The sequence below is a fragment of the Hyaena hyaena genome, unplaced genomic scaffold (assembly GCF_003009895.1).
Source record: "Hyaena hyaena isolate Hyena2069 unplaced genomic scaffold, ASM300989v1 scaffold_47, whole genome shotgun sequence".
NCBI lineage: Eukaryota > Metazoa > Chordata > Mammalia > Carnivora > Hyaenidae > Hyaena > Hyaena hyaena.
Genome location: NW_024080679.1, coordinates 787,798 through 1,076,155, shown reverse-complemented (window position 1 = coordinate 1,076,155; position 288,358 = coordinate 787,798). Strand labels below are relative to the sequence as shown.

At 41.1% G+C, this 288,358-nt stretch overlaps 1 protein-coding gene across 1 annotated transcript; it reads left to right on the top strand.

Annotated features, from left to right (window-relative positions):
- The first annotated feature begins 55,824 nt into the window (after positions 1–55,824).
- CDH20 (cadherin 20) lies at positions 55,825–260,699 on the top strand. Its single transcript, XM_039230486.1, has 12 exons — positions 55,825–55,892; positions 209,327–209,725; positions 217,739–218,033; positions 218,563–218,682; positions 221,311–221,478; positions 225,914–226,101; positions 235,217–235,470; positions 242,225–242,361; positions 244,997–245,118; positions 249,404–249,521; positions 254,391–254,642; positions 259,096–260,699. The coding sequence occupies exons 2-12, from the start codon at positions 209,480–209,482 to the stop codon at positions 259,599–259,601; spliced, it is 2,406 nt and encodes an 801-aa protein (XP_039086417.1). The 5' UTR covers positions 55,825–55,892; positions 209,327–209,479; the 3' UTR covers positions 259,602–260,699.
- Positions 260,700–288,358: the final 27,659 nt, after the last annotated feature.

Sequence of the window (288,358 nt, the reverse complement as noted above, 5' to 3'; positions counted from 1 at the left end):
GAACATTGGGGTACATGTACCCCTATGCATCAGCACTCCTATATCCCTCGGGTAAATTCCTAGCAGTGCTATTGCTGGGTCATAGGGGAGTTCTATTATTAATTTTTTGAAGAACCTCCATACTGTTTTCCAGAGGCACTGCACCAGTTTACATTACCACCAACAGTGTAGGAGGGTGCCCATTTCTCCACATCCTCGCCAGCACCTAGAGTCCTCTGATTTGTTCATTTTAGCCACTGTGGCTGGTGTGACGTGGTATCTCAGTGTGGTTTTGATTTGTATTTCCCTGATGAGGAGGGATGCTGAGCATCGTTTCATGTGTCTGTTGGCCATCTGGATGTCCTCTTTGGAGAAGTGACAGCTCAGATTCTGTCTCTTCCTCTCTCTCTAACCCTCCCCCACTTGTGCTTGCTCATATGTGCACTCTCTCTCAAAAATAAAAATCTTAAATGAATGAATGATGAATGAATGAATTTTAAAAAAAGCACCCCAATCTCTGTAGGAGAGGAGAAAGCTAACAAGAGACAATTTGCTAATATGAATGGACCAACTGCATTAAACAACGCCCCCCACTAACACCATCCAGAACTTTCCATCTGCTCAGGACAGAACTTGCAAACCATCCCACCTTTTGTTTCCTCCCACTTCAATCCCTTTCCTTTATCGCAACATTCTTGAAACAAGTCTTCCTTTTCCTGTTTAACTCTGTCCAGTGGAAATTGTCTCTGACAGCATAAAGGATTTCTAATGAATCACTTTGAGGTATGTTGCCCTGCTCAAAGATCCCATAATTGAGTCCAAAAAAAAAAATTTGAAATATATATGCATAATACATTTCATGCCATGATTTTAACAGACAAAAATGATTACTTCTATATATTGAGAAAACTTGCAAGCAAAGTATAAGAGATGGTCAGTTATCTATCAAAGAGCAGAGAAGTGTCCTGTCTGGAAAGCCAATAGGATAAAGACATTTGAGAAAGATGGAGTGGTCTACAGGATCCTACATACAAAACCGTCCCATAAGATATGGCAGAAAATGACTGTGAGTGTAACCTTTGCAAAAGCAATTCCAGTTAAATGGTGCCATTGACTGTAAGACAGAAGAGAAGAGAAAGGAAAAAAGGAATAAGCCAAATGCCCATAGGAACTGCTGAATTAATGACGAATCTAGTGTTTTTGTCCAGGGTCTATAGTGTCTGAAAGTGCCCAGAACATGAGCCTCACATGGGTAAGCATAGTATATATTTCCAAATGTAGGAACTAGAAATCCAAATGTGATACTTTGTTTTCCAAGCCAACGTGCAGACCACAGAGGCAGTAAAACAACTGGCAAAATAGTTGAGTGGGAGGGAGCTGGACACGCCCAGAAAGGAACAGCAGCTTGAGCTGATAGTGAAATTTTAACAATAACAGAGGGAAAAAGAAACCGCTCATCTTCAGAGTGGTACGTACACCACACAAACACTGGGAAAGACAGAAATGAAACTCATTTCGGTGAAGAGATTCTTGGAGAACAGCTGACAGTTCTAATTCTTCTCCCCATGGAGCATTCCAGCAGGGGCCTGGTGACTTGATTACAGTGAGTGCAAACAAACATTCTTGAAAAGTCACAAAAGGGAGAAGCTGTAGAGAACACAAAGGTAATTCTAATTTCAAAAATGACCAAAACTCAAAATATTAGTCTACAGAGTAGTTTTTAAGTACAAATGAGAAAAGATACCTTCACAGTGGAGAAACCAGGTGGAAACAACCTTACCAAGATTTAAAATTAAAGTCAATGACAACTAGATAAGCAAACATGCCTGTCCAGCCATGTGAGGACACATCACCAATGCAGCATTTTTGCCAAAACCTAATCATGAGGAAACAATCAGACCGATACAAATTGAGGAACATTTTGAAAAACAATGGGGTTGATCTCTTCATAAGTCTTCAGTGTCATAAAAGATATAAAAGTCAGGGAAACATCTAGATTAAGGGAGATCAAAGAGGTATGTCAAGTAAATGTAACACACTAGCCCTACTTGGATCCTACTCCAAAGAATATCATTGTGGTGATGGGTGAAATTTGAATATGAAACATATATTAGATAACAGAGAAATGATAAACTTCTTGAGAGTAATAAACATAGTTATATATAAAAATGTTCTTCTTTGTGACTGTCTTCCTCATTCTCAACAGCTCTGCAAAAATATTATATAGATGTATTGTTAGAAAAAAGAAGGAACAGGCCCCAAAAGGAGTCACTTGTGGTAAGCCCCATGGACTTGCTAGACGGGATGCTGCCCAAGTCATGAATTATGGAATAAAGCCAATTAGAACTTCAAATTTACTCAGTTGAATTTTGTTTTTTAACAGGATATTATGTATTATAATCTTAAGCAAGATTCTATTTTAAAGCTAGTTAGCAAGAACCGAGAAGAAGAAACCCTGTTTACTAGAAGCCAGCTGTATTTTTACTAAATTAAGTTAGACTAATTTTTGAAAGCTTTAGAAGACAAGATATTTTAGGGAAATGGAATAGAATTTAGTGGGTTTTTTCAAAAGTCAAACAAAAATGGCAATTAATGTCTATCTTGATATCATGTGGACAAACTAAAGAAATATGAGTTGAATGGTCATATGACAAAATAAATTCAATCTTATCTGAAAAGACATAATTCAAAGGATTGACATGAGCCTGGAGGGAGTTCTGAGTATTAAGATATAGGATTCCAGCCATCAAGTGGACAAGGACATGACTGGCATGGTAATAAAAACTGTCAGTGACAATGGGAAATATTCTCAGTGACGCAGTTATGAATCCCAGAGATCTTGATGGACTAAATGGGTCAAAACAACAACATGATATTTGAAGTCCCATTACTATCAATTAGTCAACACATGCATTTGGAACACGTGCCAGGAACTGGAAATAAAAAGGTAAACAGAAAGGTCATGTAATTGTCATCTTGCATGAAAATTATTCATTTAAAACAGTTACAAGTGAGATAAATTCATGAAAGTAAAAGCACAGAGGGGGGAAGTGTGTATTAGAGAGACTTAACAGAAACAGAAAATCAGGAAGGGCTACCCCTGGGAGGCAATGCATCATGGAAAACTTTAGGGTGCTGTAAGAATAACCAGTCAAACGGGAAGGCATCACAACAGAGGAGTAAGGGAATTTGAACTAGAAAATGAAGAATACACCAGCCTGTCAGCGGGAGTACATGTTTATGAGGTCGTAACAGCAGACATGGCCATGGCAGAGTAACCACGTGAGAGAAGTCCAGTATACTTAGAGCAGAGAGACCAAGAGACAGCCCCAAAGAAACAGAGGATATAAGAGATACTCCTAACACCTGCATAAGTCGGAAAAGGGTTTAATTGACTCTACTTTTAATATGATTACATAATGCTATATGGTTCTTCAAAGGATACAATATCCAGGACAAGGATGGTGTGGTTCTGTCCTGCTGCCTGCTAATCACACCCAACTTCAAATGTGTTCTTAGTTCAAGTAATTCAGAGAAATCTGTATGTTGAAGCCAACTAAAACACTGACAAAGTGTTGAGGAAATTGGAAGGAGGTGACCTAAAGAAGAGGGAAGATTCCAGGAGGCATGATAACTATCTTCAAATATCTCAAGGGTCATCCTGTGAAACAGAAGTAACAGCAGGTATGTATTTACCAAGAGTTAATGAATAGGGGTCCTAACAATGCACAGTTAGTTGAATCTTAGGAAGTCTCTCCTAATAGATCCTAGCTGAAGATGGAATGGCTGTCTGAGGAAATGCTGAATCTCCCAGGCTCACTGATAAACAGACAAGGAATTTATAGAGAGAATTCAAGTCCTTGAACTAGATAATTAATAGGCCTTCTTCCAACCCTGATAATCCATAATTCTACGACAGTGCCATTTCCATTACACTGGCAACATACTAAAGAGCTATTCAGAATATTCTAGTAGGAAGAATTTGAACAGGGCCAAACTGATAAATCTATAAAAATAACATCCGTGCCACAAAGTTAAGACTGAATCTTAAAAGTAACTTCAAAAAAATAAAACCTCAAAATGTAAAACAAAGGCATTTTTGAGATGAAGGCAGCCTAGCCGTTAAGAACGTGGACTTTGGAGCAGATCTGCATGGTCCTGGACACATTTGCCAGCCTTTCTGTGTCTTGGTTCCTGATCTATGTAATAAAGATCATATTTCAAAGTACCTGGCTCACAGGATTATTATGAGAATTAGTGTGTTAACAAATAGAAAGTGCTCAGAACGGTGCCTAGCACACAATAAACACCACAGAAGTGTTTGATATCTGTGATCAATCACAGTTAGTTAGATGAGAAATTCTCAAGTCAGACAAACTTGGAGTAAATCCAAGTTCCATTGCTAACCAGTTAGATGACCTCTCCTTCAAAGAATCTACCAGTCAAGGCTCACTTTTAAATATCTGAAACCATCCTGGCCAGCATAATCGGATGCAGGCTTAGTGCAGGGAATTAGGAATTTACAAAAGTTTGTGAGGGACGGCTGGAGGGGCAGGACTGAGCTTTCGAGATCACACAAGACAACTAACTGGCCCTTCACTGGAGTCGCGTTGTCCCTTCACCGGAGCTGCTGTCTGGCACAGTCTGGGATCAAGAGAATCAGGAACCCACTGACCCTCCTGCTAAATCTGCACCCCTTCTGCTAGGATCTGGAAATCCAAAGCTGCTACCACAGCCGCAGCCTTCCAGAACATACCAGCAGAGAATGGAGGCTGACATGCTCCCTCTCTACAACCACCGTGTTGTTACTGTTACAAGACAACAAATGTCTCCACCACACAAATTGTGGAGGCAACAGAGTGGAGACTTCACCTCATGTCTGGATCCCAAACAGCATGGGAGAGCATCGGTTCACACACAAACCTGAGTTGGAAGAAAGGCTGAAAAATGCAGACTAACTTTTCAGTTACTGCAGCAACCTAACATTCTAAAAGGGAGATGGGGTGGAGCTACTAAAAGAGCTAATTTGCAGTATCTATCATCCTATCTCTTATCACTAGGGTAACAGATAGGATATAATGCACGAATAGCATTTAGGCCTCTGTCTGACAGACAGTAATCATTCAATAAATTACTAATTGACTTCCAGTATAAACATGGCTGAGTAAGAATTCCCTTTCCATTTCTTACCCAAAAGGCAAGGGGAAAAAATGAACACAACCACTTAAACCACCATTTTCAGTAAAACGAAGAGAAATATACAACCCACTGCCTCATAAACACACACAGGGCCTTCCAAAGTCAGCAGAAATAAAACAAGAGCCACACAGGAAGTCAGGCAGACAGGAAACTGTGGAGTGCTGAAGGGCCAGGTGACCCCGATCATATAAAGTGCTAGGAAAAACAACCTTCCTGAAACTGAAGCCCCACACCTAAGTGGGAAAGCTGTATACCTGGTTTGTGAAAATGGGTGCAGACATGGAAGTGAGAAAGCTCACAAAATGAACTCTCCTGGATGACTTTCATTTTATTTTGAGAAACAGCGAGACAGGCACCCCCATGATTCACTCTCAGGAGCTCCCAGTTGTGGAAAGCAGCCCCTCACGGTGGCAGCAGGGCAGGAGAGAGCTTTTGGGTTGAGAAGCCTGGAAGCCTGCCATGGATACCACACACACACACACACACACACAGAAGCCCTATACAGAGAGACAATTCAGGAAAATTCAAATTTTCAGGGAGTAAAATGAAAAGAAAATCCCCACAGGATCATGAAAATACTATATACTATATCCAATATGACTGGTGGCCTTCTAAGAAGAGGACATAAGGACACAGACATGCACCAAGGAATAAGCGCGTGAAGACACAGGAGGAAGATGGCCATCTGTAAGCCAAGCAGAGAAGCCTCAGAAGAAATCAACCCTACCAACACCCTGATGTTGGACTTCTAGCCTCCAGAGCTGTGAGAAAGTGATCTATTGTTTAAGCCACTCAGTCTGTGACACTTGGTTATGGAAGCCCTAGCAAACTAACACTTCACCTCTACGAAGAAGTATCACAAAGGGGACATGCAGAACTCGGGTAAAAGATAGTGAGACAACAAAAGAAACTGAAATGTGAGCCGACAGAACTCAGGAAATAAGTACAAGGGAGGGATACAGGCAACAGAGGAATAGCCCAAAAACAAGGAACAAACAGACCCTATGGAAAACACTGTCAGGGACATTTTGGACAGAAATAATAAAATGAACACAATTCAGAGGAAGTAAGGAAAAGGTTTTAAAGGGTTCGAGGGAAGATGATTCTGGAAAGCAATCAAAGCAAACCTAAACTGTGCATAATGGGAGATGCCAAAGAACACCAAGTAAATTCAACAGAATAAATTCTGAAGCACACAATTCAAGACAGGTTTCCTGACTCTCCACACCAAAGGGCTCACCATGTGCCTGTCAAGATGGTTAACAGGATATATCCTAGGAGAGTTATTGGAGTAGAAAGATAAAGACTGATGCTTTGGGAAGTCAGGCGAAGAGATGAAGCTGTTCACAAAGGGAAAAGTTGCAAAGTAGCTTCAAATTTCTCTACAGTTAACATACGATACCAGAAGTAGAACAACACTAATATACAGTCAAGAAAAAGAGTGCAAATCCAGGATTCCGTGTACATCTTCTCATGGAAGCTTCAGGTGCAAAGCTGTAGACGAACAACTGAACATGCAAGTCTTCAAGAAGTATGACACCCACAGGTTCTTCCTGGGCACCTGACCAGAAAAACAATCTTAGTCAACCAAGAAATACCTAGGAAAGAAAAAGGTAACAGAGCTGGCAATGAAGACTGAATATACTTGACCATAAAATTAAGACTAAAGCAAATGTGAAGATTAAGGTGATAAAAGAAAGTGGAAATGTTACATCTCCCTACAATGCAGCAATCATACAACTATTTGGAGAAGAGGTTAAAAGGTAGGATGTGGGGGAAGTTCATGGTTTCACCTGTGTAGTTAACAGTCAAAGGAATTCATTCAATAATACCATTAAAATGATAAAATATAAGTATGGTTAACAATACAATGAAAACAGTAAGAAAATAATAATAATTAAAACTGAGTTATAAAAAAAGAAAGAACATGGACAAGGAAACATGGCTGTTCATTGAAGAAATCAATAAATATTGACTCAAGAAACAAGACAAAGACTCTTATATAAAGATTTAGATATAAAGATAACCACTAGAACAAAAATACAAACCTCTCTAAATGCAAAAAAAAAAAAAAAACACCATGCACACACACACACCAGCTAATGGGCCAACAGGGAACATAGTTAAGACTTTAAAAAACGTTAAAAAAAAAAAAAAAGGAGCCCCTGAGTGGCTTGTTGGTTAAGCATCTGACTTCAGCTCAGGTCATGATCTCAAGGTGCTTGGGTTCAAGCCCTGCATCAGGCTCTGTGCTGATAGCTCAGAGCCTGGAGCCTGCTTTGGATTCTGTGTCTCCATCTCTCTCTCTTTGCCCCTCCCCTGCTTGTGCTCTGTTTCTCTCTCAAAAATAAATAAACATTTAAAAAACTTTTTAAACATTACAAAATAAAAAATATTATGTAAAGTAACATGACAAAACTAAGATCAAATACAACTTCTGTGTCAAATCAGTAAATGTAAACAAGTTTAATTCATGTACTAAAATGGAAAAAAAAAACCTTTAACATTAGATCACAAAGGAAAACTCAACTCCCAAGTTTTACAAAAGATAAAGTGAGACAGAAAGATTAAAAACAAAACAATGGGCAGAAGTATACTGGGAGATGAATGTGCAGCTGTGGCAAGGTGAAGAAGTCAGCAAATCATCACCCCCCCAAAACAAATTAAAAACTGGTTGGGATTGTCAAAAATAACTATTCCAGGGCTCTGGAAAGCAGATTAACACATTGGAAAGCACCTGCTCTTGAAGAGCTACTTTAGCTTCAGGCAAGAAGAGTCTCTGGCCTTGTTGACTGGGATGGGCTGCATACCCAACCCCAACTCAACAGATAAGATTGGTTGTCTTACCAGCATTGATATTGCTGGAAAACCAACCTCTCTTTATTTGAGTCAGGGGCAAAGAGGTGACGGTAGGGAACTCATGGCTTTCTCCCTCTAAGTGATGGCTTCAGTAGGAGGTAATTATGAAAAAACTACCTCTTTTCTAGCTTGTGGTTGTGATCACGGAGTAAATGCTGGAAGTGAGAGAGCCACAAAAGGGCTCCATAAGCTCTCCGCATATCCTTGGACTGCAAGACACACGGATGTGGAGAAACCCAAGAGAGCCCAATGGGAAAGAAAAACCAGAAGAGATTTAAAAATGGCTGAACTTTACACTTCTAACCTCAGCAGAGGGTTGAAGTCTTATTGGCTCAGTGTTTGAGTACAGCCTCTGTCCAAGTCATTGGCTGATCAATACTATGAAAACACAGGAGCCATCCCTCTGAAGCCTGGCTTAAAAGTGAAAAAGAGAATAAATAAACTGACCCAGAGACATAAGTGCCTGCACTCAATGGGGGAAATAAGATTCCACAGATTAAGTTCAAGTAATTTACCAAAAAAAGAAAACAAGAAAACAAAATAAATAAATCAGAATCCCAAGTTACTACAGAATGTTAATTAAAATATCCAGGGTTCATTCAACCAAAGATTATAAATATGTAAAGAAACAAGAAAATGTGACCCATACTCAGGGGGAAAAATCACTTAATAAAAACTCCAAGTAGACAGAGATGCTGGATTTATTAGACAATAAATTTCAATGCATTTATTATAAATACTTTGAAGAATTTTAAAAACATGATAATGGTAATTCAATAAATAGTGAATGTCAATAGAGAACTACAACACATATATATATTTTTAATGTTTATTCACTGTTGAGAGAGATTGCATCAGCAGGGGAGGGGCAGAGAGAGAGAGAATCCCAAGCAGGCTCCGTGCTGCCAGCAAAGAGCTGGACACGGAGCATGAATTCATGAACTGTGAGATCATGACCTAAGCTGAAACTGTACAATTAACTGCCTGAGCCACCCAGGCACCCCCAACACATACTTTAAAAATGGAAACTCCAGAGTTAAAAAGCAGAATATCCAAAATGAAAAATTCACTATATGATAGGATCAAGAGCAGAGTGGAGATGAGAGAATGCAGTATGAGTGAACAATAGAACAATAAAAATTACCCAATCCAAAGAATAGAAAAGAAAACATTAAATAAAAATGGATGGAACCTCAGAGACCTGAGGGTAAAGATAAAGCATCACAACATATATATAATGGGTATCCCAGAAAAAGAGATAAAAGGAGAGAAAAGCTATCTGAAGAGACAATGGTTTTAAACCTCAAATTTGATAGAAAACATTAATCTACATATCTAAGAAGCTCAACAAAATCCAGATAAACACAAAGATAATCCACACCTAGACCCAACATAACTAAACCAGTGAAAATCAAAGGAAGGAAGGGAGGAAGGAAGAAGAAGGAAGGAAGGAAGGAAGGAAGGAAGGAAGGAAGGAAGGAAGGAAGGAAGGAAGGGAGTGAAAAGAAGAAAGAAAAAGAGGAATCTTAAAAGTAGGAAGAGAAAACAACTTCTCATTTAAAAGGAATACAATATGAATAATGGCTGACTTCCCATCAGAAAGTATGGGCCAAGTAGTCAAAGGAATCACATAAAGTACTAAAGAAGAAAAACTGTCAACTAAGAATCCTATCTCCAGCAAAACCAGCCTTCAAAAATGAATCTGAAATAGTGACACTCCCAGTATAAAATAAAAATAATGAGATCTATTGTGGGCAGATCTGCCATATAAGATATACTAAAATCCCTCGGGCTAAAAGGAAATAATCCCAGATGGGAACTCACATCCACAAGAATAAGTGAAGAGCACTGGAAATGGCAGATATGTGAGTAAATAAAAAAGAACCACCAGCCGGGAGAAACCTTAGCACCTGCATACTGACTACACTGGACTTGAATGAGCTTCTCCAAAAGCTACCTAAAGGGGCTTGTAATTCAACCCAGAACCGTGAGGGACTTAATGTCCCCAAAAGCACACCCAACCAATGGAAAATGGGACAGGAGGAAGCAGGAAGCTAGACTGTCACCTGTCTATCTCCCAGCCACCCTCCCCTCACAGAGGACGGTTCTGAGTGTAGAGTTGTAAATGCCATCTGTTTCCATCCCTGAAGAACCAGGTGTGTTCTTGTGAGGCTGTGGCTTCCTTAGTAGCACACTCTTGTATTTCTTCTTTCTTCCTCTCTTCACTTCCTCTTATCCTTTACTTTTGCTTCTCTAGGATGACACCTCCCCACCAACTTCCAGTAAGGTCTCTTTTTCAGGGAACAAAGCTAAGAGAGCTGCTACCAGGAGTGTCCCTAGAGTCCAACACTCAAAGAAACAGGATTTGGGAGTTGGATTAGCAACCTGTCCAGAAATAACAGGAAGCCCATCTCCAGTGTGGTAGTAATAATGATAATTATTATTTGTTATTATTCTGCACCACAATCTTCCATTTAAGAGTGTATTTTCCATATCTTCAATATCAATGTAGAGTGAACCTTCTCATTCTAGTTCTTGTTTCATTGTATTAACAAGAGTTAATTTCAAAGTAATCAGAATATTTTTATTCACCATCCAAAAAAGCTTTTTTTAATTTTTTAATGTTTATTTATTTTTGAGAGAGTGCATGTGAGTGGAGGAGGGGCAGAGAGAGGGAGACAGGGAGAGAGAGATTCTCAACCAGGCTCTGCGCTGACAGCAGGAGCCCCATACAGGGCTTGAACTCACAAAGCATTAAATTATGGCCTGAGCCAGGACCAAGAGTCAAACGTTTAACCAACTGAGCCACCCGGGTGCCCCTAATAAAACCCTATTGATTCTCCCACTGTGTGCCAGAATCTATCATTGGAACTACCCAAATGGGAAAAATAAAAAGTCCTTATCCTCAAGGAGTCAATGGGATGCTGAAAGCCAAGGTAATGATTCCCGGCATGCAACATGTCCACAATGTCTCCAACCCTCACCTGAAGTTACCTGGGATGAGGTGCAGGTAGAAGGTGTGGCAAGGAGCTCTTTGTAAGGGGCTGCTGCATGTACTAGGTCTGGGGCCAGCTTGATGACAAGTATTATGAAGACAGCTGTCTGCTCAAAGAATTGAAACCCTTGTTGGGGCACCTGGGTGGCTCAGTCGGTTAAGCGTCCGACTTCAGCTCAGGTCATGATCTCACGGTTCATGGGTTCGAGCCCAACATCGGGCTCTGTGCTGACAGCTCAGAGGCTGGAGCCTGCTTCAGATTCTGTGTCTCCCTCTCTCTGACCTTCCCCTGCTCACGCTGCCTCTCTCTCAGAAATAAATAAAACATTAAAAAATTAAAAAAAAAAAAAGAATTGAAACCCTTGCAAAAAAAGAAACGAATGGTCAGCAGTGCAAATAGCACAGACAATAAAAATATAAAATAATATAACGAAATCAGAAATAAAAGACCTCTTCCATGGGGTGCCTGGGTGGCTCTGTCGGTTAAGTGTCTGACTCTTGATTTCGTCTCAGGTCATGATCTCATGGTTCCTGAGTTCAAGTCCCACATCAGGCTCTGCAACTGACAGTTCAGAGCCTCCTTGAGATTCTCTCTCTCCATCTCTCTCTGCCTCTCCACTGATCATGACCTCTCTCTCTCTCAAAATAAATAAATAACTTAAAAAAGAAATAAGAAATAAAAGAGCCCTTCCAACACACACACACACACACACACACACACACACACACGCTCCACATGCACACAACAGGGGTTCCTGACTCTAACAAACAGGCAGTGCCTTAGTCCACGGACAGAGTAAGACTCAAATAGATGACACCTTCCACCTCAGATTCCCATAACCTGCCACAAAGATCAGAAAGAGTATCTAAAGTGTTCAGTGCGAGTCCAGGCTGCTCTGGCACCAGGACCTGTTCCAGAACCACACAGAACAGATGAGGTATTAACTATGGGTGGAAGTCTGGGCCTACACACGCCCCCACCCCCCTACACAAAAACACATGTAAACACTCTAAGTTCACTTGGGATTTTACAAGGGTGGTGGTGAATATATGACGATTTGTCCTACAGCAGATGGAGCAGTCAAGACTCTCACCAGCAATAAACAACTAGAAAAGCTGAACCGGTGCTTAGCAGAGGAAAATGAACATCACTGCTAAAGTATCTCCTGCCTCAGGTAAACTTCTGAAAATCTCACAGGTTCCCCAGTGGTCAAACCTAGAGAAACTGCCCAGTCAGAAGGAATGGGCTGAGAGTAGGGAAAGGGGGAGGGGCAGGGCCACAAGGGAAGAAAGGGAAGCCCAAGCCCCACCCCCGCCAAGAAGCCACCCACTTCCTACCCGTTGCTCACACTCAGCAGACTGCAGCCTTCTGTACCTTGCGGAGCCCTGGGGCCTCCACTCGCCAGGCTGCTCCTGTTTCCTCCGTGAGCCCCACACCTCCGGGGGGCCCTGCCCCTTCCCTAAGCGTGCTCCTCTTCTCCTTCAGCTCCATCACCATCCGTCTGCAAGTGGTGGCTTCAGCTCTCACTGCACTTGGCTTCCCTCATTCCTCTTCATTTCAAAGCACCCGCAGTCCCGGATAAACAGGATTGCCTTCAGAAAGTTCCCTATCCAGCCTGTCCCGGACTTGAGGATGGAATCCAGACATAAATATGCCAATTGAATTATGGGCAAAGAAGTAAAGGACAAAATGGCTTTGGCCTAGAGTAGCAGAAAACAGATCCAGGAATTTTGCAAGGATGGTTTTTGTACAGATTTAAGGGCTAGATTTATATGAACCCAAAAGTTATTTCCTAAATAGTTCTACAGATCATAACAACCTCTCTAAAAAATGAAGTAGCTGCTTTTTTCATAGCAAAGCTATAACTTCCCAATATGCCCTGGCTTCAGTTATTTATGTCTTTAACCAGGGCGCTCAGTAAATATTTGCCAAATGGTGAATAACTGGGTGAACGCTTGTGTTGCTGATTAGATAGATGATGGCCATTGGTCCTTTCATGGCAGCTGAAAGAGATAACAGTGTTGTTTTGAATTATTTTAAAACTACATCTCTGGAATTATGGATAGGAGAGGCCTCAAATCTGATGTGCTGTAAGATTCCCTGAAGAACTGGATCCAGTGGTGCTAGTTACATCGCTGAGGACCTCCACACCAACACGTCCGCCCCTGGCTGTGACTGAAGCTGACAAAACCAGAAAGGCAGAGATGTAGGTGGTTTCTGACCCTTCTTTAGCCTCGCACTACAATTCACAGCTATACCTCCTTCCCGGCTCCCCGCACAGGCTGTCTTATTCTCCACCCTATTGGCTTTGTCATTTTCCTCTTTTTTTCCCACTTTTCCTCCTCTAATCTCTACTCATTTCAGTGTGAATGTCTGAATCTTCTCCACCTTTTATCTCCTTAAGAGCTTCACTCTGCTCTCGGTTAGCCAGTCATCTGTCCATCCTAATGGGGTGTTCTTTTCATGAGACATTTTTAAATAATTTTTTAATGTTTACTTAGAGAGAGAGAGTGCACAGGAGCAGGGGAGGGGCAGAGAGAGAGGAGGACAGAGGATCCAAAGCCGGTTCTGCACTGACAGCAGCAAGCCTGACGTGGGGCTCAATCTCGCAAACTGTGAGATCATGACCTGAGCTGAAGTCGGGCGCTCAACTGACTAGAGCCACCCAGGCTCTACCTTTCCATGAGGCATGAACTGCATTCCGGGCCCAGAGCTATGGGTTTTTGCTTGGGCTCCTGGCAGCTAGTACTTCCCGAGTAAGCCCTGGTGTGATTCCATGCTGAACACGACTACGGGCAAGCCAGACACCCCTCTAACCCCATGAAAGGGCAGTAACTGTAGGGTACATAAAACCAAATGTTACACCATTCTACATGAGATAATTCTGAGAAAAACATATATATAACACCAGTAAATAAGAATGGATTATAAAGCCTCATGCTGACAGTATAAAGCTTTACTTGATAGAAAACTATCTGTTGATAAAACATCTGTTGACAAGAGACCTGCCTTGGAAGACTTTAGTCTGTCAAAAATCTACCAAAGATCATCTCCATCTTTATTTTTCTAGTTAACATCCATCATCATACATAGTTACCAAGAAAATTTTCTTCTTGTGATGTGAAGTTTGTAGAACTACTCTCTTAGCAACTTTCAAATATGCAATACATTCTTATTAGCTCCAGTCACCACAACGCACATTATATTCCCATGACTTGTTTATTTTATAACTGGAAGCTTGTACCTTTTGACTCCTTTCATCGTAGGACACCAGGAAGATATATCTATATAGCTCTCCAACATCCCTCTGATAGCCTCTACTTGGGAAGAGTTTGTGTCACAACTGAATGTCCAAGCCCTACACCCAGAGCCTAGGTTATAGTTTCAACTCCATTGCTTACTTGGTGAAGCTACTTAATGCTCTTTGCCTCAGTTTCCCCAGCCATAAAATGGAGATAACAGTAGCACCTACTTTAAAGTGTCTTTGTGACATGTAAACAAGTTAATATATATAGAGCATCCAAAACAGAGCTTAGCACTTGGTAATAAATACGGGGATCTGATTCCATTCAGCAAATATTTCTTAAGTATGTACTACAAAATGGCACTGTGTGTTAAGGAGTGGAAATATATGAACAAGATACAATGTCTCTTCTCCAAAAGCCTGTGGTCTAACAGCTATGTAGGAAATTATTTTTATTTTCTTATATTAAAATATCTAAGCACCTGGCAAACTGTCACAAACACTGTAACTATTTCTAGGACGCTCTGACCATGAAAAAGATAAGCTATTTTTCCTAAGAAATCTTGAAAGCAAATGGGAAAATTGCAGTTATTATTTGTGCCCATCAATGAACTACATAATATTTCAGTTAGAACAAAATGCTTTTTACCTTCATTATTTAGAGAATTTTCTAATTCTCTACTTCCAGAGGCACGTATGAACCAAGTTCAGAGATTCAAATGTTAATTCTTTATACTGCTGCCAATTTCTCACTGCATCTAACCTCATAAAAAACAGAATGTGATTGATATGTCAACCCAAAATCTGTGCAGGTATTGAAAAAAAAAGAGATAAAATTTCACATAATCCAGCTTCAATGGGAGAAATCCCTAGGTTTTGACATAGATCTCTGATTAACATAGTTATAGAAAGAAAGTTGCTAAGTTAAATCAGGGAGGATGACATGACTGAAATCTCTGAATCCAGCCCTTCCCTCCCTGAAATTATAAACTGTAATTACAAAAAATGAAAATGACTAAAATCCACTTATCTTCAGGGATTGGTTTACAGATTATTCCATAAGAGGCATACCAAATAATTGCAGCCACAGAAGCTGCGACAAGGTAATATTAAATAGGCCTCCCACCTGAAATCTCCAAAGATGTAAGAAATCATTTCTTTCAAATATAATAATGTCCAAATTTGCTACATTGTTATGCATGTGAGTGTCTGAGGACCAGGTTAAAGGGAACACAAAATGTTGTTTCTCGGCAACCCTTCCCTGCCTGCAGGATAAGCAAATGTGATATAAGAGACGTTATAATGCCTCTTTCATGGGATCTGTCCTGTAAAAGCACGATCCTCTTATAGGACCAAGTGCTGGGATGTTGTAATTGTGATGCTGCACTGGCATCCAGTCTGCTTAATTAAGATTCCCTGTGTAATTTAATCGGTATAGAAAGAGCGAGTCTGTAGTCTAAAGGGAGAGTCTGGTGGCCTCGGGAGTAGAAAGGATGGTGCACCTAACCCTCCAAGACAAAGGGCTGGGGATCAAAAGAGACACCCAAGAAGACTGGGTATGAAAGAGGGAAGCTGGCCTGTCACTCCCAAACTGAGCACCTGCACATGTGCAGAAGGCCTCCCAGCTCTGTCATCAGAGCAGAATGCAGCAACGGGGTTCTTAAGCAAGCAACACATGGACACTGGAGTTTGGGCATATGAGAGCACAGAGACACATGGGCCCCCTTGTCTGAAGAATTCTGAAGGGAGGCAACAACCCAGAACAATGAAACAGAGACAGAGGCCAGCAGTGAGTCAGTCTGAACTCCCACTTCGGAGGACAGCAAGGATGGTCTTGTTTCCCTTAGGTCAAGTCAGTAGTTGGAGAGGAGCAGGACTGGGCCCCCATTGCAGATACCTCACCCATGAGGGTGAGGATGAGAGGACCTCACCCTCCTCTACAAGGTTACAGAACATATTGCAAGGGGCATAAAGCAAGAGTGTTTGCAGATTAGTCAACCAGAAAGTGCGAAGCCAGGATGCTTGGAAGGGTGCGATGTGGTGGTCTTTCCGAAGACTACCTTCCAAGGGCCTCAAAATTACCCAACAAATTACCCTGCCCGTGGCAAGGAAGCCTACCACATGAAGCATCCACCACCAGAGCAGAAGAGCAGCACTGATGTAATGTTTCATTCCCTTGTTCCTCTAAGTGCCTGCCCCCCCAGAAGTCAGAAAGGCAAGACGAACACGGAGGAGGAATGAAATATGACAGAGTGTATTTCTTCCCAATGCAAATGAAGAGATACTGTCAATTGCATGTGATAAATAATTTTATTTAGACTGGATTTTTTTAATGTTTGAAAAAGCCACCATTACAGAAAAGAGACCAGAACGTTATACAATCTTGATCAACAAGATGTGATGGAGAGGTGAAGAACATCTTAGATGGGTTGAAAAAATAATAAAGCCATTTTCTAATACTGGTCTAAGACTCTCCCATAATCAATCAATCAATCAGAAAGATTTTACTAAGCACAAACTATGTGAGTGACGGCATGCTCCCACACAAATAACTTATACTGCCTTTATACCATTTTCCAAGATTGGGGTACACGGTGAATAGAGCTAAACTTCCTAGTGGTAGAGATACCCCACCCTATCCTTTATAAATGGGAATCAACTAAGGGGTAGGCATTTGCTAGACTGGTGTTCCTGAGGGCTGTCTGCACCAATAACAGTGACTGAAATTAATATGCCTTCCAAAGATGGGAAAATTTAGGTTACCATCTATGACAAATGCAGACAAGAAAAAAATAGTAGCTGAGGGTAAAGGAATGAATAAGCGGATATGGAACAGGGAGATCCAGTATCAAATTAGTGCCCTGATAGAGATTCAGAGCAAGAGAATGATATTGTCTCCTAGCACAATGATGCCAGATGCCCAAAATGATACAGCCATACGTTTGCCAAGGCCACCACTGTTTTCAGAATCTGACAAGGTCTAATGGCAGCCTGCGAACCTGAATGGTATCACTCTGGGAAACATTCTGGTCATATCACGTGATGATGAACTAGACAAATTGTTGATGAGGCCAGAATTCCAGTAATGTGCCAATATCTTTTGACACTCATTTTTCAGGTGACATATACTATAAATTGTATCATTTGGAAAGAAATTTCTAACTACGTAGTATACAGCTCCTGACAGACTGATCACTGTGGAACTATAAACCTTCATATAAAGCAAATGCTAAGAAAGGTCCCTGGTCATAATGAGAAAATAGAGCCGCTTCATGCCTGACATGCCACCGTGTACTATGTACAAGTACATATTGCTCTCATTTTTGTGGCTGAAAAGCTATTAATCAGAATAGAAGAACCAATGGGTTTCTGAGGAGAATTAAGCAGTAGGCTTTAATATACTGGGTCCAAATTCCCCTGGGGAGCAGCCCAACCCTGAGATGAGGAAAACTATAGGAAGCATTACAGCATATTCAGACTACATCACATCTAGGCATTGACTACCACTCATTTAACCCAACATTTGAGACACTCAAATTTTGGGGTACAACACATGTACCCTAATAGCATTCAGGCCATTAGTACACAATGGCAACAACATGCATGGTGGGTTAAACAACACTGGTCCAAAGTCAGAAGTGTTTTAGAAGAGATGGGTGCCAGTCTAGACCTCATGGGACAAGCTGAATTCACTTTCAGTGAGGAACAATATTCAAAGGAAAAGGATATATTACCTAGAATAAGCAGATTAGAGGGAATTCTCTTTCAGGAGGAAGATTAAGGGCTGGGAGTCAGCCTGAAAAGATGACAAGGATTTAGTGAAGTGGGTGAAGGGAACTCAACAAATAATGCTAGATAAAGCTGGGACCCAGCACTGAGAAAGGAGTTGTATCCCGCCTACCAGTGTCTCTTGCCTGTTTTAATACAGAATAAGACTAAAGTAGCCATTGGGGCAATGGCTTTCTATCCAGCTACTGACGTTTAGGAAGTGCAGTTAGGGGATGTTATGGATCTCCAACCATAGGAAATTCCTCTGGGGCAACTGTAATTTACATGGATGCACAATGACTGCTTTTACTGCAAGAATGAATCAGAATAAAATCTAACCTGTGATACAGATAGCAGGGATAAGGACTATCCTGAGTACATTTGTGTCCTCTCCATAGAAGGAAGTGGATTTAGCTACAAAAGAACATACAATGGAAACCTATCTCAATACAAAAGTTTAAATTAAGGCTTTCTCCCTGACTTAGAACCCAGAAATAATCAAACCATAGACAATTTTCATGATTCGTGTCCATAATATCTAGTATATGGACATGCGTCGATTCTGTTGGGTAGACATAGCAAATACCAATATAATTCTTACTGATTTGTTTTGTAATAAAACTGAATTACATCATGACTCTATTGCAATACAGTGTAATAGTGGTATTATTGGTAAGATTCAACTGCCTTATATAAATAGCTTATATAATAATACTCATATTAATGATCAAATGTCTCAGAAGTTGGAGTTAAAGTCTCTTCGGGATTGAATGCTGATGGAAAATGATGGTCCTGAGAAGAACTGGATTTAGCTAAACATCAGTTAGTTACTACACTAAACAGTTCACACATTTATCACAAGGTCCAAATAACAATAGATCAAGGGGGACAGCAAGTAATCAAATTTGCACAAATATATAACAATGTATATAATGCTTTCACAGAATGGATTAGTTGTTCCTTTAAGTTCATTCCTCCCCCTACCCTACACTGGATCCTTGAAATGTTAGGTAAACATTCATGCTGATACTATTGTTGTATATGTTGTATAAATGCTACACCAAATGTAGATGCTCATAAAAATATGATCATTTTTGGAAGAGAGCCTAGCCTAAGGACCAGGAGTATGTGCTTTATGGGAAAGAGGTAACTCAGCAGGCGTGGGTTATTCAAACCTTGCACATATCCAAAGTACACGTGTACACTGCCTATTCCAGGGCTGGTCTTTGGCTGGCTCCTAGAAGACAAGCTCTGAGTCCCTGGAATATTCTGCCTGATAAGAATGCTTTTACATGCCTAGGGGCGCCTTGGTGGCTTAGTCGGTTAAGCGTCCGACTTTCGCTTAGGTCATGATCTCGCGGTTCGTGGGTTCGAGCCCCGCGTCGGGCTCTGTGCTGACTGCCAGCTCAGAGCCTGGAGCTTGTTTCAGTCTGTGACTCCCTCTCTCTCTGACCCTCCCCTGCTCACGCTGTCTCTCTCTCCTAGAAATAAATAAAAACATTTAAAAAAAAAAAAAAAAAAGAATGCTTTTACATGCCTGAAGCCTTGGGCTTCACCCAGTACCAGTTCATTTAGCTCAATACTGCCAGTATCAGTTCAATCAGATAGTTTATGCTAATAATGTGACTTAGGGTGATGCTTATTTTTGATCTCAGATGCCAGAGCCTGAGTAGTTGAGGTCGGCTGTCCCTGTGACTAAACCCCAATAGAAACTGAACACCAAGGCTCAGTCCTTCCCCTGCTGGCTATATTTCATGTGTCATCACACATCATTGCTGGGAGAACTAAGCACATCCATGTGATTCCCCTGGGAGACGACACCGTGAAACTCGTATATGGTTTCTTCTGAACCTTGCCACACCTGCCTTTTCCCTTTGCTTACTTTAATCTGCCTCCTTTCACCATAGGAAACTGTAACCCTGAGTAGAAATGCTATTTCTGTTCCTCATGAGTCCCTAATCTAGTAAAGCATGAAGCTTGAGAGTGGTCTTGGGGTTCCCCAACCTATGGAGCAATCAGGGTACACAGAGGAGGTCAAATGTGAGCTGAGACCTGAAGGGCGGGTAGATATCCTAAGGAAAGATAGGTCATTCAAGGCAAAAAGGAGGCTGGACAGTAGAAGAAAGTTACCTTCTAAATTAAGAATCTTGAAAGGGAATAAAGAAGCCTTTAGACTGCCTTATAGCTTCCTGGAAATCAGTTTATGACTGCTTTCTAATGCTGGAAGAAAAATAATATAAAAATGCATTTTTTTTTAAATTTCTAAATTATGTTCCAGAAGTTTAGAAGCTCATCATGAACAATTCTCCAGTTCATTCATCCTCCCTAAAACAGCACTGAAACTTTTTTTCTATTTTGAATGCTGATAAGTTGTGAATTTCATTTTTCATGGAACCTAGATCTTTTATTTTTACAGATAAAACCCACAAACACAGGCCTCCGTTGACTGTCACTTGTTTTGAGAAAATTCACAAACCGTGCCACATGATAGAACATGTACTATAAAAAGTTATTCCACGTCAGCTGTCACCAAAAGCATCTGAATTCTTTTTGTCTGACCAAGGCTCTTTGCCAAGCGGCTAAAAATGTTCTACCGTGGACACTTGATTTCCTAATAAAGCTTCTAGTTCATATCTATGAAAAAGCTCTGTAAATTATTTGTATGATCTGGTCCAAATTTGCCTGATGTTCATGCAAAGGTCTATACCACAAGAAGTCTTCCTCTGGATATTTCTTATCACTGCTGCTAGAGGTCTTCTCTCTGACTCCTAGTTTGAGGAAATCTTTTCTTAGTTCTCTAGCTCCCACAACCAGTACTCTGAGCTGTCAAAATGAAGACCTTCCACAAATACGTCAGAAGTTTTTTTTTTTCTCTGAAATATCATGAAAATTCTGGTGAACTTCCCACAGAAGCTTTTCTCAGCATTATGTACAGAAAATATAAAATAGGACTGAAGAGGGAAAGTAACTTTATAGCACAAGTCAATTTCAGAGTATTTCTCTTGAAAGAACACTGAGATCAACTAATTCCTCTGATTTGCTTCCTATTTAAGATGTACCTATCAAGGACCTAACAGTTCTCTTGAGTTCATATAAATAACAAGACTTGCGGGGGTGGGGGTGAGGGGGGGATAGGCCAGCTGGCTAAACAACATATTGTAAACGCCAGGGTTATTAGTTCTCATTCTTGTATTAAAATATTATAATTTGGTTCAAGTCCAATGACCTCTTTCTGCTTTTGTATACTCAGGTGTGAGACAGTGCCAGGACTCCTAACTTATCTCACTGGATTTCTTCAAAGATTATTAATGAGGGAAATTTCAAAGAGATCTCCCAGCACCATACCAATGCTAAGTAAAAATATATGAATGATTTTAAAATATCATGGTGAAAAGTATGCTGTAGTAGAGATTAAAACAGCCTCCCACATTTTGTATTTACACTGGCAAGAATAATAATGTTGGCATATAATCTTTGTGAAAGTAACAACAGCCAGCTAAGGGCTTGCCTTCAACCTTGAAGCAAAGCAGAATGTCTTAGGTACTTCTGAAGTTGGCACTCTTGACCACAATCCATCCCTAAGCCCAGCAGACACATTTAACATGTATGAATTGGTTGAAATGGAGTGAATTTTACCTGAGACTTTGCCTGGGTGATTTGTTCTGTTCCTTACGCACCTGGCACCTGCCAGATTCTAACTTCAATATCTTAAAATCATTAGTAAGATTGCACTAAGCTTTAATTTCAAATGCCTTTAATCACTTGGTATAATCTGTCTCAACAAAAATTTTCTATTTTTAATACCTTTTGACTGTAAGGAATGAGAGAGAAGTAGCTTCTCTGTCCAACATTTATCCAGAGCTTTTTTTCTCATGAAAAAGATAAGAACCCTGAAATTAAGCAAGCATAAACAACAACAAAAAACAATAAATCTGCATATAAACAACCCTATTGAAAATCTAGGATTAGAAAATCTCTTTACAAGTCAAATAAATTGTCCTCTAAAGCCTCCTTTGTTGTTTCCCAAACTTACAAGTGCAGAAAGCATTTGATTCTGAGCTCTACCTATACAGAACATACTGAGAATGATGCTCTTTTCAATCATACGAGTGTTTGTACAATGAGTCCATTACACTCACTGCCCAATTTCCAAACTGCATCACTGAGGAGTTCACCCTTAGTAGAGAAGACTTAGTAGATTTATATGCCAATAATGTAAATGTACAAAAAGCGACAAAGGGTATCGGCATTCCCACACCTCTCTCTGCAGCCCCTGCTCCTCAAACATGGGAGATGTTTTGCTCAGCCACCATTTACAACTTGCTGCCATGGTTCTGCAGAGTCAATACATACTCCTAGCCCAAAGGGAAAGAAAAGGAAATCAAATTCTCTGTAGTCTGTACACACATATACATAGTACAAACAGATTTGCTTCAGCATGAATGTATATAAGCAGAAATCCAAATTTAGTAAGAGAAGCGAATCTGAGCCAAAAGTTTAATTAGATTAACTATTACATTTCTGCTGAGGTTGGGAGAAGGACCCTACGGGGAAGAGAAGGATGGCATGAAGTAAAAGGGAAGCAATTAGTGAGTGGTCTGTGAGTTGCTCATCCTGGGTGCAGCACACCTGCCCAGAAAAGTTTGATTTTACCTAACAGCACAACTTAGCACTGTATTGAAGACTTTGGCTCCATTTTTTACATTTGGGTGCTGACAGCTTTCAAGCTCCACCCTCCCTCTTCCTCTTCTGCTCTACATCTAAGCAAGCTGCTAAGAAAGGCTGGGTGCACCCTCCTTTAGTGCCAGCAAGAAGTTCAAGTGTGTAAGCCCCAGCCCACATGATCAAACCTTCACCGCAGTCCTACCTCCCCGCAAGCACAATAAAATCCAAGCCAATCTCCTGTCCCAGCTCTCTCACCCCATTTTCAGACCTGCCTGGAAGCCCGCTCTTCTCTCCTGAAGGCCTCAGTGTGTAAGTAATAAACCTTTTCACAACCTCTTGGTGCATGTGTGCCATCAGTCAGTTTCAACATGAGAACCAAATTTTGAGTGAGTGGAAGCTAGTACATCCTGTGTTTGTGCAGCAGACCAGAACAAGCACCATCTAAGTTAAACATGGTCATGGTCGTCATGGTCAGCGTCGTCATCATCATCATCATCATGAGAGAGAGAAAGAGAGTGGGGGAGAGGGGCAGAGGGAGAGGGAGAGAGGGATGAGAGGAGAGAGAGAGAGAATGTGTGTGTCTTAGCCAGGCTCCATGCTCAGCACAGAGCCTGACATGGGGCTTGATCCCACAACCCTGGAATCATGACCTGAGCTGAAATCAGGAGTTGACACTCAACCAAATGAGCCACCTAGATGCCTGGAGCATGGTCATTATTAATTGGATGAACTATTAACAGGTTGAACTAGGATTCAAGTAATTTCTACTCCCACTATTCAGTCTAGCAGAAAAACTGGTATCAGGTATTTTATAGCATTATCCATGTCAAACTGGTTGTAACCTCTATAAGAAGCGACTAAGGGAAATAAGTGCTCTAATTTGTCTATGGGTGTGTCACAAATCCCCCAGTTGAAGCCTCTGTCCAGATATCTAGAGAAACTTTATTGGGCTGCCCAGCATTTTGGCACCTACACTGTGAATACACAAAGAATAATGCATAAGATGGAAGCTTTTAATGAAATAAAACCTAAAACTAGTAAGTATTGGTCGTATCACCTCATATCACAACCTATCATATAATATTTTCTATACCAATTATTAAATTACTTCCATAGAATAGATGAGCCTTGGTAAATATAGAGATTATTTACGCTCTTGACAATCAAAGGAATTTGCCTTTTATGAGACCTCAGTCTGCTCCTGCCTTTTTTTTAATTTTTTTAATGTTTTTTATTTATTTCTGAGAGAAAGAGCATGAGCTGGGGAGGGTCAAAGAGAGAGGGGGACACAGAATCTGAAGCAGGCTCTAGGATCTGAGCTAGCTGTCAGCACAGAGCCCAACGCAGGGCTCGAACCCACGATCCAGGAGATCATGACCTGAGCCGAAGTCGGACGCTTAGCCAACTGAGCCACCCAGGCTCCCCTGCTCCTGTCTTAATAAAGGCAGAAAAAAATTGAAAAAGACTCAACAGGAGATACTTAAGGACACACCACAACATCTCTTGTCCCTTGGGCTAAGTGTTTACAAAGAAGGGAGAATAAAAAGGCTGAGAGAAATTTGAAAAGCTGACTCTAGTACTGTACTTGTGTAGGACTGCAGAGGGTACCTCCCTTGATTAAAAACCTTAGGCCACAGTGGTATGGGGTACACAAATCACAACAATGACAAGTAGCTTGTAGAGTATGTGCATCACACAACTTTAAGTTGTGTGTACTTTAAGTTCTCAAAGAGCCTCTTAAAGCTGAGCACTGCTTAATTCAAAGTTAGTTGTGACTGTGTCCATCTTTCCTCCATCCTACTCAGATCTCTCAAGAAGTCATGGTAATGCAAGTCATAAAGGAAGTTTGGCTTGGGAGAACTTTTTTTATTACCCTTTCATTTGTCTTCTTGAATACCTTTACACGTTTGTAACAAGCAGATGTTGCATATTTGTTAAACAGAACTAAAAGCAATAAATATAAGTTTAAAGGGGTCTATTTTGTCAAGCTAGGAGAAAAGGATTTTGTAATTAGAGCTGCTCTACAAAGAAATGGGCTTTCTCAACAAAGGATGGAGCTTCTGAATCCTGGAAATGCTCAAGTAGAAGCCATCTGTCATGGGGTTGTAAACAGCATTTCTGCATTGGGAGAAAGACTGGAATGCATGATTTGTAGGTTCCCTTCCACTCCCAAAATGTGATGGGAAAAATGTGCTGTGAATCTGAGAATTATTTGGTCCTCTCAAGAAAATGTTTTAATCTTTTGTTCAAAATGGTGTTTTCTAAGGAGTGTGACATTGATGGTCCCCTAGAGGAGAGTAAAGACAACTACCTAACCCTGATTTCTTTTCTCTAAAATATAATTTCTGAATTAGACCAGGGACCAGATCCAACCTGCATGCTTCATGGTCAACACACAGTTTTAAAAATTTTTAATTTAGACAATTAGGCAGGACATGCACCTCTCCATTCACCATGCCACCATCCTCATATTCAGCCCAGTTCACATTTTTACATCTAACACTTGAGCCTTACAGGCAGTGGTATTTTTGAGGTCCTAATCTAAATATAAGAGATTAATAGCAACAATAGCATAAAATGGCATATAATTACTTTTGCATAAATGTCACAAATAAGAAATGTTAAAGGGGTTTTGAGGAGGGAAAGATCGGTGCAGGCGGAGTCTTCTTCAAGACTTCATGGAGAACGGAAAATTTATGTAATCCCTACACCCAATGTGGGGCTTGAACTCACAATCCCGAGATCAAGAGTTACACACTCTAACGACTGAGCCAGACAGGCAACCCCTAGAAGGGAAAGTGTAATCTGACTTTTATTTACTTATTTTTAATGTTTACTTATTTTTTTTGAGAGAGAGAAAGAAACAGAGTGTGAGCAGGGGAGGGGCAGAGAAAGAGAGGTAGACAGAATCTGAAGCAGCCTCCAGGCTCTGGGCTGTCAGCATAGAGCCCAATGCGGGGTTCAAACCCACAAACTGCGAGATCATGACCTGAGCCAAAGTCAGATACTTAACAGACTAAACCACCCAGGTGCCCCGTAATCTGACTTTTAAAAAGCCAAAAGGACTTAAGCAGAAAGAAGAGGAAATGCCATCCCAGACAGGGTAATGACAGGAATCAAAGTCAAGGGTGGGAAGTGGGGGGAGGTGCTGAGAACAGTGGAGAGCCTAAGAAAGAAGTGGAGGTGGGAAGTAAGATTCGATCACAGTTGTAGAAGGTTTGAAAGCCAAGTTATAGTCATCAGAAATCCTGACAGAAAATGACAGAAACCCAAACCAAAATATTCTAATCAAAAAATAGGAATTTCTTGGCTACTGCAACTGATAAATAAATTCAGACACAGCTGGGTCCAAGCACTCAAATGATATTATCAGCATTTTCCCTCTTCTCACTCTTGCAATTACTTCTAATTTCTTCCATGTGTTGGGTATTTTTTCTGCCTTATTGCAGATGGGCTACCACCATGAGATCCAGGATCCTGGCCTCCAGGAGACTCAACTTCTCCAGCTTCATAACCCAGCAGAAGAAAGTCCCTTTCTCTCTGAATATTCGTTTATCGGCTGAGGAGAATTCTGAGTCCAGGGAATGGGGTTCTGATATGCTAACCATTGTAATCAGAGGAAAGTGGGCCTGTTAACAATGATGTACACGCACTGGGCAGTCACAACAAAGGAAGATATTGGAAGATACCAGGTGCCTTCAGGCTATGGAAATCCACTGAAGGTCTGAAAACCTGAAAATCACATGACCAAACACTCTGTTAAGAAATTTATGTGATGAAGGACTCCTGGGTGGCTCAGTCCGTTAAGCCTCTGACTCTGGATTTCAGCTCAGGTCATGATCTCACAGTTGTTGAGATCAAGCCCCACACTGGGCTCTGTGCTGACAGCCTGCTTGGGATTCTCTCTCCCACTCTCTCTGCCTCCCCCCCACTTGCACTCTCTCTCTCTCAAAATAAATAAACTTTTTTTTTAAAAAAAGAAATTTATTTGATGAATTGAAGGGAGATGCAAAGGAATATGGGAGGCCAGTTAGGAGGCTCATCCAGCAGCCTAGGACTAAAGACTTAAAGTTCAGACTAAAATGGAAAAAGATAATGAAAAATGGATAGCTGTAAGAAATATTTAGGAAAAAAAAAACAATAAAATACGGAAATTGACTGCATACAGGAGAGGAAGGTTTCAACGATGCTTCATTCAGGAAGCATTCATTCAGTTTCAGCTACTGTTCCAGGTACAAGTGACTATGGTAGACAAGATGTCTATATCAGAGTTCATGCTCCTCCGGGGAATATGGAAGAGGGATACAAAGACTCAAGGTTAAGTAACATAATTTCAGTTCCTAATAAATGCTCTGAAGGAAAAAATATATATATGTCCATGGCATAGAGTGGTGAATGGCCGGTGTTAGTTAGATAAGGAGGTGACACTTGAGCTGAGAGGTAGATGGTGAGAAGGAAGTAGCCACGTAAAGATCTGGGAGGGAAGCCGGTCAGGGAACTGGACAAGCAAGTGAGGACTATTAGCCAGAACAGTCTTGGAAGAAAAGAGAGACAGAAGATCATCTGGCTGGAGAAAAGTGGACCAGGGGAGAGGAGAAGAGATTGTGCTGGACAAGAGCCAGATCCAGTGGGACTGCCAAAGGCATGGAAAGGACATAGGATTTTATTCTCATTGTCATGGAAATTCAGTAAAGAATTGTAGAGCAAGGAAGAGATATGATCTCATATGGGCTCTCCCCAGACCACCCACGCTTCAGTGTAGAGAACAGACAACAAGAATGAAGCAAGAACCATTGTCAGGTTTCTATGGTGGTCCAGACAAGAGAATATGGCAGCAGTGGAAATGGTGTTAGATGGTCAGAGAAATTCAAGGTTTCGTGCCCAAGTAAAATATGGTTATTACCAGGAAGGGAAAAACAGAAGTGGTTAAAGATTTCTCATACTTTAAATCTGAACACATCTAGCACTTGCGAGATGTCTAAACTGTTGAATGATACTCCTTGTCCAAGAGCAAAGGCCCACACGTACTTCTTTCCAACTATACAGAGAGCGGGAAACATGTGAACATGTGCTTAAGAATTGCTTCTGACTGAAAGTTTTACCAACAGTGGAAAACTGTTGACAATAACTATCTGTGATATGGGAAAAGCCTTAAAGGATGCCCCCAAAGAGACAGAAAAAATGAGAAAGGAATATAAAAAATATATCAAAATGAAATTTTTCTTTTTTCTTTTTTTTTTTAAATGTTTTATTTATTTCTAGGAGAGAGAGAGAGAGACAGCGTGAGCAGGGGAGGGTCAGAGAGAGAGGGAGTCACAGACTGAAACAGGCTCCAGGCTCCGAGCTAGCAGTCAGCACAGAGCCCGACGCGGGGCCCGAACCCACGAACCGCGAGATCATGAGCTGAGCGAAAGTCGGACGCTTAACCGACTAAGCCACCCAGGCGCCCCTCAAAATGAAATTTTTAAAAGAAAAATTCTTGGGGCGCCTGGGTGGCCCCTCAAAATGAAATTTTTAAAAGAAAAATTCTTGGGGCGCCTGGGTGGCCCCTCAAAATGAAATTTTTAAAAGAAAAATTCTTGGGGCGCCTGGGTGGCCCCTCAAAATGAAATTTTTAAAAGAAAAATTCTTGGGGCGCCTGGGTGGCCCCTCAAAATGAAATTTTTAAAAGAAAAATTCTTGGGGCGCCTGGGTGGCCCCTCAAAATGAAATTTTTAAAAGAAAAATTCTTGGGGCGCCTGGGTGGCCCCTCAAAATGAAATTTTTAAAAGAAAAATTCTTGGGGCGCCTGGGTGGCTTAGTCGGTTAAGCGTCCGACTTTCGCTCAGCTCATGATCTCGCGGTTCGTGGGTTCGGGCCCCGCGTCGGGCTCTGTGCTGACTGCCAGCTCAGAGCCTGAAGCCTGTTTCAGTCTGTGACTCCCTCTCTCTCTGACCCTCCCCTGCTCACACTGTCTCTCTCTCTCTCTCTCCTAGAAATAAATAAAACATTTAAAAAAAAAGAAAAATTCTTTCACAGAGGAATTCTTGAAAACCTCATAGAAAAAAAAAGTGAGCTCCTTCGGCCTCTGGCTTTCACGAATTTTGCACAACAAAAAAAAAAGGCATGACTCCCTCCCTCTTCTTCACTTTCTTCTTTCTATTTAATTTTTGGTGATTTTTTTAGAACGAAAAATATGACAGAAACCTTTCTGTACACTGCTGTTTAAAGAGTAAATGTCTACAGATTTTCTGAAGAGGGTTTGGGCAGAATGTATAAATGTAAAACATTTATATCCTTTATTCATTCTGCTAGTTACAAACATTTATCCTAAAGAAACCTAAATATGGAAAATATTAGAAATTTATTAATTACAGACTAGAGTCTATATACTATATAGAGAGACTATATACAAAATATACATAGTACATATATACTTATGTGATATATATCAGTTAAAACTGTGAAATAATCTAAATGAACAATAGGGCATTGACATGGACACACAGATAAGTTTTCTGTACCCTTTCGTGTTGGATTATAAACACACATGGGCAGAAGGGAAATCTGGAGAAATGCAAGAGAAAGGTCCTTCCAGAGTGTCACTGGGTAAGCAATACTCTTCACGTGTACCTGGCTCATGACCCTACGGTAGCAAGTTCTGGCTCTGCAAAAAGAAATCTCTGCATGAGTGTTATTTCAGATGTCAAATTCCAGTTTTGAAAGCAAAACAGCCAATAAAAAAGAAAAGGCCAGGGCACCTGGGAGGCTCAGTCAGTTAAGCATCCGACTTTGGCTCAGGTCACAATCTCACGGTTTATGGATTCGAGCCCCGCGTCGGGCTCTGTGCTGACAGCTCAGAGCCTGGAGCCTGCTTCGGATTCTGTGTCTCCCTCTCTCTCTCTCTGCGCCTCCCCGCACCTCCAAAAAACAAATTAAAAATAACCTGTGGAACTCTAGGTTCATCATTTGGGGACTGACGACAGCGGATTAGCACCTGGAGCTAAAGATGCAGCAGCTTGTGGCACTTTTATTCCAGAATCATCTGTGTTTTGCAACGTTGCTCTTCTCACGCCTTGTCTGGCCCTATCAGATAGCTACTACCATGTGTTCCTTGAAATGCCTAAAAATCTTAAGTCTCAGTCTCTATCTTGTTTAAAGAGGGGCCCAGGAAGCCAAAACAAAGAGGATATGAAGAACTTGTTGTCACTGCCTGCTTCAGTTTCACGTGGGGAAGGACAGAGAGGTAGAGAGACGAAGGGCAAAAAGGAACAAAACCATTCTGCGACTATGTCAACAGCTGTCTGTGACAACAGCACCCCATCTCCTTTGGACCACCTCTCAATTATTTTTCACAGTTAATGGAGAAATGAAGAAAGAAAGAAGAAAGAAGAAAAAGAAAGAAAGAAAGAAAGAAAGAAAGAAAGAAAGAAAGAAAGAAAGAAAGAAAGAAAGAAAGAAAGAAAGAAAGAAAGAGAAAGAAAAGAAGGAGGGAAGGAAGGGAAGGAAGGGAAGGAAGGGAAGGAAGGGAAGGAAGGGAAGGAAGGGAAGGAAGGGAAGGAAGGGAAGGAAGGGAAGAAAGAAATATTTAAATATTTAAATAAATAAATAATAAATGGCAGAAAATGTAACTGTGGGTGCTAACTGAACACCACACTTAGCCAGAGAAAATAAGGTGATGGCTTCACAGACTGAACCAAAAAGGAAAGAAAATACGGGTTTAAATTTCAATGTTTTCCTTTTTAATAAGTGACTTTAAAGATTTCTTTAAAAACCTAAGTCTGGCCCCTCAAATACCATATAATTTTAATTAGCTTCCAGATTTCTTCAATATTTTTAAAAGAATGGGTCAGGGCTTATTTTGTGCTTTGAGTGGCAAGAATCTACCACATATGCCAAAACCCACTCGAGCTTCTAAAAAATACGTGTTACAAAAGTAAGAGTTACATTTTGGTGACTCTGGCTTCAAATTTATTTAAAAGTTAACCATGTGACCTTGGTTATAGTGACATTTGTACCACAGTCATTTGGCAAAATTCTTTAGAGGGACCATTTATGTTTAACGAAACAACCTGGTACAATCAGAGCTGTATTTTAATGTCATTTGTGGTATTGTCTCCTAACATCGGCCTCTGCTTTGGATATTAAGGAAAAAGAAACAATGGAGATCCTTTTTTTTTTCTGTTTCCTCTGACATTTAGTAGTTTGCCATGACTGCAAAATATGACTTTTTGTTTCTATATACGTGATGAGATAGGGTCTTGCCTGGAGACTTTTTTCATCAGCCAGTTTCCTACTCTGGGAGGAGAGGATGTTAACACTGCCATGGGAGTGGTTTCTGGGTCCTTCCAAGTATTTGAAGGGACACTTCCATCTTAACGACAGAAATGCATCTAATTCTTACATTAAAAGGAAGCAGTCAAAGATAAACCAAGTGCAGCGAGAAATATAATCATTGTTTAAGCTGTGTGAACAATTCTCACCAATGTAATTGAGACACCAACAACTTCATTGGTTGACTAAGCAATTACCCAAAGGTCACGTTGCTCCCACAGGATCAAGATACCCAAAGGAATAAAAGCAACAGCCCTATACGATAACAGTTTGACATTAGTTGAAAAGTCTGAAACTTCCCTAGCATGGCTTGAGAATATTTATTTGGGGAAATACAGTGGTGACTGCGGCCGTTAGCTTTTTCCAGTTGTGATATTCCTTTTTTTTTTTTTTTACCTTTTGTGTGAGATTAATTTGTGACTGAGATTTATTAGCCTAAAGGAGGCTGAGGTTGATGAGATTTTGCTGATATACTGTGTAGAACACACATCAAGTCAAAGGGAAAAGATGAAAAATTGAAATGATAGAGTCACATTGTTAGCTTGTTGCTGAGGTAATTGAAGTGGCTTGTGGTGTGCTGTGCTGTGATGGGTAGAAATAAAACGTGTACAAATTTATCTAGATCATCCTTCTGAAGAAAAGCACTACAAAATATATTCCCTCTCTGCTTATGTATTGAAGAAATCTCCCAGTTCTTTTTTTGACAGTGATACTGAAGCAAAACAAAATGAAACCCATTCAGAATGAGCTCCAGAAGTAAAGCCAGCTTGAAGTTATCCATGGAAATAGGCATAAGGGTTAGCATAGATAATTGAAATATGAGCATAATGTAAAAACAGCATTTTGTCCATTAGGTGAAACCACAATTCCATATAATTTCTTTTTTAACATAACTGAAATTACAAAATGAATTCAATTTTTTTAACCTGCCCACATTTCCTCTGATGGAGATTCTAATTATCAGTGAAAGGCTGAAAAAATACACACTCCCCAGAATATTTATAAAGAAATTAAAAAAAAAAAAAAAAGGCAAGGGCCATGACATTCATAAAGCACTAGAATATTGGCTCCATGAGAACAGGGATCTTTAGCTCACTGATGTGCCCCACGTGTCTGGGACTGTGCTTGGCAAATGCAAGGGGCCCAGTGGGCATTTGTGCATTCACACAGGGCCCAAGCAATCCTTTACCACTGGGAACTGACTGGCTGGTGTGGGTAGATCACATAGATTTCTCCACTTTTGAGGACTGTTTGGCAGATAAATGCATCACCAGGAAATCTGGCGGTCCATGGTGGTTCGCCAGAACATGACCGTGGATAGTGGACTACAACCCACGTCTAGTGGGCATGCATTTTCCTTGAGGGCAGTCCGGAGAGGAGGCATTCCCTCTACATCTACCAGCACCACAGCTGCAGAGATTTCCAAGCTAGAAGACTGGCTCTCCTTCCCCCTGAAGCCCATGATGATATTCCAGGACTGTTCGTCACCACCTCGATTCTCAAGCTCTGTAATTCCCTCAAACACGTAACACTGACCACGTATCACGGGCCCTTCAGAGTTAGGCAAATGAGAGCCCAGACATCACTGTCTTGGGGCTCCTATTTCGAAGTGATCAAAATGTCCTAACACTGACAGTGGTGATGGTGGCACATATCTGCAAATATACTAAAAACCACTGAATTGTACACTTTCAGTGGATAAATTGTAAATATATGAATTATATCTCAATAAAGTCATCTTTAAAAAGATATTTAGCACAGTGCCTGTCACATAATTGAAATTTAAGAAATGTCGGTCATTATCATTTATTTATTCATTCAACAGGTATTTACGGAGTTCCCATTCTAAATCTGCCACTGGCACTATTTTTGTCCTCATTCTCATTATTATTTGTCTACCATTTTTACATTTTAAACTTTGCATATGTGTGAAATACGCAAAGGCTTTTTAAGAATGCAGGAAAACTCCATAATGTTATTAGGACTAAAATGTCTCTCCTAAAAAGATAAAATTAATTTAGGTGAAGAAAATGTTTTAGGATATAAAGTTTTTACCTGAGAAAAAGTCACTGAAACCCTGAAACCATATAGGCATCTTGAGAATACCAACAAAAAAAAGTCTTCATTTATTCAAAACTAGAGTTAATTTATTTATAGGCAACTTAGAAAGTTTTCCAAATGAGAAATAAATAATTTAGTGACAGCAGAGCAGAGAGCAGAGTTCCATGTTTTTGTGGAATTGAGCAGTTCATACTGAAGAAACCTAGAAATGAAATTCCACATTCAATGGTTTAAGCCAAATAACAAACCAAATCTAAAAGCCATATTTGAATTTCGGGCATTAGACAATTACTCTAAGTAGCTCTACAAATGCCATTATCCTGGGGCACCTGGGTGGCTCAGTCAGTAAAGCCTCCGACTTCGGCTCAAGTCATGATCTCACAGTTCATAGGTTCAAGCCCCGCGTCGGGCTCTGTGCTGATAGCTCAGAGCCTAGAGCTGTTCCAGATTCTGTCTCCCTCTCTCTCTGCCCCTCCCTTGTTCATGCTCACGCTCTGTCTCTCTCTCTCAAAAATAAACATTAAAACGCTTTTTAAAAATGCCAAAATGCCATCATCCCTACATTTCCCATGACTTTTGAAAAACAACCAAATTCTACTTCCTCTTGCCCTTCACTTTCCATCAGCCTCATTTCCATCTTCCACCCAAAATTCCAGGTAAAGGGAAAATAATAGACTTGTAATCAAAACATTATATAGAAAAGAGAAGAAAAAGCAGGACTCTAAAAATCTACCTCCACATGGGAAATTCTTTACAAAAAACGTTTGGATCTGCTTCAGCAAGTGCAGAGATTTAAACGGCGTCGGGTGGTGCCAGGCGGGCCTGCATGCCAGCTCAAAGCTGGTTGTTTCAACCGTAATTGGGACGGGACCCTGAGCACAAAAGAGAATAAAGAAACAAACTAAAAAACAAAGCAGCCAGCAGCCACTCACCCTGTGAAACTTGGGGTTTTTTTTGTTTTGTCTTTTTGTTTTTTTTGTTTTCATTTCAGATCAGATAGGCTGCTCACCAGATTGCTCCCTTGACTTTCTAGTAAATTCTCAGAAACCAGGGCTGAATAGAAAAGCATTGAAAGCACCTGTTAAACCCAATTTCTCTTAGAGATTCACTGGTATCTCAGCTGCCTGTGCTGGAAACCAGGTCAGAAAAGTAAGTCTGTGTTGGTGAAGTATTTTTATTTTAAAATAATGCTCTCCTGGTGTCCTCCCTTTCTCCATAAACACTCTGGGAGTTTGTTCATTTGCGCTGCTTTCTAAGCCACCAAAAACCATTGAAAAGGGGGGGAAATTGCCCTATAAGTATCATGGGAAGTATCTTTTTCCATATATCAGGATTCCTTACCAAGCAGAGTCTGAAGCAAACCAAAGGAAAGAAATTGGAAAAGACTGAAAGAGGAGGAATTTACTCAAGGTCTCTAGGCAAATCTCCACAAGTACCTCACTCATTTCTCCTTAAACACATGGCTAACTTACTTAGCCTGCTATATGAATCACCCAGTGAATTTAAATCACTAAAATTTTTAATTTATAGAAGAAAACTGTTGGTTTTATTTTTATAGAGCAACCCATCTATATAAAGCAAAGTAGTAATAATAATCACAAGGGAATTTTTTCCTTCTGTTAAGATGTAAATTTTTGATGGATTAAATTTCCTGTGTTACTGATATAACTATGTCCTTGCGAACAGAATTACATTTACCTGAACGCAGTTATTTGTCCAGAATTCGTGACAACTGCCTTTCTCTCATGGATTTAGTTTTATGATAACTTGCTAGCTCAACCCAAGGTTTCTTGAGAAAAGTGACTATTTCTCCTTATTTATTTATTTCTATCCCTCTTGCCTCACATAGTGTCTGGCACATAGTTTGGATTTAGAAATTATTTGTGAAATAAGTGAATTACCACCTGAGTTACTAACATATACTTGGCATCATTTCAGAGATCTGTAACCAGTTAAGGCAACTTATCTCATAAAGCATCAGCATAAACCATTACAATTTTTTTTCATTTTTATTTTTTAAGCTTATTTATTTGAGAGAGACAGAGACAGCACGAGAGGTAGAGGAGCTGAGAGAGAGAGGGAGAGAGAATCCCAAGCAGGCTTCGCATTGTCAGCACAGAGCCCGATGCAGGGCTGAAACCCACGAAGCAGTGACATCATGACCTGAGCATAAACCAAGAGTCAGAAGCCACCCAGGTGCCCCACGATCACAAATTTTTATGGAATGATGCCCAAATTATTGTTGCCAAGGGAACTTCACTATGCTTCCCCTTTCGGTAGGTTTTGATGTTGATGGCAAAGAGCAAAGCCATTCATGGGTCATTTTACTCCATTTCATCAAAATATTTCCTGTTACCTTGGGATTAAGATATGATGAGAATATCTTAGCTGATCTATTAACTCCCCCCCAAACTGCACCTGCCTGCTATTTCCCATTTGGCTCCCAGACCCAGAACCCCATCATCAATGGAGTCCAGATCAGAGTAGACAGATATGCGGACATATGCGCTTCCTCTTTGCTTACAATCAAAGCCCCTGGCAGTGAGCCTGGATGGATGGATGGAACGCACGCCCAGGGCGCCTGACAATGGCTGGCCCCGCACCTTGTCTTACTTTCTCTTTCATGTGCTTCATTCTTTGCTTTCTGTTAAGGATATGTATGGACTTTGTGGAACCACTGCAGCGAGCTGTAAATGATGCATTTAATGAAGAATCCTTGCCTCGCGCTCTGAGAGAGCACAAACAGTGTAGAGCGATCATGGCTGGGCAGTGACAAGCATCATAATATCACGTTCATCTGCTTCACCAGCAAGACAGACGTGTTATCGGCAGTATTTCAGGGTATGCATATAGTAAAATGTGATAACTAATATTTTAATGGTGTTCATTATTTGTTGTTTCTTCTGTCCCTCTCACAGCAATCCTTTATTCGTAAAGATTGGTGACTCTTGTCTAAACATCCCAAATCCTATATCACAAAAAGATATACAAAAGGATTCTGAATGATTACTTTTTTGGAGGAAGGATATTAAATTTTTATTTCTGCGGAGCTCTGTAGTTATTGCTACCATCCTTGTATTTCAATATGGAACTCCAGGTTATTGAAAAGACTATTTTTCTTCGGGTTTCTCTTGCTTTCTCTGTGTTTCTCTCTTAAAATAAATAAATAAACAAACAAATAAACAAACAGAGTTTGGCCTTTTCCCACAATGCCAGGAAGTACAATCCAAGTGACAAAGTCTAATCGAAATTGGCACCTACTGTAGCAGAGAATCGGCCCTGAAGAGCCTGGCGTGGAGGGGACTGGACACACCTCTCGGGGCCCCGAGTCTCCCGCCCCACAGTTCACACTAACGGTGAAGTAAGTGCTGTCACTGGACGGCATGCTCTCCAGGATGACCACACACGATGTCCCAGCATGCTGAGCGTGCGTTTCCCGCCATAGCCTGAGGCCCAGTCCGCCAGCGGTGTACTACACGGGGCCCCACATTGCTGACCAGCGTGGGGACCAGAGCGACCCAGCATGGCCAACAGCCGCCATGGGGCGGGCATCCCAGGACTCTTCCAGCCTGCTCTTCATCCCCACGTGCTGGCCTGGGGCTCTGCGGGCTCAGAGAGGAGAGCGGGCAGGGTGACAACAGCGGGCAGGTGCCTGGGCCTGCTCATCCTGATGAAGCAGGCTGTCTGCTTGTCCCCTGCGATTACCGGAAGTCACAAAGCTACCAGTCGACTTGTGTTCCTATTAGGCCCGACCTCCAGAGACAGGATCTTCCCTGCGACACTCCATTTTTCAACTACTTATTCCTCTAAGAGACAGTCTGTCCAGACGAAGGTCCAGTGCTTCTCCTTTACTACAATTAATATTCACTACATTAAAGAACAAACTTTCTAATGGGTTTCGGTGGGCGTTTGTTTTGCATAATGCCACTATGAGAGCACCTGCCCACGTAAAGACGAAAACCTTCTCTATATGATACCTAAAGAGTTGGTCAATTCTGATGGGGGGAAAAATTAGTCACCGATGGTCTGGATGTCGTATAAAGGAAATAACTGACAGGATTCTGTTGTTTCTTATTTTGGCTAGACACAGCTACAGTTTGAGTTATGGAAATGGGCACTCATTTTTTTCCATTTAGGTCCAACTTTGACAGGCTTCCTGGAGCCTTCAGAATGACTGGCTGCCTCCCCAGGTACCCCAGAACATACCTGAGTCTTCAGAGAAGCCTAATTACAACTGTGCTTAGAAAAATCTTACTATCAACATATCTAATCATAGAAATGTTGTCATTTGGAGACCATACAGGATGCCTGGGATCCTATTAATTCCAAATATTAAGGGTTCCTCATGCTTCTAAGTTTTTACTGAAATGACTCCCTTAATTTCCTACCGCTGAACACATTATCAAAATAATGTGTAATTTATAGATTTATATTTTCCCCGAAATGTATTTCTAGAAATAAGCCATATCAATTTCTCCCAAAATCAATCTGCTCATATTCCATTTAATTAAACCATCACTTGTTTTATCTTTATTCTGCTATTTTTTATGCATCTTACTAGGACTTCCGGAGTCTAATAAATCACTCATCATTTCCCCACATTTAAACTATACCAGGCTAAAGAGACATTATCAACCTCACATCTTGTTTCCATGGTCTTTCTCTTTCTCTTGAAAAAGAGCCTCCTTCCAGTCACTTCTATTTGGCTCTTCTTTCCCTGATAATCTTGCCTGCTTGAGTCCAAAAATATTTTGTTGCATGATATCTGAGGAGATGAGACATCTCATCAGGCTCCCCAACGCTGTTCCTGGATGAATGGGGTCGCCTCAGGAACAGTGCGCTGGCTTTGTGCACAAACCCGCTGTATAAAACATCACATGTGACATCCATAACTTTGCCCTACCTCTTCTATTTCCTGAAGCTGTTAGAGGATGATTTGAATGTTCTCACTATAAACCCTTCAATTTCTGTCTTATAAACACAAACCTTCTTTGACACTTCATCGTGACTCTTTGCTGTTCTCCCTATAAGAAATCCAACATTTATCTACCTGTTCCATCATCTCCCTCATCATATCCATCCTGCCTCTGTCTCTTCCTGCTTTCCAGCACTTGTGTTCTCCTGCAGACACTGCTTTCCACCAGGCAGGTAAGACAGTTCTCACATCCCACTCTCCTCACAGAGAATCATGCACAAGCCGGTAGCAACCAATCACTACTTACAGCCTGTAGCAAAATGTTTCATTAAATTTGCCCAGATTTCCCATAAGGCTCAACATAAAATTTTCAACAAACAAAATTAATTATTTGTTCTCTAATAATGGCTTGTGAATGTCCGATATTTACTTATTTCTACATCTTTATTTTCATTTCTATTTAATTTTGCCTCTTTTAATCATACTAAACCACACACCCAAACTCTTGGTGACTCGCCCTCACTGGATGTATATTCAACCCTTTCCATTTTCTTACATTTTCAGGATTTTTCCCTTTGTTTGGGGATCACACAGTCCATTTTCCTGCCATAATTCTTACACTTCAAATACTGACTCTTTTTTTTTTTTTGTCTTATTGCCAGTGGGATACTGTGTGCATATGTTAATATGGGATTAAGGCTACCCTACTATTTTCTAGTGTTATAACCCACCAGCCTTAAATAACTAGTTATTTCTCTGAAAAAAAAAAATCTAAAATCCACAACAGACAAGGGCTATGACAACCTTTTCTTCCTGCACGTTTTTTTCCCCTCCACCATTGAGACTAAAGATGGATGCCTTTCACTTTTGTATAGACTTTTCATATATTACAGTAACTTAGCTGGCACCCACACTTTGAATGATCTTAGAGAAAAACTATGTTTGCTGATCCAAAAGCTGTTCTCAGTCTAAACCTAATAAAATTCCTCCCTTTGGTACCTTCCCTCGTTTTCTCCCTAAGACCAACATCGGTCTTCCACCACATAAACTTCTGCAGAAGTGTTTAGAAACCTGTTTAACAGTCTGGCTTCGCCAAGCCTCCTGTAGGCAGAATTCTCCCATAAATTCTTTAATCAGCATTCAAAATATCAATGAAATTGGAGCACCTGGGGGAATCAGTCAGTTGACCGTCTGACTCTTGATTCCAGCTCAGGTCATGATCCCAGGGTTGTAGGGATAGAGCCCCACATCTGGCTCCACACTGAGGATGGAACCTGCTTGGGATTCTCTCTCTCTCTCTCTCTCTCTCTCCTTCTATCCATCTCCCTGCTTGGTCTCTATCTCTCTCAAATTAAAAAAAAAAAATCAATGAAATCATGCTGCAATACATGCCTTCTCCTCTTCTCTACCCGTCATCTCACTTGTCTCCCAGGGACCATGAAGAGCTGTGAATATTTGTCCATTCAAGCTTCAAAACTGCAGAGAGAAGCCATCAGGTTGGAACTGTTTGCTATCCCTAAGATTTTGATAACACTGCTAATTGTGAGCTGCGAGTAAATGAGATTTCAAATAATACTATCAATAACATTCTTTGTAGAACTGTTTCCATTTTTTTTAATGTTTATTTATTTTTAAGAGAGAGAAAAAGCAGGGGAGGGGCAGAGAGAGAAGGAGACACAGAATCTGAAACAGGCTCCAGGCTCTGGGCTGTTAGCACATAGCTTGTCACGGGACTCAAACCCATGAACCATAAGAACATGACCTGAGCTGAAGTCAGACACTTCACCAACTGAGCCCCCAGGTGCCCCTGTAGAACTGTTTCAGTGGCAGAAAACTCACTGGTTTCCTTTAAAACACACACACACACACACACACACACACCTACCTTTACACAATTAGACTCGCTTAAGTTCTCTCTTGCTGATAATGCCCATCTTCTAAGCCTGGAGTATCTGGGCTTGACTTTATGAAGGGCACTGGGCATGACCAATGAGAAGAGTGAGGTGACTAGGAGAATCTCAAGGAGCAGGTGCCTCACGAGGTGCCTGAGTCAGGACAAGGCCCAGCCAGCCCTCTTCCCATGGAGAATCTACTTTTTCCGATTCTCAATTCTCGGAGTTAGAGGGTTTCTTTGCCATTAACTTCTTTGCTTCTTTGGTCTTAATTCTATCATTGCTCCACATCCCCTAATCTCAGAACGTAGCTCTTCCTGCTCTGGAAGCAGTTTGTAAAAAGTACTTCATTATTCACACTATCTCTTTCAGCACCATTTAATCTACTTGTGCTCTACAGTCAAGCACCCATTTTTTTTCTTGCAAATTAGATGGATTGCCATTGCTTGACTTCTTTTCTATCAACTTCATCCTACACATAAGTTCTTCCTTTATTTGTTCTTTGATTCCTGTTATTCATGCTCTGATTTCTTCACTGTTTTCCTATACAAATAAGTGCCTTTCTGAATGCCTTTAGTTTCAGCTGTCTTGCAAGCACTCTCTCTCTTCCTTCATTACACGTTCTGCCCTTCCACAACCTTTGTAGATGGAGCTTTGGCTTGTATTTTTTGGTTTCAACATATTCTAAAATGCATTTGTTCCTCTACTATGGTAAAACTAGCTACATTTTCCTGATTCCAAAAATTAACTTGGCTAGTCCCTTAAGATTCTAAGGGCAAAGCAATATTCACTCAGATGTTAGGAAATGGTTTCCAAACAATATTTACTTACACTCTCTGTCTAGAAGATACTTGTGTTATGCTGGTCTCAGCCTATCAATTACCAGTGTTGTGGCTGGACCCGCCCTTGTGGTTTTTCTTATGACTGCCAGATACCCTTCGGCAAGATCCATGAAGAAACTTTGAAAAAATAAAGGTTTATTACTTACAGGACCTGGAAATCACACAGCACATCTGGGGCCACACAGCAAGGTCACAGGGAGAGAGACAGTGCACAGGCCTAGGGTTTTGCTTTTACTGGCATTGAGGGTAGGATCTAGGGTTTCTTGGGCTCACTCTTTATTGGTGAATTTAAAATTTGTTTTTTTGGATGTTTATTTCTGAGAGAGAGAGAGAGACAGTGTGAGCAGGGGAGGGTCAGAGAGAGGAGATACAGAATCTGAAACAGATTCTAGGCTCTGAGCTGGCAGTCAACACAGAGCCTGATGCGGGGCTCGAACCCACGAACCGCGAGATCATGGCCTGAGCCTAAGTCGGACACTTAACTGACTGAGCCACCCAGGCGCCCCTCTTTATTGGTGAATTTAAAAATGTAAGAGTGGAAGGGGCACCTGGGTGGCTCAGTTGGTTTGGATTCCGACTTCCACTCAGATCATGATCTCACGGTCCGTGAGTTCTAGGCCCCCATCTGCTTTGGATTCTGTGTCTCCATCTTTCTCTACCCCTTCCCTGCTCACACTCTGTCTCTCTCTCAAAAATAAATAAATGTTTAAAAACATTTTAATGTAAGAGTGCAAATTTAAAGCACCAAGAAAACAAAAACAAAAACAAAAAAAACACCACCACCACCACCAACAACAGAGACCCAATGGTCAGTTAATCAAAATCAACCAAGATCTCTAAAACAAAGCAGGGGGATGGGAATGCTGTTGGCCTGGTTTTTCATCTGCTCAGGTGGCTGACAATGTGTTTATTCAAGATGGCCCTCTTTGAAGTGGATGCCTTAGCAATCAATGCTTAGGCACTTGCATTACACAAAGAAAAGCCAATGCCAGAACTTACACTACAATTCTGAACTAGGCATCTGGGACTTACAGACACTACTTTCCACACTCACAGCTTCAACACTGGGGAGGTAGGTGTGCAAAGGAACAAATTCATCCAATGAAGCATGTATCACCATAAAGGTAGGTTCAAGAGGTCTCCATTGGTGGGAAGTGATCAAAAAGTCCCAACAGAAGAGAAAAGTCAAGTATTGAAGGGGGACCTCATCTGCCATTTCAATAAGTCACAGAGCAAGTGGTAAAGTGGAAGAGATCACTCCAAGCAGAAAGAAAAATTCATGTTCAAAATCAAAGAAGAGTAGAGAATAATGTATTTAGAGAACTACATGTGCAAATTATCTTAACATAGATAAAGCCAACTATGCAGCCAGACTATTAGCAACCATGACCCCCCGTTTGTGGAAAACCTAGCAGTTTATATATTCTCATTTTATCCTAACAACTCTGCAATGAAGGTATCCTAACAACTTTGCAACCCCGGCTTCAGGGGTCCCAAAAGACCAGGCTTAGTCACTCACCACGACAAAATCCAAAGGCAGAGAAACCAGGGGTGGTGAAACAAGAAAGGAATTTATTTCTGTGACATTAACACCAGAAAGAAAGTGGACAAGCATCTCAATGACTGTCTCCAAAATGCTGAAAATACTGTCAGGTTCATTAAGGAAAATGTGGGACAAAGGTTGGTGGGTACGTGCAGGTAAGCAGTGAAGATCAAGTCCAAGACTATGTTGGGGTCAGTCATGCAGGGTCTTGCAGGATTAGGGCAGACCTTATTGCTTGAGGGGCTACTTTCCATTCCCATCAAGGGATGCACTGCCCCCCCCCCCCGCAAGGGCCTTTTGCCTGTTAAGACGTAAGCTAGAAAGATGAAATTCATCTACTAGAAAGTACAGACTGAGGTTAAAATGGAGGTAGTTGATGTCCTCTTCCAAATCAGGTAGGGGCTCAAGACTGAGGTCAGAGATAGACATAAAAGGAACCCAGTATATGTTTGAAGCCATGGGCATGTAGAAAACTGACCAGGGAGCATACAAAGTTTAGGGGGGGAAAAGACACATAAGGACAGAGCAAAGGGGTGAGCAGAAAAAGAGAAGTTATTAAAGGAGCCTAAAGGCCACCATCAATGTAGGAAGAAAAAAAGAGGGGGGTGGACTAGGAGATACAGAAAGAGGAGGAAAGGGGTCTGATAATGATGGCAGCCATGATGTTCCCCAATGATCTCACCTCGTGATGATTAAGCCATGTGGAATTCTCTCACTTGAGTGCGGAGGCTCAGTGCAGCAGCTTGCTTCTAACTAAAAGAACAGAGCAAAAGTGAGGGAGGTGAGTTTATTAAAAGACTGCCACTTCCATCTGGGGCACTCGCTCTGGAGGAAGTCAGCCGCCACATCATGACAAAGTCTTAGAGAAAGAGAAGCGAGAAAGAGAAGCCGGTCGCCGCGTTAGGAAGCCTGTGGGGTGACCCATGTGGTGACGCAGCAAAGCCTGCCAGTAGCCGCAGGGAGTACGTTTACAAACAAATACCACCCCTGCAACCGCTGAGCCTTCAGGTGACTGCTGGCCCAGCCAAACAGCTTCTCGCCTCCGGACAGACTCTGAACCAGGACCACCAGCTCTGCTGTCTGTGGCTCTCTGATGCACCACAACAAAGCAAACAAACCAACCAAAAAAGCCTCCGAAATAATAAATATATGTTGTTTTAAGCCACTAAGTTTGAGATCATTTGCTGTGTAGCTATTGATTAACTAATACAATCACCTGTAAATACAGCCAAAAATAAGATGGGACCAAAAGGAGCCCTGCTCACTTTGCAGTCACAATTCATAGTTTTGTGACACACACATCTGCAATTTCAAGGGCCCATTCATCATTGCGGTCACGCATTCTGGCCTGTAATGAGTGCATAGGTACGCACTGAAGAGCAGTACATGATAGTGGTAAAGGTCATAGGCTCTGGAATCAGAACCCCGGCGTGCAAATTCCTGTTTACCTCTTATTCCCTGTGGAGCCCTGGGCTGTGACTTCACCTGTCTAGTTTTGGTGCCCTTGTATCATAACGGATCGGAATAGCTGCCCCGGTAGGTTTGCCAGGAGGAAGACACGAGCCGGTGCACGCGACGCTGTTAAACCAGTTCTCGAAACACTGCAGACACTCAGTCAACATTAACTATTATGACTGTGGCTGTGAGTGTGTGCAGGTGCAGAGAGAGAGAGCGCGAGAGAGATTTCAATCTATAGTCCCACACTGACTAAACTGTCACCTCCATTGGTCACTCTTTGTTTTCAATTCTATCATGTTTTTCCCCCTGACAAACAGTTCCTTATTCAATACATTTACAAACCTGACCTTTTTCTTCCTTGGTGGAGGTTCATTATCATGTGAACTCCACCCCAGATTTCACTTCATACAACTTTAGAACAATCATTGATTTAACCCTAACCCTGAACCTAACCAACCCATCCCTAACGCATAGACTTAATCCTATCGACAAGAGTTATAATAAAACCACACATCTAATTTCTTAATCCGCAGGAATGCCAGTATTGAACCCAATCCTTATTCCACACCTTTGCCTGGCGTCGCCCACCACCGCTGCCTCTGGGAGCCGGCTTCCATGGCTTCCTACGTTTCTGAGTTACGTGCTTCATACACATTGTATAAAGAAGGGCACGGGTGACTTTTCTTAGGTTCCCAAGGCTTCCTCCCTCTTCTATTTCCTCCGGGGCATCTCCTAGTTCTCTTCTCTCATAGTCTCACCTTGGGATTCGGGTCCCATGTTCTATAGATTGATCACTTTTACTGTCTTGGGTCTCTCCAGTTCATGCCTGCCAAAGGCCCCTCCTTTCCTTTCTTCCACCGCACACCAGTCCTTTCTGGGGCAATCAACTCTCGTCTCCTTTGCTGAGCAGGAGCTCTCTTCACCACACTGTTGTTGGCAGCTCATCAGCTTATATGTGTGTGGTACGCGCCTGCCTTTTACTGCCCTCTCATCCCTCAGGACATCAACCTTGCCGACCCCGCTATTTTCTGCGGCCCCTCATACTATCCCACCTTCCACCTCTAGGTGGCTCCCTTGCCTCAATAAGGGCAGATAGCACCAGCTCTGTCCTCACCGGACTCATTCAGAGCTGCCCTATCACACATGGTCTGCCCGGCTTCCTCGCAAAGATGCTGCACCGTCTGTATAGAGAGACCATTGCTGGGCCCTTGTTCTCCACACCTGAAACACTACCTCTAACAGCATATTTACTGGAGTGATTTCTTATACTGTGCCTGTCATCTGTTTGTCTTTGGGCTCTGGTAAAATCAGTTAACCTCTCAAAGCCTCACTATAGTCATCTGTGGGGATATTAACAGTAGCCACCTTCAACAGTGGCGATGCAGTTTCAATGACATAATAAATGCAAATGCTGGGGCGCCTGGGTGGCTCAGTCAGTTAAGCGTCCGACTTCAGCTCAGGTCACGATCTCGTGGTTCGTGGGTTCAGGCCCCACATTGGGCTCTGTGCTGACAGCTCAGAGCCTGGAGCCTGTTTCGGATTCTGTGTCTCCCTCTCTCTCTGACACTCCCCTGCTCACGCTGTCTTTCTCTCTTAAAAAAATGCAAATGCTGGCCCACAGTAAATGGGCCATAAATGCTGGATATTGGTGGTGGCGGCAGCAGCAGCCCTCCCATAAACAAACTATACCGTCCTTGTACTTTAGGCAAAAAAAAACAAACAAACAAAAAAACCCCCCCAATTCCTAAAATGTGGCTTAACTCCATCTTCCCCAGGGTATGGTTCCATATCCCCAGATATGTCTTTTTCTTTTCTAAAAACATCACCATCCCCAAAGAAGCCTTGATTGCTTCAATCCCACTGTTTTATTTCTGGAAAGAATGGTGAGCATCTTGAGTCCTCCACATGCTAAGTAAAACTACAACAAACTTCTTCGAAGAGTCCTGTCTCTTGTTCTCCGGTAAGATTTCCAAAATAAATCCATTTGCTCTACTGATCTGAAGCTTAGCATCAAGCTTTTTATGGGAAAGAAACTGGGTTACTGAAAACTATTTCCCTTGGGGAGACCCCAACTGAACTGGCAGTCTGGCTGTCCAGCCTCCTAAGAGACTCTTGTGTTCCTGGCTCCTGGAAAAACAATCCTCACAGTGAACACATTTTGGATGGCACCTTTATGGCGCTCCCGCCTTCTCTGAAAGAATTCCTAGACTTTCTTCACTTCTCTGTTTATCTCACTCCTAACTACATATGAACTGTGTGAAAGGCAAAACAGGCAACATTCGTTTCCTTTCCCCTCTTCGGTCTCTTGTTCCGGTACCTTCTTCACCCTCGCCCAGCTCTTCCACATATTGCTGTCTCTGCCCCTTTCTTTCCAAGTTCACACTGTGGTGGACTCTAATCAGGCTTAAAAGTCATATCCAAACTCCTCTGTCACTAAACAGGGTACTTGTGCTGATTACTGACCCCAATCGGCTGTAAGAATCTGACCCACCCCTCGTTCTGCCTTCATCTGCATCTTAGACCACGTTCATGACTGCAGTCAAATCTGCAAATTTTGGCTCCTGTATCTCACTGTGACTCTGTTTTGAGCTCCTGACCAGTCTGGGAGTTAGTTTGATCAGATGTCAGATGTATCAATGAGGAAATGCAAGCAAAAGAAATGGAGAACTTTCTGGGGCCCATTCAATTGTGTAGAAACACAGATGAATTCACTACCCCCACTTTCCCTGTAAGAAAAAAGGAGGCCATTTCCAAATATTCTCGGTGGGACGGTTCCATGCACATCACCCTTGTGTGAAAAACATTTCAATCTCCATGATTTTGTCCCTCCCCACTGTGTGCCCCAAACTAACAAAGTTTGCTCCCTCTGGCCTGACAGAGAATCAGACTAATTGGTTCTGTAAAGTAGATTTGTCTTATGAATCCACACAAAAAGGAGAAACACCCTATATGGACATGGAGAGAAAAAAAATGGTGTGACTTTGGACAAGTTCCTTTGACTCTCTTCACCTCAGCTTTTTCTTCTGACCCCCTCACCATCTACCCCTCCCTCATTTGCATGCCTAGGAGTTCTTTCTCAAAAATATATTTTTTAAAATGTTTTTCTTTTTTTAACATTTTTAAATGTTTAGTTTATTTTCAAGACAGAGAGAGAGAGAGAGAGACAGTGCAAGAAGGGGAGGAGCAAAGAGAGGGGGAGACACAGAATCTGAAGCAGCCTCCAGGCTCTCAGCACAGAGCCCGACGTGGGGCTCAAACCCATGAACTGTGAGATCATGACCTGAGCCGAAGTTGTATGCTTAACCAACTGAGCCACCCAGGCGCCCCTCCTAATGCTTTTTAATGAAAGAAAAATATGTAATTAGTGGCTATTAATTTTCCAGTGTAATACCGTACTAATCCTCTCATTTAAATCATCTACAACTTTGCCTCTACTAAGTTACCAATAAGCATATTTAGAGCTGTTTCTTGCAATTATTTGTCGCATAAGGATTTCAGAATAACGTCAAGAATAACAAATAATCTTTACTTACAAGGGAGTTGCAAATTGAGCTTGCTTCGTCTGTAAAACCTCTCCACATAAAATTAGTCATCCTATTTTATACTTTATTTTTAGGCTGCTTTATGTTCTCTTAACATTTGGTTAGTTAAATATCAAAATTCACAGCAATTTATCTGTATGTGACGACTTACTTACCAGAGGCTCAAAATTTAATTTATAGTCCATGATAATTTTAGGAATTAGTATATTTTTAAATAACATACACCTTGCCCAGCTTTAAAAGGATTTGTTACGAATAAGAAGTGATTATTATGCATATGTGTCATGCTCAGTGTACATGTGAATTTAACAGTAAATATACTTCAGGTATCCTTTCTCTTGCCATTTACTCTATTCTTTGATAAAGCGTCCAAACAAAAATAATAAGCCAAACACACACATTGCTAAAACACAGAAATCCCCATTCGGCTACTTACATTTGTATATGAAATACAACTTAATATTATATGACTTTCATGTTCTAATTATTAATCATGTCACATAACATCAGTAATACAAATAACAATAACAAGTGTAAGAAAATTTAAATGTGGGGCGCCCGGGTGGCGTAGTTGGTTAAGCGTCCGACTTTCGCTCGGGTCATGATCTCGCAGTTCATGGGTTCGAGCCCCGCGTCGGGCTCTGTGCTGACTGCCAGCTCGGAGCCTGGAGCCTGTTTCAGTCTGTGACTCCCCCTCTCTCTGACCCTCCCCTGCTCACGCTGTCTCTCTCTCTCTCTCCTAGAAATAAATAAAACATTTAAAAAAAAAAAAAAAGAAAAGAAAATTTAAATGTGTTCCTTCAAAAAGACATGCCATTTTAAAAACGAATTATAAAGATAAAAATTTAAACCCGATTGTCTTATTTCAGCAAAGCACAAACAAGGGGACTCCGACAAAGTTACAAACACGCATCGTGACTTCTGAGCATTCACACTGTGTTTCACAACTCCTGAGATGCTATGTCACATCTATGCATACTGTCTGAGGGACCGCATAGCAAGCTTAATTTAAAACCACCAGCCTCCTCGTTGCACACAGTATGACATAATCAAAGAACAAACACTCTAACTTCACACCACTAGCGCAGTCACATATATTCAGACCAAGATTTGGAATTTTAGAACAAAACACACTTCTATGGTTGAAGCTAAGACATCACACAAGACATAGCTCATGGATTCTGGGGCATCATGTACCCTAGAAATATGATAATAAATCCAAAAGTGTAAGCATGCTGGCTATCCTTCTGGATTAGTTTTCCACTGCTGTTACAACGAATAACTGCGTATTTACTGGCTTAAACCAGCACCAATTCATTATCTCACAGTTCTGCAGGGCAGGGGTCTGGCGTGTGTCCCACTGGGGTAAAATCAGGGTGTTAACAGAGCTGCGTTCCCCTCTGGAGGCTCCCAGGAAGAATGTCTCCTTCCCTTTTCCAGCTTCTAGGCGCTACTCTCATTCTTTGGCTTATGGCCCCTTCCATCATCTTCGAAGCCAGTCCTACTGTCAGTAAAGCCCTCGCATCATGTTTCTCTGCTTCTGCTGTTTTTGTCCACCTTTAAAATTTTTAAGGGCCCTTGTGATTACACCTAGCCCCTTGGATATTCTAAGATAAGCCCCCTCATAGAATGTCCATCAATAAGCACCCTGAGTTCCGCTTTGCCGTGTAACCTAACGTAGTTAAGGGTTCTGAGGATCAGAACAGGCACCCTTTAAGGGACCATGCCCAGCACACCATGTGTACAGTTAAAAGGAAACCTTGATAAAACGCCCTGAAGTTCACATGAGTTTTGCTCAGCCCTCAGAGAAGAGATGTGCTCTTGCCATGAGGTTTTCTAACTGTACCCGCCATCAGCTCAACCAGATTTTTTTCATCTTCTCAGACATTTCTATAACCAGAAGTCACCTTCAGGCCCAGACATGCTCTTTGTTCCAAAGCCAATTAATAAGGGACATAGGAGAACTTTCATAGTTTGCCCACAAACTCCAGCACAAGCCAGAAACAGTATTTTGCAATTCCTCATTTTCTCTGATGCCCACATCAATTGTTTTTATTCCATTCAGCAAACAATTATCTAGTGGTGACAAAATGCCTGGCCCTGTGTTAGGTACTGAGACACAAAGAGAAAAATGCAAACTACGCTTTCAAAGAGCTTCCTGCATGAGTGTCACATATGTACGTGCATGTGTGTGTATGTGTGTGCATGTATATGTGTGTGTGTGTATTTGTGTGTGTATGGAAATGCATATCTCCACATCTGTGTATGTATGGGCATGTGTGCACATGGAGTGTGCCTGTGTGTGTGTGTGTGTGTGTGTGTGTGTGTATGAGAGAAAGAGAGGGAGAGATGAAGGGAAGGTTGTTGAAATAAGAAACATCCAGAAAGAGCAGGGGTGCCCAGGTGGTTCAGTCGGTTAAGCATCCAAGTATTGATTTCAGCTCAGGTCATGATCTCACGGTTTGTGAGATTGAGCCCCCCATCAAGCTCTGCACTGACAGCACCAAGCCTGCTTGGGATTCTTTCTCTCCCTGTCTCTCTGCCCCTCCCCTACTCCTGCATACATTTGCACGCTTTCTCTCTCTCTCTCAAAATAAATAAACAAGCTTTAAAAAAAGAAAGAAAGCAAGAAAGAAACGTCTAGGACAGGCAGAAAAAAGACATCATTTCAATGTAATGTCGACGTGCCTGCCATGTTGCTTTTCTACCTCTCATCCCCTCTCAGGTCCTGCGGCCACATTCCCGGCTCAGGCCATTAGCACATCTTGCTTTGGCTGCTGCAAGTCTCCCAGCTGGTCCCCATCCTATCAGCCCCCCACCTCGGAACGCTCCACACTCGAATATAAACACAGCTGCAGTTATGTCACTCTCTGGCTCCAAAGCAACACCTTCCTCCTTGCCTCTGTTATAACATATGCATCTCTCCACACGGTGTCTGAGGCCTTCTGGGCTCCACCTACCTTTCTAGTTGCATCTCCTTTTAATATCATGTGTGCTTGGGCTGACTGCAGGCACGGCGGGCCCTCAGACTCACCCCTTGCTTTCTCCAGCCTCTCCTTCTGACACCGACAGCCCCCCGTCCCTCCCCGCATGGCCAAGTAATGTCCAGTCTTCAGAACCTCACCAGCCATCACTTCTTCCATTGAGCATTCTTCTGTCTCCACTGGAAAAAAAAAATCCCTAATTGGGCCTCCCGCAGCACTTCATTTTTTATCCTTTCATAGAGACTATCCATTTCTGCCTTAGATCCTTCACTTTTCTAAATATCAAGGCCCTTCTCCCAGATTATAAACTCCTTGAGAGCAGTCACTGGTTTGATTTTTCTTTGAAACACCTATAATAACTAGCGCAGCACCTTGCCCACAGCAAGGATACTGTATTCAGCTTTGTCAGATTCAGCTGAATGGATCAGCGTCAACTTCGAGGGTGTTGTCACAAGCACCGAATGTTTCTACAGCTTGTTCTCCTTGGAGGTGACGCTGGTGGGCTGTGTTTTCCGGCACCACAGTCACGAACACAATGAAACAGACAGGAACTGACAGACATCAACTGTGAAGGAACCAATTCCATTTAAGAATGACTGAGAGTCACTGATTAACCTATAAATTCAAAGGATAAAATACATGTATACGTTACATAGAAACAGAAGCACAGTAACACAGAATTGCACATGGCCTCAGTACAATCAGTATAGAAACATCATCGGACTCATACATCAACACTACAGAGAATGAAGAACCTGCAAGTTAACAAGACTTGTTCATTTTGTGAATGTTTTTAATACAACAACTGTTCTGGTATGAATACTTACAGTGAGACAGGCTATGAAGTCACGAAAGTGTTTTTAAATTTTTTTTAAAAATTTGTTTATTTATTTATTTTTGAGAGAGAGACAGAGAGAGTGAGTGGGGGAGGGGCATACAGAGAGGAAGTGAGAGAATCCCAAGCAGGCTCTGCACTGTCGGCATGTGGGGCTCAAACCCACAAACCTCAAGATTATGCCTGAGCTGAAACCAAGAGTCAGTCACTTAACCGAGTGAGCCACTCAGATGCCCCTCCACAAAAGTGTTTTTAATGTGTCACTGTCCTCAGTTCTAGTAATTATCATTACAAATCCAAAAAATATCTTGAATGGGTAAATCTGATAATCTAGATCATGGAATTGCATTGGAAGGGTATTAGCTGACTCAGGAGACTAATTATAACAAGGTATTGAGCTGCTTATCACTCATCTCAATTGTAAAACCATAAACCACGCCGGATGGGCAGTGCATGCCAAGCAGGGTCAGCGTGGGGTAGCAAAAATAACATTGAACAAGGGTCAAACATCCCAGCTCTCATCATTAGCTCTGTGACCTTGGGAGCCCTTCATAAAGAGTATCCATTAGGAAAAAAGCAGATCCCTTCCTTAGAGAAATATGCCTATACTAGCAGTTGAAGCTGCTCATTCACAGAAAACACCCTTAAACTGCAGAAAGATCACACACACACACACACACACACACACACACACACACTCACCTTTCCCAGACTAATACCTTCTTGCTTAATGGGCCAGTTTAATACTACTATTAACCAGATGATTATAATTTGAGCAAGTGTTATCCATCCATGTCCTAAATAACAGTAGCTGACATAAAAATGATCAAACTGCTTTCTCACCCATAGAATTTATCAGCCAGAGGTCAAGGCTAAAGTTACTATATTTATTTCTGAATCTACTTTTGAACAATAATAATAATATTATTACATGGTATTTTTAAATTTCCATAGCACCTGCCAACAATTCCATTTAATCTTAATAGCCCAGGAAAGTCAATGGGACACATTTTCTGAAGGGTGCAGAATTAGTGTTGGTGGGCTTTCTGAGTGCCTCCCACTAAGCTAAATTTGGTGATACAAAAGTGATTAAGACAAGGCTTCTGATTTCAGGTTGCTTTCGTTTAGTAGCAGAGACAACACATTGTGTTCTAATTATTTCTTTGTGCATCTTAGACGTCCTCGGGGAGCACATAGGAGAGGATTGTATTTCTACTGGAAAAAAAAGTGTGTGTGTGTGTGTGTGTGTGTGTGTGTGTGTGTGTGTATGGTGGGGGAGGGAGGCTGGACACAGGGAGATGTCAAAGATGGCTACACTGAGAAGGTGACTTTGTCACTGGATCAAAGTCCCCATTCTATCTGTTTCTAGGAGAGGCTCAGAGGGCTACTGAATCTCTGTAAGCTTGATATTTCTTGTCAATTAAATATGGGTAGCAATGCTGAATTCACAAGGCGGATGGAATTACTGGGATTATGGAATGAGACAGCACATGGGAGAGCACTTTTAAGTCACTGAGCACCCAATTAATACAGTACTATTATTTCCATTTTGCAGAGGTGCTAACTTGGTTAGCTCAAGAGGCGAATGGCTTGCCCAAGATTGTGCCACACTCCCAACCCAGAGTCCTTCCTCAGACTGGGGTGGTCCTCCCTCAACACTGTCCCCTGAAACCCTGGGGGACATATGGAAAGCACTCATCCTGATAACATTTTATGGGCCCTAAAATCATGTTAACATATTCATATAAATAAACATTCCAACATCTGAAGACTTTGCTGGGATATGTTGCTTCTAAATCCTAAAAGGATACTCTCCATGAAAGAAAGATCCAACAGACTATTGTAAGGGAAAAATCGTGACGGAGCCGATCTTAAATATTTAATACAGGGATAAAACAGTATATACTTTTTTTTACAAAGGATTTTAAACTGCCCAAAGTTTCAGAGCATAAAATATGGCAGACCCTCAACTGATTTAACTGTGAACTTCAATAGAAAATGTTTGAATAGAAATGTGCCTTGCATTTAATAGGTACTCAACAACTGCTGAATTCAGGATTTAGCTTGATTATTTTTACTCTTAATATTGTAATACTAAAATTTCTCCCCTCAAAAATCTATAAACTTTGCTTTAAGCCAACCTATTATGGTCCATTGTTGAATTCTTCAAAGACACTTTTATTTAAAATGTTTTATATAAACACAGAGATGTGTTTTATATAAAATATATAATGATATGCTTTATGTATATCATTGTTCCTCCCTCATTAATAACCATTCCAGAAAATCTTACGTAAAAAATGTGTATTTATTATATACTATGCTGTATGTGTTGGAAGATGGAAATATGCAGACATTTACAGGAAATTCACAAATAGTGGTATTTACTGAATGCATCCATCTGTATTAGTCAGGGTGCCCCAGAGAAACAGAACCAATAAATAAGAAATGGGATCATACAGTTACAGAGGCAAATCCAAAACCAGCAGAGCTGATGTCCCAGTTCCAAGGCTATCAGGCAGGAGGATTCTCTTATTCAAAAGAGGGTCAGCTTTTTTATTCTATTCAGGACTTCAACTGATTAGATAGGACCCACCCACACTGGAAAGAGAAATCTGTTTCATTTAGTCTACCGATTTAAATGTTAATCTTCTCCAAAACACCCTCAGAGAAATACCCAGAATAACACTGATCAAATATTCAGGCACCCTGTGGCCCAATCATGGTAACATACTAAACTAACTATATCATCCTTCTCCAGCCGCCCCCCCCCCCTTCAAAGAACTTGAGTTTGGTTTGGTTTGGTTTTTCTCTAAATGTTGGTAAGGAATTTATCACCAAGGAGAAATCACTTCAACAAAACACCAACATACCAGCCCTCTTCTTAGATAAGAAGGCAATATAGGCTACTGGAGACCTAAAGACTCTGGTCACTTTGAATCCAACTTCGTCTTCCCCACGAATAAGCTCAGTGACCTGGACACACTGCTTACCTTTCTGAATCACCTTCCTCATCTATTAAAATGGAAAAACAATAGTGTATGCTGAACAGAGTAGTTGGCTTGGAAAGATTAAATGAGATGACTCACACGATGCATGTCTGTCACATAACATGTTCTCAATAAACACTGACTGCTGTAACAATAATCACTGTTATAACTGAGTTCCAATTCTAGTCCTTGCTGAAACCTATTAAATTATGGCATAATTGCCTTAACCAGGATATTTACTTCTATCGGAGCACATCTGGGATTTTATCAGTTACTTATACACATACTTTTATCAGTTGTTTATACTCATGGATCATTTGGCCACAAGGACGAGTAAAACAGTTACTCACCAATCAACTCAATCCAAATAAGTTTCTGTACTTAGAAAATCAGTGATGGGGGAAGAAACCCTAAACACACTGCACTTGAAGAGTGTTAACGAGAAAGAGAGACATGGATGCAGATCTGGGCAGAGAGAGATTGCTCCCTCTACCCACTGGTTAAGTCTAACTTGCAGTCAGTAACTTGTGTAGAACTTGATATTCCAGGATTGGAGACAGGACGAGAGAGGTTGACTCTTCTGTCAACCTTGTCTATTTGACCCCAGAACCAAGACGCATGGACTTACAGTCAGAAGCTGCCTTCTGGAACGGCCTTGTCATAGTAACTGTGTGATTCAGAAGGCTCTCTTCACCTGAGGGTGGTCTCAGCTTCCTTCTTTGAACCTACTGACCTTTAATGGAACACTGTCCCGTGTCTACTTCACCCAAAGACTTAAAACTCTGTGGTTCTGCTATGAGGACAAAAGAAAATGAGAGCATTGGGAGAAATTCTTAAAAGTAAACGATACAGGTTTTCCTCTTCATCTGCCATGTCTCCTCACTCCTCTTCCTGAAAATTATGTCTGTTGCATCCTCAAGGTCAAGGTTAAACCTGGGTTGCTATTCATCCCTTTCTGATCCTGTTTGCCTATCTTCCTGTTCTCACTTCTAGAATCCATAGTCTAGGCCGAATAAGTCACTTCAACTTCAGGGGGAGTTTCGGGGTAGATACACGCTGCACCCCCCTCCCCCCACCACACACACACACAACAAGACTACCTACCTCCTTTCCTCTTGCTTCCTCTCAACATTGCCTTACTCTCAGCCAATAGAGGAGTTTAAACATTTAAATCTGGTATCTAAACTGCATTTAAAGAATTAACCCATTTTGCCCCTCACGGCTCTAAACCACAGGGTGCCAGCCGGACTCTAATTGCTTTCATCTGGTGGGGTTCCAGACAGCTCCTCAGAGGGAAGGAGCGCACATTCCTGGCACCAATTGGCTAATTCAATTTACTTCCACGGCATTAGCCTCTGTCAGAATATTCATGAGCAGGGGAATGAGGACCCGCGGCACAGGCAGGCGGCAGCCACTCGGGCTAGGGAAGGCGCGAGGGAGGGGAGGCGGACCGCGCGCCGCGCTCCGGGGACGGTGACCGCGACGAGGCGGCTCTTCTCCCGGGCCCGGCAGAGCGCAGGGGGACGCGGGAGGGCGGGGCAGGGCATCCGCGGGGTTGGTGCGCCTGGCATTGTCGCCCAACTCCTGGCGACCGCGCAGAGACTTTGCGAAAGATCTGAAGGCAGAAAAGCTGTGACACTTTTGATAGAGGGGGTAGGGGGGTGGGGGGCGGGGGCACGTCGCAAGCGGGGGCAAAGGGACCCAGCGGGACACCCGCCGCCCGGCGAGGCTGGCAGCGATGTGAGCTGGACGCCCGCCCCGAAGGAGTCTGGACCGAACGTCCCCGGAGAGTCGCCGGCCGTGCCAGGTAAAGCGGGGTGCTCGGGTGGGGACCCTCGCGTTGTCCCCAGGCTCCGGAAGCGGGTGGACGCAGTGCGCCCAGAGCGCGGGGGCCCCCCCCCCCCCCCCCGCCACCGGCGCTGCGCCCGGTCCCGCTCCGCGCCATGCTCCACCCGCGGGTACCAGCTGCCGCGGCAAGCCTGCGGGCCGGTCGGAGTTCGACTTCCTCGGACTTTGGGGGAAGGGGACGTGAAGAAGCTGCCCGGGATTGGGAAGCTGTTTTCTGGGAGCAGGGAGCGGAGGCGCAGCGGGGCAGACGGAAGAACACGGCGCGCTCGTGGCGGGGGCTGCGCGCGCTGGGGCACGGGGACCGGGGACCCAGGAGGGCGGCTCGCGGGGACGCTGCCCCGGCTTCGCCCTCGTTTGCCCCGAGGGCTGCGGCGCCGCCGTCTGGCTGCTGACGGGCGAGGAGGTCTGGCTGCGTCCCCAACTCGGGGATGCGCACCGGGAAGGGGGACTGGAAACCAAGGATTCGTGGAGGCTAGGGCGCTTGCGGGGCCGATCGCAGCCCGTGCCTCTCGCCGCGCCCCCGCCGGAGCTCAGCCGTGGGAGGAGAATGTGATGGTGACTCGGGTCCCCGCCACCTGCCGGACATCGCCAACTCCCCGGATTTCCTGTCTCCGGGCCCTGGCACTCCCAGGGAAAGCTCTGAATTACGCGCGCGGTGTTTGGGTTTTGCTCGTTGTCGTTGCCGTGGGGTGATAGCTGGGGTGAGGGGGGAGGCCAGGAGGTCGGATAGGGTGAAACTTGCAGATTTGTAAAAGAAATGCGACCGCGCAGTCCCAGCCCGCCCTTAGCAACAGGACAGACTGTGGGCTGGACTTAGGCTGAACTCGGCCTGGCTATCCACCGGGGGGGGGGGGGGGGGGGGGGGGGGGAGCTGGAATCTGGAGGGCAGCCGGGAGGCAGCGCCAGAGCCTTTTTTTCCCCCCGCGGAGACCTGGCAGACTGAGAAGGCTGGCAGTAGAACACCTGGGGTGGGGGGGGGGGTGGCGGGATTTGGTCACCTGGTGAATTCAGGGTTTACTGTGCCATTATTTTTGCCATTGTCATTACTGTTACTATTGCTGCTGTTATTGGCACAACCACCAGGAAGTATTTTGTCTTCTGATTGTAAGTCTCCTGGAAACTGGGTCGGCCCTCCCCTGATCCCTCTAGTCGCTGATGTCTTCCCACCGAAGGAAGTCACCCCTCAGAGCTGTGGTGGTGTCGGGGACACAGCCATTGGATCTACTTAAAAACAACAAAATCAACAAGAAGTCACAACTGTATGCTGTGATTGCACCGATGCTATAGGTGGACGTTGTACTTCTATCGGCTCACCTTCCTCAGCCTTATCTGGCTGTGGAGCCCTAGGGTCACTGTCAGTTGTGAACCCTATACCCGACCTAGCTTTCCCTTTTGATGTATTTATACAATCTGGAAATTCATTTCTATCTTAAGTGTGCCCCCCCTCAAAAGTCCCAATGGACGTGCTACCTGGCAGGGGCAGGCTTTGGTTCCCAACCCTGGAGGCAGCCACAAGGGCACCTGCACTTGGCTCCTCTTGGCTTGGCCCTGGTGAGAGCTGGCCAGCCGATGACGGAGAAAACAGGGCAAGAGTGTGGGAGAACAGCGTGTCAGAGTTGAGCCAAGTACAGGAGATGAGGTCAGGCCTCCTCACCGGCCACATCCCTTCCTGCCAGAGCAAAAGGAGAGATAAATGAAGAGCAAGTGAGAAGTAGTATAAATTGGAAAACCAAGCTCTCAGAGTCTACTAAGTGGCTGTCGCCACTGACTTTGGTGTGACCTTTCCTTTCCAGTGCTTCTGATTTTCCCTATTTGCCAATGCGGGAGTAGCCAGCTGTGCCTTTCCAATGGGGCAATTGTCGTGAGATGATCTGATTTTGTATCCAGAAAATGCTTGGGAGCATCCTGGGAAAGGACAGTCTATAAAATATGGGATTTTAACGTTTTGTGAAAAGTTTGCTATACTGCAGGTTACGGAGATATATTTTTAGCATGTGTGCCATGTGGCAGTGTAAAATTAAAATGGGAAAGGAAAGTACAAACATAAAAATGACTTAGCATTCTTGACATTCTTGTGCATACTTGTAGAAAAATTATCTTTCATTTGGGGAGAGTTGCCCGCGAATTTAATCAGTGTTTATACTACTGAAACGCCCCCTTCTACCTTTCTCCCCTGTAAAATTTTATGACCCAGTTCTCACAGGAAAGGCAGTGTGAATGTAGTAAGTGCTGGGGGCTGAGAGGCGAGATCCAAGGGTCCTTAGGGGACCCATCACATAGGGTTTGGAGCCTGGAATGGGGGAGGGGGGCGGGAGATGCTTATCATCCTTGCAGAGCAGGGAAATGTTCTGGGGAAAAAGGTTGAGCAGTGTAGGGCAGCGGACCCAGCCAGCACTGGTGGTCTTCTGCTCTCAGATTCTGGGAGGGGACTCCATCAGCTGGTCCAAAGAGGGCTAACCGAGGTGCTTTTTCCTTCTCTCTTTGGTAGAGGCATGGCCTTTCTCTTGCCTTTGGATCGGCCCTAACTTCTCCCTACCTGGCTCTACAGTGCAGTAGTTTTCTCTTGCCGTGTCAAGGAGATTCAGACATACTCTCTCAGCCCCTTAGATATTTGTAAATATTCCCCAAGTTCTGAAGCTTCTCAAAGACGTGCAGCTGTTGGCAAATTTAAGTAAATAGTTGGAAGTAATCAAGAGAGCCACTGAAAAGTGGATATGTTTTTCCCCTGGTGGAGAAGTTACTGAATGCCTTTTGAGCTAGAAAATTAGCAGTTGAGAAAAGCAGGAAGGATTTCCTTGACTTCCCTCTACCCATAAACCAGTAGTTGTATTTTTCCTTCCCTCATAGTAGTGAGCACTGTTTGGTTAAGCATTTTTTACAATTCTGGACTTAAAATGGGGTTTTGCCTGGTGGTGTTCTATGGAGAGAGGAAAAATGTAAAGAGATACGGAAGGAAGAGCTGCAGTGGCCAGAACATAAATCAGCCAGAATATATGGGGGGGTGATGAGAATAGGTCTTTTCACCCTAAAAAAAATGTCCACTTTGGAAGAAAAAGAAGTCTGATTATTGGCATCCGAGGCCGAAACCAAGGCAGCTGATGCCGAGAGAAGCCAAAGGGCAGTTCTTCTTAGTTTAGAAACAGCAAGACAGCCTCTGCCAAAGATCGCTGTAAACACGGAATAAAGATTTCATTGTGGGCTGGTGTGACCAGAATAATTAGACAGTTAATTGTTCATTCTGATCTGGTGGTGCTGGAATCACTAGTGCAGAGCAGCGAAAATAAGAGCAGGGCGAGAGAGAGAAGTAACACATCACTTCTGTCTTCTCCTATTTCACTGCGATGGTACTTTGGAAATCCTGCTTAGTTTTCAGGAAGGAAAAAAAAAAAAAAAAAGCAACATTCATATGCCCAGAACGCTGGGAACACAGGACCTACCATCCACTGCTGCCATGTCTTCCCCCTCCAGGTTGTACTCTGGTTATGGACAAAATGTGGCATCTTCTAAAAACAGCCTGAGGAACCACAGCAGCAATGAATACATTAGGTAATCCCGGTGCCCACTACTAGATCTTAGTTAGGTGCAAACCTTAGCAGCCGCTCAGTCGAAAGATATGCAAAGCAAACCGCATTTTGGTGCTTCTCCAACACTCTTTTCACAGACATTTAAAGTTTAAGAAGTAAATATTCCATTTTTGACATTTAATTATTTTCTATTGTGAAACAAATTGCCTAGTGATTAATCTTTCACATTTAACTGAAGAAATCGCCTCCTCAGTATTTTCATGCTACTTTAGAGACAAAAGAAAACATTTTAAGTGATAAAGGTGATTTTAAGCAGCCGAGCATCTATAGTTATTATAGGCAGGAGACTGTGACTTACTGTTATTTACTAAAAGACGGCACTGTCGTAAATTCCTTCTAAAATGACTTCTGCAGAAAAGAAATGAGTAAGGGACTGTAGAGAGCATGAAGTACTTGGTGTCGGGGGCAGGAAGGAAGAACCAAGTATTCATTAGGTTTAAACCCTCCCTCAATCCTCATACTGACATGGAAGATGGAGCAAAGTTCTCATTATTCATATTAAAAAAGAAACATCTCTAAGTGTCAATGTTAAGTATAATTGTTCTGCGAATAAAAGCACTGTTATAAAGTAAGCACACTAAATTACATGAGGCCATAAAGTCTCATAAAAAGAAATCCTTCATTTCTCCAAGATACTTATTTGGTCTCAATTTGTAAAGTACAAAACTATCTTTACCAACCTTTAGTTTCTTTTACTCAGCATGAATCAAAAGGGATTGCAAAGGCAGAATACTTACTGGGTGTTAAAGAGCGTAAGTGGTACAAAATTAAGAAACTCTCTAGCTTTCAGATGACAAAATCTACTTTATGAAATGCACTGTCTACAGCAATTAAAAATAGAAAATCATATTGCCACATTAAATTATGGCAACAACCCATTATAAAGAGAAATTTAGCCTTTTCTCATTTAATTGCTATTCATGGTTTGCTAAATAGTTTTTCAGAATAACCTGCCAATCTCCTGCTAACCAGGACTGTCTAGTTAAGAACGTTCCTAATTACATATGGATTAACTTAATTTTAGAACCCTAAAAATATTCAACTCAAAGCATTACTCAAGTGAAATGCAAACTAGAAATGGTCCAATTCCCCTCAAGGTATATGTAATTTTTTTTAAGTTTAAAGAATCATAAAAGAAAGAACATTTGGTATGAGAATACATCAGTTAATAACTACAATAAAAGAGTAAAGGAAACTATAAAATGGTAGATCTTTTTAAAGTATGCAAACTAAAGTTATAACAATACTGCTCATTTCTTCTTCCAAACCTAAGGGCCAATTACATAATAAAATACCATACAAAGTACAAATGTCAAATATATGCACAGCATATATGCACCTGAAATGGGGCTATTTTTACTGCTTAAAAGGATGTTTAGGGCCGCCTACGTGGCTCAGTCGGTTAAGCGTCGAACTTCAGCTCAGGTCATGACCTCAGAGTCTGTGGGTTCAAGCCCCGCATCGGGCTCTGTGCTGGCAGCTCAGAGGTTGGAGTCTGCTTCAGATTCTGTGTCTCCCTCTCTCTCTCAGACCCTCCCCTGCTCATGCTCTCTCTCTCAAAATAAAATAAAGATATAAAAAAATTAAAAAATAAAAAAGAATGTTTAGGGGTGCTTGGGTGGCTCAGTTGGTTAAGCATTTGACTGGCTCACGTCATGATCTCAAGGTTCTTGAGTTTGAGCCCCACATCAGACTCTATGCTGACAGCTCAGAGCCTGGAACCTGCTTAGGATTCTGTGTCTCCCTTGCTCTCTGCCCCTCCCCAGCTTCTGCTTGCGTGCCCACGCGTTCTCGCTTTCTCTCAAAAAATGAATAAACACTAAAAATAGTTAAGAATGTTTGACAATCTACTTAAAAGTTTGGAGTTTATTCCAACTAATGCCTTGACCATGTTGAGAACAAAGAGTTATCTTGCATGGAAGAAATATTTCTTTACTGTTCTGTAGCTTGTAGCTGGAATCTTACATTTGGTAGATTCTCAATAAATACATGTTGATTTCATTTTTATAAGGAAAATAAAATAGAATGGAATTTCCAAGTTAGATGAATTTATAAAATATGAAATTTTATATAAAATATGAAAATTATAAAAGATGAATTTATATTTGAAATACTGTATTTTAATACTTTGTTACTTTAAATTATTTCTCTAAACTGGCAAGACATGCCTGTGACCAATAGTAATAATTATTGGCAAGTTCATCCTGGTGTGGATATAAGGGAGTTAAGAAAAGAGGAAAAAGTTTAAAGGTTTTCCATTTGTGTTGGCATTCTGTTGAGTTTTACCCCATATTGTATGCATATCTATATAAGTTGTTTAAAATGCATGGTATGTCTTCATAATAAAGATGACCTGTCACCAAATGATTATTATTCCCAACAAGTAGTCACAGAAATTCCACCCCTGAAGTACTGAGTATTCATCAGACCAATTCTAAGTGGCTGCATGTTCCCTCCTGTATCAACTAATTAAAGGGTTATTTATAAAATAAAAATCCCACTGCCAGTGGCAATGGCTACTTCTGGTTGTCACTGAGATTCATCTGACATATGGCCACATGGTCAAACCCAACCATGCAACTGCAATGGTGTGTTCAACATCTGTCAGGAGGGCAGAAACTTCCACTGAAATTACTTGTGGCCAATACAATTACACTTACCTCCCCTTGCACCTAATTTATAACTAAAATAAGCTATGTTAACCAAATACCGAGTCAAAAACAGGTGCCCATAAGGAACTAAAATGTCTATTACAAGTTTATCAGCAGCCTGGTGGGTTTTTGTTTTTTTTTCCTTTTAGGTATGACCTAAGTAGAATAAACTGCGTGGTCTTAGTGTTTTCTTAGAGAACAGTACTTGGTGTAATATGTTGGCATAATTGGGAGCTAGTAGTCAAGAGAAAACCAGGATAGAATTAGCATGAAGATTCAATTACCCCTTGTTCCCAGCGAGAGTTGTTTACTAGGATTACAGTTAAGGTTGTGGTCAAAATAGCATGAAAAGATGCACAGTGTAGCTTTCTCCTTCTCTAGCTGATATCTTTGCATGGACCCAAACTTTGGTTTCTACTTTTCACCCCCCAATTATAATACAGTCTATTAAATGGTCATTGATATAAATTGTTGGAAAGACATTTTAAGTGTGCACCTGAGCATACACACATATTTTAGACGGATTTATAAAAATGTGTGGCTAACACCATTGTTTACATAATATTTTCCTGCAGGAAGAGTGTACATTTAATATCATATTCATATCCCTTTATTTTACTTTATAAAGTCATGTCTCTGAATCCCTTATCAAGTCCTAATATGTGGTTTAATTTGTATATATCATGAATGATCAATGAACTTACCATAATTCGTTTTTAAACCAATAGAAGTAATTTCATTTAGCAATTTAATTAAAAATTGGCTAAAGGAACTTCATTTAGAAGTAATTTCCAAAGGCAACCAAATCCATGTTTTTTAATTTGAAAGACTATTAGCACTCTGATATAAGTATCAGAACAAATGGAAGTAAACACTCAATCTCTTTATCTAAGATCTTTTTCCATGCAGATATTTTGAACAGACCTGTGGAGTGCAAAATCATCACCTATTTGCCACTTTTTAAGGTCAGGGAAAAACCAACTAAACATTACAGCCATCTCTGCCCACCCACACCCATGCCCATATGTTGCCTTCTCTTCATTTTCTAGTGCAACAAACAAGTTTCTGTCTCTCTCTTCTTCAAATCCCTTGATTCTCCACGTCCAAGGCCTCATCTAGAGTATGAATTTGCAAAGGCACCATCATCACATCACTGAAAGAAGAAACCATGCTTGAGAGCAAGGGTCTTATAAACTTTTTTTGGATATTAAATAAGTATCTAAATCAGTGCCCATAATCTATACAAATTGGCAAGCACTCCCAAGGATGTTCACCTTATAAATATTAAATACAACTTTGTGCTATCATTCATATCACTACAAACTGTATTTAAAACCGAAATATCTAGCAAAGCACATTTTCATTAATACTGTAGTTTTGAAGTTACAGTTTTATCTACCTTTACCCTTAGCCTATGCTATCATCTCTACAACACAAAGAACATTTATTTCAGTCTAAAAATGGGAGGCGTACTGGTATTTGGAAATAAAATCCTCAAGTAGTCATTAAAAAATTAATCCATTTGGCAGTTCAGCATCTCCCTGGAATACTTAAGGCAGCTAAGCACAGAGGCTATCATCCGATTCACGGGCTAGTGAACATTTGGAGATCACATTGCTGAGGGTTGTTTCTTTAAACACAGGAAAACAACAGATTTCTTCATGATATAGAAGTGCTATCCATTTCTTTGGGTACATCTATATATACAGTAGTTCGCTTGTGTCAATTAAAATGTGTAGTATTCAGAGAGAAAGCAAACAGGACAATAAAAATAACCACCATTTATTTAAGTCCTTGCCGCTGTGCCAGACACTATACAGAGTGTTTCGCATGCGTGACCTCATTAGTCCTCTTTGTGAAGATAGCATTGTTACCATCTTCATTTTGCAAATGGAAAACCAGAGGCACAAGGTTAAGCGGTCACTGGGGGCAGATTTCAAACCCCAGACTCTCCAGCTCCTGTTTCACAGCCTCCCCTCGAGCAAGATTTCTCAGCCTCCACACTACTGACATCTGGGGCCAGATAATTCTTCATTCTTTATTAGATGGATGAGAAAAGAGCTGACCTGTACACTGTAAGTAAGTTAGCAGCATCCCCACTCTCTAACCTTCAGATGCCAGTAGCTTCTTTCCTTCTGACTGTGAACATCAAAAATGTCTCCAGACATTGTCACATGTCTCCTGGTGAGCAAGATTACCCCTGGTAGAGAGCCACCACCCTGGGCAAAGTTCAACCTCCATGCACTGCTTACTGAAGCATACATTTTCAATTTAAGGGTAGGTCATCCATTTTCCGAATAATAATATGCATAATTCTCATGGTTATGTTGGCCACATTATATATGATTTCTAAAAATATACTAGACAAAACTTTGAGAGAAAAAATTATTAAGCAAACATGCCTTTATTAATATCTTTTCCTATTAAATGGTTTCCTTTGGGGCCCACCCTGGGTGATTAAGACCTTGCTGTAATTATTATCTTCGTACCAACAAAGTAGAAATGGTAGAAATGGTTGAAAAAATGTTAAACCACAGTACCCAAAATACCAATGAACACACTGTCCACTAGACTCCAGTTCCAGGAGGACAGGGATGGGAACTCTCTTGTTCATCTTTATATCCCTTGAATGCAACATCATGCTTATTAGCACATAGTTGTTTAATACTTCTTTAATAAATTAATGAAACTATGGTTAATCTAGTATAGGTTTTGAATGCTCTATTGTTGGCATGTGCTACAAGTTATTTTTTTAATGTATTACTTGTTTTCAGAGAGAAAGAGAGAGAGAGAGAGAGAGCAGGGAAGGGGCAGAGAGAGAGAGGGAGACACAGAATCCAAAGCAGGCTCCAGGCTCTGAGCTGTCAGCACAGAGCCCAACACGGAGCTCAAACTCATGAACCGTGAGATCATGACCTGAGCCAAAGTCAGACACTCCACTGACTGAGCCACCAGATGCCCCACATTACAAGTTATTTTAATTAGTGGCAGGTATGTGCAGATGACAGTATGCCGATCATATTTATAAATTTCATGAAGCCAGAAGGGAAAGGTGATACATTAAATGAAGAAATGGGATCAAAAAAGTTGATAGGATGGGCTAGAGCTAAGAAGTTGAAGTGTCACATGAACAAATGCCCAGGAGGAAGATAACCCATGTAAAGGGTGAATGGCACCCTGGCCCCTGAGTTGTCTCATTCGGTTCTACTCACCATGCTCTACTGGAGTCCTATCTGTAGAATTTAGCCACTGGCCTAGGAAGGGCTCAAAAATATGCCTTTGACATGAGAGAAATGGCTCAAGGTCTTCAAAATGGCAAACCCAACATAGAAAAGCCCTGATGTAGAAAAGACATAATAGTCATCTCCAAGTATCTAGAATATCTTCATGTAAAATAGAAATTAAATTTATTGTGAATCGCCATTGACCACTGAACCAGAACCCCTGAATAGAAACTACATAGAAGCAAATTTTATCCCAGTATAATGACAAGCTTCCTAATGATGAATTGTCCTATACTGGAACGGGCTCCCGTGGGAAGCAGTGAGCTCTCAGTCGTCAGAGGGAAACATGCAGATGACTGGTCTATGGGAGTTTGAGCCCAAACAGATGGGAGAATGTACCAGACATTCTCCAGGGTGCCTTCTGGCCCTCAGTGCATACGAGCTATTACTTGTAAACTTGTAAACTACTCAGTGTAATTCTGGTAAGAGGAACAAGATCTAAGTTTTCTCTAATCCACATATTTAGAGTTATAGGGGTAAATACAATACAATGAGCAGGAGAGGGAAGCTTACCATGTATCATCACAGAGAGTAAGAACCACTTCCTGTGTGCCAACTGAAGGCTTCTGTAAAGTGTATTCCCCATATTGTTCCATCAATTCCTGGAGTAAGGAATTGGTAATGAAGTAAGGACTGGTATCATCACCACTTCGCAACTGAAGAAATGGGAGTTGCAAAGAAGTAACTTATCCAAGATGACACAGCTACTGATTCCAGTCTTACTACTTGAAACTGAGTCAGTCCAAAGTAACAAAGTCTGTTTATAAATATACAGCAGAGCAATTCATCCGTTCAATGGGGATACACCATTTTGTTTGAAAGGCTGGCAATTTCTAGAGCTTGAGACATATGGCTATTTAAATGCAAATACCTAAAACATTTTCCAAAGACTCAAATACAACATTTAAAAAATTAGTTGCTGTTTTCTATTATCCATGATATCGCCCCCTTAGAATAGTGCAAATTGCTATGGGTTGACTTTAAGTAAATGAGCAAAAGAAGGTTTTTAGGGGTTGTTTTGTTTTGTTCTGTTTTAGCATCTACAGAAGAAAGAGTTGGTAATAGCATTTTAGATACCATTTTGTAAATTAGAGAATTAGAACCCAGGCCTCCAGGCTAAAAGTACTAGTATGAAAACAAGATTGATAACTTTGATATCCACAAATTCAGGAAATTCTCAGTCACGTTTTTTAGACAGTTAATAGCATTAGAGATTGTGTTCTCTTCTGATTCTAATTATCTTGTCTGATTGTCTGTTTTATGATTATCTTATTGGCTCTTTCATAAAACCAAACGGATTTTTAAAACTACTTTCAATGCCTTTATTATTTCACTGCCAAAAAAGATCCTGAGAAGCTCTAACCTCTTCTCCCCGAGAGCACTGGATCCAGCCTCTTTGTGACTTATTTCTTGAAGATAACTTCCACTTTGCAATTTCCATCTGGCAACTTCCTATTCTCAGGGAATGCTGCTTCCTGCCCACCATTCCAGACAATAATCAGCCAAAGACTTCAAACATAGTTCAGCACTCTCTTTCTAAATGTATTGCTGCCCTGGTGCTTATATGCACTTCACCGTGAACTGAAATCCATAATTGCAGGTTTATCATTTTCACAGAGCATAAAGGCAGTTGTAGGAAGGGGCCCAAGCACTTATCATAGAACTGAAGATGGCATCGAACATAGCTCTCTGCAGGTGGCTCTTTTGTCATAAAGCATACGGCTTCGCTAGGACCCGTGGCTCACAGAGTTCTTCCTCTGTCGATGACAGGGGTCATCTGCTGCTAATAAAACAGTCTTGTGCTGTATGTTCCCAGCCCACCCAGCACACAGCTAAAATGCCTGCCTTGTCGAGCCTTTGCTATAACATTTACTCATGAGGGTACCATTCTACCGTGCCAAACTGGCTTGAAGAATGTTTATATGACTTTGTGATGTAGAACAGAGATGAGCACACTAATGTTTTATTCACGGATTTCCTCCTAGGTTTTTATATTATTCCACAGGGGGGAAACCTTTATAAAAAGAGTGTTCTCAATGTACTTTGTGGTGGGAAATATTCTAAATCAAGAACGAAGATGTCTTCTAAGTGAATATGAGTCACAGGAAACATCTCTACAACTCAAAGCAGTGTGGAGCATAGAGCGTATGAATCTATGAGAACGCACCCCAGTCACACATGAGCTGATAGGCTATTCAGGGGTTTCAGACAGAATAAACCAGGAACTGACCTGAGAGAGAAATATCCTAAGAACACTGAGGAACATCCCAGGCAAGTGCTGCTACTGGTCCCTTGACCTTGGACTTCCCAGTTTCTTGAGTCAATGCTCGTCAAACATCATATGGCATCAATCTCTACCCTCATTCATAGTTCTAAGAAAGTTGCTGCCCGTAAGGTCATGTTCTTTAGAAGTCATGGCTAAGGGAGTCCTCAGGATAGGAGGACATGATGTAGAGAGGAGAAAAAGATCACTAAAGCACAGCCTTATTTATCACAAGGGTAAAGAGTGAGTGTGGCACTATTAGGAATTTGTTTCATTATGATATGCAGCTTTTAAGTTAAAGAGATCTGTTACCTTCACTTTACCATCTAACCCCACCATTATTAATGTTGTATGGAAGATACCAAAGAGAACTCTTGCATCTTTGAGATAAAAAGAAACGTTTCATACATTTGCTTCCGGGAAAAAGAAATATTTAAACCAAATTGAAGGCATCAAAAATAAGTAACTGCATTGAAAAGTCACAACCATATTGAACAATAAACAATTTATGGAAGGAGCCTGGAAAAAAATTGTTTTTTAAAAAATTGAAAAGTGTAGCTTCTGACAAGTATTCTTTATTTATGAGTGTAAGTAGAATTTTTCAAGGAACACAAAAATACTAAAATAAAATCCAGTTTGACACAGACATTTTTCTTTGAGGGTTGGCCAAAAAGGGGAATCTAGGTAGATACGAGGTTAATTGCATAGTTTAATTCAATGATCATTATCTACACTGATTGAGAGAACTGAAGAAGTCAGGATTACGTGAAATTGTAAATGATCCAAAATCATTCATGGTTGACTGGGGAAGTGTGTCTGGCCTTTGATTTGAATACAGGTATGCTCTGCTATCTAGCAATTAATTTTTTTTTTTTTTAGCAATTCAATTTTTAGAAAGACAAGTCTCATAAGTGAAGTCCAGACGCCCAGGCTTAAAAACATCTTGTCGTACCTCCTCTCTTAGCTCAGCAACTCCCAATTTGTCCTGGGGTGCTGGTGGGCCATCTCCCCAAACTAGTGCTGGGCTTACTTTCTGCGGGGTGTGCCAGATAACCCAATGGCCCATCAGTTATGTCTTGTTCTTGCTCTCTGTTCCCTCGAAGCTCCTAGGATTGTATGAATGTATGAGGAACATACATGTATAAAGGAATGGGAGGAGGAACTGAGAAGGTTAACCTAGAAGTTTCTGCCCTATAACTCCAGGCCCACATCCCAGACTGCTTACCGCTATCAGAAACACAAAAACAAAATACTACCTCTCTTCAACAACTCTCTGGTTTCAAGGCAAACTGAAATATGATTGTTTCAAAAGGATTCTATGCATGCAAAGCAGATAGCTGTCAACAAAGCTATAATTAAGGAGATGAGATGCTGTCAATAAACTTGAAATAATGATTTTCCTTGTAGCTGCCACATTATGTCTTATGTGTCCATAACCTCTCCTCAAATGGCCTCCCTCCAGGATAATCTAGAATTTTCTCAACATAATTTAGGAGGGGGAACTCCCTATGTAGCTCTTTGGAGACTGAGAAATTCATAGACAGCACTCTTCTTCCCTTTCAGATAGACATGTTGCTTTGTTTTCTGAAAATTCATGATGTATTTTTAACCAACTATTATCAACTGTCCTACCTCCAGTGTTCCATTCAGTTAAAGTATCCAATAGAGTTTCAACAGCTGATGACTCTAGCAATACAAATTACCTGCTGGGTGAATGAACAGAGCCTTGTCTTTGCAAATTAGTTTTGCATGTGCTATTTCATGTTTTCAGCACCATCTGCCAACCACCCTTCTCCTGGCTGCAACTGATTTCATACTATTTTGGTCTACTTGGGACATTTTAGATCTCAACAAATGGTTTTAAATGGAAGTATGGACTTTCCCTGCCAATTCAGTCCGTTTCCTCACTCTTCCACTCTTCGGGACTGTTTCTACCAGTCTTGCTCCTGTCTCTCCCACCTCTTGAGGAAACCACATTTCTTTGGAACTGTCTCTGATCCTTCTCCCCAAAATATGACTCAAAACATCTCTTCCTGGATGAGATCTCAATTAGCCATACATTTCTCTGACTATCCCCAAGCTTCCGTTGTTCTCCCTGTACTAACTGGCGTTCGTGCAAAATGTTTGATGGTGTTTCTACCAGTGATGGTGGGTGGCTCAGGTTGTGTATTCTCTCACTTGAGTAATAACTTCTTCAAAGCAGAGAGATGTGTTCTTTTTCCATGACACAGAGTTCCCCACTCTGAATGGTGGGGGCTCACTGAAACAAGTAGCCTGGTGCTTTACCCCCGAAACATTGCTCTGTGTCAGCTTCATGCTGGGAGCGTGCTGAGTCCCTCTGCTTATCAGGTGGTTGTTCTGTACTATCTTATCAAGCTGATTTCAGGAATGGGGGGACAGCAAAGGTACAAGGTGAGGGGGACAAGAGCACACCTAGAGCTAAGAAAGAGAGAAATAAGGGAAGTTAGGAAGGGTGTTGGGAGGGAGAGGTAAAGCATCATTGCATAGAAAAGGGGGGAAATTTTTCAGCTTTTAAAAAAATATGAATAGGGGCGCCTGGGTGGCTTAGTAGGTTAAGTGTCTGACTTTCGCTTAGGTCATGATCTCGTGGTTCGTGGGTTCGAGCCCCGCATCAGGCTCTGTGCTGACTGCCAGCTCAGAGCCTGGAGCCTATTTCAGAGTCTGTGTCTCCCTCTCTCTCTCACCCTCCCCTGTTCATGCTGTCTCTCTCTCTCTCCTAGAAATAATTTTTTTTAAAAATCTATCTAAAAAAATATATATGAATAATTTTGTTTGCTCCTTGGAATCTAGGTGTAGCTTTGTGATATGCCAGGGAAAGTACATTTATTTTTAAATGGCATGTGGGCTATGCTTTAAAGATTGAAGACTGCAGGAGTTGAAAGGTATACTCTTTAAGAGGGGCCTTGAGAAACCCAGCAATTACCAGAACAACTAACCATGTCTCCATCTCTGAATTCCAGGCACCACGTGGTATTTTGGGAAATCTGTTCTCTGTGCCCTACCTGCTAAAATATCTTCTGACTTTCACCGTCTGCCTCCTAGCAAATTCAGCCCAAATGTAAAATGAACAGGGGGAATTAGGTCCTAGATATGGGCACTTTCCTAGGGAAACCTACAGAAATTCATTAACTATTAGCAGTTTGAAATATTCATTTACAAGTTGAACCTAAAACACTGTCATTCTCGGAATCTGTCTTCCCACAGCATGAATATGAACTATCCAGGAAATAGGGTCATTTAGAAAGAATTTAAGTTCTTAATGAATGTTTCCTACAGATTCCATAATGATTCCATTCTGTTTTTTGCCATGTAAAGAAGTATGCCCTTTTCACTGCTGTTAGTATGCACTTTTTAGATATTCACTCCTATACGGTACAATGGCAATTATTTTTCCATGGATATCTACAGATTCAGCTCTAGAGGATCTGCACTGATGTTCAGAACATGCTCATTCAAACCATATCTCTCCAAACCAAGTCTAAAAACCAAATGCAGCAACATCCCAAATCAGGCCAAAGTACTATAGGACCTCCTAAATTGCCATATGCATGTGATAAAAGAAGAGAAGAGTAGGGGTGCCTGGGTGGCTCAGTTGGTTAAGCGTCCGACTTCAGCCTAGGTCATGATCTCATTGTTCCCAAGTTCGAGCCCTACATCGGGCTCTGTGCTGATAGCTCAGAGCCTGGAGCCTATTTCAGATTCTGTGTGTGTATGTCTCTCTCTGCCCCTCCCCTACTCATGTTCTGTCTCTCTCAAAAATAAATAAGACATTAAAAAAAATTTTAAAAGAAGAGAAGAGTAAACCATATTAAAATTCGATGTTTTGGTCAATCTCACATTGTAGCTTGCCACAATGTAATTTGGCACCTATCTCCATAAACTAACGTAAGCTGAAGATTTAAATGGATGACTGAAGAATCAGAGCCAAAGGCAGAGTATGAGTCTACAGGGGTTCCACAACAAAACAGCATAGACGGGGTGGCTCAAACAACAGAAATGTATCTTCTCATAGTTCTGGAAGCTGGAAGTACCAGATCAAGCTGCCAGCAGAGTTGGTGTTTAGGGAGAGCTGTTTCCTGGGATTAAGATGGCCACTAGCTCATTGTGTGCTCCTGTGATCTCTTCTTTGTGCACATGCAGTTGGGGAAGAGAGTTCTAGTGTCTCTTCTAAGAACATTAGTCCTATTGGATCAGGGCCTCACCCTATGATCTCATTTAACCTTAATTACTTCCTTATTCCAAATATAGACACATGGGGGAGGGGGGTGGTTAGGGCTTCCACATGTGAATTTGAGGAGGATATATACATTTGTGCCGTAACAGTGGCATTTTGACCAATACAACTTATTAATGTGTGTGTCACGTTTAGATTGACTCAAGCATTAAGGGCTCCCTGAATACTGTTTGAATCGACTGAGCACAAGTGACTCCCAGTGGCCATGCAGTAGTGGTGTAACCTAAAACTAGATTCTAGGGCCCCATACCACCGGTCCATGTCCCCCAGCAACCCCCAAAGTGCCTCTGTACTGATTAGATGACCACTGCATTTCATGGCATTTACTAATGTCTATTTCTAACTAGTCTTAAGAAATACCGAAAGAAATCTAGGTATCTCTCTCTATTCTACTGGATATATGTTCTATCCATTGTCATTTCTGTTTAAATTCCTAGCATGAAATTACTGCTTGTCTCCAGACCTTCAGTTTCTTCCAGCAGGACACTTAACTTTCTAAAAGGCTGAATTCCCTTCAATAATCCCCTTGGTTCTAGGACTAGACTCACAGAGTCTCCAGTTGAAATGCCAAGGTAGTAATGCAAATGGAGGGGGAGTTCAAGCAAGACTCTTTCCTCAATAAAAAGGAACCATAAGTGGATGACTGACCATGTTATGTGTTGGAAAGAGAAAGGGTGCACTATGAGGGCTCAATGCCATTATTGTCAACAGTACTTAGGGTACTACCTGCTAGCTGCTATAACAAAAACACCAAATGTCGGTGGTTTAACACAATGGTAGTCTGTTTCTTGCTCACATCACAGTTCAACTTCCTATCAGGTGGTCCTTCTGAGAGCTTTTCCTCCAAGAAATGACTCACAAATTTACAGACTACTTATATCTCCTGGTTCTACTTCACCAAGAGGCAGAAATCTTTGCGTGAAGTCAACAGAGGAGGGAAGATGGAAAGTGCGGAGGATCTTTCAGCGTGTTCTATAGTTAGTAATGAAAATGGTTTATGTCACTTTCAACTGCCTTTCACCAACTAGAACCCTACCATTTGACTCCAAGCTAACAGCAGGGAGACAGAAATTGTACTCTTTCTATGTGCCCAGGCAAAAGAAATGGGACTCTTCAGCATGTGAACACACTCCCAAATTTTTATTTACTACTGGGAAGCATCTTCGTGCTTAGATGAACTCACCTAGTTTAGTGGCACTGCAGATGGGGAATAAGGGGTAGGAGAACACCAAATAATTGTCAGGAATTCCACTTTATCTGTAACGTGAAACGCAAACTCCTTAACAAATCTCAGGAGACACAACATAGCAGTGCTGTATAACGGTCAAGTGCACTATCTCCAGAACCAGACAGCCTGAGTACGGCTGCTGCTGGTCCCAGGATCATATATAACCCACCCCACTTTCTGTGAATGTGGCTGTCACTCTCCCTAGCTGATGAGCTCCAGAAGCATCAGTTGGGGGTTTAACTAACAGACGGTGGAGGCTGGTTGGCTTTAGATCACTATTCCTGACTCTTTCTGAGCCAGTTATATTTACTTAAATTCCTGGACAAGTTAACTTCATCTCTCTGAGGAGGTTCACTCATCTGAAAAGTGGGAGTAATAATGCCAATCTCAAAGGAACTTAATCTTATTATCTATATAAAACACTGTGCACCTTCCCTAACACATAGGAAACACAAAATAAATGGTAACTGCAAATGCTCTCAGGAGAAGATAGGGACTACAGGCCTCTTAGTAAAGAGGCCAATAAAAATAGCTGCTTTAAAAACACACACATACGACAGTTTTTTCAGTGGTGTAAGATAGCTTAAAAAGCAGGAAGTTTGGCAGACACCTGGGTGGCTCAGTCAGTTAAGTGTCTGACTTCGGCTCAGGTCACAATCTCATGGTTCGTGGCTTCAAGCCCTGTGTAGGGTTCTATGTGGACAGCTCAGAGCCTGGAGCCTGCAGCATGCTTCAGATTCTGTGTCCCTCTCTCTCCGCCCCTCCCCTACTCACTCTCTCTCTCTCTCTCTCTCAAAAATAAACGTTAAAAAAAAATTTTTTTTTAAGCAGCAGGTTTGGAATTCTCAAATCTATATATATGCTATGTGACTTTGATCAAGTAACTTGACATCTTTCTTTAAAATATATCCCTACTACCCATGTCATGAGATTGACATCGTCACTATGTGTCACGGGAGAACACACAGAAGCATCTAGCATGTTCCTGTAACATTCAATACAAGTTGAGTACCAGTTACCAAGTTTCTCTCAAATGGCTCTCCACTGGAAAGTAACATCTCAAACTACAAGAGTGAGAAAATACCATCTTAGAAAGCCATGTTTGGAGAGAATAAGTGATTACAGTTTGGAGCAGATGCTTAGTATGATGATTTTTTGATCTTTGACTTTTATCAACCCTCACTCCCATTTGAGAACATCTCCTCAATGCCTCTATTCAAATGACAATCAGTGTGCAAAGACTCCATGTCTCTCCATTCAGGAGCTTACAGTACACATCTTAATAAACCATAATGAACTGCAGACTTGAAGAATAACTGGATAAACAGGCCTCTCTCTCCAGCTGTCATGTCTGTTTGTGACAGCAACTGGTATTTCATTGTAAAAGATGCTAATTTCAATCTGAGCTGTGGCAGTGTTGAGAGGAGCATAAAAGGAATTCTTGATTATCTATATCAGTAACTATGGCCCCTGGGGACATGCTCAGAAACTTCAGATCACATATGGCAAGAGTGCTGTGATAAAATATGCATCAATGAGGCTTCACGATTTATGATAATAAAGAAATGGAAAGTTTTGCCCTCTATGGTAACTATTTGTGGCTGGGAGTTCTCTCTTTTGTCTATTTCTGGAGGCTTTAAAAATGACATTTGTTATACTAATTATTATATCATTCTGTACCTGGACCACCATCTCATTTCTGGTAACTGTTCTGTCAAATTCCTGGGGCTTATCATAATACTGTTTCAACAAAGGTGATTTTCCCAACCTATATTTAAGAAATAAAAATTATGTTGGCTGCTGGACCCCATTAGCTGCCTATCAGACTTAAACAAACACTAATTGTTATTTCAACTTAAATATCATCGCTTACTAAGCACTGGCCAGGCTACAGGGAGGCCGAAGTTTTCAGAGATGCAAAGCACACATCACAGGGGAGATGAGCGAAAGAGCCAAACCAGGGTGGCCACTGTCTTTCCTTGGGAAGGTGCCATTCTTTATTTTTAAATTATCTTCTTCCTATTTAGGGAGCAGGGAGTGTTGTGATGAAATTTCTCATCTAAAATGGTGTGACTATAAGAAGATCATGTTTAGGGGGAGACTTAATACTCTCACTTGGCAAAATTAAAAGTTAGCAACTCCAACTCCTCTCTTGCTTTATTTTTACCAGTCCTTGAAATTTCAAAATCTGGAATCCAGTTGGACATGTCCCTCTAATCCCAGCACAAAATCTTTACATGGCTGCGGGCTTCCTGACCATTTTATGAGGTATCTGTTCCATTCACAGAAGCTCTTGTGGTAAGAAATTTACTCACTTGGGCACCAGGGTGTCACAGTCAGTTGAGCATCTGATTTCAGCTCAGGTCATAATCTCAAAGCTCACGAGCTCAAGCCCACAACTGGGCTCACTGCTGTCAGCCTGTCAGCACAGAGCCTCTGTTCCCCTCTCTTTGCCCCTCCCCCACGTGTGCTCTCTCAAAAATAAATAAATATTTAAAAAAAAAGAAATTTACTCAGTTGATTGATCTGCCTTCATATACTGCAACCTTCACTCCTCTAGTGTTTCATGGAATAATCCTCATCCCTTTTGTTAGAATGATGCTTCAAATGGATAAAGGACAATGTGGTCTCCCAGCCAGCTTCCAAACTAGTCACCCACATCTGCTATCATGTTTCTACTTCATGGTGACCCTGCTAAACAGCTGCCCCTCACTTCCAGTCACTACCACGGTCTGTGCCCCTACCAAAGAAAGGCTGGAAACATCCAATTCCCAACTTAGAAATATTCAGTTAATTGTCCAGAGAACAAAGCCCAAAGTTTTTAGAGTGCATTACCTTCTCCACCATTTGCTTCTACACAAGCTTTCCCTCCCACCATCTTCCACCTGGTGCAATACACACCGGTACACATCCTTCTCTCCGTTCTTACTCTTTCCTGACCCTGGGCCTTCTCTCATCTAAGTGCTAATCTGTATCTCTCCAGGCCTGACTTACTCTTCAAATCCCACCTCCTCCACAAAACCTTCTCAAATCCATAGGCCGGTATTAACATCTCCATCCCCTAGATTCCCATAAAAGGGACTTCATGTTGCAATACCAACACTAATGATTTATTTACTTGTGTTTCTGTTGGTTTCAATAAGACATTTTAAGATCTGTAATTGCACAGACAGCCCCACTTGCTTTTGAATGCCCTATAAGGTCTACCACAGTGCTCTGCACTCAGTTTAATGTTCATTAAAATTCTGTACTGTGTACTGAAACGGTCCCTCGCATGCACACAACCTATCAAATACCCTTCGACTGCCATTTCCCAGTTTGCCAACCCCACCCCCCACTGAGATCACTCTAGATCTCAACGTCTACTGTCCAGTACTGTAGCCACTAGCCACATGTGGCTCTTTAATTTTAAACTCACATTAATGAAAGTTAAACGCAATTAAACCTTCAGTTCCCCAGGCTCACTAGCTACATTTCCAGTGCTGTCTACAAGCACATGTGGCTAGTAACTACCACACTGGACAGCAGAGAAATGGAACATTTCCATCACCCCAGACAGTTCTAAAGGACAGTGTGGGTCCAGACACCATTCCAACAATAGAACCACTACCTTGCTTGCTGTGTGATTAGCCACATCACACTCTTGCCAAACAGCATGCAAGCCTCTGGCTAATTAAAATCCCCAGGTCTTTTTTGAATGAACGGCTTTTAAGCTCAACTCCCTTCACATTGTACTTAGACAATTACTTTTAGGGATCTAAAGGTAATTTCCTCCCCACCACACCCCATTAAATCCCAATACATTTTATCTCTTCTAGTTTATTTGTTCAGCTTATCAAGATCTTCAGTTTTTAATTCCGGCATGCTCAGGGTTATCCTAGCCTAGGTCTGAGTCACCTGAACATTAGTTGTTATGATAAAAATGCTGCATGTAAACAGGGTGAGTATATAACCTTTCATCCAAACCAGGATACTTTTCAGAGTGAAATGGAATGATGTAAAAAATTATGCTGAGACACAGGCATTCACTGGGGCTCTCCAAGCCTCACCAGGGTGAATGGAACTCTGTCCACGGAAGATCGCACCCACACTACCACTAGAGGATGTCCTCCAGATTAAGACTGAGCTAATATTTTACAATCTGTGAATATGTTAACCAAATTTTATCTAATTTCAGACCATATTCTCCATTTAATTCATGAAGCTATCATGAGAAATGAAATATCTTAAGTCCAAATCATCTTACTCTTTTCAGCATTCAATAAATGAACCAATGCAACATCTTTTCCAAAAAGAAAAGCAAACACAATATAAGTAGAGATAAAATGTATGTAATGTTAGATAAATATGAGCAGAATTAATTTATAAAATTTGCATATAGTATCTTCCTTATTGTTACATAAGGACTCCTTATTGTTATATAAGAAGTCCAGAAAAATCTGCCTTGTACATAATAGACTAACGGTGACTTGAAGCCAGATTTTAAGATTCAAATAAAAGGGAAGAATACAGGCAGCAATCTTATATTTTTTCTTATTAAAGTGTCAGTTTTAAGGAAGCCTATAGCTCACAGTGGTCACTAAAGTAGTACCTGCCATTCATTTATGGCAACTGGGCCAACAGAATCCTGGTAAAATCCTAATAGAACATGGTGCCCATATTTTGTAAAAAAAAAAAAAAAAGGGGGGGGGGCAGGGGAGTGTGGATGCTTAAAAAATGAAGATGATGTCACATTCCCAAGTCCACATAAAAGTAAGATACAATAAAGATTTATGTGGAAGTCTGTTTTAGTGGAATTTATGTACAGAAATATGAATACATTTGGGCCAAAAACTGGACAGAAATCCCATAAATTAATGTAGCTAAAAGTCAGATAAAGGTCACAGCATAAGACTGAAGGAAAGAGAGAAAAGAGTAATACAGTAAAACCTTGGTTTGCGAGCATAATTCATTCTGAAAACATGCTTGTAATCTCAAGTATTTGTATATCAAAGCAAATTTCCCCATAGGTACTAATGGAAATTCAGATGATTTGTTCCACAACCCAAGAATATTCATATAAAAATGATTACAACACTAATATAATAGAAAATAATAAATAAGATACAAAATATAAAGAAAAATAAATTAGCCTGCATTTACCTTTGGAAAACTTTGTGGCTGGTGTAAAGGAGACAAGAGAGAGGAAGGCTACTGGGTAGGACAACTTTCACTATCGCGAAAGGAATCACGGCTGTCTATCGGGTCTGTGGAATCTTTTTCTTTTCATGCAACTTTAACAAGGAACCTATCCAATGACACATTTTTGCCTCCTTTTGAGGATTTCACAGAAATGTGACATGTCATGTCATTGTTTTTTAACAGATTCGTCACTTGCACTGCTACAGCCTTATTCAGGTGGTGCTTTTCTACAACAGTTTGCACTGTTTCCCACATTTTACACATCTCTCAAATCTCATTTGAAATGAGGGACTCCTCTGCCTTTTTCTGCTCTTCCTCTGCAGATGAGATGCAGACACAGACTTCTCATAAAATCTTGCAATTTTTGGCCACTCACATACCTCATTTGTATTTCTCGATTTCCTTAATCTCCACCATAATCATCTCCTTCTTCTTACTGCCTTTCTTTTCAACCTTTTTCTGCATGGGGGCCACTGTATACACTCTTACGGATGCTGCCTACAGTACAGTATGAATAAACTCTTGTCATATGCTGTATTTAATGGAACTGGCAATAAAGCAGAAGAGGAAAAGGTCCAGGTCTACAGGCAGCCTGACCAAGAATGAAGGAAAGCATTCCCCAAGCCTACTCTTGTATGGAAGTACAAAGGACTGTCCATAGGTGCCTTGAAGTGACAAAAAATACATTCGGGCCAGTTGTGGGCAGTTCCCAATGTTCCAAAAATATCACTGATTTCTGCCAAAGGCCGTGGCCTGAGCATGGGAGATGATCACCCATAATCCCATGTGGAGGGAGGGAGGGAGAGAGAGAGAGAGAGAGAGAGAGAGAGAAAGGAACCATGGAGAGAGAGAAGAACCATGACTCAGTTGTGATCAAGTGACATTCGGCGTCACGTACTACTCGTACTGCAAGACATTGCTTGTTTATCAAGTTAAAATGTTTTAGAAATGTGTGCTTGTCTTGAGTTTAAGGTTTTACTGTACTAACCAAAAACAGAGAAGAGGGGTTGACTCCGGGCTCCCCTCTAACCAGCCTTGGCACCAGTGGCCCTTCATACCCTCCAAGAACAGTTCTTGGCACTGGGATGTGTCGGGAAGGGGGGAGGGGGGGGCGCAGGAGTGACCTCACCTCTCCAAGTCAACAGGGTCAGCCTTGAACTCAAGTTCTCCAGCTTTCAAATCCTGCAATGCTACAAAGAGTTTTCGAAGGAAACATGGCTTCTCAAATCCACCGAAAATACAGCTCTATTTATAATTAAAATGAATTCTTTTGGAGCTGTCACTTATTTCTTGGATCTCCATAATGTGTAGCAAGTGTCTACAATCCGTCTTTCCTCCTTCTAAGACATTTTTAGGGCACTACATAGTATTATTCCACCTATGTCTTTTACTTATTTTTTCAGTGTTTTTCTCATGTAGAGTACATTTCCTTAAACTTAAAATCAGATGCTTATAATTAGGTATTTATAAGTAAAATACTATTTCAACAAAATCTGACTTCTACCGACCTATAATAGAATACTAAAATGAAGATCGTGTTATCTCTTAGGAAAATACTTACTTTCCTCTGCAGCCGAGGTAGGGAAAACAGCTTCCTAATCAATAATCTGGGTCGAGTATATGTTACTCTTTTATTTCGGTCCTTATTTTAATTCCCAAGCTAACAGCAATTCACAGGCAGTTAAGAAACCCAATTTGATCAATTTTCTAAGTCCTGTGTTTTTCATTAGGATGATCCTTAAGGCCGGTGGCCTTCAATTAGTTTAGCGGACAGCTCTAGCTAATGTTTTAATGATCCCTAGCAAGGGAAACAAAAAAGAGAAACAAATAAGGTGGAGGGAGACTTAACTATGGTGAGGATAAGCTCGATCAGGCAGGGAGACAGAGTACATAACCACTAATTAACTCTCGTCTTCTCAACATCTGGAAGCTAAAAGGAGACACCCAAGTATCCATGTACTGCTGACGAGTCAGTCCTTGAAGTCTGCACTAGAAAGAGTAGCCCCTAATCCTATATTCCCAGGCACTAGGGCTTGTCAAACAGCCTGGCTTATAATACTATTACAACATCTAATCTTTGAAAGCATAACTATACCAAAATACTAGTAAAACAAACAGGAGGAACAACATCATCTCCTGCAACAGCCTTCTAACTGTTCCCTCTGCATCCATCTTGCCTCTCTGCTATGTAATTTACACACAACAGACAGAATATTCTCCAAGAACAAACTAGATGGTATCACTCTTTTGCTTAAAACCTGCTGAAGATTTTCTATTGCAATTAGGATAAAGTGCAAAAATCTTTACAGTGGCAATAAACCCTACATGACCTAGCCCCTGACCACTTACACTTTTAGCTGCATGACTTGGGAGCCCAGTTATAATGGCTTAAACGCTGTAACAGTTAAACAAGCAAGAGATGTAAGCACTTTGCCCTTACCCAAGAAAGAGGTTTATTTTTTCTTCATGTAACAAAAAGTCTAGAGATTGGCAGTGCGGGACTAGTATAGCTACTCAACAAAATCACTGAGGAACCCAATTCTCTCTGGCTTCCTGCTATGCCATCCTTAATATGTGGCTCTTGCATATAGTTGCAAAATGGCTGCTCTGTCTCCAGGCACTGCATCTATATTCCAGGCAGGCAGGAAGCGCAACAAGCAAAGGACAGAAATACTGCATACCGTGACTTGTAATCAGAAAAACAATCATTTTGCTAGGATCCACACCCAGTAGTCATCATCTCCTTGTTGAAGACAATATCACAATGCCACTGCAACACAATAAAATTAAGTGCTGTGATTTTTTACTCCACCTCCTAATCTTTTCACTCCATTCTCCACGTTCCACCCGGCCTACCCTCTCTGTCCCTTGAACACCTCTTCTTCCTTCCCGTCTCTTGATCTTCACACTTGTGGTTCCCTTTGCTGAACTTCTTTTCTCCAAATGGCTGCATGGGTCATGCCTTCACATCATTCAACCTTCTGAACAAATGCTTTATCTGACTCTCTTGAAAATACAATCCACCCTATTTCCAGTCCCTCCCCATCTTTTATTTTGTTTCATGTTTATTGTGGTGGTTTATTTTCTTCATAGCATGTCTTGATACTGGAAATATTTTATTGTTTTTGTTAATCTGCTTATTGTCTACCCCCATTAGAATATAACTACGTAATGATGAGGTTTATCCTTTCTTCTCCCTGCTACATTCAGTGCCTTGAATGGCACCCAGCACAGGGCACGTGCCTAGTTAAGAGTCTTCTTCTGCCTTAGTGAATGAATAGATCAGTGGATTTCCTGACCTATCCCAAATTTTCAACCCTTTTCTGCACTGCATTCTTACTCATCTTTGACTCTGAAATGAATAACAGCATAATGGTGCTTGATTCTACTTGAATTTTTTAATTACACTTCATGTTTTCTTAAATTTCCATATTGCTTAGTTGGCTTTTGTAAGCATGACTTTCTCAGTCATAAAATGTGTTTGTTCAAGGAAATGATTTCCAATTGTTTGGTACATGCACTGGACTTTTGGTTCCCCTATCATATAGAAGCCTCTGCTCTTAATTATTCTAAACATTTGGGGCATGAACAATATTTTCACATTTTCTGAGAGACTCTTTCTGTCTTCTAGGGACTATTCAAGACTGATCCTGCACCCTTTTCTTTCTTAAAGTCCAAGAGCATATTTTAAACAATTTGTCACAAGCATTTCTAGATGCTTTAAGAAGTAAACAATCAAGACATTCAATTTTCACACTCTACTATCAGACAAATCTCCAAATCTCTGAATTCAGGTATTTTTGACTGTCTGACTTTTGTTCCTGCTTGAAACCTCGGTAGATAAGTAAATGACTTTAACGTGACTTTCCTATTCCATCTCTTTCTGCATCCCCTAGAATACATTTTTGCAGAGGATTACAGAGGGACTCAATTTTCCTTATCCCAGAGATTTAACATTTATTATTCTCAAAGCTTTTAAAGATTTTTTTGGTGTAGAGTTTTCCTTTATATTCATTTGTCCTGCTGCAGGGACAAAAAGCTATGAGAGTAGAAAAAAAAGAAAGAAAAAGAAGGAAAAAAGAAAAAAAGTGCACCCAGCTTAGGAATCTTTTTCTCTTTCCCTCATGGGCATAAATGAGAACCTTAGAAGGCCAATCTTCTAAGAACTCATTTTTTTTTCCACTCTAGCTTCACTGAATAAGGGTGGGGAGCATGGATTATCTGGGTAAAGTAAAAGTAAAAATAATGCTGAAACTATATTCTTCTTGAGAAGGCTGAGGGATGGTACATTAAAAAAAGGAAATCACCAAATTGTCCCATCCTGGGGTTTTTCTTCGAAAGAGACAAGAACATTTGGATACACTGAGCAGAGTAGCTAAATGTGTGGGAACGAAGGCTGTTCCCCATAGATGACAGATCTTTCTGGAAGTGGGTTCTAGTCCCTGGTGATCACACCCCCTCTACCATTACAGCTACTCTACCGGCCACCTGACTCTGCAGTAAGGGCACGGCTGCCTGGCCGATGCCCCTGGTTTAGCATCAGGCCCAGGTCCATCCCTGTGTACAGAGTGACAACAGACAAGGCAGCCAACCCTTGAGCAAGATAAAGTCCTTCAGGAGATTACAGAATAATTGCTAGCAACCTCCCAGAGAAAGGGCGGCTGCCGAAATTTTAGAGGAGGTGCTGGAGTCACTGGAGAGCTTACTGAACATGCAATCATTTTTTCTTTTCACCTTACTTTCTGTGAATAAGGGTGGGAGCATGGAACCAACTGGAAGTAAGAGTAGTGCTGAACCAAGACTCCACATCCAACAGGGGGTGAGGGGAACTCGGGAACCTGCATTTAAAAAGCTCCCCACGTGACCTTGATGCAGATGACCTGTGGGCAACGCTTCCGGAAAAGATACCCCAAACCGTTTAATGGGCAAAAGGGAGGGATATGGCTCAGGCTTGACAATTAAGCCTGTTCCCCAAAAGTGATAAAAATAGATATTAGATTGCTGAACAGAAGGAAAAAGAAAACAACCCACCATATATATATGTATGTATGTATGTATGTACGAATGAATGAATGAATGAATGCCCTTATTCACTAACATTTATGGAGTTAATGTAAAATGAAAGAAATCTTCCCTGCCCTGGAGGTGCTCAGTCTCTTGAACACAACACAAGCAGCCACCCCCCAACCCCCAGTGGCAAGTATATAGTGGAGGCGTACTGTGCAGGGGGTGTGGAGAGCAGAGGGCTCAGATTTACTGAGCAGCTAGGCTGTCCCAAGCACTGTGGGGACAGCTACCCTACATGCTCTGCCTGGTGGCACTGAGTCTGGCCTCAGAAGGGGGATGACATCTGAAGAATTAATGAGAATCAGGGCACCTGGGTGGCTCAGTTGGTTAAGCCTTCGACTTCGGCTCAGGTCATGATCTCACAGTTCGTGGGTTCAAGCCCCGCATCGGGCTCTGTGCTGCCAGCTCAGAGCCTGGAGCCTGTTTCAGATTCTGTGTCTCCCTCTCTCTCTGACCCTTCCCTGCTCACAATGTCTCTCTCTCTCTCTCAGAAATAAATAAAACATTAAAAAAATTGAAGAATGAATGAGAATCTACCTGGTAACTGAGGGGGACGCAGTCCAGGGGGAAAGAGCAGAGTGCCAGAGCACAGCCAGGCAAAAGGCTCCCACACGTTTCCTTCCCTGCCTGCCCCAGGGCTGGGGACAGAGGGAGAAGTGGTGGAAGACCATTTCCTTAAGTTGCCACCAAAGCCACGAATGCCTTTCTACACTCAAAACTTTCTCTTGTGTGTCGGCTGCAATTTGTAGAAATCATATCGTACTTGCCACACTCGTGTTAGCAATGTCGCAGCTCCCGTAATTTATGCCTCAGAATTTTCCAGCAAGTGTGCATGATAAATCTCAGTCTATGTCCTTGGCACTGTATCAGTAAGGTGGACAATTAATGTATCATTCGGACAGACTCTTTCTTTCTCCGGATGTCTCTAACAAGCCCTGTGTGGTGACTAGAAGTATTTCAATTAGTTCGCAAAAGCAAGTTCCCTGCATTTGTTCCCACTGCTTCCTGGTTACCTTTCTCCTCAGCTGGAATATGCTGCGAGGCAGGAAGAGAAGCTTGGAGAAGGAGCTAAGAAGAAGGTAAATGCGTGCACTCCAGGGCATCTCCCACACCAGACTTGAATGAAATTTTAAAACAAAGGGGAAAATCGTCTTCCTAAAAGATTGTACAGTGCCTTTTTTTGTTTTTGTTTCTGATTCGAGCTGCACTTTTCTTTTTCATAGTTGAACTTATTTAAATTTGTTTATGAGTTTTATCATCTCTTTAGGTCAAATAACCTCTTGAGATAGACAGACACATAAAAGAAAACCTAACAACCTTTGAGCTAAGAACAGAAAATAATAATTTTCTTGAATACACCTCTCTGATCAGTCACTCACTGATTACAGGAGTCAAATGAGAGGATTCACGGGAGGCCGCCTGGGTGTCAGCTGGTGCTGTTGCGGGGCCAGCAAACTCCCAGAAACTTGCAGGAAGTGTCTGCAAACACTTGGAGCAATTTGACAGAGAAATATTGTGTCTATTAAACCTAAAAATAAATTTAAAATTTTAAATCTGGGCTTGCATTTCTTTAATTTCATTTTTCTATCAAGTCACTTTTATTGTGCTCTATAAAAAACTCGGGATATAGCAGATTAGAAAATAAAACCGGCCAGCCTATCAGCATAGACGGTTTGAGATGCCCCAGTCTAAGATTATCCTAGGACCTATAATAATAATTACAATATTAATTTACAATTGCACAGAGCTTTCTGTTTTTCAAACGTTCCCTTGGTACCAAACACTTGATAGCAACTTTGTTCATTGTTAAACTCCATTTTACAGAAGAAATTCATCTCCACAGAGGTTAAGTGAATAATCCAAAGGTCACACAGCAAGTCTGAGGTAGACCTAGGACCATGACCTATGGCCTCTGATTTTAAGAAAGACTTACTTTTCTCCTACCATAACTTAAAACTACCACTTAAAAAATAAAATTTTAGGGTCACCAGGACAGCTTACTTGGTTAAGCATCCAACTATAGCTCAATCACGATCTCGTGGTTTGTGACTTCAAGCCCTGCGTCAGGCTCTGTGCTGACAGCTCAGAGCCTGGAGCCTGCTGCAGATTCTGTGTCTCCCTCTCTCTCTCTGCCCCTCCCCTGCTCTGTCTCTCTCTCTCAAAAATAAATAAACATTAAAAAAAATGAAAAAAATGAAATTTTGGGGGCACCTGGGCAGCTCAGTCAGTTAAGCTACTGACTCTTGATTTTGGCTCAGGTGGTATTCTCACAGTTTATGAGATTGAGTCCCATATCAGGCTCTGCAGTAACACTGTGGAGCCTGCTTGGGATTCTCAATCCCTCTCTCTCTGCCTCTCCCCTGCTCACGCGTGCGCACACTCTCTCTCTCTCCAAATAAATACACAAACATTAAAAAAATAAAATTTTAGAAAATTTAAGAAAATCTACCAATATTAGGAAGAAATGTTTTAAAATCTTTCTAAGGCATATTTCAACATAATGTTTAAAAATGATTTTGTTTACGGATGATTTTCTTTTTTTTTTTTAATTTATATTTTATTTATTTCTGAGAGACAGAGAGAGAGAGCATGAGCAAGCAGAGGGTGGGTCAGAGAGAGAGGGAGACACAGAATCTGAAACAGGCTCCAGGCTCTGAGCTGGCTGTCAGCACAGAGGCCGACGCGGGGCTCGAACCCACAAACTGTGAGATCATGACCTGAGCCGAAGTCAGATGTGTATCTGACTGAGCCACCCAGGTCCCCCTGTTTATGGATGATTTTAATGACGGCAGAGACACTAAGGATCCATAACTTATATACCCTCCCTCATAATATATGAATGGGAAAAACAGACCTAAAAATATCACTGCTATTGGGGCATCTGGGTGGCTCAGTCAGTTAAGCCTCTGACTTCGGCTCAGGTCATGATGTCACAGTTCGTGAGTTCAAGCCCTGCATTGGCTCTGTGCTAACAGCTCAGAGCTTGGAGCCTGCTTTGGACTCTGTGTCTCTCTGTGCCCTTCTCCCATTCTCTCTCTCTCTCTCAAAATAAATAAATAAATACATACATTTTTTAAAAATTTAAAAATATGTATCAGTGCTATTTATCAACAGAGCCAGGCAAGATAGATGATACATCTCCTGGCCCAATGTCCTTTCCACTTGTGAGTACAGCCTCTTTCGTTGATTTATTCAACGCTTATTGAGCGCCTACTGTGCACCAAGGGCTCTCCCAGTGTGAAAAAATACAAACAGGCAAAAATCCCAGCCCTCATGAAGCTTACATTCTGGTGAAGACAGATGATAAATAATCAAAATAAAGAAATTAACATGTTGGCAATAAGCACTGTGCGGATGAGAAAAAAAAAAAAAAGAAAAGGAGAAAGGGCCCTGAGAGCAAGGGAAGCAAGAATTTTAAGTAATCGTGGTAACACAGAATAGTCTTTGCTCAAATATACATATTTATATTATATGTGCATATAATACATTTATTCAGTTTCTCAAAAAATGTCATTGCTTTTGGCGAATGACGGAAGTGCATTAGGGGCAAATTCATAGTTCACTAACCTTCACAGAAGGTAAAACCTTTGAAACAAGAGACTTTGAAGATTTGAATGCCCTGGAGAAGTTTTATGTCTTATTCTTGCCATCTCCATGATCCAAGGGACAGAAATGAAAGAGAGCAGGTGCACCTTTTATGATTAATTAACAAGTGTTTATCCTGCTACCCTAACATACTTGGATCTGTGCTTGAATTGTGGAGAAAACAAAAAGATGTTTGGTCCCGTCTTTGGGCAGTTTACAATCTTGCTTGGGTGAAAAACAAAAAGAACATACTGAAAACATCCCAAGAGACATTTGGGATGAAAGTAAGCAATAGTGGCTATAAGACGGAGCGAGGCTGCAGGACACATCGAGGAAGCTGTTTACAGAGCCCTGGATTGGAATCTCTTTACTGGGCATGATACTTTTAATGGGACCTGAAAATTCTCCTACAAAGAACTCTACCCATCCCTCAAATAATAATGTAACAAGCATGCTATAATATCATCTTTCCACTGTAGTGAATTCATGGGGAGACAGAAGTATTCCTCCAGGATAAGAACTAAGACCACGATAAGACAAATAAGGGACATCAGGAAAATAAAGCCATGGCATTCCTTCAATGCATTTAATGTTACTTTAATTGATAAATAAGAATCCATGCTTCAGTACATTTTAACTATTTTTGTTCTTCTGGCTGCAAGAGTATAAATCTTAGATATCCATGTGGTTTAATGTGATGCTTATTTTCTAGGCTTGTGCTACATGTCAGAGAGAGAATAATGACTTATTGTGGATTTAGGAAGGAGGTCTATAAAAGTTTATTTTATCTTACTTAAAACAAGAGTCAGGGAATTGATCCCACTGGATGGTAGTAACAGCTTTTTATTACATCAAAGCTGGTGGTAGCATAGAGAGGAAAAAATTGGCCTTCCCTGGTGTCTAACTTTCGTGACCCAAATGAAATGAGACAGACAGTCCTGTCTCCTGATTCTTTGTACTGTATGAAATATTAAAAAGTAGAGAGAGAGATGGAGGGAGGAAGGTAGAAGGAAGGAGGGAAGGAAGAAGGAAGAAGGAAGGAAAGGAGGAAGGGAGGGAGGGAAGGAAAGGGAGGAGGGAGAGGGAAAAGAAAGTACTAGAAGGAAAGCTCCTCTTCATACAGGGCAGTGCTGTTGAGAACACTCAGTGAGACACCAGAGTGAGATGATTCTAGGGATTACTTAGAACAAATGAATCTCTGGTACAACTCGCAATGGCCATCTCTATCACTAGTTTAATTAAAATTCCTTAAATTATATTTGTAACTTGTTCACTATTAGGCAAAAACAAAACAACAAAACAAAAAATGATCACGCTTTTGAGAATATCTGAGAAGTAAGTCACTCTAAACCATAAGCTAGAGTTGATGTTTTATATCTTCCATCTTTAAGCATCTAAACTAGTTTTATGACTTTAACCTGAATAGAAACCCCATATTCTTATCTAAGGAATACATGTACCTCCATCATATTTGCCTCCACTTTCACGGCATTTAATCCCCTATTTACAAATCACATCTTTTCACATCTGTCTGCCACCCCAATCGATCGACGGTACACTCTTTGGAATGGGATGGGTGTTTCATTCACCTTTGCTTTGCACAGACTAGACGATCACTAACCTTGATGGAATGAGTCAGCAGCGCCCTTGCCATGACCACTGCAGGGCTTTCGGAGTCTCTCAATGAAGACTCAGATGTCACCATGAATAACCATACTGAGCCGAACAGTAAGAGATTCCCTCAGGTCCTACTCAGCACTTCAGGACTGTTTGCCTCTGTATTAACTAACTGGTCCCAGACCCTGTGGATTCTTAAATTCCTATTCCGTGTCTTGGAGTTTTTGGCTACTTCCAACCTGCTGGGAAACCCGACCACCACACTGTTCTTCAGGTGCCCTGACATAGTAATGGATTTCGAGTGATGGCCCCAGGAGTAAAACGAGTCCAGTAAGTGAAAATAGGAGGTGTAGGAGGTGCAATGAAGAATTTTGTGACCCCTCTCCTGACAACTCAGACCTGCCCCCCCTCATTTTCAAACTGACTTTTTTTTTCTCAAATATGTATCAGGAAGATGAGGCTAGTGAGTACATAATTGAGATGTTATACTTTCCAAACCTAAAAATTCTTGTAATTATAATAGGTTTACAGATCCTGGAAGTTGAGTCTCTTCCCAGGTAAATGTTTCCTTGGAACTCATGGATTCTACAACCTTATAAGCTACTAAAATAGTAAAAGTCATATTTCAACATGACACAGTATTGGGCCACACACTAGACGTGACAAGTCTTCGGTCTTCTTACAAAACAGAATTGACTCAAGAAATTGTGTGTTTAATATTTATAAAGCATTTAAAACTCCTTAGGTATAATTGGGAGTTTTCTTGTTACATTTATAACTCTAAACACACACACACACACACACACACACACACTACTTGTAACAATACCCATTTTAAACCTCTTACGGATTTTACATACATACATAATTTGATCCTCATGCTGACCACTCATAAATATAGGTTAGTGTGAGATCTTTATCAGTAAACCTGTAATACTAAATTCTCAAATTTCATTTGGTTCTAAAACTGGCCTTCTGAATTCTCTTATCCTAGATATTATTCATTTCTTGTGTAAATGTCAGGGGCCAGAGAAAAACAAACTCACATTCTGCCATTTGGTATTAAGCAAGGAGTCTAAACCAACATAATTAGGGGAGTCAGCATTGGTGGTAAGCACTGCAAATACTGAAGATGTGTTTCCAAGTTAGAAGTAAAGGGCTTCTCCTCCCCTTGTGTCCTGCTTGCGACAATTTCACGTTACCTTAGACCTTATTAACATACATCACTTAGGTCGTTCAGAAAATTTAATGTTTGTAAAATGAATGTGGCCTATTGCTCTAAGATATACACTGAAGCACTGGGCATGTCCATAAATAAATAAGCTTTCATTAAAGGTATTTGATATTTTTTAAAGAATTGCAGCAGGTATAAGTTATAAAAATAATGAGATTTGTATTTCCTAATTTTTAATGGGAAAGTAGTCTATAGTGACTAACCAGCATCTCTGATTTAGAAATGCCTTAATTACAATTTTTAAAGCATTTGTTACACAGCTCATTCTAGACAAATTTGAGTGTTATTTGGAGACTTATAATGTTGCTACACATAGACACACAATTTTTCATAATTCCTTTTTCTAATTTCATTTCCAACAGTGAAACAAAGCAGAGAGTATTAAAAAAATCTCTTCTTGCATGGTTATAGTCTACCTCAAGATTTTCTATTAGCGGTTACTTTACATAATGCTAAATTACTGTGAAAAACTGTGGCATTACAGAGGAGGCTGGTGGGGATACAAAATGAATATATTAGGACCCAAACAGGTAAAATCAACTCCTAATTCTTAGTACACTAATGGCCATCTGTCGTGTGACTTAAGAGGTACATCCAGGATTATAAAGTAATTTCAGAGAAGAAGAGAAGCATTAAAAAAAAAATGGGTCTATTGTATGTCTTACTATAAAGGACTTCTCCAGCCTTTTTAGAAAAGGTACACGTTTTTCAAACATTTCCTGTTATGTAGAGCAAGGGAATATCCTAAAAGAGTTTGCAATTCTTAAGAAAGGGAGAAGAAAAGCATGACAAGTTCCTTTAAAAATGTTTTACATGTTCTCTAAAATAGCAGACAGGGAGAAATGAGCCCAAAAGCTTTGAACCCACTACAGCTAAAACCAGAACAAAAAGAACCCAAACAGAATCCTAAGGAAATCAGATTCCATACCTAAGAGAAATTAAACTCACAGTATTGGGTTTCTATAGCTGCTGTAACAAATTACTACAGCTGACCCTTCAACAACGTGGGAATTAGGGACACCAACCCCCCGCACAATAAAAAAAAAAATTAACAAATAACTTATGATCTCCCAAAAAACTTAATGAATAATTGCCTACTGTTGACCAGAAGCCTTACCCACTAACATAAGCAGTTCATGAACACATACTTTGTATGTTATACGTATTATATGCTATATTCTTATAATAAAGTAAGCAAGAGAAAGGGAAATGCTGTAAGAAAATCAAAGGCAGAGAAATACATTTACAGTACTGTACTGAATTTACCCCCAAAATCCACATATAAGTGGACCCATATAGCCGTACCCATGTTGTTTGAAGGTCAATTGTACTTAGTGGCTTAAAACTATGCACATTTATTATCTTATAGGTCTGGAGTTCGGAAGTCCAAAATGGGTCTCGTCAAGTCCCACGTTGGGTTAGAGCTTACTTAAAAAGAAAAAAAAAAAAAGAAAGAAAGAAAGAAAGAAAGACAGAAAATCATTGTTTGGGGTACCTGGCTGGCTGTCAGTGGAGCCTGTGACTCTTGATATCAGGGTTATAAGTTTGAGCCCCACATTAGGTACAGAGATTACTTAAAAATAAAATCTTTAAAAACCAAAAAAAACAAAACAAAACAAAACAAAAACCAAAAGGGCTCTTGCTGGGCCGAAGTCAAGGTAGAGCTGCATCCATTCCTTGCTGGGGGTTCTAAGGAAGAAACCGCTTCCCTGTCTTTCGCAGCGTCTGGGTGCTGCCTGCATTTGTGGACCATGGCCCTTCCATCTTCACTCACAATGGCAGCTTGTTCACCCTGAACCACCCTACGACTCCTCTGCCTCCCTTTTCCACATGTAGAAAGACCTGTTTTCATTTGCTGGGGCTACCACAACAAAGACCCACAGACTGGTGGCTTGGCCAACAGAAATGTACTGTCCCACAGTTCTGGAGGCCAGATGCCCAAGACAAAGGTGCTGGCAGAGTGTCTTCCTTCTGAGGGCTGAGAGGGAACGATCCACTCCAGGCCTCTCTCTCGGGCTGGTAGATGACACCTTCTCCCTGTGTCTTCACATGGTCTTCCCTCTCTACCTGCCTGTGTCCAAATTTCCTCCTCTTATAAGGACACAAACATATTGATTAGGCCCCACTTCAACAAACTTGTTTTAACTCGGTTACCTCTGCAAAGGTCCTATTTCCAAATAAGGTCACATTCTGAGGTAACAGGGGTTAGGACTTCAACATATGAATGGGCGGATGCCCAATTCAACCCAATCACCCTTGTGATTACACTGGGCCCACTTGGATAATCCAGGATAATCTCATTTTAAGGTCAGTTAATTATCAGTCTTATCTCCACCAGCTTAATTCCCCCTTTGTCATATAAAATAACATTTTCACAAGTTCTGGAGATAAGGACATGGACGTCTTTGGAAGGGGACATTATTCTACTGATCACACTCACTTCATCCTTTTTATTTAATGTGAAGCCTAGTATATTTGAAGGCACTCTTAAATACAGAAAACAAACTGAGGGTGGCTGGGGGGATTTGGGGTGGGAGGAGGGGCTAAATGGAAAAGACGCATTAAGGAGGAAACCTGTTAGGATAAGTAAGCACTGGGTGTTATATGGAAGTGATGAATCACTAAATTCTATTCTTGAAATCATTATTACACTATATGTAATAATGTAATCATTACAACTAACTTGGATGTAAATTAAATATAATAATTAAAAATTTAAAAAAATAATAAAAAATAAGTTACTGAGACATAAAAAAAAGAAATCTGGTATATTTGCTATATGTTGACACCAGAGATGTTTTAGAAGATTGATAAATGGTGACTATTAGAAAAAACTGCTATTTCATGGGCAGAAGACATGAACAGACACTTCTCCAAAGAGGACATCCAGATGGCCAACAGACACATGAAACGATGCTCAGCATCCCTCCTCATCAGGGAAATACAAATCAAAACCACACTGAGATACCACCTCACGCCAGTCAGAGTGGCTAAAATGAGCAACTCAGAGAACTCTAGATGCTGGCGAGGATGTGGAGAAACGGGCACCCTCCTGCACTGTTGGTGGGAATGTAAACTGGTACAGCCCCTCTGGAAAACAGTGTGGAGGTTCCTCAGGAAACTAACAATAGAACTCCCTTATGACCCAGCAATAGCACTGCTAGGAATTTACCCAAGGGATACAGAAATGCTGAGGCATAGGAGCACATGTACCCCAATGTTCATAGCAGCACTCTCCACAATAGCTAAAACATGGAAAGAGCCTAAGTGTCCATCAACAGACGAATGGATCAAGAAGATGTGGTTTATCTATACCATGGAATACTACATGGCAATGAGAAACAATGAAATCTGGCCATGTGTAGCAACATGGATGGACCTTGAGGGTGTTATGCTGAGCGAAATAAGTCAGGCAGAGAAGGACAAATACCATATGTTTGCACGTATAGGAGGATTAGGAGGAACTTGACGGAGGACCAAGGGGGAGAAGAAGGGCGGAAATGGTGGGGGAAAGGGAGAGAGGCAAACCATGAGAGACTCTTGAATGCTGACAAAAACCATGAGGAGGGGGGGGGGGGGGGGGGGGGGGGGGGGGGGCATGGAGGAGGGCACTTTGGGGATGAGCACTGAGTGTTATGTAGAAACTAATTTGACAATAAACAAAAAAAAAAAAAAAAAAAAAAAAAAAGAAAAAACTGCTATTTCAGTGAGAGGTGATGCAGCTGATAAGTGTATATAGAGCCAATACATATTTTAGGACTAAATAGATCATTCTAGAAATTATAAACATAGATGTAATACATATATTTTTTAAATAATTAAAAATTTAAAGGGGTGCCTGGGTGGCTCAGTCAGTTAAGCAACAGGTCATGATCTCACAGTTCATGAGTGCAAGCCCTGCGTCAAACTCTGTGCTGACAGCTCAGAGCCTGGAGCCTGCTTCGGATTCTCTGTCTCCCTCACTCTCTTCCCTCTCCCACTCCTTCTCTATCTCTCCAAAATAAATAAATGTTAAAAAAAATTTAAATATGTGTGGATGTTGCCAAAGTTCTAGAAGATGACTTTCCATTTTACGTTGATAGTATTATATCTAAAAACCAGATAGTATCTAAAAATTTTGATTATGTTAGCATTACATATGGTATCTCTTAAAAACAAATTAGTAACCAACTGCATTTAAAGTATAACCATACCATTTAATAAACGTTACTTCTAAAAACATTCTTGTGGGGAAGAAGACAAACATTTTTTTCAAAAGTCAAGAAGAAGTCAAAATTCATAACCAAGATGTGGAGTTCACATAAAGCCATCCTGGAAAAAATAAAGTAGAAACTAGTTCTTTTTCAGGGGCTCCTGGGTAGCTCAGTCAGTTGGACGGCCAGCTTCGGCTCAGGTCATGATCTCATAGTTCGTGGGTTTGAGCCCTGAGTCAGGCTCTGTGCTGACTGCCAGCTTACAGCCTGGATCCTGTTTCAGATTCTGTGTCTCCTTCTCTCTCTGACCCTCCCCTGCTCACAGTGTCTCTCTGTCTCAGAAATAAATTTTTTTTTTAATTTTAAAAATTAAAAAAAATAATAAACTAGTCCTTTTTCAGAAAAAAGTAAGTTCCAAATTAGCTTGGCATTCTATACATCACATTTACCCAATTTACAAGTCCTGTAGAAATGCTGAGTCTGACATTTCATAATGTAAAAGCCTAAATTCTAATAAATAATGATTTTACTGGAAATAAGTCATAAAACACAAACAGTTCCTAGGACCTGGCAGTGTTCTGTCAAAACTGTAACTTGGAGTCTGGATTCAAACAAAAGAACCAGAGGAAAAAATATCAGCACTACTTATTTTTGTAGGTTTGCTATGCATAAGAAGATACATATATTTCAAAGAACACTACAAGGTAGGTAGGTAGTATTTTCCAATGCAGAAACAGGTTCTGAGAAGTCATAGGATTTATCCAAGCTCAAATTACTTGTAAGGGCAGAACTGGAATATGAACTCAAGTTTGTCTGACTTGCAAAAGCTTATGTTCTACTCCACACTGCTTCCCTGAATAAGAGGGAAATATACTATATGGATTTCTAATCTCTTTGGTTATAGAATACTTTTTTTTTAAGTTTCTTTCTTTCTTTTGAAGAGAGACAGAGTGAGTGGCAGACGAGCAGAGAAAGAGCAGGGGAGAGAGAGAATCCCAAGCTGGCTTCATGCTGTCAGTGAGGAGCCTGACGCAGGGCTTGATCTCGTGAACTGCAAGATCATGACCTGAGCTGAAATCTAGAGTCAGATACCCAACCGAGCCACCAAAGCGTCCCTCTAGGGTATACTTTTAATAGGAGGATATAACTCTACACATAATATATATTCAAATTATGTATTCTCTTTTAAAAATATCCAGCTCTTGGGGCGCCTGGGTGGCTCAGTCGGTTGGGCGTCCGACTTTGGCTCAGGTCATTATCTCACAGCTCATGGGTTTGAGCCCCACATCAGGCTCTGTGCTGACAGCTATCAAAGAGCCTGGAGCCTGCTTAGGATTCTGTGTCTCCCTCTCTCTCTAACCCTTCACTGCTCATGCTGTCTCTCTCTGTCTCTCAGAAATAAATGAAACATTCAAACATTTTTTTAAAAAAATATCCAGCTCTGGGGCGCCTGGGTGGCTCAGTCAATTAAGCATCCAACTTCGGCTCAGGTCATGATCTCATGGTTCATGGGTTCAAACCCCACATCAGTCTCTGTGCTGACAGCTAGCTCAGAGCCTGAAGCCTGTCTTCAGATTCTGTGTCTCCCTCTCTCTCTCAAAAGTAAATAAAGCATGAAAAATTTTTTAAAATCCAGCTCCTATGTTAATGGTTATGTGCTAGACCCAGTTGTTCAAGGTAATATATTTTAAAAGGGATATACATCTTATGCTTAAATTTACATTTCCAAGAGTTGTCTCTTAATTGTGAATTTTTATACCTAAGGATTTCTGCCCTCATTAGAACAGTTAAAACTTTATGGGGTGCTGATTCTGTTGCTCTGTCCATTTGGTTTTCTGAGTAAGCCCGTATTGTTAAGGAAATAAAATGACACAAGGTCTCGTTTTCTGAGCATAGCATACTGTCCACAAGGGGGCTCTAAAGTTGATGGCATGCTTGCTGCCTGGCAAACTCTTTCCCAAAGGAGAGTTTGTGTCTTGTTGATTTAGTAATTCAAATCTTTTAAGAGTGGGGACGTCTATGCTTTGGGTCCAGGTAAGTCTAATACCTACCGAATGTAGGATGGTTTTCATAGCTGATGTTATATGATCACAATATTACTTTTCTAGTATTAGGTTTTACTTGGCAATACTGGCTGTTCCAATAGTGTATTATCATTGAAAAGTATCTACTTTGGGGTTTGGATTCAAACAAAAGAGGAATGACGGATCAATTTTTAACTGGAAAACCATAATCAGGACATTCTTTTAAAATAACACTGGGATTTTTCTCCAGCTAGAAAAAAATCAGATGAGGCAGGTAGTTTCAGCAATAATTATTGATGGTTAATAAAATCTACAGATTGACAAAAGTGTCCTTGTAATACAACTCTTTATTGATAGGGTCATGATCTCCAAAAAGATCTTCTGAATTAAGAATGAATTTTAAGAGCAAGAAAATTCATTAAAAAGAGAGATCATATTTGTTTCATGTTTCCTTAGTCTGAAAAAATATGGGAATTAGTAACCTGCAATTAACCTGCTGTATTTGTGCACCTCTCATTAATCAAAGTGCTTTCCATTGTAACCAATGAGATGGAGCAGTGGGGCAATATTTCTTCATTAGTGCTGGTTGGCTTGTTTTGGGGTTTTTGTTTCTTACTGAAAAAAAAAATTAACTGGTGATAATGAAATAGTGTCTGTCTTGTTATAGGTGTTGTATAGTGAATCACTACAACCTTCTTTGGGATTGCTATCCATATTATTGGAACATGATATTTACTAAATTGAGGCTAGACTCAGGGAAATGAGGTCGCACAGATTTTGTAATCCATTTATATGCATGGATATAAAATACACATTTCCTTGGATATAAGGAGGAAAAACTTCTTTTCACCAGAACTAAAGAGAAAAATGAGGTATTTTCTTTCCAAAAATACCCATGTCCTATGTGTCATTACACAATAATGATTGACAGCTGCCCAGAGGGCTTAGTCTCAGGAAAGGCTAATAAATGACCAAAAGAAAATAGCTCATTAGGAGCTAGAAAGCAATGACTTTTTATATCCTACAGCTAAATTTGTGACAAACATGATTATTGGCCTTACATTTTCCAAATGGTCTCCCTTCTTTCATTACAGTACAGAAATACACACTACTGCAAGTCAGCATGTCTTCTAGATGATTCCAGCAGAGGAATGCTACCTGTAAACAGCTTGGCTACTCAGAAATGTACTGATTTCAAGAACAATATTTCAATCCCAGTCATTCCCTCCTCATATTTGAAGGTCATGTTCTTAAAAATCCCTGTGGGAGTAAAATTGCAATATTAGAAACTATCACTATAGAAAAAATGAGGTTGGAAGTCACAGTCAGGAAAGAATCTAGAGAAGTCTTTATACTTTCAATCACTAGATATTTCTGTATATATGTGAACATGCGTGTATAAATAGTGCACACTAAATACAAGATGTTTCACTTGTTTTAAAATTTAAAATAATGGGTACTATACTATTAATTTTCATTGGTCTCTCCTAGCTCCCCAGAAATTTCTCAGGACTGCTTTTCCCCATAATTTCAATGTCCTAGATTTTGTTTTGTTTGTTGCACAGAATACTCATGCTAAAAGATTTTCTGCATCTGTTGATCCATTCACATGCTCAACTCATCTCCAATTTGATAATGCCTTGTTAGTAAAAGAAAAAATATTTCAAAATAAAAGAGCAGATATTTACATATGCAAATGCTCTAGAAAGACTTCAACAAGAAAACAAAACAAAAACTGCTTCCCAAAGTTTCCCAAATGTTCCCTAAGGGCCAATATCTGCCCCATCAAGCACTTCTAATTTGGACCAGAAGTTAGCAAACTATGGCCCACTGCTTATTTGTCTAAACTTATCTATATAATACTTTTTTTATTAAAATCAAAGTTCCAATCTAAGTCTTCTCATCTAAGGTTTGAAGATTAAGCACTTTGTCCATTAGCAATCTTAAATAAAATTACAGTAATTTTATGCTTATTTTATTATCTTTACATTTTTAATTCTGATATAATTAACATAGTGTTATGTTAGTTTCAGGTATACAATACAGTGATTCAGATTTCCAAACAACACTTGGTGCTCTTCGTAACAGGTGCAAGCCTTAATCCCAGCCACCAATTTTCCCCATCCCCCTACCCATCTTCCCTCTGGCAACCATGAGTTTCTTCCCTTCTCTTGTTTTGCCTCTCTCCCTTTTTTTCCCCTTTGCTCATTTGTTTTGTTTCTTAAATTCCACATATGAGTGAAATCATATGGTATTTGTCTTTCTCTGACTGACTTCCACTGCTTATTTCTTATACAGCCTGTAGCTTAAGAATTATTTTTACATTTTCACATGGCTGGGAAAAAATCAAAAGGATACTGTCTGTAACATTAAAAATTATGTGAAATTCAAACTTCAGTGTCCGTAAATAGAGCTTTATTGGCACACAGCTACACTCATTCATTTATGGCTCCTTTTGTGCCACAACCGCAGAGCTAAGCAGCTGTGGCACTGACTGGCCTGCAAAGCCTGAGGTCCCTAATATCTGACCTTTTACAGAAAGAGCTGGCCAATCTTTGATTCAGACTGCAACATCCTCCAATACATCACATCACACATTCTCAGCCTTGTCCCGGATGACCCCATGACCAAATCTACATCATCAACCCATCCCTCTTCATTGATACAATCTAATTCAAAGGCAGAATTTTACTTTGTCTTTTCTTCGTTTAGCCTGCCCCCAAGTCAGTCTTTCTAACTCTTCTGCTTTAGGGTTTTGCTATTTTTGTTTTGTTATTTTAATTCTCTCCAATATGAATGACTTTTATTGTACATAAAACCCATATATTCCTTACCCTAGCGATATTTATTTTATATCTAATTACTATTATATGAGAGTCCTTTACCTCACTGCCAGAAATGTGCCCCCATCAGAGTCTCCTACCATTTCTCAGGTCTTTAAGAGCTCCCTGGTAGATTCCATGGGGACTTCTGCCCCGGGACAAGGAGTGCCATTCTGTTGATCAGATGTCCCGGCCATGGCAACTGCTGCCACCATGGCTGAGCTGTTGACTGCTCTTCCCTTGGCTGCTCTTCCGAAAGCATGGGACAGACTCTGATTCCCTGCAGTACTTGTGAAACCAAGTCTAGGGAATGATGGAAGAAAATGGAACACAAAACATAACTGATAACTGTTACTAAAATGGCTCTTTGTAAAGCCTAGAGCCCCCAACCTGCTAGGACCAGAACCATCCATTTACAGGAAGTCACCACCCACCTCCTTGCCTTGGTACCCAGAACCAACAGAGCCCCCAACAGACATGGAGGAAGTTGCCCTTCCCACACCAAGGCCTACTTCGTGTCCTACTCCATGGCTGAGAACATTAATCTTTCTCCCAGGCAGCTATTCTTCTCAAGGGAAACCATGTCCTCAAAGACCAGGGAATGCTCTGGCACCATGGCCCAGACAATACAAGTCCATGTCTGGGAGTACACTTTTCCCCAACAATCGGAATGGACTGTCTTCCACTCTCTGCTACAATCTTTTCTCTAAGATGAAGTGACAAGAAAATCATATGTATCTTTCTCTCTGAGTCCTGTCTTACCTTGCAATCCTATCTAGATCAAATCGTAATTTTCAAGCACAGAGTATCTGTCTTTAAAGTGTATGTGTTGGGGGGGGGAGGTTCACCAACTTTATGCCATAAAAGCATAAATAGCACATCAAACATTATTTAACATTATTTAACACAACTCTTAACACTTCAGTGTAAAACATCGTTATTGAATTGCTTTACTGTCAACACATCCTGAGAGTAAAGGGTTCGTATTTGCTTTGTATCTGCATAACTAACAAAATCCACCAGAGTGGAATATTCCATAATTGTATATTTTATATTCCTCCAAGAATAAAAAGATGGTCTGTTCCAAATGCAGGAAAATTCCCATAACTCTTTTAAAGGTAACTTTTCAACCTAAAAGACAAAACCATAAAACTTTAGGCTTTAGTTTGAACAGAGACTGTAACCAAAAATATTACTAATTTCAAAAAGGTATATGGAAGCACACTTAGTGTATATCAGAATTTCAAAGAGTTGAACTCTTCGTTAGAGAGGTATATTTTTATATTCTGCTTGCATCTGTTTTTCAAAACACTAAGAGATCAATTAGCATTTTACACAAAATTCTCTACCCACTCCTTTTTAAACCCATGAAAATTTTTCTGTTTAAACCATTTCTAAATACTTTCAGAGTTTTTAGATTCTCCTGCACTTGAATATTCTGGCTTCTAGTTATCTATTCAAGGTTTAACTAGCCATCACAGCTTCAGATTTAGGTCAATAGATTTGTGTCTACACAAAGCAAATACAAGTGAAAAGACATGTGTCTTATGCATTTTCTAGAGGGTTCACTTTCATGGACTATCCACTCTGGTCTTATTGTTATTACTAATAATCCCTCCTATTTTATTATTTATCAGTTTTGTCCACTCAATTTAGGCGTTCTTAGCAATAATAAAGAAGCTATTTTAATGTAAGCCTTTATAAAGACAACAAAAACATTAGAGAATGACTGAACTGATAGTGTAGAATAAATATAGAATAAATATTGCATATTTCATTAGTAGAAATCTATAAATATATATAAATCAAGTAATAACATAAATTGGTCATAAACCAATAAATACTTTCTTGAACTCTATAACCTCTCTTTTTTCAACAGAGAAGTAGTCTGGCCTCAAATCAGATCTGGAGGAAGTAGGAAAGAGTTACCTATTGACCTAAGAAAAGTATCTGCAGAAAATATGATTCATTTGATCATAAAATGCACATAAACATATTTTTAACCTGATAACAAATATCTCCCTGTTGTCAGAATATGTTTTTTTAATATAATTAAGTTTTCAAGTACAGTTCTGGCTTGCAAATATTTTTAAAAAGAAGTTTCACAGCAGCACCTTGCTATGTGCGCTCCTGCCCTAAAACAGAGTACAGCCACCAAGATTCTCTGGTGGCCAATCGGAGGTGTGCAGTCAGCTCACCTCCAAGTCAATTCCCGCCGATCCTGTTCACAGGTCAAAGGAATGCCTAGATCTATTATACACAGCACAGTTGATTCCTTATTCTGACTTTCCTATCAAATGTATTAAGAGACAAAGACAGCAGTAGTCAACTGCTTTAAAGGCAGCATTTTTACAAAAACCAACCACTTTTCTAAAGAAAAAGAATCAAGGCTGTATAGCTATGCTGAATTTTTGCAAGTACACTTCTACAGGTTTGGGTTTACATTTGGCTATAAAATATCCTCAATCGTCTATTATTTTCCCATGAGAAAGTCACTTTCCCTCAAACTACCAGTAGTATTTTTGGCATTATCTAAGAGATGGATTTCTAGCATTAAATATGAAACACAAATGCGTAGCTTTTAGGTGTTGATTCTCTTGAAAACTAAGTTTTCCAATCTGATCTTTCCTTAAAAAAATAAAAAAGTGCCTTTTATTGAATTTGTGATTAACTAGGTTTTTAAATTTTTTTTCTAATGTTTATTTATTTTTGAGAGACAGAGAGACAGAGTGTGAGGGGGAGAGGGTCAGAGAGAGAGACACAGAATCTGAAGCAGGCTCCAGGCTCTGAGCTGTCAGCACAGAGTGACATGGGGTTTGAACCCAGGAACCGTGAGATCATGACCTGAGCTGAAGTTGGACGCTTAACCAACTGAGCCACCCAGGCGCCTCTGTGTTTAGCTATTCTAACTCATTATTATTAAAATACATACAGATTGAGTGTGTGTGTGTGTGTGTGTGTGTGTGTGTGTGTGTGTGTGTTTGTGAGTGACAGAGACAGACAGAAGGAGAATGAGAAAATAAATACGCTAAAAACCTTAAGCCTTCAACTTCATACTTTGCAGACAGTTTCTTTATGAGTAAAATAACTTTAGTATATGTTCACTATCAACTGTCTCTTTAGAAGGTAGCTTTAACTTACTCACAAGGTTTCCCGTATAACATATGAGTTATTTCAGGGTGTAACAGCCCCCAGGAGATCAGCAATCAGAGCAACAATGGTGAGGAATAGGTGTGTATGCAGGCATGAAGTTGGTTATTTATGGAGGAGAATTATCAGAGGAGACAACTGGGTAAACCTAGGGATTCTGCTAAGGTTTCATTAAGAAAAACTGGGGCACTTGGGTGGCTCAGTCAATTAAACATCTGACTCTTGATTTCCGCTCAGGTCATGATCTCACCCTTGGTGAGTTCGAGCCCTGCATCAGGCTCCACACTAATAGCACGGAGCCTGTTTGGGATTCTCTCTCTCCTCTCTCTCTCTCTCTGCCCCTCCCCTACACATGCAACACACGCACTCTCTCAAAATAAATACATACATAAACATTTTAAAAAGCCAGTAAGTTGTAGTAGCAAGACTGAATAAAGACTAAGCTGATAGCACAACAACAACAAAAATACAGAGTAGAAATGTATTTCTCTTTGATACAGAAAATGAGGCAGCACTACCCCATGAGGTCAGAGACATACATTCCTTCCAACTTGGAACCTACAGAATTTACACAAAATTGAGTTCACCCCCATATCCCGTTTTCAACCCATTATTCTCATGGGAAAAGTGGGAAAAGGGAAGTCTGAAAGAAGTAATTTCCTTCTAAACAATCACTTGTAAAGGATGCACTCGGTAACAGCTATTTACATTTCCCTGGAAAGAAGAGAGTCTCATAGCCACATCCACCTGCAAGGGAGTCTGAGAAGTACAGTCTCTAACAGGGCAATCATGAACCCAGAGAAACTCTATTACGATGGAGCAAGGGAAGAACACTGAGAGCCTCTGAGATAATCAGCAGGTACTTCTTTGAGCCCTTTACTATGGGTTCCCCAGTATTGCCATTTATCTGTTCTTAGACTATGGGTCCAAATTGGGGTGGGGGATGAAATTACATACCACATCTATGTTATTCTTTACTTCAGAAACCTGCACATAGTAGGTCATTTATCGTCTTTTGGATTAGATTAATCCAAGTCCCAACAAATAATAGATTATTTCATTTACATTTTTGAAATGTGAGGTGTTCCTTGAAGGAAAGGTCTGGCCAAGCAGGAGAAATCTGTACTTTCTGCCAAATTGAACATGTTTATGGGTGAATATAGGCACGTACTTTAATGTCGCTACCTTCCTTGCAGATTCCCAAGGGCCAACAGGGTTCTGTTACATCAGAAAAGGCTAAAATGCTATGATTGCTCACTATTGGTTCATTCTATCAAGATCAAATTAAATACTTCTCCGAGTATTAAAAATAAATCTTAACACAACAGGATTATGAAATAGCTTCAGTTTCAAAATTATGTTGATTTCGGTGAGCTGATGCAGTAGGCAGGGTTCGCCAGAGAAAATTAACCAATAGGGTAAATGTATATATTATAAGAAACTGGGTTATGTGATTATGGAGGCTGTATAAGGTCTACAGGCAAGGTCTACACTTAGCAAACTGGAGACCCAGGAAAACCAATGGGTTTCCTACTCCAAGCTCAAGCTCGTAAAGTCAGGAGAAGATCAACAGCCCCAGCTCAGAGATTACTCAGCCTTTTTGTTCTGCTCAGGCCCTCAGTGAACTGGATGCCAAACCACAATGGGAGGAGTAATTTGCTTTACTCAGTCTACTGATTCAAATGTTAGTCTCACCCAGAACCAACCTCAACAGACACGCTCAGAATGCTGTTTAACCAAATATCTGGACACTCGGTGGCCCAGTCAAGTTACACAGAAAGTTAACTCCCAAGGCTCATGACTGTCCTTATTCTCTTTGTAAAAGCTCCAACTTAGATCAAGTACGACAAAAATATAAGCAGGTAGATAACGAAGAAAACAGTTCTGTGTGGTTGTTGTTTTAATTTCTAAAGGCCTGGCATTTGGCACCTCAGCTTAGGTGTGACTTGGCATATATTTTAAGGAAACAACCACACTCCAAGCAGAATTAATAGGAGACACTCAGGGCTACTTACCAGGAATAGAATATATACTGCAAATAGTCTAAGAAAGAACACATAACAATTTAAGAAGGTCTTGTGATAAATTTGGATGGTGGCCTTTTTTTTCCCTCCCTCCCAGTAGTTTTCCCATAGTATTAAAGACTTTCTGAGATGCCTAGATAAATATGATATAAAATGAAAATTTAAGAATAACATCCACAATTAGGTTTTTTCCTTTGTAAAAAACCTAATTTGCAAGCTTTCAGGCTGTCTGTGTCTCTTGAAATGACGTATAAAAATGATAATGATTCACAGTGTAACACAGACAATCAGTTCAGATAATTACAGCACAAAAGTGGATTTCTTTTATTCCAATTGGCTATTTTAATTGATCAGATAAGCCTAATAATCAAGCAATTTCTACTTAATTTGTGCTAGGCACATACAATTTCAGCAGCTTTGAAGCATCACTATGCTCCCTCAAATTTTTTGTTAAGTAAGGCTCTTTGGAAAACTGTAATGTCAAATTTTAATGGCTTTAGAGAAGACACCAAACCTTAAAGCATGAATAGAAAAATCCTTTCATAGTACTGCATCGGTTTCCCTGGTTTTAAGATATAAAATACACAAACTTAGCAACTCTTCCCTTTGTATTCTTCAGGCTCACAGTATAAAGCCTAATAAGAGTGAGGAAAAACCTACAAAATATTCTTGAGGACCAAAGAGACAGAATGTCTATTATTAACTGATAGTTGTCAGCACTGTCAGATAGTGCCCAGTATGAATCCCAAAGATATCAAAGTTTTATAGCACTCTGAGTAGCAAAGAAAACATCAGAGGGGAGCCTAGACTGTAAAACCGTGGACCTGAAATTTACTTCTTCTCCCTCGTCTTGTGTCTTTGTCCATAAAATGGTTACTGCTGGGGTTGTTCTAACATGATTTGTTGACTGACTCCAAAGGTTTTTGCTTAAATGAGATAACTATTACCATCGAGAAGACTGCCAGGAGGGAGAAAGCAGGCTGGTGTCCTTAGATGATTTCATTTGGGTTGTAATGTTATGAGCCGTCAGCAGGCCTTCTGTCTGCCCTCCATCAGCTGCTGGACCACGGCAGTGAGCAGGGTGCTTCGACGGCCTATCGGCTCACGGCTGATACAGGCAAAGCATCCTTGTCAGGATTAGTAATGCAGGCACACAAGACAATGTTTATTTTAGATCATTCGTTCTGACAAGACTGTCGATTTGGAGTTGCTGCAACGATTTGGAGTTGCTGCAACCGTGAGTTAAAGGGAAGTACTGAGAGTGGCTGCAGGCAGAGAAAACCTCCAAAAGGGGGCATCTGGAGAGGAGCGTCGATACCCTGATGAAAAGTCTTCTTAAATTTATCCACAGTTAGCTCTGAGCTTGCAAAATCTAAAGTGAAATCAAAGTGTATTTCCAGGACTTGCCATAAAGAAGTCCCCATGGCAATTTCCAGCGCTGCGCGGGCACGGGGAAAAAGGCAGAGAGGGAGTGTGGTCTCACACTGAACGCATCCCATAAAGACCTCAGCAAAAGGACATGGCAAAAGCACGGTAAAGATGAAGTATGTGAAGAAGAGATGACGAGATGGTTGGGTTTTTTGGTTTGTCCAGTGGAAACTAAAGTTAATTCAGATTTTCCTCTCTGAATCTCTGCACTCTCTGTTGTAAGAATTAACCAGACTTAGGGGGGCAGGAAGAATCAGCACAGAGGTGCATCTTGGTCAGGTGGTGGCACGTACTGCTGGAGCAAGATAAATGGGCGCTGATTTTGAAAAGCAATTATTCTGCAGAAAGGATACAGCCGTCCCTCCACTTAGTGTTATGAACAATGTGTTTACTGTAAAATGCTAATTAGCCCTTAAAGTTATTAATGTAATTATTGTTCATCTAAGGACATAAATCTGACAGCCCCTGAGGACAGAGGCATTGCTCATTTTGAAGAAGCAGGCTTAAAGCACTTTTTGCTTACCTATTTGCTTATTTTAAACTAAACCACTCCTAAAAGACAAAAATAAATACTACCACGTTACCAGAGATTTGAAGAGGACAGAAGTGCTTAGAGCTGAAATAAGAGACGCTGACATTTGTGTAAGTAAGGTACCACTTTTTAGGCCTAGTAAGGGCAGATCATCGACTTAAGAGTATGTGTTATGAAGGCCTCATTTAATGTCAGATAGGGCAGCTTACTTTGAGGACTATCTGGAAGAATCATCTGGACAGGGGAAATGAAAAATAGTGTTGCTCTATTCACTAAATACAGAAGATTTTGGAGGGGTCTATTGATTTAAATTTCTCCCAGAACTTTAAAGTTCTGTGTCTCTGGGGCAATACTGCTATCTTGTCCTCACTGCCTTCTTCAAATAGAGAGGTATCCCTCTAGTTGCCTAGAGTAAATAAAATCTCCTTGCTACAAAGATAAAAGGCATATTAGAATTTTGCCAATCGTGTTCAACACTATTAAACTGAAAATGAGGTCAAGACTCCCTCCTCATCAGGACAAAAAGAAACAGGAGGCCTCACTGCTCAAATTCCCAACCCTTTTACTATAAAAATTATTCATACTCCATGTAACAAAAGATGTAGCCTAACATGTCTTAAAATAGAGAATGGCTTTTCTCTTATAATTGGACACTTTGAAGTATAACCAGCTTCAGTTATAGCTTGATCCAAACGTCCACCGTATACTCAAGACTCTATGTGGTGCTGCAATTCTCACCGCTGTATCCTACTCTGCATATTGTCTTTGTCCTCGGGTGAACTCCCTCCAGAGCAATAATAGTGGTTGCAGCAGTTTTCGATATCAGAGCCACCTTTCACATAGTCCATAGAAAGAGGATGTTTCTAGGTCTCTTGGAAGAGCAAGAATGATGACCCTGCAAAGATCTACTTGTGTCTACTGAATCACAAGCCCAGCGCAACACATTATCTATTGCCTATTGAATAGTGGTTACCCCCTTCCTCCTTGATAACAGAACCTTGATTTTGTTCAAGTACAAAGCAGTAATGGGCTCAGGGAAGTGGGGGCACGCCTTCAGTCTTAAGGGATGAACCATAATTGGACTAAGTCAATCATAATAACACCATTACTTTTTCCAGTGACTGGTTTAGAACCTTTAGAGAAGTCCATTTGAGGCCTCTGGAAAAGATTTTCCTCTTTAAGAGTAGAGAGAAATATAAGTCCCTCTACCTTACTTTGCATGTTTTTATATAAGGAAGTGAAATTGGGAACTGTGGTAGCCATCCTGTGACTGTGAGAATCTTAGGTGGATGTAGACAGTGACTTTGTTGAGCCATGGGAAAAAACTTAGAGCCACCTTCTTCCAAAATCTTGCTGTGGGGGATAACCTCCTGGTTCTTATGACACTTTTACTCGGATGTCCTGTTACTTGCAGCTCAAAGCATTCTAATTAAGAAAACCAATCCTAAGGAGTCAGAAGATGAATGTGGTGGTAAGCTTAAGTTCTGAAAGCCTATCTCCTGAGTAGAGGGTAGGTTGCCCCATTCAAAGAGCTTGGCTGAGAATGAAAAAGACGAGTTTTCTAAAGGTGGATCTGAGCGTTTTCAAGAAAGACAAAAGAAAGAATGAATGCTGGAAAGACAATTAAAAAATGATTGATACATACGACAATCCACCTTCATCAGAAACACCTAGTTGCTCATGAGGAACCTGTGGATGAATCCTTGTTAACTGTAAGGAGAACAAGATTTTTGCCTTTTTACCAGATTTCTGTTGAGCACTTCTTCCCGGGTGTCCCTCAAGTTCATCACACTTAAATATTGAAAATAAAACTCACATTCCCCCTCAAAAGTCATTCCATCTGTTATATTCCACATCTGGGACCATAAGATCTCATTCACTGATTCAAATAAACTAGAAACTTAAATAAACTTCAAAAAATGACTTTATTTTGAGATGCACGCGTGCATGCACATACACATACACACACACAGAAACACACACACACACACACACACACACACACACACACACACAGAGGGAAAGCAAATCCCAAGCAGGTTCCGAGCTGTCAGAGCAAACCCGATGTGGGGCTTGATCCCACAAACCACGAGACCCTGACCTGAGCCAAAATCAAGAGTCAGAGATGCTTAACCAGCTGGGCCACCCAAGCACCCCAAAAGTCATTCTTGACCCTTCCTGCATCACCACTTCCCAATAAGGTCAAAACTTCTGTTCATTCCATATCCAAAAGGTCTCTTGGCTTCATGTCTTGCTGGCCATTCCCATTTGTTCACCCTAATTCATGTCCCATGCCCCAAGCAACAATGCCTAGTTGGACTTCCAGAGTCTAAACACACATCTAAATCCATCGTTTCATATCTGTTGGGATTATAAACATGACTGAATGGTGTTTAAAACAACCCTTCAAAAATTTCTTATACTGTTCTAACACAGAGCCTCAGACCAATTTGTTCCCTAGGTCCACACTTCAAAGCATGTGTCTAAATGCATCATGGTAATTAAGCTAACAAATGGCAAGATTATTAAAACTGAAATAATGTTTGCTAAAGAAAACAGAGTAATACCTAGGGCAAAAGGGCAGAATGAGACAGCAAGGACTTTAGAGTCAGCAAGTGCTGCACTGGAGTTTTAGCTTACTAGCTAGGTGAAATCTGGTCAAGTCTCCTAACTCTCAGAGATTACTTCCTACTTCTGTGAATATGGGGAGCATGATCCCCACTTTAGGAACTGACAAGGGTTTGCAATAAGGAAAGAGAGGTCAAGCATCTAGTGCAGGATGATGGTAAATACTCCACAAATAACTATCAGTGCAGTCCTTATTACCAGGACACTTAGAGAATGCTGTATTTTCTTCCTTATTCAGGGCCAAGACTTGCAGAGATTAAAAAACAAAATCCACAGATTCATGTACTATTGCTCACACAATTTTCTCCTAAGAGAGCAGCTCGCTCGGTTTAGAAGTGGTGACAATATGCAATTCTAATAAGCTTTCTTATTCTGATTTCCCAAATCCAAATCCAAATCCAACGAATAGCAACAAATTGAAATGCAGAAAGGATGAAAAGGGAAAGAAATAGTAGATGACAGCAGGGAAGCTTAAGGAGACACCTTCACATACAGATGCAAGAACTCAAAATTCCCAAGAACAGGGCAAGCAGCCTTCACTAGCCCCGAGACAGGTGCAGAGAGGAGCACGGTGTGGTCGTTAAGGACATAGATTCTGAACCCCGCTGCATGGTCTGAATCCCAGCTCTTCTGCTGGCTACCTTACAGTCTCAGACAAGTTTCTCAGCCTCTCTGTGCCTCAGCTTCCTTGCTGCGAAATGAAGACCATCATTGTTCCTATGTCATGGGGATGTACGGAAACAAAAGTGGAAATAAATAACGTGAAGCTCTAGGAGACATAGAACAGTGCCTGACCCACAGGGAGGGACCACAGAAGCACTTGCTTTTATTACAACAGGGCATTATCAAGAGCACTTAACTGAGAGACTGAATCATCAAATATTATGCCCTGTATCCTCTGCTTTTAAAAAGAAGTGGCAATACCTCTGATAATCAGTTCAATAAAAAAATGTCACATTCTTGGGGCGCCTGGGTGACTCAGTCGATTAAGCCTCTGACTCTTGGTCTCAGCTCAGGTCATGATCTCACGGCTTTGCGGGTCCGAGCCCCACATCAGGCTCTGTGCTGGCAGCGCAGAGCCTGCTTAGGAGTCTCTCTCTCTGCCCCTCCCCCACTTGCACTGTCTCTGGCTCTCTCAAAATAAATAAATAAGCTTAAAAAGAATCACATTCTTAAAACGGTCTGGTGCTTATGACAGGAAATTTTAGGTATCTGAAATATTTATGTGTCTGGAATTCCACCAAGAGCACCAGAAAAATGAGATACCACACTTAGATACAGAATTCTTAAGTGGATGCTATTTTCAGTACATTAAAAGAAATCTTTTCTTTCCCCGACGCCTGCGGAACTGAAAAGAGAGACAGGGAGAAAGACAGCCTCTTTTGAAAGGAGTTTCTGAGCACGGCCATGGGAGGGCCCAGCCTAAGTGGACGTTCCCCAGTGGGGAAGAGCTGGACTCGATTCAAAACTTTCTAAGTGATATAAAGATCCCAGCCTTGCAGTTTGTGAGATTGCCAGATCTCGGAACAAGGCTTCCCTACCTCGCACACAAATCTGTCACAGAGGCGTTTCTTCTCTTTTCTGAAAAGAAACCACAAAACAAATTTACTTATTTCTACTTTCTCAATTGAGAGAAGCAAGGAAGAGTCCTTCTTGCATTTTTATAAAAAATGGTTGAAAATCACTTACCAAATTTTTGTCAGTATATTGCGTCAAGCTACTAGGTATGTTCACGTTAGAGATTTTTTAAAACAGTAAATCACTCAGAAAGTGCTGCACTCCATTTTTGGTCCAAAAGCAGATTAAAATCATTTATCACCATCATTCATGATTTTTTTCATCGTACCTCATCAGAAGAAAAAACAGAAGTCCTGATTCAGTCTAATTTTGACAATAAGTTCATACAGTCTTCAGTATTTTAATTTTTGTAACAAATCTCCTGGAGGTGGAAAGAAATGCTAGCCCTGAGCCACAGAAACATAAAGTAGGAGTCTGGGAGCCCCTCATAGCGTGCAATCTTTTCTCACTTGATTACTCCCAATAACTTAGAAAATCTAAACAAAAATGTGGTTGGGCCACTGTGGCCAAGGAAATTGCCTGACAATATTTTTAAACATCAGTTGTGGGCACTAAATAAATACCTGGTATATAAACCACTAAAATTTTATTTTCGTATAGAATCTTCAAGATTCTCTTAGCATTTAGGGATTGTCCAGATAATCAACTGTTTAAGTTGGTAACTTCCAGCTGAAGGATGTTAAAAGCCCTATATTAATATTTACTCTTTAAAAAATAATTAGGAGCAAATAAAATTTGAGAACATATAAAAATAACATTTCTGCTGCAGTCAAGTACTTTACTGCATCCATGTAAGAATCTATTAGTAGACAAGAGATAAATCTGATAGGATTTGCTCAATAGATACTAAAACAAGTTTCAGAAAATTCCCACATTTTCCTAACATAAGTAAAAATAATAGCTAATTCTGATCAAACACTTCCTGTGTGCCAGACCCTATTTTATGGTATAGATACATTATCTCTTTTAACCATCTCATCACCACATCCAGAAGATGGCATCACAGAATTCCATTTAAAAATTAAGGCTTAGGGGCACCTGGATGGCTCACTCAGTTAAGCCACCAACTTGGGCTCAGGTCATGATCTTGCTGTCTGTCAGTTCAAGCCCCGCATTGGGCTCTATGCTGACAGCTCAGAGCGTGGAGCCTGCTTCAGATTCTGTGTCTCCCTCCCTCTCTGCCCCCTCCCATGCTCATGCTCTTTTTCTCTCTAAAAAATAAACAAATATTTTTTAAAATGTTATTTTTAATTAAGGCTTAAGACATTGAGGAATTTATCTAACACTTTATTTCCAAAACTAGGCTTTAGCTCATCATAACATACTACTTACACTCTTAGTAAAAAAAAAAAAAAAAAAAAAAAAAGACTATAAGGCAGCAGTCTTAATCTCATAACTATATCTACCTTAAACCAACAACCAATATCATATTTAGAATTTATGCAGAAGATACAAGTAGACAAAATTTTGAAAAAAAATATCAACTACTAGTAATCTAATTTTTATGGTATAATTTTTAAGGTGAGTTACTGTTTATATTTATCAAAAATAGCAAACATTTTAAATATAACTTTTGTTAAGAATGCACTGGAACAATTACTGATAGAAGAGCAAACATCTGTAACTTCTCTGGACAGACATTTATCAATAAAGACTCTTAGACAATTCATACCTCTTGTTTAAATAATCCCTATATTACATATTTACCTTAAGGAAATATTTAGAAATTTGTACAACTTATTTAAAAAGACATTCTTTGAAAAGTTATATCAAATACTGAAAAAACTGGAAGCAGCCTGACTATGGAACAATAGAGGAATGAATAATTTAATTTTAGTTGATCTGTATGACAGAATATTAAGCTAACTTCTAAACATTTTTTGAACAGTCACCTGACTTAAAAATAATCTGTATGAAAACATAGCTAGCTAAAGTTAAATGAAAAATGGGATAGCATATTTATACCATACGCTTTATACTTTATAATACTACCCTTTTTAAAAAATTTTTTTAATGTTTATTTATTTTTGAGAGAGAGCCAGACAGAGTGCAAGCAGGGGAGGGGCAGAGAGAGAGGGAGACAGAATCTGAAGTCACTCTAGGCTCTGAGCTGTCAGCACAGAGCCCTACACGGGGCTTGAACTCATGAATCGCAAGCTCATGACCTGAGCAGAAGTCGCACACTTAACCGACTGAGCCACCCAGGCGCCCATAAATAATACTATCCTAATTGTGTACGTATACATTAACAGAAAAAGACTGAAGGTAAATACATGACAGTGTTGACAGTAGTTATTTATGCGTGGTAGATGTATAGCTGATTCTGAATTACATCTTCATACATTTCTGCATTTTACAAAATCTCTACAAGGACCTTGCATAAATGTTACACACTTTAAAAATGTTATAAAAAACTAGAGGGTCCTAGCTAATGGTAGGTATCCTGTAAGTGGAAATTTTAAGACTCTCAATTTTTGTCAGCCAGGAACTCCAGCAGTAGTGATCCATCTTCATTCACAAGTGTACTCAGCTCTTACGAATAAGACAGCCCCCATGACACTGTCAAGGTTCATTAAAGGAATGCCAATGACCATCACTGTGGTTCCTATGGCAAGCACACCTCTTGCTGTTCTGGAGCCTGGCTTTCATCACCTGAGCAGACTATCAGTTCTGCCAAAGAAGTAGGGAATGGAGAAGAAAAGAGCCTGAGGTAAGCAACTGCCAGGGTCTGTGCTCAAAGTGTAAGCAACGTGTTCTTAAGTGTGATGATAAAACTGCCGCTGAGCCATGGTTCTTGTGCCAGTCACCCTCAGACCATTAGCTGTGAGAGCCTACAGGAGCGTGCATTCCTCCTTTGGGACACATGTCCATTTGCTCAGTTCAATGAAGAGCAGTTCTCACTTGGCCAAAGGTTGGAATTCATTCAACTCTGCTAAATTTCTTGATGAGATTTTCAGAGTCAAGTGCCTTCACATAATACTTTCTTGACGTTCTAGTGTGCTTTCTAGACAAGCTTGTCTATACTCTGAGCAAATTCCCCTCTCTGTTCTGTATATACATAAAATAATGTATATACAGACACAGAATAGACATAAATGTACGCCTGCCAGGTGACTACATTGGACATCGTGAGTCAGACAAGACAGACTTACATATAGTCTTCCACCACCTTCCAATATCAACAATGCCTACCCAACTAACGTCAATATTTATTTGCACGTAACGGAGAAAACATCAGAAAGAATTATATCAGACTCTAAGCACTGGTTGTATTAAGTGAAATTAATTCTTTTTCATTTAAACATTTTGTAATTTTTCCAAATTTTCTCTCACTGAGTATATAGTAAGTAAGTGGGGGCAAAAACCTAAAAATACTTACTGCTCTCTGCTCTTGCAGAAATAAACCTAGTAAGGAGGACGGAGTTTTATTGTCTATATGACAGTATAAAGAGTATTATCCACATACTGCAAAGATCCAAGGGGAGCCCCTAGGGAAGGAAGAAGATTCTGTCCAAGAAGGAAGAGAAGCCATGACACTGAATGAGCTTCAGAGACGAAAGAGTTTCTGAAACAGGCCTTGAAGGATGAGTAATATTTTTACCTGACTGAGAAGTGCATTCCAAGGGAGAGGTCAGCAAGAGAAAGCTCATACATGAAGGTCCAGATCATGCCAGGGCAGTTAATCTGGGGATAGTCCTTACTTGATGTGGCAACCCTAACTGTTGCCCTAATCTAACCTAGTACTTAATCTCAATTAACTTTTAAGTGTTCAAAATGCATTTGGGTTAAAATTGATTTCTTATTTTTATATGTTTCACATTAGATAAAACTATGTGCTTCATCTGTCTCAATGTGAAAATTATTTTAAAAAGTGAAACTGATTTCAAAATTAAACAGATTTAAGTGTTCAGTCATTCATTTAATTTGCATTTTAGAGATTTCTGTTGAGAAATTATAATGATTCTTCACAGCTCATTATTTTCTAGCTATCTGATTAAAGGTTCTGCAACTTGGCTAATTCAGGTGTAGAACAACATTTAGGAAAACACGTTTAAGTGGCTTTATGACATATGTGAGCATGTGAACTGTAATATATGTAAACAGTAATGGTTCCTGGCAGAAATCCTTTCAGATAGTTTAACCAGAGACTCCACTGAATCAACATAAAGCCAGCAGGGGAAATCATGTGACCATGACAAAAAGACAGCCTGAACAAGGAGCAGGGGACTAGGGCCTCCATTTACCAGTCATGAGATTACAGCAAATGATAAACCCTAAACCTCAGTTTCCAAATCCATAAAAGATGTAATAACACTATGTAAAGTAAAACCTTGGTTTGCAAGCATAATTGGTTCTGGAAACATGCTTGTAAGCCAAAGCACAAAGTATATCAAAGTGACTTTCCCCATAAGAAATAATGGAAACTCAGATGATTCGTTCCACAAACCAAAAAATTCATATAAAAAAAAAAAGATTATAATACTATAAAATATTAAAGAAAATACAAAATATAAAGAAAAATAAACAAATTAACCTGCACTTACCTCTGAAAACCTTCATGGCTGCTGTGAGGGAGACAAAAGAGGAGGATTATTATGTAGAATGACTTTCATAATCACTTATGGAATCACTGCTGTCTGTTGGCTCAGTGGAATCTTTTACTTTTAGTGCAACTTTAACAAGGTACCTATCCAACGACCTAGAATGAAGCAAAACATTCCTAAGCTCATTCCTAATTTTTTTTAATGTTTTATTTATTTCTGAGAGAGAGGCAGACAAACAGCATGAGCAGGGGAGGATCAAAGAAAGAGGGAGATACAGAATCTGAAATAGCCTCCAAGCTCTGAGCTAGCTGTCAGCACAGAGTCCAATGCGGGGCTCGAACCCATGAACCGTGAGATCATGACCTGAGCCAAAGTCGGACGCTCAACCGACTGAGCCGCACAGGCGCCCCACCTAAACTGGCTCTTTTATTGGAAAGCAAAGGACTGTCCATAGGTGCTCTGAAGTAACCAAAAATACACTAGTGCCCATTGTGGGCACCTTCCAAAATTCTGAAAAATCACTGATTTCTGCCTAACACTGCAGCCTGAGACCAAGCATTCGAGCATGGGAGACGATCACCCACAATCCTGCAGAGAGAAAGAAAGAGAAACAGAAAGAGAGAGAAAGAGAAAAGAACCATTGGCTCACTTGTGATCAAATGACATTTGGCATCATGTACTACTCATATTGCAAGACATCATTCGTTTATCAAGTTAAAAGTTATTAGAAATGTTTGCTTGTCTTACAGAACATTCACATGACAAATTCTTCTCAATCCAAGGTTTTACTGTACTCCTTACTTCACGGGATTATTAAAAATCACATGAGAATATGCATTCATCACTTATGCACTTGTTAAAGACCTTAGAGATAATCTTATTAGATTTCTAGATTTTGTTCCATTCGGGGACGCCTAACAAGACGCAGAAAGAGTGAAAACAGGATGAAAAATATTGCTGCAAACAGACAGGGTCCACTCTTTCGCATCCCCATTTTCAGCTGAGGAGTCCCAGATTATCTGGTTTACATCTGGGGCTCCAGAAAAGCTCCCATTTGAAGAAAATGCCCAATGGTTTAAAAGGATTGAAAACCACTGATTTATTCTAAGTGCTTCATATTAGAATGACAAAAGTAAAAACCCAGAGAAGCTAAATACATTCTCCAACATCAAGTAACTAGCTGGAAAGCAGCTGGACAAATAAGAAAACACAACTGAGCTGTCCCTAAGCCCAGTGCCTTCTCTGCTATCCACAGGAAAGACCTAAATCCACATTACGTATAGACACAGAAGTACAAGTGTATATGGGAGATACGACATTACCTGTCCAGTGTGAAAATTCTGTTTGGCAATAAAACTGTATAAATCAGTTCATTGACTAATCTGCATATTTACTCGACAAATATTAGGTGTCACATACATGCTAGAAGTTGTTCGAAGCGCTGGTTTAAACACTGAATACAGTTCCACTTCAAACGAAGTTATGACACCTCACCTTGACACTGGAATAAGACATTCTACTTATTGCCGAAAGTGATGAATGACAGGAAAGGTATTACAAATTTAATCATTGCCTATCCAAAAGCACTTCAAATTGTGGTAGTGAAATAAATACTTATCTACTTGTTTCTGGGCCCACCCTCCCTGATTTTCCTCTTATTAATTTATTTCCTTCTTTCAAAGCTAACATTCCATTTGGGAAGTACATTTCCTGTACTCACCTTCAGGGAACTGGAACCTGCAGGTACTTCCTTTCTCCTCTACATATTTATTGTCTCCCTATCTGGAGATCATTCTGCAGCAGAAAAATATGTCCTAATGTCTCCCATATTAAGAACAAAACAAAACCTTTGCCCTCATGACCAACTGCAACTCAGTTTCTTAGGAAAGAAAGCAAATATTTTTGGAAAGAGCTATCTGCAGCTATCTGAGCCTTCCCACCCTTACCCCCACCCACATCTATGGTAGAAGGCAAGCTCCAGTATTTCCCTGCTCAAGACTGTGAGAAAGGAGATCTAATCTGTTTGCTATTGTATCCCCAGCACCTTGAATGGCAGCTACCATATACCAAATTCAGTAAATATTTGTTGAATGAATAAATCATGTAGTGCCATACAGTGACTTAGTGAATTACATAACATGTAGCCTGCCAATTTCTCATGTATTTCTGAAGGATGGGTCACAATATATGCTAAGTTTTATTGGCTCCAAAATCAAGACACTACCATCACTGTTTGAAAAAATGTGTAATGACCCATAATGCTAGAGTAAAATTAATCTACATATGTAATTCAATCCCTACCAAAACCGCAATAAGATATTTTAGTAATTTGGCAAAATGATTCTAAAATCCATTTTAAAGAATAAATATTTTTAAATAACTGGGAAAATCTGACAAAGAAGAATAATGTAGGCAAAACTGCATTCCCAAATATGAAAATTGTGTTCCAAAATAACAGTAATTAAAACAGCGTGAATCTGGCACAGGATGGGGGATCAGAAGCAGAATACAGAGTTCAGAATTGAGCTCAAATATATCTGAGGGTTTTGTAAATAAAAAATAATAGCACTTCAAATCAGGGAGGGAAATAATGGTTACCCAATTAAAAGGTCTTGGGACATGTGGCTACCTAGTACTTGCTAAATAAAATAAATAATAAGTAATGCTTCCCTACTCCTCATACCAAATTCCAACCAAATTCATAATAGAAAATAAAGACTGGAAAATAATTTTACAGCCTTGGAGGGAGGATTCCCTTTTGAGTATATCAGCAAAGCCAGCCCCATAAAGCAAAGCACTGACTGATGACAAACTCCAGGACTTAAGAGTGAAAACATATAGTAAAAACAAAAAATAAACTAGGAAATTCCATCAGTGAGATCAAAAGTCAAACAAAACACAAGTAAACATCATATATATGAAAGAGGATACAGAAGAATGACACCAAATCAACAGGGAGAAGAACAGCCTGATAGATAAATGGGCAAAGGAAATAAATAATTCACCAAAGAATAAATATAAATGGTAAGTAAACATGTGAAAAGACGTCTGGTGTCATCAGTGATCAAAAGGAGGAAAGTTAAGATATTAAATTTCCTTTAACTATTATCTTAGCCAGCTAACATTAAAAATACTGACAATACAGGGGCGCCTGGGTGGCTCAGTCCGTTAAGCATCCAACTTCAGCTCAGGTCATGATCCCACGGTTTGTGGGTTCGAGCCCCGCGTCGGGCTCTGTGCTGACAGCTCAGAGCCTGGAGCCTGCTTCAGCTTCTGTGTTTCCCTCTCTCTCTCTGCCCCTCCCCTGCTCAAGTCCTCTCTCTCTCAAAATTAAACATTAAAAAATTTTAAAAATACATTGACAATACACTGGTTGGCAAGGGAATGGAAAACAGAATTCTTACACACTTATTATGAGAGAATAAACAGGCACAGAGTTTCTGGGAGTTAGTTTGGCATCAAATGTAAAATATCCATTAAGGGAATAACCAGACAATTAATACATAAAAGATATTCTTTGCAAAGTCATTTATAATTGAAAAAAAGTCCATCAATAAGAGATTATTGAATATGTCTTCACTGATCCATACAAAGAACTACTACGGAAATCTAATTACGTGGACCTACATTTTTGAAATGTAGAAAGATATCCACGATATGTCAAGTGGAAAAAGTAGATTACAAAACTGTTCTACCTCCTAAATATTTCTAGAATCAATCCTCTTCTTTCATCTCTACCACTACTCCGGTGTGAGCTAACATGCTCTTCTCTTTGCTGCCCCAGCTTGCGTCCTATGGAACTTACACAGGCAGCTAGGGGACAGTTCTGCATTGCTGACATCTCGTTCTCTCGCTGCTGCTCACTGAAAACGTGTACCACCCCTTGCCCCATCTGGTTCCTGCTTCCTCCTCGGGCTCTCTAGCCTCTCTCCTGCTTGCTCCAGGTACTCCAGCCACAGTGGCCTTCTTTCAGTTCTTGTTACCCTCGCCCACTCCCATCTTGGTCCCTTGCACTTGTTCTGGAACCTTCTCACCCAGCCTACGCTCTCATAGCTGGTACTTGCTAAATAAATAACATACTCTCATAGCTCTCTTTCTTTTTTCCTGATCACCTTATCCCAGTTTGTAATTATTTATTTGTAGACTCTATCACTTTTATCCATCTCCCTTCAAAGGCCGAGGACAAAGGCCATGTCTATTTTCTTCACCATTCTATATCACTGACAAGTATTAAACACAGTTTAGAAACTGCCATGCATTAGGCACTGAACCATCGTATGAGTGAAAGGAGGAAAGGAGAGCAGAAGGAAAGGAGAGAATGAGGATTCAGCACTGTTACTTGAAAATCAGTAAAAACAAAAAAAAAAGGAGCTAAAATCAAGAGATAAAAATACTTCTTGATTATTATAATAAAAAAAATGTGTACATCCATCCACAGAGTTTTGAACCATGGAAGAAGTAAACTGATACCTCACCAAAGAAAATGTACAGATGGCAAATAAGTTTATGAAAAGATGCTCCACATCACAATTACCAGGGAAAACCAATCAATGAGACACTACCACTTACACACTTATTAGAATGGCCAAATTCCACAATCCTAAAGACACCAAATGATGGCCAGGATGTGAAGCAACAGGAACTCTCTCATCCATTGCTGGTAAAAATGCAAAAATGGTACAGCTACTCTGAAGGACAGTTTGGTGGTTTTGTACAAAACTAAATATACTCCTAACATACAATCTAGCAATTGCACTCCTTGGTATTTACCCAAAGGAGCTGAAAACTTAGGTCTGCACGAAACGTGCATACAGACGTTGACAGCAGCTTTATGCACTGTCAGAACCTGAAAACAACCACATTGCCCGCCAGTAGGTAAATAACTATTATACTTCTAGATAATGGAATATTATTCAGCGCTAAAAAGAAATAACCGATCAAACCCTAGAAGGATATGAAGGAGACTTAAGTGCATATTACTAAGTGAAAGAGGCCAATCTGAAAAGGCTACACACTGTGTAATTCCAACTATATGACATGCTAGAAAAGGCCAAAACTATACAGACAAAAATATCAGTGGTTGTCAAGAGCTGGGGGGAGAGACGGATGAAGGGGCAGAGCACAGAGATTTTTAAAGCAATGAAAATACTCTGTATGATACTATAATTATGGATACATGTCATTATACATTTGTCTATACAGCACCAAAAGTGAACAGTAAGTAAATTACAGACTTTGGATAATAATGATGTATCAATATAGGTTCATCACTTGTCACTGATGCTGATAAGAGGGGAAGCCATGTGGGGGCAGGGGTGATAGAGGAACTCTCTACTTTGCACTCAATTTTGCTATCAACTTAAAACTGCTCTAAAAATAGTCTCTTTAAAAAAAGTAGTAAAGGGTTTTTTTCTGCTGTTTATCCTTCCCAAATCAGAGGCCCAATGATGCATTATCCGGTTATTGCTCCTCACTGCCAAAAACAAGATGGCAAATTCATCTCCAGTGACGGGATTGCCTTCTGGGTCAAGTTTACAAGACTAGGAATTCTGATGCTGAGAACCAGGCCTATCTATAAATCAGAGCCTGGATGTCCTAAATGTTGTCAATAACAAAGCCAATTCTATTTTCCATTTGCATACAATACATGTTGAATTGATGATTCCGGATTTCTAATTCTCACTCATTCTTGCCCTAAGATAGTTCCACTTTCTTGGGAAAATTTCCTTATAAACCCAAAAGAAGACTAATTTCCTTTACACCTTCTCTCTTTTCTTAGGCTTTCCACACCATACACCACTAAATGCCCACCAAATCCACCCCTAACCACCTATGAAACGGGGCAGACATTTTGCTCCCATGGCTATCAAGCAACGGTCCATGGATCCCAGCTCAACACAGAATTTGTACATTTTGGAATTGCACTGGCAATAATCGGTATTTATCTGTCAGTGCAATAAAGAATCCAGGCCTAAGTATAGAGCCCAGCCCATTTCTCCCAGTTAGGTCATTCTGATCCCACTCAGGAAGATGAAAGGTATTATAGGGAAAGAAGACCATAGTGGCTCAAGATGGTTAAGGATTTTATTTTTAAAAGATTCAAAAATCTTCTTATGTATTCTGGCATCAAATACATATTATATAAATTGTGTATAACTGTAGGCAGATTGGCACCTGTGGACAGTGGGTGGCGGAAGATTTATAGTCAATATTTAGTCAACAGTTTCATCACTTTGTTCTGGATATAAATATCTATGACTTCTTTTAAACATTATTTTACACTGTGTTTACAAGCTCAGGTAATCTTTCTCTTGGCCAGTTTCCTGACTTTTTCCTAAAAGTTATTTAAAAAATAATTTTTTAAATAATACATTTCAAAGACATTTGACATAGTAGAAAACAGGTCTGTAAATGTGTTTATATACATATAGTATAACTGAAAGAGTGGAATTACGGCAGGTAGGCCTTCAGCATGCCATTTGTCATTTCTGGAAATGAGATTCCATACCTGTATATAACAAAAAATAAGCCAAATTAGCTGCAAGACTTCCCTTCTCAAACAATCTTTTTATTTTTTTTAAGTTTATTTATTTTAAGAGACGCAGAGTGCAAGCAGGGGAGGGACAGAGAGAGAGAGAGAGAGAGAGAGAGAGAGAATCCCAACAAGGTTCCACACTATCAGTGCAGTGCAGTCGAGCCCAACTTGGGGCTCGAACCCATAAACCGTGTGAGATCATGACCTGAGCCGAAATCAAGAGCTAGACATTTAACTGACTGAGATTCCCAGGCACCCCTCAAATAATCTTTTAATTTATATAACAGTCTGCTTGTGTCTCACATGTAGCATTTATTAGGCTCTACTTTTGCTTTAGTTATCTGAGTCTTCCATACTCTTACACACTCCCTCTACCACCACCAACTCCAGGTCCCCAAAGCCAGGGATTTTGTTTCATTCTATCAGTATATTCCCTTCTATTCCTAGTAAAGTGTCTTGAATGTGCAGGTGCTCAGAACAGACACTGAATGAATGGAGGTGGCCAAAAGGGAGCAACACCCCTGCCACCCACTGTTATGGGTTGAACTGTCCCCCACAATTCACATGTTGAAGTCCTAATCAGAACATGACCATATCTGGAACCAGGGTGGCTGCAGGCAGAGTGAGTTAAAATGAACAGGGTGGGCCACAGTCCATTATGACACGTACCCTTACGAAAAGGGGAAATTTGGACACAGACCCAAACACAGAGAATAGCATGCAAAGATGAAGGCAGAGATCCCAGCAATGCTTTTACATATCAAGAAACACCAAAGATTGTTAGAAAACCACCAGAAGTTAGGAAAGAGGCACGGAACAGATTCTTCCTCACAGTCCTCAGAAGGAACCAACTTTGCCAACACCACAATCTTGAACTTCCAGCATCTGGAACTATGAGGCAATACATTTCTGTTGCTTAAGCCACCCAGTTTGGGGTTCCTTGTTCCGTCAACCCCAGCAAAAAATATACCCACTGCATTATCAACAGCTGCCTCACCAGCAGGTATCAAAACAAATCCTTGGGGCCTCCACAAGTGCTTGCCACTACTGCTGTTAGAAACCAAGCCCACTTGGCCATTTTCACCAAATCCTCATCTCTACAGACTGGCCATCTGAATACCCCCTTACCCTATCTGTCCACCCTCCCACAGAGCCTGGGAGACTTCCAATATGCTTTACCTTTTCACAGAATGCTCCTTCCACTTCCCTCCCTTAATGGAAACCAGTGTAACCCTAGGAAGAACTGCTGTCTAGAACCTGCAACTTTTATTTTGAGATAGAGAGCCCAAGCTGGGGAGTGGCGGGAAGGGGGGGGGGCGGAGACAGAGACAGAGACAGAATATCCCAAGCAGACTCCACATTGTCACTGCAAAGCCCAATGCAGGGCTCTAATGCACGAATCATGAGATCATGACCTGAGCCAAAATCAAGAGTCCAACACTTATCCAACCAAGCCACCCAGGTGGCCCTGGAACCTTCAACTTTCTTAAGTGGGGGCTGGTTTTTCATTTGTGCCTGTCCTATCCCCAAGCCAAGGGTCTCAGTTGACCAAGACTACCACTTCCTCTTCTCCTTGCAAACCCTCCTGCTTCTTAAAGTTTCCCACCATACTCACTGGCTCCCTGTTACCTGCCATGTCACTTTACCATTCACTGAGTAGCAGAACAAGGTAGTTAAGTATGTAGGCACTGGAGCCAGACAGCCCAGGTCTGAAAGCCAGTTCTGACCCTAGCAGTGCCACTTGGTCAAGTCTGTCAACTTCTGTGAGCCTCATTTTCCTCATCTGTAAAACAGTACACACTGATTAAGTATTAACTTTTGTTAGATAAGTTTCTAGGTCTGAGCTGTCCTCCTCATCTCTACCTTACTGACTGTATTCTTTCCTGGTGCCTTCCACATTCATGTGGATGACCCATCCCAACTTTGGCTTTCGATTCCCTGACCTCCTTACTACTTATGACCTTTTCTCCTTAACATTATCTGACCCAATGATGCCCCCAATTACATTCCAGTGTCAACAACTGCAAAATCTATACCACTTCCAACTTCTGAAACTAAAAAGACTCCATTCTCCGAATACAACCTCCAACCTGTCCGCATACTTGTGCAAGTGTGCTCACCATAACACATCCACCACCACCCATGACAACCCACAGGTGCCGTTCTCAGGATTCATCGGTCCCCCCACCCCCACCCCCCGTCTTCGCTTGCCACTAGCATTCTTCCCCTTCATGCTGGTCCTCAACCAGGTGAATACTGCTGAAGAAAATTACAAAACCATTTCAACCGGTACAACGGGCTTAGCATTTTAAAATAGTTCCCTCCCTTCCATTAGTTTATCCACACAACAGTAAGGTTGTTCCTTTTAAATATGCTGAGAGGTATAACTCCACTGACTCTCACACAACTGGACGCATGAGCAGCCGTCCCTGGCTGCTGGTTCCCAGTTCAACGCAAATCATGGTCATTAATCTTGATAATGGATGTCTGTTTCAAGAGGCAAATGGGAACCCTCCAAGCCTAACCTCCACTCCCGGGTTCTTTCCTGAAACTCCCCCTCCCCGAAACAACCTATTTATGTCTATTGCTAGATGTGGGATCTAGTTATGGGGATATTCTATGAAAAAGTGTTCCATCGCTTTTTATAAAAGCAAAGCGAAACTTTTTTTTAAAGAACGTGTACTTTTCCAATAGTCTTGGAAACTATCCCCCTCTGAGACCATCCACCAGTCTTACAGTGAAACTTGGTTCCCACCTCTCTCTACCTATTCCTGCACATTGGTGTGTGTGTGTGCGCGCACGCGTGCGCATGCGTGCATACGAGTACACAGGTGCGGGCATATTCACTTTTACCTTGATAGCCATTTCTTAGACTAAAGAACAGTACTCTCCCTTTAGCTGGTGCTGCTAAAAGAAGAACTATTAGTTCATTTTAGAAAAAGCACAGTCCAAGTTAGAAGCCATAAAAATCCTTTTCATAACTCACCTTTTCTAGATATTCTCCCTACCACCAGTAACTCAATTTACTAAATTTTTAAAAATGTTTTTAAACCTCTAAGTACCTTCACCTATTCTGTCTTCTGAAGACTACCTTTCATCTGCCTAGAGGGTTTAAAGCATTCTCTTGTGCTTTTTCAAGCTCTGCCTCCTCACAGACCACCTTTATTTCCAAATCCGCAGTGACTTCTGAGAATCGGCCTCTTCTCTGTTTGATGGTCCTCCCACAGTTAAACATGTTGCCTCCAAGTGATGTGGCTTTAATTCTGTGGTTTGACATCAACCCCCAGCATGAATATTTGCTGCAGGTGGATTTTTCCCAAACCTGGAAGGTGCCTCCATGTGAAGTAAGAGCCTCACTCCACAAACTCAAATGTGCAAGAGATCAATTTTATGTTTCCATTATTCCACTTCTGTTCTGAGTCTCCATTCTGCGTAGGTGGTCAGAAGTTAATCCTAGCATTTAGCAACCCAACTTTTCCTGAGATCGGCCTAACTTTCTGGGGAGAAGGGAAAACTTTCAGAAGTAGCAAGACATTATTGAGTGCATGTGCCATTCAGTGACACAAGGTCTGCTGAGACACTCCTACCAGCTGTCTGCATGATTCCTTCAATCCCGGCTATTCCCTCAACTATCTGTGTTCCTGGGGAGTCAGGAACTGCTCTAGCTTTGGTGCCATACTGGGACACCAGAGTCTCTCTGATGCTATCCATGACCCCACTTGTCTGGCTCTAAGCTACTGCCGGTTCCCCTGGTTGAGAAAGGGACAGTGTCTTCCGTGGGCATCAACTCAGGACATAGAAACAGATGGCACCAGATCTCAGCATCCTTGAGCTTCTCGGTGTTTGGCCACACCCCTAAGACTTTTTCCAGGACCCACCTACATCTCTGTCCTCCTTACTGCCCCTCCACATACTTCCCCATCCCCATGCAAACACCCCATATTCCAAGAAATATTTTTCTCATCTACGTGAATAGTTTTCTCTGTCACATAAAATTTCTTCCAGGCATTTTGTCTCAAATCCTGTTCTGGCTCACTCCCCTACTGAGGCGACCAGCACCCATGTACCTGGCTGCTCTGTCTCCCTGGCCCTTGAGTTACTTGAGCACCTGACCTTCCCTCGGCCTGGATACTCTCTCAACCGTCCACTTGGCTGCCTCCATCTTACCCTTCCTGCCTCAGCTTAAATATCACCCCCCCTTCAATGAAACTTCCCCTGATCACCCTAAGCAGCTACCTGTTATTCTCCATTAGTGTTTATTTCCCATAGACATATCACTGTATGTTCCATGAGACAACAGTGGGGTTAGGAGTGTGGGCTCTGGAGCCAGCCTGACTGGGTCCTCATCTCAACTCTGTACTTACTAGCTGTGTGGCCTTGGGAAAGTTACTCAAACTCTCTGTGACTCTGTTTCCTCGCCTGTAAAATGAGGGAAACAGATCTCCTAAAGTCATCATGAAAACTGAATGAGTTAATATTTGGCACACCTTAAGTGCTATCAAGTGTTTATCTGACAAAGTACCTCACAATTGGTAAATATTTAAATCATATGAGATGCGCACAACATGTTTACTGAATGTCGAAATCAATAAAAGAAAAAAGAATGAATGAATGAATGAGTGCCACAGGTCTAAACATGTCATCTGAACTTACTTGCTCTGCCAGCTGAACCACAGTGAACAAGTACAAGGTCATTTGCTTGTATCCTAAAAAGGACAGCAAAGTTCACTGTTCCATAGCAACTAAGGCCATCTCTAAACCTGTGTAGTGTCTAGCAATTGAATAATGCTGTTTTCAGCTAGAATGAATAAGAAAGTCTGAATGGGTCAGTGTTTGCTTGTCACAGTTAGCATACAAATCATACACAGGACATGTCCTATTTTCCACAGCCTCACAGCTTCACTTGCTTTATAAATGATAGCTCTTGTTTTTAATCATTCTACAAAAACTGTAATTTTACCAACAATAATCCTAGAACCTAAAAAGATTAATAGCAATTTAATTCTGGTCTCCTCAGAATCACTTACATATGTATGAAATTAATATATCTATAGATACATATTTACTTTTATATCTGGCTATGTAATCAAAATTTGAGTCCGGTATTTGACTCAAAGAATAGTCCATGCAAGTATCTGAAAAGCTCTCTCCTGATCCACATGCTGACATTTTTCAATGTCCAAAACAAAACAAAAAATAAAATGAAAACCAAAACTATGTAAGAAGACACAAAAATGATCTTAAAGGTGAGGCATTAGTATAAATTTAAGATTATCTACCACATCCAGGGGCACCTGGGTGGCTCAGGAGGTTAAGCATCATATATATATATATATATATATCTACCACATCCAGAAAGTGCAAGTATTACTCTTTTATTTGCTTTGTGGGCTTTAGGGCTTTTTCCTTAGCATTCCACTCCTACTATCCATTCTCAGTCATTATAAAGGAATCTTTGGCATAAGAGTTGGTCTAGCACTGGCCAGTCAGAAAGATTATTCTCATAATAGAAAGCAGATGAGTTAGAAGGCTGTGCTTCCAGCCTACATAAGTATGTCCTGGGCAGCTAGCACTCACCATCCAAAGAGAACAGGATAGTCCCCTTGACTCTCTGACTAGGGGAAAATTACTATTTCCCCAGACCTAATCCATTATCAGTTCTTGACAGCAGAGCTGGTATAGATAAAGGAGAGTCCCTTTGTTTATACAGCATATTTGAAATTGAGTCAAGCATGCAAAATATGCAACTTTTAACCACACAACTAATGGGGTAAAGACATAAGACAGACACATTTCACTATGACCAACCTGTCGGATTCTGACCCTATAATCCTTCAGCATTCACTGCTAATTCATGTTGAGTCCTCAGCTGTATTCACAGAGCACTGGCAGTGGGATGAAACTCTATTGAGTGGAACATCCAAGACGTTTTCTGTGATTAATGTGCTTAACAGCAAAATGTTCTATATTCTACCACGTAATTCCCTGATGTACTCAAGTAGCCGAACTTATAACACTTATCTCTCTTTTCTGCTTTCCTTGGGTCTCATACCCCAATTTTAAATTCCCGTTAGCTATAAGGCCACATATAGAAATGCCATCTCCCTGTTACACCTGATTTTGTGCCAATACCATGATTCATTTTATATAGGCAGCTCAATCTAGCATTTCCTCTCCAACCTAAAATCTCATCGTGTTTTGTCCAGCTCACTGGATCAAAAATATATTGCCATATCATTTTCTCCACTGGAAAACATACTTACTATCATTTTTTTTTCATGGAAATCAGGCTTTATCCTTTGCACACTGTTCCTCATCTCCCCTACCAACAGCTCTCTCCTTTCCTGCCTAAAATTGTTCACAATTCCAATAAAGTGATATATTGGAATGGAAAAATATCGGTTTCAGTCTTGGAGATCAATATATGATAATCTTAACTAAGCCTCTTTTTTAATTGATGAGTCTATTGCAAATTGCATACTTCAGTTTACTCTGTAAGGAACACAATTAAACTAAGGCAAAGCTGGTTATGACTCATGTATAATGAAATGAAAACAGTATCATCATTAAACACCAAATAAAGCCATTGATTCCGTGTATTATTCTGTCAGTTTTAATTGAATTGCATTTCCCCCTTTCAATTCTTAATTATGCAGTTCATGCTGAATCTTTATTTTTATGCACAGAATGGGATAATGTTCTCTTCCTCCTTACCTTAGTGTCTAAAAATATAAGCCTATTGAGAACAGAAAAGTCTTTGTTGGTCTTAATTAAAGCAAAACACCTGCTTTTATCCCGGGAGCGGAATGTGTTGCTGTACTGTGAGACTGTTACCAAGTGAGGGGACAACTGGGCGGCTGCTTCCTGTGCGTGTCCCCCTCCCCAACCTGTGGTCTCAACCTCTTTCCAATCCCATCACAACTGCAACACTGTGATATCACACTGCCCAGCAGAGACGACCCAAGACCTCTCCAGCCTCTCCTAATGAACATTAACTCTGTCTAGACTCTCAGGTCTAGACAGTACAAAGTGAAATAGATACTGTTTAACATGAGGGTAGATACAGTCAGTGAGACAATAATCTAAAAACTTATTCGTTGGTTAACCTGTGAAAGATTTCAAGGCAAGAGCCAGACTCTTCTCTGGTATGTACCACATACCTGAGATTATACACAAGTAAAGATGAACAAAGGAAGATGGAGTAAGTGTAGAACCTAGATCGGAAGAACAGCCCGCTGCTCTGATGTAATGCCTGTAATTCGGAAGAGGCACAGAGAAGACAACCTCTATTCTCTCTTCCTGTAAGCATGCTGACTGTTTCTAAAGTGCTTCTACCAGACTCAAGTACACATATCACTCTAAAATCAACTATTTCATTTCTATGATTCAATTCACCGTGGCCAGATGTTCTGGTTCCAGAAGTACCAAATGATAAGGGGTAATGAGCAAGTTATTTATCCTAGAGCATATGATAAAGGCAAAACTGTATTTTTAGCTGGGACAGCATCCCAATAGAAATCTAGGTTGGTGAATAAATCTGTGAACTGACAGTCCAGGGATGACCTAAGGCCAGTCTCTGATGTCCCAGTGACACTGCATAGGAACTGAGTAAATAAAAGACTGAACGATTATGGTCACAGCTTGGAAGCAGATGACCAGGGCCTGACTCATGGGAAGAGGAAGTGGTTGCTATCAGGACATATCCTGAGAGCTGAGGGACTGACCGGCCTTCCTGGGCTGGGAACATCTGATCGACACTGAGGAGCTGGCCCTCCCTGGAGTGTCTCCTGGCTCTGGCATATCAGACGGCCACCCCTGCAGCTGCATCTCCAGCACTCGTGGGAACAGACAAAGCTGTCTTGGAATGAGAAGAGGCACTAATCATTCTTGTACTCATTTTACCCATGTTGAAACTCATCTGCCAATATTTCCCTGCATGATGCACTGCTAAGCATTCTAATAAGCTTAGTCCAACCCCATCCTTTTTCTGTGCAACTTACCCTTTGATAGAAGTAAGAAGAAAAAGGAAATGCCCAAGAAATGAGAACCGGGGTGCACACTAGGCTATAGGATCTCAAATGTATCAAGTTCTTTTCATGTCATAGGCACTGTTTGGGTTTTTACATCAGTGACCAGTTTTGGTTTGGGGGTTTTGTTTGTTTGTTTGTTTGTTTTACATCACTGATAATTTTTTTTTAGTATCAGTTTATGTATAGGATTAACAGGGAAACAAATGATCCTGGACAGCCAAGGGTTAAATGTAAATGAGAGACATGAGTCTATATATTTTATAACATTCCTGACTCAGATCTACAGTAATAGGTAGTTGGTAAATCTATAAATAATGTTGATTTTCTGTGTTCATTGTTTCGAATGTTGCAAACTAATGCTTATGCCATGGTAACATCTATTTCAAATCCATTTCCTGCACATGCCTTTCACAACCATATTGTTTATATTAATAAATTAAAACACTGCATGTTTGGGCAATGTTATTTTTCTTGTTCAACACAAATATGCAGAGATCCAAAAAGATTATGAAGGAGATAAAACTGTTGTTTACAGAGATTCTCCTTCAGAAGGGCCTACAAAATTATTCTTCCACTACTAAAAATGAAAAATCACAAAACAAGGAGATTATAACAAATCCTTGGCATAAATTCACATGAAGACTGCCGGCCAACATTTTAATTAAGGAGAATAGGTTGTCTTATCAAATAGAACTGAGAGAATATTGACCAAAGGTTGGCTTGTCTAAAGGGCTGTCGATGGACCAGGAGGTTCTGGATACAGCCTGTCTCCTGTTCCCCCTTGACATCTTTTGAAAAGGAACGTTCTCCTTTACTTGGCCTTCCAAGAGCTGAAACAGTTAAATCAGAATGCCTGAGTGGATCTGACAGCCAGGTTCTCTGGAAGTAGAAAGCCTTCTGATACTGAAGGAACATTTTGAAGGTAGACACCAAAGGGACAGCCAGGCCTTTAGGAAGCCAGCAGGATTCCCAGGCTGGGGAAGGGTTCCTGCCCCACCCTGGCTATAAGTTGGCCCCTAACAAATTCTCTGATTAGATTTGCCGAACTACTTCTCTAAATGCAGAACGACATAGATTTACCCTGCCAGCACACAGAAATAACTTCCTGAGATTAAAAAATGACATATATTCAAGAAAAAAATGGAAATCAACTGACAAAAATATCCTATGAAATACATCCCTTGATTCCTTAATGCCATCCTCTTTAAAAGCCAGATTTTCTCATTGCCTAAACTACTCCCTGATTGTAAATTAAGCACCGTGTGGAAAATTTGCTTGACAGTATGCTAGTGATCTAAGGTTAATGTTTAACTATTAAGAGAAAATAGGATTCGAGGTACTGTGGCCTGGGAAGAGTATCATTAGGGTACCATTTAGTGAATTCTGTTTAAGACTTATAATAAAGAAGTAACTTAAGTGCTAGAGGAATCTGAGCCAATGAAGAAACTGATGTGAAAAGAATCTATCCCCTGGGCTGGGGTATTTTATGTTTCAATATTGAAACTTGAACATTTTTTTGCATCAGAAAAGTTATTCTTAGTTGTTGGCAGAGTAAATCCATGTTATCCTGCATTCTGAAGCAGTTCAGCTGAACCTAATTAGAACATCTGCAGATTTATGCAGCTTTCTGTATATTAAAGTCCCTACCCTTGTGAAATAAATATTTCTCCTCAATCCTTTATTTTTACCCATCTGAGTGTTAATCAGACTAATATGGTATAAATTTTAACAACCACTGTTATGATCCCAGGATGAATGGTGCACCACAAGTCTAAAATATCAAGACCTTATAAATAGCATCAGTGTGTACTGGATTTCAATGCCTTCCTACTGGCCATCAATTTTGGCTTAGAGAAAGGGAAACAATTATGAACTCAGTCATTTGTTTCTTACGTTATTAGTTTTTCAGAGATTTTCAAGGTGATCCATGTGTTCCTGGGATATTACAGAAAGCCTCTTTGGTTTCAATGTCTCTTGATAAAAAATACATTGAATCATGTAGGCAATTAGAGCAAAAAAGGTCAATTTGTTTTTGCAACTTAGAGAAATTACTCAGACTCATATAAAAAATGAGTGTTTTGCTAGAGTTAACTTTAAAATACTCCAACCCTTGGGGCTCGGTCAGTTCAGTGTCTGACTCTTGGTATCAGCTCAGGTCATGAGACTGAGGCCCGCATCGGGCTCTGCTCAGTGTGAAGCCTGCTTGGAATCCTCTTTCACTCCCTCTCCCTCCCCATCCCCCCCACACATATATAAATAAACAAACAAACAATTGAAATACTCCAACCCTCGTGGTAAGCAAGTCTGCCACCTTTCTTGACTAGTACACCTAGATGCTGTACTTCACATTAGAACCTTTTTATTTTTATCTTAACCAACCTTCTATATCAGATCAGGCTCACCTCAAGCTAATGAGTAATTTCCTCCTCAGCATCTCAAGGTGTTATCACTTAGTCTTAAAATTAGTCTGAATTTTTCCAGCTGACAAGCAGCATAGTGAAAAGAGGCTTAATCCTGAAGTCAGATAGCCCTGTTGAAATTCCAGCTTTATCTCTAACTAGGTTTGAACCAGGCAGCAATCAAACCATCCTGAAGCTTACATTCTTCCTGCATAAAATGGAGATAATAATATTTAACTCTGTACATAATTATAATAATTGAAAAGATGCATATAACTAGTACACACTCAATAAGTAAGAGCCCGAATATAGACATGGGGGCCTAAAAAGACAAGCATGCAAAAAGAGATCCTTTTTCTTGACAATTAAACAGAATGTAACATTTGTTCAATTTTTTCTTAAGGCATTATCAACTTCCAAAAGATTGTTATAAACAACCTCCATCAATTCTTCTAGTCAAGCAACACTTTAAAGCAACGATTCTCAAAATACAGTGCCTGGGCCGGCAGCAGCAGCATCACTTGAAAAATTGTTAGACATGCAAATTCTCGGGCCCCTTTCCAGGCCTGCCAAATCAGAAACTTTGAAGGCGGGGCCTAGCAACCGGTGCTAAAAAAGCCCTCCAGTGCATGCCCAAGTTTGAGAGACACTATGTTAAGCCTTCCTTCAAATGTCAGCATAACCCCTAAGGCTTCCTCTCTGAGGATGTGAAGATTCCCAGTAGACCTGCTACAGATCTGAATCTCACTTCCTCCCTCTTGGCATTCCTCTCCTGCTCTTTATTCAGGACTAACTGATGTTCACACTGGCCAATTAGTTAACGCTATAATTCAAATAGCCCCAGCTGTAGCCAAAATTAACATGAAAGCTTTCCTAAAATATTTGAGTGGTTGTTGTTGCTTTTTTTTTAAACATTGTAGATTTTCCTAGTTTAAAAACAAGAATTTGGGCCTATTTTTATTCAAGTATGAAGGTGTATTAATGTATTCCTTCTTCCATATAATCATTTTAGATGCTCAACAAATACAAACACCACTAAAACTAGTCAGTTAAGACTTCTCTACAAGTTGAAAAGAAATACAATAAAAGCAGATACACATTTTCATTATATAATCACCCTAATCTGCTGATCTGCCCATCTTATTCATTCTATTCCACAAATATTCATCGAGTACTATTAGGTGCCAGACACTGCTCTAGGTATAGGGTATTCAGCTATGAACAAGACAGACTGGTTAGGGGGGGGGGGAGAATCTCTCCCTTCTGGAGCTTTATACTCTAGTAAAGGGAAACACACTATGAAAACGTCAACAAATCAAGAAACACAATAAGTATTGATTGTGTTGAGAACTCTGTAAGATATACACAGGATGATATGATAGTCCATGAAAGGAGTGGCTTCCTTAGGGAAGTCAGGAAGGGCCTCTTCAGGGATATTCTATAGGAGCTCAATCAAGAATGGAAAGAACCACTTTTATAAAAAGGTACAGGAAGGTGGGTTTCAAGCAGAAATTAAAGCAGGTAACAGGTTGGCATTTTTCAAGACATGAAAGAAAGCCAGAGTAAGTTAATGGAGAGGAGTGTTGGGGAAATAGAATTAAAAACCGAATCTCTCAAACCAGGAAGCCTCTCCACAAATGTAGATGATAAAGGAGCAGTTTTATTACTGAAGAAGCATTAAGCCAAAATGTGACACCCATCACAAGCAATCCATCCAGAGATTCCAAAGACTGAAAGACATGACATCCTTTTACGTAGCCAAGTAGATACAACCCATTACATACACATTCTCAGGAGAAACAACTAGTCATGTAAAAGGACTTGACAGCACCATTTGTCACACAGTTGTTCCTAAATTTACTCAGTAGTTGGGGTGACCATCTGTGTTCCCTAATTGGCTTTATTCAAAGGAAAAATAAACTTCTCTTTATAACAAGAGGTAGTTTTGTAGCTTGGAATGAGGCACCCGCTACATCGAGGTTCTTCCAACCACAGATGCTGGGAGGTAGTTAGAGGCTCTATCTTCCTTAATGGTGACATTTCAAAGAGATGGTTCCCAGGTCCCTGAGAAACACAGTCCTGGGTCCTCAAGCTGGCAAGTCTATTTTAGCTTTTACGAAGATTTACATACATTTCAAACAGAGAATGGGAGACCTTACAAGTTTTCTAAAGTAAACGTTCTAAGATTAGGGAAGGGAAGAAGTCTCTTCCCTTATTTTTAACACTGAGATTTAAGCCCCTTATTTTTCATTTGTTTTCACCCTTCCATGAGGCATGAATTAAAGCAGGGACTGGATTGGGCAGGGTCTTCAAAGAGTTTGTATGTTACTCTCAGAGAAACAGACAACCACTGAAGGTTTGTGACAAGACCTACTATGTATAACAAGACATTTAGCCCTCCAGACATGATGTACTGTGAAGAACACAACATTATTTGGGTGATAATTCTTACCAAAAATGCATAACCTCAATCTAATCACAGAAAACAACAGATAACCTAAATTGGGGAACATTCTACCAAAGAACTGACAGGTAATTTTCAAAGATGTCAAGAAAGTCAAACAAAGGCTGAGGACCCATCATAAGTTGCAGGAGGCTAAAGAGAAAGGACAACAAAATGTAATGTGAGATCCTGTACTGGATCCTGGACCAGAAACATTAGTTGTGAAAACTGAATAAGGTTTGTTAGCTTAGTTAATAGTACTACATCAGTGTTAATTTCCTGGCTTCCATCACTGGTCATGTAAGATACTAATATTAGGGAAAAATGGATAAAGAATATACAGGAACACTATGTGCTATTTCTGTCCTTTTCTATAGGTCTAAAATTACTCCAAATTTTTTTAATTTAATCAATCATTTAAGTTACTGAATGAATACACTGATGGGGGGTGGGGGGTGGGGAACAGAAGTGGTGAGCCCAGTTAGGAGGCTAATCAAAACAAGTCCAGGTAAGAGATTCTAGTTTGAAGATGATGTCAGCACAGAAGGAGAAAATGCGGAATCAAGGTGCATTTTTGAGACAGAATCGACAGTATCTGGAGTGTTCAAGTGAAGAACGGGGATTATTTCTAGGAATTTGGTGTAAGTAACTGTTGGAGTATGCCATCTGCAAAGGTAAGAGAACTAAGGGAGACCCAGGGTTTTGGCAAGATCAGTGATTCCAAACTCTCCTCTAAGATGTCATCTCATAAATCCAGCTCTCTGTGAATGAGAGGGCACTGATCAATGTTATAATGATCAATATAGGATTCCCATATGATTACTCATACAGGTGAGTACAGAACCAGATACTTCAATCCTAGTTTAGACCCACAGACAAGGCACAACCTGCATACGTAAGACTTGCTTCTTGCTTAGTTTTAGATTCATTTTCTTTCCCTTTTCTTCCTCTAAACTACCCCTAAACCTTAGACAGCAAACTAGGAAGAGAGGTAACTAGAACCCAACTGAACTCTTTCTTCCCCTTAATTTAGTCAACTATAGAAGCCAAAAGGAAACTGCCACCTGCCTATTTTTTATTCAGATAGTCGTACTGCATCAATTAAAATTTAACTAGTTTTAACTTCACAAAAAACAGTAAATGAGGATAAAAGATAAAACGGGTAAGAAAATGACAGAACTAACACTCCTAATTCCAGGATCAGCTCTTCATCTACCACATTACAGCTTAAAAGTCAACGAAATGAAATCAGATAAAGCAGTAACACTCTGCTCCGCACTTTCAAAAAAATAAGTAAGCACAGTAATCACCACCTGCCCTTCCAGATGAGGATGCCTTCTCACAGACACTGAGGATGTTACTACTTTTTGCCATGCTTAGGCTATGTCTCCATAACATTTGGGGTATTTAAAAATGCAGGCTCTGTGCAGGAGAGACCAGTGCGGGATTCAAACTCACAAACCACGAGATCATGACCTGAGCCAAAGCCAACTGCTTAGCAGACTGAGCCACACAGGCGCCCCATAAGGCTCTACCTTTTTAAGGGGGCTGTTTCTGTCTTTGCTGTCCTGACTCTGGGGCACACTCCTTCAGCAAGTGCCCATGGCTGTCCTGGTGAAATTGCAGCAAATTCAGAAGACCCTCCGGCAGAAACACTCAGACTCCGAAGTCACACCACCTATGTTCACACCCTGGCCCAGCCACTTACTAGCTATGTGGCCTTGACAAGCTGTGTATCCACCTGAGACCCTATTTTTCATTAGAAAGGGAGGGTTGACATAATGCCTCCCTCACAGTGATGCTAAGGGTATTTAATAAGCCATGGAAGATAAAGCTTTCAAAACAGAGCTGAATAAAGACTGGCTACTGTTCTCTTGGTCCCCTAGTGGTAGGAAGTTTCTTCAGCTCTTGGTTTCAGAACTGTCCTGCTCCTGGATCAACCATTATGCTCTCTATAGTTAAGGCAAGCTGTTATTGAAACATGAGCACATTTAACTGACTGAAAATATTGAAAAGTAACTGCAAAACTCCATAGCTGTAGGAAAACCGTTCAGCCCTATAGTAATCAAGGATATGTACAACACAGTTTTCAGACACTATTTTTCATCTATCACATTGCCAACTTAAAAAATATACGTAAACCATGTGTAATACGTATGTACAGTATTAGTGAAATAAGCATCTGCATATACTGCTAGTGAGTATATTAGTTGGTACAGCTTTTCAGGACTCTCTCAAACCATGAGTAAAAATTATACCCAACAATTTCATTTAAGTAAGTAATGTTTGTTCCTTCCTTCCACATGTAAAATACGTTATAAGGCTATAATAATTAAAACAGTATGTTATTTGAACATTCAAATAGATATGGCCATTTAAATTAAGCTGGCATTTGAAATGATTGGCAAAAGATGGTATGGAAAAGAAATAGTTTAGAAACAACTGGATATTCTTTGGGAAAACCAAAAAGTTTCTCCTCCTCATACCGTTAAGCAAAAATGAATTTCAGTGGATTAAATATCTAAACATAAAAGCCCTAGAAGAAAACACAGAAAACTGTTTTATAAGCTTTGAGAGGAGAAGGCCTTTCCTAGCAAAGGCATAAAACGGAGAAGTCCTACATGAAACGACTAACTAATATTTGGACAATTAAGTATTTTTGTATGGCAAAAAAAATTACCACAAGTAAAATTAAAAGATTAATGAAGACTAGGGGCACTTGGGTGTTTCAGTAGGTTGAGTCCAACTTCAGCTCAGGTCATGATCTCACAGTTTGTGAGTTGCATCGGGCTTTGTGCTGACAGTTTGGAGCCAGGAGCCTGCTTCAGATTCTGTGTCTTCCTCTCTCTCCACCCCTCCCCTGCTCACACTCTGTCCCTCTCTCTGTCAAAAATAAACCAAAAAAATTTTTTTAAGATAAATAGACTGGAAGAACACATTGGCCAGACATATTTTAAAAAGAGTTTAAAGTTTCTTTAAGTTAATGAAAAGAGACCTAATTTAATAGAAATATACACAAGTGACTCAAACAGAAAATAATTCACTGAAACGGAAACAGCAGACACACATTGCAACAAATCTTTTTAATTAGCAAGGCAATAAAAATTAAGTTAAATATGAAATTCTACCTGTAAGACTGGCAATAGTTTGTTATTTTTAATGCTCAAGAGGATGTGGAAAAATAGAAATTGACACTGTTGTTGGGGGTGTAAATGTTGTACATCAAATATTTTATTTGGCAATATATATTAAAATTATAAAAACATCCCATTACTAGGACATCTCTCTTACAGAAAGCTATACTATGTAACATCCTCAACACATGTGCAAAGATATGTGTCCAAGATGATTAGTTTTGTTTACAACAGGAAAATGAACAAACAAGAGTTCATCAGTTGGGGAATAAGGCATATAGTGACTCAGCTGAAACGGGATGTAGAATCAAAAAAGAAAAAAATTTTAATCGCAATAAAAAACAGAAAATTACACATGCCATAAGCTATTAATTTAAAACAAATGGTTCATTTATGATGAAATACTTTATAGCCATTAAAAAATGATGCTTTACAATATTTACTTAGGAAACAACAGGAAAGAGTTCATTACATACCAATCAGAATGAGGTTACAAATACCACCTGTTAGGTATGACCCATTTTTGCCACATATACACTCCAAAGGAAGGACATACATATCAACAATGGACCTTTCTGGGTGGGGTAGGAGGCATTTCAAAGCAGCTTAATTTATTCTTTTATTTGTACTTTCCAATTTCGTCACCATTCACAACTTAAGTTTGTAATTGGGGACTAAAAGTTTACCAACAACAAAATGAAAAGTCAGGAGAATTCCTGAACTTTAAGGCAGAGTGCTTCATTTTCTCTTTCTGTCCAACCTCTACCCAAGATGAAATGCTTTATGTTTCCTTTAAACATCGAAATACAGGATATTTTAATTTCACCTCTAAAGCATCCACAGTACCATCCACACTCACATCTGTCAATCCCTTAGACAGGGGGCTGGGGGATTTGTATGGTGGGGTCTGTGGAGTCCACATTCGGCTGTCAGTCTTAACACCAGGGGTTTTAGAAAGCAGCATGAATAAAATGTGCTAATGCTGGCCTTGGGATAGAATCACTCCACAGAAAAATGTTTACTTTTTATTTTTTTAACCAAAGAATGAATACATGTTTCAGCTGCTATATATAAAAATATTCACTTTTCAGTAGGAAAATTCAGCTGGACGGGGAAAAGGCTAGAATGCACTGGAAGAAAAATTTAAAGTTAAAAGCTTGTGTGGCCATGCATAGAAACTCCTAGAAACTGTGACCCTCCCAGCGTTTCCCTGTGAATGGGTCTTTTATTCCAGTGAGCTGGCGCCTTGAAAGATGCAATGCGTTGTTCTGACATCACACCAGGGTGAAAACACACAGTCCTGTTGACATCAGTACAATGCACTACAATATATTTTTTATATCCTCTGTAGGTGTTCTGAAAGGACGCCATTGGTGGAAATGGTTTTTTAAAAAATTGCAGGAAAATCCTTGCAATGAATAGAGCACAAAAGCATCTCGATTTCCTAGGAAAAACTAGAGTCTACTTAGAATGTGACAGTAACATTAGCCATACAAATAGAAAGAAATTTCAAAGGGAACATATAAAACACTTTTCCTGTGTCACAGTTCATTATGCAAACTCTATGCATCTTGGTATAATGCAGTATATTTAAGAAAATCAGTTCATTAGGAAACGTGCTCATAATAAACCTCAGCAGATCAAGAGAAACTTAATTTTCATGTAGACCTGGCTGTGTCTCTCTCTTAAGCGCTCTGCTGTTCTCATGCCTTCTGGTATCAATAAAAATGGTCTTTATTTGAATTCTTATAAATGAGCCTTCTTGTGGACTTCATGATCCCTCCATCAAATTCTGGAAACTAAAAAAATAAAACATCATCAGATGCAGGTGTGAATGATAAGATGGATAGTGTGGGATGCAATTAAACCAGTGGGAAAGCACACAAGTAAGGAACAGATGCAAAGCTTGGATCCCAGTGGGTCTTGGATCCTGAACATTCAAGTGTAAGAATTCAGAATCCTGTTAAATGCCGCTCGACTCAGAAACTGGAGAAACACAAAGGAAGGTCTCAGCAAACTCCATTCATCTCAGCCCTATATGTGACCCTGACACTGGAAGCCTATGAGCCTCACATTATGCAAAATAGTAGCTCCAAAAGAACAATGGGAATCAGAGTACTTAATCATTCGTTAGCTTCGCTATTAATTATAGATTGGTATTAACTGAAAATAATATAATACAGTGTGCTCAAATTGATATGGGCTCCATTGTATAAAAGTGTCAGAATGAGTGACATGGGATTCTATACACTCTATCTGCTTTCTTCTATCAGCGTATCCACGTAGTACAATACCCACATTAATAGCAATTCTGCCCAAAAATATGTAGAACGTCCAAACTAAAGGCATGAGTAAGAATGAAAGCAGTCATTAAGGAGAGAGTTCTGTTGAAGGCAATTTGTGCTTAATTTAATTAAAAATTTTTAAATTAATTTTTACTTTTTTGAATCTGTGGTAACATCTAAATAACATAAAATTTACCATTTTAACTATCTATATATGTATAGGTATACACTTCAGCAGCATTAAGTACATTCATATTGTTGGGCTAACATCACCACTATCCATCTCCAGAATTTTTCATCTCCCCAAACTGAAAGTCCATACTTTAATAAACAGTAACTCCTCACAGTAAAACATTTTTGATAGAGGAAAAATACCAACAAAGTACAAACATATCATTTAACAAATCAAAGTCAGAATAAAGAAAATGGGTTTTTGATAGGATGTTTCCCAAACCATGTGTGATAATAACCTCTTCTGTGGTTTTTTTACTATATTCAAGCACTTTTATTAACCAGTATTTTTATTAATATTTATCATCTAACTACTATTTCTACTTAACCCTCAGTATAGTACATCAGGAAAAATAGTCATCATCATTCATCATCTGAGTCTAATGGGTCTTTTAATTCTATATAATTTTAAAAGTTTTATTTATTTTTGAGAGAGAGAGAGAGAGGGAGGGAGGGAGGGAGGGAGGGAGGGAGGGAGGGAGGGAGGGAGGATGAGAAGAGGAGGGTCAGAGAGAAAGGGAGACACAGAATCCAAACCAGGCTCCAGGCTCTGAGCTGGCTGTCAGCACAGAGCCCGACTCGGGACTCAAACCCACGAGCTGTGAGCTCCTGACCTGAGCCAATACACAAGTGACTGAGCCACCCAGGGGATCCTTAGGTCTTTTTTACAAATTATTTACATAGCAATAAAGATATAATGAAAATTTTTATTTAAAATTTCATAAAAGCTTAAACACAGCAAACCTGAATCAAGTAAATGTTGGTGCACATGCATCAGAAAAGATGAAATAGTACCATAACACATCCTTTTTGAGAGTCTTGTGCCAGCTAAAGGACTGTAACCTCTAGCCTTTCTTACATCTAGGTGTGGTCATTTGTCTTCATTCTGGTCAGTAAGATAAGCAGAAATGCCAGGTGTGATACCCAGGAAGGATGTGTAAAGACTGCTTATTCATCTGAGAGTTACACACTTTCTGCCCTAGTCTCATTTTTCCGTCTGCCTCTCTTATCGATGAGACGGATGGAGGAGCATCAGCTGAATGGACCAGTAAGCAGTCATGAGAACAGAGGACTCACGCTAAGAGAGGCAAAACAGAAAAATAGGATACTGGTCTCTAATTACTACGATGCTGCCATAGCTAAGACTGGACTTCCTATCTCTTGACTACTGAATGAGACACTTATCTGTTTCAGCTGTTGTTATGTTAGGTGGGTATATAAAGGAACCAATACAGCAAATATTACTGATTTTTCTAATTATGTCAGTGATTCAAAATTTACTTCTTTTTATTGGTGTTTCGTTTTTGTTTTTGTTTAAGAGAAGGGAGTAACAGATACTGAATAGGTAACCAGTAGTTTATGCTACAACCACCAAACACAGATAGTAATCACAACACATTCAAGAAAAACAAAAATATTATTTTGCTATAGATCTCTATTTGTTGATAACTGAATTTCAAAGCTCAAAAGCTTCTCTCACTTGGTTAAAAAGGGAAAATATCAAGTACTAGAAAAATGTTAACAATTTTCTCCTTGACTCCACTCAAAAGTACTGAAAAGGGCAAAAAACTGTTTTCTCCCACTGACTTTATAATTCAGTGATTCAATATTCTTTAATGCCATATTTACGTAAACACTCAAAATCACCTCTTGAACCAGTAGTATGCCTCCCACACTTTGGGAAAGGTTGGGCTTTAATGCCACATTATGTAGCAATCAAAATCAAATTCACCTCCTGAACCAATTGTGTGCCTCCCATACTCTGGGTAAGATTGGGCACGGAAGAAATCATGAAAGGAAATAAGATTATAGAGGTAAACTGAGGATATGGAGAGAGAAAAAATTGATTGCTAAGTCAAGGACTTCTAAATTAGAATGGCAGAATATATAACCAAAAGGGCACTTAGACATTAGCTAGCCACAGAATCATAAACTCACAAAATTGAAAATTATTTTACTAAACTTTCTCATTGGATAGCATGATTCTTTTTAGAATGTCTTTGGAATAGTTAATAATAGTTATCTAAACTCTGTGTCAATCCTTCCAATGAGAATGGAGCCAATAATTGACAACCAATTACATTTTAAAACATTTCTAATCCTAGGAAATGCTTCCTAATACAGAATTAAAATAAGCCTAATACAACTGAGCCTGTTTCATATAGAAAAAGAAACTTGACCATTTTTCCATGTATAAATCCTCTAAAATTTTATTCACTTGTATTCATTTACAACTTATTTGTTCTTATTTTTTAAACCACTTGAACACATTTTATGTAAAAATTACAATTTATGCAAATAAGAAGCCCCTTGGCCCTCCCTGGGTACCGAAAGGGAACCATTATTTTCAACTTCTTATGAATTATTCCAGATCTTTATCTCTTTACACACACAGGGAAAGATAACACTTTTGTGGGACTTTTCCATAAGTTATAATACATACATATTGTTTCAGCATGCTATTTTTTTCACTTAATAAATCTTAATAATATTTTACATATTGGAACCTGTAAATCCATCTGCCTCTTTCACTTTAATTGCTGCATGGTATTCCATACTTGTATCAAGGATATAACCTATGATTAACCCTGAGGATATTTCCAACTTGGGGCAATTAATAAAACTGGTAGAGTAAATACCCTCATTCATTTCTTCGTCTGTGTACTTTTGCACATATGCACTTGTGCACAGAACTGCCCATTACCTAGAAATAAACACGCATTTTTTTTAAAAAAAAGCAATCATGCCAAACTTCCATACAACAAACACAGCATTTCACACCCAAGAACCAATTATGAGAATCTCCATTTCCAGTACTAGAAACTCTCAGCATATAGCTCTTCTCCTAATCTGAAACAACCTTTATTTTTTTGAAGTCATGTAATTGCTTTACAGTCTTTTCTTTCCAAACCTAGCCTTCCTGTTCCTTCAATCCTACTTTCTTTTTAATTTTTTTTTCTAATGTTTACCCACACTAGTGGAGGAGGGACAGAGAGAGACAGAATCTGAAGCAGGCTCCAGACTCAGCTGTCAGCACAGAGCCAGACGCGAGGCTCAAACTCACAAGCTGTGAGATCATGACCTGAGCCAAAGTCAGACACTTAACCAACTGAGCCACCAGGTGGTCCAATCCTACTTTCATAGGTCATGATTTTCAGACCTTTCACTATCCCAGCTTCCTCCTGGAGATACTTTATCATGGTTACTCTTAAAATGTATTTCCAAGAACTGATTATAATGGTACAACTATACTTGGACCTGACCTATGTACAAATAGGACTGTTATCTATCTTCCTCTGAACTGGCAGATCGTAATACTTTCTGAGTCACTGTTCTCATTAAGAACTTAATAAAAGGTATAAACCCTTTCTCATAAAAAATAAAAGAAAAGTACACATAGGTACAATATGCAGACAATGTCAGAGGTTTCACGAACCACAACCCAAGGTTAATCATGTATTAATGCAGCCCCAAATCACATTTACATTTTAGTGACCATAATCAAGTATTGTCGGTTTGCACTCAGTTTGCAATCAACTATGTCTCAAGTCTGATCTACATTATGTATTTAACTACAGGAAAATTACATCTTTGTCAGCCTATATTTCTTACACTTTTTGAATCTAGGTGTCAATAAGTATTTGCATTATTCTTTTAATGTTTCATCTTTTTATCTTCTACCTATTCTGCCAGCCCATTGTGTTCTTTGTGAACTGTCAGTCTGCTGTCACCTAATTTATGAATGTCTTCATTCATCTCTAGGGAAAAGATGGAAGTAGATGCACCACAACATGCCATACAGCTTCCCTCCAGAGGCTTCTTTTTTTTTCTTTCTTTTTTTTTTTCCCCAACAGGTATTTTTTGAGTGACCACTGGCCAGGCTCTGACATAACTAACTTGTCATCTAATATATACTGTCTCTTCCCCTGAAAGATATCATGTACAAATTGATCCATATCTTGAATTCTAGGTATGGTTCATGCACAGTACCCCCCCAGGCTACCAAGTAGTAACACAGACATCAAATCAGGAACTGATAGTGTGCATTGCCCTGATTTGTTTTATTCGTTCTTCCAAAGATTTGTTAAAATAAATTTACTGATTTACTGAAATCTAGCTGAGACGCGCTGTCCCAGGGAGAGGATCATCACGGCACACCCAACAAAACAATGCCTTCCTCACAGAGCCTGCAGTCAGGTGAGGGACAGCAAGGCTCATGCTGATTCCAGGTCATCAACACACACCTTGCTGGGCTTTCAAACACTTCCATTGGATAATCCATTCTAGTATCAGGCCAACTAGAAAAAAAACAAAGGGTGAGGGGTATTACTTGATCTTCCCAAACTTAAATGGCTAACTGGTGATTAAGTCTGGCATTATTTGATCCACGGTAACTGTGGTAAGATAACCAAAATGGTGTCCAAGAAAACGTTCAAGAATTTTTTTGTTAGCAAATGAAGCAGAGCAGAAAAACAGAGGCCATCCAGAAAACTATAAACTCAGGACATTAAAAAGAGGTGTAATCTTGGGGTGCCTGGGTGGCTCAGTCGGTTAAGCAACCGACTTCGGCTCAGGTCATGATCTCACGGCTCGTGGCTTTGAGTCCCACGTCGGGCTCTGTGCTGACAGCCAGCTCAGAGCCTGGAGCCTGCTTCAGATTCTGTGTCTCCCTCTCTCTCTGACCCTCCCCTACTCATGCTGTCTCTCTCTCTCTCTCTCTCAGAAATAATTAAAATTGTTTTTTAAAAAAGTGGTGTAATCTAATCCAATGAACATGAAGATATATTTCACTTAATGAAATTCACATTATTCCCTATTATCTTTGCAAATTCACTTTTATCATCAGATGCATAAATCCCATTTACACATTCCAAAAGGGAAGCCCAGGATCTAAATCTGAGTCTCTGGCAATCAAGCCAAAACGTATGCCACTGTTTAATCATGTAGCCCATTAAGAGGGCACATAGTAATAACATAAAACTGACAATTCCTCTGGAAAAAAATTGAGTTTGGTTTCTTTGGTGTCAATAAGTTTAAGAAAAGAGGAAAAAAAAGAGGAGTTTTCATCTGAATAGTCACAAATTCCATTTTCAATAGTCTGTGTCATAAAATGAGTTCAAGGCACTTTTCAAAAATCTATACACTGCCACGCTTACTGTGTTTAATATCTAAAATAACAAAAGAAGCATATTGATTTGGGATTAACACAGTTTTAGGTCCAGGCATTCATGACCTTAATCAGCATGGCAATATAAAAATAATTCATGAAGTACAATGTTAAATTAACACGAGTCGGTCTTTAGTTCTGTGGGACAGAAAAGTGATTTCCTACATAAGCTTAAAGATATAATTAAACATATATTTCACTTCTCTTTCAAGAATATTCTATTGAGCACGTCTGATACAGCTGAGGGAAAGCAGCTGCTAGTCAAAAGAAAATCTACTGGGGTTTTTTTATAAGCTACTTTATGGCTTCTCAAATTCTCTTTTTGTCTCTCCACCTCATCCTCCTCTGTCTTGATATTATTTGTTGAATTAGAAATTAGTGTTTTACTGGAAAAAAATAATGTTGCTACGAGTAAAAGCAAAAATTAAATAGCCAAATTAATGAGGATTTTTCTAATTGCTTTCTAGTCAGCCAGGAATTTCTCTTGACCCTTGCTCTGGGTTTTTGAGAGAAGCTGTTATTAGAAGAAAACTACATAGCTGCAAATTACATTTTTAAAAAACTCAAACTATTTGTATATCTCAGAGAAATAATATGACCCAGCATGGGAGCCAAGATTCTGAAAAAAAAGATCATCACATGGTGAGTTTGTGATTACATGAGATATAACAGAAATTATTCATAGCATGAGAACAAAACTACATGGTTAGTTATATTTATATAAATATATAATATATACATAAATATTTATAAATACATACCAAATACATGAATATACTTACGTTTATATAAATGCCCATATATTATAGATATAACTAGTAAGTGTGAAGGAGCATAAACCTCATAAATAAAACTGCCCATGACTCATCTATTTAACATAAATTTACCCTATGAAACAGCAAGGAAAATAGGTTACAATATTTATAATATTTTGCTTTCTATATTCAGATGTGAATTCTTTTGTACAGAAAGCAACGTGTTATTCTATTACTTTTGCTTATTTATTGTCCTGGCTCTTTAAACACTAACACGTAGCAAAGGAGGAAATATTTTCTATAAATTTTACACTTTTACAACCTTATTTTACCTTCTTCTAAGCAAGTTAACTTTCCTGAAATAGCAGGAGAAAAGAGAGGGGAAAATACAACTGTTAATTTTGTAGCTTAGGATAAGTCTTATGGATAGGTGACTGGCTTACTTACTAAAAACACAACTACAGAATTACCATTTGGTTCTATTGCTTCTTGCTCTTTCCTTTTATCCAACATCACAATTACCATTACCTACTACACACAATGGTTACCCACAGCATCCATCTTAAGCAAAATTGGGAAACAGACAATCATGTTTTCACTTTGGAAAACATGTAAGCCAATGTTTGGTGAGTTAGACAGCTATGCAAACGAAATCAGCAAACACAGAGGACATGCAATGGCTTTGTCCAGCGGGAGAAGTAGGCACAGGGGCAAATAGTGAGCAGGCCAAGCATCACATAAAGTGGACCATGAAAGATGAGGTCAACAGGCTCCAGTAAGCATCAGAGCAACAAAGGAAGGAGGTACTGGTAGCACAGGGAAGATGGTTTTGAGAGGGCCCTGACTCCTCAATGTCCGTCTTTTCAGTTCTACTTTTCAGGAGAGTCTCCATCAGGGCACTCAGTGTTGTGTGGCACACCCCAGGTCTGCCATCTTAAGCTTCTCTGAGCGTGTTTGAGGACTCTCTCCTTGGGGTAGAGAATCTACTACTCTGTGAATACTTGGACATGATCTTCACTAGTAAATGAAGTGAATTACTAGTAAATTACTTTACCCACTAGGGCCAAGACCCTGTCTCCCCTCTATACCAACTCCCCTAAGCATGATGTATCACAAGTTTGAGGTCCACACTGATTCTCTGTGGAAACATCTTTTTCTTTCTAACTTAAAAGATCTGTACTACATTGCAACATCTAGCAAGAGCCACTGCTTACTCACAGTGTGTTTTAGCTCTGTGATCTGGTTCTACAAATGTGAAATTCTGTAAAATTCTTTTATTTAACATAAATTGTCTACATTTCACTTCCAGAAGCCAGAAAATGGCTTGTCTGTGTTCCATTTCTAACTACTACATTAAGTTCTTTCAAGCTGACAGTGCTTTATTGTTTCCTAAAGTACCAAATTAAAGAATTACGTATGTACAGAGATAACGATCTCACTTTCAAAGATTTTAATCATTTCTAAAAGTTTGTAAATTTTTTCCAATTTATCATTCTCCTGTTTTCTGGCAAGTAACCCTTTTTAGCTTCGTCTGATCCTGCTCATCAAAAAATGGCGGGCAAGACAACCTTCAGAACTGCCGCCAGGGCAAACTCAAGTACGTGCCAGGGTCTTTCAACTCATGTTTACAGGCAGTGTGGAGACATGACATCTTGCCTACTGTCTTTTATGTTTACTAAATAGGAGACTGACTGAAACCATGAAAATCGGATTTCTCTGGGCACTGGGCAGCATGGTAGTATTGGTGCTGTTGTTTGTGTCTAGACTAGATTTCACTTGCTCTAGGAAACAGAAGATGCCCTTCCTAATCAACATAATATTGGGGCACCTGGGCGGTTAAGTGACTGACTTTGGCTCAGCTCATGATCTTGTGATCTGTGAGTTTAAGCCCCACGTTGGGCTCTGTGTTGACAGCTGAGATCCTGGAATCTGTTTCAGATTCTGTCTCTCTCTCTCTGCCCCTCCACTGCTCACACTCTGTCTCTCCCTCTTTCTCAAAAATAAACAAACATCAAAAAAAATTTAATACAACATCTGTCACGCTATGGAAGCTTATGAAATACATAGAAATTACTGAGATCTCATCCATCTAGACTTTTGTATACACTAATTTTATTTAATGTCGAATAGCTTTGGCTTAAAATTAGTCAATATAGTCTTTGAATGTTTTTGTTTGTTTGTTTGTTTGTTTTGTTTTTTTTGACATCTGCTTTCAGGTAGCCTTCTAGGATCACTGGAATAATACTGGAATCCAACCTGATATAAGAACCTACCTGGTGCTTATATAATTTTAAATCACAGATTTCTTCTTCCTACTTCAGTATTTTTGCTTTCTAACAATAAAAGAAATGGTGTAAGACTCAGGCCCTTGGCCACAAACTATTTTGGGGAATTCCTCAATAGACTCACCCCAATTTCTGCTCAAGCAATGAAAAGCTAATCAAAGTCAGGGCTAATCATTATATTCCAGAGCTTCTAAAATATTTCTCATTAGCAACAGTCCTTTTCTCTTTCTCTCTCTTCCTTCCTCCCTCCTAAAACATCTTGCTGAAAACGCAGGATTGTATCTCTGAGGAGAAAGCCAAAGTCCTAGGGATGCCTGCATCAGACTGTAGGGTCTGTATTCACAATTTCCCCAACTTCATTATTCAGATTTGTTCTCAAGCACAGGAAGACGGACAGGAAGTGGTGGGAACTTCTAGCCATGACCCCTGCCACTGCCCCCACAGAATAGAAAGTAGAGTGCTATGCTCTCAGGTAAGGGGGGAAGGTCAGAAGGAGACCGGGAATGAGGGAGGAGGGGCATGAGGGACGGCTGAGGGACAGAGACATGAGCAGCACCCAGCAGCTCCCTCACTGCCCCCCCCTGCAGTGTTGCGCAGGTGACTCCCCAGCAGATACCTGCCAGGAGCACATTCTCGCCAGCAGCCCTGCACCATCCTGTGCCCCAACTTATAATGGGGATATAAAGAGAACATAGTTCCCAGGGTGGCTGTAAGGAGCCAGTGAGTTAACATATAGAAAGCTCCTAGAAAAGGGCCCAGTACACAATAAATCCTCACTAAATCATTTTTTAAGAAATACAGTATGACATACAAGAGGTCCAAGGACATAAGGTTTAGAAGGGGTTTGAAAATGGTTGTTTAAAGCCTTGCAGGAGGAGAGGAATTATAGGAGGAGAACAGTGTTCTTTATCTTCTCAAAATATAGAATTTTTAAATAGGCCTAATGAATGGACAAGAGAGCAGATTTTTTTTTATTTGCTTGTTGTGGTTTTTGACGAGACAGAAGACTCTTCAATGCCAGTCTTAGAGTAAATCAGTTCCTTCATATGGGCAGAGTCTGATGAGAATTAAAACATCTTGTCCATTGTCGCCCACTGCTCTTTCCATGACAGGTCAATACTGCTAGTCCCGCAGGACGGACTTAATGGGCTGCATCAGCAGCATACTGTATGATTCATTTTCTTTGCAGGAAAATCAGTCATCATTTTCATAAACATTTGTAGTCACTGCTCATCTTCGTTGCAGTGTTCCTGCAACATGTACTCGTGGTTTCATCAAGCAGCAGCGCTGGCACTCTGTCGGGATGTCAGCCACCTCAGGGAATCTTGGGGATGACTCCGGCAGAAAGTAAGGCTGCAGGACACAGGAGCGCAGCAGATCGGGCGAGGTCAGGGAGGCGGGGACCCTACGGAGACCACCATGACTGAGGCGTGTTTTACGATAAACAGTGTGAAGAGGGCACAGAGAAAGCGGCCAGGGCAGAATGGGAGAAGAGCATGTAAAATTCAGAGAACATTACCGTGTTCACAGGGAGAGATTCGGGATAAAGGAGGGAACAGTGAGAACGCAGCATCTGTGGAGATGCCGCAGGATTCAGGTCTCTGTCTGAGTAGCCCGTAACCACAAGCAACTCTCACCGCTTCTCTGAGTCGGCTTTTCATCTGTAGAAATAACAGCGGCCAGCAACTGTGCAACATTCACTATGTGGCAGGCCCTGGTCTTTACGTGTGTGGACTCTATGATCACAACCATCTCAGGAGACAGGTACTAAACATTCTGTCATCATTGTAACCTATTTTACGGAAAAGGAACCTGAGGAACAAAAATTAAGTAATCTGCCCAAGGTCACTCTCTAGAAAGCAAAGGAACCTGATTCCCACCTGGGGCGCCCACCTCCAGGGCATGGGTTTACGCCAGGGTGCCTCTCAGAAAAGGCAGAGCACCAAACTACAAATGTGTGATTTGAAATGGGGGAAAAAAGACCTTTTTGTGTCTTCCATTTCCAACTCTTCATAAACCAATAGTACTGTAACACACGAAGCACTAGAGGAATGATCCCAGAACTAGATGCTTCTGCAATGTCACACTACCACAAGCTTCTAAATATACTTACTGCAAACTGAGGAATAGTCCACGGCCCAGGATGGGCCCATCAGCCACAATGCTTGTGGCACTAGGCTGATGGTCTCTAAACTCCAGCTCCATGGCTGTGAAGGACAAATTTTGAAAAGATGTCCAGGTATCCCCCTTCTCTACAAAAATTCAGTTTCAGCAGAGGTTAAAATAGAACCTCAGTAAAGCACCATAAGTGCCTGCTTTAGGTTAGATTATCTTCCATCCATTTATAAGCAATTGCTGAGCACGTCCTTCGTTTCTGGTGTTGGAGCACATGAGGATATTAACATAAAGATACATCCCCTTCATGAACTTGGGATTCTAGATGGGAGGACAGAAAAATACATCTCAGATGATACAAGATTACCACAAGTGCTGAAGACATATAAAGCTGTAAGAGCTTTACTCTCTCTCCTACTCCTTTCAAGGAATAAAAGGAATGAAATCTGTTTCTCAAGTCTTCCTTTTAACCAGCAGAGGAGGATGGGAAGGTGTCAGGGTGGTATGAAGAAGGAATTTCCAGTCAAGTCAGAGTATTAACTGGGCTCTAGCATTATCCACGCTACAGCAACTCTGGCTCTCTCTCCTTATCATTACTACCAATAAGGTCTGGGCGGCCCCGGAAGGTGTCTATGTGTACCCCATCACTAATCTTCTTGACCCCATGGCACATCATGGGCCTTTTTCCTCCTGCTTTGATCTGGTTCGCTGTGATGAGATCTTGGGTGTCACCTCTAAGTAAGTGATCGCTCAGCAACCGAGGCCACCAGAGTCTCCTGCACTCAATGCTGAGCATCCTGCTATCTGGTCAAGAGTTTAATTTCCCATCACTGAAGACGAGTACCATGAAGGCTAATGCTTTCCATCTCATTGTCTCAAATTTCCTCGTTTCTACTCTTCTTTCATCATGCTTATCTCACTTCCCTTGTACAGAACTCAAGTCTTAGTTCAAAAGGCTGTGGTGGGGAGGACACTGATGAACTCTACACAGAATCACCAACAGCACTCAGGCACGAGCCAAGGCTCTGTGAGACGTGCATTCCACCTCTCCCTGCAAGATGAAATCACTGCAGGTCTCTTAGTTCTTTCCAGTAACATGGATCCATAAAGGGCCCAGCAGCCTGTCCTCGGAACATGGCTGATACAGTAGAACACCTGTTCAAGAACATGCCTGTAGCTCAACGACAAGCCCCTCCTCTTTTATTTGTAATGATCACCACCTGTCTGGGCCACAGGGATTCCCAACTTCAGTAAGTCTGCACAACACAGCACTTAGTAACACATCTCTCAGTGCAGGTGTCAGTGGGGAGTGTGGGAATCCAGGTGGTGACGTGGGCTTTAGCCGAACCTCTGGGAGGTATGGAGGAGGTGTGCAGAGAATCACAAGTGAATCACTTCTCTGCAACACAAAGGCAAACAAGGGAACTTTTTGGAAAGTCATAATGCACTGCATTTTCTCCATGCTAATTCACAGGTCTTTTGACTTTTTGTTTTTCTATTGTTCACCTTCCGAACACACACCATGGCCCTGGATGGGGACTCAGTGCCTATATCCGGGGATTTCTGCAGGATACCACTCACACCGAGTTGTATCTTCTCTCTCAGTTGTTCTCATTTATCTAAAACCTGGCTTTCAGATACCCTTTCAGTTGTTTATAACCTCCAAATAATTACAATTAGTATGTTTGTTGTTCAAATAAATAGCCAGTCAACTTAACATCTCCCGTGACTTCTGCTTTGAAGGGAAAAGCCTGTGCTTCAGACACAGCAACAACTTAATTAAATTATTTTTGTGTATTCCAAACTTGAGTCATCTTCCCCAAACCACCTAGAAGAAAGAAGTACAAAGCACGCCCCCTTCCTCTTCCCTCCAATGCACGGGGAGCCTCCCCTCCCCAGATTCTCTCTAGCACCACCACAGCAATTCCTTCAAAGTCTTAGCAACATGCCTATCAAATTAAGAGCAGAGAGAAGCTTGGGGGAGTTCATTTGGAGAAGTAATTCCTCACTAATCCCTTCTCAGATAAACAGTGATAGTTTACAATTGTTATTTCTTTTTTGGAATTAGTTAGCCGTCTTTCTTTTACTGCAACAGACTTCTGTTCCTTTGTAGCTGAGACTCTGAAAAACGGCCTATAGAATCCTTCTATTTCGGCAGCCATTTTGTGCCACATAACATTCATGTAACTGTGAGGAAGCTACAACGTCAGAGGTGACCAGCACAGATGCTGTGACAACACAGGGCACCAGGAAGGGCTCAGTAACGATACGAGAATATTTGGCTCAGATTACCCCTCACCCGTAGGTATCCTTTCCTTTCTTTTTCTTTTTTTTAACAAAAATGCCTGATTTGTTTTTCAGGTTGATCACACTTACAGGCATAAATCTACAGTATCTAGATTGTAAACTCTCTGTGCATAGGAGTATATCTTTTTTTTATTATTATTTCAAATAGTGAAGGGTATATAAAATGAGTTCCTGACAACCACCAGTCAGCTGCTTTCAGAGGTAAACCATGAACAAATCTCTTTTGAAAATGTCAAGAAAACATGTCTGATGAAGACCCGAATTTGCTTCATTCGCCCATCAAATGTTTTGTTTCCCCATTATCATCAGCTACAGGTCTGCGGGCAAGGGCAGACGGGAAGCCTTGGCTCTCACCTGAGCACAGGGAGAAAAGGCTGCCGATTTGAGTCTGTGCTCTCTCCCACTTCTGCCCCCTCCTCCCGCCTGGGGAATCTACTCCTACCTTCCTTGCCTTTGTCCCTCTTGATTGGAGGCTGAACTGATACTCTGACCTTTGAGCAGCTGACCCTTTTAAAGTTTTGGACGTATTCTACTTAATTGCCTCCCACAAAGGTTATACCAACACTCCCACCAACAGCACCAAGAGTGCCAATCTTCCAGCACTCTCAGCAAACTGAGGATAAGGAAGTGGGGGCTGGGGGGGTGGAAGTCTCTCACTGTTGGAACGAAGGGTTACAGATAAGCAAAATGAGAAGCTAGAATGAATTATGCAGTACTGGATGAGAATCAGTCAAAAGTGTGAGTTCAAGGGGCGCCTGGGTGGCTCAGTCGGTTGAGTGTCCGACTTCGGCTTAGGTCATGATCTCTCAGTCTGTGAGTTTGAGCCCCGTGTCAGGATCTGTGCTGATGGCTTAGAGCCTGGAGACTGCTTCTGATTCTGTGTCTCCTCTCTGACCCTCCCCCCACTCATGCTCTGTCTCTTTCTCTCTCAAAAATAAATAAACATTAAAAAAATAAAGTGTGAGTTCACGTTTTAGCTTATCCATACAGACACAAATGGATATAGACAGAGAAGTAATTAGAGACATACAGGTACCTGTGTGGTAGTATATACACATAATGTTCCCTAGCGCTGTCCCCTAAGAAGGCCTAGAAGTAACAACGCCCAGTAGCAACAAGCACATCGAGGGCCCGGATCTTGGTTTCTAATACCATTCTTCAGGAAAAGGAACCAGGGCTTCTTGAGGGGGAAAAAAAATGGCTGATTCCGGGACTGGGGCATTAAATACACGAGATGATCATGGAGCATGTTAACAGTGCCAGAAAGTAACAAAGTGCTCACAACACAAATGACAGGGGCCTGCCAGAGAGTCACAGGGGCAAACCGGAAAGAGCTCTTGATGGCCAAAGCTGGAACAATCTCACCACCAAAATAAATAACGTAGTACCAGATTATACCCTAAAGTATAACATAAAAATCCACAAATCCATACTAATATAAATCAATGATCAAATAAATAATTAAATGAGGGAGAAGAGACAGCTCTCTGTGCAGAAGAATTCCAAATCATTATGTAGATCTCCACCTTCAAGGAGGTGGCACATAACTCCTCATTCCTTCAATGTGGGCCGCATCGTAACTTCCTTCCAAACAGTACAGTGTGCAAAGAGGGGGGAAAGAGTTATTTACAGTGGAGAAGCCTGATAATACTACCAGCTGACCATGGTTAACATCAACAGTGATGAGTCATGTTGACAGTATGTATCCTGGATATGATGTGCTGAGAATGCTACTCTACCTGTGTGGTCTTCTTCTCAAAAACCCACACGTTATCTTTGTCCAAACACAAGGAAAACATCAGACAAACCCAATTAAAGAACATTCTACAGAATACCTGACCAGTACTCCTCAAAAACTGTTAAGGTCACCAAAATCAATGAAGTCTGAGAAACTAAGGAGACCTGATGACTAAATGCAATGTGATAGCCTGAATGGGAAAAGGGCATTAGGTAAAGAAACCCAAATAAAGTATGGACTTCAGTTAATCATAATTTGTCAATACTGGTTCATTAGTTGTGACAAATGTTCCATAGGAATGTAAGAGGAATCTGAGTACAGGGTAGATGAGAACTCTCTGTAATAATCTTGCAACTTTTCTATAAATACTAACCTATTTAAAAATATAAAACTTTAGGGATGCCTGGGTATCTCAGTCGAGCATCCTACTTCAACTCAGGTCATGATCTATCTCATGGTTTGTGAGTTCGAGCCCCACATCAGGCTCTGTGCTGACGGCTCAGAGCCTGCTTCGGACTCTGTGTCTCCCTCTCTCTCTGTCCTCCCCCACTCACATTCTGCTTCTCTCAAAAATAAACATTAAAGAAAACTTTATTAAATTAAGAAAAAGGTGTAGAAAGTATCTGACATATAAAGAAGTTCAATATAATGGTATCTCTATTATTTTTAAAGTGATTTTTGCCATTTTGAAGAGTGAAAGGAATTATCTTTGTTGTTGTCATTTTAATTTCTTTGATTACTAATGAAGCTGGACTTGTAAAGATGCTTGTCTCTGGGTTTTACATTCATGTCCTCTAGCTGATTTTTGTGGTTTCTTGACTCTTCTGATTTATCTGGCTTCTCTAGGGTGATCAAACTTCCCAGTCTGTCAGGGACAGTTCTAATTTATGTCTGCTGTCCCAACTAACGATTAACTTAGAAAGATAAATTGTGTGGTCATCCTACTGTGTCCCATTGGTGTCCTCATGTTTTCTATGTTCTCCCACAGAAGAATAACTCATTTAACCTAACTGTACTACCACTCCAGCTGCTAATCCTTACTCGGTCCCTTCCCGCTGCTGGTGCCCAAAATATACCTTGACACTTAAATGGGCAAGTTTTTTGGGTAGCCAAGAGTCTTCTGCCAAAAAACTCAAAACTATTTTGCCACAACTGCACTTTATTGAAGATATGGTCTCCATATAAATTACAACTCAGTTTGTACTGCAATACCCAACTTTTCTACAGCTGGAAAGAAAAGTGTTCAAAATGCATGGAGGTCCTTTTCCCAAGCTCTTGTGTTTTGAAAGACCATTTCCTCTGCTTCTATCCTCTAGTCTGGACTGCATTCAATGCCATGCCCCAAATGGGGCATAATGGGACAGAGCCATATACACACATCTCCTAAAGCCACCTTAGAAAGACATACTTCCCTCTCAAGCCCCCTCTTTCCTTTATCCCCACTCCCCCCTCGTCTCCCTTTTTTCTTCCTCTTGTTTCTTACCTTATTTTCTTATCACTTTCCCTTCATTCCTTTCCGCCTCTATCTCCTTCTGTTTCAGCTAAGAGGAAGTTGTTTATAGTTCAATTTATTCCCCCCCCTTTATTTATTATGCTAATAAGCTCACTGAGGGAAAATAGAAAATACAAAGAAGCTAAAAGAAAAAAAAAGCTTAAAGGAAAAAATTAGAAAATACAAATAAGCTAAAAGAAAAAAATCCCACATCCATAGATAACAATCATTAACATTTTTATATATCTTTGAGTATATCTGGCAGGGACAGTGTACCAATATGCAAAAAGCAGTTGGGAGTCAAGAGTCTTCTGGCTCTCACACATACTGGCCATGTGATCTTAAATAACTCACTTAACCTAAGCCTCAGTTTTCACATCTGTAAAATGGGGGTAAACGGTATATTATTTATTATTAAAATATATTATTATTTATGTTGGGTTAAAACAAGATAATATGTGTAAATCACTTAGCACAGTGCCAAATATAGAGCAGGTGCTGAATAAATGGTAGGTATTGCTTACAATAGGTGTCTCGTCAAACATGAGATCATGCCAACATTCTGAATGGGGTACCCTGGCACTTTGCTCAACAAAATACAGGACTCTGTTATTAAACATAGATCTGCATTCTCATTTTTGGTATTTCTTTGTGCTGCATTTTTATGTTGCACTCTAAGGAGGAAAGGTATATGGTAAAAGGTAATTATTGGACATAATATATCGCCACTACTTTAGAAACTCCCTATGAATTATCACTATTGTTTTATTTCAGTCTCACAGGAAAACAGGCCCAATGGTAGAAAGGCTGGGCCAACAGTATCCTTGGTGGCCCTTTGCTCTCCTGAGCACCTCCGGGGCCAGAACTGAGCCAGAGGCCTAATAAGCTCCAAGGAACAACCTGAGCAAGTACTGATCACCGAAGTATGAAATTATGGTGGTCTTTTTGTGACTTTATTTGAGCAACAGCCTCTTCTGCCATTTGCTGTTCTACATGGTGAAGCGTGATTTTTTTGCTGCCACTGCTGTTATTTGTGTTATTCAAGAGATGGGGCTCGGCCTGTGTTGGCTTTCATAACTGAGAAATAAGGAACCAGAAAACAGTAGAGAAATGTAATTTCTGTTTACTCTTAGAAAATGGAACTTTGGAGACAAATTCAAGAGTAGAATCAATACAATACAAAGAGAAGGTATTGAGTTCCTCAGTATTTGACTAGATTTTCCCTGAAGAGTAGTCTGGGCAGCCTCATTATTTGAGGACACACATATGTATTTGTATTCTTAGGGTTCCAACATAGTAGTAACAGCCCCTTGTACTATGACATACATTTCATAAGCTGTCTGTACATTTCTGAATATATTTTCATGTCGCATTCTGTAAATTTAAAAAAAAAACAGGATGTGTATGAATCAATTAATCGAGCCTTGATATAAATCTTCCTCAGTTAACTGGTCCATTTCATCTATTAGAGGTCCCCAACAGGGACAGCTAGCATAGTCCCTGGCGTTCTAGGCGATGCTAAAGACCTGCTGAACTGATGTGAAGGTTAATTACTATGAAATGTGCCACGGAACTCCATATTTGGTTTGTAAGTTATGTGGAGAGAGCGTCTTCAAAGGATCCCTCAACCTAAAGCACGTTTATTAAGGGCTTACTAAGCACCAGACACTGCTGGAGTATTTTACATGCTGTCCTCACCTTATCCCCTCCGCCTTCTGTGACGGAGCCATTGTGATGACCTGAGTTTCACACACAGGGACACTGAGACCTGGAGAAGTTACATCACAGACCAAGGGTCTGCCAAGCTAGCAGGTGGCAGACTGGCATGGAAGTCCCATCCTTGGCCTCTATGTCTGCTGCAGGACCCGGCCTGATGCTGCGTGTGGCCGGCACTGGGCAGCCCAAGTACCAGCATCAGACCCTCCCTTCTCAGCCTTCGTGTGTCCTGCAGTTCCCTCCGCTGCTCACGAACTACTAAGACTGATGAAAAGAATGGATAAAACACAAATGAAAATCATGATGTATGGGGACATTCTGATCCATCGAGTAAACAGTTACTGAATTCATCCCAACGTTTATAACATTCCACAGCTCTTACACTAATACTTAGGTGTCCACAGTAAGGACTGAGACATCAAACACAATGACATGGAGCAAAGCACAGCCAGCACACCCAGGCCAACTACAGACAAAACCCTGACAGGGGCAGGATGCCGTCAGTACCTCCTATTAGCCCACACCTGCTCTTTTCTCTCCCAGGTCCCCGGGGGGAATCGTCCTGTCCTGGTTCTCCTTGGCACAAAGGAAAATGCTACTATCCTCCTCAGGATGATTTGCCTCATAAAGTGAGTCATGTATGGTCCAGGCATGTTGCTGGATGCAGGTGGACAAATATGAAGAGGAAGCTGGCCCTTGCACCAAATACACAGCATAGTCAGGGAGTGCAGCAGGGATGCTATCATCCTAGAATGAGGAACAGGTGGAATGAGCTCAGTTTTCTCCAATATATACAGCAGCTTTATTGAGATACATTTGCACATACCATATAATTCACCCATTCAAAATGTACAGTTCATTGGTTTCTAGCATATTCACAAAGTTGTACAGCCATTACCACAATGAATTTTAGGGCATTTTAAACACTCCCAAAAGAAACTTTATACACATTAGCCAACAAACACTCGCCATTCCCACACACCTCCTATACCAGCACTAAGCAAGCACTCATCTACCTTCTGTATGTGTAGGCTTGCCTATTATGGCCCCTTTAGATCAATGGAATCCTGTAATAGGTGGTCTTTTGTCACTGGTTTATTGGACTTAGCATGATGTTTTCAAGATTAATCCCTGTTGTAGCACAGATGAGTACTTCACGCCACCTTACTGCTAAATAACATTCCATCGTGTGGATATATCACATTTTGTTTTTCTAATCATCAGCTGACCAACAACTGAGTTGTTTCCACCTTTTGGCTATTATGACTAATACCATTATAAACATTCATGTCCAAATTTTTATGTGAACACAGGTTTTAAATTCTCTTGAGAATATGCCTAGGAGTGGAATTGTTGGGCTATATATATGACAACTCTATTTTTAACCTTTTGAGGAGATGCCATGTTCATTTCCAAAGCAGCTGTAACATTTTCCATTCCCACCAGAAATATATGGGGGAATTTTTCCATATCCTCACCAACACCTATTACTGTGTTTTTATTCTAGACATTCTGTAGGCATGCAGTGCTAGATTTCTCTTTGTTGTTTTGATCTGTGTTTACAAGTGAGTGAAGTTTAGTTTTAGACACCTTGAATTCAGTGAGATGCCTGTGAAACATCTAGAAAACTTCTGGAAATGCAGCTTTAAGTCTAACAGAAAGTCTGAAATGAGGGCAGATGTTAGATTTACTCTTGGAAGTCATCTGTGTCATAATGTGAAAGAAAGCACGTTTATTTGTGGGACTCAGGCACTATGGATTTAAGGGGGAAATATCTGGGATGTGGGATTCTCCCAGGAATTACAAATTGTACCACAGTGAGTAACTACCAACTCCATTCACACTCAAGATTAGCCTTGGCCAAGCAAATTATCATCAGCCTTTTCCCATTTTGTGTTATGTGTAGAGACTTTCTGATGGTGGGGGAGGCCGTATAGCTAGGGGTTAAGTAAGCTCAGCCTGGGGGTTTAAATCCTGACTTACACACTGAGTAGCTGCATACCTTGGGGACATTTTTACTTAACCTCTCTAAGATAATTTCCTTTACTGTAAGTGAGGAATAAACATCTGTATGTACATCCTAAGGTTACTGTGAGGAATAGAAGATAAAAAATAGATCTGGACCTGGCACAGAGTAGGCACTCAAAAAATAACAATTGAATGCATGAATGAGTGAATGAATCCATGAATAAAACTGAATGAATGAATGAATTAACTAAAAGTACTCAGCATCGGATCCTGCACTTAGTAAGTGTTCCACAGTTGCTATTTATACTCACTATGTGCAAGAAATAAAGATTAATGTGCAGCAAGGGCAAACATTCCTTTGCCGCCATCATCCTTTGACCAGAACAAAACATGAATGGTAGATGTCTTTATACGTTCTGCCCAGCTGGCAGGTGGCTCCCTGTGGGCCTGTCAAACAGGAAGAATTCATGTCCACAGTCACTCAGCTCTTTCAGCCACGGAAACGTGATTTGTGAGCCGCCATGCTCATCATCCTCTTCCATCAGGCCATTTATGGCCCCTACAATTTCACTCTTGATGAGAATGCATAAAATATTATTGGTCCTGTGTGCTTACTGTATAATATACGGAACTTACAATAGACATTATTAAATATTGTTAAATGAAGAGCTGAATAGGCACACTAAAATGACTGCATGTTGAAAGGACTCGTTAACCCCGCTGACGCCACAGACTGTTACTGCGACATTTCCTCGATTTCTCCTTGCACAGAAATCGTTGTTAACTGGTTCCAAGGGGCCATGCAGAAGGCAAGTTCTGGGTCAGGGGCACTGGCCTGGGAGCCAGGAGCCTGGGTTCGCTACTGGCCCTGGCATTCACACCACCTAGCACAAGTCACTCTTCTTGTGACTATAGACCTCAGTCTCATCTGTAAACTGAGAGGTTTTGTGGTACGGTTTCTAGGTTCCTTCTAGCTCTGGTATTCTTTAACTCCATGGAAATATTCAGTGCAGAATCTATCTCTACTACTTCTTTTCTTCCTTCAGTGAACTCTCCATTCATTTTATTATCTACACTGTGTTTCCGGGAAGGGTCAATGAAACCTTAAACGCACAGCATCTCCAGGTAGCACTTCATGAACTGTCTTCACTTGGCACAGGTTGCTCCAACCGAGCACAGAGGACCTGGGTCCTGGGGAGGACCAAGGATGAGTAGACTGAAGCTAGGAAGTCACACCAACGGTGCCCCAACAGGAGCATTTTGGCACAGCTGGCAGCTCTGCCCCTCTTCCACAGTCACACCTACCGATGCCTGTGTCCACCTCTTCCTTGCGCTCGGCCCTCTGCACCACTGCTCCATCGGGGAGTGCTCTTCTGCCTGCATCTCTCCCTCTCTATCCCCTGGACTCCTCTGACACTCACTTCCCCTAAGGACACAACACCTTTCTTCCTTGGTGTCACGTGTGCTCAGGGGTGAGGATGGAGACGAGGAAAAGAGAGAGGTTGATTCAGAGAAGGGAGGGGAGGTAGAGAGTAATTCTGGAGAGGGCCCTGGCCTGCCCCCAAGCTCCTGTGCTCCCACTAGAGGGACTTCAACACAGTTGACACAGGAAGACACGCAAGCAGAGGACACCTTTATAGAAGACAAATCCAGAGGGCAAACCAACCAAAAATATGTACAGTACTTCAATTTTTTTTGAATATGCTATTTCAAATCAATTTTTCTGATACACGCTTGTAGACACTGAGATACTGGTAAATATTCATTTTTAACAAAGAAAAAGTATTTCGTGACTGTCCTACTTCCTAGATAATAAACAGGCAATGTTCAAAGGAAGACCCATCAGAGGAAGACGCCATGTTAACAATCAACCACAAAAAACAATATCGAGATCCTAAAACTCTCAGGGAAGAATGTAGCATACCTCTTAGGAATGTGACATACTGTATATAATAGGGTGTTTCAAGCACTTTTCTATTATGTGTGAGGTAGAGTCCTGTAGTTCTATAATAAAATGAATTTATTCTTGTTTAGTTGTTGCAACTCATTTTACAGTTCAAACTAAAAAACTTTTATACTGTTTTTTCCTGTTTCTACAACACTGTAAACCCAAGGGAACCTCACTAAAAGGGAAGCAGATAAAATTATAAAACTGAGAGAAGGAAAAATATCAGATAACCCCCAAATGCAGTGAACATATAGAGGAACAGACAGGTGAGCTGAACAAGAAAACAAAAACATTTTTGGCATATTCCTATTCCAAATATTGTATGTTTCAAGAAAAATAATAATAATCTCATATTCTTCCTAGCATATCAATTGCCACAAGTTTTTAACTGACTGTATTGGCTTTTTCAGCAGCAAACTCTGTTGTGTAAATGAGTTTCATCAAGTATTTCAAAAAAGTTTCCCCGTTTTGCCTTCTAAATAGTTCTGTCCGTGGTCAAATATCGTTTCTAGTTCTTCGCCACTTCCCTGTAACAGGATTACACGTCCTTCCCCTGCCACACGACTCTGCCAGGCCTCCAGCAGTAGAGGTAAGCCACGCACTGCCACGCTGACTTGTGGTTGGCTGTGTGACTTCCTTTACACAACAGAACATTAGTGGGCATGATCAAACAAAGACTAAATCTGCTTGCATATTTTAGCTTGACTCTTGTGTTTCTGCCCTCTGTTGTGAGAAAACCATGTCCAGGGTGGCCCTTGATCCTAGAATGAAGGACACATGAAACACTCCTGAATTCTACCCTCAGCCTGAAGCATCTAACCTCAAATCTGGGGAGAGAAATAAAAACAATAAAGAAATACTATAAATCATTAAGCATTGGGAACTGTTTGTTATACAGCTTTATTGCAGCCAAAGCTGACTAATACATACCCTCTGTATCACTTTTCTACTGTCACAATCATGCTATGTAACAAAGCAACACAAAACACATAAAACAACAACCACTTATTATTAATCATGAGACTATCATCAGCTGGATGGTTCAAGCCTGAGCTCACTTCAATGACACTTGATCATGCATCTGTAGTCAGCTTCAAGCCAGCTAGAACATTTTCTGATCTTGGCTAGACTCTTCAGCATATCTGGGAGCTTGGCTGCACAGATGGGCTTACTGAGCTCCACCCCACAAGGTCTCTCACCCTGCACCACACCAGGCTGTTCTCATGGTATAGTTGAGTTTGTAGAGAAAGAGAAAGCACACAAGGTATCCTGGGGCCTAGGCTTTGAACTTCTGCTTGAGGCCACTGCCATTTCTGCTGCTTTCTGACCAAAGTAGATCATGAGGTCACTCAGATTCAGAGTAGAGAAAGCCAACTATACCTCTTCATGGGCGGAACTACAGCCACATCACAGGAGATACAGTTGCAGGGAAGGGAAGAACTTCAGAAAGAACCAAATGAAGGGCTGGGGCTCATCCAGGTACTATCTGTTCTTTTTATTAGGTGAGCCAAATAAACAATAAATATAAACTTTGCACACCAGAAGGTGTCCAATAAATTGCAGTGAAGTTGGTGAGACAAAGAAACACTAGTACCTTCTGTAAAGTCACCTTCCTTTAAGTATTTAATAGCATCCAACTTTGATTCCTCCTTTATTTTGCACCTCAACATTCCTATACTCTGTTTACACTGTAAAATATTTTATATTTATACACTTATATACTTTCATTCTTTTTATACTCTCTCACTCACCATTCCTTGCTTAAAATTCTAAATTAAACTGTCTTTAGACTGAAGAAGTGATGACCCCAGCATCCAACCCATACAGTTCAGGAGGCATAAAATCTTATGCTATTTTATACCAAGTAAATAAATAAAAAACAAACAAAATGCAAACAAAACTCAGAAAGCACCAAGCAAAAGGCTGTTCGTGCAGTCATGGGAATTTGCCAGGCAGAGTTTCTGTTTTATAACACGTCAGTGGCTTCCAGAACTTTACCCAAGTCTGGATAACTGAAGGCTTACTCAAAATCAAGTCTTATGCACCACAAGTAGTCTCTTATAATTCCCAACTTCAATTAGTGTACTTTATACAGCACAAGAAAATACATTCAAGCCTTTAAACCAATGAAAAACTGGCATCAAGAAAGCTGACGAAAACTGGAGACTAGTGTGTGCTTTCAGAGAAGTCAGATCAAAAACCATTTTGTAAAATTTGTAAGGATTAGAGGGAGCAGTGAAATGAGAATCTTTGTAACAAGAAGATCACTGAACCATCAGAAAACCAAAAGGCAGTTTCTAAAGCAGGACTTTGATATAATCTCCTCTCTTCGGAAGGTTAATGGTAATTCATCTCTGAGCAGTTAGCAGAGGCACACAGGGCTGCGCCTCTGTGTCTACCTCCTGTTATCTATCTCCTCATCAATGTCACCCTTTCCCCAGCCCCCACCATAGATTACAAGCTGCAAGAAGATGGGGGATCTAGACCAATGGCTAATATATAGTAGGTATTCAATAAATATCAGATGAATGAATGATTTTATAGCAAAGGCACAGAAGACAGGTGAACACATCACAATAATTAGGTAAAACCTTTTTTTTTAATGTTTCCAGAGGCATGGGGCACCTGAATGGCTTAGTCAGTTAAGCATCCAACTTTGGCTCAGGTCATGATCTCATGGTTCATGGGTTTGAGTCCCACGTCAGGCTCTGTACTAACAGCTGAGAGCCTGGAGCCTGCTTCAGATTCTGTCTCCCTGTGTCTCTGCTCCTCCTCTCTCTCTCTCTCTCTCTCTCTCTCTCTCTCTCTCTCTCTCAAAAATAAATAAATGAACATTAAAAAAGTTGTTTTAATGTTTCCAGAGGCTGACATATACCCTTCTCAGGAGCTGTTAGGTATAGCTTGTTATTATGTCCAGGCCAAAAGAGATGCTCAACAGCCATTAATTATGGAATGGGGAATGTTCAAAGGACAAGATCCTTGAAAAAAAATTGAAGTCAGTAGATAATGGGAAGAGTTCAAGATGCCGCTTCCCAGACATTTAGCCAGTTAATTACTGATTGATAATCTTTTGAGCAAAAAACAATTTCCTGTCTAAGAAGTTTGGGAGAGATTTAGCCCTCAGGTGGAGGGCCAATAGAGGACCTCAAGTCCTTTGCCAGCCCAAGTGTGTGGCTAATGTTGAGAGAGAACTCAGCTATGGCCACGAGACATCTGTTGAATGATGGAGGGATTTAAATCTCCTTCTTGACTACAATGCCTAAAACTAATCCTGCTTATCAATCATATTACTTTCCTTTCAGCCTCTCGACCTTCCTTGCTCTCTCATAATTGTAGACCCATTATGGTGGAGTTTAGTGGCCGTTTCTAATATTTAGAAACTCATTATTTTCCAATCTTTTAGGCCTATTTCCTCCTATTCTCCACACTAGTAGAACAAAGGGGTTGCTCTAAATGCTTTTTTGAAGTCTTTATCTTACTCTCATCATTCAAAAGTTTCTTCTATTGAAACTTATATTAATTATTACTATCATCCTTCCCAAAACTTCATCACTGTCTCTACTAGAACCTTCTTCCAACTGCCTCCAAGGCTTCTGTGCTTATCTCAGAATTTTCTAATCTCCCCTACTCCTGCCAGTAGCCAGGAGTAGTTCAGGGGCATCATATGAATTATGATACTTATAATTAGTATATTACTTGTTGAGTACCTACCATGTGTCCCTCAGTCACTATGCTATTGCTAATCTGTCGTGCATGAATTCTAATCTCCAACAACCCCTCAAGGTAGGTTTCACCCTCCATTTACACAAGAAGAATGCATGATTCAGAGAAGTTACATAACTTGCTCAAGCCATACATTTAGTTAGCAATGGAACCAGAAGGTAAAAGAAATATAACTTATGTCCAAGCCCCAGCTCCTCCCAAACTTCCCTAACAATAAAATGAATAGCTACCATTTGTTAATAACTATCACATAACAGATGCAGACTTTATACCAATTATTTCCAAATCTCCCAGTAATCCCTGAGGATTCATCCCCACTTTAAAGATAGGACAAATGGAGCTCAGAAATGTTCTACGTCACAGAGGTGGTCAAAGATTTGAACTCAGATCACCCAGTGTCCAACATTTTTGCTCTCTGGACAGACCACTCTGCCATAAAGAAACATTGAGTACCTTACTGAAACCCTACTTCAGTTTTCTGTTGCTGCATACAAACCACCCACATTTAGTGGCTTAACACAATAATCATCATACATTTTCCTCACAAATCCATAATCTGAGCAGGGATCAGCAGGAAAGGCTGCTCTCCACTCCATGTGGCATCAGCCTGGCTTGATCAACTCAATCAAAGGCCTGAGGCTCTGCCTTCCAGTTTTCCTTCCAGAATTGCCAGACGGCTGCTGGATTTGGACTGGGATCTCAGCCCAGGCAGAGGACTGGTTGGCACTGTGAGTGCCTCTCCACACAGATCTCTCCATGTGACCTGGGCTCCCTTAGAGCATAGCAGCTGGGCTCCAAAGAGAGAGCCAGCCAGAACTTGCACTGCCTTTTATGACCTAGTCTCACAAGCCACACAGCGTCACTCCCAGTACGTCATTAGAAGCCAGTCGCTGAGATGAGCCCATATTTAAGGGGAAGTGTTTTCGATTTCACCTCTTCTGAGAACAATACCAACACACACTGCCCCATCTCACCCATTTCATCTCCGTTCTAAACCAGCCATGAAAATAATGCACTTCGACCACCTCAGCATCGCTGAAGACAGCCTCAAACAAAAGACTTTGACTCCAGGGCTCACCTTCTTAAACTGTTTCCTGCTCTCACCTCTCACTCTCTTTCACTACCTTACTGCTCCTGAACTTGACCTTTTCCATCAAGAACTCTAATCCCCCTCTCCACATTCTTCAAGTCTTTCTCTCTCAGTTTGGGCTCCATAGTCAGGAATTTCACTTTTGCCCCTCCTAGCATCTTCTAATTCTTTACATCCTCTTCATTACCTATACCCTTTTCAGCACCTTGACATCAGTCCTCTGCTTCAATTTCTTTCAAGTTATTTACTTAGAAGTTATCAATTACATCCTAAACTCCCTAATTACCTTCTCCTTTCTCTCACATTTCATGCTGTTTCTGCATCACTTGATATGGTTGTATACTCTGTCTTTAAGCTTTTCCCTTTTTCGTATCCTGGGATATGTCCGTCCTTGCCTCAATTCATTTCAGTTTAACAGAGGAGCTCAAAGCCAACAAGAAGGCCAATCATAAAAGCAGAACTGAGGGTAAGCATGTGATGAATGACAGCACAGCAGTGCAAGTTGTCATATGTGTAAATTACGTGACTGTGTTATCCCCACAAGGGGCATGAGACTGAGATGAGAAATATTACAATGGCTGGGATTTGTAAGTCTGCACAGAAGTACCTGTCCCGACCATTGGAATCATGATCCACAGGAAAGAGTTTTATCCTAAGGAGGAATGCACAGTAGGTCTAAGCTTTGCTTGACCCATGGAATTTTTAAATGGTCTGATGAAAGCTCTAGACCTTACCTGTAGAATAAAAATATCTCCAGACAAAGAGATACAAATGTTGGAATACAGAAGCTTAGTGTGTTCACATGGGGCATATTATATTTGCTGAATTTGAGGTGCCTTCGGTACTCCAAAGTGAAGTAGACTAGAAAACAGTTGGGCAAGGAGCTACATGCTCAGGAAAGAAATTCAAACTAAACTAGAGATTTTGGAAGCAATAAGTACAGGCTGGCTAATGCCACTGGGAAGAGTATAATCCCTAAAACATAAACATGGTAGGTTGGCATGTATCTTATGGATAGATTAATAGGAGACACCAGAAGGTCAAGAGAAAGTAGAACACAGGAAGAGAATGGTGAGGAACAGCCAATAAGCTGAGAGAAAAACCTGGGGAGAGTGGTTTCATAGATGTCAGAGAATTTCAAGAGGAAAAGGGTTTATAACATTCAATAATAATCATTAACTGCCTTTGTATTATGGGTCGAAGATGCAGCAATAAAAAAGATGAGCAAGATCCATGACCTATGGGGTGAGCAGACATTTAGTCACTATAAGTGTGATGAACAAAACCAACAATTCTCTTTTGGGAAGAGAGATTTAAATCTAAGTTCACCTCATGACTTTAGTTCCTGTTCTCTGTTTCTCTACACGGCCAGGCTGAAGCCTCCGCACCAGCTCTCACACATATGTAAGCCTGCCTGTTCGTCCCATAACACTCTCCCCTCAGCTTACACCTGCCTCTGCAGCTTATGTCCTGAGCAGCAGATTCCTGCTGGTGTGAGCCCCTTCTCAGAGTGCTCTGTTACTCTGTACCTGATGAGGACTTGAGGCTGGTTTAAAACCAGGCTCCACCTCTTACTACCTACATAACCCCAAGCAAGTACTTAACCTCTCTGAACTTGTCTTATTATCTGTAAACAGAAGGGTGATGCTATCTCCCTCCTGTCGATATAGCCTGGGCATTAAATCAGATAACCTAAGTGAAGCACAGAACACAATGCTTGGCCTAATGTTCATTAAATACCAAAACCAAAAGAGAAAAGAAGACTAGAGATGTGTTGGGCACAACTCCACCTCCCTGACATAGAGGGGAAGCTACAGAAAGCCCAGCCCTCCCCCATTACAACATTTAAGGGAACAACAAGAGACCATGTATTTTGGAATACTTGCGAGAACCTTCCTCCTCTCTCAAATACAAGAGAGAGGTCAAATAATATAAGCCTATAAAGTGTCCGCCAAGTGGACAAGAATACCTTGGGTGAGTTTCAAAAGTCGTTTCAATTGATTAGGAAAGGCAAAGCCAAATATCACTAAGTTGCAATGAGAATGGGAAGTGAGAAAGTGAAAGTTATATAAATCTCCTTTTCAGGAAGTGTGGCCGTGGCTGCCGGAGGACTAGGCACTATTTAATTTTAATTAGCTTGTGCTCCTCTAAAATTATCCGGAGGCTTCCCTGAATTGGGTGGAACTGGCCTTCTTGGCCTTATTTAAACAAAACCTCATTTCTTTCTCTGAGACACGGGAACGAGTGAAAGTGGTTTTAAATATTCACAATTCTCTAATCGCCAGCTTTCTTTCTCTGGCCAATAGGGTGCCTCTTCTGTATCAGGAGAAGCGGCTAAATCTCTCTCTTTCTAGGGGTGTTTAAGAAATGGACAGATGTGGGGCACCTGGGTGGCTCAGTTGGTTAACTGTCTGACTTCAGCTCAGGTCATGATCTCACAGTTCGTGGGTTTGAGCCCTGGAGCCTGCTTCAGATTCTGTCTCTCTCTCTTTCTCTGCCCCTTCTCCCCCCCCCCTCAAAAATAAGTACATATTTTTTAAAAATTAAAAAGAAATGGATCAACGCTACTGCCAAAAGGGTCAGACTTTGGATTAAACAAGGCAACCTCTGAAGTCCCTTTCTCAACAGCAGACGTTCATGTTCTTGGAGCTGCTCTATCTAAAATCAATCTTAAGGAGTCCTACCAATCTCTTCACTGAGAAAGAACTGATATATTCTTAGACCGCACTCCCCTTTCTGACGGCAGTGGATGTGCACCCTGATGCCAGGTACATGGCGAGGCAATGGATGGCTTTCAATCCTGCTGCCCCATTTCTACTCTGCTTTCAGTGCCTAAAAAGTCAAGAGGACCATATTCACATAGCACTTTTCTCATTAAAGCCTAACATGAGCCCAAACCCCCCACCTTTACCACTCAAACCAATAACGACCTCATTTAATTCCAGCACAGAACAATGTCTTTCACTTAAAATTAATGTCTTGTCCACATAAAATTGAAATACAGAATGCAGCCTTCCTGATGATAAGTAGAAAGCATAAAGGTGACTTTTAAGGAGATAAATTTATTCTGTCAGGGACAGAATAAAAACCTTTTGCTATTCACCTGTGACTTGAACACTCCTAAGCAATGAGTTTTTCCCTTATTTGTAACTAAATATGATTTGTCACTCAGCCTTCCCTTGCTGTCATGTGTTAAATTAAAATATATCATTAATATATACATCGCGTCTGATCCTCACATGGCTAATGGCTCTCTATTAACAGACCGGGCAGTGTGTTGGAATCCGATAGCCACACATACAGAATAATATACCACACAAATGGATAGGTGGTAGGGAACATGGTCTTTAAATTACTTAAAATAGCATAATTGTATCACATCCATTTGCAGAGAATATCAAGCAAGGCAACAACAAATTGTTTTGAGTTAATGGAATAATAAAGAATTACAATGATCCAATAGAGATTTCCAGAAATAAAACTATGTAGAAATATTCATGTTAATATGACACCCCAGATTTTAAGATAGGAAAATATAATTAGATAATTGAACACAGAAGAGGTATTTTCTTCAATGAGTCGAAAACAAGAGCCTTGCATTCAATCCTCCGTTATCTATTTTCTAGATATGAAATGAGACAAATAAATTATATTAGCTGTTCTCTCAAAGAAAACTTAGCTCTGGCCGTATTTGTCATATTATTCTACTGCAGACAGATGCAACTAGCATTTCATGAACACTTACAGGGCGTCAAGCTTTTTATTTCATTTAATCCCCACAACAAGCCTTCAAAATTTGTTTTATCATCATCATCATCATCCCTATTTTTCAGACTGGGAAACCAAACAACAGACCATCGGAGTAACTTCCTCAAAATCACCCAGTGAGTTAAGTAATAGTATGGATTAGAATATAGTCAATCCTGCCTCTTGATAAGGAAAATAAGGTTCAGTGTGGACAACCATCTCAATCAAAGTCAGAAATGAAATAAAACTAAAATTCAAATGCCTTTTTAACTTTTTATTATGGGGATTTTGAAACAGATCTAGAGAGAACCCCAAGTGAGACTTCTGAACTCCTATGAACCCCAAGTAAGACTTTTAGTTCCCAGTCTAAAACCCTTTTTTTTCCTAGAACATGTTTCATCTATGAGATAGAAGTGTGTATCACAGCAATTTTTAAGGGAAAGAACTTCACTGTTATTTTTAATTGTAAAGGTAATACATGTTCACTATAAAACCATTCAAAAAGACAAGAAATAACAAGTGTTGGAGAGGATGTGGAGAAAAAGAAACCCTCGTGGGTTGATAGGAGGAAAAACTTCTGCAGTCACTGTGGAAAATAGTATGGAAGTTCCAGAAAAAAATAAAAATAAAATTACTGTATGATCCAGTAATTCCACTAGTGAGTATATACTCAAAGAATATGAAAACACTACTTCAAAAAGAAAAATGCACCCCTGTTTAGTATATTATTTACAATAACCAAAATATGGATACAACCCACGTGTCCATCATTAGATGAATGGATAGAAAAGATATGGTGTAGATACACAGGGGGTTATCACTCAGCCATAGAAAAAGAATGAAATTTGCCATCTGCCATAACATGAGTGTACCTAGCAGATATCATGATAAGTGAAATAAGTCAAACAGAAAAAGACAAATATCATATGATTTCACTCATTGTGAAATTTAAGAAGCAAATCAAACAAAAACAAAAAAAAAGAGACAAAAATAAAGATGGACTCTTAAATAAAGAGAACAGATTAGTGGTTGCCAGAGGGGAGGAGAGTGGGGAAATGGGTGTGACAGATAAAGGGGATCAAAAGTAAACTTATCGTGATGAGCATGGAGTAATGCACAGAAACTGGCAAATCATATTGCACACCCGAAACTAATATAAAACTGTATGTTAATTATACATCAATAATTTTTTTAAAAATAATCAAAATTTAAAAAAATAAGAATGCATTCAGAATGAAAGATTTGCCTCTATTAATAACTCGTGCAAATCCTTCTAGACTTTCTCTACTCATATATATATATATATATATATATATATATGCATGTACAGAGACATAATTATGTTTTACAAGATGGAATCATACTAATTTTGCTCTTAAAATGTACAATAGTCATATTTCCGTTTTAATAGACATTTATCTACTGCTCCATTCCTTATTTTTTTAATGTTTATTTATTTTAAGACAGAGAAAAGAGTGAGGGAAGGGCAATGAGAGAGGAAGAGAGAGAATCCCAAGCAGGCTCTGTGCTGCCAGTGCAGAGCCCAACATGGGGCCCCATACCACAAATCACATGATCATGACCTGAGCCAAAACAAAAAGCCAGACACTTAACTGACTGAGCCACCCAGGTGCCCCCAGCTTCATTCTTAATGTTTACATTGTATTCCACTGTATCAATGAACTATCATTTACTTAACCAATCCTTTGTTGACAAACATTTATGTGTTTTCAATGTTTTGTTACCATATAAACATTGTGGCAAGTTTCCTATCTTATGCATCTTTCTACACTTGTAAAATTAATTCTTAGTTCCTGGAACATAAGAGAGGTTCTCAATAAATTTGCTGAATTAATGGATGAATAGATGGTGAAACGGTTTGGTCAGAGAATTGGTAAATCTTTTAATTTGATATGTATGGCTAAACTGCCTTCTATAAAGGCAGTTAATCCATCTTCTGTTATTTACGTCTTATTTTTTCAACTCTATGATTTAAATATTTCCGGAAGTTTCGAATCTTCTACTTTGTGGTTCTGTCTTAGGGACAGTGGTGTGTAGGAGTGAGAGCCCAACATCTTGGAAAAGCCAACTGGTGAATTTTCAGAAATTTTGAGAACCAGTTGTAAAAGGTAGACATTACTTAAAAATTATGTAAACTTAAAATTAAATAAATTATATTTACAACAAAAGTAATAAGTATTTCAATGCACTACTTCCCAAGTATTTGTCTAAATTTTACTATTCTCTACGCTCTTGAAGTCCGTTATGACTACTATACCGTCAACCAAGGGAAGAGACAGAACTGAAATAAAATAAATGCATTCATTTAGGGTCTCAGAATTACAACTGAGGGAGCACAGATTCAGGTAACAACCTAAATTGTGTCCCACTAAGGAACAAAAGTCAGGGCTTTTTTAAAACAAAAGGGAATGCTTGTACATGGTGTTTACAAAGAATTCTAATTGGTGTCAGTGGCAGAAAACAAATCTTGGCTAAACATAACTGGTTGCTAAAACTATCACTAAGCAGAAGTCTGTTACTATAGCAAGGTGCAGATGTCCCTGCAGAGTCTCTGGAAGGCTGGCCCAGTCCAGAAGTTCACGGTTCCACCCAGGGAGGACATGCATAAAGTCCACCTCCTTAATGGCCTCTCGGCTCCATTTTAAAAACCCCATGACCTAAGCAACTCCATTTTATTTCACCGTTCACAGCATCTGAAGGCTGGGAATAACATGCAGTGGTGTGCTCCTCCGATCTCTTCCCAACTCCATGTTCAGTGACTTTATGTTGGTAGCTTTGAAACTGGGCGTGGTAGGAGTATTTACTTTAGAAATCAGCAAATGCTATAAATCAGGGCTTAATTTAGTGCGGAAGCTAAAAGAGTTTTTAGTTTAATTAAATATTTATGTGAGGATGAGAAGAAGTTTAACAATAAGCCACTTATCAGATTTAATGGCAATAAATCTATTGGGAAAAGAGCCGACTGTGATGCGCTCTCTTTGTCAAATCATGGCTCAATATGCCTGCAGGTTTAAAGTTAGAAAAAAATCCAGAAAAGCATTATGAGAAAAACAACTGACTACATGGAATTACGCTTACTTACAATAAAGAGAACTGTGAATTTTCACTTGTAAGCCATAATAAATACATGTGAATATAATATATATATTTGCATACTTTTTTTCAAAGAGCGAGTTGTTAAACATTTAATGGCACATTACTGTTTAGGGTCATACACTGAGAAACTTTCCCTTTATAAAAAACTGAAATGCCACATGTATTTTATTCTCAGTTCCTACATCCTGTTGGGTATTACTGAAATTTACACTGTTTCATTGATCTTTCTGCATTTATGGTCTTAGTACTTTAATGGTTCAATCATAGCTTTAAAATGCATTTACACTATGTTGTATACCTGAAACTAATACCATATGGTATATTAACTATACTTAATAAAAAATAATAAAAATAAATAAAACGCATTAAGTATCTGGAAGGGCAAATCCACTCACCACTTCCCCCACCTGTCTATACCTGATGAACTTTAAAAATCTCTTTCAACCTCCCTTCCAACAATCTACCAGTATATCTCCTTTCATTCAGCTCTATTTTATATTGTTAGAATTTTATCATTTGCTTTATATATTCCCCTATACATTTCTAGTCTTCATAACTCTACATATTTTTATTTTTGGTTTTCATGTTCTTCATATGTGGGATTTTATATTTTTGAAATTACTTATCACATGAACACTGAATAATGTACCAGGTTGTACACCTGAAACTAATATACTGTATGTTAATTACACATACATGAAAATAAAAAAATATACATGGAAATAAAAAAATTTTTATCACAGATGTTATACCACTAGTTAGAAGTATTGCAAAATTCTTCCACAAAAAAACAAGTTTAAAAAAATAGCTGCAAGCCAATTCTGACAAGGATGATGGCTGGATCATTGTTCATTTTCTATCATTCTTCTAGGAATTCTCAGTTTTTTCCATCTAGACACTGATTATGGTTATTTTCTTTAAATTTCCTTTCTTCTAGAAAGAAAAGTATGAGTTATTAGAAAGGGAGTTCTAAAATGCCAACCATAGTTCATAATATCAATTAAAGCATGGATGGTTCATTTGTACCATATAAAAACAGGTACAAATATGCCATCTGTAATATCTACCCTTTCTATTCTGTAGAATATGAAAGTAATATGAGCCCTACAATATGCACTAGCCCTTGAATTACTTGCATCTTTCTATTCTATTTAACAGTTGTATACCTGATTCATGTTTCCCTCTTGGCTATGACTGAAAGGCAACACAAAGCCAAGCTTTATGTCTTAACACTTTCTTAGTTAATTTTCTTAATGTTTATTATTCTGAGAGAGAGAGAGAAGAGAGAGAGAGAGCAGGGGAGGGGCATAAAGAGAGGAAAAGACAGAATCTGAAGCAGGTTCCAGGCTCTGAGCTATCAGTACAGAGTCCAATGAGGGGCTCGAACCCATGAACCACAAGATCATGACCTGAGCCGAAGTAGGATGTTTAACTGACTGAACAACCCAGGCGCCCCGGACACTTTCGTGGTTAAGGTGCACATACTGCTTTACATTCTTCTTCCCTCCCTCTGTTGGTAATTTTTAATGCACTAATAATGCATGAGTATCTATGGATTTTTAAAAATGCAAATAAAAATATATTCAGGAGGAAGTAGCCACACTTCCCTCCTTTAATGTCTGGCTGTATCCTTTTTAAATTAATTTTTTTATTTTAAGATAATTACAGGTTTACCTAAAGTTGCAACAAATAGTTCAGAGAGATCTTGTGCATCACTCAGTCCTCCTCCCCACCATCCCCCAAGGTAACTTCTTGATGAGTGAAGTACAAGATCACAAGCAGGGCCCTGAAGTCGATACAGTCGAGGTCCAGACTGTTTCCATGATGGCAAAGACTCCTCATGTTGCCCTCCTATAGCAAATCCACTTCCCCCTGCTTTTACCCATTCCTCAGCCCCTGACAACCATGAGTCCAACCGCCAAGTCTATAACTGGCATTTCAAGAAGGCTATATTAACGGACTCCGACAATGTATAACCTTTTGGATTGGCTTTTTTTCACCCAGCATAATTCTCTAGAGATCCACCAAGGTCATCACACCAATCAATGGTTTTCTTATTGCTGAGGCATATTCCATGGTGTAGACATGCCAGTCTGTGTAACCATTTACCCACGGAAGGACATCTGGGTTGTTTCCATTTGGGGGCTATTATGAATAAAGCTGCTATAAACATTCACGTGCAGGTTTTTGTGTGAACTTATAAGTCCTCATTTCTCTGGGAGAAATGCCCCAGAACACACGTGCTGAACAGTACAGTAGTTGCCTATTTAGTGATTATCAAGAAACAGCCAAACTATTTATTTACCAGAATGGTTGTACCATTTTACAAAGAGCAATGCATGAATAACCCAATTTCTCCACATCCTCACCAGCATTCGGTGTTGCCACAATTTATTTTTTTATTTCAACCATTCTGAATGGCATACAGTACTCTTGCATTATGGTTTCAGTTTGCATTTTTCTGATAGATAATGATGTTGAACACCTTTTATCTGCTGCCATCTGTATATCTTCTTTGGTGAAATGTCTCTTCATGTCTTTACCCATGTTCAAATTTGTTTGGTTTTCTTACTATCTTGTTTTCAGAGTTTATGTATTCTAGGTTACCAGTCCTGTATCAGATATGTAGTCTGCAAAATCATTTCTCCCACTCTGTTGGCTTGTCTTTTGTTGTGGTAACTAAAGCAAAAACCCACAGTAAGTGGAAACCCAAAAAGTTCTACTACATTAAATACAGAGTTGTGAATTGCAATATTAATACCAAAATTAGTAAATTTAATGTCAGCCTTCCAGTACCGGAGGGCGGGGAGGTCCTGGAGGGGTGGGGGGAGGAAAACTGTGTTTTTATTCGACACATAAAGACAACATGCACTGTATACAATGAAATGAGAAAGTTCCAAGTGAAAGGAGTCACTTCCTACCTCATCCCTTCAAGATAAAAATATCTGTCCTTCCGCCACCCACTTCTAAAAACAAGATCTGAGTAGAGCATCAGGACCATTTGCCAGTCACATTATACCCAAACAACCATCTTGTAGGATCTCATATTTTATCTGTTCTCTTATTATAAGCTACCTCAAATCAGCTTATAAACAGTCCAGGTAGACTCACCAGTACCCCCAGGGCTATATTCTATGTGAACACTGTCCCAAGAGCATAAACAGCATCACCAGGGTTTGCTGGTCCCCATGTGTCAAGGCGTTCACTGGACGAAGGTAGAGGCATCATTTTCATAGGGCCTTGAAAAAGGAAGGACGAGTTGTGTGGTAAGAGAACGCAGTACTCCATTCCTGTAACTGATCTGGGCGAAGCCATTTAAACTGCAGGCAGAGGACTTGCTTTCGATGCCAGTGAAATCAAGAAATCAGACTAGTCAATAACATGGTTTCTAAGGTTGCTTCCAGCTTCTAATTCTATTATTTTCATAAGGAAAGTATGAAAATTTCACTGAAAGGTATGATTTGAGAAACTATCATGCAAACCCAAACTGATGGGCCCTTCTGCAAAATATTTAAGCAGTACTCTACAAAAGTGCATCATGAAAGCCAAGGAAAGCTCAAGAAACTGTCACATATTGAAGGATACTAAAGAGACATGATAATTAAATGCAGTGTAGAATTCAGGATTAAATCCTGGAATAGAAAATGGACATTAGTGGAAAACCTGGGGAAACCTAAATAAAGTCTGTAGCTAATTAAAAAGTATGATTGATGGGTAAAACTTTTAATAGGACAGTTTGCAAGATAAAGGTTCTGGAGACACTAATGAAATTATTTTTTGGAAAAGAGGTCAACTCTTCTTTTTAAATGTGAATATGCATATTAAAATCATCTTAAAATGGCACAGCTTTTGAGTAATATATTCCATGTTTGGGGTCTCCTCAATATGGTTAATTATAAAATCAATGGAAGGTTCTATTATACCCTTAATATTTTTTTGGCCATGTAGTCATCTTCCAAGAGATTCTACAAGTACACATTTATTTGTCAAATGTGAGACTGTTGTAATTAGAACTTGAGTTAGACAAGCAAACCAACCAACCAACCCCACAATTTTACCTTTAAGAACAACAATCAGGGTTTGAGCCCTGCGTCAGGCTCTGTGCTGACAGCTCAGAGCCTGGAGCCTGCTTCAGATTCTGTGTCTCCCTTTCTCTCTGATCCTCCTCTGCTCGCGCTCTCTCTCTCTCTCCCTCACAGAAATAAATAAAACATTAAAAAAAATTTTAAGAACAATCATATAATTCTGTTAAATGGCATCAAAAAGATGCCACTGAATTTTATTTTTAATTTTATCTCAAATTACTATTTGTTACATAATTTGCACAGTCAACATTATCTCAATGATGAGCAACCCTTTTAGAAAGAGTTTTTAATAAATTGCTGGAAAATGTTTAAACAGGTGGACATAAGTTTAAATTCTGGACCCCTCTTCACTTCAGAATTTACCCCACAGAGTTCTGAAAAATGAATTCCTACAACCCTATCATTTAATAAGCTTACAGCTTGGACAGGCCCCATCCTACAGGAAGGTGCTAACCTCAATCCTCTAACCTATAGTCTGGGTGGCCCCATTCTTCGTATTTGCTCCCTGGTGGGTGTGCAGTCCACATGGCTGCAAGATAAATAGATTTCAGTGCATTTGATGGTAGTAATAAGCTCAAACGTTCTCTTCCCTTCTTCCAGGTCATCAAGTGCAAAGCATGACTTGGCCCAGGTATTCTGTGTTCTCCATTGGTGGATACTTCTCTGAGATTTTCCCACACCTATCACTGTCTTTATTTGTTGTTCTTGGGTAATACCACTAGATGATGAACTGGTGTTTGGTAGTTGATGAACATGCTTGGTAGTTAAGACCTATAAACCAAATCTCTTTAAATGCTTTTAAAAGACTTCTAACCTATTGTAATAGAGCTGCTTTTATGTTTAAAATATAAAAACTAGGGGCACCTGGGTGGCTCAGTCAGTTGAGCGTCCAGCTTCAGCTCAGGTCATGGTCTCATGGTTGGTGGGTTCGAGCCCCGCATCGGGTTCTGTGCAGACAGCTCAGAGCCTGGGGCCTACTTCAGATTCTGTGTCTCCCTCTATATCTGCCTCTCCCCTGCTGGTGTGCTGTCTCTCCCTCTCTCTCTCAAAAATGAACAAACGTTAAAAAAATTTTTTTTTTCATGGCTAAACAGAGCTATGTAATAACACAGTTACTTAAAAAACAAAAATCAAAGTTTGGGAGGATATGTGTTGAGAACAACACAATTTTAGCCGCAAGGTCTGGGTGGGAGACATTGTGAAATAGAAACAGTCTTCAAAAAGAGACCCCTTAAGGGCATTGAGGAATCTATTCCTGAAATCATTGAACTATAAGCTAACTAACTTGGATGTGAATTTTAAAAATAATTAATTAATTAATTAAAAAGAAAAATAGATCCTACAGGGCAGTACAAACCAAAATCATGCTGTCTATATTGTATTTTATTGGTTTTACAGATTTGTAAAATGACTAATTTTGTGCTAAATTGTGATTGTGTAAACCTAGAGAGTCAGAGGACCCTCAGGCCTGTTAGAAAATGCTCTTAAAGTGACATTAAAGCATCAAGTAATCATCAAAAAGACAAACAAACAGGGGCACCTGGGTGGCTCAGCTGGTTAGGTATCCGACTTTGGCTCAGGTCATGATCTCACTGCTCAAGGGTTTCAGCCCCGCATCTGGCTCTGTGCTGACAGCTCAGAGCTGGAAACTGCTTTGGATTCTGTGTCTCCCTTTCCCTCTGTGCATCCCCCGCTCATGCTTTCTCTCTCTCTTTCTCAAAAATAAATAAAAACATTTTTAAAATTTTTTTAAAAAACAAATGACAGCTATTATGTACATTCTCAAAAAAACAAAAACAAAAAACACCCTGATTATTAAAGCCATTTCTGGTGGAACATATTCTGACCAGAGATTCTCCTAAACAGACCGCTGGTCTGCCTGAAACTCTGTTCTTTCTTCCCCTGTAAACTGCAGAGGTCTTGTCTCTGAAGCATTCCCAGAATCTGAAAAGAGATGGTGACCTCTGATTACCCTCTGCTGCTTCAGTAGCTGCCTAACCATAGCTTACTGAAATGAGTGGTGGCTGTGTATCCAGAAACCTGGTCAGAACAGCTTGTTGGTATTAATAATTGTATTAATAACAGCTAGTATTTATCTAGAACTTAAAGAGTTTTGTCAGATACTGTTCTGAGTGCTTGCTGTATTATTTCATTTAATCTTGACAATAATCTTGAAAGTCAGGTACTCTTATTATCTTCCCCATTTCACAGATGAGGAAATGTAGGCACAGAAAGATTAAATTACTTGCCCAAAATATAATGACAGAGCTTCCCCGTGTTTAGCCACTATAAATAATATTACTCCAGTCCTTCCTAGCTAGATCACTTTTCCCCAGCAATTAAATTCCCAGTCTCAGTTTCCTTTAGCTGCCTTGTGACTAAATGGGCTCAGAATTAAAGCCTGTATCATCAACTTCACGAGTTGTTGGAAGGATCAAATATGATAACAAAGTAATGTGTTTGGGTTTTTCTTTTTCTTCTTTGGCGCTATTATAAAAAATACTGACTACAGAATATATAACATATGTGGCAAGATCTTAACTATGTGGGTGAAAATTGAGTGCTTTCTAGAGCCAGACCAACACTGAAAGCAGCAGGCTGAGGATTCCTCAGTCCCTTCCTCCCCTGCCCCTCTCCATCCAGTCAGGCCCAGAGCACCCCCCCCACCCCACCCCCGGCCGCCTGGCTGGCCATCCACAGCCATTTCCTGGTTGGCCCCCCACTCCTGCCTCTCTTCTGTAGGAGACATTGAGTTTTAAAATGTAGATTCTCCAATGAACCACCTGGTTCTCAGTCTACTCTTTTTGCAAGACTCTTTTTACTAGTCTTGCTTCAAACACTTTTAAAGAAAACAAAGAGCATAACACAAGTGTTTCACTAAACACAACAGAATGTCTTTCTACTCTGTTGTTTCCTCTGCCTCTGTGTCTTCTCTCCATGGTTGTTTCTCTCTCCTTCTGTCTGCCTTGTTGGTATGAGACCCTCTCCATCTGGCTGCCTCCTCAGTCTCTAAAATCACCTCCCTTTGCCCCCTCCCACCTTCTTAATTTACTGTGGTAAAATAATGAACCAGTATATTACCTGTTATTTACTCTATTTCAGAATAGGGTTTTCCTTAGTTAAGGAAAATAGCAAAATATTCTAAATATCCATTTTCAAAAAGAATTCCAAAATACCTTAGATTGTTCATGATTTATTTAGCCCACCAACCTAATTTATTAGGCCCATTCCTGCAATGCATTAGGCCCTGCAGTATTTGTGGAAGAGAAGGCCGGGAAAGTAGTCTGTCAAAGAGATATCTTGGAAAGCATCTCTTCCCATACGAGGCCTGACACAGCCCCCTCCCTTACAAAGCAAAGCATCTGGGTCTGAGCTCTGCCAGACGAAAGGCAAAAAATTGTGCTCCACAAACCTCTTTGATTCTGCTTCCATCAATAGAGACTCCCTCAGGGTTGGAGAATTGGGCTGAAAGGCTCACGATGTCTGTAACCTGTGATTCCTTCAGGATTTGAACAGAAGTTAAAGGGCCCATATGCAGTAACTTAACTTGAAGGTAGGCTGTGCATAGGCATCTGAGAGCAGAAGTCAGCCCTGCAATGGTATGTGAATTAATGAAGGCAAATTAGCCTGGGATTTGTGTTTGCTGTGTGGGAAGGTGATGGCAGAGTAAATCTTCCAAATTTAAGTATATTTTATGTTAATTGCATAAAGTAGCATAGATTTGTTGCTTTAAATCTCATCCACAGGGAGCTAGAATTGGGCTTGTTGATTTCTTTTATTATCCACTAAAATGACTCAGTCCTTGTTTGTATTTACTTGAGAAGTACAGATCTATTTTGGAATTGCTTTACAACTTTAAGTGTTTTAAGAAACTTCTTTTTAATACCATCCAGTTAATTGTACCATGATAGCTCCTAAGTGGAACATTATATCTATCAGTCTTAAGTGCTGCTGTGGATATAATAGCTTTGGTCATATTATTATAATCTCTTTTCTTTAGAGCACTTGGAAAGCTGAAAATTAAATATGCCTCAATCTGCTATCATTCTATCACTTTCCTTAGTGTTAAGTAAATACTAACGAAACTCTATCACCTCTGATACAATTATTTTCTAAATTCTTTTATGATAGACTATAGGTTCAATGGAGATAGACAGCTTTCCTTGTTTCTCCTCTCTCTACACAGTAAAAAATGTTTTCTCTATAATGGCAAGTGTCTGTGTGCACTAATTTTTTTAATGCAATTTGTGCTTTTAGTGGGAGAGAGAAATGAAATGGAGAAAGAGGAAATGGTGGAATTACATCCATGTGCTAAATTCTAATGCATTCAACATATCAAGCCCAGAAATTTCTAAGTGTTGGGAGAGAGATGGGGCCAAGTCAAGCTAGACACCCCCAGAGGGAGCCGCCACTAGCTACTGTAGACACAGTCCACCAAGAAGTATCTGTTTACGGCATCTTCAGGCTTTTCAGCAATGCAAAAGCTCGGGCCCTGTCCCAGGCAGACCTAACAACATCTGCACCTTAACTAGACCCTAAAGGACTCCTATGCATCCAATGTACTCTCAAGTCTGAGACACCTCGTCTGCACCTAGATCAGAGCCTCCACTGGGAAGATGGGAAAGTCCCCACTGATTAACCTCAGGCACTAACTAGGAATTCTCGAGTCATTCCCCTCAGCAGAGAATGGTGCTATAGAGATAATGGAAAGTAAAAAGCTGCAACTCTTTAAAAATCAAATCAGCCATTGAGATCTGGTGACAGAAGAGGTAGAGACAGGGAGGCGGGAAAGTGTCACACACTAAGACCAACCAACTGTTGAAAGAAAAAGCTCTTGTTGGAACTATTTTGCCCTCCCCTCTGCGTGATGTTATTGGATTTGATTTCCTTTCTTCTAGAGAAGGAAAGAAAGTTAGAAAAAAAATGACCTAAATTCAGTATTCTGTCCAGATGCTTTCAATTTGGCAGGCGGGAAGCAAGTTTTGCATAGAGACTGAGCTCACTGAAAGGGATTAGAATTCTGAGTTGGAAATTCCAAAGGCATTTTAAAGTCAAGAAACTGTTTAGAACAAAATAAATACAAGTGACCTTGATATAATTCTGCAATGACATTCACATCGCAGAGCCATCTTGGAAGAAGCTCCCTGGGCATCTTGATAACTAGTCTTCCTGGCACTGAGTTCAAAACACCAGACTTATGCTATATTTTCTTCAGACAAGTGACAAAAAGTGGGAGGTGTCACAGGACCCCAGAAACATCTAATTTAAGTGGACAAGCCAGTCACAGAGACCTGCTGCAGTACAGGGAAGGAACATAAACACACGGCCACCACCACAAAGGCTGTGCTTACCCAGCTAATGAGGTCTCAGAACCGGCTGCCCTCTTTGGGTCTGACACAGTTCTGGCCTTCACACTTGACAGCCATCCATGGGAGTGCCGTATGCAGCCACATCATCCTTCCCTGAAGGTAATCTCTAGGGTCAGACTGCCTCTGGTCTCAAAATAAATTTTAGGTTTCTCACATCCCTTGACCATATAGTCTATTATTGCATTAGTTGCTTTGCTGAGTTTCCTTTCTCCTTAGCCATTTGTGGTTTTTCTCATGTTTTTGCCACTTCTTTAAATGAGTAGACATCTTAGACACCATCAGCTGCTGACATCAGACAATATTTAAATACTTGTTTTTCATTTTTTTTCAAATAATTTACTGACTTAGGAGTAAATATATTTTGATATTTTTTAATCAAAATTATTTAGAATATCTCAGATAATAAGTGCTGACAAGTTGTAAGACACTATTACTTATATTTTTTCCACTAAGATAACACAAATAAGTTTATTAATTCTAAAAATAGCCAGGGTGCCTGGGTGACTCAGTCAGTTAAGTGTCCAACTTTGGCTCAGGTCCATGAGTTTGAGCCCCACATCGGGCTCTGTGCTGACAGCTCAGAGCCTGGAGCCTGCTTCGGATTCTGTGTCTCCCTCTCTATCTCTCTGCCCCTCCCCTGCTCGCCCTCTGGCTCTATCTCAGAAATAAACATTAAAAAAATACTTAAGAAAAATAGCCATTTTGGCATTTCATAAAAAGGTAAATTCAGCCACAGCATACGCAGATTATACAAAAATTATACAAGTGCCTAACAAGTAGGACATTTGAATTCAGTATTAATTGAGAAAATGTTTTAGTTTCTTTAATGACTATAATGATTATTCCAAATAGTAGTATACAAAACTAATGACCTCATTCAAATTAGATCAAAATGATAACTAATTATAGAAAAATAGTTAGGCATGGTATATTAGCTTCCTAGGGTGCCATAACAAAGAACCACAAACGGGCTGACTTACAACACAGAAATGTACTGTCTGATGGTTCTGGAAGCTAGAAGTCCAGAATCAAGGTTTTGCTGTGGTCCCTGCATGCCACTACTGGGGGTCCCTCCTTGCAGTTACAGTTACAGTAACTGTTCTGTCCCTGTACTTAAATACATCACTTTCCTCCTCAGACTCTGAATATTCCCATGTTCCCCTTGGAGTACCACTTAAACACCCTTTCCATGGTCTCTTCCCATGGGAGCTCTTTTTCTATTCCTGTGAAGGTGCATTCAATTCACGGGCACCTGTGCTGCCTGCTGGCCTCCTCTAATCTCAACCCCCATTCCCTACCCCTTTCCTTGGGTCTTCAATGTGCACTCCTGCTTCTCAAACTTGAACATGGGATCTTGTCAAAATGCAGATTATGATTCAATATGTCCAGGGAAGGGTCTGTGTTTCTGACAAGCCTCTGGGTGGTGACCATGTCTTTGGGTGCTATCCATGCCACTGACCCATGGACCACACTCTGCACAGCAAGACTACACACCCTGATGGTCGGCCCTCCAAGGCCTTCACTATAAGCCCCACCACCTTCCCCAGTTGGGCCTCCCTTCCCCCACAGGGGCTCATACTTAAAAATGATCTCTTGCCACTGCTACCCACCTCCTCTCATCGGCTCCTGTCACCTTTAGCACATCTCAGGTTGCAAATGAACAAAACAGCCCTATTACAGAATAACTGTTGATACATGCTTGCTACCTCCCCTCTCCTTCCCACCCTCCCAGAGGTTTTCCTTGGCAGCTTGTGTCAATCTCTGAATCAAGTAGTTTTCACTTGAAGTGTAAACACTGGTACATTTTCCTAGGGAGAAGAGTCAAGAACGTTATCAGACTTTCAAAGGATTCCCTAATCCCAAAAGATTAAAGTATGCTTTTCTTTAAGTAGTAAAATATCAGGCACTGCCAATAAACATATTTCTAAGGGCTTGAGGGGTAAAGGTAGAGGGGTCTCCTCTTAAAGCACACCGCCTGGCTTTCTTCCTTTCCCTCCGTGAGGCCGTTCATGGGGGAGGAGGCTATGGCAGAACTGGGGATGGGCGGCGGGTTTCCTCGTCACTTTCCCTCAAACTCAGAGAAGGGGCTGCTTTGGATTCTGCTTCTGTATATTCAAACAGAATTTGCACCTGGAGGCTGGAGCGCAGGCTGCCAGGCCAACTCCAGCCCCCAGTGAAACTTGAAGGTAAGACAGGGTATGGAGGGAAGGAGCTGTGTCCTCACTCCATCCAACTGTGGCTAAGACTCTAGGGCCCAGGAAGTCCAAACTCGCAAACTGGGGAGAGAGCAAAGGACCCTGGACCACTGGGAAAGTATGCACCTTGCCAAAGAAAAGAGAATCCTGGGTCTTCCGAAGGGCTGAGAAGTGCAACCTCTCGCTCCCCCGACCACATTGGACCCTGGAAACGCCTTGTTTAGCTACACATTAAATGAGATAACATATGTAAAGCACCCAGCATGGCGCCCAGCAGATATTAGGAATTCAATAAATATTAGTTCCCTTCCCTATTAAAAGTAACACCAGCTACACTGTTTATGTGATTTGCTGGCCGTTATTACCATATAGCACAGTGAGAAGCGTGCATAATTAAATATGTACCACTACGGTAATTTTGAGGTTTTTTTAATTTTATTGATAACATCATTATATGCTTTATATAAGCTCAGAGTTTTTCTGCTTATGCAGCGTGGGCAAGTCCTCCTAACTTTACCAAAAAAAATGTAAAGGAACATCTGAGAGAGAAACAGTTTTGTGGTTTCACAAGATGATAAAAAAAAAAAAAAGTTTACCGTCTACCTGCAGTGCAGAATATCACTTTCCTCACTGTTCTTCCTGTGCTGCCCCAGTCACACCCCTCAACCCCAATATGCCCCATCCACCTCCACACTACACCCCCTCCCTTTGTCCTCGTTAACACTGCAGCAAAGGCCAGGCAGTCTCCAGCAATATGCCCTTCCATCTATGTTCTGGATGCTCTGATTCATACGCTGTGTAACCCTAGCAGTGTGGGACCACCAGCCAGGGCACGGCATCCCATGGGGGCTGACAGGTGCCTGTCGAAACCACCCTCACCAGGGCCCCTGGTCAAAACACTGCTGAAGACTGAACATGAGCAGTGACTTGCTGCCACCCAGGAGAGGAAGGCAACCGCACCCATTTATCGTATCTGAGACTAGGAGGGCACATTAGCGTCAGGGTGAAGAACCAGACCCCTCCAATGTGCAAGCTGACACGAACAGCCCAAGCACGAGCTGAATGAAGCAGACGCTGAGCTTGTGGAGAAGCCACTTGGAATCTCCATCAGGGTCTGGAGGTGAATTATTCTCCCTAAGAAGTCTGTGGAAGCACTGAACCTATTTAGGAAATCCTCAACAGTATCTACCACCGTATAACAATAAGTCTGATTTGTAATGAACTTCAGAAATGATTAGAGCCACAAATGGAATCAATCATTTCAAAAGAAGCCTTGTAACAGCAAACAACCTCAACTCCAAAGTATATCCTAGAGAATACTTCACCATGATGGTCACTGGCCTGGTTGCCCAAGAACATCACCTGATATTTTTTAAAATTGAAATTGAGGGGTGCCCGGGTGTCTCAGTCAGTTAAGCGTCCACGCATTTTGATTTTGTCTCAGGTCATGATCCCAGGGTCATGGGACTGAGCCCTGTATCAAGCTCTGTGCTGGGCATGGAGCCTGCTTAAGATTCCCTCAATCTCTCTCTCTCTCTCTCTCTCTCTCTCTCCCCCTCCCTCCCTACCTCTCTCCCTCTACCCTTCTCCACCCTCTTTCTCAAAAAAAAAAATTTTTTTTTAAATAATAAAGAGAATTTGAAGAAAAAAAAAACCTGAAATTGAAAATAGGGTCATTGTCAACAGGCCCTGGCACTCATTACTCTCCCCATGTGTACTCCTACGGCTACTGAAAACAAGCATAAGCATTAAAGAACAGCATCAAATCTACTAACTGTAGCCATCCTCTAGCCTGTTGGCTTTCCTCAACCATAACTTGGCATCTGATACTTAAAACTGACATTTATTACACAGAATGGCACCATCCTCAACTTCTATGCGGGCCTTTTGCTAGTAACAAACTTATCACCTCCTATCACGATGAAGAAAATAACAGAAATGGCAGTAAGAATCCTGGATTTGTTTAGACTTACCAGATTTGCAAAACTGAAATGACATTTTATCTCCAAAACAATTTTAAATTTTCATATTTGGGAAATAAAATGCTTCTTAATGTTCAGAAAGAATTAAAAAATTAATGGCCTGGAATTTTTGTTATCAAATCAGGTGAATTTTAATAGCTCATTTTAAAAATTAACATTGAAATGAAACAAGAAGTTTGAACGGCCCAGGAGATCAAAGCATCCAGAAAACAGATGGAAGGGGATGTTTGTGAGTGCAAAATCAATAAAAACTTTCCTCATTCTAATTCTACAGAAAAACTCAGTCACCCAGCCAGATACATGATGATCTGACCTAAAAAGCAGGCATCCTCGTCGCCTAGACAATACAAAGCTGAATAAAAACATGTCCCCTGTGAGCAAACAAGCAGTTCTCTTCACCATTTGAAGAGTAACGAATTCCTTTTTGAAATAAATACAAATACTAAGTCATGGTAAGTGAAACACTGGGAATGGCCTCGGCTTACCGTAAGTCCTAAATAAATACTAGCTATCAGTACTAGAGGGAGAAACACTGTGGGCTGTGGGATCAGGCAGAACCAGGTTTAGATTTACTTCTGTAAATTAGCACCCAAGTGATCCTGTTGCACGTCACGTCAAGTCACCTCCTCCAGAATCCAAGCCTGTCGATAGCACGTGGCTCTCCTCAGTGATTACTCTCATTATTAAGTCAATATGCCTTAACAGTGTCTGTGAGAGCAGCCACGATTCCATCCCAAGTTCAAAGTAAACCAGAGTTAAAATCGTCTGCTTGCCTTTTCACTGCATGCATGGAGAACAGATACAACGGCCTCAGTTACCAGGATTCTCCAATGTTATTTCACCCTAACACCAGCTCTTCTTCCTGACCTCACCTAAAGATTCGAGACATCAAAACACGCTAATGGTGGGGCGCCTGGGTGGCTCAGTTGGTTGGGCGACCAACTTGGCCTCAGGTCATAACCTCACCATTTGTGAGTTCGAGCCCCACGTCGGGCTCTGTGCTGACAGCTCAGAGCCTGGAGCCTGCTTCAGATTCTGTGTCTCCCTCTCTCTGCCCCTCCCCTACTCACCTCTGTCTCTCTCTCTCTCTCTCAAAGTTAAATAAATATTTAAAAAAAATTTTTTAAAAATATCCTAATAGTGTTATGAGTGAGGGAACTCTCTTTACTCCTGTGTGTAGAGGTACATGCACAGGTATGTGTGTGTGTGTCTGTGTGTGTGTGTGTGTGTGTGTGTGTTTTGGGGGAGGAGGAGAGCACAGTATAATGAATACTGCGAGCTCTCTTCTAAGAACATTCTTCTCTTACCCCTCCTTAAGCATATCTGGTCTGTCTGCCAGGTGACCTTAACAGACTGCACTGCTCTAGCAGGCTTTTCCCCTGCTTGCTCCATTAAAAGTCTTCTGATTTCAAATCACTACAGTGCAACCGGCTTAGATAATGTACTGTCATCTGCACCTCATACATCATGTCCAGGGGATGTGCCTTACAGTAAGCAACACTTCAATTGCACTGAGCTGGCCACAAGCCATGACCTACTAGGACCCCGGTGGCCATTTATTGTAAACTATAGCTTCTGGGTGATGCTAATGAAGTTCTTCAAGAAGCCACATTTGCATGACTTCACATTTTACCGTGTCTCCTTTAAAGGTGATAATAAAAAGCTAGCAAACGTGTTCTTTACTATGAATCTGTCGCCCCATTTTCTCCATCTCTACACAGGGGAAACCATTTCCATTCACCACACTACGACACATCCCTTATGACCAAAAACCAAACACCTCCCCCAAAACAACTTGCAAAAACCTAGTGTGGTAACTGCCTCCAAATTTGGAGCTTTATATGCAAACTGTTTATGACATTTACAAAACTGGGAAGAACCTGCAACAGCGCTAGGCCTCTGGAGAGATGAGGCCAATTTCAGAATCCAATTTTCAAAAGGAAATGCCATGTTTGTTTCCTGTCAGCCTCTGCTTCAGATCAGAAAAAAAAAGCCAAACAAAGCAAAAACCGTTGGTCTGGCTAGTTATTTCCAAGCAAAGCGGAGGGCAGATGGAAAGCCATTCAGTTGGCCGTAGTGTGTGTCTTGTCTTTCTCCAGTTGCTCTGGAAGCAGCTGAGCAAAGCTTAGCCCCATTGAATGGGAATTCTCATTCTCTCTCTCTCTCTCTCTCTCTCTCTCTCACACACACACACACACACACACACACACATTTCCAAATGTGTATTAAAATGACAATATTTTTAAAAATATAGGCTGGGCTGTCACACAGACAGGTGGCCTGACTGTCTTGCCAGCTCTGATACACTAGGCTCACCGCCCAGTTTGCCAAAGGCCTTGCCTCTCAACCAACCTGTAATGACAACACAGTACACAGTCTTGGTTGTACATGAAACTCTCAAGCCTACCACCATCTCTCGTTAAGATGGAAAGATTTCTGGAAGGGAGCGTGTGGTGCTCCATAGGTTTAGAATCAAGCCTTGGAGTACGAATGCATATAATAATATGCATTTTATATATATATAAATGAAAATCACCTCTGCTATTGCATGTTTGCATTTACATTTACATAGGCACATTATAGTTTCCAACTACATCCATATATTGTGGACTTAATGAATGAATAAAAACATGTAGTGTCACACACACCCACCCAAATACATACCAAACACAGAGCAGGATCTAGACATACTACAGACATTGTATGTGACATATGATACCATATATTAATGTATCTAAATACAATGAAAATATCATATATCATTTATAGTTCATGGAGATTCTGATCAAAAAATTGTATAGGAAAAAAATATGTAATTGACTTTTGAATAATTTTTTTTCCCCTGCACTCAACTTTCTTACCAAAGACCTGTTTTCTCATTGCTCCCCAGTGCAGAGCAAGCTGAGCATTGCCTGTCCTGGTCTACACAATGTGCAGAAGGGACACGAGCACCAACCAGTCGCATCTGGGCTTGCTTGCCTCTGCCAACTGCCCATATATAAGGTCCATTCACTCCCCTGCCAACTGCTATGTGTGCCGATCGTACAGGGTGGAATGCCCAGGGTGTGTGGGGAAAGCAAAGCTCAGCTTGATGGTTGTGGGGTCACATCTTATCGTCCCTGTACACAATATATCCAATGACCGTTGTCTGCAACATGACTGGGCCCCGGCTGTATCCAATCTATTTCTATGCTGTATTGTCACTGTCATTCAGTTGTCCATTTCCCAACTGAAAAAGGAAAGGAACCGATAAGCCTGAGCTCAATTTGTCCTGGCAATTATTGCAAAGTTCCTACTGTGAGGGAGGCCCTGCCCACTGGTGCAGAATGACATGCAGCCATCCGGGGCCCAGACAAAGGGAGACCCTGCTTTTCTCCAAGTGTACTCAGCCATGTATAGACATATTGGCTGAGACGCCTACCCATTCACATCTTAACGGGGAAAAAGAGAGACAAGAGCCGAGGCGGGGGTGGGGAGGAAGGAGAATGAAAGATTATCAAGTGACACCAGACAACCAAATGTGAACTTGGGGAAGAGGAAGAAAGGAAACTATTTTGACCACAGGACAGTAAATCACTGATAAAATGTGGATATATATGTTTTAGTACTATCCGACTAAATTATGCTTTTATAACAGATAAAGGTTACTATAACAATACTGCAACGTGAAACTGAAGAAAGTTACGTGTAGAGGTTGGATTACAGGAGTTTCTTGTTTCTACTGTTTTCTCTCTCCTCTCTCTCTCCCCCACATTCTCTCTCTCTCTCTCTCTCTCTCGCTCACACATTAATTCAGCCAAATGAAACTGTTGGATGAAGTACCACCAAGATGCATTCTAAAGTGTAATTCTCTGAAATAAGTATGTAGCTTTATTAGAAAACCAAAGTACCGGTCAAAAGGTGAAAAAAATATATTATGATGAAAAAGAGGTCATTTAAGAAAAGGCTGAAATGGCACTTCTTTTTGAAATGGCATATGAAGGCTTTTATAACACTGAAAAAAAAGGTGACTTTTTCTTAATATTTGTCCTTATTCTCTGCTTATGAACAGAAAGAAAATGTTTGAAGATAAGGTCACTTTAAATTCTAGGCCACGGCACATGTTCCTCTCTGGGGCCGAATGCCCTCATCTTTCCCCCTTTCAACTACATCTAATGATAACTGCTCTACCCATCCACCACTCCTGTCTACTAGGAAAACAGTTGACAAGAAGCAATGTCAGAGTTGCATCTGTGACATACCAGAAATCATTTCTCCCAGTAAAAGTCGCTTATTTCAAAGGATAAGTAATGAAATGAGCAGCGGAAAATTAAGTTAATTTTAAAATCCGTTATTAGTTGCTTCTCTTTAGTCATAATGGAAATAGGGGGGGAAATTACAGATTCAATAACATGCATTTTTTTCCATTACGGAGAATGGCTAATTCAATGGATGAATCATTAGAGAAAGATCCCTCTGGCCTTATGGAACTCCAGACAGAGAAACAAAAAGGAAAAAGTTTCAGATAGAAAATATACCATAAAATTGTTGGGAAAAGTGAACTATGACCCCCAACGAAATTAACTCTTCTGGCAATTAAGAGCCTGTTTGTTAGAGCATTAATAGCCCCAGGCAAACTAAACAAACCCACTCCTGGCTGCCGGTAATGACAGATTTCTTACGGAGTATTATTTAATTAACAATAATGTGAAAGAGCACCTCAGCTGAGACACACTGCATGTACTTACTGGAAACACTGAGCAATGGTAGTGGAAAAGACTTGCAATGTGTTAGCCTTCCCATTATCTGTCTGAAATACGCAAGGAGCTGATAGGTATTTGCCACTAGGTATTTTCAGCTGAGGCCAACATGGCCAGAGAACTTTAGCTCTTACTGTGCAAGGCTGCTAATAGTCCTCTGCCGTTTGATTCCGTTAAGAAATCCCCCAGGGCCTCAAATGTTCAGGGACAGCGTTCTTTGTCCTTCCCCGCCCCTCGACAAGGGCAACTGCCGCCCCCCTCCCTGTGTACGCCAGGCTCCCTCCCACCCCCCTCACATCATTTGCCGCCCATCACCTAAGTGATGCCTTTTGTTCTCCTTCCCGTCCCAAGGGGCCGAGGGTGCGTTAGCAACTTGTGGCCGGCTGGGCCTTCCTCCCCCCGAGACGCCTTCCGACCCCATGGCCCTGGCAGAGGGGGAAAGAAAGCTCTAGCCCGGAGTGGCCTTCTCCCCTCCAAGTTTCGGGACTGAATTCCCTACCTCCAACAGCCTCCTTCAGAGCTGATTTTAATTTAAAGACCAATTTCAAACCAGCAGAGGGAGGACCACGTTACCTTGTTCTCACAGAGTGGCAGCTGGAAGCATGAAGTGAACTCCACAACTAAAGTCACGAGCTCAGGAAAATGCAAACATAGTGTGCTCCGTGGAAGAAGGAGAAAAAAGTAAGTTGTAAAAAGCCGTGCCATCTGTGATTTCCATGACATAGCTTCACAAAATCTGGTTTAAACTTGGCCAGTGACATAGAAAGATTGTCTTGGGAGGTGAAAGTGTTGATTTAGTTCCTGTGGGAGCCAAACAAAGCGAGCTAAGATAGTCATTTTAAATTATTATCGGGTGGCTGTTAATTGTACTCACCAGGGTCCACTAAAATTCCTGCCAACAGAAAATCTTTATCTTGACTTGATTTGTGCTAAGCTTGGGAATGAGCAGTCAATGTAGAACATGGTTATTAGGTAAAACAAACTTCTGTGTGTGGTTTCTGAAAAGACAAATCTGAAAGTCCAACCAGTTAGCTCATGCTGGTGTTTGAGAGTGGATTAGGACAGGGTATGTATAGACAACTACCATCCACACTGGATTAAGACTGATTGCAGGGGCTAAAGATTTTGTTCTTTGATTTGTCTGAGTCCACAGTAGCTATTCCTCAAGTCATATCAAAGGCATCTGATTAAACACATCTCCCAGCAGGATTTGCGCGTAGGGCATGCTTTGTTGTGTATAGTATAATCAGGCTGATATCATATGGCATCAGCCAGTAAATGCCTTGTTTTGAAACAACTTGTAGAAACAGATTTTTATCTCTTTCTTTAATCCTAATTTGATACTATAAACCAATTCCATTATTTAAATTGACTATTAAGATTGGAATCAGTTTGATTTATCAGACTGTATCTCCCATTAATAAGGCTTTCTTTTTTAGCCTCCTCCCTTAACCTTCATTTAGTTTTAGTACTTTGAAGAGAAACATTTACAAAATCTTTTTCCCTCATGGGGATAAAAGCATGTGGATTGGTTCCTGTTAAGCTATTCTTAGCCTTACAGTATAAGAACAAAACCTTGTAGAGCTTATATGGTTTCTTTGAATATTTCTTTACTATATGGGGGAAAAAATGAAAGGCACTGTAAGAGAAAGAAAGAATAAATTAAATTCTGCAAGAGATATATAAGAGCATTTTCCATTCCAAAGAAACCCAATTCCTTTACCGACACAGAGAACAAATAGACAGGAATTTCAACTGCTAATGCAGTTTCCAGTGGTAACATTTGAACATCTTTGTGGCACTGCTATATGGTATTTAAATATCAGAAAGGGAGAAAAGTGCCAGCATAAAAGCAAAGGAGACACACAATTTTTCCAGACAGCAAGGCTAACAATCCCATCCTGCCATGAGTGTTACCGAAGATCAATCAGCAAGTTACTTTAAAAAAAAAAAAAAAAAAGTTACTTAGTTACTTTACGGCAAGTCAAAGTAGAAATAGCCAGTATCATCACCAACTGATTGCTTTAGAGAAGGACTATCAATTCTTTTCACTGAATGCTCACAAATTCAACATGTCTTCTAGGTAAACATGAGTGAAATGTTATAAATGCTTACTATGATGTAAAGTCAGCATGTGAAAATACCTCTGATTTGAGGGATTTGTAAAAGGCCTGAAGGCCCTCTGCTTCCATCACCACCTCTGGCAAACAGACTTGAGCCTGTGGAAGCCTGCCCGCCTGCAGTGTGCTGGCCCTGCCTTCTCCCCCCGCCCAGAAAAGGGCAGACTTCTGGATTTCCATAAGCAATCTGTCCCAGTCTATAAGCTTCACTGTCTAGAAATCTTGGTTTAAATCTCTTCCTCTACTGATTAAGGCCATGTTCCCTGTTCCTGATTCCTAGGAGATGCCCATCTTCAGTGGAGATGAATTTCTAAAATGTGGATGCCATTATTAAGTGGCACCTCAACATTTTTTCCTCTAGCCTTAAAGATGTCCTTTCCTTGGACACTGCAGTCTTCATCTTTAGAGCCTTGTGGACTCCAGTGAATCCGATCCAAGCTTCCAGCCTCACTCCACAGCCTCTTTTGGGGTGCCCTTCTCAGAAACTGAGAAAGTTCTGGTGAGGATCCCAGTCCCACCCAGTGGACCCTCAGGACCCTTCCCTGTTAATGTTGCCATACACGTGCCACGATTCTCACTGAAATGAGAATGCTACATTGCTGAATTGCTCACTTTTTGTTTAATTTCATTCTTTTCCAAGTTTTATTAAATTCCTGCTTAGTGCTGACACATGCTAATTCTGAAGACACAGCGGTGACAGTCGCTGCCCTCAGAGAATTCACAAGCTAGTGGGGAAAAGAGACTGATGTGGGCTGTGCCAGTGCAATGGACAGAGTGGGAGGGGCACAAAAGACAGGCCTCATAATGAACAAACACCTCCTGGAAGAGAGGTTGCCAAACAAAGGGCCTGGGAAATGCACTTTTGTTTGAACAAAATCATAAAGGTATTAAAACACAGGGTCTGTAGTTTATTTTAACGGACCAAAAAATGTGAGAGGGGAAGGGACATGAAAAGAGGCTGGAATGGTAGAAGGAGTCAGATCATTTACATCCTTGAGTACCTCGTCAAGAAGTTCAGATTTTTATCAGTTAAGAAATGAGAAGCCATCAGAGACCTTTTAGCAGGTGAGCGACCTGGTAAGATCCCTCTGGCTCATAAGAGAACAGATGAGAACAGGGACACCAGTTAGGAGGCTGCTACAGTGGCAAAGGTATGAAAGTTTACTGGGGCAGCTGGAGAGGGGACAGAAGGAATCTTAGCTCTGGATTCCTACTTGGATGGCTGGAAGTGCCATTTGTTCCACAGGCTGAAGTAAGCAGAGCAAGAGACCCAACAGAGAAAACAATTAGGAGTCAAACTGGGAGGAAATGATACCCATGATGGCCAACCAACCTTATGTTTGTTCACTGAGCTCTTATTTCCAGATATTACCAGATTTTATTTTATTCATTATTGTTCTGTTTATATTCTAATACTTCTTCAAAGAGCCTAAAGCCAGGCCACATCCGTTTCTACCATCTCTTTAACTTGTTCCATTTTGGTAAAATCTCAGTGCTTAATGATTATGACTTTAGATATCCTTACAATACGAATGAATATTAAATATTCAATACAGAACTTATTCCTTTATATTACTACTTGTCATTGTACTAAAGTTGAGAATAATCCAGTGATAATTCTCTAGCCACTCAGTACTAAAGAAGGAGTCAGAACCATACTTCCTTATCTCCTTGCCTCAGCAGGCATAACCACAAGTAGTGTATGGATAGCTCATAGAGATACACCCATCTCTACCACAACGTACATGGCAATTAGGCCACTGGATCAGGACCTGCTCTCTATATACAGGTGTTTTGGTTCTGGTTTTGGTTTTTGGATTTTTGTTTGGGGCTTCTTTTATTTTTTTGAGAGAGAGAGAGCACGCATGTACAAATGAGTGCAAGCATGCATACACAAGCCAGGGAGGGTCCAAGGGAGAGGGAGAAAGAAAATCTTAAGCAGGTTCCACGCCCAGAGCAGAACCTGACAAGGGACTCAATCTCACAACCATGAGATCATGACCTGAGCTGAGATCAACAGTCAAATGCTTAACCGAATGTGCCACCCAGACACCTGGATATGGATATGGATATGGATATGGATATGGATATGGATATGGACATGGTTTTGTTTTTCTAGACCAAAGAATGACTCCCCCCACCTCCCCCGTCCCCATCAAATCTTCTTCCAAATACAAAAACCTGTTTTTGCTTATCTGAGATTACAACAGTTCTTCCACACTGAGCTCAGTGGCGCTGGATGGCTTCACTGATGTTCCAGGTGTGGCAAAGTGTATTTTCTAAAGGTGGTCACAATTATATGTCCCATCCCACAGGCTCTTCCAGAGCCTTGCCACTCCCCTTCAGGAGGTGGAATCTAATTCCATTCCTCCAGTGTATGGACCTAGAAGTGGCTGATAACCAAGAAAATGCAGCAGAAGTAAAGTTGAAAGGATTCTAAGGCTGGGTCATAAAAGATAATGCCTCTTCTGTATTGAGAACAAACAGCCTCACATGGGATCCCCGGCCACATACACAGTCCAAATGCTCTCCTGGAAACTACTATGCCATGAGGAAGCCCAAACTAGTCCACATGGAAATCACATGTGAAGGTGCTGAACGAGACTGTGGGAAGAGACAGATGCACCAGCAGCCTCCAGCTGCACCAGACCCCTGCATCCCAGTATAGACACCACCTGACTGCAGATGCCTGAGAAACCCCATGCCAGAGCCAGCCAGCCAAGACACATCTGAACCCCTGACCCACAGAAAGCACAAAAATTAATAAAAACAAGTGCTGTTTTAAGCTACTACATTTTGAGATGATTTGTTTCATAGCAATAGCTAGCAAGAACACAGGAATTAATGCCAAAATGATCCAGTACAAGGTCAAATGATGATGGGTCAGTGGATAAGATTCCCTTTACCTCATTACATGAGGCTACATTTGTGCCTTCTGATCCAGGCCTGAGGCTAGCTGATGACTTTGATGCCCAAACTAGATTGGACGCTGATGAGCCTGAATGACTAGAAGATCCTAGACTGAGAACAGTGCTCACTCCTCATGATTCCACTGGTCACTTCTGGAACCCATGACAGATGGCTCTTTGGACCAGTTTGTTTTGCTTGAGCCATTTAGGAATCTCCTTTTTTATATACCCCTTGTTAACATGGTAAAATGTCCCTAACAACACAAAGTCAAGTATATATTCAATGAGTCTATCAGAAGTTAAATGGACCAGATTTTGGGGGGAGCAGGAAGAGTTCATTCAAGAGTTCAAATTAAGACCATCGCACACATTTGCTTGGAAGGTGGTTCCATTACTGAGCTAGAGAACACTACTGAAGAACCATCAGGGAATAAACACCACCCAGAAAAATGAGGGCATTGAAACAATGTCCGCCCTGTGCTTGTATCACTATCATGTAATTAGAGGGAGGTTGCTGCTGCAGCCTCAGATCAAATAACCACTCCTGCCATATGTGCATGGCTATATGTACGAGGCTAGGCATGGTCTAGATGGGGACGGCCAAGAGACAGTGGTATCCAGGTGTAGTACAGAATATTGAATCTCAGGCTTAAAGACAATGCCTTCTACAACCACCTTCTATAAGGTAACTAGGATCTATAAATAATGGACAATACTAGCCTTGGATCCCCTAATTCTAACTTAACTTGACTCACAGTGTTAATTCATTTTGAGGTATTTCTGGAGTATATTTCCCAGCTTCTGATAAAATTGTGAAATGTTTAAATTCTGTTTCTCCAACTGAAGTACACATGGCAACAATGTTAAGAAGTTGACAATAAATGCTGTTTTTGAGAACAGCTTTTTATTTCTTTTGTGGGTTTATTTATTTATTATTTTGAGAGAGCACAAGTTGGAGGGCGGCAGAGACCGAGGGAGAAAGAATCCCAAGCACTGACAGTGCAGAGCCCAATGTGGGGCTCGAACTCACAAACTGTAAGATCACAACATGAGCTGAAGTCAGATGCTTAACCGACTGAGCCACCCACATGCCCCTTGAGAACAGGTTTAAAACCACTTCTCAATTGTCTTTCAAAGACAGAGTTGCGTGGTATCCCTTTGCATGAGTATATCATAGTTTGTAAAATCATCTCCTGTTAGAAATCTGGATGAGTCTTGTTTTTTCTTTGCTGTAATAGGAATACCATAATAAATATAAATATATTTAAATTCAAATAAAATGTGTATCATAATTATTTCCGTAGGATCAATTACGTATTCATTTTAAACACATGACACATTTTGCAAAATTGCTTTCAAGAAAGCTTTTGTCAACCTACACTATTATCTGAAGTATATTTTCATATGTCTAGTTTCTTATATTCCCAGCAACATTGGTTAGCTTATTTTTAATGTTTTCCAATTTAATGGGCTAAAAATAACTCGTTTTCTTCAGCTAAGTACAGAAGTAAAATGTTTATCATATACTATAGGTCATTTTACTTGCTCTTTTATGAATTTCTCTTATTGTCATTTGATCATTTTCTACTGGAATGATCATTTTTAACAATGAACATAAAGCCTTTAATATGTTAAGGATAAGTCTGTGTTTTCTCATGCACGCTGTCTAATTTTTATACTAAAAATATAACAATATCTAATAATTACTTAGTTCACTCTATTAACATTTTCCTTCACAACCTTAGCAAATCCTTTGGAAGGCTTCTTCAACCCAGTATTCTAAAAGCAATATTCATCTATATCTTCTCTTAGTATTTTTTTCAACATGTTCTACTAACCTGCATGGTTTAATTTTTCCCATTTGACTCTCCAATGAATGAAGAGGGGATGGTGGATGGTGAAGGACAGAAGACAACATTTCCAACCACAGTTAACCAACTTACTGAAGAAGTCTGCTCGCCAGATATATGATACAGTTTAAGACAGAGCCTAGTAAAGAGGATATAGTAATAAAGACAAGGAAAAATATGAGGGAGGCAGAGTCTATCAACTTCACCCAGAAAAAGCTTTAGAACTGCTAGTGCCTAGAAGGGCAGAGTAATAAAAAATCCTCTACTATAGGATTTCCACTTCCTTGCTCCTATTAAACCACAATTAAAGGGTACCAGAAATAGGGGCACCTGGGTGGCTCAGTCGGTTACGTGTCCAACTTCTGCTCAGGTCATGATCTCATGGTTAGTTAGTTCAAGCCCAATGTCAGGCTCTGTGCTGCCAGCTCAGAGCCTGGAGCCTGCTTTGGATTCTGTGCATCCCTTCCTCTGCCCATCCCCTGTTTGCACATGTTTCTCTCTCTCTCTCTCTCTCTCTCTCTCTCTCTCTCTCTCTCTCTCTCTCTCTCTCAAAAACAAATATTTAAAAAAAATTTTTAAGGTACCAGAAATATAATAGTTGCAAGTTTTGGTTGGAGGAGAAAGGCACTTATACATAAGGGCTAATAATGTAAGTACTAATAACCTTCATCATTATAAGATACATTCTGATCTAAGAAATACTAAAAAATACAAAATACATTCATAAGACAGGTTTGGAGGTTTTCTATTCAATTCTTCAATATCTATTTTGCTTAATACTTTTACATTTTTAAACAGCTTTTAATTCATTGAAAGTAAAATATCTGGGGGGCACCTGGGTGGCTCAGTCAGTTAAGCACCCAACTTTGGCTCAGATCATGATGTCGCAGTCCATGGGTTCGAACCCATGCTGGGCTCTGTACTGACAGCTCAAAGCCTGAAGCCTGCTCCAGATTCTCTGTCTCCACTTTCTCTGCCCCTCCCCACTCATGCTCTGTCTCTCAAAATAAACATTAAAAAAAAAAAAAAGCAAAATATTTGCATTGGTCAAAAACAAAACAAGATGGCACTGGACGGCTAATAAAAGAAAAAGCAGTTCTTTGCCCCAATTCCCAAACCCAATCCCCAAAGGCAACCTGAGAAGTTGTTTCTTCAAATATCTGCCCATATATTTCTAAGTAATATGTTTACACAGATATTTCCTGAAAAATCTTTTAGATATCAGCAGTGGACTTTCCAGTAGGATAGTTGAGAATTTAGTTCTCTTTAAACATATTCCCAGGGTGCCTAGGTGGCTCAGTCGGTTGAGGATCCAGCTCTTGATTTTGGCTCAAGTCATGATCACATAGTTTGTGGGCTTGAGCCGCACGTCAGGCTCTGCACTAACAGGGCAGAGCCTACTTAGGATCCTTTCTCTCCCTCTCTGCCTCTCCCCTGCTCATTCTCTATTTCTCTCTCTCAAAATTAATATATAAACTTTAAAGAAAAAGCATTTAAATACAAAAGAATAAATAAAAATAAGTATATTCTCCTCTCCCTCGCCTCCTCAACACAGTTCTATTTCAATTTTCATTAAAAGAATAGTCAATATTACCTTATAATGAATTACTGTTGTTTCCTATCAAGTTGTACATTAAGATTCTAATTCCTTTTTCCTACAACAGTTTTGTTTTCCTGGATTAATAACTGCCTAGCATTTTCTTTGCTCCTTTTCTTTATGTGCGTGTCACTATTTTTTTTCAAATATTCAAAAGATCTGTCTCCTGCCTCTCAATAATTTTTCCAAATACTGCAAGAATTTCTCAAACCCTCTAATAGCAGTTTCATTTTTTTTCCTGGTACCCTCCCTCCCCTGGCATGGCTTCTGGGTCGAGGTCTAAGACACACCTGTTAACCAGGGCCTCTCCTTGCTAGTCCCCTACACTGGATCTCCTTTCACTGGAATCCCGTATCTTTTTCTTACTTTCCTTTATCATTTTGCTAAAGAAACATTAAATTTCTCAATGGTAAGACTAGTTCTAGAAGACAATGGAGCAATTTTCATCATAGACTTCTACACACAACCAAACTAGATAGAATACAAACATTTTAAAATGAAATGTAAATATAGTCATACGGTGAAGACTGGACTATTAGAGGAGGGCCTAAGTTCAAGAGGAGACTGTCAAACCAACAGGTAGGGGTTGATCTTAAAAAGAATTAGAAAGAAAAGATCTAATATCAGCCCCTTTGCCCTGAAATAAAGAGGTAAAAAGCCAAATCACCAGAGATAACTTCATGGTCATATCCCTCTAACCAGACAAGTAAAAAATAACCCAGAACTTTAGCCCATTGAAATGTTTCAAATCCCAATTCTCTCATAAGTTTTCTGAGCATCTCTACAAAGGATTCTTTAACTTTGCGTTACAACAAATGATGCCAAGATCTAGAGCACTTCTGACATGTCAGTGCTTACTGTTTTTGTCCAAAAACAAAAATATCATGCACATCGCTTCTCGGCCTTTTTTTTTGGCTAAGTCAAGTGTAAAATTATCATGCACAAAAAGTTATTGTTTTCTGGACTTATTTCCTTTACACCATCTGATTATGCATGCCTCTTAATACGTTGGTGGTAAGAACAGATATTAAAATAAGTATTAAAAACTATTAATTAAAAGACTGAAAGCAGAAAGAATAGTAATATGAAACTGTTAAATACTTCTTTACAGCTTTTTTAAAAACCCATGTTGGCATGTTAATATTTATTAAACACCTAGGATGTGTCAAAAACTGTACTAGGCATCAAGTATATAGGGATAAAAGACACTATCTGTATCTTCAAGGAGCTTTCAACACGGGCAAGGGAGAGGCAAGTAAATAATTACCAGACTGAATAATGACGAGCCAACAGGAGTTGCATGAGGCACTCTGAGAAGAGAGACGAGACGAGAAACACAGAGGAAGTAAAAAAATAAAAATAAAAATAGAACTTAATCTATAGTAGTAGATCGTGATAATCTTCAACAACCCTTTAAACCTTTAAGCCTTGCAACCCCTTAAAGATGATATTTGACCCTCAAAAACATTAAACAAACACCCAGCATCACCATTAAGGGGCTGAGCTAGAAAGTGTCTTTAGCCAAGATGTCCGGAGTCCAAATTATGCATCATTTTCCAAAAGAGAGGGAGGGTTTTTTTAAGCAGTTATTAGAAGATAAGTTTCTCTTTTCCTTTAACAGAATAAATAATAAACATCAGTGGAGATTTTTGTCTTATTTTGTTCTGTTTTACCAGTTTCTCCTTCCCTTGAGCCGAGTAGCCAGTTGGCCTCTTTGTATACATTCTGTACACATTGGAGAAATGAAAGATACGATACACACAACTCCAACGTGACAGTGGGTATTACATAAAGGGAACCACGTCTGGGAGCTGACAGGTCAAAAAGTCCCTAGATGAGCTGAAGCGTCCGATCAGTTTCACCAAGTCGGCCACAGGAAGCCACCTGCAGCACGTCCGGCCCGAGTCCGGAGCAGGCGGCCTGGATGCAATGTGCGCTCTGGAAGCAGCGAGAACTGCTCTAAGGGAGAGGAAGGAGCTCGCATTCTTTATGCCCAAAGCTGCTTTGAAGTTTTGGACTAAAAAGAGAAGGAAAGTTCTTCCTGTTTAAATAATCAGGCATAGAAGGATGAATTTTTTATCCCTAAATCTAAAACCAATTTTATTACCTTGCCTCTAACGAACGCATCCTCCCAACTCCCAGCTGTAAGGAGGCACAGAGGATTCCGGCCATTGGTTCAGTTCCCCTCCCCCTCTCCCCCAGCCCCATTCCCACATTCCTTCACATCTATTCAGGTTACAAGTGATGGCAACTCTGCCTCCTCAAGGGTTTGGACTCCTCACCAACCCTTTTCTGCCCCAGGACTCCTGGCTGAAGTTCTCCTCACAGGTCTCCCTGGACTCAAACGCCTCGACCGGCGGGGGGGGGGGGGGGGCCCCCACTCTCTAGCGACACCACCCAACAGTGACTGCTGCGGCCCGCCTGCACGCTCAGAAACCTTTCATCGCTCACTGTGAGCAACTACAGATACTCGAAACACTTCAGTCCAGCAATGTTCACAGCTCCGAGCTACTGGTTTCTGCCTGTCTCTCCTGCCTCATCTCTCATTCTCTCTTGAACGGGCCCCATTCTGCACACAAATTCAAGTACTCTTCTCCTGCCCGGCCTCTGGACCCTGTGTCTGCACCTTGACACTTGGATTTTCTTTCACTTGGAACGGCCTCCTCTCCTCAAGATCTCGATCATGCGCTACCTTAAACTTTTCCTCCCTGACACACATCAGCTGCCCCTCCCTGACCTGGCCTAGCGCTGTTTCCAGGGCTCTGGCGGACCTTCTCACAACAGATCCGTGCCACAGTCAGTTGTGCGCAAAGTGCACGCGACAGCTGCTCCTGAGGAAGAGTCCAAGTTCATCCACTCACACTCTCCACAGCATCTGCCAAAAGCTGTGGTGTCAACACGCACGCCGTGACCGCTTTAAGGAGCTGCAAAGGGATGTGCAAACCAGCTCTGGTGAGAGCTGGCGGGAGCCTAGGAGCCACATCCCAGCACACCGCTTTGTCTCTGTGTAAAACAGGGAAAAGAACACCGTTTCGTGGAATTCTTGCAAAGACCAAATGATAAAGGTAAATGACTTAACAGCCTGGCGTGAAGTGAACACTCCACGCTAACACTTCTGCTGCTATTGCTTCTGTTATTCCTGCTGCTACAGCACCGTCATCACCGCCACTAGCAACAGTCTCGTGCCTACGCCTACTCCTACTACTGTTTCCACTACCGGTGTTAATGGCAGTATCTCCCCCACTATGCTGTACACTCCTTGAAGGAGAGAAAAGGAGTGAACATTTATTAAGCACCTACTGTTTTTCAAACCCAAGGCTTTAACCATTTGCCTAATACAGTGCTGAGAGCTCCAAATATATTTTCTGCTTAATTCTGCCAATCACCCTGTAAGTCTACAAATATCTCCAGTTTGTAGATGACAAACAGACTGAAAAAGTGTAAGTCACTTGCTCAAGGCTGCACAGATAAGGAGCAGTAGTGCTAAAACTGAAACTCCATTTTGTTTGGCTTCACAAACCACTATCGATTGAGCATCGTTGATGCTCCAATATTTACCAAATTAATAAATTAAGTCTTAAATTTAGACAGCACACTGACTTTTGCCAAAATCTCTTCTTCCTATGGATTAATCTTTATGGCTCAGGAAAGACTATCGTCCAGGAAAAGAACTGTCCTGCGTCCCCAAAGTTCTGCACAAAGACACAGTTATAAGAGAAAAACATTATGTAGCAATGATTTGCAACTTCTTTCAAAGAACTTTAGCTGAAGAATTACATTTCAAACACATGTTTTTTAAATGAACAAGCGCAAATTAAAGCAATTATAAAGGCCACATAAGGCTACAAATTACTGAGCATGTGAGACAACTCTGAAAAGTCAAAATTGATCATTCTTGTCTAATAGTAGTCAAAGAAATCGCCCATGGACTGAACTGTACTTTCATTAGCTTGATTAAAAGTGAAAACTGGAGGAAGCGTAAAGTAGGTCAAAAACTTCCTGACTCCTTTAGGATTCAAACACGGACTAGATACTAAGTATGCGTGAAAGGATCTGCAAAAATCTATTTGACATTCTTGGAAGATCCAGAAAGAATGACAGGGCAACCTCAAATGGAAAAACTGATTCTAATGGGAATGAAAGCAAGGAGGAATTGGCATGAGCTCTAGTGAAAGGATTTCTAAAGTGGAAATGCCTTTATTTGTGACCCGAGCTAGGGAGTTTACAGCTGGAGGGGCGGGGTGCAGGGACAGTCAGCAGATAACCAGGATGTACAAAGCGGGAATTTTTTATGGGTTCATCAGGTTTTTCAAAGCCAGCTTCTAATTATATAATTCATGCTTTCTGCCATTTTTTTTGTTCTACTCTTCTCACCCACACGTGGACACACATACACACACACACACCCTCATATAAAACCAGATACTGTTCCTAAACTCTTTGGTTCAGCTACCCTGTGCCTCCCCCTCAGCCACGTCAGCACCATGCTTCCATTTTTGAACTTCTTAAAAGCACTCCCTCTCATAAACCAGTTTGGTTGCGGGAAAGAGAATTAGAGTAGAAAGAAGCAACGGTGAGAAAAGGAAGGTGTCCGTGGCGGTAACAGCTTGAGTGAACACTGTAACTACTGACCCCGTAGGCTCAGAATTTCCAATTTCTGAGGACCTTGGAGAAAAGGGAATTCATCGAAATACACATCAGCAAAGTTAAGAGTAAGCAAGAGTGATCCCCACTTTCTCTAAGAAATCTTCACAGAAATTAAGTACTCTTTATTTTTCCCCTTCTGGTCTATTAAAAAAAAAAAAAAAAAGTCTACCAAAATTCCTCAATTCAAGACACACCATCAATTTATTAATAGCCTCTTGGAGCGATAAAGGGAGGAAATATGGCCACATTAAATGAACACACTGACACTTAGCACTATCCATTCCAGAAATGCTAACTTTGGGAACAGGGACAGTGTCACGAGGCAGGTGAGGCATGGAGTAGCAGAGCAGAAGTGAGAGCACAGCCCAAATACAGGAAACCTCATACCTGGACAGCCTCTTCTGGCTCTGAGGGTCGATCGCCTCCATGCATGGGGAGCTTTGTGCAGGCTGGTATGCTGATGGCCACAAGAGAGGGATGAAGCCTCAACTCATTAACGGCTGCCCGGGAGGAAACTAAAGATGGCACATCTGTAGCAAACAAACAAACAAACAAAACTTCTGATCAGAGAAGTGTCTCCTCTTTCAGCATACAAAACCACAGGACACACCCTCTCTAAAACACATCCCCAGTGGTAGACTGGTCAGTAGCACAGACCTACAAATCCAGATTCAGGAATGCTGCAAATTCATTTACGTGAGCAATGGAAGTATTTTCTTTACAGAATCCCATGGTGGGAATTCTGTAAAGAATCCCATGTTTGTGAACTGTACATATTCAAAGATATCGTCATCATATGAATTTTGCACTCCAATTTATACTCACAGCCACCTGCCTTGTTCTCTGTCGGTTCTATATCCTATGCTGAAGAATTATGACTCCTACGAAGTAAAGTATTTTTGCTTGTACTTCTCAAGTGAGACCCTTGATTGAGAGGCGGGACGGCATCGTGACACTGAGATGTGTTCCGATTCGGTGTCGACACACACCATGGTACACTGTCACGGCTCACTGTCATACCTAGGATCTTCACAGGTTTCTTTTTTTTTCTTTTTAAGTACATTTTTAAGGCTCTTTCCTTAAAAGCGATAGCTTAAGAAGTTTAGCTACCCAAAACCACAACACGACCACCTATATTTACCTCTTCAAGGCATGAGGCCACATCAGAAAATTAAAACACCTTCCCTTCACAGAAAGAGCCTATGGCAGAAGCAAGTGACTTTCTGCTTCCACAGAGATGTCATTTGAGCTTTACTGAGTAGTACTTCCATTAACCATGAAAAGCTCAGGAAAACTGGAATAATGAAGAAAGAAATCAGAGGGAGACCATAAAAGCCCTGTTCATTTCAAGGAGAAAGCAGTAACCATCCCTTCCCCCTACATTTTAAATATCACAACGAATCTAAGTAATGAAATAAACAACTCACCAAAAGCACACTTTATCTACAACTTTAATTTCTTCCTACTGTGTTCATTACCAAGCTGTTTGCTTTCTTCAGGCAGGATGGGGGAAAACTTTTAAAAGACTCATTTAACACAGAAGTCAATTTCCACTAATGTATTCTTGGTGTGGCATACGTGTCCTTCAAAGCAGATCTATACATACAAACATACATACATTAGCCTCTTCCTTTATACGAACAACAGAAATCAGCCCACCTTCAAACACGGCATCGCTATCATTATCCCACAGGAAAAACATGAACGGGAGAAGCATGTATCTTGTAAAACGGGAAAACGGGTTAGTCTTTCTGATAGAACTGATTTCCCTTCGCGTGTATCAACAGTTCTAATTGTGAAATGATAATGGAGCTTTTGTATAACCCAATTTTTACTTTCTGAAAAGTTATGCAGGGAGTATTTTTCGTGTACTCTGCCCTGAGGAAGCAGGAATAAAGTGCTTTCCATCAACTGCAGCTATCAAGTTGTTTAACACAAAAAAAGAGTTTACAGGCACCGCGGGCTTTGATATTTCACGTCTGTGACGGGGAGCATGCGAGGGGCACCCTGACCACCACCGGGGCTTTCGCACGACCTCCGAGGGGCTCCACAGGTCCTCAACACCCACAAGCCACCCTTGGATGTGTCCAGCGAAAGCGAAGAACGTGAGGCCTTTGCACTCGTGTGTGGGAGGCCAAAGTGGGCAGGAGAGACAGATGAAAGCTGAGGCAGCTGAACCGCCTACAAAATATTCATCACAAAGATTCCAAAGAACACCTTTTTTTTTCCCTGGAGCTCTTCATAGCACACCAAGGGAAGGTGGGGGGGGGGGTTAATTGGCAAGAACGTATGCATGCGTAATTAGTAAGAGAGGAGAGAATGTAAGGGACAGTATTTAAAATCCCTCAAAATTTCCTCAAATCTCATTCTGTCCAGAAAATTCAGCCAGTACAAGCAGACAAGTGGGCATCTGCAAGCCCCGCCCACACAAACACGTATGCACCTGGGCACTTAGAATTCAAAAGCAGATATTAAAACTAGCCAGAAAAAAATACAAAATCATCAAAAATAATGCTTAGACAAAACGTACACATGTGAAACACAGACATTAAAGGAAATATATTAAATAAAGTATATATACTGAGTTCTAACTCTGATAAACGCAATCTGAGAAAAGAATTTTTCTCTGTTGTACAGAGTTTTCTGATAGCTAGCTGGTCCTTCATGAGGCTCCCTTATGTGGGAAAAAAAATAATGCTGGTTATTACAGAATTAGGCTGGGCCAGAACCTACTATCCCATAGTACTTATCCCAGATATAGAAATCTGTGAAATAATATATATACATTAAGTCCTTTCAGAATTTCAGTCCAAAAAGTGCCCATGAAATATGGTTCAGGCTCAGCTCTTTCATTTTTATACCTGTGGCCGTTCAAATGTCAGCTGGCTGCCCAGGCATTTACAGAGCACGTTCACCTACATTCTCCCAGCAGACAGATCCTCCTAGTATCCTGTGAAGGAGGTAGAATTATGTGTCCCTACTTAATAGAAGGAATGGAAGTTCATAGAGTGAATAAGTCAGAGGTAAGCAAAATAGAACCAGGGGCCGAATTATCGGACACTTAGTCTAACACTCTCTGGGGAAGTTACAGATAGGTTTGCACCTCACAACACATGGAAGAATGCCCTTGTGACGACCCATCACAGTATTCTGGCGACAGCTTTTTGGGTCATGCCCCTCAGTCCATCTTCTAAGTCTCTAACACAGCACAGCTCTTTCTCGTCAATCTTTTTCATTAATCCATCTCCTCGGGTTAAGACTCCTTCCAGAACATGTCTCCTTAGACAGGGACCAGAGAAACAGGAGCTGGGTTTCTACCTAATGGTCCAAAGAGGAAATCACTAATATTTGGTAAGCAACCTCCTAACACATCATTGTTCTTTATTAACAAACACGTCACCATAAATAAGGTACACCTAGCTTGCTTTTACTTAACAGTCAATCTGCCTTTAGAGCTAGAACTTGAGGCACAGCCTCCCATTCTGTTACAGAAATTCCTTGATCTCCCCCAGCTTGTCCTCTTTATCAGTTCTCAATGAAGGGATTTCTTACACAGGAATGAAACGGCATATTGTGTGAAACAATTATAAGATACCTTTTTAATTCTTTTGTTCAACAGTGAGTATCTGAGAGGACACTAAAACGAGTTCTGATGACAGGCAGAAGGTGGTAATTGAGATGGCATCAATGCATTCATTTTAAACCCATTGTAGAAATGGAGCATTCTTTAGTTGCAGGGGTCTGAAATCCCCAAATACACACATTTGTTCTGAGATGATTACAGCAGTTCTGCACATGGACAGTGAAAATATGAAGCCCACAGAAGTCACTTTGGTTATTTTGACAGAGCGGTGGGAGTGCCGTGCCATTTCATTAGGCCCAGCCAAAGTCAAGGAAGAAAAGGTTGATGAGGTCATAGCCCAGCAGTGAGGTCACCAGCTAATCTGACTTCATAGCAACAAAAGAAGTTTGACTGATGAAAAGGTGTCCCCAGGGTAGAAGTCAACATCCCTTTGTCTAAATGACTCTTTCAGATCAGGAAAAAATGTGCTGGCTAGCCTCTCTTCACATGCCTACAGTAGCATGTGACTAATGGCACTTTAAAGTCTGGTGTGAGTGATATAATGATTAGCTGACCATTCAAATCCTGGAAAGGTCACATTAGCAGCCCCTCTCGGTGCTTCAGAGCCGAAGCAGTAGAGTGTGAAGCTCAGATTCCACCAGGTCACAGAATGATTAGAGTCAGAAAGTGATCTGTGGCTGCTCAGAAATGAAGTCCAAGGTTTCTAATATTATCAATAACATGGGATAGACACAAGATAATTGTGGGTGGCAAAAAAAGATAGTTAGATTTGCTTTTGGTTTTTTAATGAGCCAAGAAAAGCAGTTGGACTAATGAAAATATTAGTTATTAGCTGTAAATTTTGGAAATGAATGCTATTTTTAAGAGTTTAGGATGCTGTCTGATCATAAATATTTCAAAGAGAGCACTATTAATTCAAGCCAATCAATAATACAGCATAACCCTCCAGCTATGATACCAATGAGAAGAAATTTATTCATCAGTTTTATTCCCATTGAAATCCATATCCAAAGGCTTGTGATTGATTATAGCTAGATAGGCTGTCTTCTTTTTATTAAAGTATTATTTGTTACTCAAGCATTTCTAAAGCAATAACATGTTATGACTCTTTAATTCGTTGAGTAGAAAACGGAATATTTACTGACATTTCTTGAAAACTTGCTATAAGCCCACAGGAAAGAATCTGACATCATCACAGTGTGTTCTCCTTAACTTGACAGGAAGTCAACTTCAAGCAGACGGACCTGAATCAAGAGCTCATTTGAGAAGCATAAGTGTCCGGTAAACGGTATTAGTTATTTTTATTTGGAAGATCCTCAAGTTCCAGTGGCTTTATCATCCTGTACTTCACTTTCTGAAAACCTGGCACTCCCATGTGGACTGCTGGTAGAATGAGCAATGCAAAGAGCTGGCTGGGACTTGGCATGTCCTTGTACTTCTGGGGACTGATGGACCTTACAACCACCGTTCTCTCCAGCACGCCAACACCGCCAGGCAGATTAGAAGCACTCCTGTCAGACAAGCCACAGTCACACTCGAGGACAAAGAGGAGCTGGGTTTGGAATCAGTTTTTTGTTCTGGAAGAGTACACTGGAACTGACCCTTTGTATGTCGGCAAGGTAAGAATGGCCACATAGACACATTATCAGGGTACTGAATACTGAAAGAGAATATGAATGTGAACGGAGTATGAAAAGGTCACCGAACCTGTGTTTGGGTCCTGAGAACAATTTTAACTAGCGGTATGTTACTTGACAGCTAGTTGAAATCTAATTTTTGCTTTGTCAGATACCAGTCAGAAAAGGAAAGATTTCTCTCCTTGTTCATACGTCTGTTCTAAGTGGGGGGGGGGGGGGGGGGGGGAGGACAAGGAATTGGATTTTGGAGGCAAAGCTGGGGACCCTGCAAGAAACATTCGAGTCCCAAAAGAGGCAGCAGCAGCCTGGGGAATTACAGGATGGGGAAGCATGAAACTGGGAATTGCAGAGGGGGAAGTGGAAGGGGGAGTTTCACTTTGCTTTGTTTTGGTGTGTGTGTGGGTTTTTTTTTTTTTTTTCAAAGTATTTCCACAGGTATTGCCTGGGGCCTAAATTTAATGGAAAAAAAAAGAATAAAACATTCTTCATTTCAGAAGATCCTAGCATGCACTTTAGAATAGACGGAGACAATCAATGAATATATTTATAAACTTTACACTCGAATTCCCTTGATTTATCTATCATCATTTCATTTTTAATCCAGGCTTTCTCCTGTGTTTACTTTATTTGGATGCTAATCAGAGACCATTTCGTGAAAGCAACCAAGTGAGAGAAAAGGGGAAACAAGGACCTAATTAGAAAATAAATAATTCATTCAAATGATAACTTAAACACTTGATTAGCACAGAGGCTAAGAATGTGGGCTTCAGAGTCAAACACATGTGAGTTCAAAACCCAGCTTTGCCAACCGCTTAAGGAGTGACTCTGGACAGGACACGAGCCCCATTAGCCTGTTTCCTCAAACATCAAATGGGGATGAGAGAATTACAACTTCCCAAGGTCTGTCTCTTTGCTCAACCCCCACGCACTTCCAGATTCAGATCTGACTTGTCTGCTGTATTAAAGTTGTGTTTTCACAAGAACCTCCCTCCTACCAAATCTTATGGTTTCATATTAAGGAACCTCCCTACCTCAGATGCTGCCGACTAGACTAGTCCTTCCTTCTTGACTCACTTTTCTCTCTCTGCCTCACGATCATCACAATCCCATGTTCCTTCCTTCCTTCTCAGCCTCTTTGCTGGTCTTCTCCCTTCACCTGACCCCTCTGTTAGTGGTCCATCTAGTCAGCTTTGCACTGGTCTCTTCTCTACCCACATTCAGTCTCTGGATGGATTTGCCATCCCCGATGATTTTAACCACCACTTCTCAACGAACACCACCTGCATCTCTGGCTCAGGCCACTTGTTTGGGCTTCAGACTCCTAAACCCACTGCATATGTGATAGCTCCCCATTTTTGGCTCAAAACCCTCCTAAATGTAGCATATCTGCTGAGGAATTCTTGGTTTCCTCCCAAACCGAGTCTGCCCACCCCTACATCTTCTCCATGTTCGCACTGCCATCACTCAGTTTACAAAACCTTTCTCTTGTCCCCCACATGCTCTCCACCTGCAAAACTGTTAGTCCTTTGCCAAAACACATCCCAAAATCTTTCACTTCTCCTACCTCCACTCCCACTATTGCCTCTCACCTGTGCAAATACCTAGACTTCCAACCAGTTTCCGAACCTCCACCCACACTTTCTTTCAACCCATTCTACACGCGTGAGAGTCGGACCATGTCCCTCTGCTTCCATCCTTCAATGTCTTCCCATTGAGCACTGAATCATCCAGACTCCTCCCTACGGCTGCCACGGCCATTCCTCTCTGACCCAGCCTGCCGCCTGGCCTCCCACCACACCACAAGCCACTCTTGCTTTCCCTTGCTCTCATGTTCCAGAGACATAGCCGCCTGATATTTCCCACAACTTGCCAAGCTTTGCCTTATTGTTCCATAATAAAATATTCTTCCTCTGGCTTCTCTTGCGGTTGGCCTCTCCTCGCTCTTCTGGGCTCATTTTGAATCTAGGTCTTCCTTGACCATTCTCTAAGTTAGGGCCCTCGGTTAAACTCTCTCACTACCATCATTTTTTTTCCAGATCTCTAGTCACAACCCACAATATCTCATTCGTTTATTTACAGGAGTACTGGTCTGAAGCCTTTGGACTAGATTATAATAAGGGCAAGGACATTGCTCCCATTTTATCCCCAAGGCCTAACACGGCACCTATCACATAGAAGGTACTCAAAAAGATATTTAATAAATGAACACCTCATAGTGTAGTAAGGATTAAATGAGCTAACACATGTAAAGTGCTTAGCACAGTACTTGGTCCAGAGTAAGATCTTAACAACCATTACATTACTCTGTAGCTACTCGGCAGTGGTAGTGGTAGTGGCGGTAATAGTGGTAGATAGGGATTTCGTTATAGGAACTCTAAGTAACTCAGGATGCATATACCTAATGCAGCTGCAAATCAATTAGCCTCAAAATCTGTGGCTTTGACTTATTCCTTTCCTTCTGTCCTTCCCTCATGCACAACCAGTCACCACATCTGTCAGTATATCCTTGCCAGTTTCTCTCAGAGTCGCCTCATCCTCTCCAGGCTCTGTCATTTTTGTGGTCCCTCTGCTCCTCATGATTAGATTAGCTAAGCAGCCACTGCCCATCTCCCTGTAGAGAGGATCTTCCCCTTCCTCCCCCCAGGACTCCGGATATTCATCTCCTTGAAGCACCCTTTCCGTCATGTCACTCCTCTGATTAAGAAAGCGCTGTAGCTCCAATGCTTATCAGAGCTCTTAGCATACAGTTCAAGGGCTTGCAGAAAATGAGTCCTCCTCCCTTAACTGCCCTCTCCCATGATTTCTCAAATCTAGTCCTGCTCTCAGCCACACTGGCCTCCTTACTGGCTCTCACACACCTACAGCATCTGTCCCTACCTCAGACATGCACTCGGGCTACTGACCTGCCCAGGACACACAATAACCACCCCTCTCTCCGTTCAATCACATTCAGATTTCTCAGGGCCCTAGCTTAAAAGCCATTGCATCATGAACCCATCTTTTATCTATTCAGAATTCCAAAGACTTCTAACTACTCATTATTTGTAAAATATTTCTTCCAACTAGATACACATGGCTACTGCTAAAGTATGTTTCAGAAAATACATTTGTATTCAGTAGTTACTTTGTGTGCTTGTACAATCTAGAGCCTCCTTCCCTCCTCCCATGGGCAGAAACTGAGATGCCATCTGTAGCCTTCCCTATGCTCCTCCAACACTGAGCACCCAGCACAGAGCGGGACCCATAAAACTACTGAAAGATGAGGGTGTCTAACGTTTTGCTGGGCTACCACAGGACCATGTGCGGGTACGGTCACACAGAGCGGGCCATTTACTCATCAGAACAATGCTGTGAGGCGAGTGTGATTCACCACTTTCCAATAATTAGCCGACCGAACGCGACTCAGAGAGGTTATGCTTACTGCCCAAAGTTAGAAAGAAGGTACCAGGAAATCTGATACTGAAGTCATGAGTTTTCCTTTTCATTGCCCTGAGACTGGGCCCCATGAAATACACAGAAGAGTCAATGGCTTTAGGCTGACACCAGGAATCCAACCAAGCCTGACTGCTTCCTGATGCTGGGAATACTCAGCTGTGTAGCAACCTCGAGTACTCATGATTAGTGCCCAACCTTTCCTAATTACCCCAACCAAAGACACAGAACACTCTGCACATCTCTACGGCCATCATATCCAACCAACCCTAAGCAGCCACTGCAGTGGGGTGTGACCTCCACATTTTATATTCACTTACCCAGGCACTTTCCCCTTCTCACTTCCCTTTGAAAGAGAAGTCATCCACCTTTCCTTCCCTCTCCCCCCCTCCGGGGGCATTCAGCTTGTCACCTTGAGCTCTGGAAGCTGTCTGTTTAGAGAGCTTGCCTGAGTGTTTGCTTATTGCAGAAGGAGTCTGGCAACAATTATCAGCTGTAATTAGTATGGCCTTATAAAATCCACACTGGGCCTTCCAGGGCCAAGGCAGCGTCGAGTTAAAGCTAGATTATATTGACACATGCAAAGAGGGGGGTGGAAAAAGCCTGTGCCTGGGCACAAAGCTGTGCTTCCAAGGTGTGCTGAGGTCCACAGCTCCATGCACGGATGCTGTCCAACCACAAAGTGTAAACACTACTGCACTCCTGGAATCATACAAGGCATGGTAAATGATGACAAAAAAGAGTGAAAATCACCCTTGTTTTTAAAATCCTAAATCAACCAAGATTTGTCATAATCTACATGGACTTTCCATCATTCACTACTCCTTTGGCTGAAGATCTTATAAACTGAAGCATTGCTAGGGTAAGTAGGATACCCACCTGTCTTATTCCTTCTGGATTTAGGGGGGAAGAATGTTTTCCCAAGATGTACATAAGCACGTGCCACCAACTCCATTCCAGAAGCTCCTTACCTTCTTCAGCGGAGCTGGTACTTAGTCAGAGTTAGTTGAATTAGATACAGATAAGTAGAAAAAACATTTTTATTACACTGATAATTTGCTGGGTGACTTAGGGAAAAGCTGTCAATGTCTCGTGTTTACAACTGTCACAACCAAATGTGTCTTCTACAGCTGGTAAATCCTCATGTTAAATGCGCACTACCATGCAGCTTCTGAAGCTGGGGTCTCTCAGCTCTGTGCCCACCTTTCCATACTCTACATGGTGATGTCAGGACGCGGGCTCTTTCCGACCAGCTCCCCATTGGGTTCTGACAGTAGAATATACTAGAGGGAGACCCAGAGGCAGAAGAGGGAGAAGGGACTTGTTCCTGAAAGCCAGCAGGTGGCTCCAGTTCCTGGATGCTTTCCCACTCCCTGCACAGCACCAGCCTCATCACACCCCTGTCGCCAACAGCAGCACGACTGGACGGCACGCCCTTCTCCCGAAATCTGAGCTGAAGTCCGAGAGAAGCGGGTGCTAGGGGGCACTCGCACTAGGCACTCGCACTACACTCCTGAAGCCCCAGCCCCAGGTGGCAGCACTTCCTCCTCTGATGCCTCAGGCCCAGCCTCCTCCAAACATCTAGATTCCAGAAGCCCCAACTGCTGCCCTCCGTCCCCCAGCCAGAGGGACACTAGCTGTTTCCTGTAATTTCTCTCTCTCTCCAGTACTTCCGTGTTCCCTTTTTGCCTTTCCAATCCTCCATATTAAATTCACTCTGCTAACATAAGTCATTTAGGTTTTGTTCCGACTGGATCCCGAACTGATACAATTATATTCCTCAGAAATACTCCTGTGTAAGCAGATTCTGGTCCCTTTCATAGCTGGTCCCCATTTCTTCCTGTTCATCAGAGGCTCATCATGCTTCTTTGTGGATGTCCTCTCATTCTGTCCTCCCTCTCCTCTCCCTTTTGCACAGTGGCTCACACACACACACACACACACACACACACACAGAGGCTACCTGAAAGATGCTTGCTAGCTCTTTTGAGACAAAAGGAACATGATTTCACAAAAAGCTTTAACCCTAACCTTATACCCTACACACTCATTCACTACACTTTTACTGAGCATTTGCTGCATGTGAGAACCCACACTGAGATGAAAGCCACATGGTTCCTGCCTTCAAGGAACCCACCATACGGAGAGTTCCTCAAATTCTTCTCCCAATACAGACAAAAACAAAGAGAACAGATCTGAGGTTCAGCCCAGACTGTACCGACCTCGGCCAGCCAGATGGCTCCTAAGGAACCAGAACCCTCTGCAGCAGCAATGATTTTAGTCTTCGGTTACTTACTAAGCTCTCTCCATAGGCAGAACACTTATGTTTGGCCTATAATGACAGACAGCATGTTTAGCTTTTTTAAGGACCACAGGACAAAACTTCTTAGATAATACACAGAACACCCAGAACAGTCCTGTGTAGTTCCTTTATGTCAGCTATTTTTTCTTCCCCCTAAATAATCCACCAGGCCCTGAATGGACCTATCTCATGCTACATAAACGTTCTATGCCACATGCCCTAAGATGACGTGTCTTATATATATATATGTATATATGCATATATACTGAGTATATATGTATATATACTCAGTATATATGCATATATACATATATATACTCAGCAACTTTCTTTAATTAAAAAACCTCCTCCTCCACCCAATTCCATCCCTTAGCCTGGAAACACAGTTCCAGATGGAATGATTTCTTCGTGGCCAGGTCCCAATAAAATGGCTTCCTATTCCACACCTTAAGAGCTGGCCACCTCTACTTCTGTTTTAACTACATTAATAGAATGTTTGGATTGCAAATAATAATAATAATAATAATAATAATACTGTATACGGAATGAGGAAATGTGAAAAGTGCATATTCTAAATAGAATTCTTTAAGGAGAAAAAAAATCCACATCTATTTTTTCAGCCAATTTTATTCCCTTATTTCGTTTCTCTAGATAAGACACAGCTGAATTCCTCTAGGTGGCAAAATAGCTGCCTGCGTGATCTGGCCGTGAGTCCATTTGAGATCACCTCAGAGCCAGCCACAACCTCCAAACCCACCCCTGTCTGGGGATGCTGTGAATATATTTTCAGGTCCCCTCCTGGTATCTGTGGTGCTTAATCCTCAGAGTAACACTGTCCTGGCAATGCTGCAGGTGGCCTTCTGCTGCTTTTACCGTTAGACTACGCATAATAAAAAAGCCAACAGGTGGTTTCTGCCGTCTCTGCTAAACTCTTGGAGATTTGAAGGAAGTAGAGAAGAGCTAGGGATGTTAATACCCTTTTCTCTGTGCACATCACCATTATCATCATCATCATCATCATCATCGGCCCCATTTATAGCGTTCCTATTATGAGAAAGGCAGTGGGCTAGGTGCTTGACATACATTAATTTCTAAAGATCCCAACAACCCTTCCAAGTAAGTATTAATGATGTTCTCCATATATATAATACCAGAAATGTGAGACCAACAAACATTCAACACTTTGTCAGGGCGCTCAATTTGTAACTGCCTTCGTGTTTTAGACACCACCCCCCCCATACATCTGCCCTGCTAGCCTAAGTGTAGCACTGGGTGCCTATTTTGTAAACTAAATCTCTAAACTGTGCAGAGTACTAAAACCCAGGCAACCAAAGACTTAGTGGCGGCCCCCTTTAGAGAGAAACTGTTATGACAGAGTAATGCAAAATTGCAGGATTCTTGCCATAGACCTATATCTATAATTACAGATACAGAAATTTATTTCCAGTCTTACTATGAAAATAGGGCCCTGGAATCCTTTGGAGAGTACATCAGTCATTACAAAGTAATCCAGGAGAAAACACAGTCGGATGGGCAGATAAAAACATGTCCTATCCACATTCAGATTTGAGTGATTCAATTACCAGTCCCAGAAATGGTCCCACCAAAGAGAGATACACTGATGCAAAAGAGTAACAACCTCCAGTAAATCCATGCTGACACCTGGAATGTAAGCACTCATAGTGCTACTGTACGCAATTACTGGATTAGGACCACAGCATCAGAGAGTTTCAAAAGTCCCTGGAGGTCACTTACAATTTCCAGTATAGTGGCCGGAGCCTATTTTTAAATCAGTTCATCAGTTTTTCAGGCAACTGGAATCATCAGAAGGTTTTTGAAACATAAAAACTTATGTCAAACACTTTCTTTGTAAATGTTAGGCTTGTTCATTTTTTTCCTTAAGTGGAAATGCTCGGTTCCACTTGCTCCTCTTCTCATGTTTCGGAGCCTATACTTCCCAGAACTCTTGTTTTTGGACTTCTCAGGGAAAAGAACCTAAAAATATAGTAGTTAGTCCAGGATACCGAATGTGATGTGGAAAAACTTTACTTATTCTTCAATCTGTACTTGTTCCTTGATACAATCACATTCAATGTGTGTTAGGTCTTTGTAGATCAACATTTTACACATCTAAGTGAAAAAAATATATATTCCTGTTTGAAAGGAGGTCATAAGTTTGGACCAAACTGAAAAATCAATTTATTCCCAACACCTGTTCATATCCATAATGAGATTTCGAGTTTCTCCGTTTGTTTTCCCAGCTCCATTCAGACATGGACAGGGGGGATGGATCCATCAAATACATCCTCTCAGGAGAAGGTGCAGGCATCGTGTTCACCATCGACGATACCACTGGAGACATCCACGCCATTCAGAGGCTTGATCGAGAGGAAAGGGCCCAGTACACCCTAAGGGCTCAAGCCCTAGACAGGCGGACAGGCAGGCCGATGGAGCCAGAGTCTGAGTTCATCATCAAAATCCAAGACATCAATGACAATGAGCCCAAGTTCCTGGATGGACCTTACGTCGCCACTGTGCCAGAAATGTCACCAGTGGGTAAGGTGGAGAGTTACTGATTCTCACAAAGAGCAGTTCTACAGAAGATTGTCCTCTCTACACACAGAGAAAGAGATTGTGCAGAACAGCTCACAAGCTAGAGAACTGGACCAAAAATGACAACCAAGTCCTTAGGCAGGAAACTATGTAGGCACTAAAATCAGCCATATTAAAAAATAACAGTAATAATAAGCCTAGCATTGTTATTCGGTTCTGATTCTTAAAAGATAGATGATAGACAGACACATATTTGGTTCATAAGGGAGAAGCATTTTGGTATTATCAAAAGAGCCATGAAGAACCCAAAGGCTGTGTTCCTCTTGCTGGTTACTAAGAATTTAAAACACAAATAACTCTTGTCCCAGTAGAGAGGCACAAGATAGAGGAGTATGGAAGCCTGACCTCAAAAGGGGTGTTCCCAAGGAAACAAACGTAACAATTCCAAATGCTGTAAGACTGCCCGTTCAGGATTGCATCCCAGCCTTTAGCAATTCAACCTGAACAGGTTTCCACCATCTCTCTTCCTCAGGGACCTCTGTTATCCAGGTGACAGCCACAGATGCTGATGATCCAACCTACGGCAACAGTGCCCGGGTGGTGTACAGCATTCTCCAGGGCCAGCCATATTTTTCTGTGGACTCCAAAACAGGTATCTGATGCAAGTTGTCAGAGGTGGTTGCTTTATTCCCTATTAATTCATAACTGCTGCTCATGGCAAACCCAACTCTCCTTTTCAAGGACTCTAGGGACTGTATTAACCAAAGAAGATTGTTACAAGCCTTAGGATTAAGACAGGAAACTAGCACTGCCCTGGTGGGTAAGAGCAATGCTATATATAGACAGTGTACAGAGGATGACTGGAGAGGCCAGAAAGCCTGCCTACACAAAGGTATATCCTCACTAGCCTTCAATAACTCCTACAGCTGAATTTGCCCCCAGGGAGTGTCTGTAATCACTCCAGGAAGACCTGAGAGGATTGACACATTAACCTGGGCTCGCTAGAGAACTAGGATCATTGATTTTGAAACTATGGAGAGCCTTAGGGGAACCATCCAGTCCATCACTGGTCACTTAACAGATAAGGAAATCGGGAACCGAGGCCTAACAGAGTATTTCTATTTATAGACATGTCCCCTGACATGTGGTCTGATGTTCTTCCCACTGAGCCACCCTGCACCAAGCAGAGAACACGGCCAGAATAAATGGATGCAGGGACACACAGGTTTTGTTGAGATGGGGGTAAGAGCACAGAGCATGGGATGTGGCCCCCAAAAAGGCAGGTGCTGAGTGGGAAGCTCTAGCAGGGGAGCCGGCATAAAGAACCGGACTGTTAAGGAGGAACGTGGCAGAAAAGGACAAATCAACTGAAGTTTGGTTTTGTTTTTCTGTTTTGTCTTTCCATTTTACCTGAGAGCTGTGACTACAGAATTTATCATTATCTTGCGTTTGTGCCAAGCTTTCTTCCTTTTTAAATACTTTCACAGACGTTACCATACTTGAGTCTCCCATTATTCTTGTGAACTCACGAAACACATGAAAGTGCCATTAGGTCCATTTCACATAGAGGAAAACTAAAGACCTAAGAGTAATTAACAAGGAACTTGAGCGAAGAAACTTCGAGCCACCGAGGCAGAGTAAATGGTGAACACTCAAAGATACCTCTCCATTTGAAAGAGAAAAAATACATTTCCATTAGCAACCTGATAGAATTTTTTTTTCCAGAAGTCCTAAGGGGAACCAATCATTCAGAAAATTATATCATAAAAGGAGAAAGTGGAGGAGTGTAAATTAGTAGGAGGAAAGAAAAGAGGTTGCAGTGAGGGATGTCTATAAAATAGTAACTTTAACAATTCTACAAATGGGGGGGAGGGGGACAAGGGAAAGTGAGAGGATGCCCACAGGGAAGAAAAATACAGACAGGAAGAGGGTAATGTGTCCTTTATAGCCTAAGAGGAACCTTACATTATGTTGACAGCTCCCAGGGGGCATCTTTAGTGTTGAGGTCAAAAATACATGAAAAGATAGTTACTGCAGTGCCCACTGGGCATTTAAAAAAGGAAAATGCTGCATATTTCACTTTAGAATGTTGTTACTATAATGCAAGATCTACACTATAGGAGTTAACTGGAGACAGGTTTGTGGTTCCCAATTTCTTCCGTTTGCATGCAAAAGGTCTATTTAGCCACGGGTCATGCTGTAAACTTGCAGTAAACAAGCCTTTAATCTTTGCCTAGAGTGTCAGAGAAGTCAACTTTTCTAAGTAGCAGGGCTAAAAAGGAGATAAAACATAACAGCACATCCTTAGCAGGATCAAAACAACACTTTTCACTGGATTTTGATTTAGACCCTTTTTCTTAAATGACACTGTATCATCACAGTATAATGCTGCTACTCACTGTTCGGGGAGTTCATCCCTTATGCATGTTAAAAATGAACAACTCAACAGAGCATCTTTCATGTGAATGGAAATCAGTGAAGCACAGAGGTAAGCAGAATGTAACAAAACCGAATGAATCTATAACTAAAGGACAGCAAATCAGAATTCCAAACCTGCTCACAGGTATTGCGGAGGCAGGGAAAAGCCAACTAGGAGTGAGCTGCGTAAAGAAAAGTCATTCACACTACAAGGGCTCTAGGGTAAAGAGCGAGCTGAAAGAGAATGATCTACAATCACAGATTTGCAGACATACGAGGCTTTGTTTTCCAGACCCAAAGCCCCAGTTGTCTCTGGTACGACAGCGACCCCTGAAATCGCCCCGGCTGCCAGTCCCTAAACCTGCCGGAGAGCCACTGCTGCCACCTCCTGTTCTCTCCCGGTAATGCTGCCAAAGGAAACCGGCCCTGAGCTCTTCCTGCAGGAACAGTGCCTACTCCCCACTTAGTTAATTAAGCGCAGCATTTTTTTGAAGCTAGAATCCTGACCTCAAGTTTAATAAAATACAGATGATTTGCATCTCGACTCTAGATATTAACAATGCACAGGGAAGAAACCTAGAAGCCAATCTTAAACACTGCATTTGTGGTTTTGTTTTTAAAAACAAAACCCTTGGGTGCCTGGGTGGCTCAGTTGGTTAAGCATCTGACTCTCGGTTTCAGCCCAGGTCATGATCTCACGGTTCGGTTCCTGCTCCCACTGACAGCACAGAGCCTACTTGGGATTCTCTCTCTCCCTTTCTCTCTGCCCCTCCCTGATTCACATGTGCTCTCTCCCTCTCAAAATAAACAAATAAATTTTTGAAAAAATAAAAATGAAAACAAAATCTTCTCTATCCTGCAGGTGTTATTAGGACAGCTCTCACGAACATGGACCGAGAAGCCAAAGAATACTATGAAGTGATTATCCAAGCCAAGGACATGGGAGGGCAGCTTGGAGGGTTAGCTGGGACCACGACGGTCAACATCACCCTCTCAGATGTCAATGATAACCCACCCCGCTTTCCCCAGAGTGAGTACCTAACCATTGAGAGTACAGATCTCAGGCCAGAGGGATGCACCTATTACAGAAGTGAAAGAAAGAGGCCAGTCTGAGTTCCTCCTTAAGTTCAATTATCCATGGGTTCCCTTCCCACATTTATCATGCAGTTCTCACACAACCATTTCCCTTCTGGGCCCAACATCCCATAGCACTATACTAGTGTTTCTCACCTTTTTCATTAGCACCTCTCTCTGGAGCTCTTTTAGACTTTTTCTTTTTTTCTTGATCACCATGCCCTGCACCCTGCCCCATAAAATTAAATACTAAGGAATAAGATTTTGTTGGATAGGGGTGAACTTTAGAAAGCTACAAACCACTGCAGCATCTAAGTGTTTTTTTTTTTCAGATCTCCCCTTTCCCCCAAACCAATGTTTGTCCCCTAGGAGACAATACTGCCCTGTTGAGAATGCACACAGAGAAACTAAGCCAAAACTGCAGGTGAACACATAGCAGCCCATCTGACTACCTCACCAGTCAACCCACAAGAGTACCAAGTACCAGTTTTGCAATGGCACTGGCCATAAGGGATACAAGATGCTTCAGACCCAGTCGCTGCCCTATGAAGCTTAAAATCCAGCTGGAGAGTACACAGCCTAACCTCCCCAAAAGTTAACCAAGAAGTAGTAGCATTTGCCGTGTCACCTGAGTAGCGTAGAATGAAACTGTCACAATAAACTATGAAGCCTTCACAGAAGGGCGATACCTCAACAGGGGACTAAAAACTATAAAACATTTAAATCAGAAGAAAGGAAAACATTCCAGAAGGCAAAAGCCATTCATTCATTCATTCAAAAAATATTTGTTTCTGGCACCATCTAGGTATGACAGATAGATTAGTTTACAAAACAAAATCTCTGCTTTCCTAGAGCTCATTCGAGTAGAACCTGAATGTAAGGGAGAAAATATTTGTCTACAATAGAAAGACCTGGAAATAAAGTAGCAAATAGAATTTTATGTTCAAAGACTCCCTGAAAGTGGAGACCTGCTCTTTCGTGTTTTAAATGTGTTACTTTTCTAAAGGAAGTCAGTGAAAAGTTTTTGAGCAAGACAGAGACATGAAAGAAGGCTAATGTGATAGCCAAGTACAGGAGGGGTTGGTTAAGAGTGGGGACTAGCAGCTGGGGAAGCCATCAGAGGGCTTTTGCAATGGTCAACATTGGAACTGATAAGGACTTAAAGGAAACAGAAGGAATGGAGTAAGACCAATAAGAAAACATGGACTTCTGTCTCCTGATTTCCTGGCTGAAGGAAACATGGCAGAGAGTGGAGTCAAAGATGACTACGATGTTTTACGTCTAAGTGACAGGGAGCAGAATCGTAGTGCTGACAGAAAGAGAGGATGCAAAATGCAACCTGTGGCAGGGAAGGAGGAAGACAAATACGGATTTTAATATGAAGTGACAGCAGGACAGTCTGATTGAATGTCCTTAAGGAAGGTGGAAATAAAGAGCTGTAACTGTGGAATGGAGCCCAGAAATGGAGAAGGGAATGTGAGAATCAGATACCTAAAGGGAACAGTTGGGAGAAATGAGAATAGCAGCCACAATTCCAGGTGAAAGACTTGATGAGGGAAATCAGGTTAAAATAAAAAAACTAAACTAAACTAAAACCAGCGTCAAGCCAGACTATTAGCTGAGTAGCTATATTCTGAATCAGCCAGACCAAGTGAGCCATCTCTTTTATCTCTGTATAGTTAGGAAGGAAGTTCAAATACTCACATACAACTGGTATACACAAAGACCCCAGGAGATTTCACGAAACAAAAAGGCAGAATACTAGGTAAGTACTCAGCAAGCAGGCTGAGAAGCTGCAGTGCATCATGGAGCAGCTGGTGAAATGTCCTATGGATTGGTTTCTTACTGCTTTGCCGATTCTGTGGGTTCTATCTTTATTACTTCATGAATGGCTCACACTGCCATACAGATTCCTGAACATCCTTAAACTACCCTATTTGCCTTTTTAAATTAGACACTAGAGGGGTCTCTGATGAAGACAGAAAGGTCAAAAGAACCATATTATTATGTAGCTCCCAAGTGTGTGGATTTGGACAAACTGCAGGCAAGTCCTATCACCCCAAACCTGCCAACTTCACAACAGCACAATACAACACAACAAGAGCCAGGGTTTCAGTCCTGCCCTGCAAGTCAACATCTTAACACCCATTCTCAAGCAAACATTTTGAGTTGTCACTTTTTCAAAATCATGGAGAATCTAGCATAGAGCAAAAGCATGGACTACTTTGCACAGAAGATGAAATGTAAATACATAACAGTGATTGTCATTGGGGCGCCTGGGTGGCTCAGACAGTTAAGCATCGAACTCCTGATTTCAGCTCAGGTCATGATTTCACGGTTCCTGGGTTTGAGCCCCGCGTCAGACTCTGTCCGTGCAGTCAGCACGGGGCCTGCTTGAGATTCTCTCTCAACCTCTCTCCCTCCACATGAGCACAGAGCCTGATGTAGGGTTTGATCCCACGACCCTGGGATCATGACCTGAGATGAAATCAACAGTTGGATGCTCAACCAACTGAGCCACCCAGGCACCCCTTGACTGCTCATTTTAAAAATTCAATTCTCCTTCTTTCTTATAATTACTACCATAATATGATCATGGGATGGTGACAAAATGAAACAACTATTATTTTATATTGAACAAACTCAGTTACCTTTAACTGAACCAAATACAACGGAGTATCAAAATCTCAGGCTATTTATTTCTAACACAACGCATCATGTGTAGAAATCTTACACATATGCTTGTCTAAACACAGAACACACAGCTTTCCTGGTGTGGGAAATATACTTGTTTGTTTTTCCCAAAAGTTCTGCAATAGCAAAGTCTGATTCATCAACAACTTTGGAAGAAAAGGGAAAGAGATCATGAAATCCACGTGCCTGCCAGCTTAATACAGACATCAGCAATTTCCTGGCTCTTATTTGCAAAGAACAGGCTTTATTTCTTCTCCTGCACAAGGGAGGGTGCTGTGAGCTGGTTGGGTGCTGTCAACCTCCCCAAATCTTTGTGAAACTCAACCCCTCACATCCCAGGCTTCCCTGTAGCTTGAAATACATATTAGAATGAGAGACTATGAACATATTGAAAAGTGATTGTGTGATTTTCTTTGTTCTTTAGTTAGTCACATTTTGATTGACAAAATAATGAAGAACATCAAAAAGTTGAGCCCCAGAGATGGTAAGGTAGCGAAGACACAACTCTTTGGAAATGAAAATGAACTAAATTTAACTGTGAATTCAAAATAATCAAGTTGCAAAGGAGAACATTTCCAACTCAGATTCTCACCTATGTGACGGTGTTTGGGGTATTCTAATCTGGATCAAGAGAACAAGCCACAGCAGAGGTCTGCAGGGGGCAGAGCCGAAGGCAAAGACACACTGATGGACAGCACAAGGAGCTGGGAGCTGGTAGTAGAATAGCTGCAGCTGCTCTTTGAGGCTGTTCCTCATTTAGAGCTCACTGATCCACTAACTTTGGGCAGGTGGACAGAGCTAGAAACTCCATACACTGGCCAGGCCACAAAGGAAACCGTGGGTACTTTCAAGTGTGAACAGGATAAATATATACTTGGCAATCACCATGTTTTTTTTTTTCCTTTCTGAGAAGGAATTAACATTTGGGGAAATAGTTCATTAGGAAGGACTGAAAGATCAGAAAGCAAGAAAATTCCTTCACTCTGAATGTAGTCAGTAAGAGAAGAAATATTTTGGGAGCGCCTGGGTGGTTCAGTCGGTTAAGCGTCTGACTCATGATTTCAGCTCAGGTTGTAATCTCACAGTTCATGGGTTCAGGCCCCACATCGGGCTCTGCACTGACAGTGTGGAGCCCACTTGTGATTCTCTCTCCCTCTCTCTCTGCCCTTCCCCCACTCTCAAAAATAAATAAGCTATAAAAAAGCACGGGGGGAGGGAGAAAAAATATTTTTGTTTTCACCTTATCCTATTCTTTTTTTAATGTTTTGTTTGTTTGTTTTTGAGAGAGAGCGTGAGTTGGGTAGGGGCAGAGAGAGGAGGACAGAGGATCTAAAGCAGGCTCTGCTCTGACAGCAGCAAGCCTGACGTGGGGCTTGAACTCACGAACCGTGAGATCATGACCTGAGCTCAACTCAGACGCTCAACTAACTGAACCACCCAGGCACCCCTCATCCTGTCCTATTCTTAAAATTAGGTCAAGCTATTTTGGCCCTTCCTTATTAAACACCCAGTATAGACTCTGACCTCATAATGCTCCGCCTCTCTGGATTTCAGGTTTTCCTCTATAAAACTCATGTTTTAATTCTTAAACCAGGAGAAAGGCATTTTGCCCAGCATGCCTGATATGATTTGACACTACTGAGGCATTTTTTATAGCAACAGATTACATGAACGCATGCTCTGACCTTTCTTCACAGAACATTATCAGATGAGTGTGTTGGAATCAGCTCCAGTTAGCTCCACTGTGGGCAGAGTGTTTGCCAAGGACTTGGATGAAGGAATCAATGCAGAGATGAAATACACCATTGTGGACGGAGATGGTGCAGATGCGTTTGACATTAACACAGATCCAAATTTCCAAGTAGGCATCATAACTGTGAAGAAGGTAAGGCAACCCCTCTTGCCAAATCATGTTAATGGAGACTGGGAATATATATCAGATCAGTAAGGGCTGCTACACTAGCAATTTGTAATGTTTGAAAACCTCAGACAAATGTTCTTTCTGCTTGTTAAAAAAAAACTCCTTTTGCTTACCCATAAATACTGGGTGTGTCATCATTTTGTAGAGAGGGTAGTTATGTCATGATAAAAATATAATTATGTCATTTCTCCCAATTCATTACTTAATCACTTGAAAAACTGTTGCAGCTTAATTCACTAATGATGCTAATGACTTGATCAATATTTACAGTTGAGTAACACTCATTTCTTACTATATTATACCATAACTAATAAAGCAAGCTATAATATTATTTATGATTCAGTAAGTAACATGCAGAGATTTTTTTCATTGCTACTTGAAGATCCACAGATGCTAATTAGACTTGGAAAACTATTATCAAACATAGCTACTGGGTGGCATTATCACTTGAAACTCCTTTGCTTCATAAATTACCAAGTTTTATGAATATAAGCAATCAACTTTTTCTGTGACATAAAACACATATGGATATATTGGGGTGGAAAATAAAACCTTAAAAAACTGAAGTTGTAATGACCTAGTAGCTATATATCTGATGAAACTCAAAAACTCATTCATTTAATCTTCCATCTCTTCTATTTTAAATACATCTAAGATATCTCATTTATTCAACAAATATTTGTTGAGCATCTACCTATATTCCAGGTATCACTCTACATGTATAATATAGAGAGTAAGTAAAATAACTGCCTATAAAAATATCTGCCTTTGTGGAGCTTACATTCTAATAAGGGGAAGAAGACAATCAAAATACCAAATAAATCAATAAAGTAATATAGTACTAGAAAGTGATAAATACCACACTGGAGAAGGGCAGAACAGAATAAAAGTGAGATCAGAAAAGCCAAGATGACGTCAAATTTAAATTGGGATTGGCTTCACAGAGAAGTGACATTTATACAAAGATTTAAAGTGGGTAGTTACAGCACAGAGCTGGACAAGGCTGACAATGCAAACCCCTGGGAGGTGCCCTACAAATGACTTTCAGTAATTTTACGCAGCCCTAAAGACAAGGGAATGGGCATGGAGATGTTGAGGAAAAGCGTTCCAGGCAAAGGGACAACCAGTACCAAGGCCCAGAGATGGGTTCTGCCTACTTTGTTTCAAAAGCAACAAAGGGGTTGATAAGGCTCAGTAGAGGGGAAGACTAGTAGAGGAAAAAATCAGACCTATAAATGTACAATCTATAGGCTGCTCTAAGTATTTTTTCCTCTGAGTAAAGTGGGGAACAACTAGAGAACTTTAAAACATGTATAACTGGACTTTCATTATAAAATAATTGCTCTGTAGGCTGTGTTGAAAAAAGACCATAAGAGGGGAGCAATAATCCAGGTAGGAGATGATAGTGGCTCAGCCTAAGGTGGTAGGAATGGAGGTGGTGAGATGCGGTCAGGATCTGGATAAACTTTGAAAGTAGCGCCCACTGGATTTCCTAACAAACTGAATAAGGATATGAAAGAAAGAGAGAAATCAACTGAGCAACAAGAACAGAGCTACCTCTAACTAAGATGGGGGAGTCTACACGTAGAGAAGGTAGCAGGCAGTGACAAATACTGGTTTTAACTTCTGGACATGTCACTCAAGTGGACATGTGTAGTAGCTACTGGGTATAGGAATATGGAGTTTAGACAAGAGTTCTGGGCTGGAAATATAAGTTTGGGAGTCAAAAGCATATAAATGGTGCTTAAAGCAAATACAACAGAATGACATTCCAAGGGACTGGGCACAGATGGAGAAGACAGTGAAAATGAGCCCCGTAGCACCCTAGCATGAAGAGGTGAGAGAGAAGGGCAAGGATAAGCAAGGAGACTAAGAAGGAGAGATCAGGAAAACAGGAGGAAAATTAAGGGAGTGTGGTGCCCAGGCATTAAAAACTGTCTCCAGGAGAAAGGAAAGACAAATGCTGTTGAAGATCATGTAAGAACATTGAAAACCAACCACAGACTTTAGGAACATGGAGATCATCGATGACTTTCACAAAAGCAACAAAGTCATAACTTAGAATGGGGCACTCAGTTAATAATGTCTTTAACAACACCTTTACTACATGCTATTCCACGGAGTAGAATTAACACTGCTTTAGAAGTGAAGAGTTCATATATTTGTCCTATATTTACATAAGCAATATACAAATACACCAAAAGAACAGATAAGTCAGCATCTCACCAACCAGAAATCTTTATAAACCAGCACACAATGACCTCAAAACAGTATAAAATGCTGATACTAACTTCAGAATCATCAAATAAACCTGGATGTAATTTAAATATTAGTTTCTTATTTTATTCTCTTCCTTTGAGTTAATAACATGTTAGAATTATAAAAGATGACTAGAAATAATAATACCACCTTGGGGTATGACATAAGATTAAGATCATTCCCCTATGATGTGGTATGCCTCAAGTAAAAAGTTAATAATGCACTGCTTACTATGTCTGGTAACTGAATACAAGGTAGATGCTCAAAGATTTGGAGAATTAGTGTTTCTTTAATGCAAAAAATTTCTTTAAAAAAATGAATCAGAAAAAAAGCTTTTGGGATTCTCAATATATTTTAAATTTTATTTTATATCTTAAAATAATATATAATTCTAAATAATATACTAATGTATTTCAAGTTATTAGATTATAGCTTAGACCTTATTATAGGCCATTCATTTTAAAAAAACATTAACTATTACAATTTTGTATCTGAAGGGAACCTCAAAATATTGTTTCTCCAGCTCCCTTATATGGAGAAAAGATTAAACCTTCTAAGATTGACCACTATCTTTCATTGTCATTACTAAATCTATATCCATATTTAATCAAAACAGACATCAGTTCGGCCAAGGTCATTTGGATTTCTCTTATGAACTTAGGAGGTGATAGAAAATGGAATTAAAAAAGAGGTCAATAGGTTGGGTAGATGGACAAGTCAAAGATAATAAATACTTTAGAGGCTACTGACTGCTCAGTCTATACTTTCGGAACAACATTCACTCAAGATGCCTGGTCCACACTCATCTTCCCAATTTGTCATTAATAATGTCATATAAAAGTGAAACAGAAGTTCTGCTTTTGATTTATTTCCCTAAGCCCTATTATTAGTCTAACAAGCACATACTTTTTCAAAAAGAAAAATTAAGTTGAATTGATAGAATTGGGTCTTCATAAAACCACAGTGATTACTACCCAGTACCATGGGTCTTTTGGCTTTTAAGTAATCAATCAATTGATTTCCAGTCTCAACTCAAATGCTTGAAAGATAACTTGAAATATGTAATTTTCAGATTGCTCTTTATTCTAGAGGAGCATGCTGTCATGCTATACTCCAGTCTTCAGCATGTCTTCCATCTCCCATCATACAGCAAGCAATTGTTTGGGGTCCATTTTCCTCGTAGGCAGGCCACAAAAAGCAAAACTGTATTTCATCAAATCTAAGATGCCCATGAAATGGAAATCACATCATTGTTTTATATATCACTTTAAAAAAAAAAAAAAAAAACTCTTGCAATTCAAATGGTACAATGCTTTCTACTTCCTTATTTGTAAGGAAAATAAAAGCTTTTTTGTAAAAAAGCTCTTGTTGGCACAGATATATGTGCTTCACTAACATCAGAGTTGTTTCCATGCCACTCTGCCCATACGACAATTTTTGTTTCAATGTCAAATATTAGTACAATCTTTCTGAAGACATTTTAGAAGACAATAAAGTTCAACACATGTAATCCCAACAATGTGTGGAGCTCAGGTGAAATGCATGCATGCTCTCTCCTGCGGGGCCTAGAGCAACTGTAAGATGCCATCAACTGGAGAAGCAACACTATTTCCAAAATGTCAAAATATGAAAAGACGCACACCTTAAGATCACTAAAATATCATAACATAAAATCTGTGTATATTATCACCCAAATGGTACTTGTCAATACTCATCAAAACTTGTGGTGGAAAACTTTTTTACACTACTCAATGTAACATTTTTTGCTGCCTTTTGGATTTTAGGCCCTTACTAGGCACTGGGGAATAAACATCTAATTCTTAGCCTTTGCCCTTAGTTTGGTGAAAAGAACCATCACAGAAACATTTGTAAAACAGAGAAAGAAGAACCATAATAAAAGAACCACAAAATATGACAAAGTACTATGGGAACAGAGGAAGGAGTAATTAATTCCGCCTAAAGAAGGAGTATTACTATTTTGTGCCCGATTTTTGTGGTTCAATTTTCAAGAATATAATATCTCTTCATCATATTATGTGCTTTAAGTCTAGGAAGTTTCTTGAATTTGGAACTTGGGTTCTGGATTACTCTTCGATGATTTACTATTACAACTATGGAAATAAATAATTCTTTGATGTTAAAAAAAACAAGTACAAAAACTTTTCAAGACAGAAGTCAAACTCCTATATCAATTGTGAGCAACTTAAAGCTTAGGGCATTTAGGGCAATGTTTTCTTTCAATTTTAAATAATAAAATTATTTAAGTGAGGGAGACAATCTTAATGTAATCATCAGTGGGTAATTTATTTTCAAAAAAATTTTTAGCAATTGAAAACTCACTTTAGTCCCTTCAACAGATAGTATTGGAACTGGATATCCATATACAAAAAAACACACTTTACTACCTCACAAAAACAAATTCAAAATGGATCATATACCTACCTAAATGTAATAAACTGAACCTATAAAGTTTCTAGAAGGAACATGGAAGGGAATCTTTCTGACCCTTATTGGGCAAAGATTTCTTAGATATGACACCAAAACCACAATAAGAAAGTGATAAGACTCTATCAAAATGAAGAGTTTCTTTTCTTCAGGGCACCTGCGTCCAGCTCATGATTTCAGCTCAGGTCTTGATCTCAGGGTCATGAGATCGAGCCCCACACAGAGCTCTGCACTGGGCATGGAGCCTGCTTAAAATTCTCTCTTTTTCTCTCCCTCAGCCCCTCCTCCACAAGCACACACACATGCTCGCTCTCTCTCTAAAAAAAAGTTTCTTCTCTTCAAAAGCACTGTTAAAACTAATCACAGATTGGGAATAAATATTTGCCAACACTTGTCTGATAAAGGACTTGAATATAGACTATATAAAGAACTCCTCAAGAAGATATACAAAAATGCTAAACATCATTAGGCATTAGGGAAATACAAATCACAATGAGATACTGCTTCATACCCACTAGAATGGCTAAAATCAGAAAAACTGATGAAATCAAGTAATGATAAGGATGTTGAGCAGTTAGAACTCTCATACACTCCTGGAAGGAATTCAAAATGATACAGCCACTTTAAAAAATGGTGCAGGGGGTGTCTGGGAGGCTCAGTAAGTTGAGCATCTGACTTCAGCTCAGGTCATGATCTCACAATTTGTGGGTTTGAGCCCCACATCAGGTTCGCTGTGGTCAGTGCAAAGCCACTTTGTTGCTTTGGATCCTGTCTCCCTCTCTCTCTGCCACTCCCCCACTCAAACTCTCTCTCACAAAGACTGAAAAAAAAAAAAAAAGAACTTACAAAAATAAATAAACATTGGCTTGGAAGTTTCTTATAATGTTAAAATATATTTAACCATACAATCCTACAATCCAATTCCTAGGTTTTTACCCAACTTAAATAAAACTCTACTTTCACACAAAAGCCTGTATGCAATGTTCATGGCAGAATTATTCATAACCATCAGAAACTAGAAACAACCCAAATGTACCTCAAGTAGAGAATAGGTAAATAAGCTGTGGTACACCCATACAGTAAATAGTACGTGGTAATAAAAAGGGACAGACTATTCATTCACAAAACAACATGAATGAATTTCAAACACATCATGCCAACTAAAAGAAGAGATTCAAAAAAGTATTTCCTGAACAGTTCCATTTATACAACATTTATACAACATTTTTTTAATATTTTATGTTTTTTATTTTTATTTTTGAGAGAGAGAGAGGTAGAGACAGACAGATCACTGAGTGGTGGAGGGGCAGAGAGAGAGGGAGACACAATATGAAACAGGCTCCAGGCTTGGAGCTGTCAGCACAGAGCCCAATGCCAGGCCTGAACTCATAAACTGCAAGGTCATGACCTGAGCTGAAGTTGGCTGCTCAACCAACAGAGCCTCCCAGGTGCCCCTAAACATTCTTATAATAGAGACAGAACACAGATCAGTGGTTGCCAGTGGGGAGGGACTGACCACAAAGGAGCCACTGGACAAGGAGTAATGGTGGAGGGACCACAGTGATGGACTGTTTCCACCTAACTCTATGTCAAAACCTACAAAACTTTATACTAAAAACAGATGAACTTTAATGTACATAAATTATACTTTAAGAAAAAAAAACAAAATGGGACGCCTGAGTGGCTCAGTCAGTTGAGCATCCGACTTCAGCTGAAGTCATGATCCCACGGTTTGTGGGTTCGAGCCCCACACTGGGCTCTGTGCTAACAGCTTGGAGCCTGGAGCCTGCTTTGGACTCTCTCTCTCTCTCTCTCTCTCTCTCTCTCTCTCTCCCTCTCTCTCTCTCTGCCCTTCCCCGACTCACGCTATAAATCTCTCTGTCAAAAATAAACATTAAAAAAAATAGTACAAATTTATGCCAAATTACAAAATGACTTAAAATTAAGGGGAAAACAAACTTTACCTAGCTCAAACCTACCATGAACAACAGTGCCTACTTTGGGTGACCCATATTTAAGGAAAGAATTTTAAGAGAACATAATGTAATTTAACAGGAAAAGATGAATATCTAGATTTGGAGAGTAAGTATAAATAAAATAAATTGGTAGGGCACCTGGGTGGCTCAGTCAGTTAAGCATTCGACTCGTGGCTCAGGTCATGATCACCCAGTTCCATGTATTCAAGCCCATTGTTGGGCTCTGCACTGACGGTGCACAGCCTGCTTGGGATTTCTGGTCTCCCTCTCTCTCTGTCCCTGCCCCACTAGCACTGTCTCTGTCGCTCTCAAAATAAACCAATAAACTTTAAATAAATAAATGGATAGATAGATAGATAAGTAAAATTGGTAAAACTATTCCTTCAAGTAAAACTATTCCTTCCTATCATATAATCTGAATGGTAGATTTCCCCGTTAATAAAACCTTGCCTTTTTAAAAATTTATTTATTTATTTACTAAATGATCTCTAAACCCAACATGGGGCTCAAACTTAAAACCCTGAGATTAAGAGCCTCAGGCTCTACTTGACTGAGCCATCCAAGGCCCCTAAAGCCTTGCCTTTGATGAAGAACTAGCGAGACAGGCAAGCTGGTTTAAATGGGCATCGCTGACTCCAAGGACACAAGGAATACAACGTATGGCATAAATAAATGCAAAACATGCAGCAGCCAAACAACGAAATAAAACTCTTTTGTCAGAATCTGAAAATACACAATTTAATTAAAGCCGCTTCTACTGCTGTTTGTTTCTCAAAAGCAAAGCACTTAATTAAATGGACACATGCCTCCTTCTAACATAAAATGTGCTGACATTCAGCATATTTTATGAAAAGAAGTGCCAGTGAATATTTAGTTAGAAAAATTTAAGTCACTGTTAAGTGGACAGGTGACTTTTTGCTTTAGTTACTCCTTCGCTATCCACTGTAATTATTTTAAAGGACAGCCTTTCCATGATTTTTTTTTTATTATTGATGATGTTTTGAGGGAATTTTTGCTCAAAACATTTAGATATTTTTTTGGAAAAAAAATAAATGGATCACTCTTTTTTTAATGTAAAAATACATGTATCATATTTTTAATTTATTTTTTAAATTTACATCCAAGGTAGTTAGTATATAGTGCAACAATGATTTCAGGAGTAGATTCCTTAATGCCCCTTACCCATTTAACCCACCCCCCTCCCACCACCCCTCCAGGAACCCTGTTTCTTCTTCAGAGTCTCTTATGTTTTGTCCCCCTCCCTGTTTTTACATTAATAAATGGATCATTCTTAAGGGATACAATTCAAGTTCACTTTCTACCCTAAAATGTTGTAATTTTTTTGACAGAAAACATTCTTACGGTATGAATAGATTAAAGAAAAAAGGAATCATCAAAAAACTGTATGATTTGGAATGTTACCAGACAAAGATAAAGTTTTGTGGGTGCCTCTGGATGAGGAATTTAAAACTCCAGACCAGCAGGGTGCCTGGGTGGCTCAGTAGGTTAAGTATCTGACTTCATCTCAGGTCACGATCTCACAGTTCATAAGTTAGAGCCCCACATCAGGCTCTGTGCTGACAGCTCAAAACCCAGAGCCAGCTTTAAATTATGTGTCTCCCTCTCTCTCTGCCCCTCCCCACTTATGCTCTTGTCTCTCTCTCTCTCTCTAAAATAAATAAACATTAAAAAAATCTAGAGCAGCATTTCTACTCTGACACTATGTAACCATGTCTGCTTAGCCCAGTATTCTGAGCTTCCTGTGACTCAGTCTCTTCAATTGTAAAATGAGGCACTGGTTTAGGTTCTTAAAGAAGATTTTTACAGGAGAACAGCTATGGGAAACTTAATACACAAACAGTGATCTAACACAGTGCTCTGAGAACTCCTGTAAGGTGTTTATGGTAGTTTCTTGGGGAAAAAAATCACTATTGCCTTTGTACTTAAGAAGAATTTTTTAAAGAAGAAAATGGAAAAGACGTAGGCCTCAGTTATATGGATATTCTGAAACTGAACTAAAAATCTCTCTTAATTATCATGACACCTTTTAGATAAACAAGCATCTCTGAAGATAAGGTAATCAGGCTGATTAAAGAGTAGGCACACTGAAGTAGAGCCTGCGCAGAGTGCAGTGGAGGTCCTGATCAGTACACTGGCTGCCTTCACTCTCTGAAGTGTCTAGCATCTTCCTTACCTTCTTTACCCAATTTGTTGAAAATGACCTTAAGATCAAGAACTACCGAACACAGGAAAAATTCCCTGGTTTTTCCCTTTGCCCCTTTCCCACCATTTTAATGAAGATGAGAACCTACACCCTGGCTATCGATATTGGCCATCCTTTAGAACCTTGACATATATGCTCATGGCTAATCAATTTTCCTGTTCCTGTTACTTTTCAGCCCCTGAGTTTTGAAAGCAAGAAAAGTTACACCTTGAAAGTGGAAGGAGCCAATCCTCACCTAGAGATGCGTTTTCTGAACCTAGGCCCATTTCAGGACACAACGACAGTGCACATCAGTGTGGAAGATGTGGACGAGCCCCCCATATTTGAACCTGGCTTTTACTTTGTGGAGGTTCCTGAGGATGTGGCGATTGGAACAACCATACAGATCATTTCTGCCAAGGACCCAGATGTGACCAACAACTCAATCAGGTTTTTCCGTCGATTTCACCTTTATTACATCTTCTAGCACTTTTTCCCTTTGCTTATTCTGAAGACTCTCCTTACTTCTTCCTGTTCAAGTAACAAGGTCTTTTCATGTTATTCAGAAGTATCATTATATTGGTAACTCACTGTCAATTGGTTTAGCAAAAAGCACACAGGTGCGCGCATGTACACACGCGCGCTCACACACACACACACACCCCCCTTAGTTTTCAGTCCTGGCCCTAGCAACATTTTCAGACGGAGTCTTTGTTGTGATGGGCTGTTCTGGGCATGGTTCAATGTTTAACAACATCTCTGGTCTCTATCCCACTAAATGCCAGTAGCACCTCTGAGCTGTGACAGCCTAAAATGTCCCCATATTTTACCAATGTCCCAGGAGGAAGGGGTGGGGGGGGGCCAAAAGCATCCCCAATTGAGAACTACTAATTCAGATAAAGTACAGACAGACACAAAGATTACCAAAACATTTTAAAAATCTGTACAATCTTGGCTTGGAGTACCTGGGTGGCTCAGTCGGTGAAGCATCTGACTTCAGCTCAGGTCATAATCACATGGCTTATGAGTTCAAGCCTGGAGCCTGCCTTGGATTCTGTATCTCCCTCTCTCTCTGCCCCTCCCCTACTCATTCTCTCTCTCTCTCTCAAAAATAAACGTTAAAAAAACATTTTTTAATTGTCAAATCATAGTGAGGAATACAAAAGTGATCACTGCACACTCAATTTTTAGGAAACTTTGATTTTTCTACTTTAAAAAAATGAGGGAAAAAGTATACTATATATATTTCCATATACTATAGAAAGAACATAGAAACCACTCGTGTCTGGGGCACCTGGGTGACTCAGTGGGCTAAGCATCCGGCTTCGGCTCAGGTCATGATCTCACAATTCATGGGTTCGAGCCCCGCGTCAGGCTCTGTGCTGACAGCCAGCTCAGAGCCTGGAGCCTGCTTCAGATTATGTGTCTCCCTCTCTCTCTCACCCTCCCTTGCTCACACTGTCTGTCTCTTTCTCTCTCAGAAATAAATAAAACATTAAAATTTTTTAAAAAGAAAAGAAACGAAACTACTCCTGTCCAAGGCTTCGATGCCATGTAGAATGGCCTGACAGGGCAAGCCTCTGTATCGGTCTCTCTAAAGTGTGTTCTGAACTTAGATTCCAATCAAGATGCTTCCCCATCAAGAGGTGGAGGAGAGCTGCTCTTATAGCCATGGCCATTTCCCCCATCAATTCTGGAACCAAAGTGCAAACAGCTGGTGGACAGGTTGACACCTCAACCTTCCAGAGCAACTGCCAAGCCTCTGAAGCTCGACACAAAAGATCAGGATTCCAAGGCTGTTTGAGGCCATCTGTCACATTCATTGTGGAAAGCCACGTGGTAAAATGGATCTGGGGCTTCAGCGCATGCAGACAACGCATTTTAAATGCACCCCAATTTATCAAATGCCTTTCCTATCATAGTTATTTCCTTCACCTAGTGCTATTTTGTATTTAATGAAAATGTGCTTTTTCAGCTTAACGAGGATAGTTCTCTCCTGAGAATAACTATAGTAGGGGAAATCTGCTTCGTCTAACCCATTAGTAAACATTTCACATTTCAGGCATTAAAAAAAAAAATGGCTAAAATGATTTTGTTTGAATTCTGATCTTTGATTTTTAGAAAGCAACTAATCTTTCCAATATAAATTATACTGACTTTATAGAAGTGGTATTTCAACCTTAAGCTTTTTAAATGTATAAGAGGAGGGAGGAAGTTAGTGAAACTGTATCATTCCCAACATGAATGATACATAATAACCACAACATAAATGGAACAAATTCTATAAATTCCTATTTTCAAAAGACAAAAATATACATATATTTACATTATATTATATATACAGATATATAGATATATAATCAATTAGTTAGCCTATTCATGTTAGAGAAGATACTGTAGGGAAAACTTTAGAGAATAAACCTTTATGGAGGAAAGAGGGAAATAAAACAAACACAAGCTTGAAAAAAATCAGAGCCAATTTCTAAAATAGTCAATTAGAATATCCAGTGGATACTTCCACATCTTCTTTCCAGATTCTGACTCTGGACTTCCACATGGTAAGCACCAGAAACAAGACTGTTAGGAGTCACACTGCTAAATGACAGGCAAAAGGGGCTGAATGTAATCAGAAAACACATACACACTCTAGACTGTGTGTGCAGTATTCAAGACTAAAGCCAGGATCTCAAGACATATGTAGAAATGAAAGCAAAACACCAACAGACTCACATCCACTACTGCCGTGGAGCGGTGAGGCACACACAAGAGACCCCGTCTGGGGGCGCCTGGGTGGCTCCGTCAGTTGAGCGTCCAACTTTGCTCAGGTCATGATCTCACAGTTCGTGAGTTCAAGCCCTGCATTGGGCTCTGTGCCTGCTTCGAATTCTGCGGCTCCCTCTCTCTCTCTGACCCTCTCCTGCTCATGCTCTATCTCCCTGTCTCTCAAAAATTTAAAAATAAAAAAAAAAAGAAAGAAAGAAACCCTGTCTGGCAAACAGAAAATGCGGCTTTAGATGACCAGCCTTTGAAAACCATCAGCTGGCCAGCAGCAGGGAGGCCGATAATGGAGAGACTTTCTATTCCAAGAGATCCCAGTCAGGAGGAATCCACGAGTGACTGAATAGAGCCAGAGGCAGACAGCAGGGTCCATCCGACTTATTCTGGGGCGGAACTCTAGGTCCTGGGAGAGAAACTGGCAAGAACAGCATGAAAGCCACAGGCCTGGAGACAACACTCAGGCAGAGGGGGCAAGGGGTCCCACTTATCAGAACTGGGGGTATTCCTCCCTCTGCACTGTGGTCGCAAAGGAGAATTCACATTGCTAGTTTTGGGGTTCCTGACTCTTTGCACGACCTCACAGGAAGAGAGAATGGTCCCTAGACCCAAGTAGAACATCAGGGGTCCTGGATTCTCAGAGGGGAAAAGCACATAAAATTCAAATCTCTGGGTATCATTTAACAAACCCATTTGGAAACTACCATCCTGTTAGCTTTCCCCAAATTGTTCGCTTTATCCTTATTTTTCATTAAAAAAGTTATTATCTTTTAAAATAATTTGCATGTTATATGCCACTCGGCTATCTAATTCATCTTCTACATTTTTATTAAAAATAAATGAGATTTATATTCCCAAAAATAAAACACATATTAAATTGCCCTAAAATCAATATATCACCTGAAGTTATAATGTTATAGATAAAAGACCATTTAAATTTTTAAAAAGATTATGAGGACTTTTTTATAATCTTCTTTCTAGAAAGTCTATGGCATACTCAGGCATATAAACTGGTCGTGATTTACTAGTAAATCCCAAAAACAAATCTCCAGATTTAGATATATATACATGAAAAATATAATGTTTAGGATCTCCTAAATTTTTTAATAAATGCCCCAGGTACTTCTGGCAAACAGGAAACTGAACCATTTGGCAACTGAAATAGACTTCTGCTGGTATGGAAACAGCCTGCCCTCCTGTCCTCTCCTACAGAGAGAGAGAGAGAGAGAGAGAGAGAGAGAGAGAGAGAGAGAGAGAGTGTGTGTGTGTGTGTGTGTGTGTGTGTGTTCAGCAAGCCTGCCCATGACACCCTACCTTCAAATCGCTCCCAAATTCTGAGTAAGTCCTCAGCCAAGCAACTAAGCAGGGAGCCCAACAGACACTAGCTATTGTTCACTGAAGGCAGTTTTGTCTGTGTATAGTATGCCTATTCTCCCCATAACAGGGGAGAATATTACGGTTAGAGAAAGGGAAAACACCTACATAATTCACTAGTGTGTCCCAATTTCCCCCTTTTCCATCTGTATCTACACCTTCTATTTGTTCTCCTGCCTTCTGAACACTGGCCCAGTGTCCCATTCAGACTAGTGAATGCGACTGCTGCCTCAATTCAGTAACTTCCGGTTTGGGAAATCAGAAGGGGGTTCCATTTGCCGAGGAAGGCCTCCCTGAGCCAAGCCTGTGGTGTTTCTGCTCGGTGTGTCACCGGGCAGTAGAGGCAGGGCTCTGTCAGTTACTTGTACCACCCCATCTCCCACACCATCTGTGACACTGCTACGGCGCTGCAGGCCTGAGTGTAGAAAGCTGGTTCATCACAGAGGCTGGGGGCTGCCTCAGCACTGGGCCCATAGCTTGGAGAGCCGCCATCAGGGTTATGGCTCCGTGGGCTGAATGGCTGAGTCAAAGGAAAGACTATCATGAGCCAGCCGGTATTTTTTTTCCAAAGACAAATTAAACTCTTAAAATAGCCAGTGAACTTTAAAACTAAATCACTAATTATGCCTAGAATTCTCCAATTAATTTTAAATGAAATGTTTCGGCATTGTTTGTTCTTTATTAAGAAGTCAACAGTTTGCTATCATAGCTTAATCTATCTTCAAGAAGAGAGAAGGCCTTGTTCCCTTAAAGAATTTCATACATTCCACGTGCAGTAAGGCAGTATGGTGTGGCGGTGAGCAGGAACCTGAAACCAAACTGCCTAGGCTTGACTGCAATCTCGAGCAAGTGACTTAACCAATCCAGGCCTTGGTTTCCCTACCTATAAAATCAAGATACAGTACCTAACTCTTAGGGATATGGTTTAAATTAAATGAGAGAATTAAATGAGCCAATATATGCGAGGTGTATCGAACAGTGTCCGGCTACACTAAGTGTTCATTAAACAGGGTCACAAGCAGAGAGAGGCATTAATGTACTTCCTTATACTTCCAACTCTTGGAGAATTATACCTGAAATGATTCCAACTTCTCTAGCCCTTAGTAGTCACCTTTCCCTTTAATTCATAATCTCTGAACAGCCATTCTGAATTCCCACAGAAAAAAAAAAAATACATCTTTGGAAAAAACATTTTACCAAATAATACATATACAAAACGTACTACGTACATATGTATGTGTGTGTATGCATATGTACGTATCTACACCCTTGCACATATTTGAAACAAAAGTTTTACCATCAATATTTACCCTTAGAGCAGTCTGGCATGCATATGTTCTATTTCAATTTCTTTCAACACTAGTCATACCTACCATATTTATTTTACTAACTTGCAATCTGAAAAACAATGCACTAGAGAAACTTATCACTCCCCTCAAAATGGCAGTTTCCCAGTTTACACAACTTTAACATATAGACTAATCGCTGAGAACTTTAAATAGAACTTTGAACCCAATATATTACAGTAGTTTTATATGCACACATATATGTGTGTTACCTCTGCAAATGATTAGCTGTTTAACTGTATGAAAGTGACTTAACTTCTCTTAGTTTTCTTTTCTGCTGACAGAATACCTACCTCCAAGAATTATGAGAATTAAAGATAATAAGAAGAATTTAAAAAGAGGGGCACCTGGGTGGCTCAGTTGGTTAAGCGTCTGACTTCCACTCAGGTCATGATCTCACGCTTCATGGGTTCAAGCCCCGCATCAGGCTCTGTGTGGACAGCTCAGAGCCTGGAGCTTGTCTTCAGAATCTGTGTCTCCCTCTCTCTCTGACCCTCCCTTGCTCATGCTGTCTCTATCTCTCTCTCAAAAATACAAAAAAAATTTTAAAAATGTTTAAAGAATTTAAAAAGAAACTGTAAAACATTTGGTATTCCATAAATGGCAGCTATTATAATTATTTACCATTACCAGGGACCACATAGATTCTCAAGAATGGTTCTTAATCATGGCTACATATTATGGAGGGTTTTAAACCCACAGATGTCTGAATCTCCCTCCACACTAACTGAATCTCCCAAAATGTGGAGCAGGTGAGAGAATACAAAGGGTTAGATGCCAAATCAGATTTAACAGGAAATTACAGAGTACCCACGTAAATAAGGACTCAACAGATACAGACAATAGCAAAATACGAGGCAAGCATTCTGTCCTTGGAGAGGTCTGAAACCATTGGGTAAATATCCTGTGTAAGGATGCATTTTGGTCCACACCGAACATGAAAGATATAAGCAATGAAGTGCACTGCCTGGATAGGAAAGGAGCCATCTGGGTTACAGAACATCTGCTTTGTATATCCCATTAATTATATAACTCACATGATATTTTCTAACAAGTTGTGCCCCATAAATTCATAAATTCCAAGTTTATTTACATTATTCAACCTAGTCAAACCTCATTCATCCTGCTAAAAATATTCCATGAATAAGGACTCTCTAGCTATTAAATACCATTACTGTGTTTGTCGGCAGGTCAGTCATTAGCATGTTTACAAAGGACCTAAAGCAAAATTGTTACTTCTCAATAGTTGCTACTGATTATAGGGATTGGAACCACTAACTATAACTTCTCTGTTCTAATCTAGCATTTCAAAAACTTAAGTGGATAAAATTTGTTTTGAACAAAGACATGCAGAGATTGATACTCAGGATGTCTTAAAAGCCTTAGGACAGTATTAAGTTTTAAAAAGCTGAAATTGATCTTTAATTGGCTTAAAACTGCCCTAAAGCTTGGTACCCTGTTTTATTTCCATTTATAAATGAGAAAATTCGAGCAGTAACGCTCTGTTGTTGGTTTTTTACTTTTTTGGGGGGGGGGGTCTGGTGGGGGCATTGTTTCTAGACATGGTAAAACAGCACATGCAGTCTTTCAAGTGTCCATAACTCAGGACTAGTTGAGCCATGTTTCATATGGTGTGCACTCAATTCTCTCATGTAATATGCTGTAGATTTATCTAAATAAAACAACACATTTAATGTGTGTTTTCACAGATATTCCATTGACAGAAGCAGTGACCCTGGAAGATTCTTCTACGTGGACATTACGACAGGTGCCCTAATGACTGCAAGACCCCTTGATCGGGAGGAGTTTTCTTGGCATAATATCACTGTCCTTGCTATGGAAATGAGTAAGTAACACAATAAATTGCCCTCCATAATATGACAAAATATAAGCAATGTAGAATGTAGACATTTCTAGAGCTTGTTGGAACAGAATTACATTCTTTATGGGAAGAAACAGAAATTATGGTTTATACAAGTAAGTGAAAACACTTAGTTCAAATACTTACTATCTCCTATATACCTAGTCCTGTGCTAGAGATTAAAAAGAAAACCACTATGCAAAAGCAGTACTAAAATTAGCATACTTAAATCAAGGGGCTAGATTTCTGTATAAAGAAAGGGACAGTTCCTGAGAAACCTAAAAGGCTTTGAATCCTTAAAAGATTGGGAATGCATGCAAATAGTATGGTCAGGGAGCAAGAATTCCTGTCCTCTTAAAGGGTCCTTCTAGTTGGACTAAGAATCAAATTGACCTGAGACAGATTAATAAGAGAAAATCAAATTTAACAGGCATACATAAAGGGTATCCACACAGACATAAAAATTCCACACACAGGCACAAGGAGATATACCTGTATTCTGAACTAAGGAGAAGAGGGTAGGAGTTTGGGATGTCAAAGGAAAGGAATGTCTTCACAGGGCTATAAGAAAAACAGATATTTAATAATCAGAGGTTAACCCTACCATACAGATGGGTCACTCAGATAAAATCTGTTAAATAACCCTTATTCTGGGAAAAGATCCCAATTTAGATTCTTCTCTGGGGGTTAAGGGAGGGACAAAAGTCTATCTTGAACCCACAGGGTTTCAAGTGCCTCCAGCTCAAAATAATCCACATGCAAGTCTGCCCTGAACATCTTTAGTATAAAATATTACCATGGGATGAAAAGTAGCATTTGTAACATATCACCCTTACTATGCACATACATACACACAAACATGAATATAAGAAGTTGAGACATCTTACACTAAAAGGGAGATTCATGGGACACCTGAATGGCTTAGTCAGTTAGGCATGTGACTCTTGATCTTGGCTCAAGTCATGATCTTACAGTTCGTGAGTTTGAGCCCTGTATCAGGCTCTGCACTAACAGCACAAAGCCTGCTTGGGAATCTCTCTCTGCCCTTCCCCCACTCATGCTCGCTCACTTGCTCTCTCTCTCTCAAAAATAAATGTTAAAAATGAAAGGCAGATTTATGGACATAAACGTAAAATTGGAAAACTACTGAAAACTAGATTAACATATTTATTATAAACTTCACAAAAAAGTAGATTACCTACTACTACATTCAATTTTTTTCATAACACTTAATGATGGTACAGTCTCAGGGAAATGTATAGACCCTGATGTACTGGCAGAACTACATACAGCCATTCAGGGAGGAAAATGGGTAATTAAGCTTTGAATTAAGATTCTCAAAAATATTCATACCCTTTTTCCTCAAGAATCCTATTTATAATAACCATCTTAAAGACTTTATCATAGATACCAACAAAAATCTGTGCACCAAAATGTCTACCACAGTGTTACTTTAACACAGGGGGAAAAGTCAAATAATACAACTTTCTCAGCAGATATTAATATACATGTTTTCAAAGTATATTTCAATGACACAGGATAATACTGCCCTAAAAGTTCTAAATCCAGCTTTTTAATTTTGCTTAATTGCAGTCTGTGCATGTGTGTCTCCATATTTTTGGACACATACGTAATATCACATATATTACATAATGGATATATCCGGAGGTAGGGTTGTGGATCATATGCACCCTGATTTTTTTTGTACTTTCATTATTCCTTCTATAAACAAGTACCATGGTTATAATGGAAACAAATTTAAGTATGTCAGCACTTTTGGTAAAAAGGCAATAGAAATATTTAAGGGGAAAATATAGTAGAGCATTGGTATTTGGGGGAAAGAAAGAAAAAATAAATCAAAAGAATAAGGCATTCTGAGATTTCACAAAACTATTTATGAAGAATAATTTCTGTGTCTTATAATTTCTATTTTATCTTCTTGGGATGTGGCCAAAACAAAAAAGGACAGGAGGGACACTCCTGGGGATGTGAAATTGTCCTTGTGTGGCACTGCCAAGCAAAAGTCAGACCAAAGAGACACATTTCCCCATGAGTGACTACGAGTAACTTCTGCCCGAAAGATTCAGATTTGGTGTGCGTTTGATCCTGTAATATCTCCTTAGTCCCTAAGCAGACATAAATGTGCAGTGTTATCTGGACTCCCATGAATAGCTTGAAACCTTCTGAAATATAATTCAAAGAACTGATTATTGCACAGGAATAAAGCCAAGCAATGCCACAGAGTGTGAATCCAATTAGAAATGGGCTCTTTTAAAGCTAAGAATTACAGAACTAATCTGTCTTTGATTCCAGAACCTGAAGCGTGAGCCTGTTTTTAAGATGCATTTTATGATACCTGCCCCCTCCTCGGAATCGGACTCTTCTCCCCTTCCTCCTGACATCACACACTCTCTGAGACACACACCTGTTTGCCCACACACCTTATATTCTGACCGCACTCTTAGGCAGCACACGCATCCTACATTTATCTTGCCATCTCCATGTTCTTTATCCATTCTTTTAAAAAGACAGACAGACAAGGTAAATACCTATACCAGCAAAGAGCTACCTTCTTGTACTGCTGACTCCTCACCTTTGGTTTCCTTTGTGTTCTCTTTAGACAATCCTTCCCAGGTTGGAAGTGTTTCCATCACAGTCAAAGTCTTAGATGTGAACGACAATGCTCCAGAATTCCCCAGATTCTACGAAGCTTTTGTATGTGAAAATGCCAAAGCAGGGCAGGTAAGGCAGTCTGTGTGGCGTGCATGTTGGTTAACCCCCAACACATAAAAAGAACCATTGCAGATAACCAAATTTGCCATCAAAGAAATTTAGACTCCAGAAACTAACAGTTTACAAGAGTCCCCAACTTCTGTGTATCATGGCACAACAGTTTGTTAACAAGCATGGGGACCCCCATTACATTTTATGACCAAAGTAATGCTTGATGGTAGCTTGATTCACAGGCTGGCCTGAAGTTACCTACCCATCTACTGACTGAACAGTATAGTACCAGCTGTAGGAATATGTGCCTCTGGGTCCTGGGAGCGAGGGACCATGAGGATCAGGGGAAGAGTCCTCTTTCCTCAGTTGAGCACTAACACCTGAAAATATCTGCAGCAGAGAAGTTTTACTTTTATATCTTCCCACCTCCCTTTCTTAACTTCTGACAACAGGTACCTTGTTTAGGGTCTGCCTGTCCTATTCTCAGAATGCTTTGCTACCTAGAATACCTACACTCTCTCTCCTCCCTCAATTAAAACACCATTTTCCTAATGTTGTTCATGTCATGTAAATTTTGAGAGCAAAGAAATCTGAAGGAACAAGTTTTCACCAACATGAAATAACCATAGTTCTATAATCTGCAGTCATATTTGTATATTCTTTTAAAATATGCTTTTAAATGTAAATGAATAATCTGGTGGATCAAATTCCAAGTGGTGTAACTGAGAAATATCCAGAACTCTGCTTGGAGTAGCCATGTATTCATGCGTGCAATGGGCTGCTGACCACCCTGTACCCACCCTTCTATACCTCAGAGCACAGGCCGTGTCCCTGCTTCTGTAAGATGCTCTCGTCTCTACCTATAACCCAACAGACCCCCTGACTGTCCCAATTTCTTCTTCCAAAGTCTATTCTATGGTCCTGGGGATAAGTGAGGCAAATGGGTCAGGATAGTTTTAATATGAAAGTTATGAGTCTGTGAAGTACATATCTACAAGGCAAGGACTCATGCTTTGGTAATTCAGGCCTTCTGGCTGAAATGTAGTTTTTGCTTTCACTTCTCCACTTGGAGAGTGGCACCTTGCTGCACAGACTAGTGTATATACCCAAAACTTCTATCAGCATCCTGTACTCACCAAGAGTAAGTCAACACATCTTTGCCATTCTCACTCAAAAGAAAAAGTGATTCACATCCTCCACAGGGGAAAAAAAATGTCCTATCATGATTCTGATCTAAATCATCTCATCCATTGATTTTTGAAACTCAGTGCAATGGTCTATAGCACTCCTAAAACTTTTCTTCAACAAGTCTAGGATAATTTTCCTTCCACATATATTGAATTTTTAGGAAGACCTGAAACATTATACAGCTAATAAAAGTTACGATGCTGACTTTACAGTGTAAGAAATGATCTGTGTTATCATCAGTAAAGAGAGACAGTATCAAAATACATGTATATGCTTGCAGTTATATAAAATTATGACAAAGATTGTGAACAAAGATTGCTGGAGGCAGGATGCAAAAACATCAAGAGCTACTGTGCTATGGTAATTGAGTTTTGAGTGAGAAGGTCTGGACCTTTATTTTAATAATTTCTTTTATATTATAATATAAAATTTTCATATATAGTTTACAAAGTATACTATATAAAATTTTGTTTTATAAAATTTTACTATAATATGACAAATACATAATACATGACAAAGCTAATTACTAGTCTATATTATAGAGAAGGTGAGTAGCAGCACAGTAAATTAACCTCCTCTCCCCCAGGAAAAGAAGCACTTCCTTTCTTAAAGCTCTTCAGAATAGAATTTGCATTCTGATGGGTCAATAGCACTTGAACTACCTCTCTTGTTTTTGGAGCACACACATGTATCTCCCATTTCTACAATTCCAAATATATCTTTTAATGGCCTATTAGACGGTCCTTTGAAGCACAATTTATTTGTGACTTAAAGTTCAGGTCATGAGCCACAAGCCTGTCATATTTATCATCTTTAGCCCAAGATCCTGAAAATGCTACCCCTTGATTTTGACTCTGGGACATGTTTTGAAGATTTTTCAAAAGCACCCGGCTCAGTAGGCATGTCTGGTCTATAAAGAATCAGGCCTTCCTGTGTTAGAGGTGTCGGGTACTGTCGTCAGCTGTGTGTCTGCCAAGTCAGAATATGTGCATTCCTCCTAGCAAGCAGCCAGAAAAGAGGCTCACAAAGCAGTCAGACAACATACCCGATGCTGGCTAAAGGTAGAATGAAGCCAGCTAAGCAGAATATTGCGTGGCAAGTGGGGCTGAGAATGCAATCTGATCTGTCAGGGGAGCGGAGGGCAGGAGAGCAGGCTGCTCTGTTCCCAGCTGCTACAGATAACCAAATTTGCCGTCAAACAAATTCAGACTCCAGAAATTAACCCAGCAAGGCAGGGTCTTTGCTCCCTCATTCTTTAAAAACCCTGTAATGGACCAGTCCTATGGCTCAGGGCCCTCATTTCACCAATATATTTATGATTCCACAGGTTAGATATTCTGAAATGATTTACCCAACTATGTTTGCCAACTTATACGTAATCGACTATTTATAACACTCATTAAGAGATATGTTCTGGAGAGAGAGAGAGAGAGATTTTGTCTTTATGTATTTGGCACTGTGGGCAAGAGGGAAAATATAGGATTTGTCTCAGTAGGGGTAGGGAGGTAGGGTGGCCCTCGTGTGTGAGCAGAACTGACACTAGGCTAGGCTGTGGGGCAAGTTCATCTCTCAGGGCTCTATCACCCCCTCTCCTTAATGCAACTCCATTCCCTCAACTTTTAGATTCAAAAGAGGCCAGCTGCCGGCTGGGTTTGCCGGGAGGCATATCCAGAAGTAGACTTCTGGTATAAGATGTTTATTAAGGAATGCCCTTGGGACCAATGCCCGTAGAAAAGCATGACTTTGCAGGTCTAGGCAAATGAGAACTCCAGCTGTGATGCAGACCCACTAACAAGGTTTGGATGACTTCAAAGAGTTCTAGAACTAGTTTTCCCAAGTTTAGATGGGATGGTCAGGCTTTTATACTATTACATCAGTCATTTGATGTGGGTTGCCCTGGGAGAATGTGGTAACTGTGGGTAGGTGACTCTCAGCATATAAGACAATCCTCAAAGAGACTGACAAGTCTGGGGCATCAGATCCTTCACTGAAGGGGACCTGAATGACACAGTGTCATTCCTTAGCTGGGAGCCTCCCTCTCTTGTTATTGAACCTTCCGTATACTGAGGGGTAGCACTAATTTACAGATGAAGAAATAACTAATAAGCAAGCCCACCTGAGCCCTCCAAATGACCCTTGATACCCTTGTTCCTACCGTGGCAGAGAAGCATAACCAACTTTAAACAGCAGAAATGTCAAGTCTACAGGGCCAGGCCCAAGATGGGTGGGAGGTGTCTGTGGCATTGGTTGGCAGAGGAAACACAGAGGAAGGCGACCACTCATGCAACACTTTTCCTATATCCCTCCCGGATGGCCTGCTAATTTTTCAATTGTGTTTTCTGCACTGCTTCCCTTCGTAGCTTTTTTATCATGGCCTTCATAACCCTGATGGAAACCTACTACTTTGAAAAAGCACTATGGAAATAGCAAAGTTTGGGGCCAAACAGCTCAAAAGAAAGCCAACCCTTCTTCTGTTCTCCTCAACCCCAGGTCCTGCTTCTGATTCTAGTCTGTTCCACACCTCCCACCCTAGATCTTGGGTTCTCCACATTTCCTAGCTTTCCTTCCAGCCAACAAAAAGCAACTGCCCTGCGACCCATCCCCTCCTATCTGTGCTCCATTAACCTGACACAGTAGATGTTGATGTGTCTATTTCTCTTCTAGGTGTTGGTCATTTTTAAACAGAGGCTTCTCAAAGATAGCAATTTGACCCCAAAATATTTACCCAAATGATAGATTAAGTAGGTAAAGTGGAAAAATTAAAAACAGAAACAAGCAGGGCCTGTGGCATCCCACAGTTTTCTTACCCAGTCTTCTCTTCAGACTGCTTAAAAATGACTGGTGCTGGTGTGAGAATTTGTTATGTGGATGCCTAACCCCTGACGTATTGAGGTAAGAGTCACCATGTGCCAGTCAGTGTACTCAGGCCCAACAATAAAGACCAAAATTCAATCCTGAGTTGTGTGATGCCATGGAGATTTTCCAGGTAAGTTACAGGATGTCTTCTCAGTAGGTAAAACAATCCACTATTGGATTTTAGGGTCTGGGATCTCACTGGGTCCTTAAGATTTTTTCCTCTGACTCTGATTCACATGATTCCATGTCACCCCCCAAGCTGATCCAGACAGTGAGTGCAGTGGACCCTGATGACCCACACAGCGGTCAGCACTTCTACTACAGCTTGGCTCCGGAAGCTGCCAACAACCCCAACTTCACCATTCGGGACAACCAAGGTAACCAGGTGGACAGGTGGCCACCAAGGCCCTTCTATATCTTGGGCTCGATACTTTTGGTTACTCTACCATGAAAACAGCGTCATGTCAAAGGTCACCTGCTCTTTAGTAGCAGCAAAGACATTAATGCTCATTTGCAGTATTTTTTAAAGTTTTGTCTCAAAACATCAAAGACAAAAAAATGCCCTCTACTGATTCTGAAACTTTCAGTTGGTTGACAAATGGTTTAGAGCTGGCTGTGTGTGTGACACTGTGCCAGGCACACAGGCAGAAGCCTTCTTTCATTCCCACAGATAAAAGCCATGTCTGTATGTTCTATAACTCTGGGGAAAATCTGAGAAAGATGATAGACATTGAACTAGACAAAGAGAGAACCCTCAGGGAACATGTCTGGGCAAGCATCAAAGGTGGTAACAGTGAAGAGCTCTTAGAACAAAAGGGAGACAAAGCCTAAGGTAACAAAGGACAAACAGAGGCTCACAAAGAGTAGTTTGGGCGCTGAAACAACTTTATTACTTTACAATGATTTTAAAAAGACAGAGCCAGGTGGGGCTTCCTATTCTAGAAAGCACTCTCCACTACAACTTAGCTGGAATGGAAATTCCAGACCCCTCTTTTCCAGGAAGCACTATGATCAGCTAAGAAATGAAGAGCACACTCTTCACTGGTCACAGAGGGGACAAGGAGGGGCTTCTGTTCTCCAGCCTGATGATTTTCAAAGAAGATCAGAAAAAAAAATTTAGAAATGTCAAGTGAACTCCTTCTGTTATTAACTCTGCTACTTCTATCTGACCTTGTGGACAGAGATCATCACTTCTCTGGGCCCTACCAGCCCCATTTTTTATTCCAATTCTAAAATATTAATTGTCACTGTATAACAATCTAAACAAAGGGTAACAAAAAGTCGTGATTAGGCCTGCCTGGTCTTAGTCTCAAACACCAATCATTTGAGACTTAAAGTATTAATTCCACTCCCCCCTCAATCATATTCTGCCATTAAACTTGAGACTATTAAACCCGTTTTCTTTTAAATGGAAATATTCCTCCAAGTCTTTCCTTTAACCTTCTACATGTCATCATAAAATCACTCTATTAATTCTGGAAGGAAGGATATTATAAATCCTAACAGAAGTACTAAAATTAAACATCCCAACATTTTATTGGATCAAAGTTTGAAGTATTCATTTATCTGCTTCACAGGGAAATCCTTCCTACAAAAAGTGATTTCAGCCCACTTAGGATTGGTTTTATAGTGAAAACCCTGGGGTTGGGGCGTGTAATACATTATAGTCTTTCTCCAAATTTTCAGTGAAATGTCACTGTTCTCTCACTCTATTTGTCGGATCCAATGCAGAAACCATATGCAGCAAAATGCGGCAACTTGCTTAAAGATGACTTTGGACACCAATCCATGAGCCAATACTTTAAAAAGAAGAGCCACTAGAACATGATGACTATAAAAGAAATGACTCATTACTTGGAAGGTTTTCCAAAATGAAAGTCAGCACATCTTCAATAAATGAATGAACTCTTAATTTCCTCATGTTTTTTTTGTTTGTTTGTTTTGTTTTTTTATCCCATGAGTATCTTTTACTAAGGCTCATTAAAAACTGAACATCTGGTTTGGTGGATCTATTGTCAGGACCTCAACTCCCGTGCCCTCAACATGATAGCCTTTCATGAATACAACAAGGCACTACCTCAAGTAGAGCCTTGTTAATCCTCAAAGCATTATTAAAAGGATTGTACATATATAGCATTTTCCAGTTTCAAACACATTTGCCCATACTTTGCTTTGTTTGATATTTATAATAATCCTCTAAGGTTTCAAGGAAGTTACTAATCCCTCTGATTCTCTGATTCTCACTGTCTCATTTGATAGATCAGGAAAGAAAGCAAATGCCCCAAGATTAGAAAGTGAGTAAAGTTAAGGGCATTTCACTGGAGTAAAGTGTATTTTCCTAGAGTCAGTCAGAGAAAGACAGATATCATATGTTTTCACTCATGTGGAACTTGAAAAACTTAACAGAAGACCGTGGGAGAAAGGGAGGGGGGAAAATAGCTACAAACAGAGAGGGAGGGAGGCAAACCATAAGAGACTCTCAAATACAGAGAACCAACTGAGGGTCGATGGTGGGGGGAAGAGGGGAAAATGGGTGATGGGCACTGAGGAGGGCACTTGTTGGGATGAACACTGGGTGTTGTATGTAAGCAATGAATATTGGGAATCTACTCCCAAAACCAAGAGCACACTATATACTGTATAACTGTATGTTAGCCAACTTGACAATAAATTATATTATAAAAAAAAAAGAAGAAGAAAGTGAGTAAGCATTAAGAGGAGGATTAAAAATTGGGAACTGTTGGGGCGCCTGGGTGGCTTAGTCGGTTAAAGCGTCCAACTTTCGCTTAGGTCATGATCTCGCGGTTCGTGGGTTCGAGCCCCGCGTCGGGCTCTGTGCTGACTGTCAGCTCAGAGCCTGGAGCCTGTTTCAGTCTGTGACTCCCTCTCTCTCTGACCCTCCCTGCTCACGCTGTCTCTCTCTCTCTCTCTCCTAGAAATAAATTAAAAAACATTAAAAAAAAATTTTTTTTTAAAAATTGGGAACTGTTGTAGGAAAAAGAATGTTTGTGTCCCCTTGGAAACAAATAATGCTTCCAAGTAGGTTACTAAAGCCCTGGTTATCAGAGGCAACAAAATCTTTACAAGTGACTACTATATACCAGATCCCTTCTAAGACTAGACTTAGCAACACAATGATCTGATCTTTTTTACTTAACCTGAAATAATTCTGAGATCAAGAAACATGTTGTGTTAAGTAGGCATGATATAATACTTTTATGAAATTCAGCTCTGGTCAAGCTTTCTACAAGTCTTACAACCTAGCCTTGATTAAACTGAAAAATAAAAATAAAACAGAATTCTTTTTGAGAAAAACCTGGTTTCTGGAAAAACAAAATTAACACTGTGAAACAGAATTAATAATACTTAGCTACTAAATCTGGATAAACAGAGAAGTAGGTGGGTTGTACGGCAGGTAGAAAGATTAATATAATTCTCAGGTCAGCAATGAGTTGCTATATTCCTCCACTTGACAAGGAAATAAAAGAGGAAAGGGGTCTGTACCAAGACAGGAAGGGATTTGCACTGGATGGATAATTTTCTAAAGTTAGTACAACTAAACTAATTAAGTAGCTACACAGCACAATAGAAGAAATGTATATGTGGAGTCAGAGAGGCCAGAGTTCAAATCCCAGCTCTGCTACTAAGTAACTGAACAAATTATATAATCTCTCTAGGCCTTAACTCACCCACTGTAAAAGGGTCAGATTATCACCATCTCATCAAATGTGAAAATTAAATGAGATACTTCGTGTAAAGACTAAGTATTTGCACATAAGCATTCAGTAACCCGTAACTGCTACCATGAAAAGGCAGGGCAAGGAGGAGTTGGAAGGGAGAATATAGTCATCAGAATAGGCTAGCCTATGTTGTAGCAACAAGTGGCACAAAAATTTCAGTGGCTTAACACAGCTAAAGTTAATCTCTTGCTCACATAAAGCAGACCGTGGGTCTGAGCAATGAGGACAGCTGTCCACGTCACCTGGTGTCCCAGGCTGCCTGGACCTCCATCTTACACGTTCCTGCACAATGCCACACCCAGAGAAGAGCACAGAGACCCACATACCAGCTGTCACGTGCTTCTGCCTGGAAGTGACCAGAATCACTTTTGCTCATTTATCATCATCAAAAGCAAATCCTGTAGACATGCCAGAATTCAGGACGGTAGAAAAGTATAATCCTTTACTATGTCCAAGAAGGGAAAGAGAACCAGAAATATTGATATTAACAATGTTTAGTTTGGTTAGGCTCTCAGAAGTTTTTGTGAAGTTCTAGACTCTTCCCTGTGAAATATAAAACACGACCAGAGGAACTTCCACGTTGATATCAGCTTTGACAGTCACTGCCTGCATGTCCTACCACATCTCTCCAACTTTTCTTCTGCTAAAAATGATCTGACTTTGCAAAAAATATATGATTTAGAATTCAAACCCACTTGCGGAAACTTGAAAGCACAGATTAAAAAATAAAAGATCCCAAAACACTACCTTAGGCAAATATAAATATAAATACACACACAACCCACCGTTGTGGAAACACATTAAATAATTTTGCTAATCCCGTTTAAACCTGGAGGGAAAAGCCTAGTATTGCTGCTCAGGAACGAATTCTCACCACGTTCATATTAACCGTGTAAACTCAGACCATCAAGTAGGGGGAAGGAACCGGGCGTATCACTCATGTGATCAGGACCTGGTGACTGTGTTTCAGAGACAGAAAAGAAAATAGCAGAAGACATGAATTCCAGCCAAAGTGGCAAAAATAAGCAACCCGCCACAGCCACGGAAGCTCGGCGGCATCCCTTTCCTGGAGGCACAAAGCAGCCCCTTGGCCTTGGAAAGCTGCTGAGCGGGAACAACAGGGACCACAAGTGGCCAGTGACTGTTCACTCATATCAAGTTTTCACAGGAACATTGCAGTTACATCTGAAGTCTAACAGTTGGCCCTGGGCACTTTATGTCAAACAGGGTAAAACAGACTCTCAAAAAAGGTTTCTCTCCGAGGCCTCAGGGTTTTGCCTAGAAGCAAGCAAAAATCTGAGGTTTCTGAATTCAAATGCTGATCTAGACAAATCAGAAGTGGCCGCAGCTAAACGCCTCCAGGGAATGTCTGACCGCCCTCTCTGGCCATCCCACATCCCACCCCTGCCCTCTTGCTTTCCTCACGCCAAGAAATTAATTTACTCACTGGTTCTTCCATTTTCTTCCTCTCCCCGTTTTCAACCCCGGAATCCCTGTCACCTGCAGATAACACTGCCCGGATTCTCACCAGGAGGTCTGGCTTCCGGCAGCAGGAGCAGAGTGTGTTTTACCTGCCTATCCTGATAGCAGACAGCGGGCAGCCGGTGCTGAGCAGCACGGGCACGCTGACCATCCAGGTGTGCAGCTGTGACGACGACGGCCACGTCCTGTCCTGCAGCCCTGAGGCCTACATGCTCCCGGTCAGTCTGAGCCGGGGCGCCCTCATTGCCATCCTGGCCTGCATCTTTGTCCTCTTAGGTAAGGAGGTGGTTCCTTTCCACCCCGTGGGGTCCTGCCAGGGCTTACAGCTATCATTCTAACACCGCTGCTCAGACCCGGTTTTCTACACCATGCTTATTGAAAAGGTGACAGAGGAAGGCCGGGAAAGAATAAAGAAACCGAAGACAGCCCCTTCCTTCAAGGAACTTATGGGCTCTTTGCCCAGATCAAAGCAAACCTATTTATCTGGCATCAACCACGGGCCAGGGTACCTCTCCATGTGCTGGGACTGACAAAACACACATGCCCCAGCCTTCACAAAGCGTACCTCAGAACACAGCAAGTTCATTTCAACAGCACGAAAACAACAGGACAATTTGGGGCAGAATATGAGAAACCCCTCTTTTAACCCCTTCGTTTCAGATAAATTAAGAGACAGTGACAGGTCGGAGGCCAAATGTCAGAGGCAGAGCAGGAAGTGACATGCAGGCCGACCCTACCTTGTGCATCCCTGTATCTGAGCAGTAAAGGCTCTTTTCCTAACTGTTCATCCCCAAATTCTGGAGGCGGTGTTACAGAGAAGAGGGCAGGGTATCCTCAGGGGACAGGAGACAAGGGGAGGTGTCATTTTAAACAAAGTGGTCAGGGGGCGCCTGCCTGGCTCAGTCGGTTAAGCGTCAGACTCTTGATTTTGGCTCACATAATGATCTCACAGTTCATGGGTCTGAGCTCCACATGGGGCTCTAGGCTGACAATGCAGAGCCTGCCTGGGATTCTCTCTCTCTGTAAATGCCCCTCACACACACACACACACACACACACACACACTTTCTCTCTCCTTCTCAAAATCAGTAAACTTTAAACAACGTGGTCAGGGCGGGCCTCACTGAAAAAGCAGTCCTTTGGGCAGAGGCCTGAAAGGACTGACAGAGTGGCCCCATGGATATCTGGGACAATAAGCTCCCGGGCTCATCGGCGCCCCTCGGCTCTGTGGCCATCTGCCGAGGAGCACGCGCAGGGCCCACGGGGCCGCGGTGCCACTGCTGCTGAAACACAGAGATGCAAGGACGGGCTGGCGGGAGAGCACTAGTGAGGGAGGGGGCCTTTATTCCTCCTCTCAAATCATTCAGCCAAGCTGCCACCCACCTCCCTTGCACACAAGGCCATTGGAGCAATTGTTTTTTTAACTCAACACTCAAAAACAAACAATAAAACACCTGAACTAATTCTGGAAACCACAAAAATATCTGTACACATATCTTGACTTTTCTGATTGAATTAATTCACTGCACACATATTTTGCTTTGGAAAAAAGCAGGCTTAGTAGAGACTTATATCATTCAATGTGAGAGAACTCCTAGCATTCTGTGAGGAACAAAATACAGCCCTGCGGGTTTAAATTAGAATAGACATTCAGAGGAGCGCCTGGGTGGCTTAGTCGGTTAAGCTAAGCTTCTGACTTTGGCTTAGGTCATGATCTCGTGGTTCGTGGGTTCAAGCCCCGCGTCGGGCTCTGTGCTGACAGCCAGCTCGGAGCCTGGAGCCTGTTTCAGTCTGTGACTCCCTCTCTCTCTGACCCTCCCCTGCTCACACTGTCTCTCTCTCTCCTGGAAATAAAAACATTAAAAAAAAAAAAAAAGAATAGACATTCAGAAATCCACATAACCCCTTGATCCCAGGTTTACCTGTACACCACAAGGCTGAGTCAGACCAGAGAAAGAAGGTTCTGATTGCAAAATATCAGCACCTGACTGAATTTCTAGGTCGGTCTATGGAATACGCTTCTCAAAAAAACATTTACCAGCATGTGGTTTGATTTTGTTGCTTTAGTTCAGTGCGATACGAAGGGAGAAGTCATATAAATACCTAACTTTTCTAAGTCCTCAGATCCCTGGGATCAGAGGGAAGTGTTTGGTTTCTACTCCCAGTCTGCATTGACAAGTAACACCTTCCTGCAATTCCCTGATTGTCCATGAGATGGCAGTGGGAGTCCTTGAGTGCAGAACAGTATAAACTACTAGAGGCCTTTTGCAGGAACCTGCTCCTAGGAGAAATTTCCAGACTGGCTGTCCCTACTTCTTTCCTCGGAAAATGTCTACATTATAAGTTCACCCTTGCCCACAAAGAGTAGAAAAAGCCATCATTACGGAATGATTGATTTAAAAAGACTGGCACAGAAAGGCTCTCAAGCTAGAAATGGTGTCCAAGGGGCAATTTATATTGTGCTTCCCAAACCCATTATGTCTTATCCTTTGAATTGTACAGAATAAATAGACAGTTGTCAGGAGCTAAACTGAGCAGAGCTATGCAACTTTATATACAATCCTCATAGTTTCAGGCACTCTTATTTCTAAGAATGCACATCCTAAATTAAATATAATTCATAAAACTGAGTAAGATTCAATTGCAGTGGATCTGTCAGTAAAATCCATTTTGTGGACAATTAAATAAACATAATTTTGACTTTATAGGATTTTTTTTCTTGTCTCCAGTATGTATCTACTTCCTAGAAAATTTCATAGGCCCTTTGGCCCTTTAAGTATTATAAAGCCTATAATATTTAAAGAACAAAACACCCCTAGAACTGTTCTCTTCTGTCAGGGAAGCCTTTTAGTTGAATAGGACCAACCATGTTTCCCAGAATCTGATTTTTCAGGGCATTATCCAATACTTGTTACTTAAATCAGACTATCTAAAATATAAGATATTTGTACCTTATTTTGTAAGATACATGCAAGATATCTGTTAAGATAAATGTAAGATGGACCAGGTCTATAAGCTGCCTAATTCTTATCTACAGAATTCTTTCCAGCAGATATTCAAACACTCTTCTAATTTTGCTTTCTAGCATTTTCTAGAATACCACCCCTACTGAAATTCCCACATAATCTATGTGAAGGTTTTCCAGTCCACTAGGAAGAATTGCCTGGCCCTGCCTCTCTATTCCCTTTGCATCACTTAGAACCCTATGATAGCCCCTATCACTGCCTTACTTGCATTAATCATCAGTATCTATAATCTCCTTAGATTACAAACTTATAAGAGCAAAAATCATCAATGTTCTTTCTCCATTGCTTTGCATGGTGCACTGAAAATAAAATTTGAGTTTAGGAACTGTTTATTGAACCCCACAAACACAGCATGTTCACACAGAATCCCATTTATCCAGCCTGCGTCCATCCAGATCACACGGCAGCCTTCCACACCCAGTTTAAGCCCTTACTTGTTTAGAGCCTCATTAGTCCACTTCTCTGAAATCACACAATCCTGTGGTCCACGAGCTGTATTCTGGCACACAGAAAAAATACATGAGAATGTATCACTGTTTCCTGTGTGTGCGTTTTGTCACCCAAGCTATCTGGGAATAGATTGGGTACTAACATTATTAAATGCAATCTATAGAAACCACATTCTACATTCAAATTTTTAAAATCATTACTGCGAATTTTTTAAGCAGTTCATAATCTTACTGAGCGCACACAACTATATTTCATTTTTCTCCCCCTGGGTTAACTGCAGTTTTATTCTGCAATGTTGTCAAGCTGTTACTGTTCACCAGTTGTAACAAAGCATATGAAGGGGGGGTAAATCAATAGCAGTTCTACAGCTAAACCTCACCACACTTCCTGGAAAACATTTCCAGTCACAGAGATAAACAGTTCAATGGGATTATCTCTATCTCTCCCTTAAACCCCAGCAAACACACCCTTGAAAAAAAATACATTTGTTAGGATAAAATTTTACCCAAATCTGCAAAGGCACATCTAACAGCACGGTGCTTCTTTGATTACATGAATTATATAAAATGCCACTGCTCATTCCCTCCCTTCCATGAACCTCACTGGATCCAGAGTCACAACCACCGCAGTAATGGAAGGCTTTCTGAGGATCTGAGTTTATCGGAAAACAGAGGTCACTTAGCCTTGTTTTTTGAAAGAGGTATAAAAAGACTAAGCCTTTGATTCATACTCAGCCCATGTCTATATGCATCCGTATTAGTGCATGATACTTACAAAGTAGAATCCTATTAAGATAGTAATGTAAATTTTTTTTTAAAAGGCTGTAGTCCACCTACATAATAAGATTCCCACTTCATAATAGGAGAAATGTATACTTAGCACAGACTCCATGGAGGGCCAGGATGCTTTGTGCTTAGTTAATGGGATTATATTTGGGGCGGCTGGCTGTACACACACACCCCCACACAATTTCAAAGCGATAAGCTAATGAAGGCAAAGAGATTTTATATACTTCTTCTAAATGGACCATTTGGAAAAACCATAAGGCTTCATGGGCCTAGAGTCTCAACTTGACCTGCAGAACGTGTGAGCACGAGGTAGCCCCTGTGGTTTAAAGCACCCAAACGCGGTCTCTGAGCTCACCACTCAAAGAACACTCCCCACACCTGCGGTCCATCGTAGACAGTTCGCGTCACAGCGCACACACAGCCAGGGCTCTCGGGTACACACCTGTCGTCTTTGTTTCCCGGCAGTGCTGGTGCTGCTCATTTTGTCCATGCGGAGGCACCGGAAACAGCCGTACATCATCGACGACGAGGAGAACATCCACGAGAACATCGTCCGCTACGACGACGAGGGCGGCGGCGAGGAAGACACCGAGGCCTTCGACATCGCGGCCATGTGGAACCCGCGCGAGGCGCAGGGCGGAGGCGCCCCCAAGACGCGGCAGGACATGCTGCCCGAGATCGAGAGCCTCTCCCGCTACGTGCCTCAGACGTGCGCCGTGAACAGCACGGTCCACAGCTACGTGCTGGCCAAGCTCTACGAGGCCGACATGGACCTGTGGGCACCCCCCTTCGACTCCCTCCAGACGTACATGTTCGAGGGGGACGGCTCCGTGGCCGGGTCGCTGAGCTCGCTGCAGTCGGCCACGTCGGACTCGGAGCAGAGCTTCGACTTCCTGACGGACTGGGGGCCCCGCTTCCGGAAGCTGGCGGAGCTCTACGGGGCGTCGGAGGGGCCGGCGCCCCTGTGGTGACGGAAGCCGGGAGGCAGGCGCGCGTCCAAACCCAGACTTTCTCGGTGGACGCTCACCGTGGGCGCAGCCGACCACACGAGCAATACTGTGCTGGAGAGCGAGAAGGGGTGAGCGGCGACGGGAGCTCTCTCTGGATCAGCTTTACTTGGTTACATTAAGTTAAGTAATCGAAAGGAAACACAGGAAGAGGGGGGCAGTAACTCCAATTACCTTTCTTTTCTTTTTCCTTTTTTCTTTTGAAATTTTGTGACACTGTATGCAAGGGCTTGGAGCCCAAGGTTAGGTTATGGCGAAATTGACTTCTCTCTGCCACTCGCCGAGGCCTTGGTCCCTCGCCACCCACTAAGAGTTTCTGGTCTTACATACACAGGTGGCGGCTGAAAGAAAGTTTGATTCTTGTATCCTGTTCTTTTTCTCTTTCCCTTCTTTTCTTTCTTTTTTTTTTTTTTAAGTCTTACCTTATATGCCACTTAAGAGTTTTGCTGGCTCATCAAACTGCACAAACCAACCCACACAAAAGAACACTGAAAAATTGTTATTCGGTGAAATTAACCTACCTGTCCTGGGATGGATGGAATTTCTTTTAACCCTTTTGAGACAAGGTGAAGGCGAATCAGCCTTGCATGATGGGTGGGTGGGGGATGGGAGAAGGAAGAGGCATTGACTTTGTGCTCAAGTTTAATGGCTGAACCAAGAGTTGTTGGCGTTAGGATGACTCCAACTCCATCAAGTTAAAGTGCCCGTTTCCTCGGCTCTTTAACTGGCCCCTGCAAAATTGTTCAGAACGAAACCAGAAAATCTGCCTCTTTTGCACTGTAGATGTCTCTTCCATGTGCCAAATGTGAAGATTAGATGCTACAAATGAAAGCCAAATAAAAAAGTATCTGATAAAAGCATGGGTTAGAGGGCTTTCCTAATCTGTGTGAGGTCAATCCAAGGGATGTTTACATACTGTAGATAACCTACTTGAACAAAAATCAGTATTATAGAGAATAAATGGATGTAAGAAAATTACATGTATAAGTTTTGTATATTTGTTAATAATTTTGGTAATAAATATGATGTACTGCATCTCAGTACCCTAGCACTTCTTTTAATAAAAGCTAAATAGAAGGGAAAGTCTATTGCACATTTGTTTAATTGCTGAGCCCAAAAATGGCTTTCTGATCTTGACCTGGCCTCAGGTTCCTGGCGCTGGAGCTGATTCATAAGACAAAGGCAGCAACAAAGAAATCTGAAGATATGCATTCCTTTTCAGTTGTTGACGTATGAATGTTATGGTTCCAACCATTAAGCTTTTCATGAACACACTTCATTCCCCCATCTCTGAAAAGAGTAAAGGATGGTTTGATAACATCAATGATATAATGCTGAATTTTGCCTATATTTTTCATTTTGTGAAAGGGTTTTACACATAGCCACCAAGGAGACATGCCACTATGCTACTTTTATCTCTCCTCTATTGGCAAATCAAATATATACAAGTCAATGTGTGCAAATATGTGCAGCTCACCAACACTGGATGAGTTCACAGAATTGGGACCATATTTTTATTCTTCTTTCTTTGCCCCACAGTTGATTGATCATGAACAAAATTGTTTTCTGTGGCTCCTGTTTATAGCAGTCGTTCCCAAATTTAATTGGGTGTCGGCATCTCCTGGAACACTTGTTAAACAATAGCTTATGGGCCTTACCCTCCCCCCAAACCCCAAGATTAGAGTTTAGTTCCTCTGGGGAAATTTGTATTTCTCACAAGTTTCTAGGTGGTGCTGATGCTGCTGGTACAGAGATCACACTTTCAGAACCTATGGTGTATGGCCTCTCTCTCTCTCTCAAACATAGGAAGACTAGATTATCAGCCCACTTGCTCTGGAGGCCAACCCTTCCATAAAATGGTGTGAAATTTTTTTGCATCCATAAAATGTGTGAGAAGGCTGCTGAGGGTCCAGGAGCCAGAAGCATATGCTCTATCGTCTATTATATGCTACGCTAACAGCCAGGTAAATTCTCATCATCAGCCTTCTGCATACTGCCCCTTCTTCCCATGAAAGGCAGCTCTCATAATCCTCTATGAGGGTCAGTGGTATAAAAATAAACAAATTTAGCAAAGAAAGAAAGCATGAATTTGTGTCCAAAGCAGGCTCCACAACATACCAGTTATTTGAATGTGGCCAAATTAACCCCTATGTCATTTCTCCTTTCTGTCACTAGCCATGAGGATAATTTTGTGACTATTTCACTTTGTATTGGATGTGTTAAAAACTGATGACAGCTGTTATACTAATCACAGGAGGTTACCATGGCCCACATCCTGCAAATGTGGTACCCATGATACTACCCATGAAGTGATTAAACCATCTCCTGGAGCTTTTGATCCCTGTGAGGATGTGTAATGCTGTGATACAGGAAGAGCACCGAATGAGAGATCCATTTCAGCCCTCTAAGCTGGAAAAGACTGTGCCCTCCAAATGAGTTTCAAAATTCCCTTTCCACTGCCACCATTTACCACAAATGCTGGTCCCTCTGAAAAGAAAACATCACCACCAGACAGAACGCAGGATGTGATCAGGTTGGGCAAAAGAGGTATAAAACTATCCAGCCATTTCTTTGTTAAAAGGTAAAGGAGCTAGCCTATAATTTACGCATTGGGGAAAAACAGGAGCATTGGTAGAAATCAATTGATAAGACTATCTGAAACTATTCTGGATCCAGAGCCCAAGCAGATGAAACTTGTCAATGAATTTTCTGAAGCAAAAAAAAAAGCAGAAAATCCCAGTGTAACAGATGGCAAAGACAAAGATGGAGTGGTTCACACAAGAAAGAATCTGTAAATCCTGAACACAAAATTCAGACAAGGCAAAATCAGTGCAGGCACATTGATTACAGGTTGTTACTAGGTCGCTAGTGGTGCAGAACTAGACCTTGATGTCAGAATTCATAATATATTCTCTATAGTGCTGGGACTACATTAATGTACGTTATACTTTACTAGTAGCTTTTGTTGCAGATGGACTCATTCTCAAATCCATTTGTCATCTCCATAATGGAGCTAAAGAACTCTAAATGTTTTTATGCATAAATACCTGGATTTGGGAGGCTTTTGCTTGATTCTAAGGGTCAAGGTTATGACATAGGGAGTGGACAAAATTAGATCAGGGAATCCTTTTTAAAATGATCTCTAAATGAGACATATCTGTCTCCTGTGACTCATGCTGTGCAAAAACCATGAGTACTAATTATAGTAGGTGCAGTTAACTACAACATGAACCCCAAACAAATTTTTTCTTAAATCTTTATTCCAGAGACAGGGGGCTTTAAATATCCTACCATGTGTTTGACCCTGCTTTTGGTTTTGAAAGGATGGTCAGGGGGCTGAGGAGGGAGTTTCTTATACTCCAGTACCTGAGCTGCCATGGCCACCTTTCCAGTACCCATGATAATAAGGGCTACTTCCCATCCCAGAAAGCCTTAGACCACCGCTCAAGAGTATCAACTCCTGGGGCACCTAGGTGGTTCAGTTGGTTAAACAGCCAACTTTGGCTCAAGTCTTGATCTCACAGTTCATGAGTTCAAGCCCTCTATTGGGCTCTATGCTGACAGCTCAGATCCTGGAGCCTGCTTCATATTCTCTCTCTCTCTCTCTCTCTCTCTCTCTCTCTTTCTCTCTCTCTCTCTCTCTCTCTCTCTCTCTCCTCCCTCCCCCTTTGCTGCTCATGCTCTGTCTCTCTCTGTTTCTCAAAAAATGAAGACACATTTTTAAAAATTTGAAGAGTATTAACTCTCAAAAGCCAGTAAAATTACCTAGGAATCTTTTCTAATTTTTCAGAAGGGCTGGATCCTAGCCTTCTTTTATTATTTCCATGTCTTCCCCTTCCTCCCTAATACCTGCTTTGTGACCATTGCTCCTTAAAAAAGACACTCCAAACTCAGTGGTATGAAGGGACAATGACTTTAGCATGCTCACAGATTCTGGGGGTTGGGAATTCAGGAAGGATCCATCAAGGACACCTCCTCTCTGCTCCACAATGTCAGGACCTTAGCTGGTGTGACCAAGGTCGGGGGGTGACTCATCTGTCTCCTCCCTATGTCTTGGGGTGGGTGCTGGCTATCCGGACCTGACAGAGCTGTCAGCAAGACCTCCTCATGGCCGCTTGGACTTCCCCACATCACAAGACTGGGTTCCAGGAGTGAACATCACAAGAAAAGGCAGAAGCTGAACCATCTCTTATGACTTCAGAAGTCACATAACATTATTTCCAAAGTAGTCACAAGCCTCCCCGTATTGAAAATGAGGAAACATAGACTCCACCTCTCAATGGGCAGTGTCAGAGCTAAGAAGAACTAATGTGCCCATTGTTGGAAAATATGATCAGCCACATTATCTTTCCCCCTTTTCCACCTGCCTCCTCCCTGTATTCCAAGAATCATTTTTGGTTCCATGCACATTTCCTTTCTCCCTTCCACTCCTCCTTCTCTCCAAAGATTACATTCTTACCCTGTGGGTATATTATTCTTCTCTGGAATTCAACTGTATCACCTACCGCACAGTACTTTCAGAAGTAGATATCTCCGGAAAACAGCTAGGAAAATACCCAGCATATAACAAGCATATATTTTATGGAGGTATAATTAACATACAATAAGCGACACATATTTAGGTAGACACTAAATTTTTTTTTTTGAGAGAGAGAGAGAGCAAATGCACGCACATACACAACTGGAGAAGGAGCAGAGGAAGAGGGAGAGAGAAAATCTTAAGCAGGCTCCTCACCCAGAGTAGAGTCCAAATCAAGACTCGATCTTGAGATCATGACCATGAGATGATGACCTGAGCCAAAATGAAGGGCCAGACACTTAGCCGACTGAACAACACAGGTGCCCCCAATTTAATACGTTTTGACAAATGTATAGACCCATGAAGCCATTACCACAATCAGTCACGAAACCAAATCACAACCAAGTATATCTGTCACCCCTAAAGTTTTTCTCACACCCCTTTGTAATACACTCTTTCCATACCTGACTATCACCCCCAACCCCAAGCAGCCACTGTTGTGCTTTCTGTAGATTAGCTTGCATTTCCTAGAGTTTTATATAAATCAAAGTATACAGTGTGTGCTCTTTTGTGTGTGGACATGGAGATCTGGATTCTTTCACTCAGCATTAGTTTGAGATTCTTCTAGATCACTGTGTGTCAGTAGTCCATTGCTTTTTGTTGCTGAGCAGTATTGTATTATAGATAGACCGCAACTTGTTTATTCATTCATCCTTCAGTCTGCTTGGGCAACCATAACAAAATACCATAAACTGGGTGGCTTACATGACGGAAATTAATTTTCGCACAGTCCTAAAAGCTAGAAGTACAGTATCGCGGGTGCCAGCATGGTTAGGTGCTGAGGATGATTGTCCCTCTAGTTTGCAAATGGCTGCTTTCTCACGGTGTCCTCACATGGAAGAGGGACCAAGTTCGCTTTCTGGTGTTTCTTCCCATAAAGACATTAATCCTCTTAGATTAGCACCCCATCGTTATGACTTCATTTAACCTTAGTTACCTCCTTACTCCAAGTATAGTCACATTAAGCACTGGGGCTTCAGCATATGAATTTGGGAGGGACACAGTCCATAGCAATTCACATGTTGATGGAAATCCACATTGTTTGCAGCTTTTGGCCAATACAAGTTAAGCTGCTATGAGTGTTTGCATACGAGTCTTTGTATGGACATTTTTTTTTCTCTCAGATACAAACATAGAAATGCAATGGCTAGAATCATGTAGTGGGCATATGTTTTGTTTTAACTCCCAAATTGTTTTCTAAAGTCTTTTTATCATTTTACATTCCCACCAGCGGTGTATGAGAGCTCTATTTCCTCCACATCCCCACCATCCCTTGGCAAGGTCAGGTTTTTTTTCATTTTGGTCATTACAATAGAAGTATTATAGTATCTCACTGTGGTTCTTGTTTCTGATAGCTTAGTGACTCACAATGTTGAACATCTTCTCTGTACTTTTTTGCTTTCTCTTTATCTTCTCTAGTGGAGCATCCACATGTGTTTGCCCGTTTTTTTTAATGTTTTATTTATTTTTGAGAGAGAGAGAGAGACAGTGTGAGCAGGGGAGGGTCAGAGAGAGAGAGAGGGAGACACAGAATCTGAAGCAGGCTTCCCGCTCTGAGCTGTCAGCACAGAGCCCGATGCATGGCTCATGACCAGAGCTGAAGTCAGACGCTTAAGCAACTGAGCCACCCAGGCGCCCCGTGTTTGCCCATTTTTAACTGAGCTGGTTTGTTTCGCTATTGTTGAGCTTTGAGATTTCCTTATATTTTGTGCATACAAGTCCTTTATCGGGTAGATGCTTTACAAAGATTTTCTCCCAGTCTGTGGCTTGTCTTTTCATTCTCTTAACAATGTCTTTTGAAGGACAGGAGTTTTTTATTTTAATTAAACCCAATTCATCGATTTATTCTCTTATAGATTGTGCTTTGGTGTCATTTCTCAGAAATCTTTGCCTACCCAAGGTCACAAAGATTTTCTTCCATGCTTTATTCTAGAACTTTTATGGTTTCTGGTTTTAATGTCTATGATCCATTTTGAGTTTATTTTTTATAGTTTAGCAGGTTTGAATTAAAGCTCCCTTTTTTTTTCACATATTGATATCCAATTGTTCTAGCTCATTTATCCAATTATTACAGCTCCTTTTTTTAAAAAATCTTATTTGCTTTTGAGAGAGAGACAGAGAGCAAGACAGAGAAGGGCAGAGATGGGGATAGAGGATCCAAAGCGGGCTCTGTGCTGACAGCAGAGACTCCAAGTCACAAACCTGTGAGATCATGACCTGAACCGAAGTCAGGCACTTACCCAACAGAGACACCCAGAGATCCCGAGCTCTATTTTTAAAGAGCTATCTTTTCTTTTTAACTGAACTGCATTTGAGCCTTGTTGTGAGTTGAATTGTGTCTGCCAAAAGATATGTTCAAGCCCTAACCCTCAGTACCTGTGAATATGAACTTATTTGGAAAGAGGATCTTTGATTACAGATGTAATCATACTGGATTAGAGTGGGCCCTTATCCAATGACCGCTGTCCTCATGGAAGAGAAAGTTGGACAAAGAAAGAGAGACACAAAGAGAGTAGCATCATATGACAACAGGCAGGGTTGGAGTGATGTGTCCATAAACCAAGAAGCATCGAGGATTGCTTTCAACCACCAAAAGCTAAAAGACAAGCTTGGGACAAATTCTCTCCCAGAGCTTCCAGAACGAACCAACACTGCCCACGCCTTGATTTCACACTCCTGGCTTCCAGAACTATGAGAGGATAAATCCCCACCACTTTAAACAACGTAGCTTGTAGGAATTAGCTATGTCTTCCCTAGAAAACCAATACTAGCCTTGTGCAGTACCTTCTAAAAGATCTATTTTAGGGGTGCCTGGGTGGCTCAGTTGGTTGAGTGTTCAGCTTTGGCTCAGATCATGATCTCACAGTTCGTGGGTTCAAGCCCTGTATCAGGCTCTGGGCTCACAGCTCAGAGCCCAGAGCCTGCTTTGGATTCTGTGTCTCCCTCTCTCTCTGCCCCTCCCCTGCTTGTGCTCTGTCTCTCCCTCTCAAAACTAAACATTAATAAAAAATGATAAATAAAAAATCTATTGTAACATAAAAAACAACTAAGCGTGCATCCTTCACAGGGCCCTGTCATTTTGGCCGGATCTGAAACACATACACACACACACCAGCTTCTGTATTAATTAATTAATGTGCGTGTTTGCTTTGTGGGATGTTTTTAATTTCCACCCAGCCACTGCACGTGTTTCGAGTGTAGGGAGAAGGCGTCTGCAGATGCTCCACTGTCCAGCAGGCTGCCTTCGTGCTGCGTGAGCCACTCTCACAGTTCCGGGCAGGGGACAGGGAAGAGTGACTCACGAGAGGGCCCAGAAGACACAGTCATACTACCCCACTGATGTGGGTGCAGAGAGGTTGCAGACAATGGACAGAACACAGCACTAAGTGCCCGCTGGTCCTCAGGCACCACAGTAAAAGGACAACAGTCTGAGTGGCGTCCCCCACTCCGCTGTCATATGGAACATATGTGCCACGTAGGTGAAGCGCTGCACTGCAAAGTGATGAAATTAACCTTCCAAGAGCAGTCCACGTGGTTTCCGTCTGCGACTCACTCCGCATCCCTGGCCGCCCCAGGCCCTCCCTGCGGTACTCTGCATTTCCCTGCCAGGCCCGCACGTAGTGACAGCCATCCTGATTGCTATTCTTCACTAGCCTCCACGGGGCACTGGCCATCCAGCCTGGAGTTTGCCTCCATGATTAGCCTCATCAACCTCAAACCTCATCGTTTGCCCATGACTTCTTGGGACTTTGACTGTTGGACTATATAATGGTCAGAGCAAGACGAGACCATTCTCAAATGAGGGCCATTACCTGAGCATGAATATTCATGACACCCAAGAGGGGACAGGAGCCCTCATCAGCGTGCTCCAGGCTGCCCGATATCACTGCTGCCAAGCGGCAGAGTTTAGGAAAGAGAAGGGAGAAGGAAGCAGCCAACGACCAAGTGCCTACGGAATGCAGGTGCTGTGCCAGGCATTTTCATGCCAAGTATTTCACATACATTAAAATATAAGCAAAGTACAGACCAGAAAAGGAGATGGAGCCATGGATGGTGCATTTACCTTGGATGCTAATGCCATTGGCCCCTCTGGGAATTATAAAACATAATGAGCTCTGCGCACATTCTTTACCACCGGTTATTGAAACCCCTGTACTCCTTAAGCCCTGGAGGGTTGGAGGCTGACCTTCACAGTGGAGCGTGCAGCCAGGTGAGGACATCTGACACGGGTCATCTGAGAAATACCAATTAATCATGCTTTCGAAGTTGTAATCTTGTGTTCTTTCCTGAAAGCATGATTTCACTACAGATGTAAGAATTTTTAAAAAATAGATGTCATTGACTAGGACTTCATTATCAAGGCACCTTACGTAATCCAGGTTACTCTCCTCTCAGAGGACCGAGAGGCTATTTCCGGAGGACACTAGCATGCATGCCTCCATATTTACAGTGTGTCCCATACCTACAAACTGGGTACAAATCCTCTGTAAACTCAAAGCCACTTACCCCATCCAGGCTCCCACACAGATCTAAGCATATGCCATGTACACCTCAGGCACATTGGGCAAACAGATTATTTATGGGATTTGGCAGAGAAGTCGTTATCAGGGTTTTTAGTCACAGTCTCAATGACAGCACCCACTGTGACAGCGAACAGGTAAAGTGAATAATAATATATCCAACTTGGAAGGTCAATTCCTGCTCATATTTCTAATTATTAAGTACATCATTATTGAGGGCCTCTCTGTAGCAGAGTTCCCCACTGTGGAGACTGTTCGTTATTCAAAGCTGTTATTTGTTGCAGAAGTTCACCAGCACAAGCAGAAATTGCTCCTAGTATAATCACTTTATTGGGGGGGGGGGGACAAAGTTTTTTTCTTTTTTTTCCCTCTGTCTCAGGCTACAAGCCAGCAGGAGGACCCTACCTAATATAGCTGCTCAGAGACCTAAGCAGACAGAGGCTCCACCTTGGAGTAGACTTTAAACAACACAGTAGCTGGGGCGAGGAATGTGGCAATTCCTACACTGACTGTTAAGGCTCCTGCTCATGTTTCATGAACTCAGTGCAGTCACATGGCCAGGTCTAACCATAGAAGGTAGGGAAGAGCAGACCTACTGTGTATTTATTTTTGAGACAGAGACAGAGCATGAGCAGGGGAGGGTCAGAGAGAGAGGGAGACACAGAATCTGAAGCAGGCTCCAGGCTCTGAGCTGTCAGCACAGAGCCCAACGTGGGGCTTGAACTCACAATCTGTGAGATCATGACCTGAGCTGAAGTCGGACACTTGACCAACAGAGCCACCCAGGCGCCCCCAAAGTTTTTTCTTGAAATGGAAGTTGAGTGCTTATTTCTCCTCATTTCATTTCCATGCCATCCTATTAGAGTTCACCGGTAAACTTGAGGCTCAATTAAAACAGACCTTGATTACAGATCACCTTCGGCGGTGTCTGGGTGGCTCAGTCGGTTGAGCACCTGACTTCCACTCAGGTCATGATCGTGGTTCATGAGTTCAAACCCCATGTCGGGCTCACTGCTGTCAGTCAATCAGCACAGAGCTCACTTTGGATCCTCTGTACCTCTCTCTCTCTCTGACCCTCCCCCACTTACTCTCTTTCTCCCTCTCTCTCTCAAAATATTTTTAAAAAAATTTTAGTGTTAAAAAAAAACAGATCACCCTTCAGCATCCCTTTAATTGGTCTGTTGCCCTTCTGTCTAAACACTTTCTTATGAAGGAAGGGAAGATTATGGGACTCTCCCATTTTATCTCAAAGAGAAAAAAACACATACAAAAAGAAATTTCAGGTTGCAGAAATGGGAACTCACAGCATAGAAGTCTCTGTAGGCTCCCATTCACCAAACATAAACTAGGTTCAAAAATGCCAACACAGGAGAAATGTCACCGTCTAAATGAGGGTCACATTAATTGTATTACTTGACTGTCCTTGGCCAAGTTTTCTAATAAGACCTAAATGGATAGATGAGATAAATAGCAAGCTTAACTCAATAGGTTATTTTTATATCTCCTATATTAACTAGCACACTTGGGAGCCGAAATTATTGAATACTAATCATAAGACTATTCATGGGATGATTCTGTATCCTTTGTCCTTTCGTTTTTTAGGTCCCGGCTTATAAATGGCATTATTACCCATGCCTGTGTTCTAAGAGTTTGCTCAGCAGCATATTAGTTGTTTGGTCCAAGTACCACACCACGGGGGAGTATATTCTGCTTCTCCAAAGTAACAAGCAGGTGATGTCAACGTGTAATCACTGCTGAAAGAGAGCTGCATCTCAGTGTCATAGACCTTAGGGCTGTTCACAAATATTCTACTTCTCCTCCTTACAAGCACACAGTAGGTCTGCTCTTCCCTACCTTCTATGGTTAGACCTGGCCATGTGACTGCACTGAGTTCATGAAACATGAGCAGGAGCCTTAACAGTCAGTGTAGGAATTGCCACATTCCTCGCCCCAGCTACTGTGTTGTTTAAAGTCTACTCCAAGGTGGAGCCTCTGTCTGCTTAGGTCTCTGAGCGGCTGTATTAGGTAGGGTCCTCCTGCTGGCTTATAGCCCGAGACAGAAATGAGAGCTGTCCATGACAGAGATAGCAGCTTCTGTAGATTTAAGGCACTGAGATTTGGGAGTTACTTATCAGTGCAGTATAAGTTAGCCTATTCTGACTAATATAATGACAAAAATTGTTAACTCTGCTTAAGAAGAAAATCTAGGGCAGGACACCTGGGTGGTTAAGTCAGTTAAGCCTCCGACTTTGGCTCAACTCATGATCTCACAATTCCTGAGTTGGATCCCCATGTTACACTCTGTGCTGACAGCTCAGAGCCTGGAGCCTGCTTCAGATTCTGTGTCTCCCTCTCTCTCTGCCCCTCCCCTGCTTGTGCTCCCCCTCTCAAAAATAAACAAACACTTAAAAAATTGTTTTTTAAATGCCTAACAGACTGCAGAATGGTAGGAAGTATAGTTAAGGTCACTGTATCATTTTCTAGGGCTGCTGTGACCAATTGCCTATTACTGGGTGGCGGGAAACATCAGGAATTTATTCTTTAATAGTTCTGGAGGCCAGAAAGTCCAAAACTCAAGGTGTAGGCAGGATGGGCTCCTTGTTGGGGGTTCGGAGGCAGTATCTGTTCCTGCTTCTCTCCTAGCATATGGTGGTTGCCAGCAACCCTCGGCTTACGGCTGCCTGGCTCCAGTCAGAGCCCACTGGCTCCACATGGTCACATTGCCTCGGTGCCTGTCCATCTCGGGATACAGTGCTATGTTATGTCTTTAAACATTTATTTATTTGTTTTGAGAGAGAGAGAGCGTGCGCACGCACACACACAGGCATGTGCAAGCAGGGGAGGGGCAGAGAGAGAGGAAGAGAGAGAATCCCAAGTACCCACAAACCGTGAGATCATGACCTGAGTCAAAGTTAGATACTCAACTGACTGAGCCACCCAGGCGCCCCCATTTGCCATTTTTATGATGAGTCTTCACACAGTGGACCTGAACAAACCTGTATTTTATTTTTATATTTTTATTTATTTCTAGGAGAGAGAGAGAGAGAGAGACAGCGTGAGCAGGGGAGGGTCAGAGAGAGAGGGAGACACAGACTCTGAAACAGGCTCCAGGCTCTGAGCTGGCAGTCAGCACAGAGCCCAACGCGGGGCTTGAACCCACAAACCACGAGATCATGACCTAAGCGAAAGTCGGACGCTTAACCGACTAAGCCACCCAGGCACCCCTCAAACCTGTATTTTAAACCCTGACGCTTTCAAGGCCTCTTTCCGAGTGGAGTAAAATAGAGCATGAGGCCTAAACCCTTCTTTCACCAAACAAACCCATCAAGCAATGTGTTGTTTGTCCTTTACCCCCTCTTCCAAGACCTTCTCAGAACCCTAGGAGACCACCTGCCCCTCCAAAGTATTTGTTTAGAAAATTACAGAACAAATATTGGGCATTACCCCTCATGGCACCCCTCACCCCATACTAAACAATGATTTAATACAACTGAATTATAGTCTGTTAGTGTTGGCTCACTTCATGGCCAATGACCAAACAAAAAATTGGGTCACTGTGGTAGCCAATCTAAATCTGTCCATCTATACATAGTGCCAACTATTCTATGGTCCATTAATGCCATTTTCATCAATGATTATATCAAGTCAAGCAAAGGAACAGCCAGTCACCAGAGCCAGGCTTGGGGTGTTTGAAGTAACAGAACAGCATTAATCACTGAAGGCAGAACAAGAAACCTAAGATTTAAGAGGCAAAAGGAAAAGTTAATCTGAAAAACTGGGATTCCATGTGCATGTCATCAATGACTGTGTACACATACCTCATCTTTCAACAGAATTTGTTTATTCATTTGTTATTCATCTTAATGAGCTGGCTCACGGGTAAGATATCTGCTGGCTTCCATATATACTTTCTTTCCAGGCATAAGGTAAAGCCAATTTTCTCATTCTGGCTGGGAAGGAGTCCTAATTACCTTAAGAACCAGGACATTTCAGTCTTGGGAGGGCTGAGTTTCACTGTATTAAAATGCCACCAACACAGAGATTTCTGTCTCACACAGAGAGAAAGCCAGTTGAAGGTCTTCCCCTAAACCATTTAATGCCTGGGAGAATCTCCAGTCAACTTTATCATATGAAACCATATCCCTTACAGGCAAATAAATGATCCTTGAAGCATCCCTTTCACCATTAATCTTTCCAATTTGTGGCATTGGGGGGGATGTTTTAATTAGCTCAGCTGCTTCATCATTCCCTTAAGTATCTCCAGATAACTGCTGACTCCCTGCAGGTCTCAGGAAAATGGCCCTCCTCCCTACAGGTGGCTAGGAAATCTATATTTGCTTTCAATGTTCTATGACAAACAGTTCATCTTCTTATTTCCTGTCCACTGCTAGTTATTAAATATTCAAAACCTGGGACACCTGGGTGGCTCAGTCAATTAAGCGTCCAACTCCTGGTTTGGGCTCAGGTCATAATCTCGCAGTTCATGAGTTTGTGTCCTGTATTGGGCTCCATGCTGACAGTGCAGAGCCTGCTTGAGAGCCTCTCTCTCTCCCTCTCTCTCTCTCTCTCTCTCTCTCCCTCTCTCCTTCCCCCCCACCAAAATAAATAAATAAGTAAACTATTAAGAAAATGTTCAGGGTGCCCGGGTGGCTCAGATGGCTGAGTGTCCAACTTCAGCTCAGGTCATGATCTCATGGTTTGTGGGTTCGAGCCCCATGTCGGGCTCTGTGTTGACAGCTAGCTCAGAGCCTGGAGCCTGCTTCAGATTCTGTGTCTCCCTCTCTCTCTGCACCTCCCCTGCTTGCGCTGTCTCTCTTTCTCTCAGAAATAAATAAAAACATTAAAAATTTTTTTAAAAAAAGAAAGAAAATGTTCAAGACCTTAGCTAATTCTTGTGCCCTAATCCACAGTAAATCTGAAACAGGGAGAAATCAATTGAAAACTAGATCGTGGATGTTCCTGTACCTATATTAGGACCAGAATGGTCACAAAGGTAGAGTAGCTAACTGTCCACTTTGTGTTCCCAAAAGAGTCTCAAACTGCTTAGCATTCCCCTCCACCCCCAGATCCTCTCTAAAAATGCAAGAAACCCGAGGGAGATAAACCCTCCTTATGAAGACAACTTTTCCCATGGCAACATTGATCAGGGCAGGGAGATGATGATCATTTTTGTAGAGCCAAGGAGGAAAAGGGGCTGACAGTGCCTGGGTAGGCACAGAGCTAGAGAGAGGATCCAAAGAGTAGATGATAATATCTGTGATCTCTGACCAGATAAAACATGGTTATCTCCATTTCAGAAATAAGACAACTGGGTCCTTTAAAATTAAGAATGACACCTGTTGAACAGAAGACAAGAAGACACTAGAAGAGAATGGAAAAGGGCAGTGGGAAGATGCCAAATTCTAGCTGGCTCCTTCATAACTGTGCCCAGAATTTTCTCCACTATGCGAAAATGCTAGTGTCACCCATGAAAGTGACACATTAAGTCAACACCAATCATGGCTTTGAAGAGGTAGGATGATGTGAGAGAATGGTGTTTGCATGAGGGAATGGGTGCAGACCCGGGAGACACAGTGGTGGGGGTAAGAAACAGAGCAGAGAGTCAGGGACATTGAGGGCTCTGAATATCTGGCTGAGAAAGCTGAGAAATGGGGAGAGCAAAGACAAAGCTTACTTTTTTGTTGCCTGGAAGCTGGCACTAGCCCTGATTTTATTCCTGCATTTAGGAATAGATTGGCAAGTAGTGAGGGGAGGGGCCTGGGGGGTAGGTGGCCAGAAACAAAGTCAAAGTAACATAGAAATGAGTAAAGCCAAAGCTTTTCTGTGCAAAATCCATTGTTCCAAAGCCTCTACACTAACGGTCCAGGTCAGAGATCCACAACTACACCCTGGACCTTACCCACACTATGGTGGACACGGCCATGGATCAGTTAAGAGTATCTGTCTCCAAGTAACAGAAAGCATATTAACGGTGGCCTGAGGAAGATTTCTTTTTCTCACAAGCAAGAACTCCATGTTGCCTCGGTGACTCAGTGGTGTCAGGGCCAACATTGCTGCAATCTGAAGGTCGCAAGATGGCAAACAGAAGCTCCAAGGAGCAAATCTCACACTGCGTTCAAAGGCAGGGAGCCGAGGACAGGGCTAGGTCACATTCTCTTCTGTACCTTCAAGCTCTTACCAGGTAGGAAAAATCTTTCCTGGAAGGTCCCAGCAGATTTCTTATATCCTTGTTAATCAGTATGACATTCTTGCCCTTCGGTTAGGGACTGTGCCCAGATTCTCGAAAATTAATAGCCCCCTATCTGAAGCCTGTCCAACATCGGTTGCCCCTGCTCCTCCCTGTGAGCATGTAAGGTGGGGGCAATGGCTTTGCAGGGCTCTAACTTCTATTGTTGATGAGGCCTGAGGGTAGACTGAGCACTGGTCTTGGAGGAGAGCTGTCCAAACAAGCAGAAGCAGCCCAGGCTGCCATAGAGAGAAGCATGCATCCCAGACAGGCATCCTGTCCAGATTTAGAAGCAAAAACTAACCCTCCCAGGGGCTCCTTTGAAACTGGTAAGAAGTTATAATTAGACTCTGTGCTTCTGCTAAGCCTTTCATCCCAGGAGCTCAGGGCACTTCCCTGCATCACCTCATTAATCTTCACACCATTCGAGGCCATCGGCATCTATTGTCATCTTTATTTTCAGGATGAAGGAACTGAAATGTAGGAACAGGTTAATGACTTGCCTGATGTCATATGTTCAGTGAGCCACCAACCAGCTGGGGACAGGACCAAAATCGATGAGTCCCCAGCTACCCCAAGTCACTGAAGACCCTGGGCAAGTACACAGAGGTCGTTTACTTCCTCAGATAGCATGAGTCCTGAAAGGTGACTTGAGAATGTCAGAGCTCTGGGCAAAAAGGCAAGAAGAACAAAGTGCAAGCTGTGATTTACTGTTCAGGTACTCGTGGGCATGTCACCTGCACTTTCTGAACACTTTCCTTATTTAAACAATGAGGATAGTAACATCTACCCCCATCTAATTCATTCAGCTGTCGTAAAGACAAAAATGTATGTTTCAAATGAAACCGTGTGGGCTGGGACATTTAGCCAAAATCTAAGTCAATTGACGGAGTTGACAGAACACTTAAAAGCAGCCTGCTGCTTTTGGCTCACAATGACAATCCTAAATTGCAATCAGACAATCATACAGAACTCTTCCCAGTTGACCAAGAGATTTCCTTTTGCCATCCTGTGCGCTAAGAACCTATTTTCAGCACGTACTATATGGAATATGGGAAGTTGGGTACAGGCATAACCAAGATGTGACCCACGTTCTCTAGGAAATAAAGTCTGGTGGAGAAGGCAGAACCACTTATTTCACTGGGAGGCAAAAATGGAGTAAGAATTATAATAGACAAGAGGGTCAAAAGGGAGAGGTGGAGAGGAGAGGCAGAGGTGCTTTGGATCAGCCAGTGGAAGAGGTGAAGTGGGGAGTGGGGGGCAGTGTACAAAAGCTAAAACAGAAAAAAATTATCCTTAGCTCTTCTTTTTCTTCCCCAGCGTCCAACATTCCTCCCTCTGAGAAAGGCAAAGTCAAGGTGGTAAAGCAGCAGAGGTTGAAGGTTGGATTCGCCTGCTTTACACCTGTGGGCAAGGATATTCAGAAAGAACATTTCCTCTGTGCACCTTGGGCTGGCCTCTCTCGGCGAACACTCTTATTTCGGCCACAGGAGGGCGCTTCTCCTCCTGCCCTGGTCTCCTCTTGGCAGCCAGAGCTACCCAGCTTCCCAGCTGCATCTGGGGTTTGAGCCCCATGTCGGGCTCTGTGCTGACACCTCAGAGCCTGGAGCCTGCTTCAGATTCTGTGTCTCCCTCTCTCTCTGACCCTCACCTGCTCACGCTGTCTCTCTCTCTCTCGCTCTCGCTCTCTCTCTCAGAAATAAATAAAAATCATTAAAAAATAAAGGTCTTAGTTTAAAACAAACAAACAAACAAGCCAGGATAGACGGTCAAAAACAATGTACATCAACAATGCACACTATGTAGACAATGATTCCTAGAAAATTCTCAGGGAGCACTACTGGAAGACTGTCTATAGGAAAGAAAGAAACAGATTCATCAGGAGGTGGCAATAGTTTCTCTAGCCCTGCCAGAGAGGTCTCCCCTGTTCCAGGCTTCAAGTGAGGTGGTAACCAATGGGCATAGCAGGACACTGTCCCTCCCCAGGGACATCCAGTGTGATGTTAAGGGGTCAACGGGAGAAGAATGGGGCTTCCAGATCTCAGACATGACCAGAAAGGAAAAGCTGTCACCTTTCATTTTGGCAATTAATCGCTATGATACCTGAAGAAAGGAAACTGATTGGGCTGGCTCTGTACCAAGCAAGAATTCCTAAACTGCACTAGCTTGGCTGTTCCCCAAAGTTCTTTTGTTCTCTCCACACCCTTGTGCAAACACACCCCTCACCACCACCCTGTGTTATTTGTCCTCAAGGAATTAGAAAGAAGGTTTTAAGATAAGGCAGGATGTAACACTGACAGCTAATTAGGAGCCTTTCACTCAAAACTTGCCCTCAGAATTAATGGAAGATTGTTTTGTTTGGTTGGTTTTGCCTCCTAAGACTAAGTAATTCCATGATTTGGGGGTTGCCGCTGGATTGAAGAGGCTTTGGGGTAGAAAGAAACAGCCTAAATGTTCCTAAAGTTTGAGATAAACAAAACCATCACAGCATGTAAAAACAAAAATGACAAGCACACTAAAATTACCCCTGCCCATAAAGGAAAAATAATCTCAGCTTATAAAAAGGTTTTTTTTATTTTTTTAATTTTTAAAAAGATTTTTTAATGTTTTATTTATTTTTGAGACAGAGACAGAGACAGAGTGCAAGCAGGGGAGGGGCAGAGACAGGGAGACACAGAATCCAAAGCAGGCTCCAGGCTCTATGCTGTCCGCACAGAGCATGACGCAGGGCTAAAGTCACGAACAGTGAGATCATGACCTGAGCCAAAATCAAACGCTTAACCGACTGAGCCACCCAGGTGCCTCAGCTTATAAAATCGTTTTAAAACCATCTAATAACTGCACACTAACACCCAAAATAGACCTTAAGTAATCCGAGAAATGCTTGAGCTAAAACCCCATTACTTGCTCCAGACACATGCCTAAAACATACTGTAAACATAGAGAGGGTCATCACACAAGTGGGTCATCATCACTGAATAAGCAGTTTAGCAGCCAGAGGCTGGCTCAGGTAGAAGCCATCATTAAACCCTAACTTTCCCCTTTATTTGCTGAGCCTGGGTCCCAATGTTTGGCACACTTGCTGGGTCATGGATTGCCTCCGTGTTGCCATGGACACTAAAGCAAGCCTCTCTCCAGGTCCCTCCCCAGAGCAGAGCGCTATGGATTAAGTCTGAATCACAGCATAAGCAGAACAGTGTAAAATAGCGCTGAGTCCATCTATTTCTGGAGACATCTCTATGGATGTTATGGGCTGGCAGGAAAAACAATGATTCATGTGGTTTCTACATTGGCCACACTCTCGCCATAGGTTTATGTTTCTGAAATCACACCACCACCACCCACTCCAAGGAGATGTGAAACTAGAAATGTCAAGGTAAGTAAGTCTAGACAATAAAGACTATGTGATGGTTAACTTTACGTGTCAACTCGACCAAGTTATAGGACCCATTATTGGGGTAAACACTACTCTAGGTGCTGCTGTGAAGGTATTTGTAGGTGTAAGGAAGGTATACAACCAGATGGGGCTCCTGAGTGGCTCTGTCGGTTAAGCATCCAGCTTGGCTCAGGTCATGACCTCACGGCTTGTGAGTTCGAACTCCGCATCAAGGTCTGTGCTGACAGCTCGGAGCCTGGAGCCTGCTTCAGATTCTCTGTCTCCGTCTCGCTGTCTGCCCCTCCCCCACTTGTGCTCTGTCTGTCTCTCTCTCTCTCAAAAATAAATAAATGTTAAAAAAATTTTTTTAAAAAGATGTACAAGCAGTTGACTTTGAGTAAAGCAGATTACTCCTGACGTAGGGAGTGTGCCTCCTCCAGTGAGTGGACGGCCTTACGAACAAACACGAGCTTTGCTGTAGAAGGAATTCTGCCTCGAGACTGAAGCATCTCGGAGCTCCTCTCTCCTGCTACATGGGATACTGCCCAATTCTAGAATTGTTTAGTAAAGCCAGTGAGCTCTCCAAACTGAAACTGTGTCTGCAGCATGCTGCGCTCCCCTACAGATTTTAGACTTGCCAGGTCCCATAACGGAGTCAGTTTTTAAAGTAATTGTGTGTGTGATTCTCTCTTTCTCTGCCCCTCCCCCACTCATAGGTACATGCTTTCTCTCTCTCTCAAAAGTAAATAAATAAACATACAATTTTATAAATAAATAAATAAATAAGCATTAAAAAAAAACTACAGATACATTCACTCTTCACCCCAACCATTCCCATCTAGAACTTTATCTGACAGTTATATTTGCCCACGTATAAAACGATGTTACTTGTAATTGCAATAATTGGAAGCAAAGACATCTAAGTGGAGAAAGGATTAAATTATCATAGATGTAGACAATAGGGTAAAGAAAGGAGGTAGTTCTCTTCAGCAAAATGGAATAATCTCTAAATTGTATGTTATGTAAAAATATCAAGACAGATAACAATGAGTATTGTATGCTACCATTTATATTTTCTTATTTTATTTTAGAGATAGCGGAGGAAGAGCAGAAGGAGAAGGAAAGCCCCAAGCAGGCTCCACACTCAGTTCGGAGCTGGACGTGGGGCTCAAGCCCACAACCCTGGGATCGTGACTTGGGCAGAAATCAAGAATCAGTTGCTCAACTGACTGAGCCACCCGAACTCCCTTTATGTTTTCTTTTTTTAAGAGCTAAATATATGTTTGTGTAGAGCTCAAGTAGGAGACTACATAAGAAACTGGCGATTGTGGCTCTATCTAGGGATTCTAACCCAGGAATTAGAGCACAGGGAGAGAGAGTTAATGTTCCACTGGATAACTTAAAAAAAAAAAAATAACATATAAATGTACATCAGTTATTTTAAAATTAATAAACTTGGGGAGAAAGTGAAGTTATTATTATATATACATTTCCTGATTTGCTATAATGACAATAATTCTGAAAGTAAATTACCACGCTTATATTTGGATAAATGATAATTAATGATCAGATATAAAACAATGATTTGGTACATTTGTTCTCATTTCCCTTTCTATCTAAATAAGGGCAGCAGAAAAAGGATTTTGAATTAAGGAAAGAAAATGACTCTTATCTATAACATTTTAAGAAATAGTCTGGGGGCGCCTGGGTGGCTCCGTCAGTTAAGCGTCTGACTTCGGCTCAGGTCATGATCTCACAGTTCGTGGGTTCGAGCCCCATGTCGGGCTCTGTGCTGACTGCCAGCTCAGAGCCTGGAGCCTATTTCAGATTCTGTGTCTCCCTCTCTCTCTGACCTTCCCCTGCTCATGCTGTCTCTTTCTCTCTCTCAGAAATAAATAAAACATTAAAAAAAATTTTTTTAAAAAGAACTATTCTGCTAGGTATTTGGTTTTTCCATGCATTCCACCCCTAAAGTGCCTGGGATAGATGTCTTCTAATCCAGTGTCCTATCATTCACTCACTTCCACTCATTCGATAGATATTTACTAAATGACATCGTTGTGCTGGACACTGGGGCTGCAAAAGAGTAAGAGTTGATAACGGCCATCTCCGTGAGGTCAGTTCGTTTATTACTGTCAACGTTCAAGCCAGATGGGAAGAGTGATAGTGTAACCAGCAGACTAAGAGCTGCAGACCCTAAAAATATGGGGAGCCCACTACAAGAAATGATAACGATCTGGGAAAGAAGACAGTGAGAATTCATGAAGAGCACTATTGTTCCAAAGAAAATCATACTAGAAAGAACCTTTTCCACCCAATGGTTTCCATGACCCAGGGAAAGCTTATACTAGGAAGAAAAATAAGTAGGAAGGAGGAAGGGAATAACAAAGAAAAGAATGGGCCCGGCTGACAACTAATGCCGGAGAAATAACCTCCAAACCTGGGATTAATACACTCATTAATTCGTCCACTTGTTTAACAAATGTTTACTAAGAACTTACTATGTGCCAGGCTAAGAGTCAGAGGTAAACAAAAAGTTCCTGCCCTTGAGAAGCTAACACACAAGAGAGATGGATAATAAATCACTAAATGTATAATATACTAGCAGGCCATAATAAATGTTATGAATAAAGGAAAACAGGGTAAGGAGATAGAATGATGGGCTAACATTTTAAATTGATGCTGAGAGAAAGTCTCTCTGAGTTGCAGATTTGAAGGAAATGAAAGACCCATGTAGGTACCTGGGGGCAAGAGTTTTCCAGGGAGAGGAAAGACCCCTGGTGTGGAAATTTATTTAGGAAGTTAAAGAATCAAGAGGCAAAGATGAGTGACTGTCCTCATTGAATTTAGAAAAAATGTAGCTGGGAAAAATGTCAGTATTTCTTCTGGAAAACATACCCAACAGTTAAGTTACATAACTCCACACAGGCAGTCCTGGATCTTTAAAGCAGAAAGGGAATCTTATTTAGAGACAGGGTAGGAGTGTGTTCACATATAATGGTGTCGGTGACATTTGTGAATCACCCTCTGACCAAGAAACACCCCCACTCCCCATGGTCATCGAACCTTGGGTTTCCTTCCATAGGAAGCAACACATTGGAGGCCATATTTTTAGGTAAGCTTCAAAATGTAACATCCCATAGAAAGATAATGTGTATATTTGAATTCATACCAAGGTAAAAATAACCATTATCTGATAGAGCAATATAGGCTTTCCGAGTTCAGGGAAGGCAGGACATCTTGAAAATTAAACACTTAAAACACAAAAACTGTAAGCCCCCAAATCAAGCTTCAGCTGCTGCACTATCTTCTCTCAGACAACTGCTAAGCAGAAATATTCTTTCTCCCCAGAGAGAATAAAGGTATTTCTGTTAAGCTACCATAGCTTGTTAGAAATATCCCTTAGGGACATACAGCTCCCTTTGGAGTCTAATTATATATTCACCCAGCGGTCTTCTGATCTGAATTTAGCTACCTGGGAAATGCCCAAGAAGAGAAAGCCATTTGCAGACAGCTGTGCTAATGGTGTGTTGTAAATTAATAAATGTATCTTGTTCTATATAATTCCAACTCTGATGAATTTTGCAAGTGTGATAGAGCCAAAGAACCAACTCTGAAATAACCTACTGAATAGACAGAAGTGTCACTGAATTCAAATCTGTGAATGCCTTGGTTAGACCTCACTATTCCAAAACCCCTCCAGATTTGATAACTAAGGACATGGATTTCCTGGTTGTAGACGATGGAAGGAAGAATCCATTCATTCCACAGAGGATATGATTAAGCAGATACTCTGTGTTAGGTGCGGGACTTCCAAGGAAAAACAGGGTGTGCCTCTTTCCATGTGAGGCCACCCACATCCAGCAGTTAAGCAGAGTGGGACCCAGGCCCCAAGGCTGAGCCCTGTCCCTCAGGCTGGCCATCAGAGGGCAGGGAGAGAGCTCACCCCGCCTCAGGCTCTGAGGCAGGAGAAGGACCCTCTGCATCTCATCCCTGACCCCGCAAGACACACAGTGAAAGGAGGCTCCAAAAATAGGTAGTGGGTCTGGTTTGCGGCATTCGAAAAAACCCAACACTTGGATGGCAGTTGAACTTGGAAGTCAGACTGAGAGGCAATAGACAGGGACAGAGGAATGCACTCCACAGACGGCTGATCTCAAAATCAAAATTCACAGAGTCTGACTTTACATACAGAAAGATGCTCCAGTGAAAAGAGTCGAGCTTTGATAATAACCCTGGGAATAAGATCCCCAAAGTTACCTGCAAGGACATCTCTGTGGGGGGTAAAAAAATGACAATCCCTTCTGCCTTGAACAGTGTTATTGAGAGAGATTGAGAAATAGGTTTTCCGAAGCACAACTCAAAGTGACCCCAGAATTAGAAGATAAAAAATTTAATGTTAAGTATGTTTAGTACAGTTTGCACATTAGAAATGAGTCAATTGTATGATATGGTAAAGTTATATGTTTTTTTAATTTTCTTTGAGAGAGAGAGAGAGCGAGCAAGCACATGAGCAGGGGAGAGGTGGAGAGAGAAGGGGACTGAGGATCCGCAGAAGGCTCTGAGCTGTAAGCACAAAGCCAGATGCAGGGCTCAAACTCACAAAACATGAGATCATGATCAGAACCGAAGTCAGCCACTCAACTGGCAGAGCCACTCAGGTGTTCCTAAAGTTTTATTTTTAATAAAATGTATATATATTCTATAACACATTTGTACCTATTTTATAATCAATATACAGAGTATATTTAATATCTATTTTATGACATCAAGTATAATTTTACTACTTCTGTGATTACATTAAAGGTTTATGGATGTTGTGGCTTTACGTGTATTAATCTGGTCCATAATTTCCTTGGAACAAGGATGTAACCTCCAAATCATTTAAGACTGACCCTTCCTTCTGCAATAATCTGCTTTATAGCATTGTTTTCAGGGTCACAGAGCAAAAACCGAGGCCTGGCCATTTACTGTACTTTTACATAACATTTGTTATAATAAAATGGCTGGGGTTTTTTGGCTGGGTTCTCTTTGAACCTACAAAATCTGAACTTTACAAAATGGCACACTATGGATACTTTCCAAGGTTTACATTTCCCAAAATGTAAATGTTCTAATGTTCTATTCTATTAAGTTTCCAAATATTCCATTAATGTCTCAGGCTGTGATGGACATTTCTACAGTTGAATACCGGAAGAGGTTATAATGAAAGTTTATAGGAAAGAAAGTTTCTGCTCATCCCATACTATGCTTTTGCAGGCATTGATGAAAGATGTGAGTTGAAGACAGAAATAATTCTGAAGTATATACATCAAATCCATCCCCCCAACTCCACATGATTTGCATTTTCAGGATTACAACAATCTAAAAGTTTACACTCCTGGTAAACTTTTAGATTGGGCTGGACTGTGTCCTTCCAAAATTCGTATGTTGAAGTCCTAACTCCTGGCACCTCACATGTTGACTGAAGATGAAGTCTTTAAAGTGATAATTAGGTAAAAATAAGGTCATTGGGATGAGACCTCATCTACTATGACTGGTGCTCTTAAGGGAAGAAAAATTAGGACTCAAACACAGAGAGAAGACCATGAAGTCTCAGGGAGAAGACCACCGCAAGTCACTGGGAGAAGACTCAGAAGACATCAACCCCGTCAACACCTTGATCTTAGAATTATGGCACCAGAACGGTGAGATAATGATTTCAGTTGTTCAAACCACACAGACTGTGATACTGTGTTACATCAGCCCTAGTGACTAATATCTTTGAGTAAAACTTAGATACATTGATACTAATTGATATGGAGAACAAAGACAAAAGAAATGTAGTAAAAAAATGAAAACTCCTCACAACTTGCAGCCCATTGCCAAGTACTTGGGACAGGCGGAGTGACCTTCCTTGAGGAACTCAAATGCCCCCATATGAATGCTCTGCTAAAGGCAAAAGGCAACCTTAGCTTGACATTAGCCTCACCTTCAGGATCTTGTAAGTCTTCTTTAACATATGAAAATCCTTCTGGAAGTTTCTTTTATCTCTCCCCACCCAAGATATAGGTTAGTAATCATACTCCAAGCCCATGGCCCCCTGATATACATCTGAAGGGTCTCATGAGGAAGATTTTACTAGACAATAGTAAACGACCTTAACAGCACTAGCTCCTCAAGGTGCTGGATGCCTTGCTTCCAAATTCCTTAGAGACTGACACAATCCCTAAGCCCCTCTCAACTTAAAAGTATATAATCAGTCACTCCTCACAACCCCAGTGCAACTCTTTCTGCCCATGGGTCCTGGGCTTTGCTAAAACCACCTTTGTTACATGGAAGATGTCTCAGGAATTCTTTCTTGACCATTCACTGCCAGACCCCAACATTATTTCACATCACTAATCAGTAGCACCAGGTACAGGATAAGGTCCCAAGTCCTTAGCATGGTCTAGCAGGCCTGTTCAGATTCAGGTGGCTCCCCAGGCCCCCAACTACTCTCCCCCTGTCCCCACACTTCAGCTAGACCAAGCCCTTTATTTTCCCTAACTCCAAAAGTAGATGGACCCCTTCCAGCCCACACTTTCCCATCCTGCCAAACTCTCCTATGCATAAGGAGGAAGCCATCTGGCTGAACTGTTCCCACTAAGCCTTAATTCTCCAGGAAGCATTTCCATTGTTATGAGCAGAGGCTGGTTTACTTTAATTGGCCCCATGTTTCTTTTTGCCTCTGGGTCTTCTCGTAGGCTCTTCCACCCGTCTCCAATGCTTTTCACTTTCCTCTTTGCCTAGACAAACCTGACATTCTTAGAGCTTTGTTCAAACATTGCTACCTCGAGGAAGTCTTCTTGGTGGCCTCTGGATCACATCAGCCCCTGTCTCTCCTGTCATACCACTGTGTGTCATTGGTTGGTTTCCAGGAAGCAAACTCCAACATGGGTTAATTTCCAGGAAGCAAACTCGGACATGGAGATTTGGGTGCAGGAGTTTATAAGGAAGGGCTCTCAGTGTTGGTGCCTGTGGGGAATTGGGGGAAACAGGATCGGGCAGAGGGACAGGTGCAGTTGTGATACCTACTGTGATAAGAAATATATATTTGGTCTTTTTCCCTTTTTCTACAGAACTCCTAAAACCCCTAGAGTTTCCTAAGCAATGAAAGCAATAAAGGTGCCTTTTGTTATGTTAATGGGGTGGCTTTTGTACCATCTAGGCATGGGGGCTGCTTGCCAGTGGAACCATGAACAGAGGGTTGGAACTTTCAGTCCCATCCCCTGATTTCTGGGGAGGTGAGAGGGACTGAAGTTTGATGATCGCTGATAGTCAATGACTGAGTCAATAATGCCTTAATGAAGCTTCTATAACAAGCCAAAAGGATAAGTTCAGAAGGTTCCCATGTTGGCGAATACACAGAGATTCAGGACAGTGGTGTGCCCAGAGGGAGGATAGAGGCTCCACTCCCCTTTCCTTCCCTTCCCTTCCCTCTGCATCTCTTCCCTCTGGCTGTTCCTGAGTTATATCCTTTTACAACAAACTGGTGCTGTAATGAGTGAATGGGTTTCCAGAGTTCTGCGAGCTGCTTTAGTGAGTTAATCAACCCCATGGTGAGGTGTGGGAACCTCTGGTTTGTAGCCATTCAATCAGAAGCACTAGTAATAACCTGGGCTTGTGATTGGCATCTGAAGTGGGCGGTGGGGACAGACTTGTAGAACTGAACCCTTACCCTGTGGAATCTGATGTTCTCTTTTGATAGCTAGTGTCAGAAATGAGTTAAGTTGTAGGATACCCGGCTAGCAGAAGAGCATTGCTTGTTGGTTTGGGGGGAGGCACCCCCTCATGCTAGGACTGAGTGTTGGGACCCCTTCACCAACCCAATCAGAGCTGCAGCCAATCTTACGGGGGACCTCTGGAGCTAATTAGCCTTTTAGAATCATTCTAACATGGGCCAAGCTAGTCAGGTCTTATACTCCCACAAAGATCAGATCAGATATCAGCTATCAGACAGCTGGAGAAAGGGCATGATCTTAGGTTTTCTATTGGTGTGTAACAAATCACCACAAATTTGTCCACTTAAAACACCACAAATTCATCACAGTTTCCATGAATCAGGAATCCAGGATTAGCCTGACTGCATCCTCCATGGAGGGTCTCCCCAGGCTAAAATCAGCGAGTTAGCCAAGGCTGCAGTTCTCTAGGGCCCGGGGGTCTGCTAAGCTCAGTCGGGCTGATAGCAGAAATCATTTCTTTGCAGCTGTGTGATGGAGATCCAAGTTTACTGGCTAGCTGTCACCAAGTCCCCGGCTGCAGGGGGATCCGAAGCTCATCCCACGTGACTCCACATGCTGCCCAGCTCTCCTGGGGAAATACTGTACTTTTTGGACTGCCTGCTGCCAGAGCTTGCTGGGACTTGTTTTTCACAGTTTCTCTGTAGTTATGGTAATACTAGCTCCTGTAACGTGTAAACCCTGAAACCTCAGCTTAAGGCAATAAACGTTTACTTCTCGCTGCCTGAAGTTGGCCCGAGGGGCTGGCAGGCAGCCATCTGCGTACAATGAGTAGAGACTCAGGCTCTCTCAACGGCACCCATCTGTCATCCTCTAGACATCAAGATTCTTGTTTTGAGCAAGTATAACAGAGAGAAAGAGGGTGGAGAAAACACCCGTGTCAGTGTGGGAGTGACACACGTCGCTGCCACTCCTGTCCCACCGCGGGCGGCTCCTCCCGGGATCCCACCTGGAAACAAGGAGAGGTGGGCAATGCAGACCCCAGTTGGGCAGCCGCCTCTCACTGGCCGAGGAGAGGGAGCAGGACAGCTGGGCTCAGTGCCTCTGCCGTGCTCCCTTTGTGCCCTCCCAGACTGTCACCAGCAACCTGGCCTCCTCTTCCCCACCTGGTCACCAGTGCGCCTGCCCAGGCCTGCCCAGGCCCAGTTCTGACAAGAGCTCAACGGGCCACTGGTCTGTATTTGCCATTTGTGAGGAGGGTGCTTCCTGCAGGAAGAACACTCCCCGATTAACATCCACTCCCTGAAGGGCTAGGTGGTGAAACCAAAGGACTGCCAGACACGCCAGGGCTTTGACGAGCTCTCCATCCACTGGGGAAGATGGACTTTCCAACACGATCACAAAGCAGCATGAAGCCCACTGCAATGAGGCGTATAAGGGCCCACAGGCACATGGGTGACGCTGGGTCTGCCCTTGCCCAGGCTAGTGCAAGGTTTCTCCTAGGAGGCCACGTTCAGGCTCAAGTTGAACAGATAAAAGGGTAAGGATGTGCGTGTTTTCCAGATCAAGGGTGAAATATCCGTCAAGATACAATTGTGTGAAGAGTCAAAAAGCTGCAAAGAATTGGGGCGCCTGTGTGGCTCAGTCCATGAAGTGATCAGCTCTTGGTTTTCAGCTTAGATCATGATCTCACAGTTCCTGAGTTCAAGCCCCACATGGGGTTCTCTGCTGACGGTATGGAGCCTGCCTGGGATTCTCTCCACACTCCCCCCTCTGCCGAAAATAAATAAATAAATAAATAAACAAACAAACAAACAGTTTTTTACAAAGCTGCAAAGAATCCAGGTATCCATCAACAGATGAATGAATGAACAAAATGTGGTATAGACATTTGATGGAACATTACTCAGCCTAAAAAGGAAGGAAATCCTGACACATGCTATAAGATATTATGCCCAGTAAAATAAGCCAGTCAGAAGAGGACAAATATTGCATGATTTCACTTACTTAAAAGATCTAGAATAGGCAAACTCATAGAGACAGAAAGTGGATTTGAGGTTACCAGGGTCTGGGGAGGAGAGAATGGGGATTTCTTGTTGAATGGGCTCGGAGTTTCTTTTCGGGATGATGAAAATAGGGAGTGGTCATGGTCGCACAACACTGGGAATGCAATTAATGCCACTAAATGATATACTTAAAATGGCAAGTTCTTTATTATTTATACATTTTACCGCATTAAAAAAAAAAGATACGTTTGCATGCAAGAGCATAGGGAAAGGCAAGAAGTTTCTTGATGATCTTCTATTTTTAAACATTGAAA

Coding starts and splice junctions, on each gene's coding strand:
- CDH20 (XM_039230486.1), top strand. CDS start 209,480: ATGTGGACTGCTGGTAGAATGAGCAATGCAAAGAGCTGGCTGGGACTT. Junction 218,034..218,562: donor GCCAGAAATGTCACCAGTGG/GTAAGGTGGAGA, acceptor TCTCTTCCTCAG/GGACCTCTGTTATCCAGGTG. Junction 226,102..235,216: donor GCATCATAACTGTGAAGAAG/GTAAGGCAACCC, acceptor GTTACTTTTCAG/CCCCTGAGTTTTGAAAGCAA.